Genomic DNA, 257,861 nt, shown 5'->3' with positions numbered 1-257,861 from the left:
AAAGTTCTGAGAACTGCTTGCTAAAATATTAACCCTTTCACGGAAGTTAATAAGTTTGATACCATAAAAAAGAGCTGGAAAATTTGCACTTATATTCACGTCATTTTCTTATATTTTTGACGTAATAACTCCAAAAATGACGTCAGAATCTCGAAAGTTTAGCATACAGAAAAGTGGCGTTTTTTATCCAGATGAGAACATCAAAAAAGTGCTGTCAAAGGCTTCTTTGAAAAGATATTTCATAGAAAATTTGCATGGAGGTAGAGTAAGACTGCAAGAATGGTACTGTAAATCAGCAATTCCACATTTTATTGTTTTGCTTGGTTAATAAGCACGGTAATACATGTATTATCTTAGGCATTCATTAAAGATTTTTATTTATATGAAAAAGCTTGATTTTCTATCTATTATATAGATCTCAACTATAATAAATAAAAGATATCCTATTTAAAACTGAAGTTTAACAATGCAGTTTTCCACAAATGTATCTGGAGTATCAGGACTCTTACCGTTTACGAATAAAATGCACAAAAGTCTTCCCCCTTACTTGTTTCTGTGCGTATTTTTTCATATTATTTCAACTTCGGCAATCCAAAACTCACTATTGCTTTTTACTTTCGACTCCAAAAAATAAATCTGAGTTCCATTGCCATGTATAAACTTATTTATTTTCCATGATTTAAAATTTTCGAACATATCATGTTACGGTGGGGTTAGAAATACACCGGCGCAATTTTGGTTTTTACGAGAAAATATAGGACAGCCTTAGCTTAACCTTTCTTGAGCTTTAATCGTTCCCGCAAAATTGGTTATATAAAACCTGACGAATTAATGCCAGGAAAATCTGTAACACCGTCCACTACTTTTCTGTGATTGTAAACTTTGTGATTTTCTCACAGCAGCATCTTTTTTACCCTATATTTTGCGCAAGATTCGATTATAACATGCTATGTTTGACACACTCTGAAACCACCTTAGAACTATAGGAGCTTCTGAATATAACTCCGTATGATAGACTGTAGTCTATGTAAGCATTCTTCCAACTGGCAGTTGTGCCCGTTAGAGTGCATCCGAGTAATGAACAAAAGTTGACATTAAAATTTTTCTTCACTGAAATTGTGTTTCTTGTTACGTCATTTTTATGGTCAGTATGCTAGACGTTCGAGATTTTGACGTCATTTTTCGGAGTTATTACATAATAAAAATTACAAAGTGACGTCACAATATGTGTATATTTTTGTGATCTGTCCAATGATTTTAGGAATGACTCTAATTCTTGGCCAAATTATTCGAGTATAACCTGGTTTGGGTCAGTTTACGCTTTATAATCCGCGAAGCGGATTATAAAACAGCGTAAACTGACCCAAACCAGGTTATACTCGAATAATTTGGCCAAGAATTAGAGTCATTCCTTATAATTTAATTTTAAAATCATTAAATAACTATGGGTGTAAAATTTCGTTGCTTTTTATTAGTTCAAATTTGCCGCTCAATAATACAACCGTAGTAACGGAAGTAACGGAAGTGATGGGAAGCAAGGGGAGGTAAAAACTGATACATAGGCCTAGCAGCTTGTTTACATGTGGTAAGATCGAATTATTGTTTGAAGTTAAAGGTATATTTATTAAATCTAGAATTTTCCATGAATCCCGAGGACTGGAAATGAGAGGATTGTATGCATACAGATGATTCAGCTGGTTGTCGGGGGGGGGGGGGGGGGGGTCCCCATACCAAACCAGGTTATACAGAAATAATTTGTGTTCCTTTTTGGATATTTACCAATCAGAGGCTAGAATACAAACAAAATTAAATTATATCAAATTCAGTAATTTTCATAAAACGGTTAATATTTTATCAAACCGATCTCAGAACTTTTCAAATGCCCCTCGTATTTGCCAACAAGTTCATTATAACGACCATAGAATTTACGAAATTCTGAATAAATGAAATCTCTGTAGCATCATTTTATCTGTCAGTAGCCTGACTCGGTTTAAAAATTGATCGTACTCATCTACTTAACCTAAAAACTTACCTATTGTTGATTGACTAATTATTTATGTTGTTTTTACGTCTTATTCGAGATGTGGCTTCAAATTTAGATCTTTACTCGGCACTCAAGACACTGAGCAGTGAGGGATCCTTATCGTACCAACGCCTTAACTTTTAAGGTACCATCCGAAAGACCCGCAGTACCGAGCGCTTTGCGAAGGAACAATTGTTACCTATTTTTTATCGCCTTTCTGTCGCGGCAGGGACTTGAACTCACGACCTTCCGATCACGATTACTGAATGTCGAGTTGAAGGTTATAACAAGGTTTTTTTCTACTTATGTAGAAGTTTTTTTTTAATAAATTCTGCTTAGGAATATAAAAAAGGTCGGCTAATAAAGAGGCACAATTAGTGCCTATCGAAATTCCAAGTTGACATTTTTTTTTTTTGATTTTTTTTTTTGTAGAAAACATGGTCTTCAAAGACTACGTAAATGTTGTCAATGAGAAAATAAAGCATCCTTTTAATATCAACTTCAGAGTATTTGTATGTAGAATCAGAGTAATTTATAACAAAGTAATTTTGTAGATGACCAATCAGAAGATACGAATATTTCTGGGTTTTTTTGTATTGAAGAAGTATTTGTTTACGCTATCAAAAAGCCTAGTTTTTCATTTATCGTGAGATTGTATAAAGTGTAGAAAAGTCTTACGTTGCTATGTAACGAACTTGAAAAATTTTGCGATTTTAAATTTTCTGAAAGTTCTTTGGAGTTTTTGAGAATCCAGATTTGATTTACACAACTTCTAGAATATGTTTCAGCACATTACGCCTGAAGCTACTCCTTGACAGCAGTTAATATTTTTGTGATGAGTAAAGATGAGGGCTTGGGAGAGCACTTGCTGGGTTCGGCAATGTATCTTTATAAGTATTTTTATTAAGTTTAAGAATCCAGTATAGGTAGGGTAGATCGAACTCACTTTAAATTGGTTAACTAGAATGTTAAAAATATTAGACTGAATTGTGATTTTGAAGAGTTTCATCCCTAGACAGTGAACTGGAAGTATAAGTAGGAATTCCAGATGTAAAATTAAAATCAAGTTCTGAAATACAGATAAACCAGAAGGAGCATTTTGAAAGTATTTCAAAGAATTTTCTATTTTTAGTAGGGATGTCAACGAGTACCCGGTTAACCGGGTACTTGATCGAACGTCCGAGTATCGAATACTGAAAATGGTACTCGGTTACTCGGATGTGTATTTTTTTCTTATTTTAAAGTACATATTTTTATCTAAAACTTACCAAAAAAAATAATAATTTAAATATGCATACGGGTAATTAGCGTGTCGTCGTCTACACATGTAAACACCCGTTATCGCCTATGGTTGTGTATATACAGTAATTACTGACCAATCATCTGGTACACAGCAGTTCTCACCTATTGTGGTCCTTAGTTTTTTGATGGCTTCAATGACTGTTTTTCAGTGTACATCGTTTAATTAATATGGTCTATTATCTTCAAATCATTTTTACATTATTAGGTAATATACGGCAGCGAAATCGGACGTGCATAGAAATGCCGCTACCCACTTCAAAAAAACTAAAGATTAAAAAAAAAGTCAGTTTCCATAGTGTTTTAGTGTATACGGGGGAAACAACCAACATATAAAAAAAATATTAGACTAGCGATCCAAAACAACGTCCGTTCCTTCTCTTTCGCTAGTCTAATCATCACAAACCTGCGTAACAGATTGTCCTCCTTTTGCATTGATGAAATAGATCCTAAACAAGAATTGTAAACCATTTGTAATTTTTGATGTATAAATTGCGTCATTTGTGTTTATTTGATAAATAAATTTAGTACAAAAATCATTTCCGTTGGACTCCATGTTTATATACATTCATATACATCCGTTGGACTCCATGTTTATATACATTTATAAAACGTGATAAAAACAGCTTTCGGGTTTAACTAATTAACAATTAAAAATTAACGAACTTGAATTTTCATTTTTACCGAGTACCTGGGTACTCGATCGAAAAAACGTCCGAGTAACCGATTATCAAAAATTGACCGATTTGACATCCCTAATTTTTAGTAACCATGGCAACACCATTCACCGAAATCAAAAACCAATATATAGAACTATGTATGTTGGTGTAGTCTAACTGTGTGCCATGTTATTTTAAAATTAAACCAAAACTGAAGGAGTAACATTTTGAAAGTATTTCACAGAAATTTCTATATTTAGTAACCATGGCAACATCGTTCATCTAAATCAAAAACCGATAAACAGAATTATGTATCTAAGTGTAGTCTACTTGTGTGCCAAGTTATTTTGAAATCAGACCAAAACTGTAGGAGGAGTAGCATTTTAAAAGTATTTCACAGAAATCTCTATTTTTAGTAACCATGGCAACACCATTCATCGAAATCTAAAACCGATAAATAGAATTATGTATCTTAGTGTAGTCTACTTGCGTGCCAATTTATATTGAAATCGGACCAAAACGGTAGGAAGAGTAGCGGTTTGAAAAATTGTTTACAGACGGACAGACAGACGGACGACGGATACCGTACTATCGCATAACTCTTCTGGTCTCTGACCAGTAGAGCTATAAATGAACATTACAAATGAAGACGATATAATTACAAGCCTTGTCTGCTGAAATCATAATGTATTGTTCATATATTATTTAATTATCCCCGATTTAGTGAAAACGGAAGGATAGAAAGTTCGCAAATTGCGGATTTTTTAAAATGTATTTCTAAAACAATCCATTCTGACAAAGTGTTTCCCTTCATATTTCGCCCAACGTCTTTGACTGAAGTGTATTTAGGACCTTTTAAATTGACTGCTTTTTGGTCGTAACTTTCAACTATATTAACACCACCAGTAATGACGTGTCCAGCAGGACAAAAGGTTGAAAGAAGAGGAAGAGCAAAAATACTTTTAGAAGATTTTGTTTTAGATGCGCAATATCTTGGCTCTGCAGGGTTTGTTTATAATTGGAAAGTTTGGACGCAATATACTCCAATACCTTTGGGAATAACTTCCCCCAAGATGCATTAATTAACAATTTCAAACAAGTTTGATGGTCCTGGGTCTTACAGTGTGCAGGATATATTACATAGGCTGGACACTGTTTCACTATGTATAGCTATAAAATTCTAAAATGAGGCCACGGTCACTTTTTTGGAATCTCCCAAGATGGCGAAAATGCATCAATAAAAGTAGAAGATATGATAGACGGAGAGACCAGGTATCCCGTGCCAAAGAACGATAAAATAGCAATTCAGAAGACAGGCAGATAACAACTGATAACCTTTACTTCTTTTACAGCAGATAATCAATCAGTTTTCATTATTAATTTAGAACAATGAAGACAATATTTACTTTAATGTGCATGGTTTGTATTATTTTCGAATTAAAGGATATGCAATCTCTCTTCATTCAATAGTTGACTATCAGTAATCATATCTCTTACCAAGGTCCACGCAGAGGAAATGCTTGACAAGGTTTTTCATCAATGGATAATTATTACAGATTTTAATTAAATTTAGACTCAAGAGTAAACAAAATGCATTTGATGGTGACTCCTAGTAATCAGGTATAGAATCAAGATATCGGCTTTAACATAGAATTTCCGCCTACACACAAGGCTGGAAGGGGGATTACTAGAAAGCATTCTACCTCTATGTATCTGTCTGTAGACAAATCTAGGGTTTAGCTCAGAATTCGAAGCTAATGGTCATCCCTTCCCAACTTTGTAGAAGTGTTATATACTATTTTACATAAGAACATTTTTATTGACCAGTCATTTTTTCAAAAAAAAATTATTACTGTTTTAAAGTTACATTTAACATTTCAATTATATTTTTGTTGAAATTGTTTCTATAACCGTGTAATGTTATTGATTCAAGAATTTAATGAAATAGTTATTTTTCATATGAATCTATTCACCTTGAATTTCAGACTGATCTGTCAAAATGTAACAATATATAAATACTGCATGTAGTTTGAGTGTAACTTGACAATAGTTTTCGAGGGATGAACATTTTCAATGTAACACTCAACTACATGCAGTATTTATTAATTTATATTATACTGAATATTTCACACAAATACATATTACAGTGAACCTTGCGCGCATAAATTCTGCGCAGTCAGTATTTTTTGGAATACCACATGTCGTCAAGCAATATCGACTGTTGCTAAGCTGGAGGGCGTGGCTTCATTATTCAGCGGGTAATAGTGTTTTTAAAACAAATGTTTCTCGACGAATTAGATTCAACTAATTTACATGAAAGTATAATATTTAAAATTATGCCTTTTTTACATGTAATATTTCACTATGCATAGATATTTCTCTGATTAAAGATCTTATGGAGATTTGAGGGGTACCAGTAAATAGAGACCAACTGCCTGTACATCTGATTGTATTTTTCTTCTATTCCGGACAATAACTTTGCAATAACGTAAAATTCATATCAGGAATAAAGGTTGCACTTGATCTGATTGTATGCCATAGCCAAGTGCTCAAGAGCTAAATTCATTTGGATAAGTTCAAGGCAGCTAACTGCCAAGGCCAAATCTTTATTGGTTGCACTGTAAAAAGATTAAAATTGACACAAAGATCATCACAAAGTTGCGCATGAAATGATAATGTGTCTTCATTTTGAGCAAAGGCACTCTAGAAATATCAAAATAACACTATTAAAAATCTATACATTCTTGTTTGAACTGTTGATTTTAGTACAGACAATTTTCTCCTACTTCTCAGAAATCAAATGATAAAATGATTGCCCATAACCTGAGGGTGTGTTTAATTTGATGCAAGGTCATTTGGATATGGCTAACATTTAAGGGTGAAAATGTGTAAAATTTATGTAATGGCTAAACATTCGTCATGGAGAGATTATAGAATAGTATTGACACAAAGCAAATTTAGACATGTACTCGGCACTAGTCGAACGGAGAGAGAGTTACTGCCACAAGGGACCGAGGTCTCATCCGAGGAACCAGTAGTCACGTTCCACAGGGAATATTCAAACTCGCAATTAACGTATGGATCAACTCCTTCGCGACTCTAGACCGAAACACCCTAACCACTGTTCCACACGGGCGACACTGTATCTGTTGACGATTGAAAATTTTTAGTCGGGCCTATTTGCAGACTGCAAAAGTATTAGCGCCGGAAAAGAGGAAGGTGTATATACCAAACAGCAACAAATGCAAAAGTTACTGAAATTTTAAGCTGTCAATCTACTTTCTTATTACCAATTTCTTTATTGCTTATGTTGCTGATTGCTCATCGGAAATTCACTTTTTGCTAGTCCTCAGCTACTTTTGTCCTTGGTCTATTTTTCATTGCTTATTGATGATTTTGTCGTCGCTGTTGTTGTTGATTTGATCAGGTAATGAAATCTTTTGTTATACCTTTATAAATAATTTGCTATATAAATCTTACAAAAGAAAGTCTAGTATTTCCAATGTTCATACTCAGCAGTCCAAAAAGATGATCTTTGATCTGTTCGTGAGATGTTTGACCTCTATGAGTATTTTACGTCACACTTAATTTGCATTCGTTAAACAATCATCCGACGCAAGTCAACACACGTCTAATTTGCATTTAAATTGGTGTTCCGAGTTAAATTTTGACATCTGCATCACAAACACGGAAGCTGCGCCAGATAATTTTTAAAGGTTAAACAAACCATTTCTCATTAGGCTTTGAATGCGTTTAGCAGAATCCTCGAACCAAACTGTTGCCTTCGGCCTAACGTCAAACGGTTTAGTTCTCGGGTTCATAAAACTCATGTTTCTTCGAACTCGGTCAATATGTACCGTTTCAATCATGAACATAGAACAGAAAGTGTCAAAGAGTGTGGATTTATGAAGTACGAAAGCCTATTAGGATCAAACTACAGTTAAAAAAAAATTAAAAGGCGTTATAACGCCTTTTTAAAAGGCGTTATAACGCGAAAAAAGGCGTAATAACGCCTTTTAAAAAGGCGTTATAACGCGGAAAAAGGCATAATAACGCAAATAAAGGCGTAATAACGCCTTTCCAAAAGGCGTTATAACGCGAAAAAGGCGTTATTACGCCTTTCCAAAAGGCGTTATTACGCCTTTTAAAAAGGCGTTATTACGCCTTTCTAAAAAGCGTTATTACGCCTTCCAAAAAGGCGTAATTACGCCTTTCCAGAAGGCGTTATTACGCCTTTCTAAAAGGCGTTATTACGCCTTTTTAAAAGGCGTTATTACGCCTTTCTAAAAGGCATTAATACGCCTTTCAAAAAGGCGTTATTATGCCTTTTGAAGGGCCATTATTATGTCTTTGACAGGCCCGTGCTTCTAAAGTGGGAGGGGGGGGGTACCATAAAATTGACAAGCAAACAAAAAAACAAGAAACCCCCCCCCCCCCCCGAAAAAATAAACTGCCTAAACTTGAAGGGAAACTTATTCTAATTTTTCGGTAAAACTTTTTTTAAATGCAATGACTTGCCCGAGTTTAACCATATTGCAACAAAATGAGGGACCAATCAATTAATAAATGATTTTTTATATTTAAACTATAGCAGGACTATTCTCTCAAAAAGTGGGGTGGGGGAGCCCCCCCCCCCTCACTCGCATTCGTACTACCGGCCTGTTTGAAAAGGAGTTATATCCAAAAATGGAAAGGCGTTATTTTAAAATAGTAAATATATGAAAGATTGAACCAAAGCCATCTTTATTTATGCAATATCTAGAATATAGTTTTAATATTATAAATTACATTATAAATTATAGTATTTTCTATATTCCTGCACATCTCGCAGACAGTTGTTTGCATTTTGCATGCATATTAAGAGAAGTCAACACTCTACTTTTGAAAATCCAGAATATAGGCAGAACCAGCTTTGGGCTTTGCTGGCCACGTATTAAAAATTCATGTCAAATTTGAAATATTTTTCTCTCCTCTTGGTAAAAAAAGGCAAAGTATTTGCATAGGTATAATGAGCAATTAGCCTTCAACCAAATTTCTGAAATCCATGCATCTTGGTAGAGGCGTCTGGCATCAGAGAAGGACTAAGTTGGTTTAACACTGAAAATATTTTACACATTCAAAAATCTTTTTTCCTGGAAATCTAATTATAATCAGCCCCCAGGGTGGGCTAAGTAAGTCATGTATTGAATAAAAAGAGGCGTAATAACGCCTTTTGGAAAGGCGTAATAACGCCTTTTAGAAAGGCGTAATAACGCCTTTTGGAAAGGCGTAATAACGCCTTTTGGAAAGGCGTAATAACGCCTTTTGGAAAGGCGTAATAACGCGAAAAAAGGCGTTATTACGCCTTTTGGAAAAGCGTAATAACGCCTTTTAGAAAGGCGTAATAACACCTTTTGGAAAGGCGTAATAACGCCTTTTGGAAAGGCGTAATAACGCCTTTTTTCGCGTTATAACGCCTTTTCAAAAGGCGTTATTACGCCTTTTAAATTTTTTTTACCGTAGTTTGATCCTAATAGGCTTTCGTAATGAAGTTATAATTTATAAAGTTATAACAATTTAAGATGCAAGTTAGCAACATCTGTATGCATTGCTTGATTCTCAGGTTATCATTCAGGTACATGGATCTCAATTTGCAAAATATACCTCAAAGGTCATAGCTCTTAAAAATTACAAATAGACTTAAGTTTGTCGGGAGAATATTTTATCTATAATAAAGCCTGTCTGTCCTTTAACTGTACTATAATATATAACTTTCTGAATTACCACATGATAATATATGTCTTTATTTTGAGACCTTCGTTCAGTAGTAAGTGGGAGTTTACAAAATACTGTCAATCATGTAAATATTTAAATACCTAGTTTTAAAGCATTCAATAAAATCATGGAAATCCACTCTGAATGTTTATCTATAACATATTTCTTCCTGTTAAGGAATGCTTTTACACTCTGGGGGAAATTTGATGTGACTATACATTCACTCCGGTTAACTTTCTTCATGTCAGGATGAGCAAGTTTCATAATAATTCCACTAATGGCTTATTTTCAAATTTATCTACAACGTCACCACTTATTTCTTCTGCCAATATAACATCCACAATATGGCGGCCAATATCACCTGTCAATGTGACACATTTAGTAAATTCTTCAGTGGATGTAGATTTACTAGAAAATGTCTCCATGTACCTCTGGATCGTGGTTTCACCAATCCTCTTCGTAGTTGGTGTGATCGGTAATGTACTAACTATTGGTGTGCTAAAGCAAATGAAGTTCCAGAAGAAATCCCCACTTTTCTTTCTGTTTGTTCTAGCTTTATGTGATATAATGGTTCTATGTGTTGGACTTAGCAGGTACTGGATTAAAGAAACATTTTCCTTAGATATTCGCGCTCTGTCTGACTTCGGTTGCAAGTTTAATTTGTTCTTTATCTATTGGTCAATGCAGTTATCCTCATGGGTTTTTGTATGTGTTGTTTTGGAACGTTGCATAAAATCTAACTTTCCATATCGTTATCCAAGAATAGTTACTATTCCAAGATGTATATCTTTGGTATTTCTACTAATGTTTATCTTAGCTGGAGTAGATATGCATTATTTCTGGACAAACGGTTTAATTCCAGATGGACCGGAATGGGAGTGTAATTCTCTGACAGACGCATATGGCAATTTTGAAGAATTTGTTTTCACGTACGTGGACTTCACAGTTTTGTCTGTTGTTCCGTCTCTATTGTTAATTGTGATGAACGCAACCATAATTCGTGTGATTCGACATTCTAGAAAATTCCGCAAATCTACCATCTGGGATAAACGCACATATAAAAAACTGAAGAGATTGGATACAAGATTGACCAGAATGTTAGTATATACCAGTGTGTATTTCCTTATGACCACTCTACCTATAAGTATCTACTTCATCGTGGATTCGTATGAAAAAGACTTAAATGATCTTGGGAAAGCGAAAATGCACGTGGTGTGGTCTACTGCCTATCTCTTTCAGTTTACAAATTACACTTTAAAGTCATGTTTGTACAGTTTTACCAACCGAGACTTCAGAAGAAAAGCCATGGGCTTAATTACCTGTAAATTAACAAAACAGGAGAGGTATGTGCATGTATATTATTTTACATTGGGAAAATATTGCCCGTTTAGTACAATATGTTGAACACAATTCTGATTCAATCAGTAAACGTATTTGAACTTAATACATGTATAAAATTATACTGTAGATTCCTTATTTTTCGCAAGTATTTATTATTGCAAAATAGTTCTTTAATATCAAATCGCGAGAACAATAATTTGCGAGTGGGCAGTTAATCAAGAGAATTTGCATGGATTTTAGCACCATGAAAATAAAAGTGAGTAATTTTATTTTTGCAAATGGTATTTCTCGCGAAATTACGCAATTATTAATTCTTTGCGTATATTTAGGAATCTACAGTACATTTTTTAACATAAAACTTTTATTCCATGCCTAATTTGGATCGTTTATATGTACCTTCGACGCCATGTTAAGATTTTTCCCTTCCCTTTTTTTGTAAAACAGGAAATCGAAGAAAGACTTGATATACACCGTTTCAACAACAGAAACACCATTCGAGTCGGAGGATAGCAAGAGTTCTGAGGATTTAGAAGAGAGTATAGTCATCATATCAGATAAACTGTGATAGACGTCAGGCTATCTATAACAGGGATATTCACAAGTTCCCTATGACGTCAGGCTATCTATAACAGGGATATTCACAGGTTCCCTATGACGTCAGGCTATCTATAACAGGGATATTCACAGGTTCCCTATGACGTCAGGCTATCTATAACATGGATATTCACAGGTTCCCTATATCGTTCGAAGATGAGAGGATCATTAGTTACTTTTTCTCTACCATGTGCAACTTCATTTATTATCAAGTGTTATCGGTTTCTTTACAGAGTTTGTGTTAGATATTTATATAGCCTTTACAATGAATAATACGCTTTTTATCAATCATTCCTATTTATGTTACAACTGCAGATTGAAAGATATTTAATTTAATATGGTAACATCATTATTGTGCAAAGAAAAACTGAAAGAAAATTTGTAAATAAGTGTTTTAGGCAGAATTATCTCAAGAATGTATAGTATGTCACTTCAAACTGTCAACGTATGATTCTGCTTGTTGTGATATTTTACTACCATCTATAGAGCATTCATTTTAGCTCACCTTCACTCAAAACTCAGGTGAGCATTTCTAATCACATTCCGTCTAGCAACCATCTGTCCGTCTCAAAACTTTTCACTTTTAGATTTCTTCTCAAGGACCACCGGACCAATTTTAACTTAACTTTAATAAAAGTTTGGTCAAATGAAGGACCACACCCTCTTTGAATGGGAGATAATTATGAATTAAAGAAAACTTAATGGCATCTTTCAAAAATCTTCTCAAGTTCCACTTTGGCAGAAGCTTCATTACGTAGTGTTGATTCAAACTCGTTCAAATCATGAGCCCCGGGATTAGGGCGGAGTCGCAATAGGCAATCAAAGTTTTACATGAGAATATGTAGGTAAAAATCTTTAAAATAAAACATTCTCAAGAATAGCAAAGCCATGATTAGTCATATTTATATGGAAGCATCCCAAGGTAGTTAAGATTCAAGTTTGTTCAAATCATGACATCCTGGGGGGAGAGGGGGTATGGCGGGGCCACAAATGGAGATAAAAATTTTATATATGAATATACTGGAAACATCTTTATAAATCTTTTTATTTTAAGAACAGCTTAGCCATGATTTGTCATATTCATATGGAAGTATTCTCAGGTATTGTAGATTTAAGTTTGTTCACATCATGGTCCTTAGCGGTAGGGAGGGGCCACAAAAAGAGATCATTCTGATTGTATATACAAGTTCTCCGTGAAAAAGATGCTTAAGTTTCTTATTGACAACATATACGTATTTTTGGAGAGCAAGTCTTCCAACAATCTGATGGTATTCGAATGGGTATTAATTCAATGGGAATTTATTCAACAACTTCTACATGAAAAGAAAAAATCCCTTGCTGTGACCTTCATTTCGGCATTCAGATATATCAACGACGTTTTATCAATTAACAATATACATTTTCATTTCTACGTTGATTCGATTTATTCCTTTGAACTCGAAAAAAAAACACCACAGAGTCTGTTTCATATTGGGATATTTTACTAGATAAACAAATTAATGTTAACACAAAACTTTGTCATCGTCAACTTCCCTTATTTATGTAGTAATATATCATTATCACCTGCATATGGAGTTTATGTCTCCCAGTTAATTCGATACGCAAGAACATGCTCTACATTTCTAAAACGGGACAAGCTTTTGACAATAAGTTGATCATACAAGGATATCAACAGTCTCGTTTAAAGTCAACATTTCGCAAATTCTATGACTGATGCAATGACTTTGTTAGCAAATACGATCTTTTGTTCAGTCGAATGTTGACTGGCGTTTTTCATACAAATTGGTAGGTCATTATTTTATCACTGAATTGTTTACGGATTTGTCATTTTGTTCGAACATGACAAAGAGCACACGGCGGATGTGACTGTCACAGGGGATGCTTACTCCTTCATGATCCCCGATCCCACCTGTGATGTTTTAAGAGGTCCTTGTCTGCTCTACTCCCAATTTTTATTGTTCCTGTTCGTTAGCTTCATATTTCATTGGTATGCAAGCAGCTTCAGATAATTTGGATTCAAGTTTGTTCAGATCATGACCCTCGGGAATAGGTTGAGGCTACAATAGGCGATCAACAATAGGCAATCATCGTATTGATATTGAAGCATCCCAGTGTTGTTTAGGACTAGATTTTGTTTAGGGCTAGATTTTGGTTCACAAAATGGATTCAAGATTTTTTAAAAGAATTTGAAGAGGAAGGGGATTTAAAAAAATTAATGAAGTAGGGCCAAAGTGACTTAGGTGGGCGTTGTGGCACTTAGGCCTTTTGTTTTCACTTTAAATAAACAAATAACAGAAACTGTCATTCTTTTTACCTATTTTATACCTGTATGCACTTGTCCCCAGGAATTGTGTTCCTCGCGCATAAGATACAATCTTTACAAAATAAAAAAAAAACACCATGTACAAGCTTAAAACTTGGTTTGCTATACATAACACTTCATGATATATTGCACAAAAGACATAACTTTTAATGGCCATCCTTCTTGTGTAATAAATAATCAGATATATAAGCTTTACTTTTAGAAACACTTTCCATGAAAAGGCTATATATGCTCCGAGACATTTGTCATAAAAATTCTCAGACCTTTATCTACGTTGATCATTGAATCATGGCATCCTCTTTATCTGTAAAACATAACTCCATTCCATAGGTTTAGTAGTATTTCTGAGATGAGCCTTATAAAAAGGATACATAAAACACAGTTTAAGTTTGGCCCATAAAAAATTTTTACGTTGTACAGATCATGTTTCTCATTCTATAATGAAGGTCAGAGGAAGCTATGGATACACAAAAACACTTTTACAAAGTCCCTTACATGTTAGATATGAGAGGAAAAATCCCAAAAGGCGATAGTATCTTAGAAAAAAGAATACCTAATTTTTTCATGTACTACAGAAATAAAAAAAGACAATTGCTATGTAAATATTAGTTCTTCTTTATAGACGACTCGAGAAAATTTATAGATAATGCGCAGCTTATTTTCAGATAACACTTTTTTAATAGAATCTTTTTATTGTTGACTTTAGATTATTTTTATTTAAGAAAAACATCTTTGTTTCCAATTAAGAGTTGATACATGTTCAAGGCATTGTAACCTTATATCCAATTTGCCATCACAATAACAATTAAATTCACTTAAACTTTTAGAAATATCATTTTGAAATCTTAGAAAATAGAAATACCCAGTCGATATGCTGTTTTGTTTTTGATCTTGTGATCTAGTTTGAGCTAATCAAAGTCCTTGGATTGATAGTTGAGAAAAACCAGAGCCCCAACCTTACTGTTCTGTGCTACAGTATATTCTAGACGTGGTGTAAATCAGATATGGATTCTCAAAAACTCCAAAGAACTTTTAGAAAATTTAGGATCACCAAATTTCCAAAAGTCAGTAACACCAAAACGTACGATTTTTCTACACTTTTACAACCATTTCTTATGATAAATTAAAACTAGGCTTTTAGATAATAAAACAACTGCTTCTTCAATAAAAATGGATCTCAGAAATTTTCATATCTTGTGATTGATCATCAACAAAATTACTTTGTTAAAATCACTCGGAATCCACACACAAGTACTCTGACGTTGATATTAAAAGGATGCTGGAGTTCCAGATTGACAATTCAACGTTTATGTAGTCTTTGGAGACCAGGTCTACCAACAAGCTACTGGAATTTCGATGGACACTAATTGTGCTCCTTTATTTAACAGAATGTATTCAAAATCTTATGCATGAGAAGAAGGAAACACCTGTCTTGGCCTTCAAATAGACATTCAGATATATTGACGACGTTTTATCATTCAACAATTGTAGTTATTTCCATATGTCGACTCGATATATCCCAGTGAACTCGACACCACAGTTTCCGCCACATATATATTTCATATTTGGACGTTTAACTGACTATAGACGATAAGGGCCAACTACCAACTAAACTGTATGACAAATGAGATGACTTCTGGTTTTCCATCGTCATTTTTCTTTATTTTCAATGTTATGGTTTATGTCTCCCAACGTATTCGCCACTCAAGAACATGCTCTGAGTACGATCAATTTTGAAACCGAGACAGGCTACTTACAGATAAGTTGATGTTACAGGATTTCAACAACCTTTAAAGTCGGCATTTCGTCTTTGTTCGTTATAATGGCCTTGTTGTTAAATATAACCTATAATTGAGTCATATTTTTGCAGACTTTTTCATTACAATTGTTTGGCCTTTGTTTTACACTATATTTGTCTAAGGAATATTCCCTCTACCTGATCAATACATAGGGTTCACGGCTAGCGTGACCGATAGGCAGAGGATGCTTACTTCTCCTAGGTACCTGATTCCACCTCCGGAATTTCTATTGCTCTGTGTTTTATGCCCTGTTTCGAGATTTTTATTATTTGTAGATTTTTTTTTAAATCGATCACTATTCGTTATCTTCACCTTTTTCATATGGTTAGATCATAGTGATATCTCTCACGAGGATATTTTTAATTTGCAAATTTAAATTACAAAAGTGGATTATGTGAGCGAATAATCGATAATCCTTGGTTCGTTTTAGTGGATATCTTTTTAATGAATATAATCGAAACAAGTGGATTATGTAAACGAATAATTGATATCCATTGGTTCGTTTTGGCAGCTAATCATTTAAGTCTCGATATTTATTGAGTATTATATTGATTTTTAACATATACTGAAAGGGCTGTATATAATTTTTTTTAAATGAAGGTCTTATATGTTAAAAAATTGAGATATTCCTTTCGAAACCTTCAAAAATGAAATCATCTTTGAACATACCTCTTATCACCAATTACCGATAGGCTATCACGGAGAAGGTTCGAATTAAGTTTTAGGTCACCTGAGCTATCTTTTTTCGTCCGTCGTCGTTCGTCGTACGTCGTTCATAAACTTTTGAACATTTTCCTCTTCTTTTCTGAAACCACTGAACCAAATTCAACCCATCTATTGCTTAAGGTGAACAAATGTTGTGAAATTCATGGCCCCTGCCCCCTGGGGACTGGGGGGTGGGTGGGGCTAAAACCTTCAAAATAAATGCAATTTTCAAAATATTCTTTACTCCTTGACATCAAATGTCAAACTGTTGGCATAATTGTAATAAGCTTTGAAACCTTTAACAAAATTGTGAAATTCATGGCCATAGGGTCAGAGGTTCTGGTGCTTGGACGGGCTCTGTTGAATATATGTATTTTTTTTTTTTTCTTAAAACATCTTCTCCTCTGCTCCTGGGTATTAAGGAAACAAACGTCGTTGCATGGTTATGATGAGGAAGGTGCCTCTTCAAAAATTGTGAATTTCATGGCCCCTGGGTCAGGGCTTCTGATTTTAGGGCGGGGCTCTAATGGTTGTAAAGTGAAAATGCATTAATTCTTTGAAAATCTTCTCCTATGCTCCTGGGTATTAAGCAAACAGACTAAATGCAATAATATAAAATGTAAATATTTAAATATAAGTAAATGTGCCTTTTCTCTGCTCTTTTGTATCTAGAAGGCAAACAGAGTACAAAAGCAAATAAGAGTTACTCCCCTTTGCTAAATTCTGTTAAATCAAGAAATCCTTGTATATAATTTAATTAACAGGTTATTTGATTGAACGAGAATACAAAAAAGTATGTTATATATATAAACAAAATTAAAATGAATGTTTTGTTTAAACAAGCAAAGCAAGCTCAAAGTAGGATTTTTGCTTGGAAAGCAATGTAAAAGATTGATATAAAGATAATTTATGTAGCAAAGGGCCAGCTGTAATTAGTCTGCATATACTGTTGTCTTCTTTGACCAATAACGAGTTATTGTCAGGTAAATTCATGGAAATCAGAGTTTAGTTGGCAAGAGTCTGCATAAAGTTATAGTATACTCTATTGAAGTGAACAAGTTAACAGAAAGATAGGGTGACTAGGGAACATGTTGTAGTTAGTGAATACTGGCAAATAGCCACGAGGCAGATGTATAGCTAGGTCTCTCTTTGTGTACTTAATTGTAGCACTAAGCAAGTAGCAAACACATATCTGTATATATTGAATATCTTACACACTAGGAAAGTGTCCATTGTAATTGTATATTTTGCATTCTTTATCATTCCTGTAAGGCTTGGGAAAACCAAGTGTGATTCCAAAAAGATCAAGGTATTTTTACCAGATTTTTAAAATTCTTGGGCAAAATAGCTTCAACTGTCAGTTAATTTTTTTTTAAACTTCTATGGATCCTTTACAGTGTTGTATTATACTCAGGTGACTGCTAAGGCCATTGGACCTCCTGTTTATTCATTATAATGATGAACAGGAATACCATTGTACCTATAATTGCTCGAAAACCATGATACATGTAATAATAAATACCCACTTTAAAAAAACAAATTCGCTAACTTTGCATGCATCTAAAATAACCCAGTATATGGTAGTCAAAGTGCAACGCATAAAATATATATGTTTTATTTTCTTCAAATGGCTGAGACCATGAATTTTTGACTTAGCAATACATAATAGTTAAAAGAAGTCATCTCATGATCAACGTAAAGACGTCTTCACCAATATATATAGCAACATCATATACTGAATTGCATATTTATTCAAAAAGAGACCAATAGGTTAGGGGTGTGTCCACAATAAGAGTTCAAAGTTGAGCATAGGAGGATAGAGGAAACTGAAGACCAACAAGAACACATATACTAGTAGACAAATATGCTAAGAGAGTTTATCCATGTGGTACATATTAAGGTGTGTCACTCGCCACCTTTCGAGAAAATTTGGTTAGAACCTCTTATATCAAAATTATTAGTGACGATATCATTCTTATAGCATATCTGAATTACACAATGCAAATTGTATAACATTCAATTAAAAACCTACACAATCGGCTAAAAATCAAATTTATCAAGGACTATTAATTGTAGTGGAAGGATATTGAAAAAGAAAATCTTAAACTCTACACATTTGTTTTATTCAATATCTTGGATCTTTGGCCCTGCATAGTTTTACTCATATGAATTTTTACATTACTATATGCAAGGAATATTCAATTTAGGTTTCAAATCATATCTTAAGAATTAATTGTACACATTCTTTCAACACGAAACACGAAGGCAATCAAGCTCAAAATCCCATTTAAACAATACAGATCTGGAGCAGAGCAAACACGGACGTCTAAAAACATCAGAGGTGGGATCATATGCGATGGAGGAGTAAGCATCCCCTGTAGACCGATCAGAAATTAACCGCCCCGTGCTCCTTGTCTTGATTGGGTTTTTACCCAATCAAGACAAGGAGCACGGGGCGGTTAATTTCGGAAAAATCCGTACACAATTCAATGTGAAAACAATGGCCGACGATTTGTATGAAAAACCTCAGTCAACATTCTACTTATTAATGATATATTAAATTGGCTGACAGGGTCATTTTATGGACCGTAGAATTTGCAAAATGTTGACTTTAAACGAGACTGATGTTTTTTGTTTTTGTTTCATAAACTTATTTGTCAATTATACAGCTTGTCTCCTTTTAGAAATTGTTCGTACGTAGAGCATGCTCTTGCGTTTCGAATCAACTGGGAGACATAAAATCCATAATTATGCAGGTGGTAATGGTTTATTGCTGCATAAATAAGGGAAGTTGATGATAGAAAATTTAAGGTCATCACGTTTATCATAAGGTTTTGTTGTTATAGGTTACCATTAACTATGAAACAGATGTTTCAGACTGTGGTATAATTTATTTCGAGCTGAAAGGGATGTATCGAATCAACGTAGGAATGAAAACGAATATTGCTAATTGACAAAACGTCGTCGATATATCTGAATGTCGAATTGAAGGCTACAGCAAGATACTTCTTCTTTTCAAGTAGAAGTTTCTGAATAAATTCTGCTTCATATGAATACAAAAATGGGTCTGCTAATGACAGGGCGCAGTAAGTACCCAAAAATTGCAGATATTTTGAAAACGTCAAGCTGAAATTAACCTTGTTTTTAGCATGAAGTTTGGATTTTTTTTAACCATGTTTAAAAATTTACACCACTTTTTAATTTTTTTTAATTACAGGATACTTCTATAACACATAATGAAATCAAAGGAGACTTGATATAACAAAATGTTATATTGTGTTGTTTAGATTTTTTTAATACCAAAAATATTTTATTCGTGCGAAATGTTCACAAAATGATTTAAGCGCATTGATTCGACAACATTTTTTCGAAAATCTTTTCATTTAAACTACATGTATTTTACATAAATTTAGAGGAACGACTTTACTTTACCGGTCCCCAGAAAAACGCGCTAAAATATAGTGTCGCCGTAGGCGACTTCAGTATATATGAGATCGTGTGAGCGATCGAAAAAAATTAAAAGTATGAGGCCTTTTTGACTCCAAAATCGAATTGCATGGTTAAAAGTTCTCTTTAAAACTTCGTTTTTAAACGACATTTTTAACCTCGTTCTCTGAAAAAAGTGATTAATATTGTTTATTCAGTGAAAAGGAGACAAAAAATAATTGTCACCGAAGCGCGTGCGGCGCATGCTTAGTGCCGTTTCTTTCGTACTTAGCTATTTTTTCCATGTAAACAAACCAAAGAGATGTCGTTAAAGCTGAATTAAGATCTTGGATAAAATACAGATGCAACTGAATTTCTTAATTAATCTTTAAAAAAAAAAAACGAGACACTAACCCTAATCCCTCGGATGGTATGCAAGGAATAACCCAAATCTCCCGGGCGGATGCTAGACTAACCCATGTGAGATGACTAACCCTAATCTCTCGGATGGATGCGAGACTAACCCTAATCAGTCGAAAACTTGTGCAAGGACTAACCCTTATCTCTCAGGTGGGTGCAAGACTAACACTTACCAGTCGAAAAATTTGCAAGACTAACCCTAATCAGTTAAGTGACGTAAATCTTACGTCAGAGTGCAATGAGCGCGCGGATCTTGCGGATCTGGGGACCGGTAAAGTAAAGTCTACCCAAATTAGATTATATTCATTGCTATTGTTATATATGATAAAATACGATTGAGGTTGAATATAAAAATTACAATTTAAGTGTAAAAATGTCAAGCTAATTGAACCGTTGCTCAATGATACGCATACTGAATATCAATTTTCACGATCATTGGTCTAACTAGTGTCAGGAGTGACATACCTTAACGTTCATCTCACCAAATAGAGTAGATACATTTCTATTTTAATTTGTGTCCTCCAGGAGTAGGATTACAATAAGAGGACATGTAGTTTACAATAGAAATGTATAGGAAATATTCCTTAAACATCTTTTTAATAACAAAGCCCTTTATTATCATTTCTTTCTGAACAATTGCAAGACGGGGTTCTATCAAATAATATTTCTTCACAATAATTAAATTAGTTGTTGGTTTAATTGCAATCAATGGATCAAGATTTTATTTTATAATTAAATTCTAGATTTAAAGAAGGTGTTTTTAAATTAATATTAATAATCCCTTCATATTACAGAAAATAATTCAAGAATGTACGGAGTGAAAAGGTTCGCAATGAAAGATAAAAGATATGTATACCACACTCAAATCGATTGAATGATATTGTCCTCTACCAAATTTAGAATTTGGTCAATTTTACTTTGTATATGACATTGCCAAATACAAATTTAAATTGAATAAATTCTAGATTTGGCAGAGGACAATATGATTGACGGAACCTTGTTAATCACCCATGACAATAGATAATTTATTGACATATACATGTTTATCTACTCTTCCTGTTTCACCTTACAGGAGAATGCGCCATATATGATTACAGCCGTGTCATTTACAGGTGAACAAGTCTTATCCGGACAAAGTCCAAACAATATTTAAAACGAGCGACTCATTTGTTAATCTTTATTTATTATTTTTTTTATTGCAAATTAAGTTAATTTTTTCTTTAGCATACTTACATTAAGATAATTATTAACAGTATCCCATCTGTTCTTTATCAAAGATAATACAAAGTAATTAGCTCTTATCAAGAAGCTTCAACAAAAAACATTTTAATTTCATCGATGCATTAAATCTTTATTCTTTGATGTAGATCCATCTACATTAATATGCAAAAAATAATAAAATGTTAAAAGAATTCAGCTTTGTATAGATTTACGTTTTTACTCTCATAAAATCTCAGTGGGTCAAGAAATAGTATATATAATGTTTCATGAAAAGCCATTAACCACCCGCTCGCATGTGTTCGCGATCAGTTCCGTATCTGAATTAGAAGACATTTTTCGATGTAATTATTTTGAAACTGCAAGTTCATTCTTATATTGAGTATTCATTGTAATAGAGTTATGTAATGTTTTACTGACGGGTAATGGGAGTTTTTAAAGATTGTACGACTGCCAATCACTCACCTACGTTTGTGATACTAACTTTATAGCATTTGATAAGAGTATTTGTAGCCGGCATGAGTGTTTACATGTAATCTTTTCCCGGTGTGAAACTCTTTCCTCATGCCGTGAGTAAGTGTTCGAGTGTATATGTTTAGCATGGTACTTTTTTACAAGTCATCATGACCAATGTCAGCAGTACAAATCAGTCCTATGCTGATTCAGAAGACTCCATTTTTAACGTCTCGACAATATGGCCTTCTGTATCATTTGACAATGTGACCGAGGAGATGAACACCTCTGTGGTGTCCGACACTTATGTTAGTCTCCTAGAAGATGTTTCCAGGTACCTCTGGGTCATATTCTCACCAATTCTTTTCATTGTCGGTGTGACTGGTAATGTACTTACAATTGGCGTTCTGAGGCAGATGAAGTTCCACAAGAAACCCCCATTTTTCTTTTTGTTTGTACTAGCTCTTAGTGACATTACGGTTCTGTGTGTTGGACTTAGCAGGTACTGGATCAGAGAAACATTTTCCTCAGATATTCGCGCTCTGACTAACTTTGGATGTAAATTCAATTTGTTTTTCATTTACTGGTCCATGCAGTTATCCTCATGGATTCTTGTTTGTGTTGTTCTAGAGCGTTGCATAAAAACTAACTTTCCCTATCGCTATCCAAGAATAGTCACTATTCCAAGATGTATAGCTTTGGTATTTCTACTTATGGTTGTTTTAGCTGGAGTTGATATGCATTATTTCTGGACAAACGGCTTAATTCCAGATGGATCGGAATGGGAGTGTAATTCTCTGACAGACGCATATTTCAACTTTGAAGAATTTGTCTTCACCTACGTGGACTTCACAGTTTTGTCTGTGTTGCCATTTCTATTGATGATTGCGATGAACGCAACCATAATTCGTGTGATTCGACAGTCTAGAAAATTCCGTAAATGTACTGTCCGTAGTAAGAGCACGAATAAAAAACTGAAGAAATTCGATTTGAAATTGACAAGGATGCTAGTGTATACCAGTGTGTATTTCCTTGTAGCTACTTTACCAATAAGTGTCTACTTTATTGTGGATTCTTACCAGGAGGATATCACAGATCTTCAAAGTGCGAAAATGGACGTCGTTTGGTCCTCTTCATATCTCTTTCAGTTCTCAAATTATACAATAAACTTCTTTTTGTACAATTTGATTAATAAAAAATTCAGAAACAAATTTATCGACCTGATCAAATGCAGATCGCCGACAAAGAAGAGGTATGTTACATAGAATACTGCTGATACATTAATTATAAATCATATCTTAATGATACATTTAAATCCATCTGTTGTTTTTAAAAAATAAGATTTTATAAAACAGTTTTGATTGAATTAAAATTAAGGCAATTGAATTCATCAAATATTTTTAATCAGAAAAAAGACAGTTCTATGAAAACATAGATTTCAATATTGACCATAATATTCTACCAGTTTTGTTATATTTGAATGTATATTTTTGTTTATTTTTTACAGGAAATCTTCAAAAAGCGACTCTGTTTACAGTGTACAAACGGCAGACACATTTATTGGATCAGAGACAACCAAAGATTCTGAGGAAATGTCTACAGGAGAATAACGTCCAATTCCTGACACGGATTATTTTTTGCACAATTCTCATGAACGGTCGTCAGGATGTAAAGATTAATAAGAAAATTTTTACCGTTATAAATTCTCTTAATGCTTGTATATGGTGGGGTCATGACAAGCATAATATCATGAGAGTGCTTTGAGATCTATGTACATCTAGTCATTTTTTTTATTGTGTTGTATCAGAAAGTTCATTGATGATGGCTGAAATGTATGCTGCAAAGAAGTGTATACATTAAAATGTCAAATTTTCACAGTCAGAATTATGAACTGAATACTGACTATTAATCTTAAGAGATTAAATAGAAATAGGACGTCGTACTACTATGAAATACCCTTTATGTGATTCTCGGAAATCACGGCTAAGATAATAAGATAATGAAGACATCCATATCGTAAAACCCACAGACCAAATGTTGTATTCCATATAGATATTTTATTTGTTGATTAAATATTTGTTATTCTGATTGTATCTTACAGTTTATAACTACCTAAGTATTGTATCGTAAATTTACCTCTTTGTGATTAAAATGTGTTTCTGTGAAAATAACAAATAAATATCATATAAACTGTGTAAAGCACTTTGTGAAAATCATATTTACTTTCTTTCTTCAATTTCAATTCAAACATATTTAGCATTGGGCACTGAAATAAAATAGAGTATATGATTTACAATGCATAACCTCTAGTTTAAATCTATCTGTGTGATTTCACTATGAGAAAGAATAGCTCTCTAGCATTATTCGAAAGACACTCTTTATGGAAATATAATTTTCATTTGCTTATAGAAGAGTTTTATTTTGATTTTCTACGATACTCGTATTAAACATGCTAGCTCTTGATGTTGTCAAAAATGAATATGATGATACCTCGAATTTCAAACTTCTTTTATTCTTATTTATTATATCCCAATTCAGTATAAATTGAAAAATCATTGATAATCTTATTTTTGTCGTAACGGAAATAATTCTGTTTATCATGAAACAGGATACCCTCCAGAACACTAGGAGCTGAAAAAGCAACTATACAAAGAAACAAAACAAAAACAAAACAAACGCAAACGTACAAACAAAACAACAACGAAAACAAACAAACAAATAAAATAGAGAACAAACAAGAAACAAAAATCAAAACAAAACAAACAAACAAACAAACAAAAAATCCTTGAGGTTGGCGATATAAGTTTTACATAGAGCACTCAGAAATAGTAAGACAAATGTTGTTCCCAAATTTAAATAGTCTTCAAATGTCGAATGTATTGAAAGGTTTTAGAAGTTGTTGATGTATGTTGATATCTGATGTTTCTCTTTACATAATCCATAACATGTACACAATCCTTTTATAAAAATTATTTCTCTATTTCTTGAATTTGAAATTTCATGGAGAACTTGAACTTAAACTTAACTTAGTTAGTAGTTAACTTGAACTTAAAGCGAAAATTAACCCCTTGAATTATTTACCTCTCATATTGACTTTTGATTTAAAACCATTACTTTAAAATCGTCCATCATGACATACACTGAATAATTATATAGTTACATATACCCAAATTAAAAAGTGTCATGTTATTTAATAGACTATAGTTAACAATGTCATATATTAAAAACAAATTCGAGTTAATTTTGGGTGAGTCTGCACAAGAAGATTTTGAGAAGTAGCTGATTGTTTCGTTAAAGTAAACACACATGGCAAGTATTTTACTTGTCCTCACCCACTTTATGAAATATATGGAGATAACGAACAGTATGCAAGCTCAAAAGTCCATTAAATAATTCAAAATAGGAGCATAGCAAACACGGACCTCAAAAACATCAGAGGTGGGACTAGGTGCCATGGAGGAGTGAGCATCCCCTGCCGACCGGTCACACCCGCCGTGTGCTCCTTGTCATGATCGGGAAATAACGGAAAAATCCTTCGACAATTCAGAGTGTAAATGATGGCCTAACAATAAGTATGAAAAACGTCAGTCAGCATTTAACTCAATGATAAATTGTACTTGCTGACTTGATCATTGTATCGACCATAGAACTTACGAAATGACTTTAAACGAGACTGCTAAACTTGTTTGTCAATAATTTACCTCGTTTTAGAAACTGTACATACGTAAAGCATGCTCGTGCGTATCGAATCAACTGAGAGATATAAACACCGTATATATATGGATAGTTAAAATAAATTTAAATACTTGCATAAACAGGAACTGTTTTTCTTTGAGGGTGAACGGTTGAAACATGGTAGAAAATATTTCTAAAACCCCTTACGCCAGTGATTTAATTTTCCCGCAACGTTGCAATTTTTATTCTTTCATCTGTATAAATAAACAAAGACATTTTATTTCGTCGCTTGCAGAGCAAAGCGACACTTAGGGATCACTTTACCAGGCGTCTGTCTGTCTGTCACACCTTGTATCTTGAGAACTGTAAGAGGTATGGATTGATATTGTGTACATATTTTGCTTATCATTATGGCATTTGTAAATTACCATGGTTACCAACCTCATGGCCTTTGAACTTGACCTGTCACCTACTTTTCAAAATAGTTCATAGTACCGATAGACAGCATATTTTTGACATTTAAGAGATAAGGATATGCTACAAGTGCTTAGCAAGTGTACAGTTTGTCATAAAATATTATGAAAAAAAAACACCAGCATTACAATTTACTGGACCTTGACCTTTGACCTACTTTACAAAAATACTTTGGACGGTTAATTCAACTTACGTGTTTTGTAGAGGTGGGTTTTAACAATTAGCATTATCTCATTTTTATTAGCCCATGACACTCTACTTTTAAACTGTATGATATACATTTACCATTACCACACAAACTGAACTTTAAATACTATGTAAATACAACGGGATCAGTATACCAAGATTGATAGTTGTAGACTGATAATTGCGGTAAAAACAGACTGAAATCTCTTTGGTCAGTTTGGAAGGATTTTTGGATTAAAAACATAATAAAATGATACATAAAATAATGGTGCTATATGGAAGGCGACACAAGCGTTCCTTGGAACTCTCTAGTTTTATGAATAGGGCTTATTGTCGATTATCTTGACAACTTGCTTTTCAGTTTTTTAAGAAAGTATCCTACAAAAAAATAACTATTTTAACTTTTGAGATATGTTTTCTTCAATGTAGAACTAAACACGAAAGTAACTTTATTCTCTATAATTCACGCCAGCAAACTCATAAAACTCCACTAACCAATGTGTTCTTGACATTCACCTGTGCATTGGCTTTCTCACGGTGCAACTGTGTAAATCATGAAAAAAGATTTAAGTGAAGATAAATAAAGTACCGAATTCTATTTTATCATCCAAAACAAACGTGAATTTCTGACACTTCCTTATTGCAATACATGTACCAGTCCTATACCTGTCATTTATTGGGCAACTGGTGGATTATTTGGAGAGACTTCTTGAAATGATAAAAACAGAATGTAAGAGAAAATGATTCACCTAAGAAATCGATGCTAAGCTTTTATTGGATATCTTGCTTAACATTTAAAACAATAAATCGGGTGGCTTACGTGCAGAATGATCATGACTCTAGTTAGTAACCTCATGAAGTAAAAAAGAATTCTTTTTTTTAATTTAATAGTTTTAATATTACATACAAAATATTCAAAAGTGTTTATATTACAAATAATTTTCATCTTTGTTTACTTATCACACATCAAAGAATATTTGAAGCATTTTCTATATACTAGTATAAATCTGTGCAATTTGAAGAAAATTGCAAATTAAATCTACCGATGGACAAATATGAAAATATACAATTAATATCTATTTATGGGCGATCAATCAAGAATTTGTAAATGTTTCACATATTTTATTATTATTATTATTTTTTAATATTATACACCGAATAAAGTTTTAAAACAAGACAAAATGAACCTTTCTGTTTTTGTTTTCATACAATATCTTCGATCTTAACAACTATCATACTCATGGACAAGACTGATTTCCTTTATAGACAAATTATTCCCTGTATTACAGGTACTCTTTATCTTAAATATTTGATTTTTGAACAATGGTTTCCTGTAAAAATAATAATAATAATAATGAATGCCAGAAATGCATTAAAAACCAGTTTTTTTCTGATTAAAAGAAAACTAAACAACTGAATGATTTTATCCAATATATATATTTTTTATTTTTTTAATATACATATATTTATTTTTATTTATTTATTTATTTTATTTATTTATTTATTTATTTATTTATTTATTTATTTATTTTGCTTTATTCCTGAGATGTAAGATTATATTAGAATATGCTATCGTTATTAAGAAAAACAACATACATATACGTCTTTCAATTATTGTGTTAAGTATTAAGCAAAATACAACTAGAGGTTAATTTTTCATTTATGTATCATTATAATTTTTACAATTAGACTAATGAGATCATATTTTAAAAATCATCTAATATAAATGAGGGAGATATTATTACAGATTTTTTTTTTAAATTCATATCAGAGTTAAATGATTGAAAATTTCTTTGGTTTCTAATCTTGAAATAAGTACAGGTATTTGGAAAGGTTTATCATAATATAATGTTTAATTTACCTGACAACTGGGAATGGGTTGTATGCCTTTCCCTTATTTGGTCAACTCTTCCGCAAAATACAACTAGAGTTGAGTTTTTATTAATTTATTATATTTTTACAATTAAAGCTGAACGAATATTTTTTTTTAAATATCTAATATAAATTATAAAGATACATGTATTATTACAGTTTTTTAAATTCATATCAGAGTTTAAAGATTGAAAAAAAGGTTTCTTATCATGAAATTTAAATGTACCCATAAATACAGGTATTTGGAAAAGTTAATCATAAAATATGTTTAATTTACATTATTGTGTTAACTCTTCAGCAAATAAAACTAGAGAAATAGTTTTTCATTTATTTTTATATATTTTTTTTTACAATTAAAGCTAAACAAATCATATTTTAAAAATCATCTTATAAAAATTAATAAGATAATTTTTAAAAAAAATCCATATCAGAGTTTAAAGATGACAAATATCTTTGGTTTCTAATTTTGAAATTTAATTGTACCCATAAGTACAGGTATTTGGAAAACTTAATCATAAAACATGTTTAATCTAGCTGACAACTAGGAATGGGTTATACCGGATATTTTATATTTTAACAATTGCGGTTGTGGTGAAGAAGAACAAAACAAATACTTTGTAAAACACTCATGTTGAGATGATCGAAAACTTGGGATCGCTTTTCAAATTTATTGCCCTTGAGAAATTTCAATGATTCATACCTTATTTTCTCTCTTTGTAAATCCCTCTTATAATGTGTAAATTGATATTTTATCTCTCAATATTTTCCCCATAATTGATTACGTAATAAGGAAGTTTCGTTAGAGTAACATTTCTGTGTCCAGATAGAAATAGTACATTATTGTGACAGATAACGTTGACTTAGTACTTGCCCACTGATCAACTCAACAGCCAGCACTCGTTTATGATCTAATCGTGCTGCTACAGCAAGACAAATAATAACACGACCCGGTGTACATTTACCCTGCTTCCTGATAGCGCCAGAGCCCTCTTGTGATTTAAATTATTATACTGCATTGCATCGAGGAGTGACATTATTATTTCTTACTGTTTTCCGATGGAAATTGTTCATGACTTAATTCATCTTTTCAGAGGGACAAAATCCGTCTCTGATGTTTACAAACATGGAGAATGTGACAGAGTCTCAGCGCCACGATAATTCAACAATAGATGCAGCATATAATTCTACGTCTGAACCGAATGATTTTGAAGAATTGGAGGAAATAGGGGAGTATTTATGGAGAATTCTATCCCCTGTGATTTTCATTGTAGGAATAACCGGGAATATTATCATCATTATAGTCTTAAAGAAGATGAACTTCAAACGCAAGCCGCCATACATGTTTCTTTTTGTTTTATCCCTGTTTGATATGACTGTTCTATGCGTTGGTCTCAGTCAGTACTGGGTGCAGAATACATTTCATTTCAATCTTCGACTAACAGGACAAGCTGGGTGTAAGATAAGTCTTTTTGTCATTTACTGGTCTATGCAGTGTTCCTCATGGATTCTTGTGTGTGTCGTTTTCGAGAGATTCCTTAAAATCAGGTTTCCATTGAGGTATATGAGAATTGTGACAATACGTAAATGTGTGTGCCTTATTATACTAGTGATGGTTATATTAAGTGGTATAGATATGCATCTGTTGATCACAAATGGAATAAAGACTGATGGAAATGAGACAGAGTGCACATCTTTAAATAAACGCTATTTACAGTATGATGAATATGTTTTTATTTGGATTGATTTTACATTTCTATCCGCTCTACCATTTTTACTCATGATCTCAATGAACGTAGTTATGATTCGTGTCCTAAGACAATCTCGCCAGTTCCGGAGAAATACCGTCCAAAACTCAACAACGACAAATCGGATGAATAGATTTGACAGGAGGTTAACAATTATGCTTCTAGTCACTAGTATATACTTTCTCTCAACTACTGCCCCTATAGCGGTATATTTCATTGTGGACTCTTATGTAGATGTGAAATCCAAATATATGCAGGCAGTTAAAGATCTAATTTGGGCGAGCTTTTATTTGTTTCAATTTACAAATTATGCCATGAACTTCATTCTTTATAATTTATCAAACCAACGATTCAGGAAAAAGCTTTTAGGAATTTTGAAATTTACAGCACGTAATATCAGGTAAAATGTCCATACTTTTCTTTATTAACATTTACACAGATTCCTAACATAATTTTCCATAAGCATTATGTTTTTGCATGAACTTGTGTGTAAGATCAAAATTTTTTTTTTTGAAATGTATGCAAGATAAACATTCTCTGGTTTGAAATTCTAATTTGGAGTAAGAAGTCTCTTTTATCGCTTGATTATTTTATTCTAACAGCTTTCAAAAAGGATCCACCAGATCGGTCCAGAGGGGTTCCGTGTACAGTGTAGACGTAACGGAAACTTCTTTCGGATCAGAACCTGAACACGTACATCAAAGCAATGGAAGTGCAGTACGCAGCGAGTCTGAGGAAAGTTATTAAAGATTAAATTATTTTAAAAAATCAGAGAGGATATTCATTTAAATATTAGAATGAAGTCTACTGTCTTTGAACAGTAGTCTTTTCCTGTTGTGATATCAATTTTACAACATTGTGTGCCAAGAATTTTTTATTGTTATGTTAAAAACTATGAAATTCATTTTAAAAAAAAAATAAAATAATGAAACGCAGCAAGTTGTCACATTCTAAAATGAAAATATGAACAGCAACAGAGTGAAGTTACATGTAATCTATCTTTTCTTAAAATAACTGAGATAACTTTTACTTATCTTTATTCCTTGCATATATATTAGAAGTCTTTATCTCTTAAAATATACTTTTGCATACAATTTGTTAGATAACTATCCTTATTTTGAATATCAGTTTATAATATAGAAAAGAATTTGATTTGACGAGTTATCATGAACAATGCATAGATTTGTCTTATGAAATACGTGGACACAGCAGGGATTCCCCTTTTCCGATTACCTTGAATTTTATCGATGACACACTGATATGAAGTGTGTTGTACTGATTAAAAAAATCCACATTATGATCAAAGCTTTAATAGCAACTACTGGGATTCTATAATCAGAAAAAGTTGTCCAGACGTCCCCTTATTTCAAAGAAACATTATTATTGACAAACAAGTTGCTGAAACAAGAATATCAGCAACCTCGTTTTAGGTCATCATTTCGTAAGTTCTATGGTCGAAACAATGACCTTGTCAGCAAATACAATCTATCATTATGTCAAACGCTGACTGACTTTTTTCAATTTGTACTTATTGTTAGGCCATTATTTACACACTGAATTGTCGAAGGATTTTTCCGTTATTTCCCGATCATGACAAGGAGCACACGGCGGGTGTGACCGGTCGGCAGGGGATGCTTACTCCTCCATGGCACCTGATCCCACCTCTGATGTCTTAGAGGTCCGTGTTTGCTCTGCTCCTATTTTGCAATGTTTAATGGACTATTGAGCTCGAATACTGTTCGTTATCTACACATATTTCATTCATTTGTCATGTCAAGCTGTGAAAAGACAGAGGATAGATACTAATTATGCATATTAGAAAGACACCAGTTAAAAACACCTCATAGTTTGTCACATCTATTTCATATTTGCATTTTCATATTTACTGACTATAGACAATAAGGGCCAACTAAGAATTACAAATTTTCTTGAAAGGACTCCTAGCAAACATCCAACTAATCACTGCATCAGAAACTCTTCAATATTTAAATACACGTATATTATATGACATTTAGTCGACCCTTTCCCTTGTGTCTATCAGGTCAACTTATAATGAGAGTGCACGTCCTAGAACGCAATGATGAGTTAAAGAAAATTTCAAAGGAGGAGAAATATTTCCTGGACTTAAATAAGCCAAATCAGGTTTGTAAACTTATATAAGATTTAAAATATTTTTAAGGCAGAAATATTGAACTGTTATTTCCTCCTTTGTAATCAAGATGTGATAAAGTCCTTGTGGACCTCGGTAACATAAATTTTGTCGTGGTCAGAGACAATAGTATCTGCTAGAATTTGTGACGCTCTGAGAATCTGCAGGTGCAAAACTTGTTGTTTACTATGAACGTTTTAGAATGATCTTTCAAGGAAACAGGAATATGCCAATAAAATAGAATAGAATGATAAAAATGCTAAGCATATAAAAATAAGTTTTGTTATAATATTTGAAAGATTTGTTATACCGTTAATTATGTTAATCTCTTTCCGAAATTTTCTACTATTTTCCCATGAACAACAGTATTTTTTTTTATTTTAGAATTTTTTCACGACCCAATCTACTACTTTTATTGGAAATTTACCAACCATAGTCAAAAATCTCTCATCAAATAAAATAATTGAGAAAAAAGAAAATAATCAAAAAAGTGTAATTTACATTTTTCTAACTAACATTAGAAAGCAAGGAGGGATTTTAGTACCACAATTCTCTTTTAAAATTATTTGAAATGGCTTATTTTTTGAATTCTTGTTTTTCCTATTTTATATGAATATTTTTTAAATTTTTCATAAGAAAGCGCTTTAGTTGTTTATTTGATATCAATGTACTGAATTTTTAATTCAAATGGTGGTCCAAATTGTAGACTCGAAAAGAAATCTAATGTCAAATCTTCAACATTTAAATCTGATAGACTTCTGTAAACTCAGGGATTAGTATTCCGATACATAAAACCTAGTCGTGTCTTTTTTGCCAAATGAAGTTTACTTTACATCAAAGATTCATGTACCTGCACGAATTAGTCAAGCTGCGAAATAGTGAATTTCACAGGACGCATTTCACGATCATTATATAATAACAGGTGTTAAAAGAAACTCAGAATTCTAACTGTCAGATCTTCCCCGAATTTCATGGTTGTTATAGGAATGTAAACGTGCCTATCGACCTTTTGGAACATGCAGGTGCAAAATATGTTGTTTTTTTTAAAGGAATGGTCTCTCGATGTAAAGAAGATTATGCAAAATTAATAAATAAATAAATAAAATACTAACATAAAAAAACAGTAATGACATCATTTTAAGTTCAAAGTTACAGGAAAAAACTTTTAATTATTAGTTTAAAAAACAAACAAACCTTTACACATGTTTGTTTGTGTTGTATTTGTATTTAAGGAATGAATTTAATAGCTACCCAATTACCCAGTTTATACCGTATAAATTGTGTAGATATTAAATTCATTTCTTATAATTTAATTTTCATTCATGAAGTAAATGAAAAAAGATGATTCCTCTTAAAAATGATACAAATTGTACAAAACTTAAATGTAACATTAGGCGGATCGATACGAAAATATCAAAAAATCCTGTCTCAGGAGTGAAATAAATTCCATATTCATCAAAACATTGAATTTTCTTTTTATCAATTTTCCCTTTGCCTCTGTTTTTATGTAAATTTTCCTTCCCTTCACGAAGAGTGTTTAAAAAAAAAAAATCCCCGGCCTGTTATAAGATAGAGTTAATGAGCCATCCTGACAAAGACAATAGTTATACTGACAAATTTTCTCCAAATATGTCGTTAAAAACCCATGTTTACAACGTTTTTCAATCTCGCAATCGTTTAGCTATGACGTCCCAACCGCTCAACTATGACGTCACAGCCTATGACACTGTGTTACATAAAGACAGAGACAAAGGGAAAATTAGTAAAAAGAAAATTCAATCGCACTCGTGAAAATATAAAAAAAATCCTGTCCCACTCGTGAAATAAATTCCATATTCATCTACAAAACATTGAATATCCTCTATATAACCAGAAATAAATTGTTACAGCATTACATAATACATATATATATTTTTTAAAATCTTGTTTTTATAAATATGTATCTAAAATCATGCTTTGTAATATTTTGAGGTTTTTAATAATACATTTGTTATTATCTTTCTGTTTTCTGAAAATATGTTCATAGGCCTTTGTTTTTATACTTAATTTGACTTTGGAATGTTCCGTCTACCTGATCAATAGTGCTTTCAGTTGAGAATATGTGATAAAAAAGGGGGGTATACGTCTTCTAGAGTTTCTGGTCAGAAACGTAACCTGTCAAAATGTGTATTTTTGGGCCTTTCAATTATATAAGATTTTATTCTAATGATTCAAATTGAAAAACATTACTTTTAACCAATATAATTCCTGGTAGAGACCTACCTGGATATAAAAAGATAGCTTGCGCATATCCTTGCTATTTGTTAAGTTTATGTAAAATAATAGAAATGCCTGGTCCATGCAAATGTTTTACCGCATGTTTAATTACTTCTTAAGAATTTCAGCAAAAAGGATTGGGATTGGACATCAGAGAACATCGCCTTTCTAATTCTATCCATGTAATATTTTACAAAAAAACACACATTTAAGTATATATATATGATATCAAACTGAATTTTACAGATATGCATTGGTAAATAGACAAAAAGTGTAGTCACAACCCTTTTACAAAAATAACGTTTAAAAGTCAATTAAGCTTGATGTTAACAATATGCTCAATATTTATTAAGGAATATAAGCCAAGACGGTTCAAACGGTTTAGAAAATGCTACACTTGCTGAACTGTCGCCAACCTCAGCCCAATCTTTTTTAGCAAGAATCGTTTAAGATTAATATTTTCTCAATTGTCTTTCATATCATTTCATCATAAATATATAAGATATTTCATTTTGAAAGTATTTTTTAATTTGACCGAATTTTGCCTTAGGTGTGTTGGCTCCCTTTGTACAAGTACAATTTTAAAACATAACTCATCAGGTATCCTTCAGGGAACCTCAATGTTGTGCTACCAGCCCAACACTTCATACACTTCCTGAAGTATAGACCTATTTCAAGGTTTAATACTGAACTGTTTAAAGATTAAAAAGTCAATTCTTACAAATATTGGACAAACAAAAAAATATGGTCAGAAAAATTGAAATTCTTATATATTAATGTATTGCAAAAATAATTATAAAAGACTATGAATCAAGATTTACTACTTTGTTATGAATTTCTGTTCAGCATATAAAGGGATGATCGAAGGACAAATTGTCACATGACTCAGTTTAACGAATGAAATGTATGGAGATAACGAACACTATACAAGCTCAAAAGTCCATTAAACCATACAAATTTTGGAGCAGAGCAAACACGGACCTCCAAAACATCAGAGGTGGTATAAGGGGCCATGAAGGAGTGAGCATCCCCTGCCGACCGGTCACACCCGCCGTATGCTCCTTGTCATGATCGGGAAATAACGGAAAAAAACTGTCGACAATTCAGCGTGTAAATAATGGCCTAACAATAACTATGAAAAACGTCAGTCAGCATTTGACTTAATGATAAATTGTATTTGCTGACAAGGTCATTGTATCGGCCATAGAACTTACGAAATGACGACTACAAACAAGACTGCTGATATTCTTGTTTCATCAACTTGTTTGTCAATAATTTACCTCGTTTTAGAAATTGTACATACGTAAAGCATGCTCGTGCGTATCAAATCAACTGAGAGATATAAACCCCGTATGGAGGTGATGAAGGTAAATTGCTGCATAAGTAAGGGACGTTGATGATTGTAAAGTTAAAGTCATCATAAAGCTTGGTTGTTAGATTACCATTAACGTCTTTTTCTAGTAAAATATCCAAATATGAGACAGATGTGTCAGACTCTGTGGTATCCTTTATTTCAAACTCACTGGGATATATCGTATCGACGTAAGAATGGAAATAACCATTGTTAATTGACAATACGTCGTCGATATATCTAAATGTCGAGTTGAAGGCCACAGCAAGTGTTTTCTTCTTTTCACGTAAAAGATTTTTTTCAACAAATTCTGCTTCATATGAATACAAAAATAGGTCTGCTAATAACGGGGCGCAATTGGTACCCATGGGAATTCCAACAGATTGTTGTAAGACCTGGTCTCAAACAAAAAACACATAGATATTGTCAATCAGAAACTCAAGCATCTTCTTAATATCAACTTTAGAGTATTTGTGTGTACAATCAGAATGTTTTTTAGCAAAATAATTTTGCAAATGACCAATGACAAGGTAAGTAAATTTACGAGTTCCATTTTTATTGAACTTTAATTTATCATGGGGAATGGTTATATATAAAGTTGAAAAGTCGTAAGTCATAGTCTGATAATATAAATGCAAAACATGATATAAACCATTAGTACTTGTATATTTGTTTTGAGAATTTGTTTTACTTCAATATCTTATATAAGAATATTAAAAAAAATCAACTTTCTTGTAAATATCATTAAATTAGGGAATATATTGATCCACTACTCTGTTTCCCTACACTGCGCGTCCAACAAGTCGGTGACGTCATACGCGATCTCTTAGTAAGCAAGATCATGCTCGGTGAGTACACGGGCAGTATTATTACATAAAAACGGGACATAATCAGCACAAAGTATGGTATTTTGTAAATAGGGGAACACGAAATTATTTAACATGGGTTTTGACAGAAATCTTTTGTAGGTATATCTTATTTCACTTATTTATCTTACGTGTGACGTCATAGTTGGTTTTTCCCGTTCTCGAGAAACGTAAACATGGCGCTTTTTACCATGCTTGTTTAACTAAGTCCTGTGCAAAATTGAAGTAAGCTTCACCTTTCGATATTTTTTATATTTAATCAAGAAAGTGAAGGACTGCTGTTTCTATGTAAATTTTCTAATATTGAATGATAGATTATTTTGGAAATTAAATTTTTTGTTGTTTAAGTGGTCGAAAAAATACGCAGTTTTTTTCTTATCCAGATGAAGTGTGCTTTAAAAAAAACCTTGCTTTTTTTAATGTAGCCTTATTCATATTCTGAAATGTTTTAAGAGATACATGTCCAGTAACATAATTTTATCTATGGTTACAAATTCCATTTATTGACAGAATTATGGTTTTGTAATATGGAGAATCAAGCTCTTTTTGAACAAGTGCATGGAATTTGTTAATTATTATCTTTAAAATAAGACAAGAAACCTAATGAATTAACTGCTTAAAATACGTGGGACTACTAAATTAGTGATATACAAAATATGAAAAAAAAAAAGAGAAGATTTTTTCGACTCAAGGTCCTTCTTCCCCTTAAGGGGATGCAAAATACATGACACAATTGACTACGTCATAATCCCTATTAATAAAGATGCTAAAACATTATTAAAAGCACTAGTAGTTGTGTAATATTTGTACAAATGATTGTGCTTTATCATCTTATATGAAAATATTTCAAAGTTCTGAAATTTATATCAATATTTACAAATTGCGAAAAAGGGTGATCAATTTCTCTGTTTCCCCTACACTGTGTGTCTAACAAGTCAGTGACGTCATACGTAATCTGTTGGTGCAGGAAGATCAAGTACACTTTATTATACGAAACAGTTGATTGATAGCCTATTTTGAGGTATTCGATGAAAGAGAAAACACAATCATAATTTTTGATTTGATGTTTGCAGATTTTTTTTTGTATCTATATCTTATATCGCTCACAAAGGCTTTCGTATGACGTCGTGTGCAATATTGGGGTAAGCTTCACCTTTCGATATATCTACAGTTAATTATTAAAATGAAGGACTTCACTTAGTCGTAAATTTCAAAATATTTATTGACAGAATTTTTTCACAAATGAGTTTTTTTGTCTTTAAGTTGTCCTAAAAGTGCGTAATTTATTCAATTCATTTGCAGTGTGGAATTAAAAAAGTGCTTAAAGAATGTTAAACTCAATTCATATTGTAAAATATTTCAAGAAATACATGTCCCATACATTTTTTTTAATTTATTTAAAAATTAAGGCCAAGGATTCGGTAATTAGCCCGTAAAAACGAAGTATCAAAACGTTGCGGAGCAATATTTTTACGGCGATATCTCTTAAATAAATCAAGAAATCTGATGAAAGAACTGCTTTAATATATGTAGGATTTCTAAATTAATAATATACACAATATGAATAATACTGATAGACAGGATTTTTTCAGGTCAAGGCCGTGTTCCTCCTTAGGAATCCTATCTTAAAACCAATCAGTGCAATTCAAAAAGAAATTAATTGTTATTTCTCTTATCTGAAAGGAAGTTTCTTTATCGAATGCTGAGTGTATATTGCGTTCGAATAAAAAGGTACTTGATCATTCTTTACCCCCTCAAAGAACTAGATTTTTCTTCCTTAAGAACAGAATAAAATACCATTGGATTACGAAATAACGAATGATAATAGATTTTATTACTGTGTAATTTCATACCAACATGGCTATGTACATCAATAATTTATTAGCAGTTAAAACACAAAAATTTATGTCATGTTATGTAATAAAAACTGTTATGTCAATCAGGTAGGACACCTGATATAAAGCCTTGATGGCATGTATTCAATGATATCAAGTTAACAAACAGTTGATAAATGGAAACTGGGGCCTTGGGACTGGAGTGTCTTACATCTTGGGTTATTTTTTTACGAAAAGCAAGGAAAAAAACTTTAAATACTTAAATTAAATTAAACTTAGTTTATTTATAAATTTTGGAAGATTTTTCAGACTTAGTTTTGACAAAGACACATATCTTGAAGTATGACTTAATGTTACAGATGATCTCCATAGTAAAATTGACTCAGCTCAAACCTCTTGAATACGAGGATCTATCACAAAATTCGTCGACTTTTGTCATAACTTTTTTTATTTCACGCCATATCATACCCAAATTTGATAGACATACGTTAACAATGAATTCAAGTAATTTGAAATTAATATGTAACTATAGCATAATATATATATATATATATATATATATATATATATATATATATATATATAATGCTATAGTTACATATTAATTTCAAATATATATATATATAACGAAATAAAATCTTAACTTCAAATTTAGTTTTGTTAAGTTCAAATTCCAAATTGTAATGTAATACATTGCTTCGTTTAAGAGAAATCAATTTCAGATGACAGGTACTCCTTTTTGGAAAAAAAAAATAAAGGTGACGCTGAGGGATGTTATGGATAGCAGCGAGAAGCGATATATTTACGTTTTGCACTTGGGAAACCTCTAAAACAAACTCTGAAAATGCTGGAGGAACCAGGAAATATATGAGAAATGCATTTGTATGTAAATGTTAAAGACAATATCCAAGTGGTAGAATCGGACGATCTGTGAGGAAACAGATTATCATTAAACATGTGGTTAAAAAGCCAGTTAATGTACGGCTTCACTGTTGGAAGTTGTAAAAGCAGAGTTACACGGTAAAGATTTTAAAAACAATAACAAACTATCAGCTACTCGAACAATTGTTAGCAAACTATGTGTCAAGCATTATCGAGACGTTTTAAATTAGTTTGTTAGGCGTTACAGACCGTGTAAGAAATGCCGAGGGAGAGTAATTTTGAGTAACTTTCACCACATCTTTTGACATTACAATGTAGTTAAGAGTGCTTCCTGGTGACAAAGCATGTTGACTTTAAAATTAAGTAAATGAGGTTCCATTTTATCAAATGGAATGAAACTTTAAACATTGACAAAATAAATATTTTTACATTTTAAAATGTGTTGATCATAAATCTCGTAAAAATAATATGAAAACGAGCGACATTGTCTATACATACTTTCTGAATGAGACTCATATGTAGTAAACTTACGTAATATGAACCAACGGAAGAAGTAGCTATGCATATGGCATGTCAAACGTTGCAATATTTTATCTTTTCCATTTGCCTTGTATAATTTTCATTTTAATTGTATAATTTTTATTTATGTTTTATACGATTTATGTTATATACTCGAAATGGAAAATTATAGAATCGAAATGGAAAATTATAGAATCCAAATAAAAATTATACAATACAAATGAAAAACTATACAATACAAATAAAAAATATACAATACAAACGGAAAGTTATACAATACAAATGAAAAAGATCGAATATTGCAACGTTTGACATGCCATTCATTCTATGCATATATTTAAATACTTTACTATAGATTGCTTTGTTTCGTGAATTTTATTCTTTTGTAACACCAGTGCATTAGTTACTCCTATCTGAAACTTTAAATGTCTTCAGCGAAAAGAAAGGTTTTTTTTACCCAGAAGATTTACAGAGTAAACGGATTTGAAGCATCAAATTATGATTGACACCAACGTTTCAATGATGCTATTAAATTGTTCCAAAAGCTCGTAGAAAGTCGTTACTACTGTGGACCAGTTCCTGACCTATAAGGAGGATATGGTCCTTTTGCAGACGACATTCCACTTCATCAAAAATGTTCAATTGGTAAAATATGAACAAAAACAGCAGGTTAAGGCAGTGAATTTACGTTCTTTTGTCTAAGAAATCCATAGACAACATGCTACATTTCTATGTTACTTGGAACATATTTGTTGGTCACGCTTTTAGATGAAAGAAATAGGTGAATATTTGATAAATATTATAGTAATTGGAAATATCCTTATTTGAAGCTTTGACATGAAATCAACAACCCTAAGGAAAATGTTGAATAAGGTAGCTCCAGATATACAACTTGCGATGCAAAAAAGGTTCATTCATAGAAGTAATAGTTTTAAATAGGGAGATCATACACTGTATAAAAACGATATTTTCTACACGGCAACAAAAATCACGAGTTATTTGGAATCTTGTCATCCACTGCACAAAAAAGATCCATCTCGAACAACCTAGTTAGAATATGCACCATGGCAGTGATGACCTGATCACAAAGGAGCGATTAAACGAGCTAAAGCAACATGTGTTACTGGTATCTTACTATTAATCACAAGAAATTACAGAGGGTAGAATACATAAAACCATGAAAATAGATAGAAAAAATTAAACCGATTGCATGGTAACTAAACTTTCTCTTCTATATGCAAATACAGGATTTTTGTTGCACATACATGAAGGGAACAGGCAATATTCGTCTCGAGGGTGGGGTCGGTAAAAATTATGATGGAACAGGTACTTTTTTGGACATTCATATGGGAGGTACATTTTAACAACACTAATGTAGATGGGACATTCATATTTCTCCTCAATAGAAATGTATGAAACAAAAATTATCACTTAAAATAAAGTAACAAATTGTAATATGTATGCCTAATACCCAAGTAAGTAACCTAATATTGTTTTTTTTAAATATTAATATGACTGTACTTTATAATTAATTGAGAGAACACTTCAAAGTCATATATGAATAATAATTTATAACCCTGAAATAAACCCTTGAATCATAGGTTTCTTCTCCCCTCAATAATTTAGAACTGGCATTGAGTGCAAAACTGTATTTTCCTTCCTTTAAAATTTCCAAATTGTCTGGAAATTAATATATCATTTTATATTTTTCAAAAGAAATGCTTTTACAAGAAAAAAAAAACATTAACAAATTGGCCATATTTCATTGAAAATTTAAAAAGGTATTGTCAATCAATAGACACACCAATATAAATTGACATGTTGATGGTTGCTTTCTATGAAAATTTAAGTCTTCTTTTACAATAAGAGAATCTTTTTTTAATCAGTCATATCAAGAATTCTTGATTATTTCCAAATGTAAATACAGAAAATATATTGAATTAAAACTTTAAGATTTGTAACAAATTCAGAGGTATCCCCCAGTTTCCAACTTGCTAATTAAGGATATGTTTTATACGGATATTAATTTGACTTTTTCACAAAAAAACAGGATTGGACATTTCCTTTTATTCTGTAAGGTATGAGGTTAAGGCTATTTTAAAAGTTTTATATTTTACACCGGTCCCGCCCTGGTGATAAATATTGCTTGGTCCCATACAATGCATATCTAAAGGAAGAAAATACATATACAATATATGTATAACGAGAGACTAAATGAAATTGCTGAAAATTTTTGTGAATTTGAGGGACCTGAGTTGGATTTTTAATAAGACAGAAAGCTTTACAGAAGACATTTATAAAGCACTTTGTTTAATTTAACTGACATTTGATACTGTGATCGCTCTTGCAAGGAAAGTTAATATTTCAATAACAAGTAGAGGTTCTTTACAAATCTTAGCACCATGCTGACATGCAGATATAAAGTGATTTTTATTTACTGAATAAATTGTTTAATTTAAGTTTCAGGATTTTTAAATGAAGGTGCTCAGTTCATTTGAAGAAATTTCTAAACTTAATAAATATTGAGCGCATCCATTTTCGTTTGTCATCCCAAGTAGAGTTCTTTGTGAGAAATCAACGTGCTTGTGTTTTCATTCACAACAGATTGCATGAATATTGTCAAGATATATGACAGATTGTCTGGACATAAACTTACCATTTTAAATGAATAAGAATTTCTCCTTAGTTATCTGAGGTCTGTGATATGTGTTTTTCCTGTGTATCATTTTTTGTCGTCAGTCGCTCATAATTTCTGAAAATTTCAGCTCCTCTGGCTAAATCAGTTTTAGTCATTTTTATTATTATGAATTGATAAAAAAAGGAGAAAACCTCTGGCTTTCTCAGTCTCTGTCTGGAGGGTAGATTCCCAATTCATGTAACCTTCAAAATATTTAATACATCTGGACATCTAAAAGGCAAAACATATTTGCTTGGTTATGTTAATGGGGCTCGCCGAATTGTCAAATTAAAGATAAATCATAGTTCCCTCTTTAAAAAGATTGATTTGACAGAAAAATGGGGGAAAATGAAGGATTTTATTTTTATATTCTTGCAAGGCAATAACTTCTGTGGTTTGACTATTTGGCTGTTGTTTCCTCAGACCTTATAATACTGGTATTTGTTGTTTTAAATTAATTCTTACTACCAACATTTAAAATAGTAAAATTATCTACTTAAAGACTTCATTTTTATCCCGCAACCTCTTTGAATAATTCTTGCTCAAACATTTGGTTGTCATAGGTTGGAAATACATGATACTTTTGAAAATCTGATTTACTATGTACAAGGGCTGTCCATATAGTTCGTTAACAAATGCTATATTTTTCTTAATAATGACCACAATGACAAATGTACGTGATTTTAAAGAGCTTTTAGTTTCTAACCAAATTGTAAACTTTATTCCCCTGTGTTGACTTCATTTTATTATATTTTGTTTTCTCTTTTCTTTACTCCAGAAAAATCTATGAGGCAAACTACGAACATTGTGAAAATTGATAAAAATTCTCACTATGAAATTTTAAACTCCTTGTTGTATGGATCTAGAGTTGCAGGTACGACTGAGTTGGCCCTAGCTTCTTCTGCTCATTCAGAGAGATAATTTAGCGCTGCGTAGGCCTAAAGTTAAAGAAATTTTAAGAAAGCTGTATTAGTTTTTATATTCCTATGAAGCAGAACTCATTCAAAAACTTAAAAAAAAAAAAACGCTTGCTGTGGCCTTCAAAATTTAGATACTCAGATATTAGTATATCGTTTTATCATTTAACAACAGTTCTACCATTCATATGTCGACTCGATATATCCCAGGGAACTCGAACTCGAAATAGAAGACATCACAGAGTCTGACACATCTGTTTCCCATTTGGATGTTTGACAGACTAAAGACGAAAACGACTAAACTGTATGACAAAGGAGATGATTTCAGTTTTTTCCATCGTCAATTTATATATATATATATTTATATAGTAATATTCTACTTTCACCTATGGTATGTAAAACGTTGCAATATTCTATCTTTTCCATTTGTATTCTATAATTTTCCATTTGTATTCTATAATTTTTCATTTGTATTGTATAATTTTCATTCGTATTCTATAATCTTTCATTTGTATTCTATAATCTTTCATTTGTATTGTATTATTTTCATTTGTTTTCAATAAATTTCCATTTATATTGTATAATTTTATAATACAAATGGAAAAATTTACAATACAGAAGGAAAATAATACAATACAAATGGAAAATTATACAATACATATGGAAAATTATACAATACAAATAGAAATTATACAATAAAAATGGAAAATTATACAATACAAATGGAAAATTTACATTACAAATGAAAAAATATAGAATACAAATAAAATTTTTACAATGCAAATGAAAAATTATAGAATACAAATAGAAAATTATACAATACAAGTAGAAAATATCGAATATTGTAACGTTTGACATGCTATATTCACCTGATATGATATTTATGTCTCCTAACTTATTCGATACTCAAGCGCATGTTCTGAATACAAATAATTTTTAACCTGAGGCAGGCTACTGACAAATACATGTAAGTTGATGTTACAGGGATTTCAACAACCTCATTTAAAGTAAGTATTTCGTAAATTCCATGGTAGTTTTAATGACCATATTAGCAAATACATGTGCGTGGGTATGTTTTCTTATGTTGTGTCTTTTATGTATTCTTTTATGTGTGCTTACCAGGTTTTTTTTTTGTTCCATTCTTGTGTTTTCATGTGCTTCTTTCTACGTGAAATTTAAGTATGTTTTCTCTTATATGTATATGTACATTTTATTTGTGCTAAATGTTCTATGTTACTAGTCGGTAAAAGAGCTTTAAAGCTTATGTTTTTTGTTAAATGTATATAGTCCGACTATAAATAAAATTTACTTACTTACTTGCTTACTTACATCATAAGGTCGCATTTTAAATGACATATTTCATACCAATTATTAGGCCTCTGTTTTTATACTACTGCAATAAATTAAAGATCAAGCGTTTTGACTTCATGGACAGTTCTTTTTTCAATTAAAATGGAATTCATATTTACATACCTTGTCACTGGTCATTTGTAAAATCAATTTTGTTAAAAATCATTATGATTCTACACACAAGTACTCCAAAGTTGATATTAAAAGGATGCTTGAGTTTCTGATTGACATTATTTATGTATTTTTTTGGAGATCAGGCATTCTAACAATCTGGTGGAATTTCCATGTGTACTAATTGCGCCCCTTGATTAGCAGACCTGTCTTTGTATTCATTTTAAGCAAAATTTATTTAAAACTTCCTCATGAAAGAAGTCTCTAGCTGTTGCCTTCAATTCGATATTTTGATATATCGTTTTATCAATTAACAATATACATTTTCTTGCCCACATTGATTCGAAATATCCCTTTGAACTCGAAATAAAATACACCACAAAATCTTACATATTTGTTTTATATCATATAGAGAAATACATTAATGACAAACTGTCAACAAAGCTTTATGATAAACGTGATGACTTCAACATCAAACATGACGCCAACTTCCCTTTTTATGAAGTAATATACCATTATTAACTGTAGATGGAGTTTATGCCTACTAGTTGATTCGATACGCAAGAGCACAAGAGCATGCTCTACGTACGAAGAATTTCTGAAACGAGGCAAGCTACAGACAAATAAGCTGATGATACAGGAATACCAACAATTTCATTTAAAGTCATTTTGCGAAATTCTATGGTCGATGCAATGGCCTTGTTAGCAAATACAACCTATCGTTAAGTCGAATTGTTGTCATACAAATTGTTAGGCCATTATTTTCACACTGAAATGTCTAGGTATTTTTCGTTTAGCCGATCATGAAAAGTAGCATATGGCGGATATGACCGGTCGACAAGGAATGCTCACTCCTCCATGGCACTTTATCCTACCTCAGATGGTTTTAGAAGTCTGTGATTGCTCTGCTTTCAATTTGTATTGTTTACATGGACTTTTGAGCTTTATTACTGTTCGTTATCTTCATATTTTATATAAATATTTGCATCTTAAGATTTCACATATTGAAATTGAAATGCAATATATATATTTCTCACTCAAAATCATCATGTGTGTTTCTAGAATAAATCAAGCTGCCCTAGTGGAATACAGTTTACTGTTCCTACCTGTTAGATCAAATATTGATTATTCGTGACTATATAACTTCCGCTTTCCCATATTTACGCCTCCCTGCAACTCAGCAAACAATTCTAAGTTGTCTAGTCGGTATTTGTTTTCTGATAGTTTATATCGAAAGGTTATCACAATCAAAAGCACTTCAGAATCATTTCAGTAAATATAGAAATATGTTTATTCAACAAAAAACTTTGCCATCAAAGATATACAAGTGCCTCTTTAATTTTCTTCACAGAACATTTAATTCTTTTGTATTTGTTTTGTTACAAGAATCATCTGACATTCTCTGAAATACTTCTAATGGATACGTTAGTGGAGGCATTTGAAAACGACTGCGACATCTCCATGGAACTGGACCGTAGCGTGTACTGGCTGCCTTTTTGTCGAAACCTGTCAAATTATTTTCATAATTCCAAATAAACAAAACATGATTGAATTCAAAGGTGAAATTAGTTTTACCAGTTTTTGGTATCTGAAGCGTGCAGATTCTTTTTGATGAGGTTAACTTGTTGCCCGAGCTTAGAATTACTCAATCAATAGTGTCTGACGATGTTATTATTTTCAAAGAGGGTTTATGTCTTCATGATAGAAATACCTCATAGATTAGTCGAATTCGAAAATATTTTTATATTAACTACTTGTTATTAGGGAGTCATTATTTAGTTGCAATTAATATTTCTAATTCTAGTGTTTTCAATTAACAGACTATCTTGCCGAAAATTGATGTGACGGCTTTCAATAATTTCTATGGTCTTATAATGACCTTGTTTGAAAATAAAATCTGTCGTTTGGTCGTATTTTGACTGACATGTTTCATACCAATTGTTAGGTCATTGTTTGGATCTACTAATTTTGTCTATAGATTACTCCGTTTACCTAATCAACACATAGGGCTCACAGTGGGTGTGACCGGTGAACAGGGGATACTTACACCTTCGAGGCACATGTTCCCACTTCTTGTGTTTCCAAGGGGTCTGGGTTTTTTTTGCTCTGTTCATAATTTGCAATTTTTTAAAGGATTTGTGAGATCGATCAATATTTGTTATCTTCAATTTTTTCATTCCATTAAGATTTCAAAGGAAATTGCTTCCTATAAATATAAAATTATATAAAGTTTTCTACCCGAGGCATTTCTTGGCTTACGTGTACTTATCAAAATTATTTCTTTAACATCTGTAATGTTTACAAAAAAATGTAACTATTTTATATGGAAAGAATGTATGCGACATAATTCCTTATTTTCAAATTTGATGAAGTTAAGAAATCTTTCTTCATACATTTAGGTTTTATGTCTCCCAGATGATTCGATACGCAAGAGCATGTTCTACCTACATCAATTTTTAAAAGGAGGCAAGCTATTAACCAACAAGTTGATGAAACAAAGATATCAACAGTCTCGTTTGAAGTCATCATTTCGCAAGTTCTATGGTCGATATAATGACCTTATCAGCAAATATAATGTATCATTAGGTCAAATAATGACTGACTTTTTTATATTAATTGATAGGACATTATTTACACGATGAAATTTCTACGGATTTTTCCGTTTACCCGATCATTACAAGGAGCACATGACGGATGTGACCGGTCGACAGGGGATGCTTACTCCTCCATGGCTCCTAATCCCACTTCTGATGTTTTTGGAGGTCCGTGTTTACTCTGCTCCTGATTTATATAGTTTGAATGGATTTAGGAGCTTGAATACTGTTCGTTATCTGAATATTTTTATTTGGACAGAATTGAAAATATCAATGGTGTTGTATTACAAAAACATTCACTACTCAAAGACAATATTACATGGAATACAGTTATTCCTTTTCTAGTATTTCATAACAAATTTATAAGTAAAATTAAATAAGGAAACTAATAGTATAAATTGAAATCAAAGGAATTTTTCATTTATGGTCATATTTTTAAATACTATCTCGACAAAGAAAAAATAAGAAAGGTAAAAAAAAAATTACCTAGGCTTGGCGATTCTTAAAAGTCGTGTGAGCTGTTTTCTGATCCTTTTATCATAAATTGTGTAAAATATGTAGTTCACGGCATAGTTACTATATTGTAAAGTATATACTATGCTTCCACACAATGTAAAGATTGAAAACAAAGGCTCAGTTGCACTGTCAAGATACACAGTCAGAATAAATAATAAGGAAACGGGTAGTGTAGATACGAGAAAGTAAACGTTAGTGATGACTGACATTTTGGTCAATTTTCGGTCCACCTTTTTCATCCTGCTGTACATCTGTGGTGCAGCTACAGAAGATCGCCGGAATGTACGTGCTGCTTTCAAACTCTTCATGATTATTATGTCCAGAGAAAGCATGATACAAAATGGAATTACACACAAGATAAAGAGGTCAATTTTGATGTACCAGTCATCAAACGTTTCATACCCTGGTGTTACATTGCAACTAGAAACATTGTTTTCTGTGATGACAAAACTATGTGTCCAAAAATAATGTGAGTTTAAAGCTGCAAGAAAGATGAATAGAAGTATCACTATAATGATACATTTCTTCATTGTAACCCATGATTTATACATTATATATCTGCATTTGATAAAACGCTCTAAGGTTGCAAACACAAGTATCCATGAAGAATATTGCATCAGGAAATAGATAAGAAAATGCAAAAGCCTACACGATGCTTCTGATAATGACCTAATGTCGAAGTTCCATGTTTCTAAAATCCAAATTCTTACAAGACCGACACACAAAATTGTCATATCTGTCACAGTTAGGATAAATATAAAGAACATCAGCGGTGATCGCTGGAATTTTATCCGAATAAGCACTAAAATTATAAGAAATCCACCGGTCAACCCGAAAACGAAAATAACAGGTGAAATGATAATCCATATGTAATTCGCAATTTTACAGAAATTATTGCCACAGAGAATGGAGGTGTTAACAGTTACATTAGCACCTATTTCCTCCATTGCCTTGCAAAAATATCGTCCAAGTGTTCAATATAGTCCCTATACATAATGAAGAATACAAACATTCAAATCAAATAATGTATTTCATTCTGCCTCCTTTGATCTGTCAAGTTGTAACATTGAGGAAAATATACTACTAAATATTACAAAGGTTGGGGATTTGTATTGGAAATCGTTTAAAACACGATAACAAGTGACTCTTTGGGTTTTTTCGTCGAATGTTAAATTCACTGGCCAAGGAAGAGTCATTTATTTGTAACACTGCAATTACAATTCATCTGTTACACAGTTATAAATCTGGACATTATAATAGATAAACAACAGCTGCTTTTTTGATTGCTGTTGTAATAAAGTATTATATTAAATTTGTATCCGATAAATCAAAAAGACTCTCAAAGATAATAATTGTTTCCCGCAGAATGCAGTTCTTCCTGGTTAAAACTTAAACTTAACATACAAAAAGCAAACCAGTCATCTAAGCATCAAGAGTTTTCCTTGACCACCTAAGCCCAAGCTGGAACTGCTACTCTGGACTCATGTGATGAATTACACAATTTGAAATGAACTCGATAATCAATATCATATATAGAAGTTTTTGAATAAATTCTGTTTCATACAAATATAGATATAAATTGTGCCGGTAAAGCAGCACAATGAGTGCTCAAAACATATTGCTGGAAGACCTGGTCTAAATGAAATATATGGAGATAACGAACAGTATTCAAGCTCAAAAGTCCATTAAACAATACAAAATAGGAGCAGAGCAAACACGGACCTCTAAACATCAGAGGTGGGATCAGGTGTCATGGAGGAGTGAGCATCCCCTGCCGACCGGTCACACTCGCCGTGACTCGTCAATGAGGAATTCCAGCATACCATATTACAATCAGAGTGATTTTTTGTTTTACAAAGCACAAGATATACAAATTTCGCAGTTTCATTTTTTTTATTGTAGCAGCAGTTGTATATGATATCAAAAAGCTTAATTTTTTATTTATTGTGAAGAATGATTGGATAAAGTGTCGAAAAGTCATACGTTTTGATGTAACTGACTTGTGATTTTCAAATTTTCTAAAAGTTATATCTGGAACTTTTGAGAATCCATGTTTGATTTACATCACTTCTTGAATATGATGTAGTTCAATACGTCTGACGTTTCGCCTTTACAGCAGTCAATAATTTTGCGAAGGGTAAAGATAAAAGCTTGGTAGAGCATTAGCTGGACCCTGAAATGTATCTAAGTAAGGATTTTTATGAATTTTAGGAGTCCTGTATATCAATATATATATATATATATATATATATATATATATATATATATATATATATATATATATATATATATATATATATATATATATATATATATATATATATATATATATATATAGCCCAAATATGTTTTTTAATCAATCATGAGTGTATTAAATATCGATCATGAATGTAATGAGTTTTTATAAAATTTAATGTTCAAACATTTAACTCAAAAACACAAAAAAAATCATTTACTGTGATGCTCTTGGATTTTTTCTCTAGTGAGATCTAAAATGGTAGTTCAGTACATAATATACATAATTTTATTTTTTAGGGGCATACAAAGTGTTTTCAAAGTGGGTAAAAAAAGAGGGGGTTAAAGTTGTAATTTTAAAAGTTTGAAGTATTCCCTATTTCCTTTTTTCCCAATTTTATCAAATTGTCGAAGAATTTTCCCCAATTTTAATAAAAATGGCGTTTCCCAAAATAGTCTGTTAAATCCCTGCCGATATGGTTTGCTTTTCTCGATATTATAAATTTCGTTTTTCACATCAATGGTAACAAGCTTTAAAAATCTTTGATATTTGAATTTTCGAGAAAATATGCTGATTTTAAGCTAAAATGTAAAAAAACAAAAAATGACGATTTGAATATTATTCTATTGTATATAATAGTGTTTTATAGGATATAGTGCATCTAGTTCAATTTTGAGTATGTATATTGAATGTATGTATATGATACATACATTCAATTCATTTTTCTTTGAACATATTTTAAAGTCACAGCGTGCACAAGAGTTTGGTTTTTCTTTTACATATTTTCTTTTCAGGGGAGGGGAAAAAATAAATGTTATTAAAACGCTTGTTAAATATTCATTTCCTAGTATAATTCCATTAATATTTCTTATTTATTGAATTGTTTTCAATTAATTTAATGAGACAGCCTTGTTTGGTAATCGGATGTTCAATAATCAATAGAATTTTAAAGCAACTAAACAATGTGATGCATTGATTAAATAATTTATTCATTATCACATCTAATCTATTGGTATATCTTACATACATTTATATTTGATTTGACTGTAGGATACAAGATTAACCTAATCTAATGGTATATCATACATACATATATATTTAATTTGACTGTAGGATACAAGATAAGTCCAGCAAAAGATAAGAAATCAAAATTTTACAATGAGCGATAACTCTATTACGATGTTGAATTTTTGGGGGGAGACAAAAGAGAAAAGTATATGATTCAATAATATACAGCGTATATGTATTCGACCTTCAGATATGAAAGAATGATTTACTGTAAAAAAAAAAAATGCTGAATATACTTTAAGCGAAAGTACTAAGTTTTTAATATTGAAATATATGATATATAGAAAGTTTATGGACCCCTCATATTTCCAATATTAATAGCAATAATATATTCACTGATTATGCAAAGATTAAATTTTCAAATTGATATTGAATCCTTAATTTCCTTCATAATTAAAACAATTTAATTAAATTGACTTCAACTCGACACACATACTGGAACACGAATGACCGAGACCCAAAAAAGGTTTGTACTGATAACATTCTAAAAATATTACAACGTACTATATAAATGTAGATTACAATTTTAGAAATAATAGAAAAATATACAGTGCTTTCTTAATGAGGAGTATGTTTAATGTTTTGCTAAATAATAAATATTGGCGAAAGTCACATCCATTAATAAAAATTGCATTTTAAACGTATATCAGTAATTTAAGCAATTTGTCTAAACAGTCTATAGATGTGACTTTATCACATTTTCAGACATTTTCGTTTTAAGATTTGTGTAAAATATCTATTATTTCTTCGCGTTGCATGTGCAACAGGACATTGTAATTAATTCAATAAAGAATCTGCTATATTAGATTAAAGTAAAACACTTAGGAGTGGCGCTCTGAATACCAACAAGTGTTTTTTTTTTTAATTAAAACATTATCAAAAAAGTTAAATTGGCTCATAAACCTAAATACCATTCTGTTGTTTCTTTCTAAGCAATTGCCATTTACACTGTGAAATAATTAATTTACTAGGTAGCGTACTTTTAATACAAATAGAACTTCGTCTTGTTTTCTTTTTGTTTTGTTTTTCTTTTACATCAGTAATAATAGTCTATATGGACCATACACTACAGTTACCTGTTAAAAACTCTGATGCTTTTTACATGAAACATTCTTTTAAAATGTGCTCTGTTGCTGTTTTTATACAGTAAACATCAAAAGAAAACACTTGACTATGTCAAGACATATGTCAAGCCCAATCTTCAAACGTGCTATCAAACGTGTCCTTTTTTTCACGGAACTTGTATCGTACATATTATGTATTTTTAAGGTAAAGAAATTACATACATACATACTTACATACATATATATATATATATATATATATATATATATATATATATATATATATATATATATATATATATATATATATATATATATATATATATGTTGCATTTGATAAACATTCAGAAACCTGCATTTGAACGCACTTATAATTTTTTTTTCAACCACTCAACGAACATAATTAATAAAGAGGATCTGTCCGTCGTCATAGTTGTTACAGATGGAATTAATGGTCCCGGAACCTACTAGATACTGGGGTGTAAAGAACGCACTGTCATCGTATAAGTGGGTCACTGTTAAAACAAAGAAATTGATCAGAGTTTAATTGTTAAAAAAGTCAATGGTCAAAACTTTTTTTTTTCTCTGCAAATATTCCATTTAGTTTTATACTGCTTGGAAATAATGTATCAATTATCTGATAGTTATTAGATAATTATCTGATAATATGTTATTTGATAAGATTTAAAGTTGACTTACTGTGAAGCCTAATCATCATTAAGGTGTCTGCAGAATCAAAGGGAGTAAACATCAGACAGGCCATTCCTTTTGCATCACTTGCACTTCTGTATACAACAACAGAAACAATCAACTCAAATAAAAATTACAACCAAAACCGCCCATTTTGTAAGCTTTTCTTAACATAAGAGATATGGAAATTAGATATTTCCAAACAACAACACTTGATCTTGTGAATGAAAATTTTGGTTATTTTTTGCATATATTTGCTTTTATTGCTTTGGCACATTCAAAGAACTTTGATGTACATATTTCTGAAGCAACTGACTTTGGAACACCTTGCATATTTAAGATATATGGAAGAAATCATGAAAGACACGATGAAAAGGTAAACACCTTTATATCATTAAATTCTCTCTGATTGCTCTTAATCCAATGAAAATGAAAAAAATATGGAGGGGAAGGAGGCTCTTACTTGATACTCTTTGACAATCATTGAATTCCAGAGGTCATACTCATTAGATAGTAATTAAAAGCACCGTTCTTTTGTACATGTATATGTGCACCAAAATGTCGGTCTAAAACTCTCATCATATGTTTTGTTAAAGTTATTGACTTTTTCTAGATCATTCACGATGTATCTGGGTGAAAATGGCAGACTGAAAATTATTTGAACTAAATCTTTTGATGTCTTATGCAAACATATATTAATGTGTTCTGTAAATTTTGGCGAAAGTAAAGAATTATGATATACTTTACCTCAGTAGGTATTTTTCCTGCTGATAGTCAAACTGAGCGCAGGTATAATTGTATACCTGACCCATATACGTTATATCCATTCGTGTGTAGCCTATTACCATTCGTCCCAACAATTGTCCATCCTTCTCAATCGTCCACTCACCTTCCAAGTTACGTGAAAATGAGCAGGTTCCTGATAAAAAGAAAAATATTTCATAGAGGCATTTCCATTGTAAAGTACATTGTATATATGATGAGTTACATAGCCCTATTTCGTGGATTGTGTATATGTTATACATCTATCTTTTGTTTAGATGACAAATTGATACTAATGTTTTTAAATAATATTTTACGATTGATAAATTTAAGATATATGTACACGTTCTACTATCTCTCTTCTCTTTCCACCAATGAATCACAATTACCCATAATGCAGCACAAAAATACAAAAAGTAAGTTTCGAATCATTATAATATCATTGTGATATTTTATTTGGTCTATTTGAAATCTTGGTATGAATGAAATAGTAAAAGATTATATAGCAATATGGAGTTAGCCATCTCCCTTACCTTTAACGGTAGTGATAAAAACCAACAAAATTCCACCAAACAAAACTCTGTCAAACAAGTCCATGTTTCGGTAATCACATCCACTTGAAATAAATCTGACCGGTCCAGATTCCGGTTTATATCGTACAAACTGCGTGATAAGTCAATCAATATTTATTAAATTTAAGTAATTACTTTGATATCAGGCTTCTGAGATGAGCATCACGCGTTCACTGGGAGAATACCAAACTAACAGATGATTACCCCGAGGATAATTATATCAAATTATCGGTCATACACTGTGTTCAAATCTCCATACGGAATACCACTTATGTTGTTTACAGCATATTGTTCATTTTCAAATATTTACAACGAACTTTCAAATAACAACAGTATCTGAATGTAAATATACGAACATGTGTTCTTTGAAATCAAGGACAGAACTGTTACATCAGCAACAGCTATACGACATGTGAATTCAAAGTCAATTTGAACATTCATTATCATCTTTTCTCATAAAATTGTAAAATATTGACATCAGGATTGATGAAAAATTGCATATGAAGAGATTGATGAAATGGAAGATTTTTTTTCTTTAAGCTTTAAAGTGTAAAAGAAACAAAGAGTTTGAAAGTTTTACCAAAATATGTTTGAAAGGGATGTCTGAGGTTTCTTTCAGAAATCATGTTTCCTTGAACATGTGAATAAGATTTTAAATTATCATAAAGCATCTTGAGTTTTTAATATCCGGTGAAAGGTTTAATGAATCAATAAGATTATAAATGATTTTTTAAACAGCATTCTACACTAATACGGCTTGATTTATATCTCCCAGACACTTCTGTTTCTGATATTGACTCTTCCTTATAAACATATTAAGTGCACATTTGTATTTATCATAGATACTTGTTTGAAATGACACTTCCTTTGCATTGTCAAATTGAAGATCTTATCTTTCTATAGGTAATTTTTAACTTTACAGAAAGTAACAAAAATTATATATCCAGACATGCAATCAAACAAACTTTATACATAAATTTTCTTTATTTCCATTAATTTATCCTGATTTGACCTTTCTGGATACATGATGTGCAAGGTTGCACATGTACCAGACCATGTGAGAGAAACCCTGATTTGTGGTAACAATAATTTTTATATGACAGGCATGGCCAAGAAATGTCAAAGGTCATGTAATGACGTAAAAATGTTATTATTAGATTTATTTGAGTTTCAAATACTGACCTATTTCAGAAAGAGATGCTAAACATTTCTTTAAAATATCTCCTTATGACGTTGATTAGCATTCCTTGCTTTCATCTAATTGATATAAATTTTAATATCGAGAAAAAATCTCATTTGCATAGAAGGAAAAATTACATTAAAACAATTAAGTAAACAAAAACGCAAATTGCCAAGAATGTTCATAAACAATATCAAGAGTTGACGGAGATGTCCTTTGACGCAGAAAAGCAAATTAATTAATCAGTTAATTTTAAAAGTGCAAATAGAATATTTTCACGAAATACACTATGAGTACCGGTATGCTCTGCAAAATTAACAAGTTACAGAGAAGATGAAAATTAGTTATAATTTTATCAAAGGTTCATGCAATAAGTGGCATATCAAATTAAATTTCACAACAAGAAGAGAGAAAAAATGCTCCGTATACATTCACCGAGGATCTGAATGAAATTCAGAAGCATTGCTAGGATAATTTGGTGTAAGAGTAAGTAATATCAAAACAAAAGAAAGGGTATAATTCTTTTTATTTTCAAAGGACATGTACTCTGTATATTTTTTTTAATCAAAACAAATCATTTTAATTTTGAATGACGCATTAAAAATTAACAATTTAAAGCAAACTATGTTCAAGTTGATATTTAATGCATTTACATACTACGAATCAAGTAAACAACAAATTTTTATAAAAAAAACATTTCATACCATACATATGTCATGTTCATTTAAACTTTATACCACAGAAAATAAGGTCACAAAATTTGCCATTTCCAAGATTTGAGTAATGTATGTCAAGGACATTACTTAACCATATTTTATTAAAACATGGGGCATTTCCAAAATTAATTATCTTTTGAAACGAACTATTAGTATATTTATGTTCGAATAAAAGTTATTTTTGAGATCATTTCTTTAAATCACAATTACACATTTTTTCTTACAAATACTTTCGATGTTGGCCTACCTTTTTTTTTTACACATAAATAAATTTCATTTAAAAGTACAATTTATAAAATTGACAGGCCCGTAAGAGGCAATTTCACTTGGAGAGGAAAGGGGGAGGGGGGGGGGCTACCTAACTGAAATTATTGACAAGCTAAAAAGATATCATCAGCAGAATTTTTCAGTTTTAGACAGGGCACAACCTTAAATAAGCTATGTTTTCTATTATAGCATATCTGTTTTAACTGTAAATTAGGATTGTTTTCTATTGTAAAGTACATGTATTTTCTGGCAAATTATTTGGGATAGGCCCCCATGCCTTCCTTTCCTTAAACTGCCTCTAGTTCCTATGGGCCTGATTAATGATACAAAAAGATTCCGTTCCGAAGTAAACAAAAAAATTGCAAGCTGGAGTAATGAGCCTCGTTCACAATTTACAACAAAATGTACCGGTATGTGTTGTGAAATGTCTTCTTATGTTCACAGACATCAACTTAGAAAGACCTTTTTACCTCTACGCGCTATATTTTGCAAATGTCTTTATTTATTGGATAAGGATGTGTGAAAAGACACTTGATTCTTTTATTAAACCCCCGCTTGAAAAGAGGGGGGTGTATAGTGAGGTGTCCGTCCATCCGCCCGTCCTTCTGTCTGCACATCTCTGTTACGCTTTGAAGAATACATCTCTTATCCGCAACGCCTCTTATACAACTGCACAAAATTTAATGATACTTTCACAGAATCTTTGTAACATAGTGTCATTGTGCACCTCCTATTTTACTTTCTGATCGGGCACATATTACGGGTTTCTAGTAGCAAAACATAGACACTGCCATTTTTCAATAGTATTGAGTGAAATATGGAGATAACGAACAGTATTCGAGCTCAAAGTCCAATAAAACAATACAAATCGGGAGCAGAGCAAACACGGACCTCCAAAAACAGATTTGGGATCAGGTGCCATGGAGGAGTGAGCATCCTCTGCCGAACGGTCACACCCGCCGTGTGCTCCTAGTCATGATCGGTAAAAAACGGAAAAATCCATAGACAATTCAATGTGTAAATAATGTCCTAACAGTTAGTATGAAAAACGTCAGTCAGCATATGACTTAATGATAGATTGTATTTGCGGACAAGGTCATTGGATCGACCACAGAACTTACGAAATGATGACTTTAAACGAGACTGTTGATATTCTTGTTTCATCAACTTGTTTGTCAATAAACTTACCTCGTTTAAGAAATTGTTCATACGTAGAGCATGCTCTTGCGTATCGAATTAACTGAGAGATATACACCCCATATGCAGGTGATTAGAGCATATTGATGCATAAATAAGGGAAGTTGACATTGAAAAGTTTAAGTCATCACGTTTATTATAGAGCTTTGTTGTTAGATTACCATTAACGTCTTTTTCTGGGATATATCGTATCGACAAATGAATAACTATTGTTAATTGATAATACGTCGTCGATATATCTAAATGTTGAAGGCGACAGCAAGAGATTTCTTTTTCTCATGTAAAAGAATAAATTCTGCTTCATATGAATACAAAAATAGGTCTGCTAACAAAGGGGCGTAATTGGTACCCATGGAAATTCCAACAGATTGCTGAAAGACCTTATCTCCAAAAATCACATAGATATTGTCAATCAGAATCTTAAGCATCTTTTTAATATCAGTTTCAGAGTACTTGTATGTACAATCAGAATGTTTTTAACAAAATAATTTTGCGAATGATTAATGACAAGGTAAGCAAATTTACGAGTTCCATTTTTATTGAAAAAGCAGCTGTCAATGATGTCAACAAGCCTGGACTTTAATTTATCGTGGGGAATGGTTGTAGACAGAGTTGAAAAGTCGTAAGTTATTATGTTACTGATACTCATTTCTTGGGTACCCATCTCACAGTTCCCCTAGTTGTTATATGTAGTTTCGAAAATAAAGCCCTCGATCTGAAGAACTGAAAAACGATAGATGATTGCCGAGTATAGTTTTACCAATGCATTATTTAAATACTAAATATCATATTTTGCGCTCTTTCCAGAATATTAGGTACATGTATTATGTATTAATACCGTATAAGTGGAAATTTTAACGAGACGAAAATTCATCGTTTTATCCCAAAAAAATGCATATATTCTTAGCGAGAAGTAAATTTAGTGATTTTATAATGTTAAGAGAGATAGCAATAACAACCGATAGGGAATACATTCAAATCAGCGATCTCAGAACCCTCGCTTATAATGCCAAAATTAAATCCACGCTAAAAATCCTGCTTATACGGTACATAGAAATCGTACAGAAAATATGGATTTTTTTGGAAGTAAATGTCATGTAGAGAGTTTTAATTTATTATAAAATATTATAATATACAATTGTGTCTAAAATTATTTTTCTTAGGTAAAAAATAATGTAATAAATCTACAAATGGAAATAAGATTCTTAATTAGTACTCTGCGTGTGTTTCTTCTAATTCTCTCTGGGTTTTTTTTTTTACCCAAGTTCTGTTAATTAAAAAGCCAGTTTATCTAGTTTATTTTAAGAGCATACATGAAGAAATGCATGTTTACCTGTTGTTAATTATGTTACGGTGGTGACGAGAGTTCCACGTCATGAGAAAGCAGGCCGGATACAAAAGGTCGTGGTTCTTCACTTTTCTCTAGGGCACGACAAGGTTCACGGTGAGTTGAAAATCACATGCATCTCATAAATTGTCAAACACTTTATTCTGCATCTGATTATCTTTCTGTAAAACAAAATTATGTTGCAATATGGAAAATCTAATAATTAAATAATATGTCTTTGAAAATCAAGAAAAATAAATTCCTTTGTAGCAAGATTATTATTTTTTATTTTAATTTTATTCATTTCTTTCACAATTTTAACTATTAGTAATAATTTTTTTAAAAAAAATTAGCTTTTTTTTTTTTTAAAATTTTGCATGTACTTGAAGCCTTTCATATCCATGCAAGTAACGCAATATCAGACTAATTTCCTGTGAAATTAGACTGTTTTTATCAGTTTTGTAATGCAATTAATTTGTCTGTATGCAACACTGATGTTATGTTAAACTTTAGTCGTATATTGCTTAATTGTGGTGAATTCTCATGCTGAACGGGGAAAGCTAATAGAGAGCGTGTTAAAATGCTACTACTACTAAGTCTTTGATTTGTTCTGGATAACTTTACTTCATATACACCTTTTTGATTGAAGGTATCGGTAAGTGCTTTTTTCACAGTTGATTAATATATCATTTGACACATAAAGTTCCTGTCTGTCGATTTTAAATAACCATGTAAGTCATTTTTGTTTTGCTTTGTTTTTGTTTTGCTTTGTTTTCTTTTGTTTGTTTTTTGTTGTTTCGTTTTGTTTTGTTTGTTTGTTGTTTTTTTTTTTGTTTTTTTTTTTTTTGGGGGGGGGGGGGCTTTTTTGGTTTTGTTTTTTTTTTTTAATACGTTTTTCAAAGTCTTTAATAATTATTGAAATATAAAAACGCAGTTCAGTGTATTGGTGCTAAAAAGTAAGCATTTTGCTTGGCGTCTGATGTAATGCAAACTAAAGTCGAAGTCTTTGAGGAGATTCTACTGGTTTGTACTATAATAAAGGAGGAGAATGTGGATTTGAAACCTATTTAGTACATACAATTGCGGAACAGAAAAAATCTGCTGGATTTGAAATGTAAAAGATGAAGATTTTTTAGGTTCACACTCACAGAATTATGTAACTTCAGGTTTTCTTGCTTTATTGAATTAAAATATGGAGATTACGAACAGTAATCAAGCTCAAAAGTCCATTGAAACAATGTAAATCGTGATCAGAGCAAATGCGGACCTCTATAAAACATCAGAGGTGGGATCAGGTACCATGGAGGAGTAAGCATCCCCTGTTGACCGGTCACACACGCCGTGTGCTCATTGTCATGATCGGGCAACGAAACAATCCGTAGATAATTCAGTATGTAAATTATGTCCTCACAATTAGTATAAAAAACTTCAGTCAGCATTCGACTTAATGATATAATATTATATTTGCTGACAAGGTCATTTTATCGACCACAGAACTTGCGAAATGATGACTTTAAACGAGACTGTTGATATCCTTGTTTCATCAACTTGTTTGTCATTAGATTACCGCGTTTTGGAAATTGTTCGTACGTAATGCATGCTCTTGCGTATTGAATTCAATTGGGAGATATAAACCCAATTTGCAGGTGATAAAGGTATTTTGCTTTATTAGTAAGGAAAGTTGACCATAGAAAAATTGAAGTCATTACGTTTATCATGAAGTTTTGTTTTTAGGTTACTATTAATGTCTTTTTTATTAAATTATCTAAATAAGAAACAGATGTGTCAGACTCTGTGGTATCATTTATTTCAAGGTTCACTCTCTTGGAAATATCAAGTCGACATATGAATGAAAGTAACTATTCTTAATTGATAATACCTCGTAGATACTGTATATCTAAATGTCGAGTTGAAGGCCAATGTAAGTGTCTTCTTCTCATGTATAAGTTTGAATTTATTCTGCTTCATATGAATACAAAAAAATAGGTCTGCAAAGAACGGGGCACAATTGGTAACCAGGGGAATTCCAACAGATTGTTGGAAGACCTGATCTCCAAAAACTACATAGACATTGTCAATCAGAAACTCAAGAATCTTTTTAATATCTACTTCAGAGTAGTTATTTCTGCAATCAGAATGTTTTAACAAAATAATTCTGCAAATGACCACTGACAAGTTAACTAAATTTACGTGATCCATTTTTATTGAAAAATATGATGCAAAAAGCCTGGACTTTAATTTATCGTGGGGAAAGGTTGTATAAAGTATTGAAAACTTTTAATGTTATTAATTTTGGCAAAATTTTGTGATTTCAAATTTTCTAAAAGTTCCTTGGAGTTTTTAAGTATCCACATCTTATTTATACCATTTCTTGAATATATTGTTGTACAGTACTCCTAAAGTGTCTCCTTCACTGCTGTTAATGTTCAAGCGAGGAGTAAAAAAGAGGCTTGGTAGAATATCTACTGGAACCAAAGAAAGTTCTAATTATAGTAACCTTGCAACGGTGTTCATTAAAATCGAACACAGATATACAGAATTAAGTATCTTAGTGACGTCTACTTGTGTAACAAAACATTTTTTTTTATTGAAATAGGACCAAAACAGTAGGAGGAGTAGCTTTTTGAAAGAATTTCAAAGAAATTTCTTTCAGTTTAGTAATTATGGTACTTATTCGCAGTTCGTTGAAACCACACACACACACACTTATACACACACACACACACACTTATACACACACACACACACACTTATACACACAGATTAAAGATGAAGATAACGAACAGTAACCAAGCTGAACAGTCCACTGGAACAATACAAATTAGGAGCACAGCAAAAACAGACCTCTAAAATCATCTTAAATGAGATCAGGTGCCATGGAGGAGTATGCATCCCCTGCCGACGGTCACCTTGTCATGACTGGGTAAACGGAAAAACAAAAGACAATTTAATGTGGAAATAATGGTTTAAAATTTGCACGAAAATTGTCAACATTTGACTTTATGAAATATTGTATTTGCTGACTGAACAATATTCTTTATTATTATTTGTAAAACATACCAAATTTAATGTTTTGTAAAATGTATTTCGAAAATGTTTACTAAAAAAATATCGAGAATAATGTCTAAGAATGAATACTAAAAAAAATTTGCAATCTTTGACAATGATTATACATCAAAATTGATGGAAATGCATATTGAACTGCACCAAATTTTAAGATTTTAGAAATCGTTGCATGTATAAATTTGTACAATGCAAAATAGGTCTGTAAAGGGTATGATATTTTCTATCTGTAATTATTCAAGGTCACTTACTACATCAGACTCAAGGACAAGTAGTCCATCTTAAGCCCATTATCAATCTTGCACTATACACTATAATTTATTCGTTCCTGCTTTTAGTTGTTATCTAGTGTATTAAGGTCGACAGATTTCATCCATTTGTTGGTCAACATCCCTAACAAAGGACAGCGGGGCGGCCTATCATGTCTTAGCGCCGTTAACAAATTAGTTCACTCCTCTAAATGTTAACATGAATTATTGTTTATATGATATATAGCATATTTGTTCGTACGAAAATGATTATATACATCTGCTGACACAGAATTCCAAAGAATAAAAAGGAAACTGAAATTCCCAATCTTTTCTTCTAATATTTTACTATAATGGCTGCATAAAAAAAAACTTGTATACGCATTGACAATCGGACTTGACATAACCTTAATTTATTAATAACAAAACAAATTGTGCAAGTAATAAAATATATCTTTCAGCGTGTACAGTAGTCTGTTCAGCACTTAACCCACGGGCATTCACACGCATGTTGAATACGTATTATTGATTGTGAACCAATTTACACTTCTTCCTAAACATTAATCATTTTTTTATCGGAATATAAAACACTTACTATTTCTTTTTGTCCTATCGGATGACAGAGTCATTTGTACCTGCATTTTTTCTTCTAATGATACAATGGCATATAAGTGAGAAATTATGCATAAAAATGGCAGACCCCATTCTTAGTCAAATGAACTGGACCTCCACGAAAGTACGTGGAGGGTACTGTAAAATTAACAATTTTTTATCTTTGTAAATCATGATGTGCATATGCTGGAATATTTCCGTTTCATAAAAGACTGAATTTGTTTACGAGGAAAAGTTCATTGATTTTTGAATATAAAGGTAAGATAATATTTTAAAACGGAGAACTTTCGGAAAAGGTTTTGTTGAAATTTAGCGCGGATAAATTTTGCGCAGAGTGATCAAGATGTCAGATGAAGACGTAAGCTTTATTACTTGTTTCTAGTAATGATAGTACAAAAGAAGCATCATTTCCGAGAAATTAATTTAATTTAACAGTTACAGGCTATTATGGCGTATAAGTTTGTGTTGGGGTGTACACCAACTTCCTCCTTAAAGTTCTAATTATAGTATTTATATTTTTTTAAATTTCAATAACCGAGTATTTTTAAAAAAGACTGATGAATTTATTTCCAGAAGTGTAAATGAAACATTGCTTCACTTATTAGTGTGCTAGTAAATAATCGATCGCTCACCTGTTGGTATTACAACTGTTGTCCGTATTGATTCAATAAATAACACACTTCATTGATATCAAATACCACCGATGACGTTACATTTTCCGGTTTGAAGAAATTTAGTCATGGTCACGTACAATTATTCAGTTTTCTGCCTTTTTTTTGCATACAGTAACATTTATATTAATCAGATGTACCGCGTTCTACCATCTCAGGATTTAAGGGCATTAACTATTCCCAAGATATATATCGCTTACTCTACTTTCTTATGCAAAGATTGAATTTAATTGATTGATATTATTTTCGAATTGAAAATCCTAGTAATCAATCATACAGACAGATTTAAAACATTAAATGTTTCATCAAAGTTGTGTAATGGTACAGTGCAATTCACTGTTCGGGATAGGCAGTGTCGGCCTCAAAATATTGCAAGTTCAACAGCTTGTGAAATATGGATTTTTTTCTCTCTTTTAAAAATACTCTTTTTCTTGTGAAATATTATTTGTTGGACTGTCAGTCGATGTGACCAGTATTTAGTTTTGTATAGAGAAGAATGCTGCTAAAACCTCACATGAAACAAGAAAACATGCGGTGTTCTAACTCATAAGCATGGAAACAGGTGTTCCGTGGTTTTACATTCATAAACACAAACGAAAAAAGTAAGTGTCACCTTTTTTGAGCAGTCTCAGTAATCATGTGTAAAACGTACCTCATAATTTAGGAGATGAAATATAGTTTGGTACCCAAATAATTTCGTAAACGTGTCACTGTGCCAGTTTCCTTAAATCAATATATTTGACTGATTGCTCGCACAAATATTGTAACATTCCGAGTTATTGTATATTCACATTTTCACCTAAAAAATTTCTTTGATCATTTGTTAGTGTCTATTTCTGAATAATTGATTGAATATTAAGGATCATTGTTAGAAAGAATGACCTTTAACTGTGTGTGCATCTATCACTTACCAAAAAGAAATGTTTTGGGAAATGCGGCCAATTGTTTTACAGTCTTATTTATGTCTTAAGTGCATGTCATTGACGTCATAATCATAAGGGGTTATAATTGTAACAAAATGTATGATATCGTTTGTTTATTAGACTGCGTCTTCAGTGTCACCATTTTACTTCTTCAAGGTAATTTTTTGTAACAAAATATACTTTATCATTGGTTAATTAGATCACGACTTGGGTGACCATACTACTTCGGGTAATTTTTTTTATATCCTTTTATGTGCATAAATATATATAATCCGAAGAAGCTGTTTTTTCAGAATGAGACTTGTAAGCGGTTTCATTGTCCAATTACTTCAAACGACGTTGAAATTAGATGCTGTGCACCATGCACGCATTTAGCGCATCAGACCTGCGTAAGGAGGCAGATTGTTGTCGGAAGCAGGACGACATTTGATTTCAGATCACTTTCAGCTGACAAATAAACAAACAAAAAACTTAAACGTGGTCTGCATGTAGGGAATCATCATATCATCTAGAGCATTATTGTGCATCTTTTGTGTCAACAATGACGTACATCGATTTTATTTTACAAAATAATATTAAATGTCATAACCTTCTTTTTGATTCATGGTCCAGTAGAATATTGCAGGATGACATATAAAAGAATTTGAATAAATAAACATTGTTTTTTTTTCTTTGTCAATATGCTTGCTACATTGTATTAGAACACAACATAAGTTCATTGTTTTAAGAATCATTAATTATAGATTTTGTTAAGTTATTAAATAAAAATAAAAGAATTGACTGCACGACGCTTATTTCTTTTAATTCAAATTTGAACACCTGAATAATCATTCATGTCAAACTATACACTGTTTTCCTCTCTGCCGTGAAAAACACTAGATACAAGAATGTTCAATATCATAGAAGATAAATCATCAGAAGAATTTTAAAAACTTTGCAAAAACCCATTTGATTCGGTTAAAAAAATAATTAAGTCATTAAAAAAATCTAACAGCCTTGATCTTAATACTGTCTTAGGGGGGAAAACAGGAGATGAATACAAACTTATTTGATTATCATAGTAAATTTATTGCAAAATGAAATTCTCAGAACAAAGGTGAAATTTCATAGTTGTTGCGCATGCATAATTTGAAATTTTCTCAGGTCTTTGAATTAATTTTTTTTTTCAAATTTAAAAAATAGAATTTTAATCCAAAGTTTTCCTTTATAATAATGATATTACCTTTTTTCAAAAGATAATCGTCTCCTTGTATATGAATATGCATAGAAGTGAACCATTAAAATGTCGTTTGCTACACATTGTAAACCTCTCAAAGGAAAACATTAATTAAACACAAAAAGTTATGTAATGTACCTTTCTGACCAAGACTTCAACAACTACACATGCCGTACTTTGTTAAAAAAAGAGATGAAGTTCCTTCTCATTTTGATCGCATGATTTTAACAATATATTAAGTTTTCAGAACATAGATAATTAAAAAAGAGACATGGGTATATATTCATATTCGAAAATCAAAAAGTCGGTCAGCATTTAAAAACATTTAAAAACTAAGGGAAAACTCAATTTTCCCAATTTTCAGATAGTAAAATAAATAGAATAGATCAAAAGAAATATTGAATATGGAATTCATTTAATACAGAGTTTGTTTACTATACGTGATTCTGTTACTAGATATCCTTTGGATACATACTATCAGCTTACAAAAATAAAGTATCCAATAACTGTTTGCTTTTAGGCATTTGTTAAAAATTACATAATGCGTAGCTCCTTCTGGTATAAACACAGGTAATGTTTGTAAACAAACCAGTCATGAATTGAAAAAGCACATTTAAAAAAAAAAAACTTTTTTGTGGTAAGTTTGTTTTGAAATTAAACTCCTCGTCTTCGTCATATGTGTACTCCTGTCAAAATCTGTAAGAGTATATAAAACCAAAAAAATCAAAACGTTCATTAAAATAGTTTCACTATATTTTCTCCATTTCACTAATACACACAGAGTCCATGCTGCGAGGAAACGCTTAATCCATCAGATCAATTAGTCTCAACAGGTGAGGGCCTCGATCCAGAATAATCACTTGTATCTAACAAAATCAAATACTTTGTCAAAGCAGTGCAATTTCTTTTTGCAGATCGACCGCATTCTATTCTTCATTAGAGTGACTGCCTGTTGGTAAAAAAAAAGAAGCTAAATGAGCACTTTTAGATTGAATATAGGGGACATTCCCCCTGATCAATTGACAAACTCGGAGAAAAATTACTCCGCGGACAAAAAGGACGAACTCTATCACACCTCAGCTTTCCGGAAGGAATACCGCAAGGAAGAACCGGAACTGACCTTTGCTGAAAAGTGTAAAAAGTCGGCCAAGAATTTGGTTAATTGTTCCAACAAGAAAAAATGTGTAGAAAAAGTCCTACCTTTTTTGAGAATTTACAGAAAGTACAAAATAAAAACAGACTTACCTAATGATGTAATTGCTGGATTTACAGTCGGCATTATGCAACTTCCACAAGGTATTTTTTTAATTCACCTTAATCTATTATACATACATCATCAACAGCTGCACGTCTATTGCTATTTAACCGTTATATTTTTGTCTTACCATAAAATGTTTAATACTAAAATTCAATTTTCCTGTAGGAATGGCCTACGCCATGTTAGCAGATATGCCTCCTGTTGTAGGGCTGTATATGGCTTTCTTTCCCGTTCTGATTTACTTTTTCTTTGGTACATCTCGGCATATATCAATGGGTATGTAATAGAGACAGAACGAATTTGCTCAGAAAATTAGTTTGATGAAATATCCAACTACATATCCAACATTTTTGCCTCAAGAAAGAATTTGTAGAATTAATAAAATTGGTGTGCAATATACTAGTATTTAAAAGCATATCTTTTAATTTTCAAGTATAATATTGCAGATAATTTCATGAGCAGAGATTTTTTTTTTAGAAACAAAGCATCTAACTCAGCATATGCTGTTGTTTTTCTTCAGGAACGGTAGCTGTGGTCAGTTTGATGACTGGTTCAGTCGTATCCAGTATTTCACCACTAAACTCAAACTCTGTCACGCCCACGAGTTTTACTCCTAACGATACATACCTCAACGACACGGAGGGTAATCACTCCCTGACTCTGGCCCCGGTAATCCCCACTATAGGCTCTTCCAGCGAGGACGACTTCATTATGCAGAAACTAGCTCTTGCTTCTTCTATGTGCTTCCTTGTCGGGGTTGTTCAGGTAAATTTCTTAAATTGTTCAGTTTTGTAATCACGAAAATTCCATTGACTTGCAGTTATGTTATAATGGAGATCTCTGTTGTCAGGTTATATTCGGTGTCTGTAGACTTGGACTCGTGACTACCTACATGTCTGACCCTCTAGTCAGTGGGTTCACCACAGGGGCTGCAGTTCATGTTTTCACCAGTCAAGTCAAGTACGTGTTCGGATTAAAAATACCCAGATTCCCCAATCTCTTCCAAATCATTTACGTAAGTGGACTTCAAACATTCTTTTTACACAGTCTCTTTAAATAGAACCAAAGACGTAATTATGAATTAATATGTTGTTTTCTTTTTTCAGACATACAAAGCAATCTTCGAAAACATAGCCAAGACCAACTACGTCACAGTCATTATTTCGGCTATATGCATGGTGATACTGTACATTGTCAAGGTTCAAATTAATCACCGATTTAAGCACAAGCTTAAGATTCCTATTCCTATTGAACTTTTTGTGGTGAGTATCATTTTTTTAATAATTTCTTTTATGAAATTGAAATAATAGACACCACTAATACACATCTGTTTCAATTCGGGTATTTTACTAGATGTAAACATTTATGGCAAACTAACTCGTTGCAAGTCAGAATACAGGGGGTGAGTATTCATAGTCTTTTACGTTGCATACTAGTATGTAGTATATGGGTTTTTTTTTCTTCTACAGGTTGTAGCCGGGACTCTCTTGTCGTATTTCTTTAACTTCCACACCGAGTACAATGTTAAAATTGTCGGAAAAATCCCAGCAGGGTGAGTCTAGAAATCGCGTTCGTTAAAGTATTATTATGCATTTCAGAAATTTAAAAAGGAATTAACAAATACGTGTTTCAAAACGTTTGAATATTTTAGATTGCCAGAACCCAAAATTCCAAATCTGAAGAGTGCTTTTGAACATATCAGTGACGCTATTATCATTGCAATTGTCGCCTTTGCTCAGTCGGTTTCGCTAGCTGCTTTGATGGCAAAGAAACACAATTACCCCATGGACTCGAACCAGGAGCTGATTGCATATGGTGCCGGAAATATTTTTGGTTCTTTCTTTTCTTGTTATCCGTTTGCAGCTTCTGTATCTAGGTCATCTGTACAAGACTCCGCTGGTGGAAGGACCCAGGTATGGTTACAAACGCTCTCTACTCAGAAAATAACTCTTTGGTTTTTGTACATACGTTTGTGCTGAAAATCTTTTTTTCAGTAATTTTTATCTGATATTTAACTTCTGATTATTTCTTCAGCTTACAAGTGTGTTCTCTGCCTCTTTGGTATTGGTTGTGATACTTTTAATTGGTCCTTTGTTTGAATCTCTCCCTAATGTAAGTATTATAGATTAAAGTCAGCTTTATTATATAATTTAAAAGTATGATACATTATTCTTATTTTGACTTGCTGTTATGAACTTTGAATTGTTTTATAGTGCGTTCTGTCCTCGATCATAATGGTGGCATTAAGGAGCATGTTTCTTCAGATTTTGGAGTTGAAGCAGCTGTGGAAAGTTTCCAAATATGATTGTGTAAGTAAATACGTATAAAATATTCAAAGTCCCTGTATTTCAAAAACTGAATGGATGTATTTATTTTATACTTTATACTATCTTTAGTTGTCCTTATTTATGGCTACTGTACATGTATGCATGCAGACTTGTTCCGTCAGTTTTTGATGAGCTGTAGATTGTACAGTCACGAGAATGAACAGTAAAAGTAATATCGCTGTTACCTACACCTGTTGCATATTTCATGTGACAAATGATATCAAACACTGTGGTGTAGTAAATATATACTGATGTATTAACAACATACGGTGGTTTCAGATGCTGATATACACTGATCATTATTAGTTTTTTCCCCATTTTTCCATTTTTTTTTTCAAATCTAGAGAGTATATCAAATCTGTATATTAAGAATCATTTTACATCATGTTTAAAACTTGTTTTAATCTCGTTGCTTTACTTCAATATACAAAGTTATGCAAATTACAAGGATAAACTCAAAAGGTTACGAAGTATTTCATCAGAGTTTATGATGATAATGATTATTAGAATTATATTTTGCACAGGTTGCATGAACCACATCTTGAATCAACCAATGCAAAATAAAGATATTCTAATGAGATTTTCATTTTCTGCAAATATCTTTTGATTAAGATTGGGCTAGAATGGGTGATAAGTGAACATACTTTTATTTTATTTGTTAATCATAATTAAAAGAATTTGAGAGTTTACGTTCCTATCGCTTTTTATTTTACAAATGATTAAATTTACAGTTATTTGCTATAATTATTTTTATAAGCTGATAATAATTTAAAACGTTGGGAGTAACAGAGAAAAAATTTCACCCCTCAAATTAAAGCCATTGCCACCCTCGGATGTACCTAGGTTGACAATTTTTAACTTACAACTAATTCAAGTGTGTGGTAACGTCCCTATAGGGGTTGTCACTTATAAGTGATTATAATTATAGTTGACTTTCCTGGCGATAGTCATTTTATACGTTGATTATTATTACAGGTGATATAAGTGGTGACTTTCCCTGCGTTAGTCATTTTATAAGTTGATTATAATTACAGGTAATATGGGTCGTGACTTTCCTGGCGGTAGTCATTTTATACGTTGACCTCGGACTCTGGGTTGGACTTATCTTCTCTTTTCTTACCGTTGTTGTCAGAACCCAATGGTAAGTCTTTCAGATAAAATAATGTGGTTCTATTATACAAGTTTAATCTGTTGCCTCAAAATGTCCGTTATCATTTTCTTATTACATTTTAGTGCCAAAGCAGTTTCTCTGCAGAAGATACCCGATGTTGAAATGTTTGCAGATGAGAAGAAATATATTAAGGTAAAAGAAAAGGCGTTGTTTTGAAAACATTAAATGTATATTGCAGTGTCTACCACTAATAACAATTAACTTGAATATATCTAAAATATATTACAGACACAGTCCCAGTATGGAATAAAGGTGATTGGCTTTAATTCACCTCTGTATTATGCAAACGGTGATATGTTCGTGAAACAGGTTTTCCAGATCGTTGGTCTGAAGCCAGAGAGAGCTAGAAAGCAGATCAAACGTTTAGGTTCTATACTGGAGTTCCGCAGGGTGGTGAGTTAGATGTGATGTTGTTTACACTGATCCATATTGACTTATTTCAGTGACACCATTTCGACAAGTGTTTTGAATGGTTATCTATTTATAGAGTCAGTTGACCTTAGTCTGTGGTTCATACAGCCATGTTGACCCCAACCCACCTTTAACACCAACTCAAAGTCTTGGTGATCATCCCAATGTATCCATGACAATAAGCAACGGCTCATCTAATGAACTGAGCCATAATAACAGCACTTCCGATCTTCAGAGCAACGGAAGTGGTGTCAGGTCACGAACAGGAAGCATTAAAGCCGGAAATGGAAACCTGGGATACGTGCATCACGTTATCATTGACTGTTCGAGTATGTGCTTTATTGACTCCGTGGGCAGCAAAGTTCTGAAACAGGTACGTGTCCACTGCCATTCTATTCCAAATTAATATTATTTCTAGATATTTAATTTTATCACTTATGAAAAAGTCATTGAATTCATATGCATCTCCTTCTAATAATTTTTAGGTTATTGAGGAGTATAAAACAGTGGGTACGATCGTATTTCTGGCAGCGGTGAGAGGTATGTAGATAAAATTTTATAAGACAGTTCTGTTGAATTCAAAAAAAAAAAATATTAACTTCAAAGTTCCATATTTTTTACTAAGATGAGGTGTGGCGAGTGCTGGAAGCCACGGGATTTACCGAGAAATATGATTCTCAAATCTACCTTTCTGTTCATGACGCTGTATTGGCAGCAACCATTGAAGGCGAGGGGGAATACGCAGATGGGGTGAGCTCAAGTTAATGAATGTTCATTTACTACTTAAAAATGAAATAGTACAAATATATTTGATTAGTTACGTCAGTTTTGAATTATTATTCAAGTGAAAAATATGTGAATTCAGACTGTATTTATCATATTGTTCGCTTTTGACATAGTCAACAAAACAAAGGATGTGTACTATTATAGAAGAGGTTGACCCTCAGGTCGATGACCGTTTAATGGCGGAATTTTATTAGTATAGGTACAATACAGTATGGTCATTTACTTATTACGTTTCCCAAAGCTTGGTAACTGGGGACATTCTTTTTTGAAAATTTTAAGTTCCTTTCTCCTTTTTGTTGGCACTTGTATATCTTATCCCCATTTGTGGTTCATTGTCATTCGCTGTACGTTTTATCTTATTAATTTCCTGTGCTTGTTCTTTTCTTAATTTTCTAGTTTTTCATGATATATATAAATCATTTTAGTGGGTTTGATATTATATGAAAAATCTGCCTGGGACCACTTGCTTCAAAACATTTAAATTTAATTTCTTTGCAGTCTTCATCACGTTCTAGACATCTTAAATTAATAAAATGAACATAAACGAAGTAAAACTTTGTTTCAGTACACGTAATAAAATATTGTAATAAATACCCTCAGTTAAATCTTTCACGATCATCACGACTTTTTCTTAAGTTCTCAGAAATCTACGTACATGTAGACATTTCTATGTATCATTTTTACATATATGAATGTAGAAGAGTGACGGGCTATTTAAAAATATTTCCTTTTTATCATATTTGCATTCCGTCATTAATTTGTTTTCTCATTATATCTTGCACATTCGTGTATTCTAGTGTTGGTGCAATGACATTTCTGCATGCCTTAAAAGATAATGTGCAATAAAAACTGTTTTCTTATTTTAAATGAATAAAATAGCATACATCTATCTTTTAATAGAAAGCTCTATCTTGAGTAGATGCATTATAAAGCATTAACTAATACATATTTATAGATAAATAAAAAAAAACCAATTTTGAGGATATTTCTTACTTATTTTGTTTTTTTATACTTCTTTATCACAGAATTCGACTCACATCTAATGACAACGACACAATAGCAGGGACAAAAAAGAGCACTATTGTTTCAGTATTGTCTTCCACAATTCAGGAACAACAGACAGATAATTTGTTATGAGCTTTTGTTACACCTCATATTTATTTGTCAAACCTCTTGTTTGCGTCAGAGGTTTTACATTTACATTATTAATACTCTTTTAAGATGATTTACATGCTTTCATTAAAGCATGTGTCATACATGTCAAAGAAGACGTGTAAATCCACATGTGTGGAAAAAGACCAAATATTTTTATTTGTATATATATTTTTTTCATAAAATATACATGTTATTAAATAACTTGTATATAAATGAGCTTCCTAAAGTACAAATTTGAAGACAATTATTGTTATCTTGCGTATATACTGTTGCATATGTATATAATGTAGTTTTATTTTGAATTGTTAAACGGTTTGCCTGTATATTTAATCGAAATATGTAGATATATTAAAAAAATTAAATCATATTTCTTATATTTGTATTATTTATTTGTTTCAATAATCATTACAGTCACGATATTTACCAGAAGTCAAAGCATAAATAAAATTGTGTTCCATCGATAAGGCAAGTATTTTCACATACTTTTAAATTCGTTTCTGGTCAAGTAAAATGACCAGTATGCTATGTTTAAGATAACAAATGTAACTGGAAAAACAAATCGACACACCTTGTCAATCTGGCTCACACTGTTAGCTTGGATATCTCGACCTTTTCCTCGGACAGAATGACCTTTGAACTTTAAGCTGGAAAACCACACTTTCATCTGACTCTCAACTCTGGATACGAATACTCGGTTCTTTTGAATATTCTGTTCAGTACACGCTATCCTTTTGGTAGTTCTGGGCTGTAGTTTTCTGTGGGTCTGTAAAAACAATTTCTTACTATTATTTCTACCTCCTTTATAATCCATAAGCAGCAATCTAAATTTATTATGGCTTTATTTGGATGACAGAAACAAAAAGGTTAAATGCTTCTCCCGAAGATACATCTTTGCTAAATCTTGGCTTTTTTAATGCTGTAGGGTAAGAAATACATACAGGTGCATTTTCTTCATCCGAACTGTCTATTTTGGGATGGGGATGCGTATCACTATGACCTCTCTTGGTGAACAGGTGAACAATGGCAAATTGTACAAGAGTGGAAAGGACGAAGATAAAACACATAGAGACGTACAGGTCAAGCGCAGTGGCATAGGAGACTCGAGGGAGTTCATCTCGGGTATCAAGGGCAAGAAATGTCATAGTTAAAACTGTGGTTGTACCTGTAAATATATAACATGAATAAGAATTTGACCCTTGTTACACAGAAAAAGCTATTTATTTTTTTTTGACAACTGAGATATGAGATAATTAACACCTTCATACATCTAAACATATCCATCACTGAACTACTAATAAAGCTTGTATATATTAAATTTGTTGGACTTGGTACTGTGCTTAACGTTATGTCCCAGCAATTCTTTAGGAATCCCAGAGTAATTGGTATTTACCAAGAGCAATTCTATCTGCTGTAGCCTCCCTATTAATCCAGAATGAGACCCAAGATAGTACCACTAGTAATGAGCACGGAGTAACCACGTGTAGTAGGAAATACCCCGTGTGTCTCCTGAGACCAAACCGGACCGTCAGGCAGGAATGAATAGCTGTCACATAGATAAATTGTACGTCATAGTCTAAACTATAATTTATAAAAGAGTCAACATTACAAAAATTAGCCAGAACAATTCATAACTAGCGTGCAATAAATGAGATTATGCAAAGTTAATTTTAAAACTTGTTAAATGGAAAATAACGTTTCATTAAACACTAAAACAGGACTTGTTCATTTTTTGGCCTCAAGACCATAAACTGAGACTATACTTCAGTAAAAAAATTGATATTGAATATTTTGAATTTTATTCAACATATATGTGCTCAAAAAATTGCAGATTTATATCATATTAAATTTGAATTCTGAATTTGTATTTGAAATTGAAATTTTGACTTATGTCTGTTCTCAGTTTGTGGTCTATTGGGGAGTTAATGTAGTTTGAGACTTTCTTTATTAAATGTGAAGATAGCAATCGATAATCATCTTCAAAACTCCACATTCTTAGTCCAAATCAAAATACAATGTAGTAAGGTTATATATATAACCTCAATTATTTTATATGTTGTCACATTATGCATATGATACTTCTTAAATATAAAAACAGAGTAATATTGCGACAATATCGATCGCCATACAACAACTTTATCGACTTCCTTATGGCGATACTTTTCGGAACGTCAACAAATCTATTTAATCTCTTTCGTGCGTTTTATTTAATCTATATCATCTAGTGCTCGGCGTATTGCTTTAAATTCTTTGTTTAAAATTATTTGAAGTTGATCGATATTACAGGGATTTCAACAATCTTGTTTAAAGTCAGCATTTAGTAAATTCTATGGTAGTTATAATGACCTTGTAAACAAATATAACCTATCGTTGGGTCGTATTTTGGTTGACTGTTTCATACCAATTGTTAGGCCTTTGTTTTTGTACTAAATTTGACTACGGAATAGTCCGTCTACCTGATCAATACATAGGGCTCACAGCGGGTGTGACTGGTCAAAAGGGGGATGCTTACTCCTTCTAGGCACCTGATCCCACCTCTGGAATTTCCAGAGGTCAGTGTTTATGCCCAACTCACAGATTTGTAATGTTTGTGGATTTTTTTTTTTAGATCGATCAATGTTTGTTATCTTCACTTTTTTTTTCATTCGTTTAAAATTATTTGAACGCTTTTTGTAGATCTTGTATATCAAGATCCAAGAGTAAGTTTTAAGGTTTGCTGATCTTCCACGCTCTTTCTCTACTATTTTTTGACTTCCATTTGCATTTCATGTACATTATGAAACTTTTTTATCCGTATAAAATTTATCATTTTGCTATCCCTTGTTTGTAGTAAAGTCAGGTGCTGGCATTCTTAAAATCAGATATCAACCTCTTCAACATTTCAAGGAATGTTGAATGGAAGAAGAAAGCGAGTGGACGATCAGTCAAATACCACTCTTGAATCGATACTTACGATCTACTCACAACGGCGTAAATTGTTCAAAAATAATTTTAATTAAAAAAAACACATTTTCTTAATGACTTCTTATTATTAAAGGTTTTAAAGCAGAAGCGACATAATTTTTGATCAACCCTCGTATGTTAACATTAATTAAATCAACAAATTTTCTTAAAGAAAAAAATATCCCTGCTTAATAAACAAGAAAAAGGTATGGAAAAAATTTCATGGAAACAGCGCAGTATTTGTGTTAATACCTCCTTTTCTGGAAACGTTAGAGTAAGTGGCAGAGTAATTAATGAGATCAAACTGGGACATGGCCATGTCATTAGACAGCTGAACAGAGTTCAATGGACCGTAACGCCAAACATACACGACCTCTTCGGTTGTGTAGGCGACTGTAAAAGTTAACAAAACTGTTATACATGTATGAAAAAATCAATTAAAATTATTTTTTAGTGTCGCCAAAAAGATGTCTCGTGGAAACAACCTACAGCTGCCTATCTTGAGGTCACAGATCTGGGAGTCTAGAGGGTAATTCTGAAGCTCCATTTGACAAACTGCTCTAACAGTCAATCTGTGAAAAAGATACATAAAATTTATATGTATATATTCTATTTAGAGACAGAGGAAAAAAATACCCTTGACTGAAATTTAATAATGATAAGTCAATTAATTTCAGTATTCAAAAAAAGTCATTACCTTTGTGATAAATACATGGAACCATTAGGACTTATTCGTATAAATCGGTTTGGAGTTGGGACAAAATGGAGATAAGACTGTCTACCATTGTAGAAGACTGTGTCGGGATGCCAGAGTTTATCCAGCACTTTGATGTTGAGAGAGATGTTCTCAATAGACATATTTGTGGCCAGTCTTGCATCCATCCATCTCTGTCGAAAATATATCTCGATGGAATATACCTGCTCCAAAAAAATATATCTATTTTCTGAAAATACTCGAACAGGGGATTGAAATATTAATGAAAATGCTTAATCTTGTATAAATTGATGATAATTTTCGTTAGTTGACATAAATAATCCTGGCCTATATATCTGTGTGTCTTTGTGTTTACCGTATGAAAGCAAGAGCTTTATTGATGATATCATGCTATAAATATCTGATGAATTCATTAACTTACTTCCTCTTCTCTATTTTATTAGCAAAATAGATCCTAAAATAATAACGACAGACTGATGGATTAATTTATTCGAAGGTTCATTTCCCTATTTATATAGAGAATTGGTCCTTCATTCGTCAAGCGGAAGGATTTTTTAATAATAAGTATTAGGACGTGTTGGTGAGGAATATAAATGAAGAAAAAACCCAATAAAAGAGTGTTGTCTAAATCCCATTTTGCACTCGGCAGTAAGTGGTGAAGGGGTCCAACAGATAATAAAAAACGTCCACGGGACATTGTATCATGCAGTGGTCACTCTGAAGCATTAAGTTAGTAATGAACTTTTTACAGATGAACAAATTCGGTTTAATCAAAATGAATGATGGTGTTTCTTTTGGTAATAGGAATTTGTAATGAAATAGAGCCGAGAAACGCAGGGGAAAACTAGTATGGTTATTACTTTGTATGCCCGTGCATTTCACTCGGGACTTGAACAAGAATTACCAAAGCATGCATTTATGATTAAGCTTTAAAGTTGTTTCAATCTTAGAGGAAATAAAAACGAAGAACCGAATGAAGAACAATTACTGATAAAGTTTAAGTACATGTATAAGTATAATGTTACGGGAAGCTACATTAAATATTCTATACTCAAGACTAGACATGTCTATAACAAAAATTAACTTTAACTTAGATTGTAACAAATCAAAAGGTCTATATGGATGGTGTCTTCTCACTAAGATATTATATTAGTATTATATTTTCATTTTGTAAATTCTATGGTCGTTATTATGACGTTTAGCAAAAACAATCATTGAGTCGTACTTTGACATATTTCATGCCAATTGTTAGGCCTTTGCTTTTATATTTAATTTGACTACGGAATATTCCGTCTATCTGATCAATCCATAGGGCACAAGGTGGATGTGTCCGGTTAACAGGGGATGCTTTCTCCTCCTAAGCGCCTGATCCCATTTCTGGAATTTCCAGGGGTCCATATTTATGCCCTGTTCACAGATAAGTATTGTTTGTAGGTTTTTTGAGATCGATCACTGTTCGTTATCTTCGCCTTTTTTTTCATTTCCCTGAAATTTTAGCAAAACTTTCAACCCTTGATCTCACTTAGCCTCATTTCGCGTTTAGTTCACAAAAACACTATTGAGATTTTTTAAAAAACTCAACCGATAACTCAAGTGGTTTTTTTTTTAAATTCTTTATAATTTAGCAACATAATTATCTCATGATAATATTCAATGATATATGATAAAAATAACTAAATACTGCTAATAAAAGCTAAAAAATTCATTTCAGAGGGAAAATGTATAAAAAGATCTTAATTTTTAGACATGTTAATCTTATCCTAAACTAGTAGATATTAAAGAAAATTTAAAGTCAGACCATGTCTTTCTCGGAGATTGGTCCCATCGATCTCAGAAGTATGTCTGTATAAATGACCACTGGTTCCTCTGGAATTAAACAAAAAATTATAATCATTTTTTAAAGTGTTCGATGTTATATATATATATATATATATATATATATATATATATATATATATATATATATATATATATATATATATATATATATATATATATCGTTGTAAATCAATCACTAGTGAATCATCCGACTTAATGGTTTACCTTTAAATCCTGGTCTTAGTCGTCTGTCGTATTTCCTCGGATTTAAAACAATATCAAGTGTTGACGTAATATTGGCGGCACTGACGTGTTTAATGTGATGTAACGTATCTCGGCACCTCTCTGGGAGCTCTCTGGAAAGGAACTGCTGTGCTTGTCTACACTCCAAGGAAACCTTGACAAAACTTATCAAACATTCTCGTATTAAGCATTATTCCATCAACATCCTTTCATACGAATGAATGGCCAAAAAAGAATAGGAACATTACTTTTAAAGCAATATGAGCTGCATTTTTTGAGAATTTTATTTTGCTGTTAAAATGTGTTATTATGATAAATTTGTATATAATTTAAACCTTTTTAATCAATTAGACAGAAATAAAGTATCAAATTGCTTCAGAATAAAGGATTCTGTACAATCAAATATATAGTATTATATAAGAAATCAATATTGTACAGGATGACAGTAATGTAATTTTGCTTCAATCAAAGCTTATAAATAGTTCTTCCATCGCAAATATGAACAACAGAAGTTCTTTTTTCTGTCATTGAAATATTTAATTACAATTTTGCAACAAAAATATCTGACATCAAAGTTGCAGCTCATATTGCTTTAAATAAGAAGAGAAATATTCTTCTATAGAACTGACTTAAGTTAATATAACTTTAGCAGGATAAAAATGCTTGTCACACCACAAACTGAAACCTGAAAAACCACATTGATACATATAAGTAACAAGTATTAAGTATCGACACAAAGAAGATACACCTGTACAGTGGAACCATATAGCTCCAACAGCGAAGTCCTTTACTGCAAATGACGAAAAATAAGCCAATTAAATTACTGTCCTAATTATTTGATATTGATGCAATGGAACAATTGAAATATCAACTTTCCATAATCACGGTTTCTAATACTTTTCTAGTAGGCTTCATGACTTTGTGAGGATGTCACTTGCGTATTGATTGATTGATCGTATGTTGTTTAACGTCCCTCCCGAGAATTTTTCACTCATATTGAGACGCCATCATTGCCGGTGGAGAGCTGCAAATTTTGTCCTATACTCGGCATTTACGGCCATTGAAATATCGAAAAGGACTTTTACAAAAAAGACAGAGTAAAAGCAAAGAAATCGTCCTGATGCAAGACGATGCATGATGCAAGACGAAGCCCCTCTTTAAAACAGGCCTTGGTGCGTTGTCAACTTTTTCACTTAAATAATTATTAATAAATTCGATATTTTGAGTTAATCAGTCATTGCACTTTTAAATAAAACATGGAGTTATCAAAATTTTAAAACATTTCTAACATGCCAATGATACCAAATTATGCTGAGAATGTTCTGCTGTACTGAGAAATTTTTTTGTTAAATAATGCACTTTGAATTTAAAACCCCAAAACTAAGATCGAGAGAAAAAAAAGTAGTCGTCTAATTTTACTAACCCTAAAAACAATACTAACATTCCTCATGGTATTCATTTACAGATAATGAAAAAATAAAGTATAGGTACGTAAATAGCTTTAATCAGAGAAACTCGTTTCAAAAACTAGAATATCAATATGTACCAGCAAATATTCTTACCTTACAACGAACATGATCAGGTTCATGATGTTTAGCCTTTCTTCATCTGCACCGACAGCTCTCTATCCAGCCCATGGCCTCTAAGATCGATTGTTTTCTTCCCCAGAATTCTCAGAAGTAAAAACAAAGTCACATGACGGAAACGCCAAGTTCTTGAACTTGAACTTGTAGTTGATGATTATACCAAAACTAGTACACGTATAAAGTTTTCTTATTTCATAGTGATCAGAGATGACATATGGATAACGTTTTGAAAATATCTTTCTGATGTGTTTCATAATCATTGTATTTTGAGTACCCTATTTATTTTAAAATTGTAACAAACTTGAAGCATTGACATGAAACTGCATTCAGTAGAACAGAGTGATAGCTTTAGATCTATGAAATATCATAAAACAAGAAAACATTGATGTAACCATCAATTGTCGCCCGGGAAATAAATAAAGTAAACAATGGAAATGAGTCTTGATCATCAAACCCTTCGATATGTGTGAAAAAGGCATGCGTCTAGTAAATGATGGAGACGATAGTAGAGAATATTTTGAAAACTTATAGTCGGATGAAAATCGAACAAAAACGATACCCTTTTAAACTTTATCAATTCCTCAAGTAAATGTTGGTTACATAAAATATAATTTGAAACCAGACACATGCATCACCTATTTTCAAAAATGTCTTTCACTTTAAGATTATAAAACACGAACTGTGTAAAGTACGTTTTTACGTTTTTATGCGATAAGTAAAATTCGATGTTCTAAAAAAAGGGACCTGTCGTTTTTTCGATAGTAAATGATAAGCAACTTTATATATTAAATATGAAAAACATATATATTTTTACAGATTCACTTTATGGAAGTAAATATATTTTGTATCTCGTAATTTATAAAGGGAAAGAACATTCTGATTAACAATCTTTTTTATGTTTAGAAAACCTTTAATACTGAATAACTTCTCCCACCTCAATCCCCATATACCAACACTTAAACTTATATGTATAGAGCAGCGCGGTCGTCCGGGCTGCAATAATTAAAGTAAATAAAGGATAACTGCACTTAACGCCTGTTTTTGGGTCTTTTTCGGTTGCTTCTGTTGCTTTTATATCTAAACCTTATTTCACATTTGTATGTTTATGAAAGAATCCTTTCAATTTGAAACCAAATTTAAATCTTAAAATGATTTTAGACTGTGATACAATAAAATGATTCAATGTTTTTTCGCCTTACTGCTTTCCAAATATAGTGAATTTACACTTACCTGCCCTTGACTGAACATTAGATATGCATGAGAGGTGGAGCTAACATTGTAAGAATGGCTCTAAAATTAGACTTGATAAATAACAATGACATGTTTGGAAAAAAAGAACGTGATCAATCTTTCCAATCTCCCTCTGCATTCTGTATGGCACAAATACACTTCTGACAAAGGTTTCAAAACGAAATTAACAATATGAGCACGTCAATGTAATTAAAGCAGATTTTATATCCATGCCAGATGACTTAAGGACATACGCAACGTACCTTACCTACTGATAATTTTTCGAGATATTCTTAATTTAAGATTATAGTACCATCAGATGTTTGTAGACAAAAAATCAGCATGCATTACCAGGGGTTTTGAAAAGATATCAATTGATGAAAATTCTTGTATAATTCAAAGAAAAATATACAAAAATTATTAGACATATTTTCTAGATATTTTGTTTATCCAAAGTTGTTTTAGAAGAAGTGTGCAATAGCATATATAGACATTAAAATGTAACACACAGTTCTTTTAAGTATTGGAACTCTTCAACTCCAGGGGAAAGGACAATAAAGTTCAATCTACGTTGCGTATGTCCTTAACGTGTTCGAACACATTGTCCTAGTTAGCACAAAACATGCTACCTTACAAGTCACGTGACGGAATTTAGTATTCACAAAGTTTCCTGAGGTAAGAAATCACGTGGTGAATTATAATATTCAACATGTCACAATCCTTGGTTACAACACAGAGAGCGAATGTGAGAAGAAGCAGTTTTTTCTCTTTTTAACTATGAGCGCATGTTTGTCTATTAATCTCCTTTTGACACATTATTATTTATGCAAATATACAACTACTGTTAAACGTAGAACAATAGACAAACATGCACTGACTATGTATAAAGTCAGTAAAAAAGTGGTCGTCCTCATTATCGAACGGAGATTCAAGAAATTGTTATGACCCCTGCCTTTGAAAACAGATTCGAACTTCGTAAATACACACTTTTATTAAACATAATTACATGAAGTTGTAGATTGGGTGTTGACCATTCTTGCAATGAAAAGAAAAATGCTTGTTTTGAAAGTTTATTTTGTCGCACATTTCGCATGTCCTTAAGTGCAGTCATCCTTTGCACTTATCTTTGACAGGAAACATCGCTCTTGCTCTAAAGAAGTTTTTTTTTTCAGGAAAAAATACAAAAACGTCTTTCTTGCTGGCTTTAATTTAATTTTAGTTAAGATATTACTTTAAAAATGCTACAGATCAGGGGCCCGTTTTACAAAAGAACTTACGACTGAATCCAAAATGTTATTTTGATAATAACTCTCTTTTTTACATTGATTCGAAAATGGATTAAATCTTTTTTAAAATTAATTTAGATAGATATTTTTATGCCGGAAAATTTTAACAGAATCATTGATTTTGCAAGATTTTTATTATCAAATAACGTTTTTTGATCTTAGTCTTAAGACATTAGTTCTTTTGTAAAACGGGCTCCTGTTTTATTCTTATTCCAAAACGTCTATATGAAAAGAAGTTTCTTGCTGTGATCTTCAGTTCGACATTTAGATATATCAATGGCGCTAAATATCAATTAAGAATACTTATTTTAATTCATATGTTGATTCGATATACACATGTCTCCTTAGACTTGAAATAAAAGACACCACAACCTCTGACACAACTGCGTTATATCTGGATAATTTACTAGAGAAAGACAGTGATGGCAAACTAATAACAATGATAAACGTGATGACTTTAACTTTTCTGACGTCAACTTACCTTATTTATGTAGAATATACCATTATCATCTGCAGATGTCTAAAAGGCCATTATTTTCCTACTGAATTTACTACGAATTTCTCCGTTTACCCGATCATGACAAAGAGAATAAGGCGGGTGTGACCGGTCGACAGAGGATACTTACCCCTCCAGGGCACCTGAGTCCACCTCTGTTTTTAGAGGTCCGTGTTTGCTCTGCTCACAGTTAGTATTGTTTCAGTAGATTTTTGAGCATGATTGCTGTTCGATATCTTCAAATTTTATATCATATCTCTTTGCAGAGTTGTAATAATGTTAGCATGAGATTTAAGCATCAAAAACATTCTTTTGACTAATCTGCAAGCAATCGATCAATCTGTTTTCTTTCTTCACAGTTTCGAACTCTTCTAAATGTACTATTCCAGAATTTATGTGCATTAACTAGTTGAGATAAGCATGCATATACAGAGAAAAGCCTAGTTTTTAATTTATCGTGAAGAATGGTTGTATAAAGTGTAGAAAAGTCTTACATTTTGATGTTACTGACTTTTGAAAAAAGAGCCATAGCGCATTAGATAGGCATTTTCGTCTACTCTAGTAGTGATTTGTGAAATACATTTTTAAACCAAAATTTTGTCATACAATCTTAATTCAAACATGTATAAACTCAAATTACACATTAATGATATTTGAATATTAACCGTTCCCTTATATGATGAAATATTAAAAACCGCTTCTTCAATAAAAATATAAGTCGGAAAATTTCCTATCTTGTGATTGGTCATCAACAAAATTACTCTATTAAAAATCACTCTGATTCTACTCACAAGTACTCTGAAGTTGAAGATGCTGGAGTTCCTCATTGACAACATTTATCTCGTCTTCGGAGACCAGGTTTTTCCAACAAAATGTTGGAACTTTGATGGCACTAAATGTGCTCTATTATTAGCTGACCTGTTTTTATATTCCCATGAAGCAGAATTTATTCAAAAACTTTTACATGAGAAGAATAAAACACTTGCTGTGGCCTTCAACTCGACATTAATATAAATCGGCGATATGTATTATCAATAATTACTTCCATTCATGTCAATTACATATATCCCAGTGAACTTGAAATAAAAGACACCACAGAGTCTGCCACATTTGTTTCATATTTGGAAGTTTTACGGACTATAGATGAAAAGGGCCAACTAACGACTAAATTGTATGACAAACGAGATGACTTCAACTTTTCCATCGTCCACTTTCCTTATTTATGTAGTAATATCCCGCAAACACCTGCATAAGATGCTATTTACATGATACCCAAGAGCATGCTCCGAGTACGATCATTTTTTAAACCGAGGCAGGCAATTGATAGATAAATTGATCTTACAGGGATTCAAGATAAATTGATCTTACAGGGATTCAAAAACCTCTTTTAAAGTCGGCATTTCGTAAATTCTATGGTCGTTTTAATAACCTTGTTAGCAAATATAGCATATCGTTGGGTCGTATTTTGGCTGACTTGTTTCAAACCAATTGTTAGGCCTTTGTTTTTATACTGAATTCAGCTACGGAATGTTCCGTCTACCTGATCAACACATAAGGCTCACACCGGGTTTGACCGGTCAACAAGGGATGCTTTCTCCTCCTAAGCACCTGATCTCACCTCTGGAATTTCTAGAGGTCCGTGTTTTATGCCCTATTCACAGAATTATATTGTTTATATATTTTTTTTGAGATCGATCTCTGTTTATTATCTTCATTTTTTTTTCATTCATTGGTCGATGTCATAGCATCTGTTGAGCTACAATCATTTGTCAGGTTCAATCATTTCAAAACTATTATTTGTGTGCGTGTTGGGGGAGGGGGATGGGGGATTGTAGAAAGGCGAGAACTATTCTTTCTTTCTATTGCTTTTTTCTTTTTATAATCACTTGTGCATTGCATGTTGTAACACCTTAAAGTTTTCTTTCAGAATAATAATGTTCGCATGATATTTAAGCATCAAATGCATAGTTTCTTTTGGCTGACCTCCCATCTACATCGATAATTCTGTCTTCTTTCTTCACAGTTTGGAATTCAATTGTTCTAAATGTAAGAAATGCATAAACAACTGCACACGTTTCCGTTAGTACAAAGAATGGCAGGAGAAGAACAGGAGAGAGGCATACAACCACGAACTTTATAAGACCAATTCTCTGATAGTTGAATGATTTCAGGGCACCAATAATAAACAGAAACATCATCACTCCTCCCATGAACCCAAACAGAAAACTAAACACTCGTGGCATTGGGAGGGGATACAGTGGCACCAGCACGGTATTTGGGACAGTCAAAGGCATCGTTATCCATCCGAGTATTATAAAGAGTATTCCACACTTCTGTTTGAACGGGATATTCTTACTTATAAAAGTCATTGTTATGCCTTGTATCCACCGTTTTCTTTGCTTTATGTAATCTGTCAGAGAAAAGGGACTTTTCTCCCACATTTCACCTTCGATGAAGTCAAACGAATAGCCCAGTTTCCAAGCTGTCAGTCCAAAGAAACAATCTTCCGCAATACTTCCCTCTATTCCAAAATCGTAAGAAACCTTTCTCTCTGCTCCAACATTGGAAACAACGTAGCTCCCTTTCCAGCTGAAGACTGGTTTCTTGAAGAATTTCAGACAAAATCGCAAAATACCGTAGTCCGTACCAACTCTGGCAAGATCGAAGATGGTAGTGATCCAAAAAAATATTTCCTCGTTAGCATACGATATGATGCCCTGCCCAAAACTTGCTGTTCCTTTTGTAATAAAATTAAGAATTCCGGTCACTGACGCCCTGGTCAGAACAGTCTCTTCGTCAAGGTGGACGATCCAATCCTCGTCTTTCAGCATATTTATACAATCCTCCAAGCAATACTGAAGAGCTCGCGCTTTGTAAAGGGTCCTTTTGGATGTTCGATAATTGAAAGGAACAACAATTTCTCTGACAAAGAGATTCTTTGGAATATTAATGGCTTTATCTGTCACGACTTCAAAAATGAAGTTACTCAAGCCGAGACCACTGCATGTGTTTATGTTTCTCTCCACATTATTCTTTACCAATGTTGGACAGGTTCCTTTAGTGACAACCCTGAAGCAGACCAAAGGGCCATGTAGAAGTGTTCCCGTCATATCTGGTGGCCTCGGGTACATACTGTACAAAACAAATCCAAGAAAATTAAACACTGATAGTGGCAGACTTAAAAAAGTCAAATGTCGAATAAAATACAAGATGATTGTCACCCATTTCCCGTATTTGGCGAAGGGATCGTCAGTAATAGAATTGTTGTCTCTAAAAGCACCTGCTGCTTCACTAAAAATTAGAACAATTAAAATAAGCAGAGCGACTGTGAATATATGGTAAATCAACCCACGAAGTTCTCCCTTTCTTAGGCTTAACAGCATTCCTGAAAACGAAGGAAGCAAGGCAAATCATCAATTATACAAGGTTCACAGCCTACACAGTCTCCTTGTATGAGACGATTCTTCTGGTGAAGTGAAAATTAAAATTTCTGTTGCTTACATCGACCCGAAGACAAGAACAAATGATATTGTTCATGTTATAAAATCAAACTTTCTTGTATCGTTGACAAAGGGAACAAATCACTTTCGAATTGAAAACAGACATTGTCCATTACAATTTGTCCTGTATTGCTTTTAAATTGTTACCCAAAGTCCATGAAACTAGCACTGTACAATATTACTCTCGTCAGAAGACCTGGCCATAGATGCAGATATGCATTTATCGCATTTGACAACATTTGGTGCCAAGGTTATAATATGGCAATTCTCACCCAATAGAGTAACTGGCAAATGTAGCAAATTAGAATCCGAAAACTATTAATGATTTTCCAATCACAGTGTTGAGTTTACATGTTGTTTCTGCATTCAGTATGTTCCATCTAATAAAAAAAAGTAAAGCTAAGAGTTCAACACTTACAAAACTCTCCTTTAATCTTTTTTTTCTATATATATATATATATATATATATATATATATATATATATATATATATATATATATATATATATATATATATATATATATATATATATATATATATATATATATATATATATTTCAGTGTGTAAACTTTAACCCCAGTTATGGCCTATCCTAGCAATGAGAACCGTAATTTTTCAAACACACGTAAATTAAATCAATACTAAAAGAAAAATGATAGACTTAAAAATTAGTCCCTTATCATGTTAATATATTATCTCCCCCATGGACTCAACTTTTCAATTGAAAATATGATTTTTAAAGATTTTTTTTTTCAATACATAAGAACTCCGTTGTAATCCAGTCCTTGAATCAGGGACGATTTGACATTCATACCTACATTATATAGAGATGCTTTACTATTGATCTGACTAATTAAGATTCTGCTTCTACACTAAATTCCTTTTTTATGTATTTTTTCTATATAAGTACTCCATTGTGAAACTTTCAGGTCCGTAGAACGCATTGGGGGGGGGGGGGGCACTTTTATCTGAGTATAGTATTTTGCTATAGTAAATTTTCATTTAGATGCAAACTGCCCCCCCCCCCCTTTTGATGTTTTAAGGTCGAGCACTGGCAAATTGCAGGATTTGGACAGTAAATTACTTTTTATTATTTTTTTTTTTTGGAAGTTGCCCCCCCCCCACCCCCACTTTTGAAACCATTGCTATGGGCCTGACTTTAATCCTAGTTGTGGTCCATCCTAGTCCTGAGAGTCATTCAATCTAGACATATTCATGCACACAACTAATAGTAGCTGTACTTTTCCTAAAATATTATCCAATTCAGTATCATATTAAACTTTTTGTGGCCTCACTCATTGGGTGCATCAGCCAACATTAACAAGTCAATTCATTTTCAAATTAATATAAATGCTTTACATAACTTATAAATCAGTGCATATACATGTTATTTAATTCACACCTTAGTCAATTAACAAAAAGTATGAAAACAAATGCACACTAGCATCTGAAGCTATTTTAGAATATTCAGAATTTAACACATCTGAATATAATGGACAAGGTTGTGCCATCATAAATTGTATGATATTGCGTGCACATTCACCACTTCTGAACCAATTTATTTTTAGACAAGAACTTGAATTAGCACATTGCAGACAATGGGTAAGGTGCTAAATCTGTAACCTGCTATAATAAATACAGATGGAATTTCCTTTTGTGCTTCATTTTCTTTCCAAGGCATACTCAAGGAAAAAAATTAACTTCCCCTGAAGGTGAGAGTAACAAAATCAAATCTACTTCTCTGTTCTAAATACTTAATTTATTAGAAACATTAGTCATATAAAATTTTAATTATATTAAATCTCAAATTCATTATTCAGCAGTGTGACCTATTTTCTTAACTATGTCCCTATACACATTGAAATGTGAGGATTCTTTTTGAGTCTGAAGTGTCTCCTTCACCAGTATCTGACACTGTTTGTTAACATTTATCAAGTTAATTATGTGTTCACAAAGACTTTCCAATGTTCTACCCCTGTCACCACCTCTCCTTTGGGGATCAATGCTTCTGAATCTACAAATATAAGGAAAACACAATGTAATTTTTATTTGTTATTAAAGCTCTTTCATTATGCACAAATACATAGGCCTTTGCCACTACGATCATTTATCAATTACTGGGTACAGTAAAACTTGTTTAGTAGAAACACGGATATAGCAAATTTACAGATAAAGTGAAGTTTTTTAGAATCCCTGGCAAATTCTTAGCAATTCCTTGTAAAATTTTACAGATATAACAAACTCGGGTATAGTGAATTAAGCTTAAGGATAAAGTAACTGATTTTGTATCTCCTAGACATTAAAAATAGTGATATTTACATTTTTTATAAAGAATTTTTAAAGATCTCAATTAGTAAATTATTGAACTGACATTATTTTTGTAATTATTTTTATTTGAAATTTAATTCACTCAAAAACTTTTGAACACCAACATAACTTTTGTATTTAATACTTCCATTAAAACATTTGGTAGTAATACTCGAAAGAAAAAATATATACTGAGAAATCTCTATATATACTTTAAGGTATTCATTATAAGGATTTATTATACCTCTACTGATTTTTCACTATATATGAGTAAATCAATATATTTTGCCGATTCCCAGAAAATCACCGTAAAAGGACTGATTCCCTGCAAAAAGGTGTGACAGTCTGATGAACTGATACACTCATATTTGGAACACTAAGCAATTTCTTTTAATCATATGAAAAGTTCCAATGAGTTCCAAATAAATATTCATAACGCAGCTATGTTAATGCATCATATAAGGAGGCAGGGCCTAATTTATACGGGAAATGTCAACATGGTAAACTGATGTGCACTGAGAGCTAGACAGATCACATAACTTTGTAAACTCGGCTAACTGTAATGTTACCTTCAATTTTACAAAGTAGTTAAGACAATGAACTTAATTATTAAATGATAAAATGGAATTTCTTTAATGTTTTAATGACGGTTATAAATTCTGTTGTGTTGTAATGATTTTTTATTTACCGGGTATCCCTGTTACAAAGTTGGATACTTGAATTAAAATCAAACATTGTTACAGTTACTGTATTGATTTTAACTTTTTCCAAATTTCTTGTTTGTATCGGTATGATGAAACAGTTAAAGTATATCATTGAGGGAGTCAGCAAGATTTCAGTTCCCCTCGAGCAAGCCTATTTCCCTCGGCGCAAGCACCTCAGGAAATAGACTTGCTCTTGGGGAACTGGAATCTTGCCGACTCCCTCAATGATATACTTTAACTGTATAATAACAAACTATGAATATAGCAAAGTAAATTTGCAGGTCCCCAGGATTTCACTATAATTGAGTTTTACTGTGTAATCAAATGATACACACAGTTAACACTTTTATATAAAATAAATCACATATGCATATAAAATATGATTGGGAATTCTATTCAATTTACTTTTTCCAATATCAAGTTTCAAACTAAAATGATTACCAGGTATTACATGAAAAGCACATCTTTACCTCCATGAATAAGGATTTGAATCTCCCTCATCATAACTTGGTTCCATGTTTTTTGCCCATTGTAAAATGTGTTTTAAATAGGTATGGCAGAAGTCTGTGTGAAATTTGCATGCCTCTTGGATGACTTCTTTACAAGAATCCAGGAATGTGCTTTAAATAGAATAATTCAAATACATTGTATATTACTTCCGTTAGAATTAAAAGATCATGATAGAAAATTGAAGTCTTCAACAGCTTACTGTGGAATTACTAATTTTCATGGGGGTTTAATTTACATTGTTTTCAAGATATGAAGAGACCCATGAATTCATGTCCACCACAAGATGTAAAATTTCTATATATAACTACTCAAAAATTCTTTATCAGTAAGAACAAATCCCCATAAACCCATATTTTTTTCCTCCAACCATGCACCCACGTGCACCCCACAAAAATATGTGATGATATTGTGAACTAGAATGTGAAATGGAAGGGCATAGTGCTTATGAGAGTCATAGAGCTTCCTCTTTCTCTCTCTCTCTCTGACAAATGAATACAAGTAAGGAAACCCTGAGGGAAAATTGAAACATGACTATTGCTTTTTTTTTGGTTCAGAACAGGTAAAGGGTTTCTTGAATTGTGAATTTTGAAACAACAAAATCCCCTGACTACAGTGGCATATGCAAGTACCAAGTTGCAAGATTTGAACAGACTTCAACCTAAATATCATAGGAAAGCTTGCATATTAATATGAGTAAGTTCCACCCAAGACTCTAGGTCATGATTTGAACAAACTTGAATCATAAAGGGATAGTGTAAATTTACTTACAAACAAAAATGTACAAGTACAGTGGCAATTTTACATGGTCTGACAACCCTTTTTATATTGCTCATTTACTGTGTTCGGGAAAATGAACTTGATGTGTTAGTATTTTCTCTCTTGATAATTTTGGTGACAACTGGAATGCTGACAACCACCCAGTGACATATAGGAAGGCCAACACAAATTAAATACATGTGTATGATAATAAAGTACTTACTCATTACTTGGGACTGAGAGCCATCTGATGATGATACTGTGAAGATAATGAAGCTGACTATCTGTGTATGTAGTGTCACATGGTGATACAGTTAACATCTTCAGAATTACATCCTACAACAGTCAATCCCATTAGTGTTAGGGGCATCTTCATTTGTATAATACACAGGTACTTGTGGACAGGAACCCCCCCCCCCCCCCCATTTTTGTATGGAATTATTATTTTGGGATTTTCACGATTTTTTCCTATGGTAAACATGATGATGAAGAAGTGTAATAAATATAATTTGTGAAAAAAATGTCCAACAAACCTCTGGGTTGAAATGGGGGGGGGGGGGGGGGGGGGGGGGAAGGGTCCTGTCCACAAGTACCTGTGGTATAATACTGGTAGAATTCAAATAATTCTAATCTGCACAGTATGCTACCCCTCCCACAAAAAAAAATGTCATGTACATATCTGAGCTTTTTATACATGTGTTATAAAGGAATTTTGAAAAATACATAGATTTGACTCAGATATAATGGTGTTTACCAAATAATCATGTTGGGCCATGAAACAAAGAAAACTTATCTCTTTCTGGGATTTAATATGTTTAAATTTATATCAGATCTAAAAGAATGAAAACTTCTTTTCCCAGTATTAAAATAAAAAAAAATTCTTGGTAATATTTATCTTTCTGAATGACTTACAAATTTGCCTGCTTTTTTTGCTATTCTTGTCAGCAAATTACATACATAAGTTTCAAATCTGTAAAAATAAAACAAGTTTTTTTTACTAAAATAAGTACACATGTACAGACATGAGCACTAGTTTGAATTCTTAATATAAATATCTAAAATATTTTTGACTACACAAACTTCACATTTTTATGAAATGCTTGTTTTACCTTTGAGGTTTAGATGAACATTCTGTAAGACCCATTAGTGTAGAGAGGAGGGCTGTAGCTTCAGATGTTAGCTTTATTTGTCCTAATGATTCTTCATTTGTCTGTAAGGCCTGCAATAGCTTAGTCACATTATTCACTTCCCTGGCTGCTTTCTCACATCCATCTTGTGTCAAGTTATCTGCATTTGACTTTTCCTGTTGTTTGAGGATCATGGTAAATAATTTCTCTGGTAGATGTGTATTTTGCAACAATGTCTACAAAACCAGCAAATGCATTCATGAGTGAGAAAAATTTATATCAAATGACTTTGAATACCAATTAACTCTCCCTATTAAATAGCACAAAGGCCTTTGGGCTACAGTGCTCACCTAATCAACATTTATCTCCCCCTCCCTCCCCACCTCTCCCTCTCTGACAAATAAGTGTTTGTAATAAAAGCTTTCCTATGGCTCAAAAAATGTCACATCAATCTAGATGGGGGGGGGGATCAATCTTGGGGTTGGAATGGGTCTGAAGGCAATACTCCAACCCATCCCTAGAAAATTTTTTTTTTTTTAATGAAAATTTGCCATTCTACATGTAGCATTATCTAAGGACAAAAATTATTCAATTTTAAAGCTAATTTTTTTTTCAACTTTTCCATATAATTTATAGAGCACAAATCTGCTCCATAACAATTAATATTCACATATTTCATTGATATTATCACTCTTCACATTATATCAAAACATTGAGTTGGAGCAGACCTGCACTTGGTGACTTTTACTCAAAATATTGACATAATATAATAAATAGAAATTTTTATTCCATGAAATTATGACCCCGTGGCAAAGAGTACATTTACAGTTAATGTAAATTTTGACATCTAGTACCTTTTCCATTATTAGCCTGGCCTTTCCTAGGTCTTCTACACAGAGCTGTAAGCAGGAAGGTGGGTGTAGGTGAAGTGTCATTGCAGCCATTTGTTTCTCTATTTGACACCTGTATGGTTTATCTGCTACCTGATTATACACCTGTGAAGTAAAATTAACACAGAGTCACTTCTTAAAATCAGGATTCGCCTCATTTATTTAGTCAGGAATAATGCAGACAAAGATATTTTTTATATATACTTTTATTACATATTTCACTATGAAAACTTAGATTCATTAAAAAGATCTCACAAGTCAAGGGTCCCGAGTCCATTCATGGTAATGGGACCCTTAAAAACTTCATTCAATTTTTAAAGGGCTGGCTGCAGCAAGGTCTTTCAGGGAAATTACCGATTCCGATTGTTTTTCTTATTACTTCACCAATCAACAGCTGATCAATGATAGTGATAATTTGATAAAACCATATGTTTACATCCGATAGTTTAAAAATTGAATGAAGTTTTTAAGGGTCCCATTACCATGAATGGACTCGGGACCCTTGACTTGTGAGATCTTTTTAATGAATCTAAGTTTTCATAGTAATGGGACCCTTAAAAACTTCATTCAATTTTTAAAGGGCTGGCTGCAGCAAGGTCTTTCAGGGAAATTACCGATTCCGATTGTTTTTCTTATTACTTCACCAATCAACAGCTGATCAATGATAGTGATAATTTGATAAAACCATATGTTTACATCCGATAGTTTTACCTTAATACAGTAATCAGCCCAATTTAGAGCGTTCTGTAAAGAAGTGGGGTTCCATCTGGCAACAATGTCACTTTCTGCCTGGCTTAAAATGTTGGCAAAAGTGTAAATGTTTTTCATTAGCACTTCTGCTGTCATTCTCGTAGTCGTTTATATTCACCGCCTGGCTAAGAGTGGATTTGGCAAATAATCATTCACGGATAGTTTATATCCGTATTGTCAAACGGATAAGATAGTTAGCAAATTTAAATGATTATAAATTAATAATTTTTTCTCTACTTGTCTAAAATTTTAAGAACTATAAAAAGCATAATAGATTCTAGTGAAAATGCTAGCCACAAGACAGATGAAATTTATAAACGAGAGTTCCTGTTTTTACAGAAATAGATATTTTCGTCTGTCGCATTCATGTGATCGATGCAAATCACATGATTAAAAATGGCAGCGCCCATAAGAAGTTTACTGTTCTACTTCGTTTTGTCGATATTTTGCCGCTTCAAGGCAATTTCAACATTGCCAATTGTTGTCAACACATGGCCTTTTACAAATGCAACAGAAACGGGTAATGCTTTTGAAAAAAAGAAAAGAAAAATTCAACAGGCATTCTTTCGCATATCCTCTTTAGAGAAGTGGACAGGCTTTCTCCTACATCCACAGATGTAGGCGAAAGCCTGTCCACTTCTCTAAAGAAAATATCTTTCGCATTCATTTGTAAATGTAAATAATATACAGATGTACATACATTCATCATGTTCCTATCAATCATGCAACTCTTTCTCTCTTGTATGTATGTATATTGTATTACATTTATAAGAAAATATACAGGTGTTTACAATGTACTTTCTTTTTGCCCCATGAGGGCCCTTAATTGGTAAATAAACAAACTGAATTGAATTGAAATATTGTGCTTGTCGAATTTTACCAGTACTTATTATTATTTATTTTTTTTAGAGTTTTCAAAACTAATAAGAAAATATTGAATAATATACATACATAATGCACTGCCTATTCTATCTTTTAAATCGTATTTCTCCACATAATTTTTTTTTCCTGATAGACATTGAACTTATATAATATGCACCTCACCTCTAGGAATGTTATCATTCATGGATGTTTAAACTCTGTGATCTTTCTTCATCATTTTTCTCTTTCTACTTTTTTAACATATTTAAGATAATATTGAAATTATATAAGTTTCACTGTTGGTTTATTATTTGGTTATTCTCATAATTCATAAACAAATATCTATCAAGCACTAATAAAATAGATATAATTTAACAAGTAGTACAAACTTGTTTGGGTGAATAAAAGATTCGTCAAAGATTAAACTGCTGCTCATCCCTAAACATGCTAAAGTTACCTATTAACGCCTCTGTTCATTTAAGTGGACAGCAATTTGGTTTTCCTAATTGCAAGTGAATCATAGTAGAAATTTAATTCTGTTAGTCATAGTTGCAATGTGAGGATCTGGGCAATACTGTAGAATCATAAAAATTTGTGGGGGCCAATTTTCTGTGAATTGCTTAAATTTCACAGGTTTGTGGTTACGTAATTTCATGTATTCTCTTATACCTACAAAAAGAAATTTAATACGACTTTGTAACCATAGTTTATTAATTGGTTGAGGATGTTAATTCGAGGATGAGATGTACCCACAAATTCGATGAAAATTGGGCCATCACAAAAAATTAATGATTCAACAGTATTTCATTTAATGTATGCATTATTTGATATAATCATGATTACCTATATTATTGTTTTAAATGTACATGCCCCCTGAGGGCCCTCGAATGGTGAATAAACATATATAATCTATAAATACACAGAACCATTTATAGATATTGTTGTAAAGTTGCTTTTAAAAATATCTTTAAAACATTACTTTTGAAATGTTGATCTTCTACAAGGTTACAATGTATTTCTAACTGGAGGAAGTGCTGTAGATGCTGTTGAGAGAGGTTGTTCTAAATGTGAAGTTCAGAGATGTGACGGATCAGTAGGGGAAGGAAGTGATCCAGATGAGGAAGGGGAGGTCACTCTAGATGCAATGATAATGGATGGGTAATGGAGAACAGCATTAATTTTACATATCCTTGAATGTATTTATGAAATTTGCAGAAACAGAGAATTTATGTTTGTATTACTGTTTATTTTTATGCATTATACCCCATCCAACCCCAGTATGTAAGAGAAACTTCATGCAATTGTATTTACAAAGCAAAGATGAACTTCATTATTGATGCCTTATGCCAAGTCATTTGTCCTCTCTTGAAATTAAATATTAATTTTGCCATTTTACACCATTAGAATAGGATTAAGGGCCATTTACAGTCCATCTTGTTGCAGTTTTCATGAAATGTGTTTCTTTAAATAAAAGTAAAGCAAAAGTCATATTGAATTTTCCTGATGTAGTAGAATCGAGATAAAATAATTCCAGGGAAAGCATGGATGTAGGCTCTGTTGGCTGTTTGAGGAATATCAGTTCTGCCATTAGTGTAGCACGCATGGTGATGGAAAGAACAGATCATACTCTTCTAGCAGGGGAGTTGGGTAAAGTTTTGTTTTTATGTTTGTTGTCCTTTTCTATAAATTATCCCAAAATTATAGACTGTGCAAGATCAAGTAAAGTGCTTGGGAAGGGGGGGGGGGGGGGGGCATAGATGTGCATGTATTTGTTTGAATTGTTTCTGAACATGTATTAATCAACTTGTTTTAAAATCAATTGCTTTGTATTTCACTACATTTGCTTTAATTATAATGTCTTTGTTCCTAAAAAAAAAAAAATTGCCATGTATTTTTGTGCAGCTACCAAATTTGCTGTAGAAATGGGCTTCACAGAAAGTGACCTTAGTTCTAACAAGTCTGATACCATGTACAAACAGTGGAAAACAAACAACTGCCAGCCTAATTACAGAGTTGTAAGTCATACATATATATTATACTGTACAGCATTCCTTTCTAGAAATACCATATGCAAAATTGAATAAGGAAATCTGTAAAAATATTTAAAGGACAGTGGGATACTCCTAGCAAACTAATTACAATACAGAGAATGTCAAATTCATGTCTGTTCTTTATTTGCAGAATGTTAATCCAGATCCCAAGAGGAGTTGTGGCCCTTATCATCCAAATACCAATATATACAGAAAAGAGACTAGAGAAGACAAAGGAATTGGATATTTAAATCATGACACAATTGGAATGGTAGCTGTTGATAAAAATGGACATGTGGTCTCTGGAACCACCACCAATGGTCTTAACCACAAAATTCCTGGGTAAATTAGAAGCATCAGCTTTATACACATAGTTTTTTTTTTTTTTTAAATATCATGGTTAGAATTTAAACTTTACAGTGTGTATGAATGTTTTTTAGCCTTTGTAACAAGATTCATTTTTAAAGAAAATCCAACCTTTTTTGTTAACAGACGAGTAGGAGATTCTCCAATAGTAGGAGCGGGGTCCTATGCTCAGAACGGAATGGGTGGTGCTGCAGCCACAGGTGACGGCGACATTATGATGAGGTTTCTACCCTCGTGAGTCATTATTTCCAAATAATTATGTTTTAAAATATGCATATTTTGTCATTTAAAATGCTCCTGGAGCCTATCAATTAACTTCACATGTATAGTTTCATGTTGAATGTCACCTACATATTCCTTATATAATCTTACAGTGGTAAATCAATATTTTTGGTTCAGCTGTCATTATTAAACAGGAGAACATACAATAAATAGTTTTTATAAAAATTAATATTCAAAGAAGAATGGAATCTGATTTTTAAGAAACGTGCTCCAATACAATTGTTTATGAATATTAAATGGAAATATACTATTTTATTTCCTATGTAGCTTGTAACACGAGCTTTAATTGGTTACAAAATCGGGTGTAAATTTCTGTACACCCAACTTGAGCCAGGGGTTTAAAAACGTGACGTCACAATGCATAGTTTCTCTATGATAAAAAGCAATTAACATGACATCATGATGCATTGTAGGATGTAGTAAATCTTATCCATAGCTTGAAACACAGTTGATTGGACTTGTTTACAAAGAATTTATTTGGGTACATAGAAAATAAATTCGTTATCCAGGTCCAATCAAGGGTGTACGGGGATTTACCCCAGGTTGTATTTTGTACATTCTTCGGCCTTCGGCCTCAGGGTGTATGGAATACAACCCGGGGTAAATCCCCGTACACCCTTGATGAACCTGGATGAGTAATAATATGACACATTTATCTTTAGGCACACAGCTGCACAGATGATCTGACATCTCTGTCTTTAGGTACACAGTTGTACAGTTGATGTGACCCCTCAATGTGACATCTCTACCTTTAAGTTCACAGTTGTACAGTTAATGTGACATCTCTTTCTTTAAGTTCACTTTTGTACAGTTAATGTGACATCTCTATCTTTTAGGTACACAGTTGTACAGTTAATGGACACCTTTATCTTTCAGGTACACATCTTTAGAGTTAATGTGACCCCTCTATCTTTTAGGTACACAAATGTAAAGTTAATATGACACCTCTATCTTTTAGGTACACAGATGTAAAGTTAAAGTGACACCTTTATCTTTTAGGTACACAGATGTAAAGTTAATGTGACACCTTTATCTTTTAGGTACACAGATGTAAAGTTAATGTGACACCTTTATCTTTTAGGTACACAGCTGTAAAGTAAATGTGACACCTTTATCTTTTAGGTACACAGCTGTACAGTTAATGTGACATCTCTATCTTTTAGGTACACAGATGTACAGTTAATGTGACACCTTTATCTTTTAGGTACACAGATGTACAGTTAATGTGACATCTCTTTCTTTTAGGTACACAGTTGTACAGTTAATGTGACACCTTTATCTTTTAGGTACACAGCTGGACAGTTAATGTGACATCTCTATCTTTTAGGTACACAGTTGTACAGTTAATGTGACATCTCTATCTTTTAGGTACTAAGCTGTACAGTGGATGCGACATCTCTTTCTTTATGTTCACAGCTGTACAGTTAATGTGACATCTCTATCTTCTAGGTACACAGCAGTTAATGTGACACCTTTATCTTTTAGGTACATAGCTGTACAGATAATGTGACCCCTCTATCTTTTAGGAAACAGCTGTACAGTTAATGTGACATCTCTTTCTTTTAGGTACACAATTGTAGTTAATGTGACACCTTTATCTTTTAGGTACACAGATGTAACGTTAATGTGACACCTTTATCTTTTAGGTACACAGCTGTACAGTTAATGTGACATCTCTAGCTTTTAGGTACACGGCTGTAGAGTTAATGTGACCCCTCTATCTTTTAGGTACACAGTTGTACAGTGAATGTGACACCTCTATCTTTTAGGTACACAGTTGTACAGTTAATGTGACATCTCTATCTTTTAGGTACCAGCTGTACAGTTAATGTGGCATCTCTTTCTTTTAGGTACACAGTTGTAGTTAATGTGACACCTCTATCTTTTAGGTACACAGCTGTACAGTTAATGTGACACCTCTTTTCTTTAAGTTCACAGCTGTACAGTTAATGTGACACCTCTATTTCTTAGGTACACAGCTGTACAGTTAATGTGACATCTCTATCTTTTAGGTACACAGCTGTACAGTTAATGTGACATCTCTTTCTTTAAGGTACCAGCTGTACAGTTAATGTGACATCTCTATATTTTAGGTACACAGTTGTACAGTTAATGTGACATCTCTATCTTTTAGGTACACAGTTGTACAGTTAATTTGACATCTCTATCTTTTAGGTACCAGCTGTACAGTTAATGTGACACCTCTTTCTTTTAGGTACACAGTTGTAGTTAATGTGACACCTCTATCTTTTAGGTACACAATTGTACAGTTAATGTGACACCTCTATCTTTTAGGTACACAGCTGTACAGTTAATGTGACATCTCTTTTCTTTAAGTTCACAGCTGTACAGTTAATGTGACACCTCTATCTTTTAGGAAACAGTTGTACAGTTAATGTGACACCTCTATCTTTTAGGTACACAGCTGTACAGTTAATGTGACATCTCTTTATTTAAGTCATTACTGTACAGTTAATGTGACATCTCTATCTTTTAGGTACACAGCTGTACAGTTGATGGGGAGTGGCATGAGCCCCTCAAATGCAGCTTTGTCCTCCATCAAGCCAATCATCAAGTACTTTCCTGATTTCGATGGTGCTGTTATTGCAGTAAACCATAAAGGAGAACATGGTAACTATTATACACTTTGATCTTCACCTGCACAATTACCTACAAATTTTTAATTTGGCTTATCATACCATCTATTCAGTATATTGATGTAATTTAAAATAGAGGGGAATCAGTTTATTCACTATTTTTTCATACTGTAGGTGCAGCATGTCATGGTGCTGGTATTGGTACATTCCACTATTCTGTGATGGACAATCCCAGTAAAGTTAATTTATTTTCAGTGAAATGTGTATAACCTAAACAGACTTGATGCCAATGGTCTTTCATATTTTTCTGTGATTTCTAGCATTTTGAAATTTTTATGTACATGATTATTGTGTAAAGATATTAAAATCTGCATTTACATTGTTCAAAAAAGTGCATTTAGCTTCATGGACAAGATATGAAAACATGTATATAATAAGGACTTGATTAAAAAAAAAGAAGACATAATGCACCAGTATCCAATTTCAAATCCAATAATCTGTGGATTTCTTTACTCTCCAAATTGCATATCATATACTTTAATATTACCAAATAAACATATACAATTTATGTGTACATGTTCATGTTATTTTTATAAAATAAAATAAAAGGTGACTATTTAAATATTTATTAGTAAAATTAATAAACAATCTTCAACAAAAATCACAACAATATTGCACGATTAAACTATATACTGTGGTTTCATTAATATTCTTGGGCATCAATTTTCGTGGATTTAGTAAAAATCACTGTTTCGAGGATACGTAAATTCATGGATAATGATCATATAAAAAAAATCACCTTTTAATTTTTTTTCACTCTCTGTATGCTTCAGCGGGAATCTTCACGCCATTTACAATGTTAAGAGTATGTTAATATTTTAAAACAATTACTTACAGGTGACAACTCTTTAATTTATTCTTTTTATTTTACTCATCTGTATTTTAAAAGTCGGAACCTTCAAGCGTTTACAACGCAGTGTACATGGTATAACAATAAAGGGTGAGGAATTCCAAACACCGTCTCCATTGTAAGACTATGATCTCAACTGGCAAATTAAATATCTGATATTGAAACAGATTATTAAAAACAATCAATTAAAATAGACTTTAATTTAATCAACGTTTCGGTTAAAAGGTGTGCAAGTATCTTAAAATATTAAGACAATTTGGATTTTATCTTTTAGGTGCACATACGGACGATAATTAAGTTGGCACCAGGGCATTAAAAAGTAACAAAAATAATTAAGTACTTAAATTTACAAAGTGGTGTTAGGGACTTTTTTCACATGCACAGCGTGTTGTTTTTGGACTCGACAGTGACATCCAGACCCCCTTGTTTGCAGATCTCTGAACAAACACATCCACGCTCGCTGGATACGACGCAACGCTTAAACATGCAAAATGGACGACAAACAAACCTTGAAGGGCTTCGAAATGGCAGGACTTCCGAACATACATACATGTACCCGCTTTCTCATGTTTAACAAAAAAATTGTTTCAAAGTCAAATTAGCATAAAATTGTGTTTATAATTTGTATTTTTAAGCCAATTATGAACAGAGAGTAATTAATTATTTCTACCGAAATTTTTATTTTACGGTAATTTGCGTTCTCACTGTGTAGGTGATAATTGGTGTTGGACAGTTAGGTTGTTTGAGAATAACAAATTTACACATTTAAGCCTGATTATTTATCACCTTTTGTGTTATACCTCTGATTAGTATATGAACCGCGGTTCTACGTACATTTTGTTTGTTTATCTCCGTGCAGAATATTTAAATATATTTTGCTAAAAATTGCCAGATAATTATCAAACAGTATTTTTAAAAAAAATATTCTTTAAAACGATAAAATACATTTATAAAGCCACCCTTTGGGGAAAGGGGGGTATTCACATATATTAACGAAAGTCATAATAGGCTTTTTAAAGGTTTATCATAAATCAAAATGGAGGCACCAAACTTCGATGAACATTTGATTTCGTGGATCGACTCAACAACGAAATCCACGAAAATTGGTGTTCCACGAATAATGATGAAACCACAGTATTGTTTGTAGAGACTGGAAACCTTTCAGACATTTACAACCCCTCCTTTTGATGCACAATTTTGATTTATGAATTTGGTCCATCCGTTGTTGAATTTCTTTAATAGTGTGTTTTCAAAGTGAGCTATCTCTGAAAAATTCTAAAATGTGTGTCACTGCAATGTAATGAGACAGAATTTTCCCTTGTGTGTTGGTCCTTAGCCTAGTGTTTTGTCTTCAGAAGTAATCTGCTGGGGGTACAGTCAGAATGTTTGTAGACCTCAGGACATCAATGCCTTTATGTAACACACACACCTTCTGGTATCCCAGCCGCACAAGGTCAGCAGCAAACTGTAATACATGTATATTGTATTGTACAAGACTTTATAGATACTACAAGCAAACTGTAATACATGTACATTGTGTTGCATGATACTTTATAGATATTACAAGCAAACTGTAATACATGTACATTGTGTTGTATTAGACTTCATAAATACTACACAATTTCTTTGCAAAACATAATTGGTACAGTGCAGATACTTTGTAGTACATGTTGAATATGTAGAAAGCATCAATGATTTAGTCTGCTATATTATCATGGGTTATGGCATGATTCAATCTAAGGTATAAACATGTACTAATTTCTTTCATAGTTGAGGGAATTGTCATACTGCTAGTAGAGATATAATTATATATAGGTATACTGTATACTTACATTACAAGAGTTCTTTCCCCTGCTCCCTACAATGACCTTGATCAGTCCTTTATTTTGATTCAGTGTATTTACTGCAGGACAAGGATTCAGATCTCCTTCAGGAGAAAAGGCAGAAGGAAATGGGATGTTGATGCTTCCAGGAATGGTCCCCTTAGCAAAGCTTTTAAAAATTAAGGAATTTAAATAAAATATGTATTTGTAAAATACAGTCAAACCTCGTTATCTTGAACTCTATGAAGAGACTTCAAGATATCCGAGGATTCGAGAAATCCAGGGTAAAATACTTAAAAAATAAGGGGTTGGGACTTCCAAATCACTTCAACATATCCATGGTATTTGAGATATCAGTGTTCAAGAACCCAAGTTTAACTGAACTTGAAAAAAATATCTTAATCCTTCTCTTACCCTACATATTTCAAATTGTACCTCTGTGAAATATGCAGCCACAAAATAACAAAAATTATTGAAACTACCAATGTTGTTAGCCATAATGGAAACTACTGTAAACCAACCTTTATTCGTATTCGAGAAATATCCGCGAGTTTCGCGAACTTCTTTAACTTACGAATATTAATCGCTGCGATCCATAAATTTTGATATGTATTTATAAAGAATATTTCCTAAGTCGCGAAAATTAATCGTCGCGGATTGATTTCAAACAGAAGAATCGCGAATAAAAGATGACGCGAAAAATAGTTGGTTTACAGTAATCATTGCCTCAGTAAAGTTGTTTAGAATCATTAATATAAGGATACTCCTCAGGGTTCCTAGTGTCAATCACGATTATCATTGGTTTGCTGTTCACTCTTCTCTTGGTGGGACTTCTGGTAGAAGCCGGGCCACAAAGTTCACCCAACTCTATCAAATCCTCCGCAGATATTCGACAGCATTTTTCCGATTTCAGCTCCTCAACTTTAATTGGTTCCATTGACTACAAACAAAGAAATTACAAAAATGAACAAGTACTTAAAAGATATTCAACTTGGATATACCCATTAAATGAATGTTAAATCAAGTCAACTCTGCTAGTTAGATTTACCTCCCTTGTCTCATAAAATCTACAGAGAGAATTTTGTAAAATTGAATATTTAATATAGGTACCAGTTCAGATTTTGGTTGTTCATTGTAGTCCTTGGAGTAATAAGATACATTAGGCTTGTCAGAGGGTTTATTTGGTTCCCTAGCATACTGTCGGAATGTGGCACTTTTTGGAGTGCTACAGAAAATCTTGATGGAATCTTGTACACATCTCTGTATGTCTATCTCTGTTAAAAAAAAAGTTACTATGTAATCATTGGTCAGATAAATTTAGTTTTCCACAAAAGTGTAGCATCTTAAATTTATCAAATATAGACCATTTAATTTAATATTAATTATAGTCAATACCACATTTTCATCAGAACAGAAAACTGTTTAAAACTGATCTAAAAATAACCTGGCATGTCTGAGAACAACAGAATACATTCATTGAATCCATAAGAAAGTAGACGGTCCCTGAACTGCTGCAGTATGGCTACACCTATACACAGAGGGAAAGACGAGTTGCCCAGTAGCAGTGTATCCCAAAGATGAACCAGTTTATGAATTGGAAAGGCATCTGTTGAAGGAAGATACTATTATCAAACCATGTTATTATAAAAATTCTCTGAGAATCAGATATAATAATCTATACAATGTAAGTCTTGACTACCAGAATGTATCTTACATAGCGTATCATTAAACTTTAATTTAAACATATGACATATATTTTTGTAAATTTGTACTTACGAGCAAACATTGTGAGGAACCATGGGATTGCATACAACTGGAAAAAAAAAATGTTAATTAAAAATGGAATACTGTTAAGCCTATTCATTTACTTAATTTTTGTAACTTGCATTAGAATTGTAAAATCTTTGACAACTTACATCTGGTATAAACCCAATCCCATCTAAATGGTTGCTGAGTTCAGGGTCATGAAATGTGATCAGATGAGAGAATACAGCAAGGTACTCTAAAAATATATTGTAATACATGTATAACAGGCTTAAGTGTTTACATATACAAACAAAAATTCACTATGGCAGTATGGTCATGTACCAAAGTACAGTAAAACTTGTTTAGTCAACATGAATATGGATATAACAAATTTATCAATAAAGCTAAGTTATTTTTGGATCTCTAGCAAAATTTTTCAACAATTCTTTGTAAAATCTTATGATTATAATGAACTAATAATGAATTTATATACATAGTGAACTATGGACATAGCAAATTCACAGGTCCCAAATACTTTGTTATAACCAAGTTTTCCTGTAATCACTATTCAATAAATGATATTTTGATTAGCATTCTCCATCTTATGTTACCTGCCCATTAGACAAGGCATTTAGACAGAAACATGGACTGCAATTATATACCAGTTCAGGTGTCACATTCTATGAACAATTTTCAATTAAAAATAAGGCAACTTTGTTTCTCTATACAGTACTTTTGCAGCAACAGTGAAGACAAGAGGCCCATGGGTCACAACACTCACCTAAGTAACTTTGGCCTTGCTGTTTTTCACCTGATTCCCCCCCCCCCCCTCACCCTGTAGTACTTATTGTTGCCCCGCCCTACCCCAGGGGTCATGATTTGAACAATTTAGAATCCACACTACCCCAGAATGCTTCCACATAAGTTTCAGCTTTTCTGGCCCTGCATGTGGTTCTTGAGAAGAAGATTTTTAAAGATTTTTACTACATATTTCAATGTAAAACTTGGATTTCCTATTGTGGCTCCACCCTACCCCCAGGGGTCATGATTTGAACAATTTAGAATCCACACTACCCCAGAATGCTTCCACATAAGTTTCAGCTTTTCTGGCCCTGCATGTGGTTCTTGAGAAGAAGATTTTTAAAGATTTTTACTACATATTTCAATGTAAAACTTGGATTTCCTATTGTGGCTCCGCCCTACCCCCGGGGGTGATGATTTGAATAATTTAGAATCTACACTACCCAAGGATGTTTCTACATAAGTTTAAGCTTATCTGGCCCAGTGGTTCTTGAGAAGAAGATTTTTTAATGACCCCACTCAATTTTTGTCTTTTCTTGATTATCTCCCCTTTGAAGGGGGCATGGCCCTTCATTTTAACAATTTAAACTCCCCTTTACCCAATGATGCTTTGTACCACGTTTGGTTAAAATTGGCCCAGTGGTTCTTGAGAAGAAGTTGAAAATGTGAAAAGTTTACAGACGAATGGACAGACGATGGACAATGCGTGATCAGAAAATCTCACTTGAACTTTCAGCTCAGGTGAGCTAATACACTGTAATTATCATTAACAGTGATTTATGCCCATTGTTTAGCTATTTTAGAGCCAAAGGTCAACCTTAAAAGGAAGCCAACATTATTTTATGTGAGTTTTAATCGAAAGATAGTGATGAGAAAAAAAATTATCCACAGAATCAATACATAGGTCAAATGTCTAAAAGTAAGGTAACTTAATTAAACTCAAATTGTGTACATAGAACACAAACCAGTGGGCAAAAATGAATGGAAATAGGTTTGACGGCAAAATGTGACCTTGTTGACTTAGATGATACAGATATTTCCACCTACCCTGTATAACCTGAGAGTTGTCTTTCAAAAAGAAATTGTGTAGATATTTTGGAATGAATGCCGAGAGACAGGTGTAAGCCAGTGCTGAAAAAAAATTTAAAACATGATTATGTAAGTTTAATATTTATTAATTTCAGTTTGTTGCTTATTAATTTTTTTGCACTTCTCAATATGAAAAAATTAGATAAACTTCAAATCAAAATGATAACTTCTACCTTCATTGTTGAAGTTGAGGGCCAGGAAGGGGGCTGAGAGGGAGTCGAGACCCTGCCAGTATACATACTGAGGGTGACTGACCACCCACGCTTTGAGGACCCTCTTGAACTTGGAATGGGCAGTAGGAGATGACAGAAGTTCATGATATTGATGACAACGGGGTATGTCTACCTCTATCTGAAACCAAAAGTAATGAGAATTTCACTTTAAAATGATACACATACCTACAGCAAATACTACATGTATATAATTATTGGGTAATCTTTTAGTTTTTGGAATGTTGCACTTCAGTCACACTATGCTGTATAGTACTGACCTGTCTATCAGTGGTGGTGGGGGTCTCCTTATCTATCGCATCATATCTAGAGTATATATCACCCTACAGAGAATATAGAAAACAGGGTTATTACAGATCAAAACCATAGCAAAGGTGCAAAGCATCATATTTAAATATTTTAAAGAAAAAGTATGAGGAATACGCTCATGAATTTTTAGTTTGAAATATTCAATATTTTGATTTCAAAGTACAATAAAAAGCATAAACATTTTTAAATAACACAAATTCCAACATAAACAGAAATATGCCACAACTTGAATTTTTCAGTGCATTTTAAATCAAAATAAATTCATTCATTGAAATGAAAACAAGAGATATATAGGACATGACTGTATTACTGAATACTGATCCCAGTGAAAAAGACAAATGTAATATAAACTAGACATATATAATCAGGAATGTTTGAATGATCTCCAGACGAGCAGGACGTAAAACAATTTACTACATGTAGTTCTAAGAAAATCTGTGTTTATTTACAGTTTGGCACTGTAATTAATATCTGGACACTCATAATGATAAGGGTTCATTTCTTCATAATCATATTTTGTTACCATTAAGGATTTATTCTATCAAACCAATAAAAAAATAACATCTCAATTCCCAATGTGCACTTTCAAAAACAACCACAAATAGATCAGCCACTCCTGCTGCCGATAAGAAGTACTTTAACAAAGGTTTTAGTTTACCTCCACCTCCAGAAGAGCCACCCAGACATGGGCTCTAACCAGAGGGGGAATGTCCACTCTGGCCTCCTTCAGGATGTGATTTTTCTTGTAAGGATATCCTTTTATCAATCTCTCATATAGGATAATTCTGTGAAACTGGTAAAAAGAACACACCATTGGTAATTTGAGAATAAATCAAAGCACATATGAATTTTTGACATGACAGAAAACCAGTGACACATACTTAATATGCAGTATTGACTTCTAAACAATATAAGCCCTTACCTGATATTCCACATCTCTTTCTCTGATGACTAGAGGTAGGTTAGCTGTCTCAGAAATTTCAGAGTTGTTAGGAGATGATGGGAGGGTCGGTGAAACCTGGCTATTTCTGTGACATATGAAACATAAAATCACACTGTCATGATAATTGAAGTAAATACAGGTACACTTCTACAACAAGTAATTTGAGAAAAAAACTAATCTTTGTATTTTTTAATGTCATGCTTTTAAAAAAATAAAATGCAATAAATGCAAAGAATTTCAAAAATAGATAACTCACTCATCTTCCAGCAGGGGATAATATGCTGTTTCTTCTATTTCACTTAATCTCTGTAAAATTCAATAAATTGAACAAATACTTTAAAAAGTTCCTCTTATTAAGACAGCAAGTTATACCCTATAAAGGATTATTTCTATGCTACAAATTTTTGCAACATGATGTTTAGCCAGAAGTCTCTGATGAGGACTATAGCTTTCCTGGTTTGTGCTTATCAAAGAAAAAGTAGCCCTTGGACTTGAAAGTATGCGACAGCAAAAAAAAGAATAATGATCCTTGGTTTAGTCTCTTTTTGTGGCAATATTTATTGCAATCAGACTTAAACTGTACACGGAGTAGTCTTTTGAAAGAACTTCACAGAAATTTCTATTTTTAGTAACCATGGCAACACTGTTCAACAAAATCAAAAATGATATATAGAATAACCGTTTGTATCTCAGTACAATCTACTTGTGTGCCAAGTTATACTGAAATCAGACCAAAATTATGGGAGGAGTTGGGGTTTGAAAGTATTTAACAGAAATCTTTATTTTCAGTAACCATGGCAACACTGTTCATTGAAAGCAAAAATTTATAAATAGAATTATGTATCTTAGTATATCTACGTGTTTGCCACGGTATATTGAAATCAGACCAGAACTGTATAAGGAGAAGCATTTTTAAAGTAAATCACAGAAAATTTCTATATTTTAGTAACCATGGCAACACTGTTCAACAAAATCAAAAGCCAATCCAAAAAAAATATGCATCTTAGTTTTCTCTACTTGTGTGTCAAGTTATATTTAAATCAGACCAAATCTATAGGAAGAGTAGCATTTTGAAATTTTTTTAACAGATGGACAGACAGGTAGGATGGACGGACAGACACCTTACTATCGCATAAGCTTTTCTGATCTCAGACCAGAAGAAGTTGTAGTCGAATTTCATTTGCAATATTTTTGACTGGTTTAGAATTGCAAAAACAGAAAGACAAAATCTGAATATTTTTTGCAATTATATTTTTAGGGATTTTGACAGAACCACAAAATTGAGCAAAAAATGGACAACTGCAGAAATAATGTATTATATGGTTTGTTTGTCATTACTGAGTGTATGACTACCTTCCTGAGTTGTTCCTGAGACAGAATTATGATGGTCCCATCTAACAATTCTGCCTGGTCTCTCCTCTGACCAAAAACTTCACCATCCAGTGTTGAATAACTGTTAACAAACATTTCATTTTCTGTCAGTTTAAAGTTGTGAGCTTATTGTGCGCCTAATTTGCAATATACATGTACATGTATTAACATTAACTAGATGTAATTTTTATATACAAATGTGTAAATGAATTAAATTGTTTTTATAAATTAAGTGATTTTCTCCCGATGTTTTCCTGGGAATGTCATTATTAGATCCCACTTACTATGGCAAGAGATGGATGGGGGGCTTAGTTTTGACCAATCCCTCCTTCTTCAGTGCACCAAACAATTCCCCTCCTGCTAGTCGCCATAAGTAGTACACCTCTTCCATAGACCTCAAAGACAGGTGGTCCTCATTATAATCTAAATATACAAACACATCTGTTATAATACCTACAAAAACATCTTCTAGTCTTCACAGACATGTTTGGGTATTTATTATACACATGTACAGGTTAAGTAATCTTCAGTAATAAAATACTCTATCAATAAAAGTAATGCACAGGTAATTTTGGGGGGCTTTGAAAATAAGCAGTGCAAGACACTACACTATTAAATACAGTCAAACCTCGTTATCTCAAACTCAAAGGGACCGAGAAAATACTTGGAGATATCAAGGGATTCAAGATATCCAGGGTAAAATACTTAAAGAATAAGAGGTTGGAACTTCCAATTCACTTCTACATATCCATGGTATTCGAGATATCCATATTCAAGATACTCAAGTTCAATTGTATACCTAATGTAAACAAATGTTCAGTTAATTTTGTTGCCATACTTTTATATCCTCAAACAATGAACAAGTATTTGTATATGAACCTTTGAAACCTTTTATATTGTACATGTATTCATATATGAACTGTTTATACCTATTATATTGTACAAAAATTTGTATATGAACATTTCATACCTTTTATATTGTACATGAATTTGTATATGAACCTTTCATACCTTTTATATTGTACAGGCATTTGCATATGAACCTCTCATACCATTTATATTGTGCATGTATTTGTATATGACCTTTCATACCTTTTATATTGTACATGAATTTGTATATGAACCTCTCAAACCTTTTATATTGTACATGTATTTGTATATGAACTGTTCATACCTTTTATATTGTACATGTATTTGTATATGAACCTTTCATACATTTATATTGCATATGTATTCATATATGAACCTCTCATACCTTTTATATTGTACATGTATTCGTATATGAACCTTTCATACCTTTTATATTGTTCATGTATTTGTACATGAACCTTTCATACCTTTTATATTGTACATGTATTTGTATATGAACCTCTCAAACCTTTTATATTGTACATGTATTTGTATATGAACCTCTCAAACCTTTTATATTGTACATGTATTTGTATATGAACCTCTCAAACCTTTTATATTGTACATGTATTTGTATATGAACCTCTCATACATTTATATTGTACATGTATTTGTATATGAACCTTTCATACCTTTTATATTGTACATGTATTTGTATATGAACTGTTTATACCTTTTATATTGTACAAGAATTTGTATATGAACCTTTCATACCTTTTATATTGTACATGAATTTGTATATGAACCTTTCATACCTTTTATATTGTACATGTACTTGTATATGAACCTTTCATACCTTTTATATTGTACATGAATTTTTATATAAACCTTTCATACCTTTTATATTGTATACATATTTGTATATGAACCTTTCATACCTTTTATATTGTACATGTATTTGTATATGAACCTCTCATACCTTTTATATTGAATGAATTTGTATATGAACCTTTCATGCCTTTTATATTGTACATTTATTTGTATATGAACCTTTCATACCTTTTATATTGTACATGTACTTGTATACATATGAACCTTTCATACCTTTTATATTGTACTTGTATTTGTATATGAACCTTTAATACCTTTTATATTGTACCCATTTTGTCCTAGTACAGGCAGTTCTAAGTCCAGGCTGCGTAGATCTGATGAAAATGGTCTGTATCCATTTTTCGTTTTTACCTACAACGTATTTAAATTTTGATTTTGTGATATTTGACCTGAAATATTTCCATCAATTATTTGACTATGGTAATTTTTGAGTAAAAGTTATCATCTAAACCAAAATAAATGTATGTAATCTGTAATTAAAAAGAATTTACACACAGATTTAATAGTTGCTACATGTATATATGAGTTATAGTTTTACATGTATAAACATAATGATCCTAGTACTCACATCACTCTGTCTTAAGTCTCTAAACAGGGAGTGTTCCATTAATTTTGCTGGGTTTGATCTGCATTGTAAAGCATATACAGTGTAAAATTCAAATGATTTAAGTGCTAGTACATGAATATATAATTTTCAACTGAATCGTAATTTTCAGTATTACTGTAATATCAGAAATTATAGCCAAAATTGCTGTTATAACATTAGATACATGTAAGTTATACAAGTACATACATGATAAAGATTATTGTTACATGTACTGATAAAGATTACTGTTACATGTACTGATAAAGATTATTGTTACATATACTGATAAAGATTATGTTTACATGTACTGATAAAGATTACTGTTACATGTACTGATAAAGATTACTGTTACATGTACTGATAAAGATTACTGTTACATGTACTGATAAAGATTACAGTTACATGTACTGATAAAGATTACTGTTACATGTACTGATAAAGATTACTGTTACATGTACTAATAAAGATTACTGTTACATGTACTGATAAAGATTACTGTTACATGTACTGATAAAGATTACGTTTACATGTACTGATAAAGATTACTGTTACATGTACTGATAAAGATTACAGTTACATGTACTGATAAAGATTACTGTTACATGTACTGATAAAGATTACTGTTACATGTACTAATAAAGATTACTGTTACATGTACTGATAAAGATTACTGTTACATGTACTGATAAAGATTACGTTTACATGTACTGATAAAGATTACTGTTACATGTACTGATAAAGATTACAGTTACATGTACTGATAAAGATTACTGTTACATGTACTGATAAAGATTACAGTTACATGTACTGATAAAGATTACAGTTACATGTACTGATAAAGATTACTGTTACATGTACTGATAAAGATTACAGTTACATGTACTAATAAAGATTACTGTTATGTGTACTGATAAAGATTACTGTTATGTGTACTGATAAAGATTACTGTTATGTGTACTAAATGATAAAGATTACTACAATAATTTTTATGATAGACAGAATGACAACTGTAATACCGTCAGTACCTGTCTACTGGTGAAGCAGCTAAACATTGTCTCAGAAAGTCAATAAAATCTCGTGAAAGGGACTGTAATTAAAAATAAAAATAATTTTTCCATATTTCTCTCATTTCAAATAAATTATTTCTAACTAAAGGGTAAATACTGCAAAGGTCTTAGCTAGATTGACTAAACGGTGGTAAGTAGAAAACACTGCCTTTGGCTTGAATGAGAATAACACTCATTTAAATTAATTTTCAAACTGAAATTTTGACATAAAGAACATTATTCTGTAACAGTTGAATGATGATAAAATTTACCTTGATATGGCTCTCCACATTCAGATCTTTGCAAATTGTGTCTAAGGGGTGAATATCTGAGGGAAAAATAACATAAAAATCCTTTCAGCTCACTCAACAAATATGTTAATATCTTATGCTATACCCATGGTTCCATTAGCATGTTTCCAAAAAAACTGCGAGCCTTGCCTGGACCTAACTTGCAGGTATGACACAACTAGGGATGCTAATCTCCCTGTATCACATGCTGCCCCTACCCTATACTATCATGTGGTGGGGAGGTCCACTTTATAATATTTAAAGCAGGTCTATTTCTAGGAGACTGCAAGTCCTACCCAGACTAAACTGAAGTAGTATAATGCATCTAGGGATGTTTCTGCATGTAAAATTGCCTTATATGCATGCACCAACTTAGTTTATTTTCCAGATGAATGACTAGCCAATGCTTCTGGAGCAGGTCTATTTCTTTGTGATTATAACCCCTACAATAATGAGACTTTCACCAATAATGTACAAGTTCCTAGGGATTACTATCATTCATATGCCCCTTGTATTCATGCTTCAGGACTTTGTTGCTGTTACAACATTATGCTGATATTTAGGCCCTTCATGGACCAATCTTGCATGGATGATACAGCTAACAATGCTCACTATGCATCCTGTTTTTATACTGCATCTGACCTGTATTCTCTAGATGAATGACCACAGTAATATTTTGGGAGCAAGTCCATTCCCATCTAACTATAAGTCATACCTCGACTGACTTGCATGAAAATGGATTATTTCCATACAACATTAATACAAAGAGAAAACTGAGCCCTCAGAAAAGTAGACATGTATGATGTGTGACAATGGAGTTGAAACACACATGTATATACGTACAGTGTTAATTAAGTTTATTTTTTTATAAATGTGTTAAATACTGCTAACCTGAGTTGATGAAGCTTAAAATTTTGAAAAAAGTCTGAGGCATGGTAAGATCACCCCAAAATTCTTCTCCCTGTAACAGTAATGGAAGAAAGAATATTAGTTATACATGGATATATACTGAATTGGTAGTGTCTTAAAAAAAAAGCTCTGATAAAAAAATCAGATTTTTCATTTCAGATATATACTCACTGTGAACACCTCGATCAGAATCAGGCCTAGTGACCAGACATCGGACTTTGGTCCTGAGGGGGTTAGTACAGTGGGTTCAGACTCTGAATGTTCATCATACTGAATAGGGAACTCACACAGCACCTCGGGGGATAGGTACTGAGGGTGTCTAAAAGTCAAACATAGGAAGATGAAAATTATATGCTTAACCCCCTTTAATTTAAAATTAGGTTCATAATGCAGATTAAGTTCATGTTATCATGGGCATTTATAGTCTATACCTCATCCTTAACTAAAAGAGAGAGAGAATGCTGTGTTGGGTGCTTATTTTCTAGAATATGGTACAGGTTTACTGAGACTTTTTCAGCTGTCTTGTGCTACAGTTTTAAAAACTTGAGGGAAAAAATCAGGTTGCATTTTGAAAAAAATTAATATCCCACAAACCAATGAGGTACTCACCCTATAGGAAACGCCACATCTGCCCCATAATCTGTCATGTAATACAACCCATACTCCGACAGCTTTACCTGCCCCTATATTAAAACACTGCTCACTGAGGTACACAACAATCAATATTGTTCATTCTATATTATTTTCTTTATAATACATATAAATATACATGTATAAACAACTTGCATCTGTGAAATACAAAATGACATCACACTGACATCATGTGATGCCACAGCAAAAAATTGGGTTCAAGAAATAAACACTTTTAAACATACAGCTATATTTGTTTCAAGAAATAAACATTTTTCAAACATGAAGCTGTAATTGAATTCCAATATAAATATTTAATTACTTTTTGCACCTCACATGCAAAGTCAGACAATGATTCCATGATTTAACATAGGCATACAAAAATTCCCAATATAATCAATCAATACTTAAACAAGAAAAATTTATCAAACACTCAAGTATCAAAGTTACATGTAGCAGTAATATTTCGTGTACAGCCACTGTGAGTAAAATTTCTCGTACAGACAATGAGCAAAATAGAATCAAATGTTTATTTTTGATAAATGAATACCACATTTAGAACATACCTTGGCATTGAATAAGATATTCTCCTGAGACAGATTTCTGTGTGTGATTCGGTTTTTATTAAGATAGGTCAGTCCCTTGACAATCCCATATGCCAATGACACCAGATTCTCCTCACTAAAACAATGTTTACTCTTAAATTGAGTTATTACACATATAAGACTAAAGGTATAATAAACTGTGAAATCTCAAACATTCACGGGGGGTTGGAGGTGGGATGGGGGGGGGGGTAATTTTTGTTGTTTTCATGGTTTGAAGAGACCCATGAACTCATGTCCTCCTAGAAATGTTAAGATTTTATAGTACCAGAGGTGTGTTCAACAGAGCGAGCGCTCGCTCTGCTGAACACACCTCTGGTACAGTAAAATGTTTTCTACCATCCATGAAATCAAATCCCCAGGAACCAATATTTTTTCTTTAAACCAAAATAAGTGATTTTACAGTAGGCCTACTTAATAAAAATAATTCAAATGCATTACTGGTATATATTGTACAAGAAAATCTTAGATCAAATACATTTAGTTCTGTATCATCATGTTCTTAATGATAATGGCAGATAAAGATAAATGTATTGTATTTCTGTCCATCGTCTTAAGCCACGGTCCGGAGTCTGCATATAGCTCTCTCCTACCTGTGGCTGCTTGATCAAAAAAAGTGTCGTAATCTTGAATATTTACGCCTTTATATTGTGACGTCAAGTTCAGCCAATGACAATATTTGTTTCCATCGCTATTGAAATCAACAATTGACATCAACAGTATACAAGAAATGTTTCGTATACTGCTATTGGATATTGAAAGGTCGTACATTTTAGCCGTGGTTTGCGACGATGATTTCTGTCCTACTTAATTTTTTTTATTGCATTAATTATAGAATGTTTTAAATTTGTCACAACTTTCAATTTTGGGTAATTATTATGCCTTACTGTGTTTCTTTTTACATTACATAACATTTTGTGCTATCCTTCATTCTATTCTATCATTTTCATTCATTGGCCATCTTCCTGGCTGCTGATTAGTTGAAAAACAAACAACTTGTACATGACAGCAGATAACTACATGTAGGAAATAGACAGTTTTATGGTATTCATTTTATATGGAGTAACGACAGTAGAGGTATAATAAAATAGTATACAAGTCCCTTATGTCTGTAGAAGTGAAGATTCTTTTGGAATATTACAAATTTAAATCTGATTATAGCTACACATATTTTGTGTTTTTGTACTTCTTTGACTCTGCTTATCAACCAATCAGCTTTAAAAAGGTTGGCCAGTAAGCTAGGGCATTGATTAATGCAATATTCAATTCAATGAAGAGTGAAAAGAATCAGGGTAATGAAATGAGTCATAAAAAAATGAAATTTTAAATAGCAAAGGAATTGTTATGGCAATATCTCACCAAGTATATTTGCCTGACTTGGCAACATTCTTCAGACATTGCTGGTAATGTTCTGTGACAACCAATAGTCGTTCTACAAAATTAAAAAAAATTAAATCAAATCCATGAAAGTTAACATGATCATAATAGGTATAGCACCAATACTGCAGCAAGTTTATTATTGAAAATTTTCTTCAAGGTTTTATTATTCTTGAAAATAAATCCATGCTCAGTCTTGATGAGCTTTTATAGGTTCCTTTGTCATCAGCTTATTTTCTACAGGTGCACGTACTCTGCTAAAGTAACATTCAGTGTTTGGACCTTTCAATTGAGAACAAAAAAAATCAAATTTGGGGAGATAATAGGGATGGGTATTGCCAAAAATTTTGTATCACAATATATCACAATTTTTCAAAAAATATCAGAATAATATCATGATATTTGTTCTCATAATTTTTATTATGATCTTCCATGAATTTCCATAATTTTTTCTAAAATATATAGTGTGAAAACATATGAAGTTCACTTTTTTTCATTTTTATTAATAAACATGTTTGGATGCTAGGATACCATTGTTTTACTATTTTACAACATTTTTTACAATTCCTGTAATTGTAATTTTCGGAATTTTTAATTACGTACTTAATACCGGTATTTTAGTCTCTGTATCAAGATCGCGCACTAAAAAAATCACGATATATTGGTATACCATCGCACATCCCTAGGAGACATCAACCCAAAAAAATTAATCAAAATAAAGTAAAGGAAATATTAACAAAAGTAAACAAATTATACACCATGAATTTTGTGCTTATATCCACAATTGCTAATTTTGCAAAGATCTGAATTATGTATTTCAACAATGAATACAACTATCACTGACCATGTTTGCCTCTTTGAATGTCTAAGTATTTGCAAACATTTTCATGGCTGATGGTTTTCAAGTGCTCAAATCTTCCCAAAATTTTTATAGAATTTGGTGTCAAAGGTAGTCCATTGGCTCCACACTTGTCATTTGGATGACTACGTGCAAAAAATGTGGTCAATCCAAAATCAGCTTTTCCAAGTTCAGACATACCTGGAAAAAAATCTATATTATGACTTTTCTTTTAACTTCATGTTGTACATAATATTGCATTAAAAATGCCTTCAATAAAATTATATATTCAAAATGACCTTAAACCCTGATCTTGTAGCCATTTACCCATGACTGCATATTTCCCACACCAGTCAAGACAAGTAGCAGTCAAACTCTTTACTATGATACCTGTTCTGTGTCATTTGTACCAGTGTTTATCAATATAAATGAAGAAGTGAGTGATATAGTCATCAGGTTATGTACCTTAATAACTTAAAGGTAGGCAAGACATAGTTAATCCCCTATTTTACAATAATATACAAGGTGCAGGCATGATTGTTGTGCAAATAAAGGAATGAAACAGAATTTTATTTTTGATTTCTGACCTGTTCTAGGTATGTACCGGTACAAGTTCTGTCGATCAGCTGATGTGTGGAAATCCTTGAAAAATATGTGAAAATATATAATCTTTATATTTCGAAGTAATTTATTAAGATTATTTTGACAAATATATACAACCAAAAGGGTTCCTTTAGGATGTATTTTGAGTTTCAGTGTTATCAGTGTTTATCCCTTATTATAAAGAATCTTTCAAGAAGCTGGCTCGGCTTCTTCACCCAGCGGTTCATATCATGACAACAATATCAAATTCATGAATGGAAAAATGCTTACTTTTACCGTCAAGTTTAACAGCCGTCAACTAAACATTTTTGATTTTACTTTTCGTTCTACTTTCACATTCACAAAAGGGGGCGTGTCCTTGAACTTTCTTTTTGCATTGTTTCGTATATGACGTGAAAGAATACCTGTAAGCTGTGTATTTAATAAATAGCTAGCATCAATTCATAAAAAAATATCTTATATTCATGAGCTACAAAATTAAACTTAAATCTGATTTTATTAGGGAGGAACATTCAGATTAATATTTACGAAACTGCGGTCAGAAATAGGAGTAAACAAATCATCATGGCAGAGGATTTGCCAGACGAATTTGATGTCGTGGTTATTGGGACAGGTATTCTATATATTTCGCCTTTTAAAAATTGTATTTGACCCTTTATGATTTAAAAATTCAATACATTATGTTGAGTGATTAATTATGCATTTTAAAGCTAATATTTTATTGATCAGATTACAGCTCTCTTACTCAAGTCCAGACTATGTCATCATTGATATGAGTAATGACCTATTATAATTTACACCATAAATTCCATAAAGCATGTAATCTCTGACTCTTTCCATTTTTGCAAATTGCAATTCAATACCCCAAAAATGATGAAAACTGCTTTAGCTTAACTGATACAATGTATGAAAACAACAACTTGAACAAGCACAATCTCTTGCTTAAGCCAGATATAACTTGAGATAGCTATAGTAGTTTTTCACAAATTTTTTTGACTGTTCATATATGTACTATGAACTATTAAAAAGGCAATTCAAATAAAAAGATAATAAACGTTGCTGCATGGTATTGAACAACTTTTTAAACAAAAGATGTTGTTCCATTTTTTGTGAATATTTGTACAGTGTACACCACCTTGTGTATGGTGAGGCATGGATAAGTATGATTACTTCACATTTTGCTGAATTATTGCCAATCTATTATTTACCTTGTTTTCCAGAATTGACCTGCTTTATAATTTCCTTCAAGAAGAATTTGACTTTTTGTTCAAAAATCAATTGCCTTTTGTAGCCCCAAACAGGCCAGAAACAATGATTTCATAAGTTAGGGGGAGGGGACTTCCAAAAAGAATCTGACAAACCAAAAAAAAAACCTAAACTGTCCAAATTCTGAAATTTGCCAGTGCTCGAACTTACCGCGACAAGTGTGAAAGGGGAGGGGGGGGGGGGGCAACCAGCATCTAAAGGAAAATTAACTGTAGCAAAATACTATACATAGAAAGAAAGTGTTCAGTGAAAAGAGAAAAGTCTGTATACCAATCCCGAACTTATGGAACAGTCAGAAAATCACACAGCTTTTCCGTCAAGTTTAATTTCATCACATAACCTTGGATAACAAATCCTGTTGTTCCATGCAATTTTGCCTGAAAGCATCACAAACAGTGCAATTATTTTAGACAGTATACATTCTAGCCAACGATTAGTCACTTGAAAGTTGTGAGCTATTTCTTGAATTACCTTCAAGATATAGTTAAATTTGACCAACGAGTATAAAAAGGGCAAAAATAACAATGGCACAAAGGTTTTTCAGAATATGCTTTTATTTTACAGGGATGCCAGAGAGCATTTTAGCTGCAGCATATGCACGCATTGGCCAGAGTGTTCTACATATTGACAGGTATAAACATGCTGTGATATTTTTACATATTCAAACTATAAAACATACAACATAATTCAATTCTTTATTTTCCTTATGCCATATGGCATATCAGATAATATGTCACATGTAGAAAATGAAGAGTAATGCATGATAATTAAACTTGCTGCATTACATGCATAGTGTATCTATATTAAATTTAGCTAAAAGAAGTGAACATTGACACATGTATACCAAGAATCTGATGTAAAGCTACAAAATAATTTAACTACATTATCAGTTGATATATATTGAAGTTAATTATTTTGTAACAACATGCTTAATTCTAGAATTACCCTTTATTTCACAATGACCTGATGATCATTATTTAAGTCCATACTTTACATTGATCTCTAGAAACCCATACTACAGTGGGCAATGGGCATCATTCAGCCTGAAGTCAATCGAGGAATGGGTTCAGGTAGAGACTTTTTTATTAGTAAAACAAAATTTTCAAAGAATCACTGAATAAATTTTATTAACTGGGTTATTGACTCTTTGGTTGAACTTGGTACATATTGCATATTCTGTATGTGTGCATTAGAAAAAGGATATAAACTAAAATTTATTACATAACTGTATTCATTGTAGACTGCTCAGACCCCTGAAGACGGAAGTGGCATTTCAGAAGTTAAGGTTGAGGGACAGTTGATAAATCTGCATTTAACAGACAAAAGTTACAGTAAACACAAACTTCAGTTTCATATTAGGTATATTATTAAAGATCTATCTTACCGATCCCCCATTTTTAAACAAAAATAAAAATAACTTTTATTAAATCATATTGTTTTCATCTTTATTATTGTTTTAATTTTTTTTTCTTTTTTTCTTTTTTTGAAGTTGTCTCAATGCAAAAATGAAGTTCTCATGAATAATATAAACATGAAGTAACTTTTTAGTTATGTATGTATGCTTGTGAATCTCTTTCAAAATATATTATTTAATTTTCTGGAGATAATGATAATGCAAATTTGTATGAGTGATTTAAAGTGTCTGAAAAATCAATTGAGATAGTCATTTAATAAATGAGCTATTTTTAGTGACCCAAAACAAGAAACTGAAGTCAAGAAAGAACCAAATGAAGAAGCTGCTGATAAATTTCAAAAAGAGGTGACCCATTCAGATAATCAGGACAACACAGTGTATCGTGATCAGGATAATTCTAGTCAAGTGAAAATACCAGATTCAGACCCAGGTAAGAGTAACGTGGCTACAGCCATAGCAAATACAGAACCATGTGACTCTGAGAATGTAGGAGCATCAGCAATAACTGAGTCTACAGAAGATCAAGGAGGCTGTAAGGAAACAATAAATCAAGGAAATATCCCAGAGGAAGGAAAAGATCTTCTTCAGACCAGTCATGGTACAGAAGAAAAACAGGACAGTCAAATCCCTGAAGGAGAGACGAGCAAGGAATTAGCTTCTACTACAAATACTGAATCAGAAAAACAGGACAGTCAAATCCTCGAAGGAGAGACGAGCAAGGAATCAGCTTCTAATACTGAAACAGAAAAACTGGACAGTCAGATCCTCAAAGGAGAGACGAGCAAGGAACCAGCTTCTAATACTGAATCAGAAAACAATAACCTGACATCTGTGTCAAATGAACAAGCCATGCTTTGGACAGAATCAAGATTAAGAAAGGAGTGGAGAAAATTTAATCTCGACTTGTCACCTAAGGTAAGTGTGTTCACCTCTTCATATAGAACCAGTGATACAGAGTCTTGGACAAGTAGTAGTGGTACAGAGTCTTGGTTTTGATTCCTGGTCCAGCCATTTAATTTCTTTAATATTCATTCCCCCTTCCTATTTTATCTATTTGCTCTTAGAAGTGATATTATGTATGCTTATTTTAGCTCCTGTATTGTGGGGGGAGTATGGTTGAGTTGCTCATTACATCAGATATTGCCAAGTACTGTGAGTTTAAAACAGTATCCAGGATACTCACACTGATAGATGGAAATTTAAGAAAGGTATTTTATGGATTGCTGCTATTTTTCTTTAAGATTAATTTTAGTAAGCTTGAAAATTGAATTGAATTTTATTAAGTACAATGCCTTTTTCTCTGTTGCAAAGAGTAATGTACCTGTACCCAAGTTTTATGAGAATGTGAATATAATTCATTTGTTATGACATTTTGTTGAAAGGTGATATGTTATACAGGTAGATTTAACTTTGCCCTATATCTGCAGGTACCATGCTCTCGAGCCGATGTTTTCAGCAGTAAAGACGTGTCCATGATAGAGAAGAGAATGATGATGAAATTCCTGACTTTCTGTGTGGATTACGAGAAGCATCAGGACGATTATACAGGTACAGTCTCCCTACAGGCCTTTTTTACTCAGTCTAGAATTCTTTTATTTCAGTATTTTAAAACATTTAAAATGTATATACAGTGTTATGCAAGTTGTTCTATTCCTCTTTAAACTGAAATTTTAAGTAAAGTGATGTTGATGTTTGACATATTGGATATTTGACATTTGATATATGACACAAATGTTATACAATTTGAAAATTGTGTGCTTTTGTTAAACTTGTCAAAGACCATTTTTTGATTAACAAAATGTTTTACAATTTTTACCATGTAGATTTCATTGAGAAACCATACAAAGAATATCTAGAACACCAAAAACTGTCAAAGAATGTCATCCATTTTATTCAGCATGCAATATCAATGACAAGTAACTCAACACTCACTCCAGAGGTAAGATAATCCATCAGATGTAAGGTAAACAGTCAACCTATCAGATCAGATGTAAACTGTCAGGTGAACTATAGGGTGTGCACTGTCTGATGAACTAGAAGTTATACTTGAGTATAAGGTAACTGTCAGATAAATTGACAAATAAAACTGTAAAAACTGTCAGATGAACTGATCAGTGAACTGTTAGATTAATTGTTAGATAAAATGTAAGTAAGTAAACTGTAGAAATATTAGATATGCTAAAGAGTACAAATCTGGTACTTCCTATATACTGCTTTACTGTATCTAAAACTTTGTTAATCTCTTGTACCGGTATTTATTGTGACTTGACATATTACAATATTTAATGTTTTGTATCCAGGGTTGTCCCTATATAAGAATTGAAATAGAAGGACACATTTAAAAAGTAGTGGGGGATCTATGGTTCTTCCCGTAATGAGGAGTTTATGAGGAATGCCACAATAACCTAGGGATTACATCATTATAGGTTGGGAAATTTCCCAGCTCCCGGGTCTTAGGGACAACCCTGTGTATCTATGGTAAACTGACCTATTACAGTTAATTTAATATGCTTTTTCTGTTAGGGTCTGAAAAGGACACAGAAATTTTTACATTCTCTTGGTCGCTATGGGAACACAGCATTTCTTTGGCCAATGTATGGAAGTGGTGAAATGCCCCAGAGTTTCTGTAGGTGAGCTGCCTATCAATCAACAAGATGCTGCCAATTTAGAAAGCTTTGTGATAAACAATATAAATACATTTAAATGAAAACAAGCTATAAATTAATTGAATTAAACACTTTGTAGAGAGATTATTTTACATGTATTTACCTTTCATATGTCTTCTTATTTAAGTGAAATCAAAAATAAATTGTTTATTTTAAATGCTCCAAAAATGTTTGCATATAGTTAACACCTGCTAATAAAGAAATTGTATTTTGTCACAAAGAGTTACTAAATAAGGAAACTGAAAAAGCAGGATTACATGCATAATAGAATGGATTTGACTGCCCCTGTCTACTTAACAATACAGTACCCTGCCACTGTTTTTGATAGGATGTGTGCTGTGTTTGGAGGTGTCTACTGCCTGAGGACCCCAGCTGCCTCACTGGTCATCAACAGTGATAACATGTAGTTTGCTTTCACATTTTATCAAAAAACCATGCCATTGAATGATAAGCATTGTTTTTCATCAAGTATAATGATTACTGCCAAGTTCTATACTTGTTTATTTACAAGAATTCTATATTTTGTAGATATGTATATGTATGTACATGTATGTATTTATGATTTTATAATTTATACTAGAGTTAAAGAAATTGTATCAGTTCATTATTTTGAAAGATTTCTAAGAGTCTGAGTTCAATAGTATGTTTTTTCAATTCCAGCTGCACTGGTGTCGTCATGACTACAGGGAAACACATTAGGTGCAAGTAAGTTTTTTATAGTGTGAGTGTCTCGGTCTGAGAAAATATCAGATACAAGTATTGGATCCAAACCTTATTATATATAAGGTAGAGTGGGGTAATTTCGACCAATTTTGCTGATTTGTGGCTTTCAATCCACAAATCGCGACTGTTTTCAAATGTACTAGTTTAAAAAAGATTCAAAGTAATTGAGATTGATTTTTTCAACAATTTTTTCTGCTTTAGGAGTTAAAAATGCATAAAAAATAATAAATTGGTTTAAAAATAAGTAAGCGTGTTGCATGGGTTAATTTCGACCGGCCTCGGGGTAATTTCGACCACAACAAACATCAAAAAGAAAGATAACTCTTGCAATGCAAGTAAACTTTACCTGTCGCGTTTTATTCAACATTTATGGTCCGAGAAACTATTGCCTTATTTAGAAAATACGTGTGTCTATCTCTATCTCTCTCAATAGAAAGATTAAAATGTATAAGTACTAGTATCCATACAGTAAAGAATTGGGTTTGGGTTACTTAAGTTTTTCAATGCTGTCTTATAGACATCTTAATTCTTATTCTTTATTCTAAATTCTGCTTTTAATTCGCCAACTCTATATTTTAAAATTGTGATATATAGTTATGCAAATAGATAAAATTTTCTCAGATTCCACAAATAATTTCTTTGATATGATTTTTAATATGTCCAACCCAAAAAATATTTTTTTTTCACAATAGAATCATTCAGATTGTATATATATATATATATATATATATATATATATATATATATATATATATATATATATATGTATATGTATGTATAAGGTTTGAGCATAACATTAGAATTGCGTATATTTTCCTTCACTAATTTTTACCATTTGTACATTCATTTGGAATGCGTTATATTACGTACTGTACGTGTTTTTTTTAATTCTTAAAAGAGATAGATCCTACGAAATTCGATCAAGTCAATTGAATAAAGATTTACAGAAGAAAAGTTCTCTGAAATCCTCCTCCCCCCCCCCCCCCCCCTCCGAAAAAAAAACTCAAACAAATCATTAATAACGTATAACATCATAGTGTTTTTTTTTTTTTTTTTGTTTTGTTTTTTTTTTTTTTTTTGTTTTGTTTTGTTTTGTTTTGTTTTTGTTTTTTTTTGTTTGTTTGGTTTTTTTTTCAAGATTGTTGTGGCTCTTTTGGTGCGTTGTTCTGATATTTTAGGTACTATTTGGATTTATGTACCCGGACTGTGTGATACGATCTTAATACGACTGGTTCGTTGGTTTTTTGATAGCCCCCATCTTTTCCGTCAAAGTTTAGGCATTCGTAATAATGAAAAAAATTAAAAAACCCTTCTTTTTTTTTACATACATTTAATATTGCCTGCATCCTCTCTTTTGTTAATTTGACGGGTTTGGAAACTTTTGGATTGCTCTCGTCATGTGTTATTTCATAGCCAGTGCCGACTCCGTGTTCTCTCGCACGTCGATCCGTGATGCACCCTCGTGAACGGCCCGGACAATATCCTATAGTATATAGCTAGGCATGCATATGTTAATAAATCTGACATATTTTTTTTTAAATATAAAAGGTTATATGTAGATAATATCGTACATATACAGTATAATCTTTTTTTTTTTTTTTGAAGATCTAACTCTGCGTTGTTTTAATCAGCTGTTAAGGAAGCTCTAAACACTAATGAAAAATGCTTTTTGGACTTTGAGAAAAATATATCATATAAAGGTGCACATATTCAGTGTATCTAGTTCATTTTCAACATAGGGTGCCTGCCTTATTTCTGCAGAAAAAATGTTCAAAGACAATGAACTATTTGTGAACAGAAATCACTGTTGTTTACTTGCATCAGGAAAATTAATGGAAATAATGTATTCAATTACTTAATCTTGGTCGAACATAACATTAAGAATACTTTAATTCATAAGAATTTGTGTCATCAACTGTAGATTCCCATTTATTCTATTTTTCTTCTAAGGGCAGATCACTCTAACTCAATAAAACTACCCTACAAATAGAACTCTTTAGTGTGCAGTGTTTAGAGCTTCCTTAAAGACAACTTACACATATTTCAGAATAAGTGGTCGAATTTACCCCGCGTCCTTAAAATCAGTAGGGGTAATTTCGACCACAATCAAATGGACGTTTCTTGTGCATTTTGAGAGAAATCCAAGATAAATTTGTACAATTCTGCAACTTAAAGTTATTCCAAGAAAAAATAAAACAATTTTAATTTAATTCGTGCTGTAGACTGTTGAACAAGGTTAAACTTAAAAAAGAGGTTGTACGAGTTGTCTCTCTTGCATTTCCTTGATAAATCAAGCGCACTGAAAACGGGGACTTCGAACGTCAAACTGGAGACATAAATAATAGTAAAAATATTATTTATATCACTGATCAAGCCATATTTGCGATGAATAATTACACTAGGACACACAATTTGAAGAACAGTTTTCTATAATTCCGAATAAATTAAACATGTCTTAACACTTCCGTGGATCTTTGTGTAGTGTTGTGTTCCTGTGGTCGAAATTAAACGGTGGTCGAAATTACCCTGACTTACCCTACTGTACATGTCCACTTTTGAGAAAAAAAACTACTTGCATAGCAAATTGTGCCTGATTTCAAAGTTATATTAACTGATCTTTAGATGTTATTATATTTTTTTAGATTAGTATGAAAGAGATTTTAAGCCCTTGCAATTTATCATAATTTCCATCATTTGTCATTCTGCCCATCAGATTATTTGAAAAAAATGACTTTGTTTCTTACCAGACTTTTTCATACTTGCATGTTGGCTTAATGGCATAGAAATAAAGCTGAGTTCAGATATGAGCAATTTCTGTGTAAATTTCTTAATCTTGCATGTACTGGTATGTGAAAAAAATAACAAATTTAAAGGATGACCATTCTTACCAAGTTTCTTTCAAATCTGCACCGAGGTACATGTATCTAATTGTTGAAAGTCGAGTTGCACATGTGGATTTTTTTCATGTACATGTATTTCTGACTAAAACTTGATCTTTTGGGGGGGGGGGGGGGGGGCAAGAAATAGAAAAATTGGAAAGGGAAATTAACAAATGTGAAATAACACCTCTTTTTTTCAAATCTATAGGCAGGCTGTGACTTAAAAATGAAAATTTTCCTTGCTGATGTCATAAGTTTACAAATGCTGTGATTTTAAAATGTTTTAGTTATGAGAGGAAGAGTAAATTAAGGCACTTGTATATAATGAAAAATAGTTTGGGTTTATGTCTATAGATTCACATGATCTTATGAAATATACATGTATATGACCTCCCATGAGTTATATATTTTTTAGGGATGTCAACGAGTACCCGGTTAACTGGGTACTCGATCGAACGTCTGAGTATCGAATACTAAAAATGGTACTCGGTTACTCGGATGTGTATTTTTTCTTATTTCAAAGTACTTATTTTTATCAAAAACTTATCAAAAACTAATTTAAATACATGTATGCATACGGTTATCATGGTAATTATAGCGTGTAGTCTTCTACACCTCTAAAACACCAATTATCGCCTGTGGCTGTGTATATACAGTAATTAGTGACCCAGCTGTACTCACCTATTGTGGTCCTTATAATTTTTGGATGGCTTCAGTGATTGTTTTCAGTGAATATCGATGGTCTATTATCTTCAAATCATTTTTAAATTATTTAGTTAATATACGGCAGCGAAATTGGACATGCATAGAAATGCCGCAACTCACTTCAAAAGTGAAGAAATGCTTAGAAATAACTAAATATTTTTAAAAAAAATGTTGAAAGTCAGCGTAGTAAGTTTAGTCAGTTAATGTATACGGGGGAAGCAATCAACATATAAAATTGTTCTCCCTTATACACTAAACTTACTATAATATTAGACTAGCGATCCCAACAACGTCCATTGCTTCTCTTTCGTTAGTCTAATCATCACAAACCTGCGTAACAGAGTGTCCTCCTTTTGATGAAATAGAGATTCTAAGCAAGAGCTGTAAACCATTTGTAATTTTTGATCTAATAATTATGTCTTTTGTGTTTATTTGATAAATAAATTTAGTGCCAAAAATCATTTACGTTGGAATCGGTGTTTATATAGTACATTTATACACGTGATAAAAACAGCCTTGGGGTTTCACGGGGTTCAAGAAAATTAACACACTTGTATTTACACTTTTACCGAGTACCCGGGTACTCGATCGGAAAAACGTCCAAGTAACCGATTATCAAAAATTGACCGATGGTGTGGGGGATAAAAACACACAACAAATTGGATTAAAAATCATATCTAACCACAAACCATAGGAAATTCTTTTTATAGCATGTTTTACACATAGCTATCACATGTACACATGTATTACACTGTTTTAAATATGTAAATCCACAATATTTAATGTTATTAAATTCATGTGTAGTGTCACAACAGTGGACTTAAAAACAATATCCTATGAGCTATATCTACTGTATAAAGGAGTAAACGTGATAATATGATTTTATGAAATGTTACGATTTTATAAAATGTTTATTTCTGTTTTTAAGACGCCTGGTAATGGAGAATTCCTATGCTCCTGATTCATTCATTGACAGTGTTTCAAACAGGTATAACATTGCTGCAGGTGATAATATCAAATCCTTATCTTGCAAAAATACAGAACTATTACAAATGGCAAATGCAGACAGAAAATTATTTTAGAATGTTTCAATTTTTTTTTTTTCAGATTTGTAAATCGAGGCATTCTGGTAACTGACAAGTCCATGATGCCTTCAGATGATCTACACCAGGTAAAAATTGAAAATTAAATCAGTCCTTCATAAGAATGGAGTAACTTACACTTTTAATTTCCTGTTAAATTTAAACCCATTTTATTAAAGAAATAACTTGTCTGGAAATTATTGACAATATTAAAAGTAACTTTTTAAGATTTTCACTTAAATAATTTTTAATGGTTTCAAAATCCATTGACCTTCCTGGCCTTTCCTTCCTTGACTGTCAGCTTAGAATCACTGTCTTCTGTAGTTGTCAGATTAGAATCACTGTCTTCTGTAGTTGTCAGCTTAGAATCACTGTCTTCTGTAGTTGTCAGATTAGAATCACTGTCGTCTGCAGTTGTCAGCTTAGAATCACTGACTTATTTTGTCCTCTGTAGTTGTCCTTGTTGAGAATTCCAGACGAAGCTGATGAAGAACATCCCACCACCATTCTAGAATTACCAGCATCAGCAATGGCTTGTCCAGATAGCCTGTGTATGTATCTCTTTAAACAGTAATACATTCAAATCTAGTTCTACTGAGTATGGGTCTACATTTTAGTGCAGATGAGTTATTGCTTTAGCCTTGGTGTTCCTAGAAGAGAGCATGGTACCTAGTATTCTTATGTACATGTATGTCTTTCAGATGTTGTTCACTTGACAAAGGAATCTGAGGATGACAATAAAGCACCAGAGGAAAGTCTTCAGGCTGATGTCACAAAGCTCTTCCAGGAAGATTCCTCAGGTTATTTCTATGTATCAGTTATAATACCGAACATGCGTATTTCTTGGTACATGTGACCATGTACCTTTTTCAGCATTTTCAGCATGCTGTAAATCACTTTTTACTTGCAAGAACTTTATTTTTACATTTCCTGTAAAATCACTTATTTTTGTGGGGTCAAATTTTCATGATTTCAGGAAAAATAACTGGTTTGAAGAGATTTGAATTTGTGGTGAAAGGAGAAACATTATTCTGGAGGATATGAATTCATTGGTCTCTTCATACTTGAAAAAAAAAGAAAATTAACCCCCATGAAAATTAGTGATTCACAGTAAATGAGATGCTCTGTCTGGCTCATAAATACCAAATTACTATCTCACAAAAATGAGGTGTTGAGAAAATTTGATGATCTACAGTATTAGTAAATCAGTAAATGATAATGTTAAATTACAGGAGATGAGAAACCTCAGATAATTTGGTCCTTGTATTATCAACAGAAGATAAATACTGGAGGTCAGTGCAGTAATATACCTAGTAATGTGACCTTGGTACCAGGACCAGGACCAGAAATAGACATTGACCAAGCAGTCACTATTGTAAGTGTATGGTTTACAAAATCAAGGATAATGTAATTAACACTCTAACATTAATCTACATATGTTTATTTATCTTCTTCATTATAAAATACATCATATTTTTGATTATACCAATGTTTATGTAAGTTGAATATGTAAAAAAGAATTATATGTTATATGTAATTTGAATTCACTGTAAACTACCTGGTAGTTTAATAAAAAATTTCAATTCCTAAATGTTTGGGGGTACTTCTTTCCATAGGCAAGGGGGATATTTGAAGAAGCAATGCCTGGAGAAGATTTTCTTCCTCGACCTCCAAACCCGGAAGACATCATATTTGTGGATGAAGAGGAAACTCATGTTACACAGGAATCTGACAAAACTGAATTTAATACAACTTCACAAAACTCTGACAATAATGAGACAGAGACTGATAGCACTGAAGGGAGCCCTGGTGAGAAACCAAGTAAATCTGATACAGTGGGTAGTGGTTCTGAAGGAGGTCCAAGGCAGACAGATTCAGTGGGTAGTGGTTCTGAAGGAGGTCCAAAGCAGACCCATTCTAATGATACAGAGAACAAAACTGAGGAAACATCACAGAAAGACTGTACAACTGAAGATAAAATGGAGCCAGTCAATCCATGAAGAAATTTCTATTGCATTCTGTATACATACTTTTTATATCTGGTTCTTTTCCTTATATACAATGTCACTGTATATTTATCAAACCAATTTTCCATTTACGAACTTTACAATACTATTGTAATCATGCAGCAATTGAATTCAAATCACTTGGCAAAAAAAATATCATCTAACATTAGTTATTTTTACAGTTAAGATTTATTGTCTAGCATTACATGTTAAAAACATTCTTTTTTTGTCTCAGATGATGAGTACCTGATTAAATTTGAATTTCTTACTTAAATAGGTCAACATCAATATGACAAATGTATATTTCTAATGCTTTTTTCTCTTTTAAAATTTGTGAGAATATTTGTGTGTGTGTGTGTGTTACAAGTATGCAAGATTCCTTTCAGTCAGTGATCTCTGTATGCTTGGAGTCAATATGTGCTCTCTGTATGCTTGGAGTCAATATGTGCAATAAAAGTGATGTGATATTAACATACTTGTATGTGGAGGACATTTTATTTTTCCTCATATTGAAATGTCGCTTTTTCTTTGGTTTAAACACAACACGTGACTTCCATCTTATTTCTATGTCTTGCAGGTGAGAATTAATATCTGGCAATATGGCAGACATGTTGCATGAACATTTCAATTTTAGAAATCATTTATCAAGGAAACCCCTTTCAATAACGTTTTCGTCTTGATATTAGAGTAGCGGCCCTTTGAAGAAATGGCATCAGAGTTGATGTGTGTGCATCACAAGTGATGGTAACGATCCAGAGGAGATAGGAAAAAACATATGAAATTAAAAAAATAAAATATTTAACATAAAAGGTTCCCAAAGATTTTCAAGATTACTTGATGCATTTTAGTAATTAAAAGATGAGATTGATAATTTTGAAGTTTGACTGTGTGAAGTTAGACTTGATAGGCTAGCCTAGTCAAGATGTTAGGATACTCAATTAACAGAATTAAAATATGTTGAATTCAGTCATCTTGATTATCAATTCTTGCAGGCCCCCTAGTACTAGGGGATTCAGGGGAGCCTCCCACTGTCTAAAGAACTGTCTTTTGCTGTAGATTCTATATCATTCAAACGTTGCCCCCCCCCCCCAACCCCACCCCACACACACACTTTTTGTTGCAGAAGGGTGCCACATTGCATGAAAAACTTGCCAAAAATTTAGAGGAAGATCCTTCCCCTCAAGAATTTTGCCGTTTAAGTTTTTTTTTCTTGTCGGTTTGTGTGTATGTGAGTGTAATTAAGCCCACACACCTTCTCCCTCTTTTTTTGATAAACATTGCTACAGGCATGTCTTGTGTTTACATCTGTCATACTATGATCCATCCACTTATTAGGTATGTTACTGTCTACAGAAATATTATATATCTGGTTGATCAATCTCATAGATGGCTCGGCTATGCCTCACCATCTTTGGGATTGATCAACCCGATATATTTGTTGACAGTCGGTGACATACTAATAAGTAATAGTAAGCATCCCTCATTACACACATGCTATGAGTATATACTGTGAAAAGGGAAATTTTCATTCCAGTTTTTTTTTCCCTTTCACCCTCATTGCAAGTGGGTGAATTTTAAATGGGGCAAATTCAAAGAAGACAGCATCATTTCTTTAATACAACTGTATCTGGATGAAATTAAAGGATTAAACTGATTGCGGGTGTGAAAGGGCAAAAAGAACAAGGGGTGAAAAATCCTCTACATATCAACCCCCAAGAAAAACCTATATACAGTAACTTAAAGCAGCTGAGTTGTTCATCCTTTTATTCTGTGATATGGATGAGATCTCTCACCAAATGTTTACAATCATTTTCATGTACATACAAACATGGATTCACTGTAACACATATTGTATCCAAAGCTTTACTGTAGAATTATCTTGCCTTACTTAAGGCCAAAAAAATTAATCAATAGTTTCTCAGGCACCGCCACATCAGGTCAAACACTGTCGCATTGATCAATTTTATTGATATATTGAAAAGGGAAATAACTCAATTTTTATTTTTCCAAGTTGAAAAAGAAAATTGAGTTATTCCCCTTTTCATATATGCTAATTAGATAAACAATACATTTCTTGTTAATTATGTTAATACGGTATTTTATGAATTAACTTTGTTTGGAATAACATTATTTAAAGTTGAATACATATTATAATTAATGTAAGAGAACAAAAAAGTAAGAATCAGTTGATATCATCATTTTGTTGAATGACTAACATGAAAAAAAGGTATAACACCTGCTTCAAAAAAAAAAAAAAGAAAAAAAAGAACCTGCCTGCCACATTGAATTTTGAAATTTTTGGCCTGAGAAACTATTAATTATTTTTTATGGCCTAAGCACTTTCAGTTTATTTCACTAACTGAGGATATATCCAATGTGTACCCTTTCTGATCTAACTTCTCATATAACAGTTATTCCCCCTTACTGACCCTGCTGCAAAGAATGGATCAGCCTCAAAGTCAAGGTTCTTCCTTTACTAAACTACTAAGTAGATCTAACTATTTCTTTTCTATTTTTATACAAAACCAATACACAAGCAATGAGTGATGAATAGTATAATTCAACTACTAACAGAAATACAACATGCATATGATGTCAAAATAATGTGAAATGGTTGTCAGCTGATTTTAGACATTTTGTTGAGACTGTTGCTGTTCTTCTGATGGCTGGGTATACCCAGGGTATCCAGACATGTTCAAATATTGGGAAGCTAAGCTGGAGTAGTAGGCATACAGTGTAGACAAGGACAAATTTTCTGCAGCATCAGCATCAGGTAGACGCTTTGATGTTAGCCCCTCTGGTCTTGGTGTGCCACTCATGTCCAGAATGGAGTCATTATACTGGTGAGAAGATGAATGATCCTCATCGTGTGGTGGGGGATGTTGGGTGGGGAGGTAAGGGTGTGAGGATGCTGGATTTTCCTCCATATTTTCTGCTGATGTTGGCTGTGTGGATGCAAGGTATGGGTTTGTGGAGGTGTGGTTATTTTCTAGATTTTGGTCAGGTTGTCCCTGTGCAGATGAAAGATAAGGATAGGTGGATACTGAGTTTAGGTCATGTTGAGATGGATAAACACTGGGATCCACTCCTGTTGGATCCACATGTTCATTGTAGAGAGTTTGGGAGTGCTGGTACATAGACAGTGGTAGCTGGTGCATTTGGCTCTGGATTTGATGAACTTCCTGGGAAGACATTGATAAATCTTCAGGAAGAGCTGGCACAGGTTTAGTATTGTGTTCAGTGGTCAGTGAAATCTGCATTTCATTTAAATTCTCTGTATGAATCATGACATTGCCCTCATAAGAACCATATGTTGGTATTTGTGTTTCATTTCTCTCTGTGTGACTTGTGTTACAAGTATTGTACCCTGTATCAAATGAATTATCATCCTCATTTTGTATTATATCTTCCTTCCAATGCATGGAATCTTTATGAATTTTATGAACAACAATCAGATGTTTCCTTATGATTGCTGCATCACCATATGATTTTTGGCAAATTTTACAAGTAAATGGCTTTATTCCCTTGTGAGATCTCTCATGTCTCTGAAGAGCCTGTTTCTGTGTGAAACCTCTGCCGCATTCCAAGCATTTAAATGATTTGTCTGCTGAATGAATCTTTGAATGCTTTTGTAATGTTGTCCTTTGGTTAAATGTTTTTGAACAAATTTGACACTTGTATGATTTTAAATCTGTGTGAATATTTCTATGGTCCCTTAGGGATGATTCACTAGAAAAAGATTTCTGACAAACATCACAAACAAGTCTTGATCCTGTGTGAACAAGTTGGTGTTGCTTTAAAGAATATTTTCGAGTGAATACCTTTCCACATGTAGGACAAAGAAAGGCTGATTTTTTCCCAGCATGCTGAGTTTCTATGTGATTTTCCAATGAGGTCTTTGAAGTGAATGATTTTTTACAGTGTATGCATTCAAGTTCTGGTATTTCATAGCCAATGCTGTGCAATTTCTTATGCTTCTTCAAAGTCCTTGTGGACTTGTACATTTTTCCGCAGACATCGCAAATTAGCTTTGAGTTTTTGTGAGAAAGCATATGCCTCTTTAAGTGTTGATGGCTAGAAAATACTTTTTCACAAAGTTTACATTTCTCTGGTAGAGCAAAGTGAACTCGTAATTCATGATCCCTGACAGAATTCTTATGATTGCTTTTAAACTCACACAGGGAACATTTAAAGTTACTGGGTGTCTTTTCATTCTGCAGTTGTTTGTTGATCTTTGTTTCTGCTGGCAATATTATGTCTGCTGCATCAATGTCACCACTGACACTATCTACACCTTCAAATGTACCTTGCAGTGTTTCACTGTTATCTGCTGAAATATCTGTGTCTTTAGCATCAACATGTTGAAAGTTCAGAACTGAAACTGATGCTGCTATTGCTTGATCTTCACAGGATTCCTCAAATAAATGATCATTTTTATTTGACAAAGTTACACATTCCTCCTCCAAACTTCCATCTTTCTTTTGTTTTGACTTGTAAGAAATTTCAACTCTGTTTAGCTCATTTACTGTAAATACGCCCTTTGTTTTGGCATGTTCATTGAAAGCTGTCAGATTTTGATTCTCTCTTTGTATCTTGTATTTCTGTAGCAATAATTTGGACAACACGTCACTTCTAATGGCTTTCTTGTTCCACTTTTTCGCCAGAAGTCTATGAAGCATTAGAATCTGATGCCACTGTCCCTGGATTGCTGTCTTGTCAAACATGTTAACAATCTGTGTACCGGTGATTTTGCATATTTTGGCCAGGTATCTGTCAGCATTAACAAAGTTTGAAACCTTATTTATGCAATGTGGTGATATTTCAACCCAAACGTTTGCAAATATGTTTGCCATAACTGTTTTCAGCAGCCCTAAGCAAAGTAATGTAAATTTTGTTTACATGCTTATAGTGTTTTTACCTTATTCGCTGAAGAGTTAGTATGATTACCTGCTCAGGCTAATGCAGACGAAAACCTTCATAGCATGCTGGAAAGCATGTAAAACTATTCGTGTCTAGCTGATGCTTAGTAAGAGTTTGATGGATTATTAATTCATGGTGTTTTATGCAAGTGGCAAAATATTCAGATATCCATTGGTGTATCTAAGTGACGAAAGGGGGGGGGGTGGCAAAAAAGGGTTGATCGTAGAAAACGACAAGCAAACCTTGAAAATGGAATTAAAAAGATTTCTTACATCTTTTAGATATTCTTTGAATAACTTTAACTTGTTGTACAATATTTTGCAAAGAAAAAAGGGAAATTAATAAAATATTAGGCACTTAGCCCCCCCCCCCCCCCACGAAAATTAGGCACTTATAGCCCCCTCCCTAAAAAAAAACTTGGCCTAGTATACAGATATCAGAAAATGGAAATAGCAACCTCAGGAAAAAATGTGACAAGCTTTTTCCTTGGCCACTGCTTTTAGTTTAAACAGGTCGATGTTGTATACACTATACACTAAAGCGACAATACATGTGATGAATACAGACAAAAGGATTAAGTTATAATTTAGTTCTTTTCCTTAAACTGTTAAAGTGAACTTGAAGTAAAAGACTCTCAGCCTGTCACATCTGTTTCATATTTGGATGTTTTACTGACTATAAGGGCCAACTAACAACTAAATTGTATGACAAAAGAGATGACTTCGCTGAGCTTTTCCGTCGTTACATGTATAACCTTCATCATTTATGTACGAGTAGTAATATCCCGCCATCACCTGCATATGGTGTTTGCATCTCCCAACTCATTCGATAGTTAAGAACATGCCCCGAGTACGGCACTGCCAATTTTTAGACTGAGGCAGGCTACTGACAGATAAGTTGATGTTGCAGGGATTTCAACACCCGCGTTTAGCATTTCGTAAATTCTATGGTTCTTATAACGACCTTGTTAGCAAATATAATCTATCATTGTGTTTCATACCAATTATTAGGCATTTGTTTTCCTAGCTATACTGAATTTGACTACGGAATGTTCCTACCTGACCAATACACGGGGCTCACGGCGGGTGTGACCGGTCAACAGGGATGCTTCCACTTAGGCACCTGATTCCACCTCAGGAATTTCCAGGGGTCCATGTTTTTTATGCCCTCTTCACAGATGTGTATTGTTTATAGATTTTTTAAAGATATCTTCGCCTTTTTTAATCCCTTAAAAGGTTGGCCTTGGAGGGGGGGGGGGGGGTAGAGAGAGAGTTAAGGCATGAGGAAAAGGGAAATGAAATGGGATGTGATGTTTGCATATTATATTAGTACACGAACTTAAATTGTGAATACAAATAAGTTTTTATTCTAATTCAGACCCATGTGAGTACATGTATGTGATCACTAAAGTCTCAAAGCAATCATATATCTATAAATCATTCCAGTTTATCACTTGGGAGGGCGGGGGGGGGTACAGAAAAAATTCATTTGGTACAAGTAAAGATAACCTCAAAATCTTGAAAATTCAGTCTGATCCAGAATCCTAACCAACTTCCCAATTAACAGATTATTAGTTTTGAAAGAAAATAATCTCTGCAGTTCATGAATTGAACAATGCCAATAAATTCCATTTAGTGCTTTAATTTGAACTCAATAAAAGTGCAATTGCCGCTAATCACTGACATTCCCCTAAGAGGTAGCGGCTTTGAGGAGTGGATGTTAGTTATACCAAGTAATCGCTTTAAAAAAAAGCTTGCCTGACTAAATCAATCAACATCTATGGTACGTATAAGCAAGAGAACTGCTAAACGTTTCCTGCATGGAGTTAAGAAATCCTGACAAAATTTAATTTTTTTTCTTTTTTTTCTTTTTTTTTAGAAACATGAAAATATTCAATATTTCCGGGAAGTTCCTCAGTGTAAATAATTTGTTTTTGCTGAATAGTAATTTACATGATTTTACTTTTGGAGATTCCCTTTTATGTCCAGATTTGGAGTACTCTTCTCCAATGCAGGACTTGACCAACAACAAATTCAATCAACCAATAGTAAACCACTCATATCCATAGGTAACAATATCGATAGATAGACGAGTCCCCGTCCCTTTCGTCGATAATGTAAATAGACGCACCTTTTAGCGCTCTTCTTCTTCTGGAGGCAGAAACAATCATTTCCGCCATTATTTGAAAACAATACCTGTCGGTACATGTCAGAAGTTTTGTAAACTAAAAGAGTTTATAAGTGTAATGATGATTTTCTGAATCAAAATGTTACATATTTAAATTATTTTATACATTTTCATCAATATCGAAAGGTAATAATTGCTGATTTCATTTTTAGCTCGGAAATTGATGTTGCATATTGAAAAAAAAACTAACCCGAATGTACTCGGTTTGTTTATTGTCCAGTCTTGTAGACTGTGTAACCACGCCTATATATTTTTAGTATATTTTTCAGTTTGGAGTCAACATGCTTATATACTTGCTTATTGTTCAGTTGCTTAAAGTTCCATAAAGTATATTGTTGTATCTTATTTTAGGCCTCAGGAGAATAAGTACGCAATATGTCTAGCAGCAATAAAACTTCAGCACAGGCTCAGCAAAAGTTTACAAATCTACGTAAACGACTTGACCAGCTTGGATACAGACAAACTTTAGGATTAGAGTCATTGCCACTTGTTGAAAAATTATTTGCTGATCTTGTTCACACAACAGAAAGTTTGAAAAATGCCAAGTTACAGCTGGGTAAAACAGAGGTGGAAACAAAAGATGTGGACAGTGCAATTGAACCTTACAAGAGTGACAATGCAAAGCTAGTGAAGGAAAATAATGACCTACATCAGCAGATCATCAAACAAAAAGATGAATCAGATGCTATTGTTAGAGGTATGTACAGAATATTGTACCCACCAATACTATACATGTAGGAAGTGGATACAAAGGTACAATTCTACAATAGTAGATAAAAATCTTTCAAAAATTGAGGTAGATTTCAACATTTCTTATTCTCTTAAGATTTCTCTAAAGTCATGAAAGTTGTGAAATGTGATGAATGTTATGGTTAAACACTTTAATTAAACTTTCATCATAAAGAATCCAAAGTTCCTTGAAAGGTATATGCGCTGTTTTAAGAGTATGAATTCACTTCAGACTAAAAACTATTATAACTAGATGATAAATGTATGTTTCTGCTTACAGACGGGAAAAATTAGGGTAGGCATTTTTTAATCCCCCCCAACCTTGGACTTCTTAAAATAAAACATCTTAAGTAACACTGATGACAAAAGAAATAGTTCTTGAAAGCATTTCTAAGAGTAAGACTTAATTTATTGTAGAAATTTTTATATATCACAAAAAACTGAACATTTATATCTTTGGAAAAGCCCCCCCCCTCCCCCCTCCCCCCAAAAAATAGGGATGGCATGGCTGCATGCTATAAATTAGGATCAGCTAGGAAAGAAAGATATTTTTTTTCAATGACTTTTTAAAATTCGTTGTTGACTGAGGGAAATATTGGCCCTTGTTCCATGGCTGGTCCTTAGTTCAGAATTGTGTTTTTATTTTATCATTCTTACAACAATTTACATCATTACTTTACAATAACTCTCATCATTACTTTACTAAGACAATAATTGAACTTGCATTTTAGAGTTAAAAGCATCTCTAAGGAAACTTGAACATGAGAATGCTGATTTGAAATTCCTGAACAATCAGTATGTACACAAAGTCAAACAACTGGAAAAAGAATCCAGGGAGAAATCTGATAGAATTCTGCATCTACAGGAAAAAAATTTCCATGCTGTGGTTCAGACCCCAGGTAATAATTTTTTTAAACATACCCAAAGATGATTTGATTTAAGAAAAGAAGAGATTCCAATCCCTCAAATCCTCTAGGTAAATCAATTGTAAACCAGAAAGGTGTTCATGTCAATTCATGCACATTAAATGGTAAATAAGTGGAAGTATTAACATTTTCTAATTATATGTATTACTACAGAGGCTTGTAGCATACTGATACTTGAAATGTATTTAGATACATGTTTTACTTACTGTTTCCCCCAAAAATTTAAGGAGGTAAAAAGAAGAGCATACCATTCCGTCGACAAAGGATGGAGATTGACTGTGCTGTTCCTCCCACTGATGGCCCCATGGGGCATGCCTTTGCTGCAGCAGATGACCCCTATGTTGCTGACCTTCTTCAAGTAGCAGACAGCAAAATTGCAGAGTTAGAGAAGAGGATCAATATTGTGTGTGATGAGAAAGAAGTTCTGGATAGAAAACTTAAGAGCTTCAAACAACAGGTATTATTAGCTCACTGCTCACTTAAGAGTTCAAAGAAAAGCTGAACACTTTTATTGGTTGTCTATCTACATTCTAGCATCTGTACACTCTACTTTTAACTTATGTAAAACTAAATCTTCAACTAAACTTGACAGAAAGCCTGGAAAGTATTCTTGTAAAGTTGTTGAACATGAAATTCATTTAGCTTAAAGATGTTTAAATCTCATATTAAGGACAGGAAATGGAAAAGAAATAGTGATTTTACTATAACTTTTCTCAAGGACCAATTGAGCAGATATGACAAATTTGAAAATAAATTCAATGGTAGGGATTTTTTAGGCAAATCCAGAGTTGTCCAAATTAAATCATAAATCAAAAGGCCAGAATTGGGCCATAACTTTCATACATAATCTTTAAAAGTAAAATTTTAATGGGATAAGTTTCATATTATACAATAGTACTAGTATATATGATATAGTAACAGGGACAAAAGAGCAAGGGCCACTTAGGGCCTTTTTTGGCCCTGTAAATTTCTGAAAAATCGAAACTGCTCAGTTTTGGCTGACAATGCAGTATTCATTACTTGGACCCTTGGTGACCATGTTTCTTCTGAACATGACGTAATTTCCTCTCTAGTCAATGCATTATGATGTCATGAAATGCATCATTTTTACCTTATCCTGTAAATTCCTTTAAAAATGGCCAAAAGTTGAAGTATTTTTTCAATATTTCATATAGAGCACAACCTCTGATCCAAAATATGCAATAACATAATGAAAGATCTGTTTCTGAAGATCATAAAACATGTTTTAATTTTTGGATCGAGGTCTGTGGTCATATTTTAATTCTTTGCTGAAGTTAGTCAAATACGCATGTTTTTGATATAAGAAATGGGACTGAGGGTGATAGTCAATAAATTGATATAAGGACAGGGCCATTTTATGCATAAAGGTGAACCTAGCTCTTTGTTTTGCTATTTTCTTAAATAATGCTTAAAAAATTATTTATAAACTTTAGGAAGAACAATCAACATGAAATAAAAGAAATGTATAGACACACTCCTTTAACAGGTCTAGACATTTTCCATATATGGAAGTCAAGAACGGTAACATTAAACTGCTATAAATACACAGTATAAACAAGGTGCTAGTCCTCCTGACCAGTCAGACAAAACCATGAGAAAATAAATAAAACCTGTGATTTTAAAATGTTTTACTCAAAATATTTTTTGAGAACAAAACATTTGTAAACTTTATGCACATTTAGGAAAAATATACAACACATATATATATATATATATATATATATATATATATATATATATATATATATATATATATATATATATATATATATATATATATAGTCCCTGAAACGTTCTACTTTCCCATTTTTCCGTTCGCTCACCGTTCAGCGTTCGCTCTCCGTTCACAGTTTTGCGTTCACCGTGCGCTCGCGTTCACCGTTCACAAAGCGTTCAGCGTTCGCTCTTCGTTCCGTTCACTTTGCGTTCACCTTGCGTTCACCGTTCACCTATCGTTCAGTTTTCATTGTCATTCGGAACTCCGAAGTGAAAGGACTTATCTTTTTGTAGGGAATGAGTTACAGGTTTTTTAATTTAATAACTAACATATCGTGTTTGAAGAATCATTATTTCATGTTGAAAAATATCTACGATATATATTTTTATTATTCTAACTTAGCTGTTAGGTTATTTATTAAATTCCTCTGGAAAATAAATGTTGTTATAAGCACATTCTGTACCTATGTAGGACGATGCTGAAATATTAAATATAACTAAGGGCAATGTGCAAATACTTCAAGCACTGCAACGTTTTGTTATTTTGTTAAAGACGACGAATCGTTAATGGTGATATAATTACATATGTATCTAAGTCAAATAATTACGCAGAAAAATTACGAAAATATTTATTTCTAACACGTTTTTTTTTTCAATTACTACAGAAAATATGATAGAACTAGTTCTGAGAGTTATACATAGTACTGCGGATTTCCTGTTAATTTATTATCTTTGGAGCGAATTAAATTGATAGTGTGGTTAAAGGAAATATTTATTTGAAATGTACTGCACTACAGAATTTTCTCTACTATAATATGTAAAGTCTATAGTTATAGAGAAAAAAATCTTTCTTCGCCGTAACTTTATATGTTTGCCATTCGATATGATTAATACCCCCCCCCTTTTCCCCCTAGATTGGTTACTTAGTCAGTACTGTATTTCCAGAATATTTTAATTAACATTTTTAAAAAAAAGTCAAGGTCTTTTTTAGAACAAAAATTTCAGTCTCAAAACAAACATGCATCTAAAAAAAAAGTCACAAAACAATAGTAGTTCAAAATGTACACGTATCGGCGGTGGTATTTGAAATTGGCAGAGAGTATGTTTCAAATTCAAGTGTTAATGCCCAATGTATTTTATTCATTTATTAATCAAATGTTGGGATCAAATCTAGAAATGATAAAAATAAATGTTATAATTTGTTGGAAATACTCGCATTTCGTCTTCGATGTGACGAAACTTTCACACCTGCACAGTGTCGAATGATTTTGATTGACAGGACAAGCACGTGGACTTCGTGTGAACTTGAAGCAGGAAAATAAAAACGAGTATCACTGTCAAACAAATGGATATGATTTGTTGATAAAAAGAAAAGTTACTTTCACTGTCTGATATATTTAGAAAAAAATTTCAGAGTTTTTGTTTGATATAGGTACAAACATTTAGTGAAGCCTGAAAGGGGGGGGGGCTAAAACGAGATATCTCTCTCTCTCTTTCTCTCTCTCTCATTTGTCTGTTTAATAAAAACTATAACATCATATTACATAAATATCAAGTTCTGAAAATTGAATTTATAACAAATAATATGAATATGTATCTTTGTATTATCTTGTCTGAGTATAACCACCGCCATCTACATATACATGTAGAAGTCTGCTCAATAAATCATCATGAAAAATAGAAATGACACATAATATATTATTGTATTAAAAATTGAAAATACGAGCGTATAAATGCAAAACGTCCACTGATCTTTGTAATTATTTTTTTTTCATTACTTTACACGAAATCGACCTGACACGGAGAGAAATGAATGGATGTTACAACTGCTTTAATTCATTCTATAAGTCAGAAGTTTTCTCTGATTTGTTTATACTTCAGCGTTCGGCAACAATTGCAATGTTTTAATGCGATAAAAATCATGTGATTAAAAACTTGATGTGCATGCATCGTCTTTCTAAGGACAATTTTGGAGAATTTATTTTATTGACTTATTTATTCATTCATTTATTGGTTTACTTATTTATTATTTATTTATTTAATTATTTATTTGGCAACTGACATTATAATACAATAAAATAGTTTCAATGCAAGGAAAATATCAGAGGCATTCCGAATATATCGTTCATCTTGCGTTCACCATTCGTTCACCGTTCATTTTGCGTTCGCGTTTGCGCTCCGTTCGCGTTCTGCGTTCGCTCACCGTTCACCGTTCACACATCGTTCACCAAGTTGCGTTCAGCGTTCACACATCGTTCACTCACCGTTCGCTCTGCGTTCGTTTACCGTTCGTTCAGCGTTCGCTCACCGTTCAAGTGGGAAAGTAGAACGTTTCAGGGACTGTATATATATATATAACTGTTAAGTTTAAGTATAATTGGGTCATATTTATCTATTTTGAGATAATTTTGATAAAAGTCTCTTCTTTTACCTTGATCCATGGAGTATTTACACATTTTCCTTTATTTGACTCTTTTTTCTAGATTTTTTTTTTTTTTTTTTTTTTTTTGCTATTTATCATATGTTTATGCATTGAATACTTTGATATGACACAGTGTGTTTTAGGGTAAAGTTTATTTAAAAATTATCCTTGACCTTTTGTAATGTCACTCACAGTAATGACCAAAAAATACAGTGTAAAAAGAAAATTCTAAAAATAAAATAAGATTCTTACCAGGGTTGTCCCTAAGACCCGGGGGCCGGGGAATTTCCTTGCCTATAATGACGTTATCCACAGGTTACTCTAGTATTTCCCCTTAACCCCCTGTTACGAGAGGAACCCCAGACCCCCTTCTACCTTTTAAATGTCCTCTGCTATTTCAATTCTTAGGGACAACCCTGTTCTTACCCCTTTCAGATCAATATGATACATGTGAGCCTTGTAGCTCATCCTTGAGCAATTTGATATACACCTCAGATTACCATTCTTTCTTCTTCATTATACATAGCATGTAATACTCTATACAGGGAATCCCCCCCCCTCCCCATTTTATTTTCACCCCTTACACCCTTCTCACAGGTGGGAAAATTTAAAACTGGGTGAATTCAGAGAAAACTGTAATTTCTTAAACAGAAGTGCAACTTGGTGAATTTAAAAGGGGGCGAAATTGTTTGCAAGTGTGAAAGGGCGAAAATAAGATGGGGCAAAAATAACCCTGTATACAGAATATCATTTCTGAATTTATGTAGATAGAATACAAAGCTTGTTTTAACTGCTTGCTAGATTAGTATATTTTTTTCTGAGAAAATAGAATAGAATGATTTATACTTAGTCATTATACTTTAAACAATGGTAGACACATGTACCGGTATTAACAGAGTAAGATTTTTGTGCCTCTGATTGATTGAAGTAGAATTTTGATTCAGAATTTGCTGATATCTGATAACTTTATATGATTAAAAACTACAGGAAATGAAAATTTCTTCACTATGTGTTAATTCATCAAGTCAGACTAGGTGCAAATTATCCTTTACATATGAGTAAATTTACTCCTGGTGTATTTTCAGTCATGTGAAGGTGTAGAAAAATTTACACAAGAATAGAAATACATGTATTGAAATCATTGATTTCATTCAAAATTGCATCTTTTTTTTTTGTATTAGAAAGAACAGTGACCTTCTGTTGTATTATTAAGTCCAGTTATTATTATAAGTAGCATTTAAACAAAAATGTTCTTCTTAGTGCATTGGAGAAACAATGAACGAGTCATGCCTCCAGGTTTTTCTTGGACGTTCCCTCTTTTTCTTGCTTGCGGGTTCCGGGTAAGGGCCTGGCATGTGATGCTGGATGGTGACTTCCTTAGGGTGTGTCCAATCTGGCCCCACATCCTCCATCTGATTTGTATGTCCAATGGTTCCTGTCCTGATCTTTTCCATAGTTCTTCATTTGTGATCCTTTCAGGCTATCGGATATTGACGATGCACCTGAGACAGGTGTTGTAAAATGTCTGGATCTTCTGCAGGGTTGTGGTTGTCCTCATGATCCAGTCAATTACCTAGAGAAAGAGGAATGGTGACAGCAGACATCCTTGTAGAACTCCTGTCTTGACCTCGAAGCTCTCAGACATCCAGCCAGCATGGGCATGTCATGCCTTGGTTGGTGTTATGAATCAGAGAGACAAGCTTCTCAGGTACTCCATAGTGCCTTAGTATCTTCCACAGTGTCTCTCAGTCAAATGCTTTCTCATAGTCGATGAAGTTGATATAGAGGGGGGACTTCCACTCAAGTGATTGTTCAATGATGATGTGCAAACTGGCTATCTGGTAAGCACATGATCTGTAGTGTCTAAAACCAGTCTGCTGGATCACAGAGCTTTGGGTCCACTGCCTCTTTCATCCTCTCGAAAAGGATCCTGTTGAGGAGCTTGCAAGGCACTGATAGGAGCATAATTCCACAGTTATTACTGCAGTCCCTCAGATATCCCTTCTTTGGCAGCTTAATAAGGATGCCTTCTTTCCATTCCTCTGGAATGTTCTCTTCCTCCTAGATCTTCTTGAAGAGGTTGTATAGGATGTTAACAGCTGTCTCTTAGGGCTGTCACGGTTCCAAAATTTTTCGGGTTGGGTCGGTTCTGTAAATTTTCGGTTCGGTTTCGGGTTTTTCGGGTTGGGTATTTACATCTATTTTAAACCTTAATTTCATGAATTTAACTTGAAAAATCTTTATTTGTTACATTAAATTTACATTGAAAACAAGTCTTAACCATGCGAACGTCTAGACATCGGTGACTTGGCCTACTATTAGCCACAACCTGACCATTCATGCTCGTTTTGATAATTATCTAATACTAAGTGTTTTGTCATGGAATGAAGTAGATTTCAGTTGTGATGTTTATTTATCACTATTATCGTCATCATTCCTTTGATTTCGATGCCATTTTTTGTATTGAACAGACTCTAATATATAAACCAGACCCGAACCGAAATCTGGAAAAATGGAACCGGAACCGAACCGAACAACTTGGACCACGGTTCTCGGTTATTTCGGGTACTCGTGACAGCCACTGTCTCTGTATCAGCTTTGATGGCTTCTGCTGGTATCTCATCAGGCCCTGCCGCTTTTCCATTCTTAAGTTTGTTAATTGCTCTCCTGATCTCTGTTTTGTTGGCTTATTGCAGTTGATCGGGAGGTCTGTTTCAGCTGGTTGTATTCTGGAGGTGTTTCTGATGTTGTTCTATTTAAAAGCTCTCCAAAGTGTTCTACCCACCTCTTCAATTGTTCTTCTGTTGTGAGAGGTTTCCCATTCTTGTCCTTCACTGGCTTGTCTGTCTGCTGGAACTTGTTGGAGAGCTTCTTTGTGACCATATACAGTTTTCTCACGTTTCCTTGTACCGCTTCTTCAGCTTGTTTGGCCAGTTTGTCAATGTGATCCTGTTTATCCTTCCTGATGCTTTTCTTAACTTCTTTATCTGTGGCTGTGTAGTACTCTCGAGCTTTTGCCTTTGCTGCTCTTGTCCGGCTTGTATTCAGTGCCACTTTCTTTTCCTTCCCCACAGCCGGACTTGATGCAAGCCACACGAGCAGGCTAGGAGCTGGACTTGCTTGTCAGAGGCTATTAGAGGTGCACGCCCTGAGGAGCATTTTATAGACAATAGGAGCTTATCCCCATTGCCATCCCTCAACTATGACAACCTTTGGAACATTTACACACCAAGAGTAAAATTTGTATACATGTAAAATTTACACATGTAAGTAAATCAGTGCATGTGAACAGGACTAAAATCTGAATATTTGTACCCATCATTATGTATAAAAGTGGATATATCTAAAAGAATATGTATTTGGTGTGATAAAAGTGAAATATTGTGTGCTTTGGTATAACTGCATCAGGAGGTTATTTATATTCTTTTGAGATTTACATCGAATTTTTAAATTCTATGAAAAGAATAGAAAACAAATTCCGTCATATCATATCCAAATTTGGAAGAAATATTTCAACAGTAAATTCAGATAATGTGTATGAAAAATGTTTAAAGCAATAAGAGCTGCATTTTTGAGAATTTTCTTTTGCTATTAGAATGTGTTATTATGATAAATTTGTATATAATTTAAACCTTTTTGATCAATTAGACAGAAATAAAGTATCAAATTGCTTCAGAATAAACGATTCTGTACAATCAAATATATAGTGTTATATAAGAAATCAATATTGTACAGGATGACAATAATGTAATTTTGCTTCTATCAAAGCTTATGAATAGTTCTTCCATCGCAATTATGAACAACAGAAGTTTAAAAACTTCTTTTTTCTGTCATTGAAATAGTTAATTACAATTTTGCAACAAAAATGTCTGACATCAAAGTTGCAGCTCATATTGCTTTAAAATATCGTGGTTTATTTCAAACTTATTTAGACTTAAAAAATGTGAAAATTGGACCACGGAGCAAGTCAAAATTTTGTAATTTAAACTTAGTCTCCTTCCAAATTTATATAATATGTCTAGACATCTGAAAAATTGCAGGTTTTAAAAGAAAATGAAATTTAGTTTAAAAAACAAGAAAATAAATGTTCTATAAGTTTAATAAGGAATAATTTGCAGTGTAGATTATAAATGAAAGAAATTCCCATGGAAATGAGATGTGGCAAAATTAATCGATTACTTTGGATGCAAACAGTGTAAGCCAAACAATAACTGTTTTATTGACTTGACCAAGTGGGGCACTTTGGAATTTTGATGATTTAAATATATAACATAACAGTGACAATAGCCATTTAATTCTGTTGTCCTTCCATACATAAGCAGTTAGAATTTTAACCACCTTGCAAGATTAAATATGATGATTTAGCTTTCCATACAGAAACATGCACACAGGTAAATTAAATGCTTAAAGGGGTTCACCAAGGGGTACTCCCCCTTGAGGGAAACCACTGCATATACATGTTGCATAAACTTAATTATCAAATTCATTTATTTTAATTTAAAATGAAGGGTAATTTGTATTAGCAGATTGCTAATTAGTTTTAGAAGAAATATTACTTTAGCATTTATTTTGAAAATTTAAATGCCTGATCTAATTGCCACTCATTGACCTGTTACGGGAACATTGAATGGACAGGCTGAGACTTGACTGGGTTATAGTTACTGTAGTAAAATCCAGCTGAGAGCGGGAATTGTAAGGGTTCTGTGTAGCTAAGCTGTAGGGGCATTAGTTTACACCAGGGATATATTGTTCCTGTCCCCCAAAAAAACATAACAGGTGAGAAAATTTATTAATAATGTTAAGATGTTTGGTAGCATAGCTCATGACAGTAATAGTTTCAGACAATATCCAGAATTTTACCATAAGATGAATGAAAATGTTTTCTAAGTGTTAAATATTGAACCTTTGCAAATGTTTGCATGCAGCCTAATGCATTATTGAATACATCCCCTGACTATAATGATCAGCACTGTCATTGTCTTTGTTGAGGGTTCAGTATTGATCTGTGAATTTTCCTCTTTTTATTCCCAGGTGATAATAATTTGTCATGATTATTGGTATGTTTGTCAGGTGTATTCTGGGATTTAATCAAGTGAAGGTCATTCATCAACCTTTTTACAATGACCATATGATGACAGTACATCTTGATTGACCATGTCAGCAGTTTCTGATAATCACATTGTACTTTTTTCCAACTTGTTATGATCTGTTTGGATTTTGGGAATACCTGTATAAATTGTATCATTAGTATTATGTGCCTCAAAATCAGAAAATGGTCATACCTTTATTGTATCTGAGAATATTTTCTAACATTTTTCTTCACATTTCATTATGCTCATGGAATGGTTTGAAAATATATTCAATATATCTTTTGATTTTGGCATTTGAAGTGCATTTCTAGAAACCTGATTATTCTTACAATTGTGCATACCTTCTCTTTGACATTCACACTTTTTGATTCCAGGACAATTTTTCAGTATAATGTCCATCTTGGTCATGTTGATGACTAACTCTGTTAAGAGTTAACTTCTATATTTTATGGCAATATTTGATAAGAATTCAGCTCTGAACTTTAAAAGCCTGATTTATAGGTCTTTTTAATATCCTGTCTAAAAATCCCATTTAGTGTTCACAGAAATCTCAATTTCATGATATTAAAAGATCAAATTCCTTTTCACTAGTTTTATGAAAAGTTTAATTTGAGTTGTGCTTTCACCAGAAAATGTTAAAAAATCTTTAAACTGTCAATATTTTATTTATGAATACTATAGGTAGAACATTTATTGGAGATTCTTTATTCTATTATGACAGTGTATTTATCTTTATGACCCTGAAGAGTGTTTGTGAATGTCTCCTTCTTTATTTTTTTCTCTCCTGGAATTATAAGTTTGATTTGCTGGGTTCTATTATTTACAACATTTCATCCATTACTTTGATTACCAGATTAGAGTCAGAATATACAAAACCGCATTTAGGACTTCTAAACATTTTATCTTTACAAATTACATTCCGTGTTTATATGCTTTATCTAAGTTCGAAAAACGTGGTATAAGTTCTAACTAAGGATTGATTGGGGTTTGCAGTATGAATTGACTGTGTTGTAGCTTTTCAATATACCGCATACATTTAAAGATAAAATCCTGCAGTGGCATCAAGCTTGGACATGACTTAACTCAGGTGAATATTTAATACAGCCATTTTCCCTTTCTGTTTTTTAATGTGGCTGCATTCATAAAGGTATTTTCAGGTATGTTGTTAAGTTAAATCTGTTTTAACATTTCTTTGTACTTTATGAATGTTTTAATAGTGCTCTTTGCCGAGCCATGTGAGAAAATAGGAGCATGGCACATTGGCCTATTGTATCACTTTGACAAGGTTTCCATTACACAAATCAATATCTACCCCTTTGTTGAAGGTGTGGATTTTGGTTAGATATGATTTGAGATATAGTATATGGTGTGTTACTCCCAGGTTTTGTTTCCAGCTGGACAGGGGCATAGTTGTAGTAGGTAATTGATGAAATTTCAATAGGCAGCTATTTTGTATGTCAGAAGTTAAAGATAGGTAACTAGTTTACAGTTAAAATTCCAGATCTAGATATTGTTTGTTTGCACATTTGTTTTTCTTTTGTTAATTGCTAGTAAGTTTTAGACGCAAGTTAGTGGATATTTTCTATTTGTACATGATTTCATGGATTTATTTACAAGTCATAATATGCAAAAAATATTGTTGGAATCAGTTATTGTCAATAATTCTACCTGCATACACCTGCTTATCTTAAAGAATTGAGACTTCTTAACAAAACCAGCAAATTTAAATCTTCTGTGTTATGGCTAACATAAACAAATATCAGGATAAAAGCATACAATTATAATGTTTACACATGAAGTACTTGATAATGTGTGAGTGAAGTTGACGCGTTCCCCTGCAGGATGTCTAGCAAAGTAATGGACACATCAAAGAAGAAAAGGGGCACAAAAAGAGGGCCTAAAAATTCAGGGGGAACAACTGATGCTTTAAAGAAAGAGGAACGGAGAAAAGCCAGAGCTTATGTAAAGTGTAGACAAAGCTACATATACCAATATTAACACTCAATAAATTTCAGAGCTTCCATAGAGTGAGCATGCAGGAAATAAGTTTTATATTTCATATCTTGCATGACAGAGCTCCAGCAATGGTCTATCACTTTGTAGACTATTAGCATTGTGCTTGCAGAGATTTTTTTTCACTTGACATATTGTTAGTCTTAAATACTTAGCACTGTTTAAACTCTGGTTGTTTGGTTTTAGTGTATCCACAGAAAATGTATATATATATAAATAATGATAAAGATATTTCTTTAGACTGACCGCTCATTTCTTTTACATTTCATTTAGTTTACACATTTACATTGTATCCAAAGCCATATGGTAGTCTGTAGATTTAAAGTTCTCTCTCACTTGACTTGACTTCTATAAGAGAATGGTGCCTGGGGAAATCCCTCTGCTACTAATTCAAACTTTCTATCCACTTCAGACAAAAAGTAACAGTTCAGTCACTCTTATCACACAATAAAATATTCAAAAAGGCAGGAGAGGTTTTCTCTTAATCATCATATCAGTTTTAAAAATGACCTTTAATGTATGCAGCAGTTTGGATGTAAAATTCTAAGTGACTGTGTTTAGATTTATAACCATTTTAATGCTGTGTTTGACTAGGTTGCCAATAGAGATGAGGAAATAGAGCGACTGAACAGGATGTTGGAGGGAGGAAGACCATCAGACGTTGTGGCCCTAGAGGCACGCAACAGGGCAAATGAGCGTATGATTTCTCACCTTAACATTCAGGTATCTTACTTTAATTTTCTAGATATATTACCTGAAAACCTGCTGGACTTTTTTTTATATGTAAAAGTAGCATTCTAGCTGATATTCTATGTGTGTTTGGTATACAGTTGCGCCTTGTTAATCCGGACACTTGTGTTCCCGAGCAAATTTTCCGGAGCATCGTTTGTATATATGAATATAAATTGTTCCTCGCAAATTTTGTCTGGAGCATCGTTTGTATATATGAATATAAATTGTAAATTTTTTTCTGGAAGGTGAAGTGTTCGGATTATTGGTGTCCAGATTAATGAGGCTCCACTGTATATTGAAACATTATTCTCTTGTTACAGTACTATAGCTTTTGTTCTACGATTTAAAGATTTCTATCTATAAATATACTGATTAAGGCTTTGGTCCCTGCAGATTGACTTCCTGCAGCAGAAAACACGAGAACTAGAGAGGAAATACCAGGATTCAAATGCTATCAAGGAGGATCTAGAGGTCACTCTTAGTAAGAGTAAACTGACCATCAGGGATCAAGAGGCACGGATCAAAGAATTAGAACTGGACCTCAGGGATGTTGATAGGGTAGCTAAAAGGCTGGAGACAGACAAAAATAATGTTGTACGGACAGCTGACCGTGAAATGATGGAGGCCAAGGTGGGTCTACTGAAATTCAGCGTGTCTAATTTCTAGTGTATCTTAAAAAAAGTGTGATGTGTATTTAACTCTCATAGTTCAGTGTCTTTTGATGCTCACTGTTAGGGATATTGTTAGGATATTGTATCTTTTAAATGTTTCAGGATGAGCTTGAGAAGTCAAGACACGAACTGGAAGATTTAGACCTCACAATTGCTCAGTTCAAAGCTGTAAGACCATTAAAATCACCCCATGAAATGACCTTTTAGTGATTAATTTAACTTTATTTTATAGTTTTTAAAAACACAAAGCCAATTCTCAAAAATCTTTAAAATTGTGATAGTGTATTGAATTTGATCATTGAAAAAAAAAGAAGAGCAAGAAATGTTGGTTCCAGAAATGAAAGAGAAAGCAGATTTGTTCATGCTGCATTGTTTTATGTTGTGCATACATTTGTATTTTCTTGCTTCAGGAGAATCAGAGATTGAACAAGGAAGTGGGTGAACTGAAAGCTCAGCTGACCGTGAAGGGTGGAGATATACTCCGATTGGAGGATCTACTGGACCGTGTCCAGGAAGACAAGAAACGACTCAGCAACCGCTGTAACAAGATGATGGCCAATGGTAATTCTACATTGTACAATACTTAGTTAGTAGAGAAAGACAAGGGTTTGTCACAGATAAATTATGATCAAGATACAGGAATTCCCATTATTGGCCTAAAACCAAGAAGTATACACTAGATCTGAATCTGCGTTATGTTAAAGCCACACACATTGGTTTAAGAATGTTTGAATCCCTTTTTTTTGCTATGTAGTATTTTGATGCATTGATGAGAATATATGAAATAAGATTTAATGTGCATGTTCTAAAGACACTTTTTTGTAAAAATATTATTATGTTGATATTTTTATTCTGCTCAGAAAAAGAACTGGTTCTAGAAATTGAAAGACTGAAAAGGAAGAATGGCCCAGTGACCACTGTGAATGGCAAGAAAGGAAAGTCAGCCACCAAACTGGATGCCTTCATCCGTAGTATTGAGGAGGAGAGAAACTACTATAAGGACCAGACAGAGGCTCTCCAGAAAATGCTGCGGGGGGAGATCCCATCTCGCAGTCGTAGCCCTGTCAGGTCCAGGCCATCGTCCCGCAGCAGTAGTCCTGTCAGAGATATTGCCAGCAAGTCTGATAAAAAGGTTTCTATTTGTTAGGGATATTAAATGAACAAAGAGGCAATGAATGGTGTGTGATACTTTGTTATTAAATTTGATTTTGTTTTTCAGACTGTTGCACAGTATGAGATGATTATTCGGGTGTTGGAGGAGGAGAGAGATTACTACAAGAAAGAGTATGAAGTTCTGAAGGCAGTGAAGAAGTCTTCCTCCTCAGCCAGAGCTACCCCCACCAAGGTCAGTAGTGATGTTTGTAGTGTAAAATGAGACAGAGCTACCCCTACCAAGGTCTGTAGTGATGTTTGTAGTGTAAAATAAGACAGAGCTACCCCCACCAAGGTCTGTAGTGATGTTTTTAGTGTAAAGTAAGACAGAGTTACCCCCACCAAGATCTGTTTGTAGTGATGTTTGTAGGTAAAGTTAAACAGAGATACCCCCACCAAGGTCTGTAGTGATGTTTTTATTGTAAAGTAAGACAGAGCCTCTCCCACCAAGGTCTGTTTGTAGTGATGTTTGTAGGTAAAGTTAAACAGAGATACCCCCACCAAGGTCTGTAGTGATGTTTGTAGGGTAAAGTAAGAGTCACGCCAACCAAGGCCTGTTTGTAGTGATGTTTGTAGGTAATTAAACAGAGATACCCCCACCAAGGTCAGTAGTGATGTTTGTAGGGTAAAGTAAGACAGGGTTACCCCTACCAAAATCTGTCTGTAGTCATGTTTGTAGGTAAAGTTAAACAGAGATACCCCCACCAAGGTCTGTAGTGATGTTTGTAGGGTAAAGTAAGACAGAGTTACCCCCACCAAGATCTGTTTGTAGTGATGTTTGTAGGTAAAGTTAAACAGAGATACCCCCACCAAGGTCTGTAGTGATGTTTTTATTGTAAAGTAAGACAGAGCCTCTCCCACCAAGGTCTGTTTGTAGTGATGTTTGTAGGTAAAGTTAAACAGAGCCACGCCCACCAAGGTCTGTAGTGATGTTTGTAGTGTAAAGTAAGACAGAGCCACGCCCACTCAAGGTCTGTTTGTAGTGATGTTTGTAGGTAAAGTTAAACAGAGATACCCCCACCAAGGTCTGTAGTGATGTTTGTAGGGTAAAGTAAGAGCCACTCCCACCAAGGTCTGTAGTGATGTTTATAGGTTAAAGTAAGAGCCACTTCCACCAAGGTCGGTTTGTAGTGATGTTTGTAGGTAAAGTTAAACAGAGATACCCCCACCAAGGTCTGTAGTGATGTTTGTAGGGTAAGTAAGACAGAGTTACCCCCACCAAGATCTGTTTGTAGTGATGTTTGTAGGTAAAGTTAAACAGAGATACCCCCACCAAGGTCTGTAGTGATGTTTGTAGGTAAAGTAAGACAGGGCCACTCCGACAAGGGTCTGTAGTGATGTTTGTAGGTAAAGTAAGACAGAGCCACGCCCACCAAGGTCTGTAGTGATGTTTGTAGGGTAAAGTAAGACAGAGCCACGCCCACCAAGGTCTGTAGTGATGATTGTAGGGTAAAGTAAGACAGAGCCACGCCAACCAAGGTCTGTAGTGATGTTTGTAGGGTAAAGTAAGACAGAGCCACGCCCACCCAAGGTCTGTAGTGATGTTTTTAGGGTAAAGTAAGACAGAGCCACGCCCACCAAGGTCTGTAGTGATGTTTGTAGGTAAAGTAAGACAGAGCCACACCCACCAAGGTCTGTAGTGATGTTTGTAGGTAAAGTAAGACAGGGCCACTCCGACAAGGGTATGTAGTGATGTTTGTAGGTAAAGTAAGACAGAGCCACGCCCACCAAGGTCTGTAGTGATGTTTGTAGGGTAAAGTAAGACAGAGCCACTCCCAGCAAGGTCTATAGTGATGTTTGTAGGTAAAGTAAGACAGAGTTACCCCCACCAAGGTCTGTAGTGATGTTTGTAGGGTAAAGTAAGACAGAGCCACGCCCACCAAGGTCTGTAGTGATGTTTGTAGGGTAAAGTAAGACAGAGCCACGCCCACCAAGGTCTGTAGTGATGTTTGTAGGAGTCATGTAAGAGTCATGCCAACCAAGGTCTGTTTGTAGTGATGTTTGTAGTGTAAAGTAAGACAGAGTTACCCCCACCAAGGTCTGTAGTGATGTTTGTAGGGTAAAGTAAGAGCCACTCCCACCAAGGTCGGTTTGTAGTGATGTTTGTACTAGGTAAAGTTAGAGTTACTCCTACCTAGGTCTGTTGTGATGTTTGTAGGTAAAGTTAATCAATGCAAACCTAATGGTCAAAGACCAGACAGCTTTTAAAAACAGTACACAGGTACACTACATCAAAACAAATATATATAAATAAATATCAATTTTGAGTTCTGATGAACAGTGTTGCAATTGTTCATAAAAAATGAAATAAACTATTAATTTATCAAAATTAAAAATCATTAATAAGAAATAGATTTTATTTGACTGGAATAAAAAATACATTGCATCAAGATCCATATAGTTACACCACTTTCTGATTTCATATTGTTTCTTTCTGTTCATTTTAAAAGAAAAAAGTGTTGTCTCTTTTCAATATCTAAAGTTTAAAGAAAGAAATTGCAACTTGTCTTAGAGTATTCTCTCAAGAGACTTATGTTTTCTCCTAGTTTAAGAACAAGGAAACCTCAAACTATTTCAGATATACTAATTGAATGGAAATATGTATTTCAGAGCTTCACATCAGAAGACCCAGAGCTTTCAAAGGTCATCAGGGAGAGAGATGATCTCAAGGCTTTACTGGACAAATTTGAGAGGCACATGGCAGAGGTAGGCAGTTACTATCTATACCACTAAAGGGTATACATGTGTATTTAACAGTTACCCGTGTAAAAGAGCTTTTATAGATAGTATATTAACTCTGAATTTTGTAGATTCAAGCCAATGTTAAAGTCCTGACAGCGGAGAGAGACAAGCTTAACATTATGTATGAGGAGGTAATGAATCCTTAATGAGTTCTAAACTAGGCAGCCTGAGTTGATACCCTGTGTATGAAGCACTTTATTGGAATTTGAAAGTAAATTTAAATTTGTTGCTTATGTTAGACCAAAGACGAGCTTCAGAGAGTGAGGAGAGAGCTGGTGAAATCCCCCAAGTCCCCTAAGACTTCCCTGGCAGCTCAGGCTATTCTGCGACGAGTGGAGACAGAGAGAGATGATGCCCTCCAGGATTTACGACGCATGACAACAGAGAGGGACAGTCTGAGGGAGAGATTGAAGATAGCCACCGAGACCTCGCTGTCTGACAGAGCTAAACTAGAACAGAAGATTGAGGACCTAGATACTGCTCTTAGTCATGTAATTACTCAATGTTTATGTCTAGTTTGTTAATGATGGTATATCAACTATAAATACTATATTTTTATGCCCCGCCATGAATATGGCCGGGGCATATAGTGTTTGTCATGTCCGTCTTCCGTCCTTCCGTCCTTCCGTCCTTCTGTCCTTCCGTCTGTCCTTCCGTCACACTTTGCGTTTAGCTCTGTTCAAAGCTCAGTTTCAAAGAAACTATCCAAGATATTTTTATCAAACTTCATATGCTGATAGATATTGATGAGGGCTATGCAACTGCATCAACATTTTTTGACCTTGACCTTTCCTTTGACCTTGACCTCACTTTTCTTAAATTAGTGTTTAGCTCAGTTTTAAAGATACCATTCAAGATAGTGTAATCAAACTTCATATGTTGATACATACTGATGTAAGCTATTCAATTGCATCAACATTTTTTTGACCTTGACCTTTCTTTTGACCTTGACCTTACTTTTCTTAAATTAATGTTTAGCTCTGTTTTAATGAAACCATTCATGATACTTTTAACAAACTTCATATGCTGATACATACTGATGAGAGCTATTCAACTGCATCAATATTTTTTACCTTGACCATTCCTTTGACCTTGACCTCACTTTTCTTAAATAAGTTTTTAGCTCAATTTTAAAGATACCATTCAAGATAGTGTTATCAAACTTCATATGCTGATACATACTGATGAGAGCTATTCAACTGCATCAACATTTTTTGACCTTGACCTTTCCTTTGACCTTGACCTCACTTTTCTTAAATTAGTGTCAAACTTAATATGCTGATACATACTGATGAGAGCTATTCAACTGCATCAATATTTTTTGACCTTGACCTTTCCTTTGACCTTGACCTCACTTTTCTTAAATTAGTGTTTAGCTCAGTTTTTTAAGAAACCATTCATAATATTTTCATCAAACTTCATATGCTAATACATACTGATGTAACCTTTTCAACTGCATCAACATTTTTTGACCTTGACCTTTCCTTTGACCTTGACCTCACTTTTCTTAAATTAGTGTCAAACTTCATATGCTGATACATACTGATGAGAGCTATTCAACTGCATCAATATTTTTTGACCTTGACCTTTCCTTTGACCTTGACCTCACTTTTCTTAAATTAGTGTTTAGCTCAGTTTTAAAGAAACCATCCCTAATATTTTCATCAAACTTCATATGCTAATACATACTGATGTAACCTTTTCAACTACATCAACATTTTTTGATCTTGACCTTTCCGTTGATCTTGACCTCACTTTTCTTAAATTAGTTTCTGAATCAAACGTCATATGCTGATACATACTGATGTAAGCTATTCAACTGCAGCAATATTTTTTGACCTTGACCTTTCCTTTGACCTTGACCTCACTTTTCTCAATTTGTGTTAAAATGTTGCATTACTAATATACCCTTGGCGGGGCATTCATGTCCTATGGACATATTTCTAGTTTTAGTATAAAAAATGTAATTTAAGTCGCGCCTCATTATGGACAAATATGTTCCAGAGCAAATTGTCCGGATTAATGAAGCCTCCAGATTACTGAAACGTACTATATAAATATAGATTGTTCCCCACAAACTTCTTTCTGAAGATGAAGGGTACGGGCCTTTACCGAGGCTCGACTGTCTACTTGATGTCTGTAAGTTGATAATTTACATATGATGAATTTCAGGTTGAGACAGAGAAGAATGAGATGGCTCTGAGAATTGCCACTCTAAAGGAGGACATTAGGAGTTACGAGGACCAAGTGAAGGAGCAGGCTCTGAGGCTCGGACAGGCTCAGGACAGTAATGCTCAGAGCAGGTCCACAGCAGAGCAAATGAAGTGAGTCTGACTTAATCTCATCTCTAGGGACTTTTTTCATGTATTATTGAAACAAAAATAATGAAATGAAAATAGAATATACTTAATAAGAAATTATAAAATAAAATAATTTAATGATATTGATTTATTCCTCTTTGCAGAATGATAGCTGAGGAGACAGAGAAGTCTTTAGAGGACACACAGAAGAGACTTTCACACAGAGAACGAGAGCTCCATAATCAAGAGGAGCGAGGAGTTGCCCTCGAGGAGAAATGTGCCGAGCTGAAACAGGCTTTAGAGATGGCAAAGGATGATATCAGTCAACTCCGGGCAACCATTAATGCCATGGACAGAGAAAAAGATTCATTACAGCACACAGTAGATGAGAAAACAGAGAAAATAGCTCATCTTAATGAAGATATTTTACATAAGGTAAATGGTGGACTGTGTCTGTTATGTTTCTTCATTCTATAAATTCACCATTTATTACAATGAAAATTCTATTATTCTGTCTTTATATTCTAGGAAAAACTGATGAGTGATCTTAAGATAAGAATGAGTGAACTTGAAGCACAATTAGAGTAAGTAATCAATTTTAACCTATTTTTTGTTTATGATAAAATTAGGCAAGTTAATCTTACACTTAAAATGTTGAAAGGTATGTCATTGATTTTAAATGAAGTGAATGAGGGCAGAGAGCTTTATTCTGATTTAAAGAGCTGTGTAAACTATGACTAAGATGGCCTGATTCAATCAACTGTCCACCTGTGTCCAATCTCAAAACTGAAATGGAGACTGTGCTTTCATAACTTATAAGAAAGTTTCTTTTGAGAGTACATACCAGTATTACATATACCTGAAAACAAGCTTTGTCAAACTGCTGTGAGAAAGTTATCAAATTTTGCAGAAAAAACAGTGCATTTAAATCCATTAAACAAAATATTTGATATGAGCACTTCCTTTCATTGAGTAGATAAAATACATTATTGGGATTTATCAAAAGTTGTGATAAGTACTGAAAAGCAGCTTGAAATATTTTAAAGAATTTTTCACAGTATTGGGAAACATTTAATGACAGAGAGTAATATAGCAAATAGTTATGATATTTGGCATGTTGTCCACTAAAGTTTTCATTTGTCAAAATTTTACAGGGCCAGATAAGGCCCTTCAGTAAACTATACACTTTAATTGCATAATTTAATAATGAAAATCTAACTGTGACAATCACGTGGACATATTTCTCCTTAATTTATATTTTTATCATACCTGTAAAGATTATTTAAATTGTTTTACAGGCATGCTAATGATAATTTGAACTTAAAAGAACGTGAGCTTAAGAGTATGCGTCGTCAGCTAGATAGTACATCGGAGGATTTGAGCGAGTCGAGTCGAAGTAAAGACATCGCTCTGAGGGAGAACCGTCGACTTCAAGATGACCTTGCTGTGATGACCAGAGAGAACCAGAAACTGAACTCGGAACTTCAGGAAACGTTAGAGGACAAGGAACATCTCAAACAACAAGTACAGGATTACATGATGGAGGTCAAACGCATTGAGGACGTACTGGCCAGAAAGGTGGGGATAGGATAATGTCTAATCAACAGAGCTGTAGAAATAATTGTTCAAAAATACAAAATCATTACAGAGATTTGGCAAGTGGAAACTTCAACACTTTAGTAAAATCTTTTGTTTCTATTAAATGTTTACAAAAAAATTCATTCATTCTTCATTTTCATTTCCTAGTTGTCTACCTTTCCATGTTTAACAACTATAAATATTTATGAATTTGATAGTGCATGAATCTAACTTGAATTATTGTGTATGTTGGCATTAAAGGAGAACGAGAGGACAGATCTGTTGGAGCAGTACAGAGCTCTATCTGCGGAGGCTGAACAATATCAGACTTCCACCCATCAGCTGGAGAGTGAGGGATCGAATCTTCGTTTAGAACTCATGACAAAGGACTCAGAGCTCAGGAGAGCTCGCGATAAGCTTGACAATCTAGAAAGAGAGATTCAGGAGGTATGACTTGCAGAAAGATTCTAATATATATAGATATAGATGTTCTATAAGTAAGAAACAGCAATTTTTTCTATTGTTCGAATTTTTTAAAAACTTTTTCTTTATGATAGGTAGTTTTTCCTAAGGTGAGGTTTATAAGCATATAGATACATGTGTATTTTTATCCAGTTTTCTTTCTTCAGTTGAAATTTTTTGTACTTTTTTCGAAGTTGATAGTGTTAACTGTTGATACATTAATATGTATTACTGGTTTGTTATAAAATGTTCTCTGACCCACTTAGTGTTTTAGAAAAATAGGTTTATCTGAAATTGGGTATAATCAGGGATTTTTCAGCCTATTTTGGGAAACACCATTTTTGGGGAATTGGGAAAAAATTATCGGCTATTTGATGAAATTGGGAAAAATTTAAAATGTTGCTTAAATCATGTATTCAGGTGTAATTCATTTAACATTTCAGCATGAACTCTAATTTGAGCAACCAAACAGACAATTAAATATGATCAAACTTCATACAAGATCAATTATGAATAATAGACTAGCTAATAAAATTAAAATGACTTCAATGAGTATAAAGTATTTACCTATACAACTTAGGGTAGTACATGTGTGTATGAGATTCCAATTTAGGTCATTATAGAATCTGTTCCTGGAGATTATAAACCTCCTGCAAATAATTATACTAAGTACACATTTTCTCAAAGTCCTCTTTTGATATGTATTAAACATTGAAAATATATTTTTCCATCTGAAATAATGCCTGCAGTCCTTATCTTTCACTCGTAGATCAATTGAGTAGGTGGAAATAAATTAATATATCTATACAATTACACAATATCACCATTTTGAGGAAAACAGATGAAATTCGGATTAAAAGTTGGCGATGTTTTTACAGTGTTTTTAAACATGTGTTATGACTGCAGCTTTGCTAAATGAGTTAAATAGATGAAAATTACAGACAATCTGACAATTTTACTCTGTGTTCTTCCAAGATAATTGAACATAAAAGCATTGTTCACCAATTGGGAAAAATACTGCTGCCAAATTGGGAAAATTTGAACTCATTTTCAATTGGGAATGGGGCCAAATTTCGGCCCCTGAGAAGGTACTGGTAAATCCCTGATAATTAAATTGTAAAACTGTAAGTCAATTTGAATCAGTCAAAAAAATTAATTAATGCTTACTGGTACAAAAAAAGAGAAAGAAATTGAACAACTTTACATGACTTATAGACATGAAGGATAAAATAAAATTTTGCTAATGTTAACTTGTTTTCTTACAGCACTTGAATGCTGAGCAGGCTTACGAGTTACAGGTGTCCAATCTGACACGGTCCGTCGGCAATCTGGAGGAGGCCATGAGACAAACAGAGGAGGATAAACAGAACCTTCTGGAGGATCTGACCGCTGTCCGAGAACTCTGTGCCAAACTGGAGGCTACAAAGGAATCCATACAACGACAGCTTACCTCCGCCAGCCTCGACAAGGAACAGGTACAGACTGACTTATCTCCCTTGTATACTCAGATGATTGGTACAACTTCTTATATGATATACAATATACCTCATAAATTTATTTCATGATTTAGTTTGGGTATACATGTGTTTCTCGTAAAAGTAAATTTGTGAGTATCAAATTAATTTTTCAGTGTTCTATACATTTGTATTCATTGCTAACCAGGGTTTTTTTTTCCTTCTTTATTTTCCTTCATAATTTATATGAAATTGATTTTTTTTTTTCTTTTTTACATTTGACTGTTTAAATTTAAGTCTATCATTAAATATTTACATTTCCAATAAATTTCCCCTATGATTCTTAATCATTCTTTACAAAAAAATAAAACAGTTCATTTTCTCATGAACTACCATGGATGAGCATGAATATCTCCATTGTTACGTCATAATACCCTAGTGCAAACTGATTTTTGCTTTAAAAATGACGGTTGAATGGCGTAATTTGTGGCAACTCATCAGAAAAATAATGTAAATATAAGAAATGAACTTTATTTTTGCCAACGCGCTTCTTGAAATATGCCAGCGTGAAGCATCGTAGTTCATGTCCACATGAATCTTCAGAAATTAAATTCATTTCAAAATATTGTATTTGAACAAATTTATACCAAAATGAAATTAAATGAATCTTCTACTTCTGAATTCCAGTAAGTATTTTATAAATGGTATTTTGTGGTTTACTTGTAGATGTCCACCTTGATTGAGGACATGAAGCAGGAGACAGAACTCCTGAAGCAGCAGTTATCAAGTGAGAGAACCAATGCTAAGAATTTGGAGGGACTGTTACAGAACAACAGAGAGAAGGAGTTTACCAGTCAGCTGGCACAGCAGGAAAAGTCCTCCGAGATCCAGATGTTGAAGGACAGACTGGCACTCAACGAGAGCAAAATGTATACAGCCTTGTTAACTATAGCATCACTCACGTTCACAGTCACACATCTTATATAAAAGTTATCTTTACATTCACAGTCACACATCTAACAAAAAAGTTATCTTAAATACTTCAATAATCAGTTAAAGAGCTATAAAGACTTTGTAAATTTGAGTTCTGAAAAGCTCTTTATCTTTATTGTCTGCATTATTAGATTTTCATCAAAATTTTCAGACAAAGTCAGGGACGTGAAATTGCATCATTGAGAACTAGGAATGTTGAATTGGAAGGAGATGTAGAGAGATTACGTCGTAACTTAACAAGTGAGAAGTTCGAGAGAGAAAGAGCCATTCAGGAACTCCGTCGACACAACATTGCCCCACCCATCCCCACCATGGAGTACAGTACTTATCCTAGCTATTCCAGAACTTACACCTCCATGACAAGGTCAAGGTCACGATCCAGGTCCAGATCACCCAGTCCATCCAGGTCAGTCTTACGTTTATTATTCAACAAAAGACTCTTTGATGTGACTTCTTCCTGTTTGAATGATACATGTATGCATCAATTTAAACTGTAACTTTCATTATGTCCAGGTATAGAAGTCCTGATACATCCTACCTGAGTTCATCTGCCAGACGAGCCCGCAGTCCTGAAAGAAGCAGCTATTTAGAGGACCCTTCAGAAACATCCACTAAAGGCATCGGTCAGGATGTCTTATGATCATCACAAAGCAGCAACTTCTCTTCACAAACTTAGATATAAACAAAGTAATATATATTTATATGTTCGGTATGCCTGTAGATTTTTACACAAGGTTGAATAAGTCCTAATGTATGTGGTATGCAAGAAATCCACTGCCCTGATCTGAGTTAGATATTGTATAAAAAATAAGGAGGAGAAAGTCTCTTGAACTTTTGAGATCATCAATTTTAGATTTTTTAAGAAAGAGCACATTTCTGGTGGACCTATTTTGTAGAGATAAGTCTGGGTGTAGAAGGTATTTTTTAGTATCTAGCTACATGATATTTTAGATATTTTTGTCTGTGATATTTTCAAATTTCCATCAGTGTATTACTGATGAATATTATGTACTCAATGACTTCTCTTAATTAGTTCATTATTATGTAATTGCCATTATTAAATATAGAATGATGTTTTTAACATCAGAGTATGGTTAAATTTATGATTCAATACATGGAAGTTATTACTGACACAAATGAAAATTAAATCCTTTTTAGTTTTCTTTTACTCTGACTTTATTTGTATTTTGTCAATCTAAGTCTCTTTACAAATCAAGTTTCCGTCCATAAATATTTATATAAATATTGCCAGTTTTGTTTGTATTTTTGTTTTAGCGATTTTTTATTTTTATTATTTAAACAATTTATTTCGAATATTTAGTAATATTTAAGAAATTTTGTTGTAAATTTAATGTCGATCAATGAATATGATTTGTAGCGATATCATGCATGCATTTGAGAGAACAAATTATATATTCCATGATCAAAATATGCATTTAGTTTTATATTTATTTCCAGAAAGTGCTGAAAATTAGGTAAATGACATTCATCTGAGTTGTTTTGCAAACATTCTAGGAACATGAGCCACTTTATTTTGGGGTGTTAAAGAGTGTGGAATTTTCTTTGGTATTTTGAGTGTAAACAGATACTGTGGTCTGATGAAATCAAACTCAGTTGAAAAGTTTGTCACAACCCTGACTTCAATGCATTACATGTAAAGAACATGAGACAGGAAAGTGAATCTGTCATATACACCACTCCTGAACCTTAATACATTCAGGCAATATCATGTTCACAGTACATGCAAGTCACAGTATTTGTGAGGCAATCTGCTTTAACACCATTTGTTTCTTTCAGTACTAAATAATATAAATCATATTTACAGAATAAATTATTTATAAAGATGAGGAGTTGATTTCTTTATACAACATATAATCCAGTATTATATAAGATCTTTTTTAATTTAACCAATATTTTAATATATTATTAATATATACATCATAGTCCAGTATCAGTCACAATTGCCTTCAATTGTGTTGGGTTCTTTTTTAAAAAAAAAAAAAAAAAAAAAAAAAACTTTACCAGTCTAGTAAATGGATGACCTTTGCCAATCAAGAAAAACAATACTTTATAACAATAACAATTTATTTACAAATGTACAAAAAAAAATCAAAATGGAACTTGGGCTCCGGTGGTATCGAGGCTTAGGAGACATCAGATGAATGACGCGCAGTAGACATCAGATGAAACACACAAGAAGCTAGTGCAAGACCATAATGTCACAGAATGATCACTAACACGTCTCCCAAACGAAGAACCATATTCATATAACATGTCGGCCGGAAGTACCAAACATCACCGGAAGTAGACGTCATCGGATTCAGGAAGTCCTCTCATAACGTAGAATTAACATCAGGGAAGGCTATCCACATCTACTAAAAGGTCACTGGATTGTAGTCACTCACACTCATAAATGCAAAAACAAAAGGCCCAGGTTTCAAATGGTCCACACAGGTACCAGTAATGCATCCCATTTCCACACAGCATGGGAGCCGCCCAATCCACTAAGTATGGGTCATATTTTTACACCGTCCACACAGTTTGGTGTCCAGAACTAATCTGACAAACCTGGCCAAAACCCTGGATAAGTGTAACTATTAATATCATCAAACTTGACAAACGGGTTTACCAAGCGATGCCGCAGCTCTTTATGCTACAATTCAGTGACCATCGATGCGTGCAAAGTTAAACACTCCACAATGTATGGAAGAGCATTTGGAGCAATATTTACAATATTGTGACAATCATGCATTGTGGGATAAATTTCTACAGTGATATTACAGAATGCTGACATGGCATCGTTAGATACTGTAGATTCCTTATTTTTCGCGAGTACTTATTTAATATCGCGAAATGGCTTTTTATTGTCAAATCGCGAGAACAATAATTTGCGAAGTGGTGCTTCTCGCAAAATTTAGCAATAATTAATTCCTTGCATATATTTAAGAATCTACAGTAAGTCTCGATGAAATATGTCTATTGTCCTGGAGCAGTCCACAGAGATCATCGCCTTCTCATTTTAACGTCACTTCAGCCGTAGATTTTTTTCACACCGAAACAATCGGGAGGCGTTAATATCATTCTAGGAACTAACCAGGCACACATTCTCCCCATTCTTGAACCCCTTTTTAGATCACCTGAGTCACTCAGGTGACCTATTGCTATCGGTTTTTGTCCGTCGTCGTCCGTCTTGCGTTAACATTTAAACATGTTCAGCTTTTTCTCTGAAACCGCTCAACCAATTTTGGCATATAGCATCTATTGGGGAAAGGGGACCATGAAATTTTGAATTTCATGGTCCCTTCCCCCTGGGGCCAGAGGGGTGGGGCTAAAACGACCAAAATTAATGCAATCTTTAAAAATTTTCTTCTTTACTCCTGGACATCAAGCAGTCAAACTGTTGGCATGATTGTAATAAACATTGAGCCCTCTATCAAAATTGTGAAATTCAAAGCCCCAGGGTCAGGGGTTCTGGTGCTAGGGTGGGGCTATATAGATCATATAGTGAAAGTGCATTATTTCTTTGAAAATCTTCTTCTCTGCTCCTGGGTATTAAATAAACTTACGAAGTACATAGTTATGTTGAGCAAGACTGCCTCTTCCAAAATTGTGAATTTCATGGCCCCTGGGTCAGGGGTTCTGGTGTTAGGGTGTGGCTCTATCGATTATATAGTGAAAGTGCATTAAATCTTTGAAAGTCTTCTTCTCTGCTCCTGGGCATTAAATAAACTAACTAAGTACAAAGTTATGATGAGCATGGCTGCCTCTTCCAAAATTGTGAATTTCATGGCCCCAGGGTCAGGGGTTCTGGTGTTTGGGCGGGGCTCTATTGATTATATTATAGTGAAAGTGCATTAAATCTTTGAAAATCTTCTTCTCTGCTCCTGGGTATTAAATAAACTAACTAAGTACAAAGTTATGATGAGCATGGTTGCCTCTTCCAAAATTGTGATTTTCATGGCCCCAGGGTCAGGGGTTCTGGTGTTAAGGCGTGGCTCTATTGATTATATAGTGGAAATGCATTAAATCTTTGAAAATCTTTCTCTCTGCTCCTGGGTATTAAATAAACTAACTAAGTACTTAGTTATGATGAGCATGGCTGCCTCTTCCAAAATTTTGAATTTCATGGCCCCAAGGTCAGGGGTTCTGGTGTTAGGACCGGGCTCTATTGATTATATAGTGAAAATGCATTAAATCTTTGAAAATCTTCTTCTCTGCTCCTGGGTATTAAAAAAACTAACTAAGTACATAGTTATGATAAGCAAGAGTGTCTCTTTCAAAATTGTGTACTTTATGGCCCCAGGGTCAGGGGTTCCGGTGTTAGGGCGGGGCTCTATTGATTATATAGTGAAAATGCATTAATTCTTTGAAAATCTTTTTCTCTGCTCCTGGGTAATAAATAAACTAACTAAGTATATAGTTATGATGAGCAAGAGTGCCTCTTCCAAAATTGTGAATTTCATGGCCCCTGGGTCAGGGGTTCTGGTAGTATGGTTGGGCTCTTTTGATTATATAGTGAAAATACATTAATTCTAAATGCTTTAAAGAATAAGAGAATTATGGAAGAATATCTATTGTATAATACAAAAAGTACTTTCATAGTTTTAATGATCAGGTACACTTGGAAGTAATAGATGAATAAAATTGAGACAAAAATAACTTATCTTTTTTAATTGTTCTTCAAAGGCCAATAGAGGCCAATGTGAGAAGTAATAATTGGGTTTTAAAAATAGACAGTTTGTTAATAGTCTTGGTCCTCTTGTTTTACAATCATCTTTTAAAAATATTTCCACATTGATCTCGCTGTACTGCATCAAAACGGGGGGGGGGGGGCTTTCAATGAACATTTTCAACAGTAAAAGGTTATGTTTGGGGAAAAAATGTGGTGGGGGTGATACAACATGCCTGTTATAGACACGTTTCCTCTGCATTGTGTTTGTTTAATGTATAAGGTCCTTTGCCTGAACAATTCCACCCAGCTCTACACAAAAATTAATATATATCCGCATGTTTTGCCGTCTTCATCAGATTTCTATAGCCTGACGACAAATCATTATATGATATCCGGATTTCTTTTCGAAAAATCTAGTATCAAACTTGCACAAATAAAGTCAAGAGAGAAATATGATGAGTATAATTTCGTAAAATTTCTGTGTCAATTAGGACTTTTAATATACATAGATATACTAGTTACAGAATTCCAACACCTGATTTCGAGACTGCTGGATACCCCTATCATCGACACAATAAAAAGTCATTTATAAATTAAAAAAAATAAAATATTTTCGAAATATTTCTCTTTTTTTAATGTATAATTATACCAGTTTCACCAGAAAACGTTGATTAGAAAGGAAAATAATCAGAATGTCTCAATAATTTCCGAACGCTCCCTCGTACAAGATATGTTATTAACCACCGATATGTTTGACATTGTAATGAGACAAAAACACATTTTTGTCATGATTTGATGGATGAAGTATAATGATGAGTGTTTCTAAAGTTCCCGATAACAAATTACCATAAAACACTTGTAATTTGTATCGTAATTATGCGTGAATACTGTGCTGTAATTCACGAGCCGATGTTACATGTCTATCTTGACATTGTATAAGCTTCATCTGCCCAAGAGCAAAGATCAGGTCGGAGGACTTAAATATTTATAGATGAAAATTAATAATGGATTCTGTTGATATCTTGTTTACACAGATAGGGGGTTTAAACTGAACTTTCAAGTTTTAAGCGCTTGTGCTTAAAAGCTGATAAGGAGTTGGGCGTGATGTACAAATATGGCACCAGTGAAGGTAAGATGGCTTATTTTGTACATTATTTTAAAAATAAAACAAAAATGTTCAAAACACTTCAAAATTTGTTAAATTAAAACTATAACTTAGAACGTTAACATATTTGCTTTCAAAATAGGATTCATTGGTATTTTACAATTTATCTATGACTAAATTCAAAATTATAGGTTGACTAAATTTTATGATGCATTAAATCATTTTTGACAAAGACTCCAAACATTATCATATTTTACGTAGGTAAAGTGCCTTGATCCACGCCCTATATCTTCACGATCCTTTCTCTACATGTAGCTATCATGTAAATTTTGAATTTACTAGGGGGAGGTAAATTTTGCAAATATACCCCCCCTCCCTTAGTAAATTCAAAATTTACAACATGATATAGCTGTCGCTATCTCATCGACTTCTGGTTATTTTTCGTAAGTTTTACATATCGGATTTTCCCCGAAGCAGAGATAAATTTTTCTTTGCAGATGATACTTAAGAAATATTTTCTTATCTTCCCCATTTCTTAATTTTCTATGTATAGTGTTAATTTGATTATTTCATAGAAGATTTTTTTTTTCCCCTCTTGCAAAAATTAAAAATTATCTAAAAATATCCGTAAATTTTATCTATCAGCTAGCTTAAATCTACTGAGATCATTTTGGTTTCATAAACAAAACAAAAAACAAACAAACAAGCAAAAATATTTATCTATTCGTACATAAACTTAAATTGGATGTGACAATATACATGTTTTCTTGAAGTGACTGATTTTGTTAACGAGATTAACAGTTGATATTGCTCAAAATCAGTCAAATCTATCTACGTAATATCTGTGTGTGAATGTCTCTGCTCTACATACGGTAGATAAGACCCCCTCCCCCCTTTATAAACCAGGCTGAAAATGTTTGGACCCCCCCCCTTCCCCCGGGAAAACTTGAACCCTCTTAGGAAAAACGAAATGGTTATAAAGCAAAACCGTTTTTCTTTGAGATTCCTCTCATACCTCAACTCTTCCAACCCTCCCTTAATTCTTAAAATATCATTGGAAATGGACCCCTTGCCGTTATAAAATTCCTGGATCCGCCTTTGCAGTAAAGCTAGCAACATTTAAATAAAACTTGCTCAATTCAGTAGATTTAGAACACCCCCGTTCACGTGGTTTTATTGATAGTTTGCCGGAAAGGTAATGGATTAAACAGGTCTCGGGGGCAAAGGTAAGAACTACAAATCTAAATATTAATTTTAATTAAAAATACAGACATAGATTTAGGTATTTTGTCCTTTTTGTTTTTTTTAACACCTGAAATAGCAAGACTTGTGTATATTTTTTTTCCAAAATCTTGAATGCAATAAAACATACTCATTATAAAGCATATTCACAGAAATGCATCGAGATAAAATACTAAAAGTATAGAATGACGTACGGTATCAATATATTTCATATTTCTATCCATCACTAGAGCTGTTCGACTAACACACAGGTTTACATGTAAGAGCTATGTCACACATGTGAACCTATGTACATGTATAGTTGACAATTTTATAGGTCAGAACCACCATATATATATATCCTTACAAACACCGACAATAGTAGATCCGATTTGATATATGCATATATAAATCATGGGCGGATCCAGGATATTTCCTAAAAAGGCATCCATTTTCACTGAAAAAAAAATCGACTAGATAATTTTTGGAATTAAAAAAAAAAACGAAACAAAACTATCTTGATGAAGGGTGTGGGTTAGACACTACGTGTGGACAAACCGCTTTCTTTTACACATATGACTCTATATTACTCTTTCTTAAAAAAAATACCAAACAGTGAGGTGCATGTTTCCAGGGGGAGGGGTGGGGTTCTTACGTTATCCTTTGGTAACTTTATTATATAGGTTTAATAGATCTGAAGTCACAAGGAGGGTGTCCGGAACCCCCCCCCCCAATCTTCTCTAGATCCGTCATATTTTGTAAATTTACACACAAAAGTCTAAGCGAGCTGATTTAGTTTCTTTATTGGAGTCCAATGGGGAGAGATAAAAAGGACGCAATCTTCAAATAAAATGTGTTCTTGAAAGAAGCTTTTGGTCAATTGCTCTTTATCTTGGGAAAAATTGGGTTTTCATTATTTTCTCACATTCACGATTTAGTGTTTTAGTGGCTGTAAAACAACGTGTGAAAATTGTAATCAAGTACTTTCACTAAAACTTCTTTCAATTTTTAAGATACGTTTTTTGTCTTATTATAATCATTATAACTTTGATATTTGAATTGTTAATTTTTTTTTCTTTAAACAGGTTCTTCTTGTGTGGTCATTTCACAATGATTTTAATGGATATCGTGTATACATCAAAATTAATCTTTATTTCGCAATGCATTTTTAAAATTGTCTATTTGATGAGGAAGAGTGTCTACCGTTTTCAAATTACTATATATAACCATAGACTTGATTTGACTTAGTCATGTAAATTAAGTTTTCATGTTTTCCAGTTTTGTACACAGTAATCATTTTTCTTTCTTATTCATTAGCTCAGGGACAGAATTGTCCACATTTGCTGGCTCACAGCATTTCTTTCAATTCGAAGATCAAAAATTGTATTTGCATGGTACTTGATGTAGCAAACTAAAGATGTAAGATTTAAAAGCAATGAAATGTGGAAGCTTTCGGTGGATTGATTTCTATGTCTGTCCGTCTTAGGTTCACCATCCTCTGCTTACTCATATAAAATCTTTCCGTAACGTTTACGATTATCCAAAAGAAATGATAATTAAAACGCACAATATTTCAGCATAAACCTTGTGAGGCAAAATTGACAAAAATGGCCTTTTAACTTCAATATTTTATGAAGGAATGACAGTCATTTATTCCAGTTAGAGTTATCTCTCCTATCAGAGGGTCAATAAACCTTAAAATTAAGATTTGTAAATACTTCGCAGTCGATGTCTTGTTACATTACATGTAGCTTGATGATGTTTTCTGCATTTATGTTTTTCTTCACCAACCAAGAATTATTACCAGTGAAACGGATAAATCTCATTGACACATTGCATTCAGACATTCTATTTAACTGAATTAGACTCTGCTCCCGACCACATAATTGTTAGTAGTTACATAACACGACTTTTTGGCTCAATTAGGTATTTTTTTAAAAGAAAAACATTGCTGGGTCAGCTTTCAGGGCCTTTATATAAAATCCACAGTGAATCACGTAGAGCCACATGTCTGGAGATTGATTACGATCAAGGCAAACACGCATTGTAAAGTTTTAGGGGAAAAAAGGATTGGTTAGAATTTACTTTGTCTGGACTTTTTATAATCATGGAGGTAAGACTGTTTGCCTTTTTGATCCTCCACCGCTGAAACCGGGGGGAGGGGGGCTATAGGTTCCCATTGTCTGTCTGTCTTGCAGTCCGTCTAGCTGTCCCTCTGTCTGTAAGTCTGTCCAACCTGGTTTTCCGCACTTTCTTCTAAACGTTTGTAGATATTAAGCTGGTTTTGTGTACGTGACTGTATCTAGATGAGTTACAGATCAAGTTTGCTTTCCTTCTTCTTCCATGATATTTGACGGAATTACGACGTCTTCTATTTTTTTTTAAGGGACTGAACCCGATTACACTTGCCGGTGGGAGACTATTATTGCTTATGGAATTCTGAGATTTAGACCCTCAGGGATGTTTGTATTGGAACTTAATTACTTTTTTTTCATTCACTGCTAAACTATATTTGAATAAAAAAATATATTGTGCTTTTTCGCAGTACTGAAAGTTTTTGGAAAATTAATTTCCTCTTGAATTTGTTTTCAATAACAAAAAATGGTCGTTTAGAAGCTTAAAACTTGTCATATTTGCCTTAATAAGTGCACCACATAGAAGAACTTATATGTTCTTGACAGTCTGTAAGTCCTTTTGTGTATAAGGGAAAAAGAAACACAAATCTTAGCGCAAATTAAGCCGTAGGCATTCTTCTATAAAAGCCTATACTTTGTTTCACTATCCGGTGACAAGATGAATGACATTGTTAGTGCTTTGACTTATTTCAATAGAAAAATGCAATGGCATCAAAAGTTAAACAAAAATCTCTCTATCGAGGTGGATATGAATTGAAAGTGTGTGGGCGGATCTTTAAGAGGGTGTGGACCTCTCTACGTTTGCAATAAGCCTGGTGATGAGCGGCCCAAAACACAAACATTTAAAAAATGTAGGTGTAATGTTTAAGGGTGACCTTCATTGCATTTAAGTAAAAGTTGGAAAGTTCTGAAACCCGTGCATTATTTACACTGTCATATTAAAACAAATAACTGATAAAATTAGCTGTCTGTGTTACGGATGATTGATTACTACAACACTGAGAAATAGTAATTGAGTTTATGAATAAACTGTAGGAATGATCATATGGCAAGGTAAATTTATAACCGGGGGCAAAGGTTAAATATCTATTTATAACCCGGTCTATTTAAATAATTGATTTCCGCTGTACAAAATATTTTGAAATGGGTGATACTTGAGTTGTTCATCAGCCGCAAGTGTCCTGGTGTTTGCTAGTTCAGGTAAGAATTCGGGTAAAATTGTCATTAATTATTGTAAGTATAGTTGTAAATATACATTTATGTACACTGTAAAACTCGTTCATCGAGTTTTAATTTATGAATACATCTGCAATCATAGCACAGATTACCTACACATTCCTAAGATGCCATTTTTTCCTGTATATAGTCTCTCTCTTATCAATGATAGCGATCTGTGCCTTGCCTACTTTGACAAGCCTACCGGTTTTGTGGTAAAAAAGGATATTTATTTTAAAAAAAAAATAAATCGTTATAAAATATTTCCATGTGATACTTCAATCTGATGTAACAACTGTTTAATCATTACAGGTACAATATATCTTAGACCATGTCGGGAATTATCCGCGCACTAAGGCGTGCGGCAGGACGGTTGTCATTTAGACGCAAGAAAAAACGTCGACGAGGTCCAAAACTCATTCCTGGGCAACAACCAGACGAAGAATTTGAGAAAACGAAAGAACAATCAGAAATCAATTTTAAGAAGGAAGCAGACGAGGAAATTATAGTTGACGTACACAGAGAAACAACAGACGTCATTGACGCCGTAGACGGGTCAGACGATAAAATGGATGACAAGAGGAAATCATCAGAGAATACATCGTCTTCATCATCGGATTCAGATCACGAAGGGACTCCGGCTGTAACCTCAAAATGGAAATTTCGAAAAAGGGTGAAAGAAAAGATTCTGCAGAAACAGTTTGATGAGTGTGACGGTGAGGTTTGTGTGGATATGCTGAGGACCCCCACTGTTAAAGCTTTCACCGCCCTCAAAAGGAAATTAAAAAAATCAGATAAAACCTGGATCCAGGGCTTTCTGGACGGTGGCGGACTTGACGTCTTGTTGGATGCTGTTGACGTCATCAGTAGTCGACGTGTTACGGAACTGTCTGAAGCCTTGAAGCTTTTAGAATGTGTTTCCTGTATTACCAAGCTGGTAAATTCTAAGATGGGACTGTCTTTCTTAGTTCAGCACGACAGTTATACAAAGAGACTTGTTAAGGGTAAGTGATTGTTTTCCAAGTCAGTTAAACTTATGGTTGTCAGGTGATCCAGACTTTGTGTTCTTTTCAAATGAATTCCCTTGAAGAAATCCTCTAAACCAACACATGTGCCGCCCCTTCCCAATATTTCCCTCCGATGAATTGTTTGTCAGGCTTTTGAGGGAGGTTCCCCTTTTTGCCTTTTAACTTTATACCTTTTGAAAAAAATGGATCCACTATGAAAATATAGTATCTTGATCGTTTGTAAATGTTAATATTTTAAGCTATATCTGCAAAGAAATTAAATTGAAAGGAATCATATTTCAATAACAATCTCTAGTAGTAAATTTTATTTATAGTCGGACTATATACATTTAACAAAACAAAAATAACTATCTCGAGAAGTCTCCGTCCATTCGTCTCTCTGTATGTACGTAAACGGTTATAAAAATTTGACATACAAGTTATAAGCAATCCAATTTTAACTGGAAAATTGTCCAAACCAAAAATATACATATGATATGGATGCTCATATGTTGTAACTGACCGTTTTATGCTAGAGACAGTCTTTTAATAAAATTTTATTCTTCTCTTTATATAATAACCTGTATTAAAGCCAAACCTGCACATTTCGTCCATCTATAGATTCTTGTTGAGTGCATCCACAGGATGTAGCATTTGATATTACATTTTACGCTTGATACGTTATGGAGAAGGACAAAGTTTTGTCTGTTTACTGCACTAACAATCAAGGTCCATTTCTTTGGTTGTTAGTATGGGAATTAATGTCGCATCAGCTGCAGTAAAAATACATAACCTGCGTACATGTTATATAATTTTTTCTACAATAGCTGCAACGTTAATTCCCATACTAACAAAGAAAGGTATTTTTGTCCCCTGCTTTCACTTAAAGTGGGGGATATTAATTTGGGTCTGTCTGTCCGTTCGTCCGTTGTGCTGTCCTTCTGTCTTTCTATAACACTTTCGTTTCTGCGCGATATCTTTTGAGCTTTCGCGATGAATTTTTACATAACAATTCCCTATGGCATAAAGAATACCCCTTTTAATTTTGAGGTCATAAAGTCAAAGGTCAAGGTCATAAATTCGTAAATTCTGTCTGTTTTAACACTTTCGTTACCTCGATATCTCGAGAAGTCTTTGAGCTTCTGCAATGAAATTTTACATAGCAACTCCATATGGCCTAAGGAAGACCCCTATTGATTTTGCGGTCAAAAGGTCAAGGTCGTAAATTAAGATATTCTGTTTGTGTGTAACACTTTCGTTTCCGGGCGAAATCTCAAGAAGCTTCTGAGCTTTTGCAACGAAATTTTATACCATAACTCCCTTTGGCCCCGCCCGCCCCTCTCAAAATGTCCCGTCCCGTTTTTTTTTATTTTGGTCATTTATTTTCAAAAGTTAATTGGAAATTTGTTGGCATCGATCACGCTCATAGTTTTCGAGTTACTCCCTCGTGTGGCACTGGTAAAAGTCGTGCGTATCAGTGGTATACCCATCACTCCAAATTCTTCTGTATGGGTCCAGTCACACAGTGACTGACTTTAGACAGTGATAAACCCAATACATAAATAAACACAAATATAAGTATATAGGTCCTGGCGACCGTTTCAGTAACAAGTCGTAACTTGAGATCTCAGAGTGTGTATAACCTCATATACAGGTACATGCCATGTGACGTCATACATGTCATTGACTGTTGGTGCGTGGTGCTTGATCGAGTCACTCAACGTTGCTATTGCACGGACCTATATAACCTAGCGGTATATCGGTTCCTGCTTATAGTCTAAATGTAAAAAAAATATCAGTATAGTTAGGGAAGGATTTAGATATATATTGAAGTATACCATGCTTCGCATATCGCAACGTTTCTCTACCACTGACAAAACTTTTGACCAGCTAGTTAATGATGTCAACTAGTCTAGAGAGTTTCTCGACACAAGTTTCAACCCACTTTTACCACCCCAAGTCAAGGAAACGTAAACTATAGGATGTGATAGCTGTCTCATCTTGACGTAATAACTATGTTTTGTATCTCAACAAGCGTAAACTCACTGACTGATGCGGTCATTCACATTAATTTTGGTCAAGACTGTTGTATATAGATAGGACTTCCGGAAACAATGACCATTGTGCAGTCGTTTGTGTAGTAAAATTGTTACGAATTCAGAAAATAATAATCCTGAATCCATGGTCCTAGTGGGCGAAACCTCGTTATATTAGAGACGTTAATGAATTAGGATTTATCGATCGAAATGAGAGGAATTATCTACGTGTTTAAAGTTTGTCCTTACAGACATTGAAAACTGTTATATAATGTTGTAGTTCTTGTCAGATGAAAAATATACACCATTTATGAATGTTATGAATGAATGGCATGTAATGAATTCATGAATGAAATCAATATCATAAAATTTTCTGTGTCTATAAAACTGTACTCTCTCTAGCTCTCCTTAAGGGGATAACTTCTTTTACACCTCTAAGTTCGCTACTGTAATTTTCCATCTCACTGCCGTATATATTAGACGTATTACACAGTAACTCGGATAGCTTTTGCAAAATTGGAGGAAAATGTAAAACTTTTAGGATAATTTATGTTGACGTTTTTTCCCTGAAAATTTAATACGTTTATTTGTTCAGAAAATTATTGTGATTTAATTATAGAGAAATAATTTTGTTGGTCAAAAGTTCATTAAATGGTAAATAACATAGCACACACTTTGTGCAATTCTTCCATACCAGGCTTCGTGTTTATGTCTGTATGGAATGTTGTCGAGTTTTGATCAACCGTATTTGTAGGAGTTAAACAAATTAAATCGTCACTTATGTGTAAAAGAACTATGTATACAGATCCGATTTGTTGCTTATCACATCCAGTGATATTTTGATTGGAAAGGGACAAAAGTTGTACGATAAAACACCTCGCGGGATTTGATTCCAAAATTTGATTTTGCTAGGTATGGAGAGTGCTGATCTCAGGTTTTTAATTTAATCATTGATGAAACCTTGAACCGACGCGTAAACCCCTAATCAAAATAAGGATCCTAACAAAGAGAAAGCAGCATATAGATAAAAATATGTAAAGAAATCTGGAATCAAGAAGAAAAGACACATCTTTTTAGAATTATAATGCAGGAAAAAATCAGGAATCCCTAACCAAGGAGATAAAAATTAGAAAGAAAAAAGAATAAAAAAACCCCGAGACTTCCAGTGGACAATTAAATCTAATTAAGGAACGGATTTAGCTCAGCTAATCAGAAAGACGATTGATTGATTGATTGTTTTTAGTTTTATAACCCTATCTATAATCAATCAATCATCGTTCCCATTAGCTAAGCTTAAAATAAAGTATTCTAGATGTACATGTAGACAAGTCAGAAGGGAAGCTGTACATTAGAAATCAGAATTGAAAAGAGGCAAATCGAGAGATGGCAAGAAAATTAAAGAACCATTCCATTCTATCGTAATGAGAATAAAGACGACGGTCGAGTCCCTTTACTTTTTCTTACTTTGCAATCAAATGCTAATGGTTAAGCGTTTTTCGATGCCTTAAACGGAAAAAATAGCTTTCCAAACTATGCAGATTATAGCTAAATCATATGTATAGGTTACATGATCAGCAAGAAAACAATTGACCAAAATAACCGTTATGATACCCATACTCTGCTCTCTTGATTGTAAGGTACGGCCATTGAAATCTTAATCAATTTTAAAAAGATTTCATAGGTAATATATATTATTCAAATCTGGATTATGTGAGGTTAAATTGCAATTACTTGAGCAGTAAGCATGGTGATATAAGAATACTCAAAAAAAAATATTCGGAATTCTCAGCCGTAAAACGTCGGTCATATGCAGCATCTGAAGAATCGTTATTTTACGTATCCCCCGATGCAACATAGTCTGAAGTTTAGGGATTGCTAGGGTTGTAACCAGTTCAGAATGAATTTCGTTCAAAAATTTGAATTGAACACTCATCCGCAAAAAATGTCTCGAACAGCATATGAAGCAACATTACTGTTATCTATCCCAAATGCAATATCTTTGCAGACCAGATCATTTAGGATTTATCTAACTGCATAAATAAAATGTACCAGTTACTGCATCATACGAAGCAGAGTATCAGTCCCTAGTAATATTCAAGTAGGATTGGTCATTATAAGCCATGTTACGGTGTAGATCCACAGGTGCTCGTGGACAGGACCCTGCTTTTTACGATGCATCCTCCCTTTTATGATTTTTTATAATCATTTTTTATATTTTTTTTTTAGTTTTTATCTCTTACTACTTCATCACAATAAAATTAGAATTTACATCTGCGTCGAGTGAGAGATAAAAAAAAGAAAATTATATACTTGTATATAAAAAAAAATATTATTAAAAAATAAAAAGGAGGAGGCGTTGCGACATAAAAGCAGGTCCCTGTCCTCAAGCACCTGTGTGTAAAACAGTAAACCCTGTAACGATGTACAACAATAAACCATGTTATGGTGTGCAACAATAAACCATGTGACGGTGTACAGCAATAAACCATGTAACGGTGTACAACAATAAACCATGTTATGGTGAACAGCAATAAACCATGTAACGGTGTACAACAATAAACCATTTTATGGTGTACAGCAATAAACCATGTTATGGTGTACAGCAATAAACCATGTTATGGTGTACAGCAATAAACAATGTGACGGTGTACAACAATAAACCATGTAACGGTGTACAACAATAAACCATGTTATGGTGTACAGCAATAAACCATGTGACGGTGTACAGCAATAAACCATGTAACGGTGTACAACAATAAACCATATTATGGTGTGCAACAATAAACCATGTGACGGTGTACAGCAATAAACCATGTGACGGTGTACAACAATAAACCATGTGACGGTGTACAGCAATAAACCATGTAACGGTGTACACAATAAACCATGTTATGGTGTACAGCAATAACCATGTAACGGTGAACAACAATAAACCATGTTATGGTGTGCAACAATAAACCATGTGACGGTGTACAGCAATAAACCATGTGACGATGTACAACAATAAACCATGTTATGGTGTACAACAATAAACCATGTGACGGTGTACAGCAATAAACCATGTAACGGTGTATAACAATAAACCATGTTATGGTGTACAGCAATAAACCATGTAACGGTGTACAACAATAAACCATGTTATGGGTGTACTCACTGTACTACAATTGACCATGTAACGGTGTACAATAATAAACCATGTAACGCTGTACAACAATAAACCATGTTACGGTGTAAAACAATAAACCATGTGACGTGTACAGCAATAAACCATGTAACGCTGTACAACAATAAACCATTTTACGGTGTACAATAATAAACCATGTTATGGGTGTACTACAATTGACCATGTAACGGTGTACAACAATAAATCATGTGACGGTGTACAACAATAAACCCTGTAACGCTGTACAACAATAAACCATGTAACAATATAAAATTAACCATGTACAAGAACAAAAAACCATGTAACGGTGTACAACAACAAAACTAGATTAGGATCAGAATGAAGAAGACACGCTCAGTACTTTAATATTTCACACACCTGGAAAATATTAGTCATATGCACTGCATCTAAAGCATGACGAATAGTTATGTTTTCAAAGATGCAACATCTATATAGGTCCCTTTGACCTAGGTAAAGATATTCGATGACTTGGGAATGGACCTGCTCCAAAACCCCATCCCGATCACTAGAATAGTATGGCTACTAGTTTTTAATTTAATTTGCACCATGGCAGCAAGTGGGATAAAGTAGGGATAAAATACTTCGGAATAAAACAACTTATCATAGCTCTAACAAATAAAGATTACATGCAAAATCGAATTATGACTGGTAGTACATCTAGGTTAGATCAGCCAAGGTGGTGGGACCTAAAGTTAGTTGGGATTGGATCTGCTTTAAAATAACAATACCAGCAGGGTGGCTGCCCTCTGAAGTCCAAATTTTTTGGGCACATGTATATGTAGGAGACAATCTTGATTTTTTTGAATCACACTTTTTAGGTTTCTGATGTCTCCCCTGCAGCCAAAATCAAAAATTCCAATATTTTTTTTTGCACGTACTAGTATACACATATATAGAATCCAGATGGAACCACGTAGTTCACTATCGCAGCATTGCAATATCGAGGTTTCGGTCCATGATGCGATGACGCTATAGCATGATAGTACGATGACACGATTCTACGATGATGATAGTGCGATGACGCGATGATACTAGTACGATGGCGATAACCCAATGGTTGTGATGACGACTGTAAGATGAAAATGAAACGCTATCGCTCCATCGTGTTTCGCGTCATCACCAATCATCCTCATCGCACTATTGCATCATCATTATCACACTGTAACAGGAAAGGAGAAAATGTATGGCTGGACCGGGAATCGAACCCGGAACCCCTGCATCATTAGTCAGGTGCTCTACCAACTGAGCTACCCAGGGTTCATACTTCATGTAAGAAGTCACGAAAATCAAAAGAAATGGGTTGGTGTTTGGTCTTTGTCCAAGATAGAGCTTCTGGTAAAGTCAGCGGCATTGAGCGGTATTTGTCTAAGACAGAGCTTCTGGTAAAGTCAGCAGCATTGAGCGGCATTTGTCCAACACAGAGCTTCTGATGAAGTCAGCGGCATTGAGCGGCATTTGTCCAACACAGAGCTTCTGGTAAAGTCAGCGGCATTTGTCCAACACAGTGCCTCTGGTAAAGTCAGCGGCATTAAGCGGCATTTGTCCAAGACAGAGCTTCTGGTAACTTCAGCGGCATTTGTCCAAGACAGAGCTTCTGGGGAGGTCAGCGGCATTGAGCGGCATTTGTCCAAGACAGAGTTTCTGGTGAAGTCAGCGGCATTGAGCGGCATTTTTCCAACACAGGGCTTCTGGTAAATTCAGCGGCATTGAGCAGCATTTGTCCAAGACAGAGTTTCTGGTGAAGTCAGCGGCATTGAGCGGCATTTTTCCAACACAGAGATTCTGGTGAAGTCAGCGGCATTGAGCGGCATTGTCCAACACACAGCGTCTATTTAAGTCCAACATGGTACTTCTGCTAAAGTTAGTTGCAAAGTTTAAATAACTTATATGAAAAGTTGAACTTTTCTCAAAATAATGTTTTATTCACTTTTGTGCAATGAAAATTCTTTTGCCTTAAAAAGATTCATAGAAGGCCTGAAAAATTAATGTGTGCATAAATAATGTTTTGTTTAGACCAAGGATAGAAGAATCTGAAATACAATTCTTTTTCTACTGATAGAATTACTTATAATTAAGATAAGGTTTACCATTCTATCTATGAAAGGTACTGTAGATATTTGTTTTTCTTTAATGGCAAGGATTTGATCATTAATTAGCATTTATGTTTCCCCCTTTCTTTTATCATATTTTCATTTAAGAAATAAATAACAATGTTAAAAAGTTCTCTGGGAAATGAACTTGGTTGGTCACGTGATCAAATCCTGTGAAGCCCGAAGGGCTTCTCAGAAGATTTGATCACGTACCAACCAAGTTCATTTCCCAGTGAACTTTTTAACATTGTTGTTTATTACTTTTATTTACATTTGAGACGAATATTCTAAAAAGAACTGCATTTATTACACGAACGGCCCGCCGTATTGCTACGTTGTGACGCGCAATGACCTAGAAGCTGTTTGGTCTTGAGAGTTCGCCTCGCTCCAACATTTGAATATTTACATTGATGTTCAGCAGTCCATTTCAGGAAATATCTGTTCATAATGAAAAGTCCATGATCGCTACTGAGAATAATCTTACTATTATTGTATGAGTTCTTAATATATGAAGTCAAAAGCGGTGGTATCGTCTTCAGTTTACATACCTTCAAAGGAATTTCGGGTTAAAAAGGTAAGCGTGATTTTAGGCTAATTAAAAACATTCTTCACATCGAAGAAAGAACTAATGAATATTTGTTGAACGAAGAAAAACATATGTTTCAATAATTTTATCTTTTTCATCGCTTTAACGGCTTAGAAGTTCCGAAACCAGTGTCACCGTGACAGAAATATGTAGACAAGATATCATCTCGCTGTGTGATTCGGTTACGCCATGACCTCTGACCCTCTAATAAGTTCATACAGAATTGAACATATTTTCTCTTCAATACGTTCATATAAGAAAAATATTTGCAAATGTAAATAATAGTATATAGATAATACAATAATATTGATTGAATTGACTTCAATAAATAGCATAATCCTGGCTGGTTATCACCCAAGAAGCATGCTAATTAAGCATTACAGTAATGGCAGTCAGATACATACTTATCACCAATGTGTGATTCTGTCCCAAAATCTTAGCAAGTGTTTAAAACCCAAAGATGATTAGGCACATACTGTTAATCATCTGGCTTCAATATTCTAATTTTCTAAGAAATGTAATCATTGATATTGCTTGATTATGACTATTAACTGAAGGGCATCCCATGCATAAGTAGCAAAAATATATCTTTGATCTTTAATTTTAAAATTAAGGAAAATATGTAAAGAGTCCATAAATTGAGGTACATTAGAAAAAGCTTTACAATGGGATTTGTTTCAAAATTATCACAAAATAGATGTCTATCTTAGAGTCTGAGGATGAATGTCCCCCATTCAATACAAGTTAAACCACAAGAAAGAATGCCCCTTCAATATAAGGACACTACATGAGGAATACCACTCAGTTTGTATTAAGTCACTTCATAAACAATGCAGCTTATTCCGTATAAGGTCATTACATGAAGAAAGCTGCTCATTTTGTATAAAGTCACTTCATGAAGAATGCAGCTTATTCCTTATAAGGTCAGTGCATGAAGAAAGCTGCTTATTCCGTATAAAATCACTTCATGAAGAATGCCACTTATTCTGTATAAGGTCACTACATGCTGCTTATTCAGTATAAGGTCATTACATGAAGAGTGCTGCTTATTCTGATAAGGTCATTACATGAAGAATGCTGCTTATTCTGTATAAGGTCACTACAATCACTTGGAGAATGCTGCTTATTCCGTAAAAGGTCACTAAACGAAGAATGCTGCTTATTCCGTATAGGGTCACTACATGAAGAATGCCGCTCATTATGTATATGTCGTTACACGAAGAATGCCGCTTATTCCATAAAAGGTCACTTCATTAAGAATGCTGCCTATTCCGTATAAGGTCACTACATGAAGAATGCCGCTCATTATGTATAAGTCAATACATGAAGAATGGTGCTTATTCCGCTTATGGTCACAACCTGAAGAATGCTGCTTATTCCATATAAGGCCACTACATGCATGAAGAATGCTGCTTATTCCGTAAAAGGTCACTACATGAAGAATGCTGCTTATTCCGTATAAGGTCACGACATGAGGAACACTGCTTATTCTGTATAAGGTCACGACATGAAGAATGCTGCTCATTCCGTTTAAAGTCACGACATGAAGAATGCAGCTTATCCCGTATAAGGTCATTACATGAAGAATGCTGCTTATTCCGTATAAGGTCACTACATGAAGAATGCTGCTTATTCCGTATCAGGTCACTACATGAAGAATGCTGTTTATTCCGTATAAGTTCATTACATGAAGAATGCTGCTTATTCCATATAAAGTCACTACATGAAGAATGCTTCCTATTTCATATAAGGTCACTACATGAAGAATGCTGCCTATTTCGTATAAGGTCACAACCTGAAGAATGCTGCTTATTCCATGTAAGGTTCACTACATGGAGAATGCTACTTATTCCGTATAAGGTCACTACATGAAGAATGCTGCTTATTCCGTATATGCTAATTACATGAAAAACTTGCTCATTCTGTCAGGTTATTAGTCAAGAATCATGCTAATTAAGCATTACAGTACTGGCAGTCAGATACATACTTATCACCAATGTGTGATTCTGTCCCAAAATCTTAGCAAGTGTTTAAAACCCAAAGATGATTAGGCACATACTGTTAATCATCTGGCTTCAATATTCTAATTTTCTAAGAAATGTAATCATTGATATTGCTTGATTATGACTATTAACTGAAGGGCATCCCATGCATAAGTAGCAAAAATATATCTTTGATCTTTAATTTTAAAATTAAGGAAAATATGTAAAGAGTCCATAAATTGAGGTACATTAGAAAAAGCTTTACAATGGGATTTGTTTCAAATTTATCACAAAATAGATGTCTAACTTAGAGTCTAAGGACTAATTAATGTCCCCCATTCAATACAAGTTAAACCACAAGAAAGAATGCCCCTTCCATATAAGGTCACTACATGAGGAATACCACTCAGTTTGTATTAAGTCACTTCATAAACAATGCAGCTTATTCCGTATAAGGTCATTACATGAAGAATGCTGCTCATTCTGTATAAGGTCACTACATGAAGAATGCTGCTTATTCTGTATAAGGTCACTACATGAAGAATGCAGCTCATTCCAGATAAGGTCACTACATGAAGAATGCTGCTTATTTCGTATAAGGTCACTACATGAAGAATGCTGCCTATTTCATATAAGGTCACAACATGAAGAATGCTGCTTATTCCGTTTAAGGTCACTACATGAAGAATGCTGCTTATTCCATATAAGGTCACTACATGAAGAATGCTGCTTTTTCCATATAAGGTTACTACATGAAGAATGCTGCTTATTCTGTATAAAGTCATGACATGAAGAATGCTGCTTATTCCATTCAAGCTCACTACATGAAGAATGCTGCTTATTCCATATAAGGCCATTACATGAAGAATGCTGCTTATCCTGTATCAGGTCATTACATGAAGAATGCTGCTTATTCCGTATCAGGTCATTACATGAAGAATGCTGCTTATTCTGTATTAGGTCACTACATGAAGAATGCTGCTTATTCTGTATAAGGTCACTACATCAGGAATGCTGCCTATTTCATACAGGGTCACAACATGAAGAATGCTGCTTATTCCGTTTAAGGTCACTACATCAAGAATGCTGCTTATTCCATATAAGGTCAATACATGAAGAATGCTGCTTATTCTATATAAGGTCACTACATGAAGAATGCTGCTTATTCCGTATAAGGTCACTACATCAAGACTGCTGCTTATTCTGTATCAGGTCACTACATGAAGAATGCTGTTTATTCCGTATAAGGTCATTACATGAAGAATGCTGCTTATTCCATATAAGGTCACTACATCAAGAATGCTGCCTTTTTCATATAAGGTCACTACATCAAGAATGCTGCCTATTTCGTATAAGATCACAACCTGAAGAATGCTGCTTATTCCGTATAAGGTCACTACATGAAGAATGCTGCTTATTCTGTATATGCTTATTACATGAGAAACTTGCTCATTCTGTTTATGGTCACTACATGAAGAATGCTGCTTATTCAGTATAAGATCTCTACATGAAGAATGCTGCTTATTCCGTATATGCTTATTAGATGAAGAATGCTGCTAGTTCTGTGTTGGACTTTACCAGAGGCACTGTGTTGGACAAATGCCGCTCAATGCCACTGACTTTACCAGAGGCACTGTGTTGGACAAATGCTGCTCAATGCTGCTTATCTCACCAGAAACTCTGTCCTGGACAAATGCCGCTCAATGCCGCTGACTTCACCAGAAGCTCTGTCTTGGACAAATGCCGCTGACTTTACCAGAAGCACTGTGTTGGACAAATGCCGCTCAATGCTGCTGAAGTGACCAGAAGCTCTGTCTTGGACAAATGCCGCTCAATGCCGCTGACTTTACCAGAGGCACTGTGTTGGACAAAAGCCGCTCAATGCCGCTGACTTCACCAGAAGCTCTGTGTTGGACAAATGCCGCTCAATGCCGCTGACTTCACCAGAAACTCTGTCTTGGAGAAATGCCGCTCAATGCCGCTGAAGTTACCAGAAGCTCTGTGTTGGACAAATGCCGCTCAATGCTGCTGACTTTACCAGAATCTCTGTGTTGGACAAATGCCAATCAATGCCGCTGACTTCACCAGAAACTCTGTCTTGGAGAAATGCCACTCAATGCCGCTGAAGTTACCAGAAGCTCTGTGTTGGAAAAATGCCGCTCAATGCTGCTGACTTTACCAGAGGCACTGTCTTTGACAAATGCCGCTCAATGCCGCTGACCTCACCAGAAACTCTGTCTTGGACAAATGCCGCTCAATGCCGCTGAAGTTACCAGAAGCTCTGTGTGGGACAAATGCCGCTCAATGCCGCTGACTTTACCAGAGGCACTGTGTTGGACAAATGCCGCTCAATGCCGCTGACCTCACCAGAAACTCTGTCTTGGACAAATGCCGCTCAATGCCGCTGAAGTTACCGGAAGCTCTGTCTTGGACAATTGCCGCTCAATGCCGCCGACTTTACCAGAGGCACAGTGTTGGACAAATGCCGCTCAGTGCCGCTGACTTTACCGGAAGCTCTGTTTTGGACAAATGCTGCTCAATGCCGCTGACTTTTTCAGAAGGACTGTGTTGGACAAATACCATGTTTTGACTCTTTAAATAGAAAAGTTTTTTAAAACATCTTACCTATGATATTACTTAGTACTCGTAGTATTCTATAAACTAAAAGTAATCTTTCGTGACTTCTTACATGAAGGAATAGCCGCTACCCAGGCCGATATCCATAGCCCAAACCATTACATTCCTCCCTCCTTAAATTGTCTTCACCCTCGAAGACACAATCCAAGTTCTTATTAGCCCCTGGCAGGACTTTTACCTGCAAGCCAAGGGGTGGTCAACGGCACCAAATCTGTAACAGGAAAGGAGAAAATATATGGCTGGGCCGGAAATCGCACCCAGGACCCCTGCATCACTAGTCAGGTGCTCTACCGACTGAGCTACCCAGGCCGATATCCACGGCCCAAACGATTACAGCACTTTTACAGCATCGCGCCATCTACCCAACAATCGTTGTGCGATAGTGAACAACGTGATCCTATCCGGATTCCACAATCATATGCAAACATATAATTCATCGCCATATACTGTATTAAAATATAGGAAGAGAAGTGATGCCTAGAAATGCAGAAAAGGGGGAAGGACTTTCCGAGATATCAACAATATGTTACTTGTACCTGAATTTTAGTAAGATCGTTCAAGTATAAAATAGACGAAAAAAAATCTTAAGTTTGCATTTTTACTGTATATTTAGAGCATTGTAGAAGTCGCACGGGATAATGTATTTTGCGAAGAAGACCATAAACCCTACTTTTCACCTTTACATTAAAATATAAGAAAACGAGGAGTAGTATCTACCTACCCTTGATATATCGATAACGGTTAACAAACTTATGTATCATTTCTCTCTCAATAATGTCTCAAGTTGCTATGAGGTCCTCTTTTTGAAATAGTGAATGAAGTATTCGTATTTTTATAATCGATACAAAGCTGCTGGTCTCAATGTGTGAACACATCAGGCGTACTATATATGAGCTCGCACCTGACAGACTGCCTGTGTATATCCTAAAAGCATCAGGAGAATTGACTTCCTGGAAGTTATGGCGAATTCTGGCTATGTGTCCGATATGGGCACGGAAGATACACCTCCGCCTAAAAATAGATGCAAAAGATGTAGTTCCGAAGCAAACCTGGCGGATATCGTAAATGACTTGTCCTTGACCAATTCCTGTGTTTTTCTGCTTCGCCACCCTTCTGTTGTTAACTTTTGTCGACTGAGGAAGAAACTTGATAGTGACGACAAAAGGTGGATCTTAGATTTTCTGAGGCGAGATGGTTTAGATTTACTCTTTGAATGTCTTGGAGATTTAGCCAAATACACAAGCAATTTCTCCAACTTGGTCCTACGGATAGAATGTATCATGTGTATCAAAACAGTTATGAATTCTGTGATTGGATTGCAGTCATTAATAAGTACAGGATATGGTCCACAATTTGCCGGAGGTACATTTATTTATAATAATTCATCAACTTAATAATTAACTGATTTGCTAAAGATCTAAATAAAAAAGACCAGTGCAATTTATTTTTTGGGTTACCTAACCGCTACCAAGTATATCTGTTTTACAATTCATTTTGCTCAAAAGTAACTTTCCATGTCGCTTACTTACAAATGTAGCTTTTTTATGTCAGTAGCAGATAAGTCATATTATATGACTTGTGATATATATAATTCAAGAGAATTGCCTCTGCGTTTTTGTCGATCGAATAACGTCAAGTTCTTGCAAAAACTTCTCCAGTGTACTGCATAAACATTAATATGAACTGACATGTCATTCATCATTTGAACCATTGGAGTATTTGTTACCATATATTGGGTTTTTTCTCGGAATATGTTTAATATTTTATTTGCAATGCACAATATTTACACTGACAAAAATTGATCTTGCCGATAGGACACGTTAAGAAAAGTGTGAATCGTGACAACACATTACATCCACATATTTTGACGTGTAACGGGTGCGACATTTTGATGAATTGACAATATTGCTCTTGCAATACATATCAGAATATGTAAGAGCCATGGGATATATAGTATAAAACAGCGCGGCCGTTTGTTTTGTTTTTTATTGTTTGTTTTGTTTCTTTTATTTATTTTACGATTATTATTTTTTGTTTGGCATTTAAAAATGATATCCCTTTTAAAAAAGAAACAGTTATCGTATACATTATAAAAGCTGACTATAGTCCTTGAAACACGGTATTTTAGAATATTCATACTCTCTCGGGATTGAATAATGAACCCTCAAAGTCAAAGACAAGAAAACAAATATTACACTATAGAGAATTTGATTAATCAAGGGTATTTGTTCCTCTTTTCTTCTCGTGAACGAGTCAGTTACAAAATAATTTTTCTGAATTTTACCAAGAGCCGTGCCTCCAGATTTCAGGAATTCAATTTAGAACTGGAGATCAATAGTTTCCATTTTCACCCGATCTTGGGAATACATCATCCGATTACCCAACGTGCAGGCTTTAGCTCTGTTTTCAATTACACATGGAATTGCTTTGTTTTTGTATTCGGGCACTTCTTTGGTTACGAGCCTACTGAAAACCTGTAGTTATGTTTTTCCATAAACAGACATTTCCTGCTTGATGGAGGAAGTCGATCAGTTTCTCACACTATTTCAATGACCAGTAAATCACATTTGGATAAATGGATTACTTGCAGGAAGTCTTTCATAGAAGATTTATTGTTTCATTTTACATTCTTTTTATATTGGTAATGGTTTGGTACTGACACAGAGGCTGTCTTTCAATGAAATAAAGTGATAAAAGATATCAGAGATGTATAATATCTCTGACACTTTTCTTATGAACTGCAGTATTCATTCCTAAGTTAGGTATAATATTCTTATCACGATTATTACGCCTAGACTGATGCCTGTCACAAAGCAGAAAGAATATAGCAAAATAATACATGTTACTTTAAGATATAAACAGATTGATTCAATATATCATATGATTCAGATTCTCAGAGTTGGAACAACATCTACTTTTTCCAGCTATCAATGATTCAAGGGAGAATTTTCCTCTCATTCTAAACCGATTACTATTCGAAAAAATTCTAGAGGATTTAATTTCGGCTTGATTATTACATTACATAACCTGCGTTTTATGTTGGGAAAATAATTCTATAAACTTAAAATCTGACAATATCAGTTGTTGGAAATATGAATGCCACATACCATTGATTATTGTGAATAAATGGAAGACATCTGCAATGGACATTTTCCAGAAAAATTGACTAAATTATAGAAATAATCCATTTTTAAATATGTCTGATCAAGAAGCAATCCTGTACGTATATGAATTTTTCATCATGGAGAAAATTATTTTCGAAGAGGGAAGGATGCTTAAATAATTTTTCGTTTCTACATGACACTTTATGTTGTGCGAAACTGAGAAATTTCCCAGCTGTGCAAAAGATAGAAACAAAATACAAATGATTCGTTATATGTTTTATAAACAAACCTAAGTTTGATATTACGATATTGCATTGATAATTTGTGATTTCACAATGACAGTGTTGAATTATTAATAAAATAAGGAAAGGTGAACAAGAGCTGCATTGTAATATCTGTCTTTTTTACGATCAACAATCACCATCCAGATAGAATATATCAGTTTATTATCACCATCCAAATAGAATGATTTAGCTCATTATAACCATCCAGATAGAATATATCAGTTTATTATCACCATCCAGACAGAACATATCAGCTTATTATCATCATACAGATAGAATATATCAGCTCATTATCAACATCCAGATAGAACATATCAGCTCATTATCATGATCCACATAAAACATATCAACTCATTATCATCATCCAGATAGAATAAAAACCATCTAGATAGAATGTATCAGCTCATTGTCACCATCCAGACAGAACATATCAGCTCATTATCGTCATCCAGATAGAATAAAACCATCCAGATAGAATGTATCAACTTCACCATCCAGATAAAATGTATCAGCTCATTGTCTCCATCCAGATATCTAATGGATCAGCTCATTATTACTATCCAGATGGAACTTATCAGTTTATTTATTTTATTATCATCATCCAGATAGAATGCATCCGTTCACCTTTGGAATCTATTAATGAGAAATTGAAATACTTTTGTTATGGATTTGTTAAATTGGAAAAATTCAATGCATCAAAGCTGGATATTTTTCATATAATGGACATAATGTAACGAAAAGAAATCTGTACTTTGTCTATTACAGCACTGGACACAAACAATGTCATGGTGAAGAAACAAGTGTTCGAATTACTTTCGGCGCTGTGCGTGTATTCCAATGATGGATACAGACTGACAATGGACGCCTTAGACAGCTTTAAGGTAGATCATTTTTCATTATTTTCTGGTAATGGAATAATGTTCTCTCAGTAGTGCTATGTTTCATTACAGAATTGTCTACTGACATTGATCAGAAATCGTTGACGACGAGAAACGGATACTTTTTTTTTTTTATCTTCCGTGAATCTGATCTCTGCCGTAGTGATTTACCGCACTAATTGTCTTTGTGAGATTCTTCATATACGATATGGCATCTAATTTTTTTGGCTCGCTCTAACCTAATAGAATAAAAAAACGAGATAAAGTTACAAAAGGCAAAAAAAAAGTATTACATCTTGCAATGATTACAGCAAAATGAAAAAAGACAAAATAATTCTACAAAAAAGATGCACATAAGTAAATGGAAAATAGATTTTTTTTTAAATCTTATTTTTTTTACTTGTATGTAAAAATTTGTTCTTAAAACAATTGTCGCAATAAAATGTTTAGTTATGAGTAAATAAAGTAACTTATGGTTGTTGTATTACCTACAGTTCTTCAAATCAAAAGTTATAATTCTCTTCAATGTGGAGATTTCTTTCAGTCATTGTAGTCTGTCACAAAATCAAATTTAGACTCTAGCTCCAGAAGCCATGACCTAAAAGTGTGTTAGAAACTAATCTCAAGGTCATATCCCCATGAACAAGGTCATTTAGAACAGAGATAAGGCATCGTCAACTTTCTGACCGGGCCCTGGGAAGCTTAAGTCATAATCAATATGTTTTACAATGATGTTGTAGAAATCGAGCAGATCAAAATTAACATATTTTTCAATATTGTTTTACTAAAGTGTTGTTATCGGCAAATTTAGAGATTAATTTAATAATTAATAAGCATTTTACAGGCGATAGAAATTTTGTCTTTAGCCCGAGTCTGTTTCATGATCCTGGGGCCTGAAGTACTTAATTATTTTTTTTACCAAAATTGGCATAAAATTGGCATAAAATGTTTATAAATTTAAAAAAAAAAAATAAGATTTAGGTCAAACGGGGGGTCATACTGCATTAGAAAGAAAATTGATTAAAAAGATGGATTTATTAATGGCTCTTCTTGACCCGCTAGTCCAGATAATCAAGAGCAGGGTTTCAAAAGAGGAAAATACACATCCGAACCCCATAATTATTTAACATTTCTATAGTTATTTCTACAGTCAGTTATCTTTCTCTGGTCGAAGTTTACATGAGATCTTTTCTCAGACTAGAGTTACCGCTAGCAGAGAGCTCACAAAATGATACGTATTCCCGCTCTGATATGAGTATGATGGCAAAGTCCATTTATTGCTATGGGAAACCCGAAATATCTGTCCAGTCAGAACGTAAAATGGGAAGTGCACAATGGCACTATGATAAAATGAATCTTAAAGTCTCATTAGATTTTATTATTTGATATAGGAGGAGTTGCGGATAAGACATGGGTACCCCAACGTGGTAATGAGGGAAGGACGGAACCCCTATTATCATATAAATCCCACTTTTCAAGGGAGGTGGGGTGGGGGGTGGGGAATAATAATTGATGCTGTTTTTGTTAGTTTGGACGCCGATGTACTTGGACATTATACATTGGTGTACTGATAATATTTTGTTCCTTGCTATGATATACACTTTTCATTATAACGTTTTAATTTCGTTTTTTTTTTCGGTCATATAATAATCTTGTCTATTTCCACGTACCACGAAGATTAAAAGGATATTATTTAAGCTAATGAATTTTGGTCACTGATATGCTTGTATTAGAAATACCGGGGTATGTGTTAGCGAAATTATATCATAATCGTGTGTCACGTATAAGTATCAATGACTGCTTACAAAAGTTTTTAAAAAATCAACTAATTTTCTGCTTCACGTTTTCTTTCATGTCACTTTGAAATATTTCAAGAAACAAAGGGATAGCCTTTTCATTTAATTATTCATAGTAAATCTCGTTGTTTTTTTCATAAAAAGGAAAAAAATAGCACTACAGTATTATATACAGTATATTTTGAGTTAAACTCTTCTTACAATGTAACCTGAGGTCTCTTCCTACAATCCTTTCAGACATTGAAGAAGCAGAGATACCGTTTCAGTTTGATCGTAAATGAGCTGAGAATGGCGGACTTGGTTCCCTATAAGACAGCGTTAATGGCTTTTGTTAACTGCATCATAGTGGCTAATGAAGAGCTAGAAGACAGAGTGAGAGTCCGTAATGAATTCATAGGTGAGTTCAGTTTGCTCTATCAAACCATACAAAGGCGTGTTCGATAAATATAACTTGATATTTGAACGTGTGTGCTATATTTAATGTCCTCATCATCAGTATTTGCACCTTAAAGTAAACATTAAAAGTTTTTTTTAACTAATTGAATGGAAATATAGCAAATAAATTGTAAATTGTGCACTTGTGAGTAATGAAATGCAGATATAAATAGATACTTTCGTCTCTTTGAAACTTATCGATTAGATATAAATGAAACTTCTTCCATGTATTTTTGGTTCTCTATTTAATTAATAGTTATTTTAGCGAGAATTATTGCATTTTTTTTAAAATTGTATCAAAACACAATTAGTCCACCATTCAAATTTTTAAGACTTTGTACAAAAATAGCGCATATGACAGGATTTTATTACTTAACACAGCAGATTGCACTTAACTTTTAAGCCAAGATTTTGTTTCTAGGAAGAAAATCTCTCAAGAAATGTATCAGTGCTAAAGTCCCTTTCGTCACTCAGTGAGTGAGACTGATATGCGATAAGGATGTCAGATACTTAGCGATGATAAGACTTTTAATGCATCATCACCATGCATACTGGGACCCCCCTCTCATATATCTTTTCAATATTTAACAATATCTGTTAATTGAATTGGCAAATTGTAGACGTAATGTTTATGAAATTAAGTTAAATTTTGATAATTTCCAATAAAGTTCGACTGTAACACAAGTTTTTAACATAATTAGGACTCATTTAAAAATCCCTACCTACTCCGTCGTCAACACCCATACCTGGTTTGTAGAAATTACCATTGGGGAAAACAATTATACGCACTAAGAGAACAAGTTTGACTTCGTTATGGTCCTTAAGTTTTGCACTCATAACCTTAACTCTTAATGATAATTTTTACACGAAAGTACTTGCTCTTTTAAATACCATTAATTTGGGTATTGATATTCTTTTCAATATCGATGTAACCTTAAATTTAAATATATTTCCAAGCTAATTGTAAAAAGGTAAACCTTATAATAAATTAATACTCTGTTCTCAGGAATGCTCTTCCAGGCAATTTAGTTGAAAACGTTCAAACGGAACTTGGAAAGTCCTTAATTAAAAAAAAAAAACATAACTCTGGACAAAAATAAAGAATGGATATAATTTTGTCCGGGAAGCCCATCTCCATAAATAAAAAGAAAAACTCCATGTAACAAAAGTGAAACTTGGGAATCCTTCTGTTATCACAAGGGCTATTGGTTATACTCAGTACTATACATAGAAATCTGTAGATAAACACAAATGGATATATGTAACATATTAACTTTGTAGTATAAACACAAATGGATATATGTAACATATTAACTTTGAAATCAGGTAAGTCTTTATAAAATTTTACAGGAATTCTGAATTCATAATTATTGATTAGTTATATAGCGAACGGATTACGTTATTTTTTCCCTGACTTGTAGGTTTGAACATTCTTGATATGATCAACAATTTAAGAAACGAAGATGACGAGGATTTGATCATTCAGTGCGATGTTTTTGATGACGAGAAGGAATCGGACGATGATGAGTTAGCAGCTTTAAATCCTGCGTGTGTAGATATTAACGATCATAAAGAAGTGTTCAATGCCCTCTATCATAAGGTGACTTTTATAATGTGTATGTTAACATGATATCAGGTCAAAACTTTCAAAATGCATGGTTTAAATTAATCTACAACATAAATTACATCGTATATTCATTAATGTTTTGTTCTTAAGTTTTATCTTTACGAAGATTCAATGTTTACGGGATTCTTAAGGAAGCTCTGCACACTGCTCACTGAAGAGTTCTAATTCTGTGGTATAATTTTATGCAGTTAGAGTGATCTATCCTTTAATTTTAGATTGAGTAAACGGAAATCTACAGTAAACAACATAATTTGATAAAGCTATACTTAGCAAATGTATTAGACCAAGATAAAAGAATAGAACATATTATTTGCAAGTATTTTTGCAATATTAAAAACAACAGCGATTTCCGTACAGTGATACTTTGCTGTCTTTGATTATTATCCGTGAAGAAAAAAGGCAGTTACATTTAGCTGAAAATAACTTAATAAACTCAGTATGTACATGTAAAAACATTTTCATGAATTTTAAAGCATTTGCTATTTCAGTAGATATTCGCTAACCTAGATGTTTTATCAGCCAGCTGCTCGTAAGATTTTCAAACAGGTTATCATTATAAAGTTAGTCATAAATTTACATTTGTACAATTTTTCCGAAAATGTGTGGTTTCCTTATTTAAACAAATCAAAGTGGTAACATCTGGATACTTACCAGACGATACTGAACTGATAAATTCTGTATTAATAACACTTATATGTAAATACAAATGAAATACTGAAGTCATTTAATTGTGCTATAGAATTTTCAGTTATTTACAAAGTTCCGCATAATTTAAAAGGTTTTTGGTGTTTGTTTTCTTTTCAGATTCGTAATGAAATGTTCTCATCTTTTCCATACCAAATGTTTGCCTCTTTTTTTAATATTATGATTATTAGGCAGTGAGATTAGCTTAAAGAGTATAATATTATAGTTCAAATTTACCGATGATATAATAGATAATACTTACAATGGATATCTAGATCGTGATATGAAAGCTCTGTGTAGTTTTGATAAAGACTATTGATATACACAAGTATCTGGGAAAATTACAAACTCCCAAATATTAGAAAAAGCTTTTAGAGCAAAATCTCTTTGTGTCTTTGCAATGGAACCACGGTACCATAACCCTAATGTCATATAGGAACGTATCTAGTAACCTGTGATCTCTTTGTTGCTACTGTTGGGTAAAGAGTGAAAGATGAATGCTTATACCTGTGTATGTGATAGGACATCTAATGATAAAACATCTAATGATAAGACATCTAATGATATCTCTTTTCAGGTTTACAACACTCCCTTGGCGGACGTGTTTCTTAATGTGCTGCAAACTCTTTTACAAATTGAACCAGAAAACCCGCTTAGGTAAGTGTAAATATAGATATTTTTCTGTACTTATTTTCAGAAAAATCAGTCTACTTTAATTTCTGTCTTCGAGACTTTAACAGCCTCTGAAATATAAAGGGGACTGATTTTAATACAAGCTAGCCTTATAGAATTCCATTTCCTGCAAAATGTTTGTATCAGTCTAATGATTCTGGATCCAATATAAGTAGACTGGCGGTTTATTTGAAATGTTGAACATGGTATCAGGTTCTAAACAACTTACTTATTTCAAAACAGATCAGCAGGATTATTAAAGTTTTCAGTAAACTAATAGAGGGCATTGAAGAAGACACCGCATCTCAAACTTTGTTGTGGGAAATCAGTCCCATTGAGATACTTGTAGATGATTCATTTTAAATCTTTCTTCAAAGATCTTACTACTTGATGTTTTCTGTTTTCCTTTTGTCTCCTATATCAGTGTTTTGATTGCGTAATATATCTGATAGAACATAATGTAAGGTTTACGGACAATAAGATACAGGGAAGACTATACTAAACCACATTCTCTGTGTATTTACAAAAACATACGTATTCTCAAACATCATTTTAAAATGATAAGTATTTGTGTAATACCATTGCTGTTATTGAATTACTCGTATACTCTCAACATATTTATACCATCATCTATGGTTTTCCCCAATTACCCTTTGCTCATTTTTCTACCAGAGCCAACTCTTCTCTGTTTTTTGCCAAAAGATAATAGCAACATACATTATATTGAAAAAGGGCATTTAATACAAATGTCAATGTAAGTAAGAACAATAAGCAATATTGTCTGATAATATATGTTACAACTTGTTTTAAAGGAAAACTAAAAAAAAAAAAGGTACAACAAAAGAAGTACATTTGTTAAATTTGCCCTGAATAATATAAAGCAATCATTACAAAATTAGGAACACATAACCAAAAAAAGGTAAAACATTTTTATTTTCCAGTGATGTACAGTGGAACATAGTAGAGACCTCTGTGAGGCGAGCATTTCTGATCGACGAGACCCATGTCAACAGAGCTTCTCTAGGAGGGACAGAAGTGTTACCTAAATACCCAGGGGCATCCAAGGCTGTTCAGACTGACCCCATACCCATAAACAGATCAATATCAGCACCACCTCCAGCACACTCCAGTCTTTTCAAAGAAAGGTCTACAGACTTGAAAAAAGCATTAGAAGCAAAATTGAATCAAAATACAAAGCCATCCTGTGATACACTTAAGAGAATTGACAAGGAAATTGACCAGTGTTTTAATTTTGTGAATGATGATTTATCTCCATCAAGTAACATCCATTCAAGTTCATCTCCAAACACAGACTCAACAGAACAAAATCAAAACATTCAAGAATCAGCATTACCATCATCACTATCTACAATCTCTCAGCAAAATGGTGGATCAGCCCCACCTCCACCACCCCCACCCCCTCCACCGCCCCCACCAGGTATGGGATCACCACCTCTGCCGTATCAACAAGAAAGTGCTATACCGCTGCCACCACCACCACCACCTCCTCCTGGAATGGAACCTCCTGTTCCTCCTCCTCCACCACCACCACCACCAGGTGTGAGGCCACCACCTCCTCCACCACCACCACCACCTCCCCCTGGAATAGGCATTCCCATCCCTCCTCCTCCACCTCCTCCACCCCAAGGGTGTGGACCTCAAGTCCCTCCTCCTCCCCCTCCACCCCCAGGCTGTGGACCACCTCCCCCACCACCTCCACCTGGGATGGGCAAGGCAAGACCAACACCATTAACCTTCTCCAGTAATCAGGTATCGTCTAATAAGATGTGGACTCCCACTCCTAAACATAAAATGAAGACATTCAACTGGACAAAGGTCCCATCCCATACTATATCATGTAAGTGTGACTTTTCAATTGCCTCTGGTAAACAGTGAGCAACAAATTGTGTGCTAGTTATAGTAATACCAGACTGATGTAAATTGACCAAGACTTAGAAATTGAATACGAACCTTTGAATGAGTGTGTTTTGTTTTAAAAATTGCAGCTCATGAAAATGTTTGGAAAGAAATCCTTGATATGCAGGATCTGATAAGTGTAAAATATGAAGCTCTAGAACAACTATTCTGTCAGAAGCAAATCCAGAAGAGGAAAGAAAATGAGAAAAATAAAATCAAACCACCCTCAGAGGTGAGATATATGTATTGACAATTTAACTAGATTGTAAAACATCAGAAGTTTGCTCTTGTCATTACCCCCATCTTACCCACCACTTAAATATAAAATAGGTCACCAATTAGATACTCCAAAATAGGCCACCACTTAGATACTCCAAAAAAGGCCACTACTTAGATATTCCAAAATATTTCACCACTTAGATACTCCAAAATAGGCCACCACTTAGATATCATAAAATAGGTCACCAATTAGATACTCTAAAAGAGGCCACCACCTAGATACTCCAAAATAGGCCACCACTTAGATACTCCAAAATAGGCCAAAACTTAGATACTCCAAAATAGGCCACCACTTAGATACTCCAAAAAAGGCCACCACTTAGATATTCCAAAATATTTCACCACTTAGATACTCCAAAATAGGCTACCACTTATATACTGATAACTCCAACATAGGTCACCACTTAGATACTCCAAAATAGCTGACCGCTGAGATACTCCAAAATAGGCGTCATTACTCCCATTTTACCCACCTCTTAGATATTCCAAAATAGGCATCATTAACCCCCATCTTACCCACCACTTAGATACTCCAAAATAGGTCACCACTTAGATACTCCAAAATAGGCCACATGAAGAGAGGTAATAATGTGCTTATAAATGTGAATTACAAACGTTTTCGTGCTAGAATTCAATAAAGTTCTGGGAAAACTGAAAAAAGCAAATTCCTAGTGTGTAAATGTCGATTTTATTTCCGTTTTACTGCAACCAATTCTGTTGCAGTGATTAATTTTATGAAAGAGGCCCACTGGATTTCTAATAAACGCCCACTTTTATCATTAAGTGACTCTTCAACGTATTCCAATTTTAATTTAGGTATACCGCGATAAACTTTCCCTTTTTTGAAGATCTGAGATAATGTATGGCGCTTATGTAACTGAGTCTTTTATACTGTTTATATCAACACAAGATTGAAGTAATTAAGGTATATGCCCCCTTATCTGAGGTTTTATTTGCAAAACATTATTCAAGTAATACAATGATCACATCTTGTAAAAATAAAATCATTATTGCAGATATTACTACTGGATACAAAGAGAAGCATGAATGTGAACATCTTCCTGAAGCAGTTTAAGTGCAGTCATGATGAAATTATGTCTATGATTGAGGCAGGTGATGTGAGCGCCATCGGCCAAGAGCGCCTGCGCGGTCTGCAAAAGATCCTTCCAGAGGCAGACGAGGTAAAGAGTCGTTGGCAAAAACATTTAAAAAATGCATACATGTATAAAGATTCGATCAGGATTCGCTGCATTTTTAAAGAGAATAATTAAAAAACACACACATAAAAGGACATGAAGTCATGAGTCAAAGTGAAAAAAAATACCAATTAAATACAGCATAAATTTACAAGGTTAATGCAATGTATAACAGGAAAAAAAGTTTAAAGGTTGTAAAACAGATTCATCAACTCAAGCTGTTTAATTCCATAAAATATTTTATAGCCAGATCACGAAAACCGAAATAATTTTTGTTTTGTTATGGCTTAAAACTGATTGTTATATTCCTTGTGATAAATGAAGTCGTAGAAAAAGTGCAGCTGGATTCTGAAAATAATTCTATTTTCGACATCAATCGGCATGACTGCGGAAAACTCATACGGAGAAGATGATACTTTTTAAAATAAAAATGTTCAGATTTAGAAAAGAAAGATTTGGACTACACTTGTTGGTGGTATTGACAAGATTCCATTTCCACTACAACCGGGACCCTGTTATTCCTGCTGAGAGAAGCAAAATTAACAAACCTGACATATATTTTATATCAAACTTTAGTCAGGAAATACGAAAGAAGACTTTATTGAAAGTCACACTTCCTATAATTCATCTTTAGTCATTTAGTCACACTTGAATACCCTTAGACAACGGGAGCAATGCGTAAAATTGTATGAGTAAAGGGAATTTAAGACGATATTATATTATTTCAAAACTCATACTTCAATCGGGAATTCAAAAATTCGTTTTCCCAAATAGAGCCAAATAAAGTTGATACACATTTTCATTGAAAATAGTATGTATTTGATATTGCTGCTTGGCATGGAGGTATTTGACGCTGAGCTACGTACTGATTCATAATTAATCTCTGAAATTCATCGATTAAGTTTTTTTCCTCCCATTTTATATTTCAGTATTCGTGAAGTAAAACATATTCATCCTTGTCATTGCAACATATATATTGTAACAATAAAAGTTTGTAATAATTATATATGTATCTGCTAATCCCTGCTTTGAGTTCCTTACGATGTCGTTCAGGCATGTATTCTGAGAAATACATATTTTTATATTCAATGATTTAGAAGTTCTCTCCCTTATACTATTTGTTCATGTTTATCAGGTGAACATGATTAAAGGTTTTGAGGGAGACAAAGAGAAACTCGGAAACGCAGAGAAATTCTTCCTAAAACTTATCCAGCTACAGTCCTTTAAAATTCGTATTGATGGTTTGGTTCTAAAAGACGAATTTCGAGTAACGTTGGACACACTGTTACCTAATATTCAGGCCGTAGTGAAGGCCTGCCAACACCTTCTAGAGAACGAGTCCTTCAAAGTCTTCCTACGATATGTCTTACATGCTGGGAATTTCATGAACGCGGTAATTGTCCATACTTAGCTCTTAGATCTTTATCATACAATTTAGTGAAATTTTCAAAATGTAGTCGCAAGATATCTAGATACTTTGCAATTTAACCCTGGTAATTTTTTTTTTTTTTTTTGCATTTCATAAGTAATGCACATAATTTAGGATACTGTAGCTTATACAAGTCCAGAGATTTACAATAATAAGCAAAATTTTCCACATGATAAATATTATGAAGTCTACTGAATATTCCTTGCGGTTTAGGGAGGATACGCTGGGAATGCCATGGGTTTCCGGATAAACTCCCTGAATAAGCTGATGGACACGAGGGCAAACAAACCGCGGGTGACACTGCTACATTACCTAGTGGGTGAGGCGGAGAAGGAGAATAAAGACGCTCTGAATTTTGTTGACGAAATGTCCTCGGATCTAGCTAGAGCTTCAAGGTCAGGGGCTTCTGTGATTTTACTATTGAAGTAAATCTTTAATTCATTATCTTATATTTAAAGTAAATGGATTAGTGTATTAATTAGAGGTTTATTGGTGATGCATGAAAAATCAGTTCTTGAAGCACATTGTACAAATATTTCATAAACAAAATAAGATTATTTTTTTTTTAAAAAGGGTTCAAGACAAAAGCATAATTTCAGGAACAGATGTGATTTGTAACAGAGGCAAATTATAATACCATTATACCGTGTATTTTGCTTAGCCAGACGTTTCACACATCTGTTCTTTCTGCACAAATTATAAGAAGTCTCTAACTCAATCAAATCTGCGCTAATATTTTGATAATTAAGTAGTTTTTTTGCCAAAATTACATCTTGAAGGAATTTCTTAATATTATATGAGTCTTTCGTGAATTTAATAAATGCAACAACTTGCCATATTTTGTAAAGGTTGACAGTAGATGCTTTAACAGCTGAAGTGAAACAGTTAAAAACCAGTGTCAACAAACTTCATAAAGATTTAGAGGCTTGTCCTGAGGATGTCAAAAACCAACTCAAAACTTTCATACAGGTGAGCCGTGTAGCCCTCAGGCTTATAAGGTTTGTTTATCTAACTGCCGTCCGAGACATCAGAGAAGCAAACTTAGTATTTGAATTGATGATATCTTAATATGTGTTCCCATTATGTTTGATGCAGAAATAGAATAATAAACTGACACCAATGTGCAAATCATTCAGGAAGTAACCAGTACCTTGGTATTTCTAGGATGCTGAGGAGGAGATGGCATCTCTAGACAAGAAGTTACAGGAAATCACCGAACTTACCAAGCAGCTGGTCAGCTATTTCTGTGAAAACGAAAAAGCGTTCAAATTAGAGGAATGTATTAACAATCTAAATACGTTCTGTGATCGTGTTAAACAGTGCCAAAAGGTAAAGTTTACTAGTAAATTTTTTTTTTTTCAATTTAAGTTACATTTTGAGAAAACTTCACCACTCCTTTTCTGAATTTTCCAACAGGAGAATCTTCAAAGAAAACAGCAGGAAGAAAAGGCAGAGCGCAGGAAGAAACAGCAACAAGAAATGGCGAGCAAACGTACTAAACGTATGTCAGTCTGCATACCTACAGACAGTTCTGTATCTATATTATTTGGTTTTGTTTTAACAAAAATGTTTTATTTTCAGATGCCCCTACAGTACCAGAACCCGATGAGGATGGGTGTATCATTGATCGTTTACTAACGGACATAAGAAAGGGCTTCAAACTCCGGAAAACAACTCCTTCAACATCCTCATCCAAGAAGGAGGACGCAAAAGTCAAAACTTCCCCGCCTCCATCCCCTAAACGTGTTGTAAAAATGGCATCCTCTCCTCTTTTAGATGTGAGAACTGCAGGGGCTTCTGTTGATTCTGTGAAAGAAAAAAATGAAGAAACTCGTCAAAGTAGCGATAGAGACTCTTCTGATTCCAAGTCTGACAATGGTAGGGAGACATCTAGACAATCCCAACAGAAACCTCAAAATAAAACTGAAAGTTCTCTAGAAAGTAAACCAGTTACTGTTAATGTAGACTCAGAGACTGATCATAATTCAGGTAATCACTCACCGGAAAACAAACCTTTATCTAATGGGAGAGGTAACGGAGATGAAAATGGCATTGTCGTTCAATTCGATCCCACTACAGAAAACACAGAATCCCTTGTGTGATTACGGACAATGACGTCATGATTTTGATCGTAGACCAGTGTAGATCAATTCATGGCACCTCTGGTGAACGTATATTAGCTTCATGCGCTGTTCCCAAATGGACCAAAACATTATATTCAAAAGAAAAAAATATGACCTTTTAAAAACTTTATCAATTTTGATAGTGCAGAATTTATATAAATGTATATGTATACGTTTTTTCTTTAAGATTTTTGCCACAGTTTTAACCTGGTAACAAATACACTAGACGGGAAGCAAATGCAGACAATCCTTTGCAAAAATAATATATTAACTCATAATATATTAACTGATAACTTATTGTGGAGAATCAATTTCAGTCAAGTAATGCTCCGGGTATGAAAATGCATATTTATTTGTATTACTTAATCAACAAGTCCAATACTTTTCAGAATATTATTTTTATCAATTTTTTAAAATCAATTTCATTGCTTTTAATTCTAAAAATTGTTGATATGTTCGCAGGAATTACGATACTTGTACCAAAATAGTAATGCAGATAATGACAGAATTTTTACAATTTTGAAGTGAAAAAAAACTTAGTCTTTCGGATTTTTGTTGAATTGTTAAAATGTAATATGCAATTTGATTTAAATATGATTTAAATATGATTGCATATTTACGTATGATATAATAGTATATTATAATATAATAACACTTTTTCGTTTATTGTCTGGGTTAACAAAGCTACAAATACAAAAAATTTAGGATCATTTTAGGAAACAATAATACATACAATATGCTTGTGCATTGTTTGGATTCTTTGTACGAATTGTATTTTTAGCTCATATTCTACATTTTGTGGAATGATTTATTTTTATAATGACGTACACTGAATATTAAAGCTAACTACATCTTCATACGGATGAATAATTGAAATGAACTTGTGAGTTTTAGACTTAAGTCAGAGAAACTGTTGTGTGCTTTGCTGACTAATTTACTTTTTCATCTTGCATGCTTTTGTGAACTGTTGCACATTTTGAAAAAAATGTATATTGCCACTAAACAAGGGCACAATCAACAGACATGATGAATTATGCAATTTGTTTTTCAATGTTTTATATTCATGATTGATAATTTACTTTGTAGTACTTAGCTGCTCCCCTTTTTGTACGAACAATTAGGTATGCTATTAACTAAGTCCTTACAGAACTTTGTTTTGAAATTCAGCACCGTTCTAGCTAGAGTGCCTGTCACAAATCCTTTATTTATCAGTCACCAGTGTGTTTCGAATAAGGTCTGTTCAGCTTTATTTGACTGTTCCAGGGCAACGGAAGTGTAGAAACTATATTTCGTTTGAGAAACTTTCTTGTGCTATTTGAGTTACATGTATGGGATGCTGCTAGATAATACATTCAATTCGTTTTCTAAGAAATGATAAACAAGTACTTTTTTCAGCTTCTCCTGGTGAGCACTAATGGCAGCTTGGGAGACAATTCCAATTGAAACGCAATTTAAATCATTGGCTTTAAAAAAGGACTTTGGTACAGAAATACCAACGGCTAAAAAAAAAAAGACTTGTGGAATACACTTCAGCAGGAATGGTACTCGATTCCAGAAATGTTCTGTGCAAACCTAATTCATAGGAAACCTATTGGCAAGGCACAAAAGGGGGAGCAACTAAATGTTAGGAAATATCAATCATGAATTTGAAAATTCTAAGATTGCAAAGTCAATAAATCCTGTATTTATACTTAGTAGCAACACACACATACACGCACGCACGCAAAAACACACACACATTATTTATAAAAGGAGTGTTTTATAAATAATGCAAAAGGTTATCAAAACACTCAGCACTTATTTTGTTTTTAATCCCTCAGAGTATTTTCCATTAACCTTCACACATGTCCCAGGTCTCTTGAACTACGACCAGAACTCCTCAGCATACTTTTCTCTACAGATGCTCAAGAGACGTTTGTTGACTCCCCAGGAAAATTGTGGCGTCTTCCTGTGAACATTTTCCTAGGTTTCTGGAATAGAAAGAAATCGGACTGAGATCTGGTGAACACGAGGGATAAATAACCTCTCAAAGTTTCTTTTTTTCAAGAATTCGTTTACATCTTTATGCTTGTATGCAGCAGCATAGTTGAGTCAAACAAAAACAGGCGACCTGCTTAACTTTTCTCAATAAGTTTGAACATAAAAGATACTATTGTACCATTGTAAAATCTTTTTAGAGCTCTGACTTCTCTTGGCGATTATAGGACTACAGCTACCTCTCTGAATCCACATTTATTGTCTTCCTCTGGGACTCCAAATAGTCCATCCAAAATAGTCCATCCTTGTATCGTCAATCATCAAAGTTTATCAATTTTTTTTTGGTCAATTTTTTTTTTTTAAAAAACGCAATTTTAACGCACATTTTCTTTTAAGCATCTCTAAACAGTGAGTCACTCAACTGTTAATAGTGAGTTAACCATCTGTAAGCAGTTTCACCCATCTGGCAGCAGTGAGTCACTCTTCTGGCAACAGTGAATCACCCGTCTGGAAGCAGTGAGTCACAAGCACTTGTTTCGTATACGGGGCATCCCCTACTTAATTTTACCAAAAGGTACGTAACTCAATTTCAGGCACCCCCGCTTCAAGCTCGCAATTTTTTAAAATATTAATCCCATTATAATTAAGAAGGGGTTGCCCCGTATACTAAACAAGTGCCTGTGCAGTGAGTAATTAACCCATCTGACAGCAGTGAGTCACCCATCTGGCAGCAGTGAGTCACCCATCTGGCAGCAGTGAGTCACTCATCTGGCAGCAGTGAGGAACCTATCTGACAGCAGTGAGTAACCCATCTGAAAGCACAACGAGTCACACATATGGCAGCAATTTTCTTCAGTCAGATTCCTATGAACAGTCCAGATGAAATTATTGTGTCTTAGCAATGTCTTTCACTGTATATCTGTCATCATTAGATACCATTTTGCTCAAAACATAAATATTTTTCTGTTTCACTTCCGATGTCCATCGACCCACGGGCACTGGAAGTTACGTAGATATTGAGTATGTGCATGTATAAAAAAGGGAAGGGTAGAACACTGTTTTACTTTTGTTTTAATTTTCTACAGTTTTACTGACCAATCAGAATTAAGCTTTAAATTCACTTGTGATTGTAACCGGAAGTAGAGCAGTCTAGCAAAATTCTTAGGCACTCACACTCAATATTTACATTAACTTCCAGTGCACATGCATCAACCAGATCGACTGCCATCTTTAACTCTGTTTTCCAGCTTTTGAATTTCTCTATGTTCATGGACACTGTATACTAAGTGAAACGGGATAACCTTTCAATTTTTGTAATGAAGCGTATTTTTCACATACACACTTATTTCCATCTCTCTGGCTTGAAATATTTTTTGTTTGATTATCAGCTCAGCATAGTGACCATGCCTACTGTAAAAATCGAATTTTCTTGTGAAGAATAGGGGGAAATCATGCAATTTTTATTTATAACTCTTCGTTGACGTATTAGATCGTAAAAAATGAAATCATTTGCTTTTATATTTAGTTTGGTAAACTATTTGTTATTTATTGAATTTATTTACTAATTTTTTACTGAAGACACCTCGTATTTTTTTTAAATAAATCCTTAATATTTCTGGACAAGTCTACGAGTGATGATTTTCTTGTGTAAACGAATCTAATATTGTTTCAATCAGAAATCTTTTTTTTTAAGTTACTTGCCTGTGTAATAAACTTCAAGTTTTAGAGTTGCCTAGTTACCAACATTTTATAGGTGTTCATAAAAACTTTATAACTGCAGTAAATCAGAATTTAAAGAAGTAATCGTGTGAATTAAAATAGAACAAGGTGTATGTGCCATTTAATTTTAGATTATATACTTTTTTTAGTAAAGAACACGTGAAGAAGACAAAGGGAATACTAGTAACCATGTCTTTGTATATATAGATTAACATACACAATAATGTATAATACATGTGTATATAAGACTTACATTCAATAATGTAAAACATATAGTTTTGAATGCACTTCATTTTTGAATGTTTTGAATGTAAAACATATATCTGCCACTTATATCTTCTAAAAAGGAAGGAAAGTACATTAGCTGGCAGTGAGAGAATTACACACTTAAACTAAAAAATGGTTCTACTTTGAAATCAACACTTAACGACCAAACCTTTCACAATAAAGGGTCACACTAACACCTTTTTTTATATTATTTTAAAGCAAATGGATTTAAAGCAGGAACGTCTTGTAGAATATAAAGGGGTATCAAAATCTTCATTTTAAACTCCAGATACATTGTCAAAGAAAAAGATTGACGCCTTATTCATATGGGAAAATAGTTTAAGTGGTTTAATAGTTTAAGTGGTCAGTTTTGGTGACCCATGTACGAGAAGTATAGGTGCTTTTTCGTTGCTATTTTCAATATCTATTAGAGCATTTGGGCAGATTTTTTTTTTTATCAAAATGTCTGTTAAGTATCAAAATATAGTTACCCCTCAACATTACTTATTTGGCTAATCAGTACAGAATCTCTATTGTCATGATGATTTATGTCTTTTCTTTGAGTGAGTACACCCAGAGTTAGTTTCTGGTTTAATAAATTATAAGGTCAGCATCAAGTTCTGGAGTCGTTGATGTTTCCTTGTTTTTTCTTCTTTCCAGGTTTTCATTTGGAGGTGTTGGAGTTACATACATCATGTATATATTTTTAATTCGTTCATAAAAATATCACTTGGATTAAATTTATTTTTGATTTCACGAGTTAAGTGTATCTCATAAATGGATTGGAAAATACTTCAAAAAATTGAGGAAGGTTGAGTATATATGTGCACTAGTAATCTTATGGAAATTACAGCAACTCTAAAAAGCATAATATAATTGATATTACATAAATATATCAATATTATCGGATCTCAATGAAAATTACAAATCTGAGTAGACATTTAATACTAGTAAACTTTTTTAAAATTTTAATCCATCAGTATATTACCGACTTCTTTACAGGCAAGTTTATTAATATGAGATCTCGAGACACAATCATCTTTATTACAGGGAAGGTTCACATAATTAATGATATCACACACAGCTGTTAACTAAGAAGTCATGTCCAAGTACACTCATTGACTGTCTGCGGTTCTGGACTATCCCATTGCTAGGCAGTTGCACACCACACAACATATAATATTTCAAATACATTTTAGACAAAACAGTTAAAGAAATAATATTATACATCTGCGCTTATGAGCTCCTAATTTTTCCAAATAATTTAATGATACTCAATATTTCAGTCAATTTTATGACTTCAAATTTGCAATGTGTTACAAAGACTACACCATAAATCAATGTATCCCGTTACTTTGACATGGACTCGATTATATCACATCTAGATAACAATAGTAGGGAATAATTTATTATTTGTTATAATACAGATGTTTATTAAATAGCATTCTAGGAAAGGTTTGTTAAAGCTCTGTTATATAACGCTTATTCAAATATAATTCTTCGATTTTGATTTGCAGGGAAAAACTGAAAGTCGGTCGAGTGTAATCTTCCGAATAATTATTATTGCTTTATTAATTGTGTGTATTTTTCATTGGTAATATTCATTAATATTTTTTTTAAAAATTGAAAAATTAAAATTCCTCGGGGAGTGGATCCTCTTTCAAGAAGCAGTTTACAAAATTATTGAATGATACCTTTCTAAATAACATTTTAAAAAAAACTCGGTATACATTTGTAAGAATAGTAAAGCATGATTTCAACATTGCATTTATGGATTTTTCTGGATAAGTGATCTAGTTAAAATCTTTAGGCAGGTTTATTTCCACGTAGTTTTTCCCTCTTTTGCTTATATTTACTTGGAAAATGACAATAAGGAACACACTGTCACCGGGCAAAATTAACATATTTCAAATAAACTAACTTTTTAACATTTTTCGGACATTTTTCTACAAAATTCTTTGTCTATTATCATTGTGTGTCTAATATTTAATTGATTGTGTCTTCTTTATCTCATTCCCTTTGAAGCAGGATAAAGACATTCCAATTGACTTTTAAAAACAGTTTAACCGTTTAAGTGACTGTCAAAAGAATTGATACTCGTTAGGTATAAATGCCTCAGGATCTGTTAACCTATCTCAATAACTATGTTTATGTAATAGCAATGTCTTTTATGTTTATTCGATCAGAGAAACACATCTGTCTATCAATTAACTCAGCTACTCGTTTACTCTCTATCTAACAAAAAGCTACGTCCATTATAATTTGTTTAGTTTGGAGGCCCGATGCTCTTCCGGCCACATCCTCTTAAGGACAAATTCACATACTGAAAAAAGGCTATATGTTGATAAATTATTTGAGAATATTTTAAAAATGTCCCCAGGGTACTTGGGGTAATGGATTTGAAAATTTCTGAATGCATGCTTGACCTTCAACTCGATTTTTTTCTTTTCGGTTGATTGCTGTCGAAAATCAGAGATCACAGAAGATATATACCAAACTAAACCAGAAAATTAATGAACATTTAGAAAATTAATTCTTCTTGTAATTTATCGAGTGATAAAATTTAATAGCCCCTCCCCTCATACAAAAACACACACATTCTATTACTTTTGGAAAAATAATAATTATCATACCTCTTTCAGGAAATTGGGAGATAATTTACGTAATATACAAGATAAGTTGTCGTCAAGAATAGTTATATTAAGGTATCTGTCCGAAATGATGCCGAAAAGGAGCGATCAGCGTCAGTGAAACTGAAAGTTACATGTATGCGTCTTAGTAGGTGGGCGTGTAAGAGAGAGAGAGAGAGAGAGAGAGAGTTTATACTAAAACCTATTAAATTTTTTTGAAAAGGTTTGGAAGTTTGATTTTGCGTCCGAAATCACACGATTTTATAGTGCTTTGCATTTAATTTTAAATTTTAGCGTCTTTATATATATTTTTAATCGTTACGATTACAGTATAAGTCTGTGTTCTGCAAATGGACATGATAATGAATCGAAAAATGTTTTGACCAGGGATCTTTTCCTGTCTTTGTACAACACTTTAGTAAACTAGTTAAAATTGTTTATGTTGGTTGCTCAGTTGCCATCTCAGAATAAGTGGTCATAAAAATTTATTACATGTAAGCCATTAAAAAACATGCATGTTTTATTAAAGAACACTTCGATATGGCTGAGGAAATATTGATATCTTCGATTATCTAAAAATCACTTTCAACAACTTTAAAGCGACACCGTGATGCAAAACTGGGGAGAATTGACAAAAACAGATTTTTTGCATGACACATGCAAATTTTGTTCAATTCTTGAAAGTATAAGGTTTCAGAAAATTACAGGTTTCAGAACCTAAAAAAATCTACTTTTGTGGAGAAGAAAAATTTTGCTTGCTTAAAGAGAGAAATAGTGCTTGACTTCTTCCTCAATGTACATGTACACGTGCGCAGAAAAGTTGAAGAAGTTACCAGGTCTCAAGTCACAAGAAATGAAGCTCGAGAATTTTGATACAATCTTAAAAAGATTATCAGAACATATTCCTCGCCCTTGCCTGCATTAATTCAATGTTGTATACGAATTTTAAAAAAAAATAAAAATAATAAAAATAAAAGTCGCGTGACCTAAACATGGACGACTTTTTTTTCGGCAATCATATGTTGCAGTCTTTCTTGCTTTACAGAGTAGTTCAGTTTGACAAAACTTGAATATACTCACGTTAATTTTTCATAAATCTTTCGCTTTATGATACTAAAATCTTAAAAGAAACACATGATTTTGACTCAATGTAACTTTAAAACATTATAATTTTCAGTGCACTTTTAATGTGTACATCTGTGTTCAAATTAATTTTTACCACAGATTTTGTCAGAAAATCAATCTAGTAAAACGGAAATGAAATCCATGATATGACAGGGAGAGAAATACCCATTAAGATTCTAAGATGTATCTATGTTCGACGAAATCGTCACTTATCGAGTTTTAAGTCACGCCTGGTCACATTAACACTCTGTGTTTATTAAAGTCAAGCAAATAAACTTCAAATAATTTAACGTAGAGTAAGAATGTTTTGTAAATAAAAATTGTGTAGCATGAAAGGCTTTTAAAAATCTGTAATTTAACTCAAGATACCTTGTCAAAGGAGTAGAAATGATAGCAGCTCCCACTAATATGAAGAAATAGTGTACAATTTATGGAAATGGTCAATTTTGATGACGTCGTATAAACCTGTACCAGGGAATGTGCTATTTTCAATACCCAACAAACTGATGTATTTGGCACAGATTTTACAAATTGTCTTTAAAAATTTGAGAGCATATTATATTTGTAAAATTTACATACAATGTGAATAATAGTGTGTCGCAAATTTCTAAGTTAAATGGCTGGTTAGCTTATTAGTATATCCTGTGCTAACATTGTCCCTGAAGCTTTTCCTATGAAAGTTTTTTTTATCTCAATACTATTAATGAATTGTTATGTTGAGTTTTAAGTTGTAAGTTATGGAATCATCGGTGTGTTTCTTTTCATTTTTGTTGTTGTTTGGAGATTATAGTTTGAATACGAATATAGTATTCATCATGCAATCTATGATGTTGACAGCTGCTTTATCAATAAAAATGGAACTCGTAAATTGACCTACCTTGTCATTGGTCATTTGCAAAAGTACTTTGTTAAAAATTAATCTGATTGTACAAACATGTACTCTGAAGTTGACATTAAAAAGATGCTTGAGGTTCTGATTGACAATATCTATGTGGTTTTTGGAGACCAGGTCTTCCAACAATCTGTTGGAATTGCGATGGGTACCAATTGTGCCCCGTTGTTAGCAGAGCTATTTTTGAATTCATATGAAGCAGCATTTATTCAAAATCTTATACATATACATGAAAAAAAGAAATCTCTTGCTGTGGCCTTCAACTCGACATTTAAATATATCGACGACGTATTATCAATCAACAATAGTTATTTCCATTCATATGTCGACAGAATATATCCCAGTGAGCTTGAAATAAAAGATACCACAGAGTCTGACACATCTGTTTCATATTTGGATATTTTACTTGAAAAAGACGTTAATGGTAATCTAACAACAAAGCTTTATGATAAACGTGATGACTTTAACTTTTCAATCGTCAACTCCCCTTACTTATACAGCAATATACCATTATCACCTGCATATGGGATGTATATCTCTCAGTTGATTCGATACGCAAGAGCATGCTCTACGTATGAACAATTTCTAAAACGGGCTAAGTTATTGACAAACAAGTTGATGAAACAAGACTATCAACAGTCTCGTTTAAAGTAATCATTTCGTAAGTTCTATGGTAGATACAATGACCTTGTCAGCAACTACAGTCTATCATTAAGTCATGTGCTGACTGACGTTTTTCATAGTTATTTTTAGTCAATTGTTTGCACACTGAATTGTCGACGGATTTTTCCGTTATTTCCCGATCACGACAAGGAGCACACGGCGGGTGTGACCGGAGAATGCTCACTCCTCCATGGCACCTGATCCCACCTCTGATGTTTTTGGAGGTCCATGTTTGCTCTGCTCCTGATTTGTATTGTTTTAATTGACTTTGAGCTTGAATACTGTTCGTTATCTCCATATTTCATCAATTTGTTAGAAAAAAAGTACTGAATGCTTTATAGAGTCAAGAGATAATGAAAGTATACTGGAACAAAAATCCTAAAGAAATCCATCTCTTGATAAACAGTTCAATGAGAAGTTTGTAAAATGGTACTTTTCCTAATCCTTTAAAACATTGCATTTATAAGTAAACACTAAGTAGCTGAATATAAGATGGCTCTACTTATTCTAGCTTTATTTAACTCAATTGCATAAACCTGACTGTGCAGAAATCAAACAACAAGGCACATGTATATAGCGTGGTTTTTTCTTCAAAATTATTATTAGAGAAATGAAATCTTTTCATGATAATAAGTAGAAAATGCATTATTACTGAAACAATATTTGATAATATATTCATATGTATATAGACGTTTATAACAAATCCTGTCTCAATTCAAATTTTACATGTCTAAATTAGAAGAAGTGAAAGCTTGCCATTCATTTTAATCTACCGGTTTATTTAATATCACCATGTCTTTTTAAAATTAATGTATACTTATGAGTATGAGATAAGAGCAGAAAATCGGGAAGTTTTAGGAACAACAGGGATAGTCTACACAAGGATATCACACACAGCTGTTAATCAAGAAGTCATGTCAGAGTACTCATTGACTGTCTGTGGTCGTGGACTAATCAATTGAAAGGCAGTTGTTGTCCGCAGAATGCTTTTACAAAAAGGAAAACAATTAAATGAAATATAGAATGCAATTTTTATGATATATTCAATATTTAAGTCCATATTATGACTTCAAACTTACAATATGTTACGAAGGCTACACCTCAAATTAATGTAGACTAAGTCGTTAATTGTTAATCTAGCATAGAAAATGAATCATCTGGATTGCTAATAAATGGAGAGAATAATTTATTACTTATTTTACAAATATTTGTTTATTGGGCAACTCTGTATACAGTATTCTATTGAGAAGCCCTGTTTCGGATATAATACCAGAATTTAATGGGGGAAATCTGCATACATGTACTGTTATCGTCGAAAATCAGCTATAACCTCTGTTATATTGCAAATTTTAACTTTACCAAGGCATTAATTAATGGTTGATCTGATGTAGTGTAAATTTTAAATTAACCAAACCATTAATCTATGGTTCATCTGTTACATTTTAGATAGTTATATTGTAAATTTTAACGTTACCAAGCCATTAATTTATGGTTGATATAGTATTATGTAAATTTTAACTTTACAAAGATATTAAAGGAAAAAATTACAGTTTATTGTTCTTTATTATACTGATAATGTGTCCAATGTAGCTCTTTACCACACCACCAACCATATACACGTATTCAGAGTTAAAGTATGTAATAGGGTTTTGAACTACACCTTCACCTAGCTGATATTATGTTTTTTTTTAAGTTTGCAGCAAGTTTCTGTAATTGTTCAAAATTCAATCAGATATAAATTACATTGTATTGCAGTTTCTTGACGTCATCAAATTTTTGCTTACCAACATATCACGATAAATTAAACTATTTTAGAGAAATAAGTGTATTTAACTTTCAGCTAGAGCTCTCCACGCAGCCAATCTGTCTCTTATATATTTTTACTATTCTACTTTTCGCTTGAAATCTGAGGTTATAAATCTTATCAATATCAGATTTCTAATACTTCAGTCAAGAAGTAGAATAAGATCCAAGAAGTTTTTTTTTCGTACGAAACCTATGCAACATTACAGGCGATATCACTTAAAGATATTTGTACCAATGTTATTTTAGCTATACTGCATGAACATGTATATAATAATTACCTGGTAATAAACCTTGCTGAAGCCATGATTATTCATATTTATATGGAAGCACCGGCCCCCAGGAGGTGTAGATTCAAGTCTGTTCAAATCATGACCCCTCCATGGGGTTATGGTGGGCGACAGTAGGCAATCAAAGTTTTACATTGAAATATATAGGAAAAAATCTTCAGTTGTAAGGGTTGTGGTCAATGGTCCTCTTATTTTGGTTACTTTACCCACTAATGGACTTTCTTGGCCCTTTTTGTTTCCTTTCGTTTTTAAAAAGGTTAATTGAAATTGAAAACAGTCTAAAAATTAAACTCCTAATCCCCCCTTTTTATGTATATGTTCAGTGTTCGAAACAGAAATATTGTCACGTTTTAAGGATTTAAATCCATCCTTTGTACAGACTTCAGGAATCTCTTAATTGATCAATTGATTAATAATGTTATACGAAATTTATGATTTTTGACAACAAAATATTTCTCTAAGACTTTAAACATCAACCCCCTCCCCCAGTTCATACACGAAAACAATGTCTAAGTTTTAGACTAAATTTGGCTACGGAGTACTCTGTATACCCGATCAATACATAAAGCTTACGGCCCTTGTGACCGATCGACAGAGGATGTTTACTCCTCTTAGGCACCTGATCCCAACTCTGGTCCATGTTTTGCCCTGTTCATGATTCGTTTACTGGATTTATGAGATTGATTGTTTGTTATCTTCATATTTTACATTAAGTTTCGAGAAAAACATCTCCCTCATTAAAATCTTCAATGAGTTTTTTTGGCATAAATGTGTGTGTGTGTGTGTGTGAGGGTGTGTGTGTGTGTGTGTTTGGTCCTCAATTTACCATGTTGACCTTATAGGGGGTAATTAACTGTATAAATTGTTGAAGTGAAGACAAATCTGGCTTGTTCATTCCTTAATTTCCCAAAATATTAATGGACCTTTGATTCTAAAAACTCTTTAAAATGTAGATAGAAAGAGTTTTTTCATTAGTCTTTGTTTTCATAAAACTGAATCAATCTGATAAAAAGGAAGGAAAATAGATTAGATGGCGCTGAGAAAATTACACATTAAGTGATGATCGGGGGAACGGTAGGGGGTGTGCCCCACCCCCACCCCCTAGGTTTGCCGATATATATAGTATACTATAGGAAACAGCTGCTTATTTTGTCTTTCTCAAATTTTAAGTCTGATGACTTTTTTTTTCCCTTTCTTATTTGCTTGTCAAAGAATTTTTGCTTAGTAGTGCCCACTTGAACCACAGGCACTTGGGGTCTGGACCCCCCCCCCCCCCCCTTTTCCATTTTTTATCTTTTTAAATATGGGGTCAAGTCACCTTTTTCCTATTTTCGTATTCTAATATGCACTATATGTTATCAGTAATGTAACTCTTTTGTCTCTATATGCTGTTTTTAAATATACCGTTTTCGACTGATACATAAAAAGAGAGAAGGCTTGCAACTCTTTTCTCGTTGTCTGCCTCACCTCACTTAAACTTCGCCTGATTATTTATCTAAAGCATAAGAACACATGGAATATGCATACATCAATAAATTTGTTACACATTATTCTTCCTTTTCATATTTCCATTTAATTTTTATGTGCCCCCGATTTGTAAATATTTCGATTAAATCAACCGCATCTAGGGTCAATTTTGTTGATGTGCACTAGCTGGGACGGAAGTGTCCGGTATTTTCGGGCGTCATCATTAAGTGTAATGTCATTCGGAACATTAAATGAAAGAGGGAAAAATATCCCGAATTTTCTCTTCATAATATATGTAACGGTAAGTTTTGTGTATAAGATAACTCTAACTAGCAGATTCTAATGGATGAAGATTAACATTCAACATACGACTTAGACAACCAAATTTCTCAATATTTTTATTTCAAAGCTTGGAATTTTTATTTAATACAGAACATTTGTAAAATTAGAGTTACCGTTATTGCACTTCCGTCCCAGCTAGTGCACATCAACAAAATTGACCCTAGATGCGGTTGATTTAATCGAAATATTTACAAATCGGGGGCACATAAAAATTAAATGGAAATATGAAAAGGAAGAAGAATGTGTAACAAATTTATTGATGTATGCATATTCCATGTGTTCTTATGCTTTAGATAAATAATCAGGCGAAGTTTAAGTGAGGTGAGGCAGACAACTAGAAAAGAGTTGCAAGCCTTCTCTCTTTTTATGTATCAGTCGAAAACGGTATATTTAAAAACAGCATATAGACACAGGCACTTGGGGTATGGACCCTCCCCCCCCCCTTTCTATTTTTTTCTTTTTAAATCTGGGGTCGAGTCACCTTTTTCCTATTTTTGTATTCTAATATGCACTGTATGTTATCAATAATGTAACTCTTTTGTCTCTATATGCTGTTTTTAAATATATCGTTTTCGACTGATACATAAAAAGAGAGAAGGCTTGCAACTCTTTTCTCATCGTTTGCCTCACCTCGCTTAAACTTCGCCTGATTATTTATCGAAAGAATGAGAAAACTTGGAATATGCATACATCAATAAATTCGTTATACATTCTTCTTCCTTTTCATATTTCCATTCAATTTTTATGTGCCCCCGATTTGTAAATATTTCGATTAAATCAACCGCATCTAGGGTCAATTTTGTTGATGTGCACCAGCTGGGACGGAAGTGCAATAACGGTAACTCTAACTTTATAAATGTTCTGCATTAAAAAAAATTCCAGGCTTTGCAATAACAATATTGTGAAATTTGGTTGTCTAGATCGTCTGTTAAAAGTTAATATTCATCCATTAGAATTTGCTAGTTAAAGTTATCTTGTTATTCACAGAACTTACCGTTACATGTTATATGAAGAGAAAATTCGGGATTTATTCCTTCTCGCATTTAATATTCCGAATGACATTACACGTAATGATGATACCCGAAAATACCGGGCACTTCCGTCCCAGCTGGTGCACATCAACAAAATTGACCCTAGATGCGGGTGATTTAATCGAAATATTTACAAATCGGGGGCACATAAAAATTGAATGGAAATATGAAAAGGAAGAAGAATGTATAACGAATTTATTGATGTATGCATATTCCATGTTTTCTTATTCTTTCGATAAATAATCAGGCGAAGTTTAAGCGAGGTGAAGCAGACGATGAGAAAAGAGTTGCAAGCCTTCTCTCTTTTATGTATCAGTCGAAAACGATATATTTAAAAACAGCATATAGAGACAAAAGAGTTACATTATTGATAACATACAGTGCATATTAGAATACAAAAATAGGAAAAAGGTGACTCGACACCAGATTTAAAAAGAAAAAAAAATGGAAAGGGGGGGTCCATACCCCAAGTGCCTGTGCATATAGAGACAAAAGAGTTACATTACTGATAACATATAGTGCATATTAGAATACAAAAATAGAAAAAAGGTGACTTGACCCCATATTTAAAAAGAAAAAAAATGGAAAAGGGGGGGTCCAGACCCCAAGTGCCTGTGACTTGAACAGGAACGTTTGGTTGTGCCCCCCCCCCCCCAAACCCCCGACTGAAATTAATTTCTACGTGTCTGTAAATTATATGGAATCGTTACTAAACAATCTGTGTAAGTCAGGCCTCTCACATGAATTAATTAACACAATACATAGGAGTATAACTGACATACCTTTAAATGTATGTTTATGAATACAAAAGAATACGAAAGAAGAGAAAAATATCTGGCGATCTTAGAAACACAATTGTCATCAATACTGGGAGATTCTACACAATGATATCACACAAAGCTGCTAAATAAGAAGTCATGTTCGGGTACTTATTGACCAACTGCGGTTCTGGACTATCCAATGGAAAGGGGATTGTTGACCACGCAAAATATAAAATTACAAATGGATTTTGTGAAAATAATTATATGAAATACATCTTCGATGACAGGCAGCTATTTTTTTCAAGTATTTATTTATATTAGATATTTTAGTCAATTTTAAGTTCATGACTGTAACCTTGCAATATGTGACAAACGTACACCTAAATGAATGTAGGCTATTCTCTGACATAGAATCAATAGTATCTCATTTTGCCTGTTAACAGGAGAAGAGGATAATTTATTACTCTTGTACAATTACATGAATTTGTTTGTTTGTTTTAAGTGAACGAAATGTTGTAACCTTTTTTATCCAATACTTAATGAAGGATTTGATGGCGAACTTGAAGGAAAAACTAAACACTTGTCTGGCATAATCATTCAAAATCATTTTACCATCTGACACTTTGTGAATTTAACTTTACGAAGTATTTCCTTTTTAAACAATCCAAGCCAAATCCAAAGACAAAGCCAAAACATCAAGAAAACGGTCAAGTGAAAAAATGCAAACCATCTATCCTTCTGTCGACAGTAACTCAGAAGTTCAAAAAATAGAAAGATTAAATGGTCAGTATGTACTGATTCCAGCCAACAAAGCGGGTAACAACATTGTCTTTGTATTTAAGATCCATTATTACAATCGAATTTTTGAGGAACTTGGATTTAATTATTGGTAATCCAACTTATACTCATAGTTCCCTTGCAAAGGAAGGGATTCTTTAAAATTATGTCAATTTTAGATATTTTCATTATTTCCAACAACTTATTTTAATATGAATTACCATGCCTATATTGGATTCAACAACTTCGTTAAATCCTTACAAACGACGACTTGTTAACTGATGCGAAATCTCTGTCATTAATTCTCACGAACATATACACGGCAATGATGAAGAAATTTCGGCAGCACTGTGCATCAACAAATTCGAGAAGTGGTGTTAAGGAGGCTGGGGGTCAACAAATTAACCACAAATTAACCACCAGAATTAACTTAATGTTTTAGATATGATATCTTAAGCTGTCAACTATCATTTGGCAAAGAAAAATTTCAATAATTTTAGTTTTAAAATTTGATCATTTTCTATATCTTCATATGGAGCTCTTCTTCTAAAGGAGATCAATATAGTCTAAAAATGGCCACAACCCCCCAGCCTCTTTAATCAAATGTGGATACTAAAACAAACTCTAAAGAACTTTTTAGAATACAGTGTATTTGAAATCATAAAATTCTATCAAAATCAAAAGCATTAAAACTTCTGACTTGAACACTTAATATAACCTTTCCTCATTATAAATTAAAGAATAGGCTTTTTGACATCATGGACTTCAATGATTAGGAAGACGACACGTATGCACTGGTTCCAGCTGACAAAGCAGGTAACAAATTGAACATGGTCTTTCTATGTAAGGTCCATTATTTAGAGGAACTTGGATATAATTATTGGTAATCCAACTTATACTCATAGTTCCCTTACAAAGGGGGGATTCTTTAAAATTATATGTTAATTTTAGATATTTTCAAAAATTTTGTCAAAATCAATAGCATTAAGACCTCTGCAACTACATCTTAGCAGTAGCAAAATTTCGCTAGGCATATGATTGGCAATGTCAGGCGGGTGTGCAATATCGTTTCAGAATGTTTATCTCTACTCCAGGTTGCCAGAGGACTATATTTTTGAATTTTAAGATTTAAATCCTTTGATGGAATAGTGAAGCAAAGTTTGCAGATATGCACTAAGTTTTTAGATGCTGCAATTCTTCTAAGATAATAATAAGGATACATACTAAGAAAAGTTTATGGAGTGTGGATGTAGTAGGCGTCATTTCTGTCAGTAGAAGAAGTGAGTGAATGGTTTGAACTATTGACCTTTGCATACATGAAACACAAACCTTTGAAATTAAAAGAGTCGACATATTTTGCTCAGACCTACCGGTAAACTGGACATTATAATTCAATACTTAAAATATTTTTCTTTCTTTTTTCGGTTACACATATCTCAGGCTGAACAACAGGTGAAATCTCAAGCACAGAATTTACATATACTGAAGAAAGGATTAGAATAGATTAGTATAGAAGAGAAGAAAAATAGATGTATCTTTAGTAAAAAGACGCCAAGGGGTTAATGGGTAGCAATTTCTAAATGTATATGCATGGCCTTCAACTCGATTTTGTACTTTACGTTTGATTGCTGTCGAAAATTCAGAGATCGTAGGAGATATTCACCCAATTGAAACAGAAGATTAGGTAGAAAATGATTTATTCTTTTAATTTGTTGAGTAGCCACACATACACAATTTTGTTTGGTGTAATTTCGGTATTTATCAGAGAGGGTTACAGTCGCTGTATAGGACATTGTATAAGAATTTTCTTTATTAATTCATGGCCACAAAATAAATTCATGGCCATAAAATGAAAAAAATGTACAAAATAAAATTTTAAAAGAAATCGTAAGATCGAAATAAAAAATCAGTGGCCACGATTTTTTTCCAGTACACATTGTGTGTGTAACGTAAATATGAAACGGGAAATGCTAAGAATTTTTTAACCCGAAGATAAATTATTGATTTCAACATTAGGCCCTACATCAATAAATCATTTGCATCAAAAGTCACAATATTTCTTGATTTATCTTTCATAATACAGGTACTATGAATCACCGCGGCAAAACTACATCATTTATGTTTCAAACTATAGTAGGTTTTAACCTAACGGGTACATGATAACGAGACAAAAACAGGTGAAGATTGATTTTTTAGTATTAAATGTGTTAACATCAGGGGAATCAATTATTATTCACATCTAATTCACTCTGAGTGCTAAGTGCATGACATTAAATTTTCCCAATTTGGGTTTACCCAAATCTAAAAATTAATTCCAATGGTTATCGTCCTTATAAAATTTGTCAATTGATTATTGCCCCTTTTAGGATATGTTTTGAGGCGCTTTAGTTGCAACTTCCTTTCTCTATTCTGCAGCATCAAAATGGGTCGGTAAAATGTTCTGCTGTTATTGTGTATTGTTAACTTGAAACACCCACCCACCACAACCATTTAGAATAGATACTGCTTTACTTGTTTATTGTATTTTCAGATGAAGACTCATTGCAGAGATCATCTAAATAGATCAAGCCTAAACGTTTACTGTACTTCAACACGTGGGACTATGACATTAAAGTATGGGCTTAATGAACAGCTAAGGGGAGCCTCATATTTTAGTTTACAACTCAGAAGATTTTGGACCCGCGAGAGTTTGTGAAAGCGACATGCAAAATAGTCATGTTAACTGTTATCATAATGGATATTCAAATACTCAGTGTCCCAACGGGTGTGTCTTAGGATGTGGAAGTGATACATGATACATTGAACTAGACTATGACAGGCTAATCAAGCGTTGTTTTTGGAGTAGACAGTATTTTTCGAACGATACCCGATTGGCCAATAATGTAGTCTTATAGAATCTGGTACGACTGTCCATTTCTTTGCCAGCTGAGATATGTGTTAACGAGTGACAAGAAATAAATAAGTACTTGACCTAAGCACCTTCCAAGCTTAATGCTTTTACCATGTTGTGAAATTATGTTTGTGAACTTTGACCTTTGAATTATGAGTAAGCGAGAGGCACTAGGTTATTTTCCTATATGCGTAAACGAGCGGCACTAGGTTATTATCGGAATATCCTAATACTCTTTAAATTTTAAAAGTAAACTTTTGATTTAAATATATACATAAATAAGTGCTTGACCTCTGCACCTCCCAGGGTCAAGGCTTTATCACAAGTGAGATAAAGTTTGTGAACTTTCACCTTTGAACTATGAACTTTGAACCTTAATTTGAATATTTAATGATGTGAATTGTGCTTGTATTGTAGGGCCTGCCCATTGTGATTGGCGGCCCATCCTTTATGTTGCCAGAGACACCATTAGTAATTCGTGTCTCTGGATATACAGCCGTGCCCAATTTTCGCCACAAAGTTTTTCTTCATATAATATTTGTGTTTATATGTGCACTTATCTGAGATAACAATATACTAGTAGTGTAACAATTATGATACATGTAACTCCTGTCTGTAGCTAAAAATTTCTTTTAATAAAGATTTATTAATAAATTTTATGGAATATGTGTTGTATACATGTATATCAAGTGTGTTAAGAATGTTCACTATAAATGTTGCCCCTCTAATCTGCATGTAAAGTTTGGGAGAAGAGACCAAATCTAATCTTATGTTATATTTCAAATATATAAAGTAATCTATTTCGTGGCCACGGATTTTATTTCATTGCCGATAATTAATAAAGTAAAATGTCATATCATGTCCTAAACCAGTCACCTTATAGTATAGTTAGAGTCTTTTTTTCAGTAAATGAATTGATACTAAAAAAAAAAAAAAGCCCCAATTAATCCAATGATGAAAGCATTTTTTCTCGGGAGACAGAGGTTTGAAATTTGCTTTCTAAAAAATAATTGGAATTTATAACATAAAATTGAAAATGTACATCAGTTTATTATGCATTAAAGGAGAAAGTTTATAAAAAAGGGAAAAGGACTTCAGGTTTACATGTATGAATTATCTATAAACCTCCAATAATCATACGCGACACACTTCAAAACGAATATTTGATACTTGCTGGAAATGACTGTTTTTTTGTGTCGCTGGATAATGAAATTTCTTTCTATAAATGGTGTTTTGTTCATCTCATGCATTACATGAGTTTCGTCATGGCTACAGCATCATACAGCATTTTATATCATTTATTTTCCCTTTTACACAATTGGATCAGATGCTTTAAATTTTGTAATGTTTAGAATCACAAAAGCTTAGACTAAGTAGGAAAAAAAACTGGTTTTGCTAAGTTTTTTCTTGGGGAATAAACGCAGTTTTACAGATGAAACACTTAGAACACAACCGTCATTTCTAACGACTCTAAACTTAAGCTTCATGTCTGTTTTAATCAATTGAATTCTCTGTGGATCCACTGGTTCTTACAACCTTATAAAAGAGAGTCAACGTTCGTATAAAGATTCAGATGAATGATCATAATAATATTTGTGTTTTCTTTTGTTTCCTACGTTAAACTCTAGTATAGAATATTTAATTTAATACAATTATATTTTGAATCATGCGATTTTTTTTATTTAACATTGGCTTACGATTGTGGTTAATCGTTTTTTTTTAAACTTGTATACAGATTAAGTTAATAGTTATTGGCTAGTTTTCTTTCGGAGTCTAGAATATTTTACTGTAGATGTGATGTACCACTGTTCTCACCTTCCAATAGATCCTCTGTTAAAATATCAGTAAAATAATGTAGAATAAAAGTCCACATCCGAGAAGAGGTTAATCAAACAAAATGGATCTAAATCGACGCTAAAATAAAGTGATATACGTCTAGCTAAACTCAAAACTTTCACATTGCTTGAAAAGACACAGGAATAAACTTTACCTTCCTAATAACTCATAAGCACCTTTGTCTATGTTCCTGGTACTTTGCAATAACACACCATCTTGGCTTAAGGAAATTTATATCAATTACTTACCACAGTAATGTTCTGTTGCACTTCTTAAACGTAATCTGGTCAGATAATAATAATATAAAAACATTTCAGCATTAATAATGCAAAAAACTATTCAAAATAAAAATTAGCACAAAGAGAAAACTAGCATCTTAATAAAGCAAACTCAACAAATACAGTCAGAGAAAATTTCCCAGTGTTTGACATAGGAATTATTAAATGTACTGTCAGAGGACTGACAATATAAAATTTCGAGATGAAAATTATTTACATGAAAAGCAAAGTGTATAAGGTAATATTTAAAAAAGAAAAAAAAACGACAACACGATTTATAAAACGTTAGCGCTTTAATTTCAAATTCTTCAGACATTTTTTGGTAAGGTAATCTTTACCTTTATGTAAATATTCACGTTTAGAAACAAGTATTGCTAAACCTTTTATCTACAGAAAGCCTTACTATTCATCCTACGAATAGACATATTCTCAAATCAGTATTTTCTTTATATCTCGCAATAAGATTGTTTCATTTTTTCAATCTTTCAATCTCAGTAGGTTTTCTGCAAATTCTATAAAACTTCAAAATTCTTGTATGCGACAATACTTTTAAATCACCTGTGAATGTTTGTTCTTGTCTTGCATTATTGCGTGACCCACCATTATTCAGCTCTTAGTAACTGATATGTTTTGCAACGAACAGTAAGGGCCTCATATCTGTGTGTAATTGATTTTTCAAGGTTATGGCTAGAATTTCTATAAAGAATTTAAATAATCTGAAGTTCAATAAAACACAGTTTACATCCTGGTAGCATTTTTTTCAGACTGCTTTGTCATTTATTCCTCGATACAAGTCCCTCCTTGTTTTCCATTTCTTTATCGTGATATATTGTTTCCTTTGATTTTCAGGTAACGGGTAAAAGTTCAACAACAATTTGACGAGAGTTCCCTGTTTTTCTTTCCTGTCGTAAATATCAAAACATTAATGATCGGGAAAACCCGTTTCCTGCCCTGATGGGTATTTTTAAGTTTATCAATCATATCAACTTAGAATGAACCCTTATTTGGCTTATATTACCAAATATCCAGTATGTTGGAAGTCAATATGGGACATGTGAGGAGTGATAGCAGATGCATGAGAGGAGCAAATGCCCCAGTGAATGCCTGGCTATTAATAGCCTTAACAATAAGTTCATTTATGGTAGATGTTTGTATCTCTCCGTTGGAATCAACTGTTGATTCAGAAGAAAGAGAATTTTTCTTTGGGTCAGGAGAAGATGAACTTAATACTTTAGATGATGGGGTCAAAGGTGAGGATGTTGGGTTTTGTAGTTGACTGAGATCGGAGTTAGTGAGGAGTGATAGCAGATGCATCAGAGGAGCAAATGCCCCAGTGAATGCCTGGCTATTAATAGCCTTAACAATAAGTTCATTTATGGTAGATGTTTGTATCTCTCCGTTGGAATCAACTATAGATTCAGAAGAAAGAGAATTTTTCTTTGGGTCAGGAGAAGATGAACTTAATACTTTAGATGATGGGGTCAAAGGTGAGGATGTTGGGTTTTGTGGTTGACTGAGATCGGAGTTAGTGAAAATAACATGTTTATATAAATAAAATGAATAAGATTACATGTAACCGCAAAGATTTTAATTTTTCATTCACAGTTTTACAATAATTCGATTTAGGGTGACAAAAAATTGTATGGATTAATATGGATGGTAGAATTTTGAACATCATAGAAAGTTTGAAATTTCTTTATATTTTAGGAATTTATTATTCGCATCATTTACAACCGAAATAGGTAAAAAAAATTATGTACCAATCCAGGCATCCATTTTTGTATGATCACTTGTCCTTAAATATACGTTTAATATGTTTAAAATATATGTTAGGCGTGTGGACTTTAAAGAGCATGTCTAACAAATGATTAAAACCTATATGTCCATCATATGTATACATACAAGCATACAAATACGTCAAATTCACTTGAGTTAAACATATTCGGTCTGAAATATTCTAATACGAATCCTATATTTAACATACAATCATGAACATACGTTCAAAAAGATATAACTATGTGTCTTTAAATACATATTGAATACAAATCGCAATTTTATTTCTATTGTGGATGCAATTCAACTATAGAAAAACTGAGCTGCATTAATGCTTAAAAAACAGAAACACGATTACCTCATTTCGAAATAAAATACAAGTGTGCATTTAAAGGATCCCTCTCTTTCTATTTACATACACTGAAAAAAAAGGTTAAAGGTATGTTTTAAGGCATGGTTACTAAATCAGATTTCACAGGATTGGTTTAGGTTTAAATGATTGCATTTCGATTTTTTTTTTACATCTTGCTAGTCTGTATTAATTTTTTTATTTAAACATTATGCTAGTAAGGTGTTCAATTTAAAAGTTCAAAATGCCACCAACCATTTATGTGTACATTTTCAGTAAAAAAAGTTTTTGGTATTAAACTTTCCTCCTTTACAACAAGTTCCTGCAATATTGTTAAAAATCCAAATCCAAATTTTCTTGGACCTAACAATAAACATTTTTAAACTAAAATGATATATTTCACTTCAGTTTCTTAGAGTCGTCAAATCTTTGTTTACCAACATGATTATATATATATCTCATGATATGTTGAATTAAACTCTTTTGGAAAACGCTCACCCTCACACACATATTTAACAATTCACCATTCATAGATTTTAGCTAGAGCTCTCGACGTGCATGGCTAAAATGCCTTTAACTTTGCTTTCCCCCTTTTAGCTTGAAATTTGAGGTTTTAAATTATCATTATCAGATTTTCCATACCTTTGGCCAAGAAAATATAGGCCTATTTGCGAGTCAATTATTTTTCTCTTTCGAAAATTACTTGTTACACTGTTTGAATATGTATACTGTAATCATTCAACCTTGTTCTCATTCTGTCGGGTTGCTGGAGTGTCTTCATTTCTGTGACTACAACAGCCTGCCAATCTTTTCAACATTACAACAGAATCCAAAATTAACTCGTAAACAATTCTTATTCTCTTAAAACCTTATTAACAAGGTAAGTATACATCAATATTAAATATAATATGGCAAATCTTACACAAATGAAGCTAAAATTGAAAAGTATTTTTAAAAAAAAAAAAAAAAAAAAACTTTATAATTATGCAAACCATGTGAAGTACCCAAGTAAATAGTTAAGAAAATTAGACTACAGGTACAAGAATTTCAATTTGTAAAGACCTGAGTAAATAGTATTTCTCTATATTGCATCATTATAAATACCCCCTCTCATTTTATATTACAGAAATATGCAACCTCCTGTACACTGTCATAACAAGCTCTATGCTGACATCTTTCATGATATAAGAAGCTCTTTTGCTATGAATTTCTGGGCTATTTTTGCATACATTTTTAAAGAAGCGTACCACATTAATTCCATGTAACCTTTTTTCTGAGCGTACGAAGCTACATATTTGCACGTTGTGTTTCCGGTGTAACATTTCATACCCGTTTCCTGCTGAAGCGTCAGGTAATGAGCAATCTGTGTAAATTTAACATTACCAATTTTATCTGGTAGTAGCCCATACAAGTATACATCGTCCACCCAGAAAAAAGGAGTCAAAAATGAGGATTTATAAAGTTCCCGAATAATATCTGCGGATATCAGCACAAAATATCCATTGCAATATGTAACAGGATAATGTGTCATGTTCTTAAATTGTTCATCTTTCACTTGCCATTTGCTTTTCTGGCGCATAATTGGGCTGGTCCCCTTAGGTCTGTTATGACACATTAAGCTCCGTTTTGATTTGCGATATTTTGGAAGGTAATACTCCATCAAATAGAATATATTCACAAACATGTCGTCATCAACTTTAACAACCATTTCGACATTAGAACAAAATTCACTCAGCCATCGATAAGTGAGAACACCTTTATGCGTTAAATTGTGATAGGAGTCGACGAAATGTCCCTGAACAATATCACCATACACAGTACTTTCATTTTCTAGCATTGTTTGTGTTTTTTCATTCTTAGATAGACCAAAAAAGAAAACTATTCGAAAACCCCTATTGCGTAGAATATTGATGTTACCCCACGTGTGACGTATGATGCTTCGTCTTTTGAAGTGGTCTGTTGATGTGTGAACAATCACTACATAGTTTAACTTTTCCTTTGATTTACATATAGATGGGTTATTAATGAGATATGGCGACATTAATGTAAGTGGGTAACTAGTCTTTTTGGCAGACTTAGTGACGGGAAGAACTGTGGAACTAGACTGTTTTGTTGTCAATCTTTGTATATTGTCACTGTCTTTGGCACCCGTTTCGTACAACCTCTGGCTTTGATACTTGGCCATGAACTGAGAAGTCTTTTGCACACTGATGTTACGGAACTGGTCAATCATTATGATCGCTGTTATCATTCCACACACAATCAAAACCAGCCGACGAGCAAACAAAGCCATCAGGTCCAATGTATTCTCCCTACAAGCAAAATTAAGGATATGGATTAGATAATTCGGTAGCAGAAAATGTTCATATTAATCTATTTGTCTAAACGAAATTAAAAATGACATCACCCATTGTTATTAGTTAACGTGTATTAACTATTCAATCAGTACTAGTTGGACATATATAAAAATCCAACTGTCCACCAGTTGGATATTTAGATACACAACTGCCCATCGGTTGGATATTAAAATATCCAACAGTGCATAAATTCACGTGATTAAGCAATGAATAAATAAGAGACAACGTGATAAAAATTGTATTTCCAATGCATACAAAAAATAATAATTACTTTTTGGCATTTAATTTTTGGCACATTAAGAAACACCAATGAAAATATCCAATACGTATCCATTTCTATTGACAATTGTCAACAATAAGAACACCCAATACGTATCCAATTGTATTTCAACAGAATTTGTTTCCCGTTGTCGATGTAGATAAAATATACGAATCACTTTTAGAAATACTTTCACATTTTCTCTTCCAACCTTTAACCACATCACTCCCTGCTGCTGAATATTATTTCGGGTGTCCATTGTCAGCAAATCCCCTCATCTTATTCGATGGTCACCCCTTTTCCGTACTTATCCAGCCAACTTCACACACCATTTGAATAAATTGACTGCCCATTTAGATTTTGACTCTGCTTTTCTTGCATATCTTAAGAAATAATTTCACGTTCAATATTAAAAGTATGTTCTCCGAAACGCCGACATTCCTTTCATCGATTTAAACAGTAAAAATATTGCCCGAGTGGAACTCCGTAATATTCCAATCAGATTTCTTATCTCCCTTGCAGAGTTGTTCATTCCTCTCTCATGAGTTGATGGTAGAGAGTGTCAGATTTCCAAAAAAAAACATAGGTAATCAAAGATTACGAAGCTCACCTCGACGAATGTTATCTACATGTAAGGCAAATTTCACATCATATTTTTTTCTAGTTAGGGTACATCCCAAGATCAATATCCATGCAAGTTTGATTTAATTATAGATCTGCTCAAAAAACTTTTGACCTGTTTAGTAATCAAGAAAATTTTGGTCAGTTCCAACATCCAAAGCAAGTCTGGAAGTTTTCATCCTTAGATGCACCATCTATGCAAGTTTAATCATAACAGGCCATAATATTATATAGCTACTCCAAAAAATTACCCTGGTCACTCATCTGGAAAATGTACGTCAGATTCAGAATCCAAGGCAAGTCTGGAAGTATCCATCCCTAGATACATCATCCATGCTAATTTGGTTAAAATATGGCTAAAATTCACTCATGTGGAAAATCTAGGTCAGACCCAGCATTCGAAGCAGGTTGGTTAGTGTACATCCCTAGATGCATCATCCATGCAAGTTTGGTCCAGGTAGGGCTTATAGTTACTTGGGAACGAGACTACTCCTAAATCTAAACCTGGTCTCACATGTGGAAAATCTAGGTCAGATCCAGCTTCCGAAGCAAGTGTGGTAGTGTCCATCCCTAGATGCATCATCCATGCAAGTTTGGTCCAGGTAGGGCTTACAGTTACTTGGGAATGGACCTGCTCCTAAAACTTTAACTTGGTACACATCTGGAAAATCTACATCAGATCCAGCATCCGAACTAAGTGTGGCCATGTCCATCCCCAGATGCATCATCCATGCAAGTTTGGTCAAGGTAGGGCTTATAGTTACTTGGGAATGGACTTGCTCCTAAAACTTTAACCTGGTCACTCATCTGGAAAATCTAGGTCAGATCCAGCATCCGAAGCAAGTGTGGTAGTGTCCATCCCTAGATGCATCATCCATGCAAGTTTGGTCCAGGTAGGGCTTATAGTTACTTGGGAATGGACTTGCTCCTAAAACTTTAACCTGGTCACTCATCCGGAAAATCTACACTAGATCCAGCATCCGAAGCAAGTGTGGTAGTGTCCATCCCTAGATGCATCATCCATGCAAGTTTGGTCCAGGTAGGGCTTATAGTTACTTGGGAATGGACCTGCTCCTAAAACTTTAACCTGGTCACTCATCTGGAAAATCTAGGTCAGATCCAGCATCCGAAGCAAGTGTGGTAGTGTCCATCCCTAGATGCATCATCCATGCAAGTTTAGTCCAGGTAGGGCTTATAGTTACTTGGGAATGGACCTGCTCCTAAAACTTTAACCTGGTCACTCATCTGGAAAATCTAGGTCAGATCCAGCATCCGAAGCAAGTGTGGTAGTGTCCATCCCTAGATGCATCATCCATGCAAGTTTGGTCCAGGTAGGGCTGATAGTTACTTGGGAATGGACTTGCTCCTAAAACTTTAACCTGGTCACTCATCTGGAAAATCTAGGTCAGATCCAGCATCCGAAGCAAGTGTGGTAATGTCCATCCCTAGATGCATCATCCATGCAAGTTTGGTCCAGGTAGGGCTTATAGTTACTTGGGAATGGACTTGCTCCTAAACTTTAACCTGGTCATTCATCTGGAAAATCTAGGTCAGATCCAGCATCCGAAACAAGTGTGGTAGTGTCCATCCCTAGATGCATCATCCATGCAAGTTTGGTCCAGGTAGGGCTTATAGTTACTTGGGAATGGACCTGCTCCTAAAACTTTAACTTGGTCACTCATCTGGAAAATCTAGGTCAGATCCAGCATCCGAAGCAAGTGTGGTAGTGTTCATCCCTAGATGCATCATCCATGCAAGTTTGGTCCAGGTAGGGCTTATAGTTACTTGGGAATGGGACTTGCTCCTAAAACTTTAACCTGGGACGCCGACGCTAACGCCGACGCCGACACCGACGCCGACGCCGACGCCGGGGGTATAGCATAAGCTCATCTCGACTTCGTCGAGGTGAGCTAAAAAGTCCCACTTCTTTTTTCCAAAATTCTGATTTTTCCTTGCTGTTTCCAAGTCAAAAATATTCAAGTCACTATCTGTCTTCCAATGAAGCTCTCTAAATTTACTTTGGGTTTTAGAAATGCCTCATCTGATTCCATGTCTGCTTATTATATCGAAAAGAAGCATCGGTTTCATGCTCACTAGTTCATGAATAAAATGGTGTTAGGTCCGGCTTTTGAATTGCGTCACTGTCGGATATATGAATGGGCTAGATGCTTATTGTATTATATTGTACCAGGGCAAAGTTTAATATATTAATGGGTCGATGTTTATTTGAGGTTCAAAGCGGGGATTTTTTTTTAAAGAAAGATAAATAATGAGATACATGTAGTGTTGAATAGTTTAGAGAAAACATCCTCTCCTCGGGCCTTCGACCCTAGGAAGGAATGTTTTCTCTAATGAAATATGAAGATAACGAACAGTAATCAAGATCAAAAGTCCATTGGAGCAATAAAAATTTGGAGCAGATCAAACACGGACCATTAAAAACATCAGATGTGGGATTAGGTGCCATAGAGGAGTAAGCATCCCATGTCGACCGCGGTCATACCTGCCCTGTGCTCCTTGTCATAATCGGGCAAACGGAAAAAAAATCCGTAAATTTACTGAATATGTACGGTATTGTGGCCTTTTGAACATTTAACTTGATCACTTTATAAGCATTATCTTTAAAAAAAATTAATACAACCCAGCAAAATTGCATTGACCATAGAATTTGCCAAATGTTGACTTTAAACGGAACTGTTGATATCCATTTATGATCAACTTATTTATCTATAGCTTGCCTCCTTTTAGAAATTGTTAGTATGTAGAACATGCTCTTGCGTATTGAATCAACTGGGAGACATAAACTCCATAAGCATTCAAGAGATAACGATATTGGTATTATATTGCTACATACATGTAAATAAGGGAAGATGACGGTAGAAAAAGTTGGTCATCACGTTTACCATAAAGTTTTGTTGTTAGGTTGCCTTTAATGTATATTCTAGTAAAACATCCAAATATGAAACAGATGCATCGGACTCTGTGGTGTCTTTTGTTTCGAGTTCAAAGGAATATATCAAATCAACATAGGAATGAAAATGCTTACTGTTAATTGATAAAACGTCGTCGATATATCTACATGATGTAAACGTCAAATTGAAGGCCACAGCAAGAGATCTTCTTTTCATATAGAAGTTTCTGAATGAATTCTGCTTCATAAACTATTCAACACTAACTATCTCATTATTTATCCATTAATTCTACCACCTCCAATTTTTTCAGTAAGGGACTGATTTACGTCGATATCTATTGAAACTGGCAGCATGCATTCGATTTTATATGGAATGGCATACTCAGTATACCAATGGTTTGTTTTCGACAATAGAAATTAGCAACTGAAACAAATGACCTTAGGTAATATAGATTTCTAATATAAATTCTATGTCAAAAATAGCTTAATATTTTTTTTTCTTTTTTGCCTCGGACTAGAATGACGCTCTCTCATTGTCATTGGTTATCGACAAAACAATACTTACTAGGGTTGATGGCTGCCCACAGAAATATGTCGGGTTGTTTCAATGGCAGGTTCGGTTTTTGCTTCGCCTTCCATGGGCTTCGCCTTGCCTTCCATGCACTTGAACCCAACATTTCTCCGTGGACAGTCAGTAACAAATAACTAATAGGTAACAATATTCTGTGGTTCTTTGAATACAGATTTCAATACTAAGTATGTTAAATCAGCTCGGCTGATGTATTTCAGTATTAGTGCACACAGTGGGGGAAATTTTCACCTCCGTTTTATTTTAGCCTCTTTCGTCCTCGTTTAAAATGGGCGAATTAAATTCACTCTTATGGTTGAATTAAAAATAGGGCAAAATTGTTTGCATATGTGAAAGGGCAAAAATAACCATGTATGCAGCATATCCATACATGTATTTGCATAATGATTTGTATTTGGTTATGTAAATACTTTTTCTGAGCTGTAAAGAATGATAAAAGTGAAGATAACCAGGGTTGAGTCCTCTTCAATCCAATATTAATTCTTTTGCATCCCTTAAGGCTTTTGTTGGTTTTAAAAATGAACATAGAGTCTGAGCATACAAAATTGCAAAAATGAGAATATGCACTAAAATTCTAAGTCATCATCAACTTAGTGAATAAATGCATTGTGCAGATGGTAATTATAGATAATGTGTAAATATTAATGTGAAATTTTAAAATAAAAATGCTATTTAGGGGAAAAAAGAGTAAAGAAAAAAATGTTTACAAAGATGCATAAAACTCACTTAGAAATAGATGAAGGTTTCACTATTTTTTACAAGAAAAGTTTGATAGTAAATAGATTTTAATGGTGGAAATTCGATCTCATTTAAAATTTTGTCATTCAATAATCTTTTTTTTTTATAGGAATAACTATATTGATAGTAAATCAGATGCGAAATCAGATAGTAAATCAGATGCGAAAGTTTCACTCGAATTGAAGTCCCCACACACTGTCCAAGCACATAGATTATATTTCTATTCATCTAGTTGATGATCATTTTTATTTTCTCCTCAATAAAATATTCTTTTTAAATTCTGTACATGTACCTTTACTGTACCTTCTTTTTTACAGAAATGCACATACGCATTTATGCCTTACTTAAATCAAATCATCACGGTTTTTAAAAAGGAAAAAAAAAACACCCAACTGATAAAAAGGCAAGCTTTCTTGATATTATTTAAGTACATTTAGTTGAGAATAATCAATAAATTCTGTTATAACGAAAAAGGTGAAGATAACAAACAATATTCGGTCTCAGAAAACAACCTACAAACAATGTGTACAAATCTGTGAAGACTCGGAATAAACAGGTATAAGTATCTCTTTACGATGTATAACAAAAACATTCAACACGATATAATAAGAAGTAGCATTCAGCTAACAATCCCTAATAATGAGGAAAAACGAACACATCACAGTCTCGCATTCATTAAACAATCTTCAACAGGCAGTGAGGTGTCTGCATAAATGTACATGTGACTTCATTACCACTGCTAAAAATGGTATCCTTAGTTGTCAACTTACTTAAGTTCTATAAATGATTTCTGAAAAAATTCTGTACCTTGTCTGATATCTAAATGGTACATGAACGACATAACTAAATACAGAGCAAACATTTCGCTAAATCATTAAACGGCAGCTCCGGATAGGGATTGTAAATGATAAATTTTATTCTGAATAGGAAGTTTGATTGAAGAAACTCTGGACAAAATAAAGTCACCGCGAATAAAACCAGATTTATACTTTTCAAAAGGTGCCCCTTAGTCACAATTAACCAAGATACATATCTGACAACTTACAGAGCATGCAACCCACCACATTTCAGTCATTCAAGATTGTTAAATACAGAGATTAAAACAATTTCATATAAAATGTTGTCCCGCTGCTTTCTTCATTGCCTCCTGTACCATAGCAATGTTTGCATGGTTCCTCGTCCAGCGAGTCATTTTAGAGAGGGTCGCCAACCAGAGTTTCTCTATTCCCCCATCATCCCACGCGAGGACACCGACATGTAGGAGTGGACCACTCCCATTATATTCTTCGAGTCCTGACTTTAAATTCAAAGTAAGCGCACTTGCAATGTCTTCATAATGTACATCTTTTACTTGTCCGAGCAACATTCCAAAGAGATAAGCATCGTCCACGGAAAAGTATGGTGACGTAAATGAGTATTTATAAAGCTCGGGTACGAGATCCGAAGAAAAGAGAACAAAAAATCCACCACAGAATTTTGGGTAATATTTTTGGCCTTTGTATATATAATCCGGAACATACCATTTACTGCTGCGGTCTCTTACGATAACACTAGTCATGTTCTCTTTCAGTGAACACATAATCACTTTACTCTTGTGAAAGATTTGGGACACAAGAAATTCGGTCATGGCGAAGATGTTAATGAACATATCGTCGTCAGCTTTGACAATGTATTTGGCATGTAAACAGTTGTCATTTATCCATTGCATGGCTTGCATACTTTTAAGTGTCAGATTTCCTTGAGTATCTTCAAAATTACCTTGCACAATATCCCGAGTATTCAAATTTTCATTCACTATCATTAACTGCTCCTCCTTGGTTGGTGGTTTCCCCAGAATGAAAATTGTTCTCACTTTGATGTCTGAAAACACGTTCTTGTTGGCCCAGGACTCGCGAAGCATTCTACGGTGTTCGAAATGACTCCATAAACTATGAAAATAAATTAAGATATCTACTTCCGTTGAGTTACATATATGAGTATTAGATATGATCGGTGTAGTGAGATTAGGATGGGGGCCTACTGGTATGAATTTTTTGGCAGTACTCCTATTAAACCATTCTCTCGTATGGTCAGGGTAAATATCATTTGTTTGTGGTTGCTCTTTCATATCTTCTTGTTTAGTGTTCTTAGTTCCCCGCAATAAAGAGAACAAAAATGATTCTCTTTCTTGTCTTAAAACATTTGGGTTTCTGCTCGTATGCAATGTTTTGCGTTTGGAAGATGCTGTCATTGTCGTTATTACCGTGAACACGCATGCTCCTATCACAAAGGCGGCGAATGTACTTTCGATATACCGAGATATGTACAGCTTCTTTGGTTTCATTCTTTCGTAGTGGACACTATCTCCAAAGCAAGGCAATCACAAAGAACATGCGAACTCTATACAAGTCTTCATCTGAAAATGGTAAAAAGAGGCTGCTAGCTTCTCAATTCTCAGTCAGTCTTTATGTAAAATCATATGAAATGATGAACAACAATCCAAGTTATATAATAGAGTCTTTCTTCTGTGTATGGCCATCACCAGTGTGGTTAGAACGCAAATTCTCACATTCTAAATAGCCATACCATTCTTAATAAATCAGGTATATAATTGACAATGTCACACATCAATAGAGCATACTCTAGGCCAGTCAGTCAGGAACCTGATACAAACAGTGCTAAATGAATCGTGTATTTCAGAAGGGTTAGGGTTGTTACATGAAGGATGCCACTGTGCTCGAGATACAAGTATAACATTTAAGCAACCATTGCGATAAAGAAACAACAGACACATACGTCACAGAATAAGGAAACCGATGTGTTACGCAACTTAATGACAGTGGTCCGTTTACATATTGACGATGAACATTAGTTGCGAACAAATCAAAATGGATTAAATAAAAACCGCTTTCCAAAGCACATAACTTAAAAATTACTTTTACCTTAATACACTTGGTTCATGTGTCGATACTTATTATTTTTATTTATTAGGATAAGCTACAATGGAGTGGGACACAATATGGAAGACAATAAAGAGCTAAATACATGTAAACGTATTTACAAAATTTTATGAGTTTAAAAGTATTATGTGTGTTTTAGTCAATATAACCCTTGTCAATGAAAGTTTAGGAGTTATGTATAATAAAAAACTTTCTTCAGCACATAATATAGTCTCAAAAATTAGCAGCCATAATCTCTGATCCAAAAGGTCATGAATTTTATGATTTTGGTGGGGGGCTAGATGCTTATTATCCTCTAAATACTCTTGCAAACACTTTTAAATTACTACTAACATGTCCACATTTTCCAATAGGCTGAATCTATGACATTCAGAAATTTTGCCAGCTTTCATCTATAGAAGTTACATAAAAAAATTGCCTGAAATTGTCTCGACCGTTTCAGAGAAGATGCCAAAAATGTTCGACGACGGACCGGAAGGAATAACAATTTGTCACCTGAGTAACTGATGATCAGGTGACCTAAGAAAGTAAAAAAAAAAAAAAAGATCTTCAATTAAATACACTACGAAAAACGATCTCATCAATTATTCCATGATTTCATTGAAATATTCATTTAAACAACAAACAATCAATCATTTATACACTTTGCAAGGTCCTGAGAATTTTTTTTAAACATTTCTAAAACCTTTCAACAATTATACTGAACTGTATAACTACATTTTCCAACTTTTCACCAATTTTTGTGGATTAGGCAAATAGTTTAATTAAACAGGTATCACTAGTTTAGTGGGAGAGGCACCTATTTATTACTGGGGAGGGGGTATCTTTAAATAAAAACGTATAAACCAAAAAAAAAAAATCAAAAGAAAATGTTATTTCTGTGTTGACAGTCCGTTTTACATGTCAAACTTCAAGGCCATTATATCATAAAAATGAAAAATTGTGTTTTGTATGAAGACCCTTCTGTTTCAACAACTTGAACGCACACTACCGATTTAGTTATTTCAAGTGTTTGAAAATGCATTTCAAAACCAAAACTAGGTTGCAACCACTACTGAAATAACGTCCACTATTTAAAGTTATTTTATTAATGCACTCTCAACCACTCTTGAATAATAATTTCAATTTCATTAGTGGTTGAAACACACCTCTTCATAAGCTGTGGGTAAAAGAATGGCTTTTTTTCCATTGGAGTACCTATTTTTGGTGAACCCTATTTTTCAACAAGATTTAAGAATTAGACTTGTCTTTAGCGTCCGCGGACGAATTGGTTTTGAATATCGGCACCGTGTAATTCATGGACTGGAGGCTTGGAGTGGAGTTATGGAGTGGAGTTTGGAGTGGAGTTTGGAGTCAAATTTTGGAGTCTGATTTTTTTTTAATGAGTTTAAGTTTTGTTATCAAGCACCAGCTAGTGCAATATTTAACGTGACTCTTAAGGCTAAATTTAGTTAGTCTTGTTGAATCGCCTTAAAATCTGCTAAAAAACAGACAAATAATTTTTTTTCCTATTTTATGTTAAATCGTAAAGGGGGGAAGGTTTCTCATTTCCGTTTCATACTCCATAATCTATTCCAGCATTCCAGGTTATTTTCTATTCTTGATTGCAATACCCAAAAATAAGAGCTACTGATGAATGCGTGATCTTTACATTGACAACTGCTCAATCATGGTATAAATATTTTCAAATTTGATTTGTCTTATTTACGTATGAAATTAAGATACAAAATTTATCAGATGACAACTCTACACTTTTATTATATTCCCATGTTGCTACTGAAGGTGACGCATGTGTTCCTTGAAACAGTGTAGTGTATATCCCTATATGAATCGAGTTATGTCCAAGACACGATGTAGTTACGATATCAACAGATTACTTCTTTATAGTTTGCTACATTATTTCTTTTTACTTATATGTATATTACTTCGAAGTTTTCCTTTCTGTCACGATATCATATCGGATCATAATTGTTCAATGGATTATGGTCCCAACCCGCAACCCCCAAAAATGCTGTTGCTTTTTAATATGTGAGTAACTTGAATTCAATCACTTCATGAAGTTTTCCTAATAGTGTCGATATCGACGATATTGCTTCGATATCAAATCATGTACACTCATCCCTTGGTACCGTAGTTGTCATGGTATATGTGTGTCTATGTTTACTTTGCATTCAGGAAAATTTTAATTCCAATCGATATCGTTGATATCGACGATATCAACTCATTTTTGTCATTGCTCTTGTTTTTTTTTTTCTTTATGCAAGACTTGTGCTTGTGTACTTTCTAAATACTAAGTTTGTCCTGCTGTCCATATCGTCGATATCGTATCTTTATCGAATCATGATTGTTAAAGACATGTTTTATCAACCTTCACCCTAACCTTAATCTAAAACCTTACCCTAACCTTAACCTGACAATAACAACCCCTCATCCTGTATTTATTTACATATTAATATCAAAAATGAATCAATATCCACATCGCTTTTGGTCTTTTATAATTATGTTATACATTAACTTGAAAAAAAATTGACAGATCAGGATCAATATCGTCATGATATTGTCGATATCGAAGATATCAACATGGAATTCATTCTTGGACATGTCTGCATAATTAAAAAAAAATGTTATGAAGGATTTTACTAGTATGCAGTTTTTTTGTTTGTTTGTTTGTTTGTTTTTTTTAATCTATAATTGAATTACTTGTAAATATCATTTTTGATAATGACATCTTTTACAATGATTAATGTTAATGATTATAAATTTCTTTGTTGCATCAATTAGAGTTATTCACAACCAAATCTATACTTATATTATGAAAGACATAGTATCAGTCATATATTTGAAAGCTTGTCCTAGGAGTTAAGATAAAACCAGATATTCATTTAAAATGATGATAGTTTAAAGAAGTCGGGTGTAGATCAAATTATCTATTACCTAAATCTCAGGTAGATATTATATTTATTAGTTTATTATTATTTTTTTTTTTGTTTTGGACAGGTTAATCTTCTGGTCAACTTTACAAAGTTACTCTTTTTCCTCAAAAATGTATAACCCAAAATATTGTACTTTAATGAATAACATGTTGATGTGAATAAATGGGTCTGTTATAATCACAACGCACTGCCTGCTCTTGTATAAATAACTCTTGACAGATTCTGATTAACTGAATATGTGGGACATACAGTGGCTGCATCAATTTCCTGCACATTCTTTCAGATTGGGTCATGGGTATAAATTTCACTTTCATTGTCAATTAGTGTGTTATCTAAAACAGTGACAGTTCATTCTATGTTTTAATTTAGGAATGACTCTAATTCTTGGCCAAATTATTCGAGTATAACCTGGTTTGAGTCAGTTTACGCTTTATAATCCGCGAAGCGGATTATAAAACAGCGTAAACTGACCCAAACCAGGTTATACTCGAATAATTTGGCCAAGAATTAGAGTCATTCCTTATAATTTAATTTTAAAATCATTAAATAACTATGGGTGTAAAATTTCGTTGCTTTTTATTAGTTCAAATTTGCCGCTCAATAATACAACCGTAGTAACGGAAGTAACGGAAGTGATGGGAAGCGAGGGGAGGTAAAAACTGATACATAGGCCTAGCAGCTTGTTTACATGTGGTTAGATCGAATTATTGTTTGAAGTTAAAGGTACATTTATTAAATCTGGAATTTTCCATGAATCCCGAGGACTGGAAATGAGAGGATTGTATGGATACTGATGATTCAGCTGGTTGTCAGGGGGGTGTGTCCCCATACCAAACCAGGTTATACAGAAATAATTTGTTTTCCTTTTTGGATATTAACCAATCAGGGGCTAGAATACAAACAAAATTAAATTATTCAAATTTAACTGTTACATAAATAATGACCACAATTGCTTTCAACACATAATTAGATAATGGTGATAAAAAACCCTTAACTAAATTTTATCTTTCTGTCAAATCTTTGTTATTTCTGCTAAAACTTTATAGGTTTTTGACCACATAGGTGTATAAACAATGTAGGTTAAAAAATTGTTACAAGGTTGTTTGATTTTACATAGTTACTTCCATGTACGCATATGTACTTCCATGTAATCCATATTAGAATAAGACTATTCAATGATTTTTCTCTATATATAATTTACTTTGATTTGCACACATCAACTTAGTTTCTTAACATGTGACTTGAAAAAAGATGATCAATTCACATAAATTTACTTAAAAAAATAAATTATGTTATGATATTGTAATATGCATACAATATATTGGTGACTCACACTTTTATCAATTTAGAAGTATATGGAAAGGGATGCACTATGATGCCAGTTAAAGGATCATGATATCTGTACTTACTCTGAAAGAATGCAATGATCTTAACACATGCATGCTGTTCTGTGGAGAACTAAATTAATTCAACACTAAGTCACATACACCAAAATTAAATGGTCATCGTTCACAGTTTAATCAGCATCTCGGAAATTGGGTGCATGTGAGGATTCTGGCCTTTCACTAATTAGGAAATATTTCTATGAGCCAATGTAATCTTACAAAGCTTTCACTATCAATTAGAAAACTGACAGTTTATTTAATGATTAATAAAAATAAACTGAGCACTACAAAACAATAAAACTTTGCTTTCTTTTTGAAGTGTGATATGAATTAACATTTGTTGTTTTCAGATGTCTGCAGCATTTTAAATGAAGATATTTCACATTGCATCTGTCTTTTAGAGTTATTAATTATTGCCAGACAATTTAAGTTAGTATTTGCAGACTGGATTAGATGATTTGATTTAGTTGGTGCATAGTAGGTATGATTGCTTTCATACTCTATAAACACCACAGCATGTATAAATCTTAAAGGAGACAGTGAAAGAGTGATAAGGGCAATAGTGTGAGTAAGCAAAGATGACAACACCAGGAGAGAATACAAACAGAATGAGAATGTGAGGGTGCAAATTTCTGAGAATGGGGGAGCGACAACCCAAGGAAAAGAGAGGGATTGTTATGGCTGTCGCTATAATGCTCTTAATGCAAGGAAGTGAGGGAGTAAGTTGACCTTTTAGTACACCATATACATGTGTATAGAGGTATAAAGTGTGTAACTTAATTAATTTAAAACTAATTATTATTTTTTGAAATTTTACATGGTAGGCATATTGGGTAATGAATAGTTGAGTGTATAATACTGAAAAACTGCCTTCTTATAAATTGATATCAATTCTGAACCTAATAATTCTTGAAATTGTTAAATGTCCAATCAAACCATATCGGTTGATTAATTATATTCAACATAATTTCCAAACATTTTGAAAGAAAAAGGGTTATCTTGTCAGCATCATGTCTGTTTATTCACTACTGATGTAATTTTCTGAAGTTCCAAATACCAGAAAAATACCAGTGTCAGAAACTCGCAAATTTTAACTGGGTCATAGCACCTATATATGAATTGCCAACCTTTATACCAAAAAAATGAGACTTTGATACTAGGCAATTTCTTTAACTTCTTTTTTCCATTATTGTATAAAAAAAATTCCAGACTCCAAAAATTGACTCCAAACTCCACTCCAAAATCCACTCCATAACTCCACTCCAAGCCTCCAGTCCATGAATTACACGGTGCCTTGAATATCCAGGCAAACACTCATTCTGTCACTTGATTTTAAATCTACTGGGTTCGACATACCAATCTCCATATTCTTTTAAAGTTTTTGGTGAAAGATTGATATTTGCGTAGATTTTTTTTTTACATAATATAAAAATCTCGAATGATCATAATTAACTCTATCATTATCCTTGCACGTTTTTTTCTGTTGATCTGTGCTTTTCTTCCTGAAAGATAAGGTTTTGATTTATGGGTGGACACTTAACATTAAAAAGAACCCATTTGGAAATGGCCTTTAGGATACGCTTCCTCGTTAGCATTTCTTAACACTGTGTGTGTGTAAAACAATTGATATTCTCATGCACAACAAACTTTATAGACAGATCACATGTCAATGAATCTATTACCCAAGCACTAGTAAGCGCGTATACCAGAACACTAATGAAGTGTAAGATTTCATGTGTCTAATCTCAATTAAAATATAATAGGAAGTTATGACAGAAAAGTGTATCTATTTACCTTTGCACTCATCAAGATTCTGTAGGTACCTACAACAGCAAATAAACTTAAATGTATTACGAAAAAAAATTTAAAATATACTGAAAGACATAAATTCTTTTACCAGAGATGCTGAATTCATACTCTATCAGATTATCTAACTACAGAAAAATGAAACTGGCATCTTATTCCTTTAGAAATGTTTGAAATATGTTCACCGACTTTCTTAATGCTGTAACTTTTGAACAGAGAAATCAGCAATAATAGAATTAATATGGTGAAATAGATTAGAAACACATGTCAGATAGATTGTAATGTATAAAACTTAGTCTCGACATAACTTTGACGTGTTTTTGGTGAATGTCGCTCTACGCGTGGCTCGGTTTAGATTTTTATCAAGTCATTGAAACATGTAGTTTATATGATTTTTATGGCAGTAACACAGTGAAGTAACACATAATAAATATAAAATGCTCAGAAATTCAAATTTATTAAATAGAAGAGTCGAACTTTGGTAAGGATACTTGTTCATTGTTTCCTATAATAGTCCATATACATAAAGCATACTTTCTTTGACTATATATAAAAGGAGAGACTCACACGACAGACATTATAAATATATACCAGCAAACCGAATTTAAATTACAAAAGAACCAGCGCTCGCTTCGTAATCGGGAGACCTGGGTTCGATTCTCGTTCGGTGCGCCACGTCTAACCTATGACGTAAACATAGGCAGTGATTGTTCCTTCGTCAAGCGCCGAAGTGAAAGTCACAGGTCCATCGGATGAGACCTTAAAAACCGAGGTCACGGTAGGCGTTTGCACGATAAAGAATCCTCAGTGTTCAATAGCCCTAAGTTCAGAGTATATGTCTAAATTTGAAGCCCTTCACCAGCATACGGTGACCTCTCTATATGAGTGAAAAGTTCTCGAATGGGACGTTAAACAACCTACAATCAATCAGAAGAGTCCTGATGAAAAATTAGAAATCAGACAGTGTCGAGTAATTAAATCGGGGTAGAACCTCTTCCTGGTCAACACAATAAAAGTACATGTATAACCTTAGGTGTTAAAGGTTCCAACTTTCGACATTTCTTTTTTTTTTTTTTTTTTGGAATACAAGATAAATTTCTTGAATACATTACAATGGGAGGATTTGACTATACTGCAACAAAAAGTTGGGTTGGGTTGGGGGCACCAGCTTTCAATACTAAATTAACAGTAAAAGATAAGTTTCAGACCCCCCCCCCCCCGATACTACAAAACAGGACAATTGTTACACTTTGTAGTGAATCCTGAGACATAAATAGATAGACTTGTTATGATAAACTTGACTATTATGAGTATAATCTCCAAACATTAAAAAGTTATCACCACTTGGTGAAAAAAATGAAATAAATTAATGTCCGACTTTTTTATATCCTTTGATAAGTTTTCTCTGAATCCTTGTTGCAGGAGGGGACCGAAGTTAAGGGGAAAAAAACCATGAAATGAGCGAGTAATGTTAGGATATTATGCTTATAAATAAATTCTAGATCACATGATACTGTCTATTTAAAATTTAAAAAAATACCATGCAACAGGAACTATGGAGAACCCAGAATAGCTTTATTCAAATTTCTTAATTTTATCAAGAATTTAAACATGTAAATTCCCATGAACTGATGGTACCAATAATCCATTTAAAAGTCTACTAGGTCACGATTGACCAACTCTTCCAAAGCGGATTAAAATCATGTGTACAACTTCCCTGTATTATTTACATGTGGTCTTTAGATGCTATACATATTCTAAAAATGACTAAATCACTCAAAGCAGTTTGAACTATGTCATGATTGTGTTTTAAGGACTCCGTCTTACAGAGAAAGCCAATCTATATTTACCATAGTCAATACATGGCATCCAAATAGGTATCTTCTTTTGTTTACAACTGACTGAGAATCCGTTACAAACTTACCTAGATTAAAGTCCTGAGGTTATAAAATCACACAGCTCATTATTCGAACTATTCTTGTGTTTTCTTATTTTAAGTTGGCCCGAAGTTAGAATGGTGAAATTGTTGAAGAAAAAAGGAGATTGAGAAATTCCACCTACCTGTACATTCTCATGTACTCAGTTATTGGTTAGCATCGATCAATATTTCTCCATGAATTAATTAACATTTCTAGAGGTTCCACCTTTATCGTTATACTTTCTACCACTAATCACACCTCGTCACCGCCTTATCGTACCACCGTTCACAGTATTCTACAGAGGTAGACGAGCCAGTCTTCATGTTTAAATGTCTTGAGTGATACGGTTGACGAAACCTTTTGTCGCTGATTCACCAACCATTACACCCGGCACAACCTGTTATATATATATACGCTGCATACAAATACTATACACGATCAATGCATTTCCTGTGCGACACACCCTTCTCTATATGTTTATCCTTAAATTTGAAGGTGTGTTTTTATCTTTTAATACTATGTGCTCGGACAGACTATATCTCTACAGTGTAATCAGTTCATGAATTTCTTCTCATTAGCATGTTAACATGTTAACACTGACTCGCAGAGAGATAGTGTGTGTACACAGAACAATTGAGACCCTAAGGCTTCAACCACACGCGCATGAGGACCGGATCCCCACCCCTTCCCCTTTCGACTAATTTTTCCCTTATAAATTACCTTTTACTGACATATTTGTAACCTTTACTATATCATCAGTTCGGAAAATTAGTAAACCTAAAACAAATATTTTATAAAAACTTCTACCCCACTTACGACTGTGCTCACCTTTGCCCTCAACGCTTAACAAAATCCTCCTTGTCTTCCTGTCAAATTCATTTTTACCTGTGTACAAGTCTATATTTTTATACACGTAAATATTTTTTTTAATAAGTTTATCTAAATAAAAGCACTAATTGTCATCCCCTAATTAAGAACCGCGGTTTTACAGTAGCTATTAAGGACATACGCAACGTAGTTTGAACTTTATTGTCTTTTTCCCTGGAGTTGAAGAGTTCCAATACTTAAAGGAACTGTGTGCTACATTTTTATGTCTATATATGCTGTTGTACACTTCTTCTAAAACAAGTTTGGATAAACAAATTATCTAGAATATATGTTTAGTTATTTTTGTGTATTTTTCTTTGAATTATATGAGAATTTTCATCAATTGATATCTTTTCAAAACCCCTGGTAATGCATGCTGATTTTTTGTCTACGAACATCTGATGACACTATAATCTTAAATTAAAAATATCTCGAAAAATTATCAGTAGGTAAGGTACGTTGCGTATGTCCTTAAGGATTGTTGGTAATTTTATAAATCACTGTCTTCTTATTCCTCCAGATGTCTGATTTTTTCTGTGGTTTGATAATATTTTATTATCTATATTTTTTTGTAAGAAGAATTGTGCAAAAGTTCTTCAAACTTAGTATACCCTTTCCTTGAGCATTAATTATTGCATCCATTTTCTTTAAAATATACGGATCACAGTTTAAAATGAAATGATATAAAGGATCACAATAATCACCGAATGAATTATTTCTATCAGTTATGTATATGACTCTCAAATTTTGTTAGAACTCAATATAAATATTGCATCAATTAATACGATGTCTTTTAAATGAATACTAATCTGCAACAGTTAAGACACCCCCCCCCCCCCCGTTTTAGGAGAAAAAAAAATATAGATTTTTTCCCTATGTATTCATTTTACATATCAATCATAAAAACTAACCTGATTCTACAAAACAGGCTTTTTGCAATATAAAGTAATTGATAGTAACACTGATGGATATTCCATCAAAATTTTATACCCAAAATAGAATTTAACACTGCACTGTATCATAACTTTTCAATCGATTACTGAACATGAAAACAAACTACCCAAATATTGAAAAAAGTTAAATCTTTAATAGCTATAGATAGGCTTGTTTTCATTTCTGTCAAAAAGATTACCTAAGATCATCTGAATAAGATAAGTGCCAGATATTTTTTCTTTCAAACCTTTTCAGGAATTACGACATTCTTGCATATTTCTTATACCTTATGAAGATTCCATTGGTGTTAGACATTATAAAATCATTCACCCTGTTATCATTGCATATTGTTAGATGGGATTACTTCATAAAATACCTTACATCGTCTCATATAAACTATTAGGAATTTATTTTAGGCTATACTCGAAAGTTTCATTACCCATCTCTAGGTGAAGGGTCAAGGTCAATTCCGATGGCCGTATTCAACATAACTTTGAACATTATTTAACGTACAGGGTCAATCCAAAATAAGAAGGTTAAATATGCAACTTCGAGTTCAGTAATCAACAGAGAAGCTCGGTAGTCTGATATCTTCATTGTATATATAACAAAATTAAAAGAATAATTATTGACAAGTATTTTAAGGGAATTATGTCTATAGTCTTGTGTTTTCTCCTCTGTTATTAAATAAAATACTCGAGGTTTTTTTTCCACAGGTAAGGTTCGATAACTGGAATAGGTAGAGAAGAAATATTACAATACAGATTATGTTTGTTGCAGGTCCTTTTTAAGCCACAAAATTAATCTGCCACGGATTATGTACAACAGTTACTGTGGCAACTATTCCCAAAGTCCTGCAGCACTGGTAGTTGTCAAAGAGCGTAAGTTAAAAGTGCTGTCATTTACTGATTTTTATTAGAAAATTAAAATAAGTACACGACTATATATAGTCGTGTATATACTTATTTTAATTTTCAAATAAAAATCAGTAAACGACAGGGCCGTAAAAATTGTCATGGTGCACATTAAAATAGCCACTGAAAGTTAAATCGAAAGTAAGCGATTTTAAGAAATTGGTCAAACCGAAAGTTGTTCAGAAGCAAAAGGTATGAACATAGAGATAACTATTATTAGTGCTGATAAAGAAACTTTATACGAGGGTATAATATTTGTTTTGTCAGTGAGGTTTTCATCAGAAATTGTATTTACATCAACTAGGATGTTTTCTTTTATTTAAAAAAAGGAGAAAAAAGAAGAAGAAAATGTTCGTGTTGTGATTTGAAGTTTTTCTTGATTTGTACTTTCGGTTTGATAAGATGGCAGCCGGTCATGGAAATATTAAAATCATAGACAGCGACAGCGAGAATGGCAGCGATAGTGAGGAAAATAATGTCGTACAAAGGACAGAAGACACAAGTAACGAAATAGACGACGAGGAAACCTTGTATGAAGAAGTTATCATTACAAGACAACAAGACAACACCTTACCAGAACAACATAACAACACAACAGAGAAAATCATTAAATGTAAAACTAAACATCACTGCCTTTTAATGAAAATGGCATCCGTTGGGTCAGATGTTTCCAACTTGAGAGTGAGTTTCAGCGAGGAAAACTGTGCAATAACGCTTCAAGGTCCTAAAGAACTCGTTCTGGAACGCAACGTATATTATCTGCAACGTCTAAACCTTGTATGTACTTCGTCGGAGCCAGTGAGTGCGAACAGACTTACCATACTTCAGCGGGATGGTTGTATTGAGAAACTCAGGCAAAGGGGCATGGTAGCCGGTCAGACTTTCTGTGTATTCATAGAAGAAAACCAAAATCCCACCGATCCAGCGTTACACTGTCTGGCCTTTTCAGAGAAAGAAGCGAAAGAAGCCCTGCAAAATAGCCTGGGTTGTTTCCAAAAAATAAATGTACCTTTCGCTTCCCACAATGTAGAACTATTCATGACCAGAACATGGGATGAGGAGACGCAGTCTCTCCAGAAATCACTAATGGTTGTGATCGAGATCGTTCACACTCAGTCAGTAGTGGAGGTAGAGGGTCTCACAGAAGATGTCCACAAAGCCGCTGACAAACTGAGAGACGTGTTCGAAGCCCACAGACCCGTACGCAATATTATACTTCGTGGCGCCAAGGCCAGATTGATCTGCAAGACTCACAATTTAAAGGAAGAGTTGACACGATTGAAAGAGGAAGCAAAGTAAGCTGTTGTTTATCACGATAATTAAGCTAACCTATCAAATAATGAAAATTTTATAAATGCATATCCATTGTGATTATATTAAATTGTTCTTTAAAAGACTACTTGCTTACCTTTTCACACAATTCGAAAAGTTCCTCACAAAATTATTTTCGCTATTCACATATTTTAACACTTAGCATATGTATATTAAATACCTTATCACAGACAGAAACAGGAGACGATAGATGTAACGGAAACACATGCTGACCATGAGGACACTCTCACAATCAAGTTCACGGATGACCACTCTCTGAGAACACGGATACAGAAACTAATAGATCAGATCAAGGATCTGGAACTGACCTTAGCTGACCTTAACAAGAATGGTTAGTTATACATGTATATACTTTTTTGGTGTCAATAAATAACATACAAGTATATATAACTTTAATTTCGTAGTCTTTGAAAATAAATGCTTAAAAAGTATGATAACGAAGTAGTAAGAAAATAAATAATGAACGGTATTCTGTTTATAAGTTATGTACGCCACTACGCCTTTCTTCAGTGCTTGAAGTGTTTCAGATTCTGGTCAAGTTTAGCAACGGTAATATCCAGTATTTTTCAAAAATATTTTTTTCTGTCTCATTTTTTTTTAAATTTCTGTTTTACTAAAAACATAAGGCGGTTAGAAATATCTCATTTTTCTTTTAAAATTGTGTGTATATCAGAAAGTCTGTTATAAGGATTTGTTTATATGTAAAATACATTGTAACAACTTTAAATTGACAGAAGTATGAGTTTTTTTTTTCTTTGATACATCAGATTGTGTGTTTTCTTATTCGAAATTTCATCATATTATAAACACTTGCGTTACAGATCAAGGCATTATCACAAGATGTCTAAATTCTGAGAGGGGAAAACGTGAATTAAGAAACTTAGAGGAAAAATATGATGTCTTCATTGATATCGTCGACAGCGATAAAACAATTGAAGTCAGATACATTGAAGACAATTCTTCTAGGTAATATCCTTCGTTTTATATATACTAGATGAAATACTGCTCATGCGCGGGGAATATAATTTTTATCACCGGTGAAGGAACAATACGAGGAATTATTAATATATCTGATAGTTTCTATTGACAGATGAATAACAGTCCTATAGCTGGCAGAAATGCTTTGTTAAAAATCCTGCAGCTACTGTAGACAGGACTTAAATATATGTCACTCATGCTCCCCCTTTTTGTTTCCCCCCCCCTTTTTTTTTATAAAAAATTGAAAAATGCCAGTTTTATTGACATTTTCTCTTTACATTTTAAAACGTTATTATTTTTTTTATCCTATTGTATATATATTGTACTCCGGGTGCTCCGTTTTCATTCCATTAAGGATATTTAAGAAGTCAATATGCGCATTTTGATAACTCGAGTCCTCGGGTATCTCGAAGTTTTTTCTCGGTACCATTGAGCTCGAGATAACGAGGTTTGACTCGTATATAATATATATATATAATATACAACAACATCATCATTATAATAATAATTTATTTGGCAACTAGACAGTTGAAAGTACATAATCACAGTTCAACTATTTAAAAAAATTATGTGGATCAAATATTTATAAAATAAATAACATATTACCAAAGAAACACCTAAAATTATTTACACTAAAAGTTTAGAATATGTTAAATATTAAAAATGATTACATCTTAAAAGTTATTGCACACTGACTATTAATGCTTGTTTAGTTTTTTGGCACACCATGGAAAAAAAACTGTTTTTGCATCGATTGATCTTGTAATTTGGTATTTTTGTAAGCGGGCTCTTTTCGAAGGTTGTATTTAGTTTCACTGGATGCTGGTAAAGGGCAATGTAATCGGTCAGAGAGGTTTTCCAACTTCTTGAAAAATGACAGGCACTGATTTTCACGTCTTTCCTCGAGGAATTCTAGATGACGATCTTTAACGGCAGCTTCATAGTCACATAAAGGTTTGATTATTATCATAGCCCTCTTTTGAATAGCTTCGATATTATGGATAAGGTGTTTTGGTTGGTGAATTGACCACACCGGTCACGCATACTCAGATTGGTCTCACTAGCGCTTTGTGAACTCGAACCAGATTAATTTCATCAAGCCTGCGCGTTTAAAAAATTGGCGAAGATAAATAAAGTCGTTTGGAGGCTTTTTCTACAATGTAACTTACATGCGCATCCCATGTTAGGTTATCGCTAATAATTACGCCTAATTGGTTTCTTTTACTTGTTCTATTTCTTCACCCTCCATGATCAGACGAGGAATCTCCTGCTTCTTTCCAAATGAGAATCAGATCACAAGTTTTTGTTTTGTTTTTTGAAGTATTCATGTAGAGATAATTTTTCTTGGACCACTCTATGATCTTATCTGCTGTTTTTTTGTAATTCTGATGGTTGTAGTTAGGCATAGCTTTGAAAATTTCGATGCTCGAAAGCTGTTCTTCCACTTCATCTGGTGTAATAATGAATTTGTCTGTGATTGGGTCGATCATGGTCCTGCCTCCATCTGACTTTGAGCTGTTCCAGATCCTTTAACACTGATGCGAATGCGCTGTTTATTTCATCTGCAAGCTTCACGATGTTTCCTTCAAATCAGTTGTTAGCTAGATTCTGTAAAATGTCGTTTTACTTTCCTACTCCCAAGAATGACTGTTTGCCACCTCTGTTTGTTGGCTGTTCTGCACATCTCGTCTACAGATCTTCTGTAGAAGTCTGACCTCAGGGCTTTATATTTATATATATATATATATTCCAATTTATGCCTAGGATGTATTTGCATAATTTTAAAAAATAATCCAACACTTGATATTAAAAATAAACTGTAAGAAATAAGAATGTACTGATTTTATTTAAGTCTGTCGGCCATGACCAGATCGAAGTCATTATCAAATTTGTCGGAGGAGAAGAAGAGTTTGACAGTCGGCTCCACTGAACTATTGGTTAAAGATGGCAGCGTGGTCAAAGAAAAGGTTAAGAAAAAATAATAACTTGTGATACACATGTCTGACAAAGGAGAAAAACCCAAGACCAAACTCTTTTCAAGATATTTCATGACTGATTAAATTGGACATTTTCCCCTCGGTGTTATTATAAAAATCTTATGCCTGTCATTCTAGTATACTGTGCTATAAATGAACGAATAGAAAGTCGCGCGTTTGTTTAAAAGAAATGGATTTTTTAATCTGATTCACTAATGTCTAACGAATTTACCCCACGAACGAACTTCCATTTTACTAATAAAACATTCTTTTCTGTAGGCTTCAGTTCTGGTAAATGTTCTCCGTAAATCTTCAATGTGGAAATATGGAAGGTTACCTCGCATGTTTTCCTCGGCTTCTCGACAGTTAAGAGACGTAAGTGGATTAAAATTTCCTAGAATATAAAGCTATAACAAACTAAACTGCATTCACTGTTTTTAAAATGACAAAAATGTGCAACAACTGAAAAAAGTAGCCTAAATGCAAGTTGGTATTTTTCATACATATATTTAAATATGACCTTAATTCAGAGATCGGAAGTATTCTGTGGTAAATGAAATATCATCATCTATGCTTCTTTGAAAGGATTTTGAAGAAGATTATGATGGAGAAGAAAATGTTATTCTGATACAGAGCTCTGAGAGGCTCACACACCTGTGTGATTTTGTCTGTAACATAGTACTGGAAGACTGGAATAGAAACGACAGCAAAAGCCATGAACAGGTAGATTGTGGAATGACGTCATGAACAGATAGGTTGCAGAATGATGTCATGAACTGGTAGGTTGCAGAATGATATCATGAACGGGTAGGTTGCAGAATGATGTCATGAACAGGTAGGTTGCAGAATGATGTCATGAACGGGTAGGTTGCAGAATGATGTCAGTGAGACATCTAAAATAATACAATCTACAATAACAGCAAGTTGTGAAACAGTTTGCAATTTCGTGTTGTTTATTTAGAATGTTGGTGATTGTATGAAATACTTGTCACATTCCAGAGGTTAAGGGAAGTTATTAAAAAATGTCTTCGTCATTGTGAGGACAATCAGGTGGATAGTATCGCATTCCCTCCCGTCGGCACTGGAAAACTGCTCAAGTTCCCGGATGATATGGTGGCCAAAATCATGATGGAAGAATGTGTTAATTGGACTAAAGGCAGAACTAGACTCAGGGTATGTTGATTTATTTAGTTCGTTTATTTCTTAACAGAAATGTACAAACAAATAATGCTTTTTGTTTTGTTTTTTCAGAAAATCGTCTTTGTAATTCACGACACAGGCGAAAGACAGTCATTTGAAGAGGAACTTGGGCGTTTTCATGGGATTTTGTCCAAAAAATCTAAACTCCAGAGGCTAGGAACACTTCTGCCTGTTTTCCGTACGTCTTCCTGTTGGTTTGATTTCAGATTGTTGTCTTTTTGTGTTGATATTCATAAAAAAGATAGTCCGTTTTGTACATTATAGGTAGGAGGGGTTCACCGACATCCCAACAGGAAGCAAAACAAAGTGAAAGTGTACAAAGTGTTACTTTGTCCTTACCTTACCTTCTACTTTCTGGGGAAAACTCACAGAGACTGAATGACTCCAGAAAGAAAATAACTGAAGAAATGGAACGCTTATTTCTCTCCAAGGAAATCATACAAAATAAAGGCTTAAACAAAATTTCTTGGGACGATAAACAAGATATTTTCGAGTTAGTGAGGACAATGGATGTTATCCTGATAATAGACTCTGGTAATTATCACCATCCATCATTTTCTTCGCTTAGTACTGTAGATTAGATACATCTTGAAGAAATGAAATAGTGTTTTAATTACTAGTGTCTCGTTTTATGTCTAAATAAATTGCTTTTATTTTTTTTTTATTACGAGTGAATCTAAGACCATACTTGTATATACAGTCTCATTTTAAAAATCTTTTTCTAGATAAATACGTCATCAGTGGACACCGAGATGACGTCCAGGCTTTAGCCAATAAAATCAGGGCTTTGTTATTAGACAGCTTCTCTGTAGAGTCTTTAGAGTCATCCAGTCAAACGAAACCAAAGCGATGGATGGGACCACGATCCAAGAAAGGCACGGAAGATTACTGGAGAGAGGTATTAGAACACCAAAAGACCCCCCTCTACTGGAAAGAGTTCAGAGGGGGTTATGATATCAAATATTATTTAAAACAACACAAAAAGGACTATTGCAGGGTCAATCCGGTCGACAGTGATACCTTTAAAGCTATCAGCGAAATGGTCGAACAGACATGGGATCAAACGCTCGTCGGACATGGTGCTGATGCTAGAAGTTTGAGTCACCAAGGCATTAAAGTGACCAATATCGAAAGAGTTGAGAGCATAGAACTGTTTTCACATTACTCACAACAGAGAGAACGGATTATTCGGCAGATGTTAAGAAGTGGTTTGAATAGTTATCCAAGAATTGAAACAGTAACCCAGAAAGGTGGCCTTTTAACTACGCTGAAAATGCCCAAACTTCTTAACACCAGTCTTTATTTAGATATAAATGAACATTATCTTTTTCATGGTACCAAATCGTCCTTCATAGAGAATATTACCAAAAAGGGCATTGACCCAAGGAAATCTTCCGACAGGTTGCTGTTTGGGCAGGGCATTTACTGTGGTGAAAGTTCTACAAAAGCCGACCAATACACAGGTATTCAATTTAAATATGCGATTCCTTTTATCAGGTTGTAAAATTACTTCATTTGAATCTTTATAACAATAAAAGCAATTTGTGAAACAGCTTAAAAACCAAAACTTCAATTATTCTTAAGGATCACTGACCCTCTGACAACATTCACTCGGATAAATGACTGTTTTTCCTTTATTAAGAGCCATTCTCTGAAATGACTTGAACTTTTATAAAGGAGCTGTGGCACGCACAGTCTCAGAATTTTTCCAAAGTCTAATAAAAATCTTTGATACCGTTCACTCAAATCAGGCAAAAGTTGGTTGCTATGTGTCACGGCTACTATGGCAACATGACCTAAAGTTTGAAAAATGGCATTTTTGATCATGTTCAAGGCTCCATAATTAACGTTTGCAGAAATGCAGACAAGTGACAATAACTGTTTCCAAAAGTTGAAGGCTTGATGTTTTAAATGCATGATAAACAGGATTACTATTACATACGTTACTATGGAAATAAAGTATTTTATTCATTTTAATAACATCATACACTCAAAAATAAAAGCATAAGTTGAAATGCGACCAAATAGTAGAGATCCATGTAACATATTCCAAGGAAGAAATATGATATTTCTTTTTGTTTGGCAATGGTTGCTACGGTTTAAATACCGCAAAGGGATTTCAAATTTTCCCTCTGTATGTTTTAGTCTAATCCTACCTTTTTCAAAGAGCACATTTTATATGACACCCAACACAATCTCTTACTGAATGCAAGAAGCTACCAAGTAGGGTTAATATTTCTTTAGAGTTAACGAAATTGATTATTTCCCTTCTTGGTTACCATAGCAACGTTATTAAAACGTTATTAATGTATGATATTCAACTTAAACTCTGTAAGATAAGTACAATTCAAGATGAGTCAAATAATGTATTTCTTGATTAAAAGGTTAATTCCTAAAGTAGGAAAAATTGACTTTAAAACACTGGTACATTGTTTCTATGGTTACACTACAGTGTAGCAATTAATCCCAATTTTTCTTATGTTTTCTTTGTTACAAGGTCCTAACAATGTATATTTGCCAGTTTTGAATTTCCTGTTTTTCCTTAAGGTAGCAGCATTAACCAAAACTTAGCAACAAATTTTGTGTGGCTACTTTCTGTTACCATGGCAACCATGAAAGTTATCTTAGAATAATATTGCTAATACCTCATTACTTATTGTCAGATAATTTTTTAATTTTTTTTTTTGTGTTGTTGATCGAGTTTGATTATGTAACACCTATCATTAGTGAATATTGAGCGTTTTTCACAGCATTTAAAATGTATTCCAAATGTATCCATGGTTACCACTTACTTCTTAATAGTTTTCAACATAAACGGCAACAAGTTGTAATGTTTTTATTTTTATGAGAGTGGTTTGTTTGATTTTCTTAGTCTTTTAAAGGCACAATAAAGATTCAAAGTAGCTGAAAGTCTTTCGAACTTTTCTGGCTGTTTCCATGACAAGACACATAGCAACCAAATTTTATTTGATACTATCATATGTTTCGGGTGTTAATTGTAATAATGGGCAAAGTTTTGTCAAAATCGGTGACCATGCTAGCCCAAAAAAAGTTTAAGTGGGTACAAAGAATAGCTCTTAAAATGTCACAAAACCAATTATGAAATTTTTTTTCCCGAAAGGTATGTTGGAATTGTGTGTATTTTATTAAAATACATAAATCACATTTCTTGTGAAAAATCACCAGCTTTACAGAAAATGAGTGATCAAAGGAACGACAAACCTGAAGATTTACACAAGGTTTTGAGCTTCATGACTTGTATTGCTTACTTGTTTCAGATGACAAAACTAATCGTCAACAGACGAATCTGAAGATGCTGATGGTCCGGCTGTTGATTGGTAACCCGTTTGTATCGGGAAAAGAACACCCTTACAAACACCCTCCTTGCTCCAGCTGTAAGACCACTAACTGCTTAGTTGGGGAACATTGTCATTACGACTCTATCATTGTAGAAGGGAGGTGGATTTTCCGAGAATTTGTTGTTTATGAACCTAATCAGTGCTACCCAGAGTATATCATCACCTATGACAGAGTTTAACACATACAAATGATCAAATTAGTGGCATTTAGAGTATATCATCGCCTATGACAAGATGTTAACACATTAGTGCTATCCAGAGTATATAGATCTTCACCTGTAACAGAGTTTAACACATACGAATCAATGTACATCTAAGACAAAGTTTATCAAAAGTCAAGATTAATGTTTCATTCAAGGAGTCAAATCAGTATTATCCCGATTATATCATTAAATATATGATCAAATTCAGTTGAATCTTCAACTTCTATAAATACATGTACGGAATTTTGATATGATTACAAAAATATAAAATCGAACATTTAAGGTTTATTACAGTTATATGTAAGTTTAGATTAAGTTTGCTGTTGGTCCAGTTACCCAAGGATTTAGGGGTACTATTGAACAAGGACATTTATCCAATGCAGTTTGCTTTATTGACTTGGGAATAAATATCTCAAAGGTCAAAGTGTATTATGATAATGATTTTTTTTTATTTCAAAACCCTCAAATTAGGAATTGTTGCGTTTAAAGGCTTTTATTCTTCATTTTATTTAATACAAGGTTGAAATTGTTTTGTCGGTAATAGAATTTGAAATGTTAATTTTTTTAAAAATGTAAACATGAATATTTCACTTTCTACTGCTTAACATAGTAAAATGTTCTGTAAAAAAATGCGTATAAGATCGTTAAAATACATTTCCCTTTTCCCTGTTATATAATTGTTGTGACTTTAATCGACTTTATACTTTCATTCAACAATTTGAGTTAACCTTCTTTTTCCCTATCTGTTTGCACAAATACTGTGACTACACTGAAGAAAATTGTGTTCTATCTCATCATGTGTTATCATTAAGTGCTTTCTTCTTTACCGAGGTTTGTATGTTTAAAGTATACATGTATATTCTGTGATATGATCTTAATAATAAATGTTTTCTGTTTTATTTTTATAAACGGAAATAAAATCACATCTTACCTGCAATAGAGGATGGAAGATGAGGATGTTGAATTTGCTCTAGATTTAGTTCTTTTCTTTGGAGTTCAACTTCGATTATCTTCATCTCCGTTTCAATATTGGGTAATTGGAACTTCAGAAATAAATATATTTTTAACTGTTCTGTTTAGCAGACCTTGAAAGTTGAAGATTAAAGCTGAATACGACTCGTAAGTAGGTATACGCCATTTTAGTTTTCCTATCTATATCAGCACGGGGGTATATAAACCCTTCGCATCCGTTGCAACAGATTGCTCTTAGCTGGTAGCTGTGGCGTACAGTACATGTAAATCTTGCGATGTCCTTTTTATTTCATTAAACGTGCATTTGAGTTTATTTCACTTTGTAATTGCATTGATATTGAGTATCTTTGGTAACTTTTTCCTGACGTGGCTGAGGCATACAGAAGTCATTTTGTCGCTCACAAGTATTTCACGATAACAATATAGGAGACGTCTGCTCAGATAAAATCGGTGAAGCGAAATATATTGAACTGTGACCAAAGCTGGGGCTTATACAGGGGCTAGAGAGGTCCGAGATAGAAAAGAGAAATATGGCGGACAAAGGTTATTCTCCTCCTTTTACGAATCGTGTTCGGCTTTAAGTAGGAAACATATCTTTTAAGTTTAAAAGAGATTATTTAAAAGTGCCCGTTTTTACAATTTTCTGCACTTTTTTCTCGAACAACATAATTTGAAAGGGGATTAATTAGGGTGATGCCTTCATGTATCTCCTTCTCAAATACACTTATATCCATTATGTATGTGTGAGTAGTTTTGTTTCTTTTTGTTGTTTTTTAAAACATACCGGTATATTTTGTTTGCGATCGTGACCTTTGTTCGATAAGCTGTTTATTTTAAAGATTTCAATTATATAGCATCTCAAGACAATACTTTAATTGGAATAAACGTCAGAAGTGGAAATAACCAGCA

At 33.4% G+C, this 257,861-nt stretch overlaps 17 protein-coding genes and 1 non-coding gene across 22 annotated transcripts; 9 read left to right on the top strand and 9 right to left on the bottom strand.

The window, feature by feature from the left end:
• Window positions 1-9,942: 9,942 nt before the first annotated feature.
• LOC133173401 (neuromedin-U receptor 2-like) lies at window positions 9,943-12,023 on the top strand. The gene is made up of 2 exons (XM_061308380.1): window positions 9,943-11,078; window positions 11,521-12,023. The coding sequence occupies exons 1-2, from the start codon at window positions 9,985-9,987 to the stop codon at window positions 11,639-11,641; spliced, it is 1,215 nt and encodes a 404-aa protein (XP_061164364.1). The 5' UTR covers window positions 9,943-9,984; the 3' UTR covers window positions 11,642-12,023.
• A 10,047-nt stretch (window positions 12,024-22,070) lies between these two features.
• On the top strand, window positions 22,071-23,633 carry LOC133173313 (adenosine receptor A3-like). The gene is made up of 2 exons (XM_061308301.1): window positions 22,071-23,266; window positions 23,522-23,633. Exons 1-2 carry the CDS (start codon window positions 22,185-22,187, stop codon window positions 23,622-23,624), a joined length of 1,185 nt encoding a protein of 394 aa, XP_061164285.1. The 5' UTR covers window positions 22,071-22,184; the 3' UTR covers window positions 23,625-23,633.
• Window positions 23,634-29,157: 5,524 nt separating this feature from the next.
• Window positions 29,158-30,853, top strand: LOC133173267 (putative G-protein coupled receptor F59B2.13). The gene is made up of 2 exons (XM_061308253.1): window positions 29,158-30,366; window positions 30,569-30,853. The coding sequence occupies exons 1-2, from the start codon at window positions 29,333-29,335 to the stop codon at window positions 30,711-30,713; spliced, it is 1,179 nt and encodes a 392-aa protein (XP_061164237.1). The 5' UTR covers window positions 29,158-29,332; the 3' UTR covers window positions 30,714-30,853.
• A 15,414-nt stretch (window positions 30,854-46,267) lies between these two features.
• On the bottom strand, window positions 46,268-48,936 carry LOC133173627 (C-C chemokine receptor type 1-like). Its single transcript, XM_061308606.1, has 2 exons — window positions 47,960-48,936; window positions 46,268-46,385 (listed from the first exon to the last, which is right to left on the bottom strand). Exons 1-2 carry the CDS (start codon window positions 48,934-48,936, stop codon window positions 46,268-46,270), a joined length of 1,095 nt encoding a protein of 364 aa, XP_061164590.1.
• A 3,758-nt stretch (window positions 48,937-52,694) lies between these two features.
• Window positions 52,695-54,466, bottom strand: LOC133173668 (uncharacterized). The gene is made up of 4 exons (XM_061308654.1): window positions 54,343-54,466; window positions 53,795-53,966; window positions 53,057-53,142; window positions 52,695-52,872 (listed from the first exon to the last, which is right to left on the bottom strand). The coding sequence occupies exons 1-4, from the start codon at window positions 54,404-54,406 to the stop codon at window positions 52,748-52,750; spliced, it is 447 nt and encodes a 148-aa protein (XP_061164638.1). The 5' UTR covers window positions 54,407-54,466; the 3' UTR covers window positions 52,695-52,747.
• Window positions 54,467-66,715: 12,249 nt separating this feature from the next.
• On the top strand, window positions 66,716-73,222 carry LOC133172883 (prestin-like). 2 transcript variants are annotated; one of them, XM_061307717.1, is made up of 17 exons: window positions 66,716-67,097; window positions 67,225-67,335; window positions 67,580-67,824; window positions 67,910-68,074; window positions 68,166-68,321; window positions 68,529-68,611; window positions 68,711-68,972; window positions 69,094-69,171; window positions 69,273-69,368; window positions 70,421-70,527; window positions 70,620-70,689; window positions 70,786-70,950; window positions 71,045-71,341; window positions 71,454-71,508; window positions 71,594-71,718; window positions 71,868-71,953; window positions 72,780-73,222. In XM_061307717.1, the coding sequence occupies exons 1-16, from the start codon at window positions 66,776-66,778 to the stop codon at window positions 71,946-71,948; spliced, it is 2,418 nt and encodes an 805-aa protein (XP_061163701.1). In that variant the 5' UTR covers window positions 66,716-66,775; the 3' UTR covers window positions 71,949-71,953; window positions 72,780-73,222. The 2 variants fall into 2 exon arrangements, with proteins under 2 accessions (XP_061163701.1, XP_061163702.1); XM_061307718.1 differs by lacking the exon at window positions 71,868-71,953 and having other exon boundaries at window positions 72,780-73,221.
• A 148-nt stretch (window positions 73,223-73,370) lies between these two features.
• LOC133173626 (gamma-aminobutyric acid receptor alpha-like) lies at window positions 73,371-80,213 on the bottom strand. The gene is made up of 9 exons (XM_061308604.1): window positions 80,188-80,213; window positions 78,608-78,789; window positions 78,363-78,430; window positions 76,547-76,767; window positions 76,339-76,421; window positions 76,102-76,242; window positions 74,300-74,452; window positions 73,848-74,071; window positions 73,371-73,672 (listed from the first exon to the last, which is right to left on the bottom strand). The coding sequence occupies exons 1-9, from the start codon at window positions 80,211-80,213 to the stop codon at window positions 73,385-73,387; spliced, it is 1,386 nt and encodes a 461-aa protein (XP_061164588.1). The 3' UTR covers window positions 73,371-73,384.
• Window positions 80,214-85,172: 4,959 nt separating this feature from the next.
• LOC133173625 (beta-1,4-mannosyltransferase egh-like) lies at window positions 85,173-86,333 on the bottom strand. The gene has a single exon (XM_061308603.1). The coding sequence runs from the start codon at window positions 86,331-86,333 to the stop codon at window positions 85,173-85,175; it is 1,161 nt and encodes a 386-aa protein (XP_061164587.1).
• A 2,175-nt stretch (window positions 86,334-88,508) lies between these two features.
• Window positions 88,509-93,887, bottom strand: LOC133172884 (uncharacterized). Its single transcript, XM_061307719.1, has 7 exons — window positions 93,731-93,887; window positions 92,984-93,124; window positions 92,112-92,365; window positions 91,915-91,972; window positions 91,226-91,338; window positions 90,207-90,356; window positions 88,509-88,739 (listed from the first exon to the last, which is right to left on the bottom strand). Exons 1-7 carry the CDS (start codon window positions 93,863-93,865, stop codon window positions 88,538-88,540), a joined length of 1,053 nt encoding a protein of 350 aa, XP_061163703.1. The 5' UTR covers window positions 93,866-93,887; the 3' UTR covers window positions 88,509-88,537.
• Window positions 93,888-94,154: 267 nt separating this feature from the next.
• LOC133172924 (N(4)-(Beta-N-acetylglucosaminyl)-L-asparaginase-like) lies at window positions 94,155-100,437 on the top strand. Its single transcript, XM_061307774.1, has 8 exons — window positions 94,155-94,289; window positions 95,635-95,788; window positions 96,165-96,277; window positions 96,533-96,645; window positions 96,812-97,002; window positions 97,153-97,260; window positions 99,806-99,939; window positions 100,080-100,437. The coding sequence occupies exons 1-8, from the start codon at window positions 94,166-94,168 to the stop codon at window positions 100,172-100,174; spliced, it is 1,032 nt and encodes a 343-aa protein (XP_061163758.1). The 5' UTR covers window positions 94,155-94,165; the 3' UTR covers window positions 100,175-100,437.
• A 78-nt stretch (window positions 100,438-100,515) lies between these two features.
• LOC133173657 (TBC domain-containing protein kinase-like protein) lies at window positions 100,516-139,518 on the bottom strand. Of its 2 annotated transcripts, XM_061308644.1 has the most exons (27): window positions 118,019-118,033; window positions 117,733-117,787; window positions 117,152-117,346; window positions 116,290-116,362; window positions 114,895-115,009; window positions 114,308-114,381; window positions 113,870-114,017; window positions 113,681-113,750; window positions 112,772-112,827; window positions 112,479-112,540; window positions 111,436-111,493; window positions 111,122-111,218; window positions 109,412-109,550; window positions 109,110-109,209; window positions 108,013-108,062; window positions 107,736-107,841; window positions 107,472-107,606; window positions 106,765-106,827; window positions 106,448-106,625; window positions 106,233-106,316; window positions 104,555-104,640; window positions 104,415-104,451; window positions 104,083-104,244; window positions 103,749-103,912; window positions 103,403-103,578; window positions 102,648-102,807; window positions 100,516-102,280 (listed from the first exon to the last, which is right to left on the bottom strand). In XM_061308644.1, exons 3-27 carry the CDS (start codon window positions 117,342-117,344, stop codon window positions 102,167-102,169), a joined length of 2,700 nt encoding a protein of 899 aa, XP_061164628.1. In that variant the 5' UTR covers window positions 117,345-117,346; window positions 117,733-117,787; window positions 118,019-118,033; the 3' UTR covers window positions 100,516-102,166. The 2 variants fall into 2 exon arrangements, with proteins under 2 accessions (XP_061164628.1, XP_061164629.1); XM_061308645.1 differs by lacking the exons at window positions 117,733-117,787; window positions 118,019-118,033 and adding an exon at window positions 139,500-139,518.
• LOC133173226 (rab proteins geranylgeranyltransferase component A 2-like) lies at window positions 118,294-130,964 on the top strand. The gene is made up of 17 exons (XM_061308202.1): window positions 118,294-118,361; window positions 119,579-119,645; window positions 120,021-120,084; window positions 120,255-120,373; window positions 120,704-121,343; window positions 121,520-121,636; window positions 121,856-121,976; window positions 122,252-122,367; window positions 122,952-123,058; window positions 123,423-123,497; window positions 123,755-123,799; window positions 128,330-128,389; window positions 128,509-128,572; window positions 128,938-129,034; window positions 129,185-129,283; window positions 129,716-129,858; window positions 130,100-130,964. The coding sequence occupies exons 1-17, from the start codon at window positions 118,313-118,315 to the stop codon at window positions 130,481-130,483; spliced, it is 2,367 nt and encodes a 788-aa protein (XP_061164186.1). The 5' UTR covers window positions 118,294-118,312; the 3' UTR covers window positions 130,484-130,964.
• On the bottom strand, window positions 132,590-135,345 carry LOC133172965 (zinc finger protein 91-like). Its single transcript, XM_061307829.1, has one exon. It carries the CDS (start codon window positions 135,340-135,342, stop codon window positions 133,117-133,119), a length of 2,226 nt encoding a protein of 741 aa, XP_061163813.1. The 5' UTR covers window positions 135,343-135,345; the 3' UTR covers window positions 132,590-133,116.
• Window positions 137,957-163,725, top strand: LOC133173656 (centrosomal protein of 135 kDa-like). Its single transcript, XM_061308643.1, has 21 exons — window positions 137,957-138,293; window positions 139,057-139,224; window positions 139,479-139,708; window positions 151,108-151,236; window positions 151,639-151,875; window positions 152,019-152,084; window positions 152,327-152,477; window positions 152,777-153,048; window positions 153,136-153,261; window positions 155,679-155,774; window positions 155,879-155,941; window positions 156,050-156,301; window positions 157,983-158,134; window positions 158,275-158,545; window positions 158,639-158,694; window positions 159,409-159,688; window positions 159,950-160,135; window positions 161,416-161,625; window positions 162,331-162,533; window positions 162,749-163,003; window positions 163,111-163,725. Exons 1-21 carry the CDS (start codon window positions 137,972-137,974, stop codon window positions 163,235-163,237), a joined length of 3,852 nt encoding a protein of 1,283 aa, XP_061164627.1. The 5' UTR covers window positions 137,957-137,971; the 3' UTR covers window positions 163,238-163,725.
• A 4,542-nt stretch (window positions 163,726-168,267) lies between these two features.
• On the top strand, window positions 168,268-203,484 carry LOC133172912 (inverted formin-2-like). Of its 2 annotated transcripts, none has more exons than XM_061307749.1 (15): window positions 168,268-168,398; window positions 173,258-173,949; window positions 190,621-190,736; window positions 192,767-192,926; window positions 194,386-194,564; window positions 195,853-195,932; window positions 196,889-197,805; window positions 197,954-198,096; window positions 199,160-199,324; window positions 200,475-200,732; window positions 200,982-201,163; window positions 201,617-201,737; window positions 201,933-202,097; window positions 202,185-202,269; window positions 202,350-203,484. In XM_061307749.1, exons 2-15 carry the CDS (start codon window positions 173,277-173,279, stop codon window positions 202,868-202,870), a joined length of 3,765 nt encoding a protein of 1,254 aa, XP_061163733.1. In that variant the 5' UTR covers window positions 168,268-168,398; window positions 173,258-173,276; the 3' UTR covers window positions 202,871-203,484. The 2 variants fall into 2 exon arrangements, with proteins under 2 accessions (XP_061163733.1, XP_061163732.1); XM_061307748.1 differs by lacking the exon at window positions 168,268-168,398 and adding an exon at window positions 171,618-171,708.
• On the bottom strand, window positions 180,357-180,429 carry Trnai-aau (transfer RNA isoleucine (anticodon AAU)). The gene has a single exon. It is a non-coding gene; the product is annotated as a tRNA-Ile (tRNA).
• A 23,122-nt stretch (window positions 203,485-226,606) lies between the features above and the next one.
• LOC133173690 (beta-1,3-galactosyltransferase 1-like) lies at window positions 226,607-244,515 on the bottom strand. Of its 2 annotated transcripts, none has more exons than XM_061308687.1 (3): window positions 244,361-244,515; window positions 242,288-242,316; window positions 226,607-228,073 (listed from the first exon to the last, which is right to left on the bottom strand). In XM_061308687.1, exon 3 carries the CDS (start codon window positions 228,052-228,054, stop codon window positions 226,939-226,941), a length of 1,116 nt encoding a protein of 371 aa, XP_061164671.1. In that variant the 5' UTR covers window positions 228,055-228,073; window positions 242,288-242,316; window positions 244,361-244,515; the 3' UTR covers window positions 226,607-226,938. The 2 variants fall into 2 exon arrangements, with proteins under 2 accessions (XP_061164671.1, XP_061164670.1); XM_061308686.1 differs by lacking the exon at window positions 226,607-228,073 and adding an exon at window positions 233,895-235,631 and having other exon boundaries at window positions 244,361-244,512.
• Window positions 244,516-247,250: 2,735 nt separating this feature from the next.
• On the top strand, window positions 247,251-256,512 carry LOC133173334 (uncharacterized). Its single transcript, XM_061308323.1, has 11 exons — window positions 247,251-248,227; window positions 248,435-248,595; window positions 249,086-249,230; window positions 251,095-251,209; window positions 251,498-251,593; window positions 251,804-251,941; window positions 252,218-252,391; window positions 252,470-252,596; window positions 252,683-252,952; window positions 253,144-253,881; window positions 255,697-256,512. The coding sequence occupies exons 1-11, from the start codon at window positions 247,335-247,337 to the stop codon at window positions 255,954-255,956; spliced, it is 3,117 nt and encodes a 1,038-aa protein (XP_061164307.1). The 5' UTR covers window positions 247,251-247,334; the 3' UTR covers window positions 255,957-256,512.
• The last annotated feature ends 1,349 nt before the right edge of the window (window positions 256,513-257,861 follow it).

The sequence above is a fragment of the Saccostrea echinata genome, unplaced genomic scaffold, assembly GCF_033153115.1.
Source record: "Saccostrea echinata isolate AGI-Se365-2 ecotype Australia unplaced genomic scaffold, CSIRO_AGI_Sech_v1 ptg000056l, whole genome shotgun sequence".
Lineage (NCBI taxonomy): Eukaryota > Metazoa > Mollusca > Bivalvia > Ostreida > Ostreidae > Saccostrea > Saccostrea echinata.
This window is presented reverse-complemented; position numbering and strand designations above follow the sequence as displayed.

Excerpts from the sequence above, each read along its gene's own strand:
- LOC133173401 (XM_061308380.1), top strand. The coding sequence starts at position 9,985 with ATGAGCAAGTTTCATAATAATTCCACTAATGGCTTATTTTCAAATTTA. Across the intron at positions 11,079-11,520 it reads AAATTAACAAAACAGGAGAG|GAAATCGAAGAAAGACTTGA; the intron begins GTATGTGCATGT and ends TTTGTAAAACAG.
- LOC133173313 (XM_061308301.1), top strand. The coding sequence starts at position 22,185 with ATGACCAATGTCAGCAGTACAAATCAGTCCTATGCTGATTCAGAAGAC. Across the intron at positions 23,267-23,521 it reads AGATCGCCGACAAAGAAGAG|GAAATCTTCAAAAAGCGACT; the intron begins GTATGTTACATA and ends TATTTTTTACAG.
- LOC133173267 (XM_061308253.1), top strand. The coding sequence starts at position 29,333 with ATGTTTACAAACATGGAGAATGTGACAGAGTCTCAGCGCCACGATAAT. Across the intron at positions 30,367-30,568 it reads TTTACAGCACGTAATATCAG|CTTTCAAAAAGGATCCACCA; the intron begins GTAAAATGTCCA and ends TTATTCTAACAG.
- LOC133173627 (XM_061308606.1), bottom strand. The coding sequence starts at position 48,936 with ATGGAGGAAATAGGTGCTAATGTAACTGTTAACACCTCCATTCTCTGT. Across the intron at positions 46,386-47,959 it reads TTAAGAATCGCCAAGCCTAG|GTTTCGACAAAAAGGCAGCC; the intron begins GTAATTTTTTTT and ends ATAATTTGACAG.
- LOC133173668 (XM_061308654.1), bottom strand. The coding sequence starts at position 54,406 with ATGGACTTGTTTGACAGAGTTTTGTTTGGTGGAATTTTGTTGGTTTTT. Across the intron at positions 53,143-53,794 it reads CAGGAAAAATACCTACTGAG|AAGTGCAAGTGATGCAAAAG; the intron begins GTAAAGTATATC and ends TGTTGTATACAG. Across the intron at positions 52,873-53,056 it reads AATGATGATTAGGCTTCACA|TGACCCACTTATACGATGAC; the intron begins GTAAGTCAACTT and ends TTGTTTTAACAG.
- LOC133172883 (XM_061307717.1), top strand. The coding sequence starts at position 66,776 with ATGAGCACTTTTAGATTGAATATAGGGGACATTCCCCCTGATCAATTG. Across the intron at positions 67,098-67,224 it reads CATTATGCAACTTCCACAAG|GAATGGCCTACGCCATGTTA; the intron begins GTATTTTTTTAA and ends ATTTTCCTGTAG. Across the intron at positions 70,690-70,785 it reads ATGAGAAGAAATATATTAAG|ACACAGTCCCAGTATGGAAT; the intron begins GTAAAAGAAAAG and ends AATATATTACAG.
- LOC133173626 (XM_061308604.1), bottom strand. The coding sequence starts at position 80,213 with ATGAACCTGATCATGTTCGTTGTAAG. Across the intron at positions 78,790-80,187 it reads CTGATCATGTTCGTTGTAAG|TTTTGTCAAGGTTTCCTTGG; the intron begins GTAAGAATATTT and ends ATGTTTGATAAG. Across the intron at positions 73,673-73,847 it reads CGGATGAAGAAAATGCACCT|ACCCACAGAAAACTACAGCC; the intron begins GTATGTATTTCT and ends TTGTTTTTACAG.
- LOC133173625 (XM_061308603.1), bottom strand. The coding sequence starts at position 86,333 with ATGACGGGAACACTTCTACATGGCCCTTTGGTCTGCTTCAGGGTTGTC.
- LOC133172884 (XM_061307719.1), bottom strand. The coding sequence starts at position 93,865 with ATGACAGCAGAAGTGCTAATGAAAAACATTTACACTTTTGCCAACATT. Across the intron at positions 92,366-92,983 it reads CCAGGCTAATAATGGAAAAG|ACATTGTTGCAAAATACACA; the intron begins GTACTAGATGTC and ends CTGGTTTTGTAG. Across the intron at positions 91,973-92,111 it reads TGTTCATCTAAACCTCAAAG|ATTTGAAACTTATGTATGTA; the intron begins GTAAAACAAGCA and ends TTATTTTTACAG.
- LOC133172924 (XM_061307774.1), top strand. The coding sequence starts at position 94,166 with ATGGCAGCGCCCATAAGAAGTTTACTGTTCTACTTCGTTTTGTCGATA. Across the intron at positions 95,789-96,164 it reads GATGCAATGATAATGGATGG|GGAAAGCATGGATGTAGGCT; the intron begins GTAATGGAGAAC and ends AAATAATTCCAG. Across the intron at positions 96,646-96,811 it reads GCCAGCCTAATTACAGAGTT|AATGTTAATCCAGATCCCAA; the intron begins GTAAGTCATACA and ends CTTTATTTGCAG.
- LOC133173657 (XM_061308645.1), bottom strand. The coding sequence starts at position 117,344 with ATGTCTGAACTTGGAAAAGCTGATTTTGGATTGACCACATTTTTTGCA. Across the intron at positions 113,751-113,869 it reads TTCTGATCGAGGTGTTCACA|GGAGAAGAATTTTGGGGTGA; the intron begins GTGAGTATATAT and ends TTACTGTTACAG. Across the intron at positions 102,281-102,647 it reads GGGGAAAGAACTCTTGTAAT|TTTGCTGCTGACCTTGTGCG; the intron begins GTAAGTATACAG and ends CATGTATTACAG.
- LOC133173226 (XM_061308202.1), top strand. The coding sequence starts at position 118,313 with ATGGCAGAGGATTTGCCAGACGAATTTGATGTCGTGGTTATTGGGACA. Across the intron at positions 123,498-123,754 it reads GTCATCAACAGTGATAACAT|CTGCACTGGTGTCGTCATGA; the intron begins GTAGTTTGCTTT and ends TTTCAATTCCAG. Across the intron at positions 128,573-128,937 it reads CTTCAGATGATCTACACCAG|TTGTCCTTGTTGAGAATTCC; the intron begins GTAAAAATTGAA and ends TGTCCTCTGTAG.
- LOC133172965 (XM_061307829.1), bottom strand. The coding sequence starts at position 135,342 with ATGGCAAACATATTTGCAAACGTTTGGGTTGAAATATCACCACATTGC.
- LOC133173656 (XM_061308643.1), top strand. The coding sequence starts at position 137,972 with ATGTCTAGCAGCAATAAAACTTCAGCACAGGCTCAGCAAAAGTTTACA. Across the intron at positions 152,085-152,326 it reads CAATTGCTCAGTTCAAAGCT|GAGAATCAGAGATTGAACAA; the intron begins GTAAGACCATTA and ends TTCTTGCTTCAG. Across the intron at positions 153,262-155,678 it reads CCAGAGCTACCCCCACCAAG|AGCTTCACATCAGAAGACCC; the intron begins GTCAGTAGTGAT and ends TATGTATTTCAG.
- LOC133172912 (XM_061307749.1), top strand. The coding sequence starts at position 173,277 with ATGTCGGGAATTATCCGCGCACTAAGGCGTGCGGCAGGACGGTTGTCA. Across the intron at positions 173,950-190,620 it reads TACAAAGAGACTTGTTAAGG|CACTGGACACAAACAATGTC; the intron begins GTAAGTGATTGT and ends TGTCTATTACAG. Across the intron at positions 199,325-200,474 it reads TCCTTCCAGAGGCAGACGAG|GTGAACATGATTAAAGGTTT; the intron begins GTAAAGAGTCGT and ends CATGTTTATCAG.
- LOC133173690 (XM_061308686.1), bottom strand. The coding sequence starts at position 235,559 with ATGAAACCAAAGAAGCTGTACATATCTCGGTATATCGAAAGTACATTC.
- LOC133173334 (XM_061308323.1), top strand. The coding sequence starts at position 247,335 with ATGGCAGCCGGTCATGGAAATATTAAAATCATAGACAGCGACAGCGAG. Across the intron at positions 251,942-252,217 it reads ACAGCAAAAGCCATGAACAG|AGGTTAAGGGAAGTTATTAA; the intron begins GTAGATTGTGGA and ends GTCACATTCCAG. Across the intron at positions 252,953-253,143 it reads TATCCTGATAATAGACTCTG|ATAAATACGTCATCAGTGGA; the intron begins GTAATTATCACC and ends ATCTTTTTCTAG.